This window comes from Colletotrichum fioriniae, assembly GCF_027942845.1.
Source record: "Colletotrichum fioriniae strain IMI 355084 chromosome Unknown scaffold_4, whole genome shotgun sequence".
Taxonomy (NCBI): domain Eukaryota; kingdom Fungi; phylum Ascomycota; class Sordariomycetes; order Glomerellales; family Glomerellaceae; genus Colletotrichum; species Colletotrichum fioriniae.
The window spans coordinates 521,632-727,525 of NW_027076840.1; the positions used below are offsets into that span (position 1 = coordinate 521,632).

General features: G+C 53.6%; 43 protein-coding genes and 2 non-coding genes across 45 annotated transcripts; 26 read left to right on the forward strand and 19 right to left on the reverse strand.

The window, feature by feature from the left end:
• Positions 1-5,965: 5,965 nt before the first annotated feature.
• On the reverse strand, positions 5,966-6,941 carry N0V96_003995 (uncharacterized protein; the record flags this gene model as incomplete). The annotated part of the gene is made up of 2 exons (XM_053188061.1): positions 5,966-6,384; positions 6,449-6,941. The coding sequence occupies 2 exons, from the start codon at positions 6,939-6,941 to the stop codon at positions 5,966-5,968; spliced, it is 912 nt and encodes a 303-aa protein (XP_053054023.1).
• Positions 6,942-10,863: 3,922 nt separating this feature from the next.
• Positions 10,864-12,363, forward strand: N0V96_003996 (uncharacterized protein; the record flags this gene model as incomplete). The annotated part of the gene is made up of 5 exons (XM_053188063.2): positions 10,864-11,017; positions 11,078-11,165; positions 11,234-11,668; positions 11,849-12,217; positions 12,273-12,363. 5 exons carry the CDS (start codon positions 10,864-10,866, stop codon positions 12,361-12,363), a joined length of 1,137 nt encoding a protein of 378 aa, XP_053054025.2.
• A 639-nt stretch (positions 12,364-13,002) lies between these two features.
• On the forward strand, positions 13,003-14,904 carry N0V96_003997 (uncharacterized protein; the record flags this gene model as incomplete). The annotated part of the gene is made up of 3 exons (XM_053188064.1): positions 13,003-13,216; positions 13,300-14,539; positions 14,613-14,904. The coding sequence occupies 3 exons, from the start codon at positions 13,003-13,005 to the stop codon at positions 14,902-14,904; spliced, it is 1,746 nt and encodes a 581-aa protein (XP_053054026.1).
• Positions 14,905-16,036: 1,132 nt separating this feature from the next.
• On the reverse strand, positions 16,037-17,080 carry PNO1 (pre-rRNA-processing protein pno1; the record flags this gene model as incomplete). The annotated part of the gene is made up of 5 exons (XM_053188065.1): positions 16,037-16,221; positions 16,287-16,385; positions 16,443-16,637; positions 16,717-16,798; positions 16,865-17,080. 5 exons carry the CDS (start codon positions 17,078-17,080, stop codon positions 16,037-16,039), a joined length of 777 nt encoding a protein of 258 aa, XP_053054027.1.
• A 1,006-nt stretch (positions 17,081-18,086) lies between these two features.
• MDM31 (Mitochondrial distribution and morphology protein 31, mitochondrial precursor) lies at positions 18,087-20,214 on the forward strand (the record flags this gene model as incomplete). Its single annotated transcript, XM_065756992.1, has 3 exons — positions 18,087-18,124; positions 18,277-18,695; positions 18,749-20,214. 3 exons carry the CDS (start codon positions 18,087-18,089, stop codon positions 20,212-20,214), a joined length of 1,923 nt encoding a protein of 640 aa, XP_065614205.1.
• Positions 20,215-21,848: 1,634 nt separating this feature from the next.
• HCR1 (Translation initiation factor 3 subunit J component) lies at positions 21,849-22,897 on the reverse strand (the record flags this gene model as incomplete). The annotated part of the gene is made up of 3 exons (XM_053188067.2): positions 21,849-22,538; positions 22,601-22,701; positions 22,879-22,897. The coding sequence occupies 3 exons, from the start codon at positions 22,895-22,897 to the stop codon at positions 21,849-21,851; spliced, it is 810 nt and encodes a 269-aa protein (XP_053054029.2).
• A 1,196-nt stretch (positions 22,898-24,093) lies between these two features.
• On the reverse strand, positions 24,094-24,558 carry N0V96_004001 (uncharacterized protein; the record flags this gene model as incomplete). Its single annotated transcript, XM_053188068.1, has 1 exon — positions 24,094-24,558. One exon carries the CDS (start codon positions 24,556-24,558, stop codon positions 24,094-24,096), a length of 465 nt encoding a protein of 154 aa, XP_053054030.1.
• Positions 24,559-27,544: 2,986 nt separating this feature from the next.
• On the forward strand, positions 27,545-29,027 carry AOX2 (inducible alternative oxidase 2; the record flags this gene model as incomplete). The annotated part of the gene is made up of 4 exons (XM_053188069.2): positions 27,545-27,547; positions 27,945-28,254; positions 28,378-28,803; positions 28,882-29,027. 4 exons carry the CDS (start codon positions 27,545-27,547, stop codon positions 29,025-29,027), a joined length of 885 nt encoding a protein of 294 aa, XP_053054031.2.
• A 5,990-nt stretch (positions 29,028-35,017) lies between these two features.
• Positions 35,018-37,133, forward strand: CRZ1 (DNA-binding transcription factor; the record flags this gene model as incomplete). Its single annotated transcript, XM_053188070.1, has 2 exons — positions 35,018-36,125; positions 36,181-37,133. 2 exons carry the CDS (start codon positions 35,018-35,020, stop codon positions 37,131-37,133), a joined length of 2,061 nt encoding a protein of 686 aa, XP_053054032.1.
• A 1,477-nt stretch (positions 37,134-38,610) lies between these two features.
• Positions 38,611-40,051, forward strand: N0V96_004004 (uncharacterized protein; the record flags this gene model as incomplete). Its single annotated transcript, XM_053188071.2, has 4 exons — positions 38,611-38,891; positions 39,009-39,138; positions 39,245-39,704; positions 39,849-40,051. The coding sequence occupies 4 exons, from the start codon at positions 38,611-38,613 to the stop codon at positions 40,049-40,051; spliced, it is 1,074 nt and encodes a 357-aa protein (XP_053054033.2).
• Positions 40,052-40,386: 335 nt separating this feature from the next.
• N0V96_004005 (uncharacterized protein) lies at positions 40,387-40,944 on the reverse strand (the record flags this gene model as incomplete). Its single annotated transcript, XM_053188072.2, has 1 exon — positions 40,387-40,944. The coding sequence occupies one exon, from the start codon at positions 40,942-40,944 to the stop codon at positions 40,387-40,389; it is 558 nt and encodes a 185-aa protein (XP_053054034.1).
• Positions 40,945-48,398: 7,454 nt separating this feature from the next.
• N0V96_004006 (uncharacterized protein) lies at positions 48,399-55,426 on the forward strand (the record flags this gene model as incomplete). Its single annotated transcript, XM_065756993.1, has 3 exons — positions 48,399-48,566; positions 48,840-52,815; positions 52,947-55,426. 3 exons carry the CDS (start codon positions 48,399-48,401, stop codon positions 55,424-55,426), a joined length of 6,624 nt encoding a protein of 2,207 aa, XP_065614206.1.
• Positions 55,427-56,550: 1,124 nt separating this feature from the next.
• On the reverse strand, positions 56,551-58,483 carry N0V96_004007 (uncharacterized protein; the record flags this gene model as incomplete). The annotated part of the gene is made up of 4 exons (XM_053188074.2): positions 56,551-56,621; positions 56,674-58,156; positions 58,224-58,324; positions 58,438-58,483. The coding sequence occupies 4 exons, from the start codon at positions 58,481-58,483 to the stop codon at positions 56,551-56,553; spliced, it is 1,701 nt and encodes a 566-aa protein (XP_053054036.1).
• A 2,663-nt stretch (positions 58,484-61,146) lies between these two features.
• N0V96_004008 lies at positions 61,147-61,275 on the forward strand. The gene has a single exon. It is a non-coding gene; the product is annotated as a tRNA-Gly (tRNA).
• A 2,420-nt stretch (positions 61,276-63,695) lies between these two features.
• N0V96_004009 (uncharacterized protein) lies at positions 63,696-65,345 on the reverse strand (the record flags this gene model as incomplete). The annotated part of the gene is made up of 5 exons (XM_065756994.1): positions 63,696-64,213; positions 64,345-64,571; positions 64,732-64,901; positions 65,008-65,278; positions 65,326-65,345. 5 exons carry the CDS (start codon positions 65,343-65,345, stop codon positions 63,696-63,698), a joined length of 1,206 nt encoding a protein of 401 aa, XP_065614207.1.
• Positions 65,346-66,921: 1,576 nt separating this feature from the next.
• On the forward strand, positions 66,922-68,051 carry N0V96_004010 (uncharacterized protein; the record flags this gene model as incomplete). The annotated part of the gene is made up of 2 exons (XM_053188076.2): positions 66,922-67,208; positions 67,307-68,051. 2 exons carry the CDS (start codon positions 66,922-66,924, stop codon positions 68,049-68,051), a joined length of 1,032 nt encoding a protein of 343 aa, XP_053054038.1.
• A 15,656-nt stretch (positions 68,052-83,707) lies between these two features.
• N0V96_004011 (uncharacterized protein) lies at positions 83,708-84,547 on the forward strand (the record flags this gene model as incomplete). Its single annotated transcript, XM_053188077.2, has 1 exon — positions 83,708-84,547. One exon carries the CDS (start codon positions 83,708-83,710, stop codon positions 84,545-84,547), a length of 840 nt encoding a protein of 279 aa, XP_053054039.2.
• Positions 84,548-87,728: 3,181 nt separating this feature from the next.
• N0V96_004012 lies at positions 87,729-87,826 on the forward strand. The gene has a single exon. It is a non-coding gene; the product is annotated as a tRNA-Gly (tRNA).
• A 4,037-nt stretch (positions 87,827-91,863) lies between these two features.
• Positions 91,864-92,417, forward strand: N0V96_004013 (uncharacterized protein; the record flags this gene model as incomplete). The annotated part of the gene is made up of 2 exons (XM_065756995.1): positions 91,864-91,938; positions 92,097-92,417. The coding sequence occupies 2 exons, from the start codon at positions 91,864-91,866 to the stop codon at positions 92,415-92,417; spliced, it is 396 nt and encodes a 131-aa protein (XP_065614208.1).
• A 19,543-nt stretch (positions 92,418-111,960) lies between these two features.
• SPS19_1 (peroxisomal 2 4-dienoyl-CoA reductase sps19) lies at positions 111,961-113,269 on the reverse strand (the record flags this gene model as incomplete). The annotated part of the gene is made up of 2 exons (XM_065756996.1): positions 111,961-112,536; positions 112,631-113,269. The coding sequence occupies 2 exons, from the start codon at positions 113,267-113,269 to the stop codon at positions 111,961-111,963; spliced, it is 1,215 nt and encodes a 404-aa protein (XP_065614209.1).
• A 1,322-nt stretch (positions 113,270-114,591) lies between these two features.
• SPS19_2 (peroxisomal 2 4-dienoyl-CoA reductase sps19) lies at positions 114,592-115,736 on the reverse strand (the record flags this gene model as incomplete). Its single annotated transcript, XM_053188080.2, has 4 exons — positions 114,592-115,231; positions 115,296-115,360; positions 115,421-115,614; positions 115,682-115,736. The coding sequence occupies 4 exons, from the start codon at positions 115,734-115,736 to the stop codon at positions 114,592-114,594; spliced, it is 954 nt and encodes a 317-aa protein (XP_053054042.2).
• Positions 115,737-121,314: 5,578 nt separating this feature from the next.
• On the forward strand, positions 121,315-121,912 carry N0V96_004016 (uncharacterized protein; the record flags this gene model as incomplete). The annotated part of the gene is made up of 4 exons (XM_065756997.1): positions 121,315-121,322; positions 121,418-121,424; positions 121,567-121,573; positions 121,722-121,912. The coding sequence occupies 4 exons, from the start codon at positions 121,315-121,317 to the stop codon at positions 121,910-121,912; spliced, it is 213 nt and encodes a 70-aa protein (XP_065614210.1).
• Positions 121,913-123,762: 1,850 nt separating this feature from the next.
• On the forward strand, positions 123,763-124,670 carry N0V96_004017 (uncharacterized protein; the record flags this gene model as incomplete). The annotated part of the gene is made up of 2 exons (XM_053188084.1): positions 123,763-123,825; positions 124,035-124,670. 2 exons carry the CDS (start codon positions 123,763-123,765, stop codon positions 124,668-124,670), a joined length of 699 nt encoding a protein of 232 aa, XP_053054046.1.
• A 479-nt stretch (positions 124,671-125,149) lies between these two features.
• Positions 125,150-127,974, reverse strand: N0V96_004018 (uncharacterized protein; the record flags this gene model as incomplete). Its single annotated transcript, XM_065756998.1, has 5 exons — positions 125,150-125,207; positions 125,266-126,025; positions 126,101-126,149; positions 126,296-126,438; positions 127,176-127,974. 5 exons carry the CDS (start codon positions 127,972-127,974, stop codon positions 125,150-125,152), a joined length of 1,809 nt encoding a protein of 602 aa, XP_065614211.1.
• A 5,061-nt stretch (positions 127,975-133,035) lies between these two features.
• On the forward strand, positions 133,036-135,899 carry N0V96_004019 (uncharacterized protein; the record flags this gene model as incomplete). Its single annotated transcript, XM_053188087.1, has 9 exons — positions 133,036-133,919; positions 133,977-134,138; positions 134,197-134,266; positions 134,323-134,458; positions 134,507-134,616; positions 134,669-134,752; positions 134,809-134,949; positions 135,002-135,080; positions 135,133-135,899. 9 exons carry the CDS (start codon positions 133,036-133,038, stop codon positions 135,897-135,899), a joined length of 2,433 nt encoding a protein of 810 aa, XP_053054049.1.
• Positions 135,900-137,181: 1,282 nt separating this feature from the next.
• PUT2_2 (1-pyrroline-5-carboxylate dehydrogenase) lies at positions 137,182-138,984 on the forward strand (the record flags this gene model as incomplete). Its single annotated transcript, XM_053188088.2, has 3 exons — positions 137,182-137,232; positions 137,309-137,416; positions 137,485-138,984. 3 exons carry the CDS (start codon positions 137,182-137,184, stop codon positions 138,982-138,984), a joined length of 1,659 nt encoding a protein of 552 aa, XP_053054050.2.
• A 2,991-nt stretch (positions 138,985-141,975) lies between these two features.
• N0V96_004021 (uncharacterized protein) lies at positions 141,976-143,460 on the forward strand (the record flags this gene model as incomplete). The annotated part of the gene is made up of 1 exon (XM_065756999.1): positions 141,976-143,460. One exon carries the CDS (start codon positions 141,976-141,978, stop codon positions 143,458-143,460), a length of 1,485 nt encoding a protein of 494 aa, XP_065614212.1.
• A 2,044-nt stretch (positions 143,461-145,504) lies between these two features.
• On the forward strand, positions 145,505-147,399 carry N0V96_004022 (uncharacterized protein; the record flags this gene model as incomplete). Its single annotated transcript, XM_065757000.1, has 2 exons — positions 145,505-145,656; positions 146,781-147,399. The coding sequence occupies 2 exons, from the start codon at positions 145,505-145,507 to the stop codon at positions 147,397-147,399; spliced, it is 771 nt and encodes a 256-aa protein (XP_065614213.1).
• A 1,960-nt stretch (positions 147,400-149,359) lies between these two features.
• N0V96_004023 (uncharacterized protein) lies at positions 149,360-151,851 on the forward strand (the record flags this gene model as incomplete). Its single annotated transcript, XM_065757001.1, has 5 exons — positions 149,360-150,037; positions 150,093-150,112; positions 150,179-150,661; positions 150,715-150,761; positions 150,812-151,851. The coding sequence occupies 5 exons, from the start codon at positions 149,360-149,362 to the stop codon at positions 151,849-151,851; spliced, it is 2,268 nt and encodes a 755-aa protein (XP_065614214.1).
• A 61-nt stretch (positions 151,852-151,912) lies between these two features.
• On the forward strand, positions 151,913-155,267 carry N0V96_004024 (uncharacterized protein; the record flags this gene model as incomplete). Its single annotated transcript, XM_053188092.2, has 4 exons — positions 151,913-152,871; positions 152,926-153,714; positions 153,785-154,032; positions 154,090-155,267. 4 exons carry the CDS (start codon positions 151,913-151,915, stop codon positions 155,265-155,267), a joined length of 3,174 nt encoding a protein of 1,057 aa, XP_053054054.2.
• A 637-nt stretch (positions 155,268-155,904) lies between these two features.
• Positions 155,905-157,430, reverse strand: N0V96_004025 (uncharacterized protein; the record flags this gene model as incomplete). Its single annotated transcript, XM_053188093.1, has 2 exons — positions 155,905-157,054; positions 157,123-157,430. The coding sequence occupies 2 exons, from the start codon at positions 157,428-157,430 to the stop codon at positions 155,905-155,907; spliced, it is 1,458 nt and encodes a 485-aa protein (XP_053054055.1).
• A 768-nt stretch (positions 157,431-158,198) lies between these two features.
• Positions 158,199-158,594, forward strand: LSM6 (U4/U6-U5 snRNP complex subunit lsm6; the record flags this gene model as incomplete). The annotated part of the gene is made up of 3 exons (XM_053188094.1): positions 158,199-158,310; positions 158,403-158,516; positions 158,569-158,594. 3 exons carry the CDS (start codon positions 158,199-158,201, stop codon positions 158,592-158,594), a joined length of 252 nt encoding a protein of 83 aa, XP_053054056.1.
• Positions 158,595-158,829: 235 nt separating this feature from the next.
• Positions 158,830-160,006, reverse strand: N0V96_004027 (uncharacterized protein; the record flags this gene model as incomplete). The annotated part of the gene is made up of 3 exons (XM_053188095.1): positions 158,830-159,260; positions 159,370-159,475; positions 159,656-160,006. 3 exons carry the CDS (start codon positions 160,004-160,006, stop codon positions 158,830-158,832), a joined length of 888 nt encoding a protein of 295 aa, XP_053054057.1.
• A 1,120-nt stretch (positions 160,007-161,126) lies between these two features.
• Positions 161,127-162,222, reverse strand: N0V96_004028 (uncharacterized protein; the record flags this gene model as incomplete). Its single annotated transcript, XM_065757002.1, has 3 exons — positions 161,127-161,852; positions 161,915-162,115; positions 162,172-162,222. The coding sequence occupies 3 exons, from the start codon at positions 162,220-162,222 to the stop codon at positions 161,127-161,129; spliced, it is 978 nt and encodes a 325-aa protein (XP_065614215.1).
• Positions 162,223-168,987: 6,765 nt separating this feature from the next.
• N0V96_004029 (uncharacterized protein) lies at positions 168,988-169,944 on the forward strand (the record flags this gene model as incomplete). The annotated part of the gene is made up of 4 exons (XM_053188097.1): positions 168,988-169,180; positions 169,257-169,285; positions 169,346-169,489; positions 169,561-169,944. The coding sequence occupies 4 exons, from the start codon at positions 168,988-168,990 to the stop codon at positions 169,942-169,944; spliced, it is 750 nt and encodes a 249-aa protein (XP_053054059.1).
• Positions 169,945-170,780: 836 nt separating this feature from the next.
• N0V96_004030 (uncharacterized protein) lies at positions 170,781-172,213 on the forward strand (the record flags this gene model as incomplete). The annotated part of the gene is made up of 2 exons (XM_053188098.2): positions 170,781-171,017; positions 171,164-172,213. 2 exons carry the CDS (start codon positions 170,781-170,783, stop codon positions 172,211-172,213), a joined length of 1,287 nt encoding a protein of 428 aa, XP_053054060.2.
• An 821-nt stretch (positions 172,214-173,034) lies between these two features.
• N0V96_004031 (uncharacterized protein) lies at positions 173,035-174,418 on the reverse strand (the record flags this gene model as incomplete). The annotated part of the gene is made up of 6 exons (XM_065757003.1): positions 173,035-173,274; positions 173,338-173,371; positions 173,426-173,501; positions 173,793-174,079; positions 174,122-174,187; positions 174,258-174,418. 6 exons carry the CDS (start codon positions 174,416-174,418, stop codon positions 173,035-173,037), a joined length of 864 nt encoding a protein of 287 aa, XP_065614216.1.
• Positions 174,419-176,364: 1,946 nt separating this feature from the next.
• N0V96_004032 (uncharacterized protein) lies at positions 176,365-177,093 on the reverse strand (the record flags this gene model as incomplete). Its single annotated transcript, XM_053188100.1, has 1 exon — positions 176,365-177,093. One exon carries the CDS (start codon positions 177,091-177,093, stop codon positions 176,365-176,367), a length of 729 nt encoding a protein of 242 aa, XP_053054062.1.
• Positions 177,094-182,936: 5,843 nt separating this feature from the next.
• N0V96_004033 (uncharacterized protein) lies at positions 182,937-183,845 on the reverse strand (the record flags this gene model as incomplete). The annotated part of the gene is made up of 1 exon (XM_053188101.2): positions 182,937-183,845. The coding sequence occupies one exon, from the start codon at positions 183,843-183,845 to the stop codon at positions 182,937-182,939; it is 909 nt and encodes a 302-aa protein (XP_053054063.1).
• A 4,053-nt stretch (positions 183,846-187,898) lies between these two features.
• PWP1 (rRNA-processing protein) lies at positions 187,899-189,604 on the reverse strand (the record flags this gene model as incomplete). The annotated part of the gene is made up of 2 exons (XM_053188102.2): positions 187,899-189,294; positions 189,378-189,604. 2 exons carry the CDS (start codon positions 189,602-189,604, stop codon positions 187,899-187,901), a joined length of 1,623 nt encoding a protein of 540 aa, XP_053054064.2.
• Positions 189,605-190,393: 789 nt separating this feature from the next.
• Positions 190,394-193,327, forward strand: PRP16 (DEAH-box RNA helicase prp16; the record flags this gene model as incomplete). Its single annotated transcript, XM_053188103.2, has 1 exon — positions 190,394-193,327. The coding sequence occupies one exon, from the start codon at positions 190,394-190,396 to the stop codon at positions 193,325-193,327; it is 2,934 nt and encodes a 977-aa protein (XP_053054065.1).
• A 2,016-nt stretch (positions 193,328-195,343) lies between these two features.
• Positions 195,344-195,968, reverse strand: N0V96_004036 (uncharacterized protein; the record flags this gene model as incomplete). Its single annotated transcript, XM_065757004.1, has 2 exons — positions 195,344-195,493; positions 195,951-195,968. The coding sequence occupies 2 exons, from the start codon at positions 195,966-195,968 to the stop codon at positions 195,344-195,346; spliced, it is 168 nt and encodes a 55-aa protein (XP_065614217.1).
• Positions 195,969-196,523: 555 nt separating this feature from the next.
• On the forward strand, positions 196,524-197,009 carry N0V96_004037 (uncharacterized protein; the record flags this gene model as incomplete). The annotated part of the gene is made up of 1 exon (XM_053188104.1): positions 196,524-197,009. One exon carries the CDS (start codon positions 196,524-196,526, stop codon positions 197,007-197,009), a length of 486 nt encoding a protein of 161 aa, XP_053054066.1.
• Positions 197,010-197,240: 231 nt separating this feature from the next.
• Positions 197,241-197,823, forward strand: N0V96_004038 (uncharacterized protein; the record flags this gene model as incomplete). The annotated part of the gene is made up of 2 exons (XM_053188105.1): positions 197,241-197,481; positions 197,546-197,823. 2 exons carry the CDS (start codon positions 197,241-197,243, stop codon positions 197,821-197,823), a joined length of 519 nt encoding a protein of 172 aa, XP_053054067.1.
• Positions 197,824-198,393: 570 nt separating this feature from the next.
• On the reverse strand, positions 198,394-200,052 carry N0V96_004039 (uncharacterized protein; the record flags this gene model as incomplete). Its single annotated transcript, XM_065757005.1, has 4 exons — positions 198,394-198,831; positions 198,883-199,344; positions 199,418-199,783; positions 200,011-200,052. 4 exons carry the CDS (start codon positions 200,050-200,052, stop codon positions 198,394-198,396), a joined length of 1,308 nt encoding a protein of 435 aa, XP_065614218.1.
• Positions 200,053-205,894: the final 5,842 nt, after the last annotated feature.

A 205,894-nucleotide genomic window follows, 5' to 3' on the forward strand; every position in this document is an offset into this window, starting at 1 on the left:
GTGCTATTTCTGACCCTGATGAAGCCGGAGCAAACGGTGCTCAAACAACTTTCGGCCCAATATCAACGCTGTCTCAAAGAAGACCTAGACAATCGCAGATTCCACGGGAAAGCCATTGGCATCTATGGGTGAAGCCAATAGAAATTGGTTTTTGACTAACATTCATCGGCTCGGGAAGGAAGGGTGACGACAAGTAATCTGCTACACTCCCTCTCCACTACAACTCTCATAGAGAACCAATTCACTTCAAACGGAGGTTGCAGAGCCTCGCAAGAACCGCAGTCTAAACTCGACTTTCAATGTGTGTGTGGGGGGGGGGGGGCTCTACGAATGCCTGACGTTGCTTCGTACTCCCCACACGCGCCTTTGAGTCTTTGCCATGACTGTTGGCATTCCCAGTTTGTCGTGGCACGCGTGCCACACTTGCGAATTTGTACACGCCTACTCCATGGCAGATACCACCACTCCAGGACAAGTGTTCAGCAACCCTTTCGTGCAAGGTCTTAGGTAACGTTCTCCGGTGTGCAGCTGCATGCTCCTCTACCTGCTCACCGGCCACCTCGGCCAGATCTCGACATTACGTTGAAGCGTGCCATCTTACACACTCCCATTGCGTCAACCTCAGCAAAGATAGAGATGTTGTCGACTTTGGTCACCCTGCAGCCTGCCAGCAATCCAGGGGCGCCACCCAATGCCCGGGGTGCTGTGGAACGGTACACGAGTTGTCAGCGGAGCAAAGGGAGTCTCGAAGCCGGAAAGACTGTCGCGAAGAAAACGTGCTCCACACGCCGCTCCGAACGACGACCCACGCGAGGAGTCGAGACAGGCTTGACGGTGTCATGAACCCGTTTCGACTCGCCCAAATGCGCCTTCACAACGGCAGTTCACCACAGCCGCTGGCACCACCATCTCACGACGTTCATGTGAGATGACAATACCATTTGCGGTGGTCCCCCACCGCCATTGCTGCTCACCGGGATCTCCCACCTCAATCCTGCTCTCTAGCATCCCCCCTACTTACTTGGACGCCTCGCAGCTTTAATAGCTGAGATCGACTTTAACTCCCCCCAAGACGCCCGCGCCAAGCGTTCTGCCCACATGGTGTCGCCTTTCCCGCCATCCCTGACATCCAAAACCAATCGGCGATAGGGTGAGTTCAGAATCTCAGCACGTTGAGTACTAACGCATTCCTGAACATCAACTATCGAATCACCTCGAGTTCCCAGCATGCGGGGTGTGCAGCGTGAGCACGTTGCTGCAGCGCGACACCCTCAAATGCTGTTCGTTTGACTGCCTCTATGCCTCTCTTCGACTTCTTTCTAATTCTTCGATGCTATCCGCTTCACCGACTAATCCGAGAAACTTCGTCATCCCGATCATCCCTGCCTCTCACACATACCCTGCAACCTTCTGTTCTTTCAGAACACCAGCTTCTCGAAAGCCTTCTCGCTAAGAATAGTCAGCAAACTCATGGGAACGCTTACACTTTCCCAGCCCACCAACGGGGTAGTGGTGCCGAATCGAGATCCCGCCTCTGAATATTCTCCCCCAGACATTACCATGGCGTCCCATTGACAAGACTGGCGTACCCGGCTGTGCGCCCCCAATCGTCTGGTCTAACCAATCGAGCTGCTAGTCTTTCTTGTCCACTGATCACCTCTTCGTCTTTCCCATCGGCAGAGAGCTCAGATATCGATGGTCATCCATTGCAGTGTGCACTATAATGCCTACCTAGGAGTGCTAGGTAAGGAATGACGGTTTCAACTCGCTTACCTTGCTCAGTTGGGTAGACTGTTCGTCCAAAGCACAAAGCACTGTCTTTCTCCGCCCAATGATTTCAGCGCCGGAATGAATGAAGCGAGAGTAATCCGCGACCCTGCCTGCTATCAGTCCAAAAATTCCACGGGACGCCATCCCAATCATGCCAGAAGCTCAGACGGCGAGAGTTTTCCTATTAGAATTAGCCCCTCCTTTGCCGCAACCCCAGACAACCTTAACGACTCATGCAACTGCATGTCTCTCTGTCTCTGAAAGTCAGACTTCAGAGCAGCCGCCGCACCGGCGGTTGGGAGAAAGCCTCAATTACCCCAGATCCATCCTTGGCCCCGGCTTCATGCCACAGACCGTCAGACAGACCCAGCTCCGGCTTCTCTTCCGCCTACAAGGTTGTGGGATCCTGCTGGATCGTCAAGTCAGCTGGCCGAAAAGCACGGTCTTGTGTTTTCCCCCCTAAACCTTCTCAGGCCGTTTCTTCTGTCAATCTTAGTTCGATGCCGACTCGAACTCCCATTTCATTTTTATTGTTTCTCTTTTGGACATGACGTTCCCGTCCACTTCGAAAGGCCGCAGGCTCTCGAGATCCCGCAACCGCTAGATGTCTTGAACCGCAACCTCTGTGAGAAGATGGGATGACTAAAGACGCCTCCCGCGATCTACAGAGGCGGTCAGTCCTGCTGATCGCCGTCGAGCGGAGTGGGAGTGGGCGGGTGACCTGGTGGCTGGGAGGCACAGAGGTCCTCTTACCCTGCCTGCATTGCCTGAATTGAGTTTTCAGACAGTATTGGCATATCCCAGAAATTAGAATGGTTCTAGCGACCCTGTCAGTCATTGTGAGGTTACAGGCCGAAAGAGCTGGTTCAGGCTCAATCTGTGCCTGTTTAACTCGCTACCGAAGGCCAATCCGGGTACGAAGTACCTTGTGCATGTTAGCCGCGGATGTGTAGTAGGCAGTGCAAACTTTCCGAGCTGGGTTCTCCATGAGTGTTTCTCTCACATATTGGCAGTCTATTATCAATAGGAGACACTATGAGCATGTCTCAGAGTTTCTCGAGTTCCGCGTCTGTCTCATGGCCAAACACTCGAGACGACACTACTACCTTACTTTGATGACTTTATGGCCTGCATTACTGCCGTACTTGTGAGCACACCAGTTCACAGAGGCATCGATAATTGCTTCTCTCGAGAGAGCGATGTGTATCATGTCATTCTTTCGATGACAGCAGCAGCTACCTACTGGGCTGCCACGCAGAGGTATGCTAGTGAAGTAGCACAGATGGCATGCCCCAGAATTGGGGTTTAGAAGCAGACAGCTTGCTCTGAGACAGTTGTAAGGGTATACCCAATGTTCTTTGGTAAATTTGAGAATGCCATGGCTCAAGTTCTGTACCTCCATCCCAAATGCCATGAGATCGCTCAGCCACTTTGAGTACGCGGTGGACTGAGAGCAGGAATGAGGTCAAGCGCCGTTGATCTACATCCTATATTAGTGTAACTAGTTCCAGTTGAATGGAGGGCTTTTCAGGTGGCTTTCTCATTGATGAGACATTTAACTTAGTACTGCATCAGCTCTGTCGAGTTCCGGCAAGTCATCTCAGACGTCAAGGCCTACCTCGGGTGCTTGGTTGGGTGGTATGTGTGACAGCCTGATTACCTACCCCGCAAAACGAACCAAGATGGAGGCGAGCAGGCAAGCTGAGCCGTACTCGTGGACGATGAAGGTTACTTTTTACAGCCGCAAAAAGGGGTCGACGAATGGAAAAGAATTCGCGTGAATTGGTAGTGTCCTCGTCTACTCTTCTGGAAGAAAGTTACTGACAAAAGTTCAGTGACCCAGCCACATGGGAAACATCAGATCCGGGGCATAGGCCTGAACTCCTGCCCCTGAAACCACCCAATCGGCGGTGGGAGCCGGATTCAAGCCCCGCCGAAACGCCCGTGATCCATCCCCGGCGACGTGATGGTCATCCGGACTCCGCCCCGAGCGGAATCGGAATGGGGCCCGTGTCGCGGTCAAGCACAGGGCTGGCGGCGAGTATTCGGGGTCTGGCATCCACGCTGATGGAGTGAAAATGAGGTCGTCAGACGACGAAGGAGACACGGCCGCCGGGCGAAGCGGTCTTGTACGGGCGCGGTGCCGGAAGTAGGCAGCCTCCACTCCACGGAGGGCTACGGCATTCGCGTGCTTTGGGATCACAACGCCTCACTCTATAGAAAGAGAGGATCAAAGTCGGCTCGAGGAGAAGGAGTTTCCTAGCGGGCAATGATGCAGAACAATGTGCTATTTCGCGTCGCTACAATCACTTCCGAGTATGTGGTGGAGTGAAGGACGCGGCAATGTAATGTTTGGAAATGACGGTTCTCAAGCTTGACAGGGGCAGAAAGGGGGGGAAGAGGGTTGCAATGACGAGTTTGCGCAGATACAGAGGCGAATCAATCCAAAGCAAACTAAAGCTCCGATGGCCGCCAGGATATCGTCGCCGGAAGAGACGCTTGCCGCCCTCAGAATACGGCGCCTGAACTCTCAAGGTTTCGATAGCCGTCGACACGCCCTTTTGCCGCGAAGAATTTCGGCCTTTTCCCTCATAACTCCTGGAACAGTCAAGTGGTCGTGGACTGAGTTCTGCCACGGAATAAGGATTTGTGTCATTTTAGCCGGTGAACGAGGTGATCTCGGCCGACACGCCAGTGTTCTGAAATCGACCCTACCCCAAGGGTCGTCCGGCACCTGTCAAAGGATGTTGCGGGCGAGGATGACCGGACCATCCTATGTGCAACGGTGACTTTGTAGAGATGATAGGTATACATCCCGAGATAAGATTGGGGCGTGCTGGTTGGATGCCCAGCCTGGCGGACGCGGCTTTGCTTTCGAGGTGCTTATCTGGCGTGGGTTTTTGATATAAGTTGAGATGCTGTTGCATGTGAAAGAACACCATGGCTGTCCACATTCGTCTCTGATATCTACAAGTACGGGCTCAGGTTATTCGTGTGGACCTCGCAAGATGTCACCCGAATGTCATTCAGCATATTCCCGCCGAGAATGTCTGCAGACTATTCTCGAACAATGGCAACAAACAATGAAAACACACCGAGCACACTTGACAATGTCTCGTCGATACTTTCAAGACGATCTCATTCACTTGCCAACGCAGATATCATGCAATGGTTCCTTCAAAAGACGTGGCATGTGATCCAACGACATCTGATAGACCCCCAGGGCAATCAGGAATGCGTATGCACAGTAAGCTCGAGGTGATACAGCAGCGGCAAGGCGATGATTTGACAACAAGATGAGACTATCAGCTTGTCTCGGCACAACTGGACCGACGAGTGTGAGCGAGATCATCCGTCATTAACACGTAATATGGGAAGCTGTGGGAGCTGTCGTAGTAATTACCCATGACAACATTGGTCCAACGAAACTTCCTTAGCCTTGCGCAAGGGGAGCAATTCTCGTACGGTTCGTATCAGAACGACCTAGTCCTGTTCGGCTGGGCCCCTTGCAGAAGTGAGAACACCAACGACGTCTATTAGTCAACTGAAACTCATTCATCGACCAGGGGCGAAGTTAGTTCCTGTTCAATGACTGCTGCTTAACACTTCACGATTGCGATAGGAGGCTTGCCAGTATACCTAGAGAAGTAATGTGTGCTTTGCCCGCGAATGATCGGTGTCACATCATCCGCAACTGCGTAGAAGTGGACGGAGCCTTGCTGTCATAAAATCTTTACCTCAAGTTTGAATATAAGAAAATCTCTACATGCGCCCTCGTCACGATCCTTTTATATATAAAAAAAAAAAAGCGTCGTGTAGTCGCAACCGTCGTGATGGTCCGAATAGCGAACCAAAATCAATGCGCGGCATCTGAGAAGAGTCGTCCCTCTATCTTTAGAGCAAGCATAGGAGTCATCAGAGGAGAATTAGAAAAAGTAGCAGGATAGCTTGATAAATTTGGATTGCATTATGGAAAGGCCATTGCAGAGCGCTTTCCGTAGTCTGGCCGCTCCAAAGGGGAGGAGGAGTAACGTGACTGCCTCAAACACTACCCTATACGGCACTTTCCACCTCCTGATGCTATGGTCGACCTGTTTATCCGTCACGTGTACAGTGACGGACTACATGCCATTTCCAATCTTCGCTTTTCCAAGACGGTTTCCCGGCTTGGCCGTGAAAACCGTGTCAAAGAGCTTCAAGTCATTGAAGCCCACTCGGCCTTCTTCACATCCAGCCATTCCCCCTTTTCTACCCAGAGATTCTCTAGCCACTTTGCCAGCTTTTCGTCATCCGTCGGTAGAGTCTCGAGGGGAAACCTGCGAACATGGACGTGAAATTTGTGTCCAAGTCGAGAGCTCAGCCCGGGTACGCTCAAAGTGTCCCACATGGTCGGCGCCGCATGGAAGTCTTTTTCTCTCTGATACGCAATCGTCACATCGTACACGGCCTTCACGTGGGGCGCCTTCCTGAGGTGTTGGACGGTGGTGATAAATCCTTTCGTCCTAGGATACAGCAAATGCATAGGCTGCGGTCGACCCGACTCCTTGCACCAGACGATTGATTGCTCATACTTTTTCTGTGTGAAACGAGTGGCCTCGCTGAAGCTGATGAGCCCTATTTATCATCATCAGTAAGGTGTTCACCTTGAAGGGAAAAGACTCTCAATTGATGCACTTACAGGTCGGCCACTGCCTATTGACGATACCCGAGAATGCCCTGTCAAGCTCATGCTTGTCTTTGGCCCAGTTACGACTCACCATGGGCATACCCATCGCCCATAGACCCCAACCAAGAAATGGAACTATCCGCAGCTGAATCTTGGCAAAGTAACGGCAACGACCCAGCATCCCGGCTTTGATCGCGAGAGCTTGGATCATGTAAAAGTCCGCCCATCCGACGTGGTTGGCGACTACTACAGCCGACTCCCCGCGGGGAAGGGCATCGCCGGAAAATGTAATGTTGGCGCCATTATATCTTTCAAAGATGATCTGGATCCAGTACCAAACTGTCTCGGCGATCCGTGACGAGGAGTTGTACACGAAATCCGGAGCGAGCCATTTCAGCGGGAGCTGGAGTGAGATGGCGGTATCTGCCAAAAGCAACCAAAGAACCCACGGCGCTAGAATGGCAGCTCCTCGGAAGTGAGTGAACACGTTGCCGTGGCCAGCCATGACCGTTGAGAAGTCAATCGTCAGGGCTCACTCTAGTGGAATCCGAGACCGAGGCGTAAGAAGATGAATCGATGCACGAAAATGATTACACTCTGAGTTATTTCGCAACTGGCGACGTCCCAAAAGAAAAGATTAAGGTTGGCCGTCTAGTGGGCGAGCCGAAGCGCGGCAAACCGATCTACAACCCAAGACACCCTGCCCTAGACCAAGGGATGTTTCGAAAGGGAGCCGCGTGCGCGCGTGACCTTTGGGCCAGCAGATCAAGGGTGAAGGTTTCGAACGAGCGGGCGATGATCCGGGGTTCACTCGTTCCAGAGATGCGCGTTCCTCTTCCCGCTCAGTGGATGAGCACAATTACAACCGTATTCATTGCTGCCAACGAGGAGGAAGGTCTAAATTTTGGCGATCGTGGGCCGAGGATCTTCTCAAAGGACATGATTGCGACAGCACGGGAATCGGGGAAAAGGAAACACGATGCTGCTGTGGCTGGCTTCTGCTAGTAGAGACGTCCGGTCCCGCCCAAATTCCCAAACGGGGTAAAATGACGGCATGGACTTTTGGCAGAGGTTAATGAATGATCTCCGTGGGCCGACTGACAAACGGCGGGCTTAACTCAATTATGTGAGTGAGGAGCCCCCTCCAAATCACTCAAAGACAGGGATTTCGCGTTCCTGGCCGTTAATCACATGGGCCGAGCGAGCCTGGAAGGTCTCGAAGGGACGAGTGAGACGTCAAAGTGCCAGCATTGAAGCACTCGACAGCTCTACGACGTGCCGGATTTCATTCGACATGCGACCAGATGTGCACACTGGGCACACAGACAGAGGGGTGCTCGAGTGCCAAAGTTGGCTGCATATATAAGCAGTCGTATGAGCGTTTTCACAATGCTCAAAATAGGCCATCAAGTGTGAGGTCCAGTTAAGGGACTCTTGGCTTTTTTCCCGGCTCGTCCGATGTCGACGCGGTCATTGGACCGAGGTCTGTGTGGATGGGAGACTTGGAGAGATGGGATTTACGCGCAGAGATTCACAGGCTACCGAGATGATTGCCTCGCAACAAGAAACTTTTGGACGCGCCGCTGGCTAGCAGAAATGCAAGCGCGCACGTGTGCGTCTGCCATGGAGAGGTGTTGATCTAGCAAGGGGTCAGAATTGTGACACGTTCCGTACGGACGTATGGGCTTCTACTTCTGTCTGGCGAGGGCTCTCGTGCATGGGAATCTGACGATTCCAAGACGAGCAATTCTGATAAGCGAGCAAACAAGCAAACATGCTCCTCGCATACCACCAGGGGTCTCAGGGTCTGGGTCTGTGTTGGGGACTCGTGGTTGGAGTTTGGAGGACTGTTGGTCCTTTGGAGACGGAGCTGATGCCGGCGCTGGGGAGAAGAACTGGAGCGTAGGTGGATGGGACGCCGAGTCAAGCAAGTCAAGCCACACGAAAGCATTCCAGGCAGACGAAGCAACAGCAGCAGCAAGGAGGAGGGCCAAATGCCGCACCCGAGCCTCTCGCTCCATGTCTCTACTGACACTATCTGCTCGTCTTTGTCGGAAAGAGGACAGCTGAGAGTAATGAGGATAACGGTCGAGGCCCCCGTGGACGAATATTCGCTCACAAATGCTACGTGAACTTGGCCTAGAACGGGAGCTGCGAATGGGAACCCCTCCATTCCTCCCCGCTTGTCCGGTGCAGCACTTTGTGCGCTCTGGCGGAACTTGGAAGCCTCTGAAGCCTCCTTTTCCCAGCCGTACTCGGTCTGCCCTCGGGCCGTTCGTTTGTACAAAGCCCAGCCGACACTGAGAGCATTCGAAAGCTTGGGTACATGGGTTCTGGGCTAGGTACTATGATTCAATATCACAGTACGGATACAGAGACAAAGACGTGAGAGAGAGAGAGAGAGAGAGAGAGAGAGAGAGAGAGAGAGAGAGAGAGAGAGAGAGAGAGAGACAGAGAGAGGCCCTGGCCAGCCACGGGCACGCCGCTGCTGGTCTTCACTCAACCGCCAACGGATCGTAGGCTTAAGGGTCTAGACCAGGAACCGTCGCCCGCCGTCCACGGAAGGCGCCTTGCTTACCCCCAGCCTATGTCAGTACCGGCGCCAACACAAAATTCCAATATTTGTCACACAGTCAATACTGGCTACGCTGGGTGCCGCTTCTCCTCGGCCTCACCATAGCTAGAGCTCGTCCCTGCAAGCTGCCCGAGTAGGCAGCTATTCGACATAGCATAGCCCTTTCCGGTGACGGATCTCGAGGGGCTTCTGTTCGTCAGCTTCGTCAGAATCCCACTCTAGCCGACGTTCTTTCTCTCGCGGTAAGGCAGACGAACTAAGGGGACAGAAGTGCGTGGAACCGCCGATGATTCCGAAAAAGCAACGAAATCGGAGTTGATCGTTGTAGTCCTAGGCCAAATCAGCACCGTCTAACTAAGCACACCTAAGGTACCTTCGAGTCTTGATGACTGGGGGGGACCCATTGGCATTCGGCCTTGACGCAAGGATCCGTCTCCGGGGTTTTCTTGGAAGCCTCTACGAACCAGACCAACAGACTGCCTACCTAAGGCTTTCCAAGTCAGAGTTGCGAACGCCTACCTACTGTTAGCCAGCCGAACTGCCATTTTCTCTCCCTTCATTACCATCATTACTGAGGGGCTCAACATTGATTCGATCCGAGTGACGGGCCGCTGCTACTACTGCTGCTGCTGCTACTGCTGCTGCTGAAACCCCGCATATTCATTCACCCTCTCGTCATCCTTTTCGCTGCTCTCATCCAAACGACGTACCAGAACTCATTGGGCTTCCTCATTGATTGACCTGACTGGATCAACGACCGCCTTGGCCGCCCGCCCGTTTTCGCCTGCTGCTCTCGACTTCCAAGTTCCGCCATCTTGTCTTAGAAGAGGGCGGTGGCGCTGCATCTTGTCATCTCGATTCGCGACAAACATTGGCCACCAGCACAGAAGAGAGCCACAGCAAAAGGACGAAACCAAGGGCTCTTAACGCGGCCCCCGTCTCTACCTTACCTTCTTGGTGGTTTCTCCGCTCCGCCGTCATCCGTTCTCTCCTTATCACCTCTGCCCTTTTCTGTTACTACCTTACTACCCTCTTCCAACCCATTTCCAGACTCCCTTACCCCCCAACCCCAGGCCCCCTGATCCCAAGCTGTTAGGCGAACAGTGATTACCTCAGGTCCAGGATAACTGTGTGCCCAAGCTTGCTTGATTGAGCCTGAACCTGAGCCGGAGCCAGAAAAAGCCAGACTGCAACCGTCCAACCACCCCCGGACGCACGACATCCATTCTCTTCGTCTGGACTGTGTCAAACAATTCTAAAACAGGGCGGATTAATCTACCCAGCCTACCCCGACCCTTCCACTCCCCGCGCCTTGCTCGTCCCCTCGTCGCAACCGCATAGCATCCTCAGACAGCTCGGACGCCAGAATTGGGTTTCACGTTCGAGAAGAGCTTCTCAAATAACCATAATCGTGGTTCGGAAGAGCACAGCGCATGATACAGCCGTGAACGGCTCGATCCCTTTCCACCGCAACATCCCCTGCTTTAACGGACGACAAACCACCGTCACACAGCATCGCATTGCCAGTTCCAAGTGGGAGACTGACCATCGCGCATCCAATCTTCCTAGGTAAGCCCTTCAAGTCATCTTGTCTACTCCGGCTGGTCGGGTACGCCACGAATCGAGACGTATTTGTAAAGACATGACCCCCCGCTATAGCCTTGGTGTTTACCTCTTTCACATGACGACATGAATTGCTGCGCTTATTAAACCCTTTCTCTCTTCGTTGCAATGATTCTAGATCGACACAATGACTGACCTCGGAAATTTAGCAGCTTATCGCTCCCCGCCGAACCAGTCATCGTCTCCAGCACGCAAACAGTCTGTGGGCGAGCTTCACGAGAGGGCAGCGATGGCTTCGTCGTTGTCGCCTGACCAGTACGGGAAGCAGCCGTCGCAGGGCCAGTATGGTGGCGGCGGCTCTGGCTCCGACCAAGAGCGGGGCCCCTTGAGCTCCTTGAATTTGGGCTTTCTCAAGTCCCTGACAGAAAAGAGGACAACGCGAGGTAGGAACGACGATATATCCGTGCCAGAAGGGACACTGTTCTGACAACGCGTATTCGTAGATGGCCAAACACCCAAAAGGAGAGGACCGAAACCCGACAGCAAACCTGCTCTAACTCGGCGACAAGAATTGAACAGACAGGCACAACGGTGAGTGACGAACAACATAGCTGGGGGATCAAGCGAAACGACCGGCGTACTGACGGTGGAGTTAACAGTACGCATCGTGAAAGAAAAGAGCTGTACATTAAGGCTCTGGAAGATGAGGTCCTTCGATTGAAAGAAATCTTCAGCAACATATCGCAAGACAAGGACAAGGTGGCCGAGGAGAACAGGCAACTCAAGCAGCTCCTGGTCCAGAACGGAATCCCTCTTTCTCACTATGGTGACGATATGGTCAGCAACCCTAGCGGAGGCTATACATCGAGCGCCAGCCAGTCGGGCCACAGCTATGGCCAGAACGCCTACACACCACCTTTGACGTCGACGACAGCGCCGTCGGTGTCGCCTTCGTCTCACGGTCCGTCTTACCCCCACGGTCTGCCCCCCCCCCTTCCCCAGATGGGCAGCCAGCAACTGCAACAAAACAGACAAGGGCAGAGCTCTGGTAGAGGTGTGGACTTTGAGCAAGCGGGCATTGACTTCGTCTTAACGTACGATAACCACCATCCCTCGCCCTCGAAGGCATACCTATCACCTCCCCCGCAGTGAAAAGTACTTGTCATATCACCAAGTCCTGGACATCATCGGGAGTCGGGTGGTGTGAGCGATGATTGCAACGAACGGAAGAAGAGTTTGCTGACGAGTGCGATTTTATCGAGGGTATGTAACAGTCTCGAGAAACCCTGCATGAATCACATGCCTTGGCTGTTGGAGAGATCAAGCGAGATGGGCGGCGAGCCCTGCGGACACGCGCTGATGGCCTCATGCCCCCCGGCGCCCTTCCCGGAGCTTACACCTGATATCCCGTTCGGGTACAGCAATGTCAACGGAGACCTGGACTCCCAGCAGAGGACGTGGGAAGTGAGCAAAGGCAGCCTCTCAGCCCTGCTTGATCTCAGCAAGAAGCTGAACCTCGATGGTGAGGTCACGCCGGTTATGGCTTGGGGTATGGTCCTCGGCCACCCCAGAGCTCACGAACTTCGTGCCGAGGATTTCCAGAAGCTCACTGACGAGCTCAAGGATAAGGTCCGATGCTACGGGTACGTATACATACTATTCTTCACACCTGTTCTGGCTTAAACTGACCGTGACTAGCTTTGGTGCCGTTATGGAGGAGTTCGAGGTCAGGGACGCGTTGGAGAACGTCTTCTGCTCCGGACCGGAAATGATGAACTACGCCTACTAGTAGCGTCTGGCATGAACCCAGGGAAAAGAGGGAGCACTTCATCATGAGATTCAGTGAATCTTTTGTATGCATGACTTGGTGTGAGGAGAGGCTCAAACTAGAAACATTTGGAGCGTATTCTGGGAATCTTGGGGACTACTTTTGATACCACGGCCTTAATGATATGTACATTTCTGAACGGTTTCAAAACAACATCGTGAAGATATGAGCTCGCAAACAGACTGGTGACATGTATCATGAGGCGACTTCTCGTTTAATGTGAAGAAATAGGCGAAAGGTACCTGGCGGTTACGAGCGAATGGCTTGGTGTTTCGCGGCCACGATGCAGCTGGTCGTGGCTGGCAGTGGCCCCTCGTCGCGTGGAAACGAGTGGCTGTCAGTCGCCGCCAGGTGTCGAGACACAAGACTTTGAAATTTTGCCCGCTCTGCCCCACAAAGTTCACCCCACCAAATCCGAACGACGAAAATCAACGGCGAGAGGAGGTGTGCACCACCCAAACCCTTGACGACTTTTCCATCTTTCAGAAGCCCGAAAGCGCTGCTGCCACCCCCCTTTCCCCCTACCGAAAGACGCACAGCTAGACCGACTTCGATTTCGACTTCGCCCTCAATAGCCAAGGAAGAAAAATCATTTTCAACATGGCTCAGGAAATGGACTGGGTCAAGCTCGTCGAGACTTGCCCGGCCGGCGATGGTTGGGGCCCGCCCGTCACCACCGAGACTACCTTGAACGGTGTCCCTTATGCGCCCTTCTCCAAGGGCGACAAGCTTGGTCGCATGGCCGACTGGACCTCCGAGGGCAAGGACAGAGACGGACGTGGTGGCAGACAGCAGTACAACCGTAACTACCGTGGTAAGGATCACCTTCCTCTAGCTTCAGCTACGAAACCCTCCACGAAGACGACATCATCGCTAACTCTCTTCCCTCCCTTCAAGACCAACAAGTCTACGGTGCCGGCCACGCCATCTCCTTCAACGCCCCTCCCGCCGAGGACGAGTCCACCTTCTCCGTCGTCAGCAACACCCGCGACAGCACCAAGACAAGATTCGGCCGTGGCGCCGTCTTCACCCGCGGCCGCGGCCAGCGTGGAGGTCCCGCTCAGAACGCTCGTGGTGGCCGAACGACCGTCGCCCGTGGCGGCCAGCAGGGCGGCCGTGGAGGCTACGGAGGAGGCTTCGAACGGGGCGGAAGAGGCGGTGGCCGTGGTGGCCGCCGCTTCGGCTGGAAGGACTACGACAAGCCCGCCCGCAACCGTGACGCCAGTGTTAACATCAAGGCCGACTGGAAGCTGCTCGAGGAGATTGACTACAACCGCCTCGCCAAGCTCAACCTGGATGCCGACGAGGGCGAGGAGATTGACGCCTACGGCTTCGTCTACAACTACGACCGCTCCTACGACAAGCCCGCCGTCAAGGGTTTCGAGCGCAAGCTCAACGCCATTGACCGCGCTGCGTACAATGTTACGACTTCTTCCGATCCTGTGATCCAGGAGCTCGCCGACAAGGACGAGGCCTCCATCTTCGCCACCGACAGCATCCTCTCCATGCTCATGTGTTCCCCGCGGTCCGTCTACCCCTGGGACATTGTCATCTCGGTGCAGGGCAACAAGGTCTTCTTCGACAAGCGTGATAACGCCGCGCTCGACATGGTCACTGTCAACGAGAACGCCGCCGACTCCCCCATGGACGCCTCGGACGGCTCCAAGGACAGCCTCAACATGCCCGGCGCTCTCGCCGAGGAGGCTACCTACATCAACCACAACTTTGCCAACCAGGTCGTCGTCGAGAGCGAGGGCCAGAAGCTCGAGATGGCCAACGCCAACCCCTTCTACAACGCCTCCGAGGACACGGACCCGCCGGCCAGCAAGGCCTACAAGTACCGCAAGTTCGACCTCTCCACCAACAGCGAGGAGGACAACTTCTACCTTGTCGTCCGTACCGAGGTCGACGCCGTCCAGAAGAACGCCATCAGCGGCGACGACCAGCTCGTCACCCTGCACGCGCTCAATGAGTTCGACAACAAGGCCCAGGGCAGCGGTGGTGCCCTCGACTGGCGGACGAAGCTCGTCTCCCAGCGCGGTGCCGTCGTCGCCACGGAGATGAAGAACAACTCTTGCAAGCTCGCCAGGTGGACGGTGCAGAGCATCCTCGCCCGTGCCGACGTCATGAAGCTTGGGTACTTTTTCCCCCCTCTCTTTCGTTCATCGCCTTTGTAATGATCGAACCCGATGCTAACACATTTTCTACAGTTTCGTCTCTCGCGCCAACCCCAAGTCCAACGACAAGCACGTCATCCTCGGCGTCGTCGGCTGGAAGCCGCGCGACTTCGCCAACCAGATGAACCTGTCTCTGTCCAACGGCTGGGGTATTGTCCGCACTATTGCCGACATGTGTCTCAGACGCGAGCAGGACGGCAAGTACATCCTCGTCAAGGACCCCAACAAGTCTATCCTCCGCCTGTACGAGCTCCCCTCTGGCGGCCTCGACGGCGACGACGAGGTGGAGGAGGTGCCCGAGGCGGGTGAGGGTGATGAGGAGTAAGCGTTTACTCGCGGAGAGTACTAACCTGTTTGCTCGAAATGAACATGAGCACCACATTACACACAGAAACTACAAACCCTCGTATCTTCAGTAACTCTTCTGAAGATTTGAATACGCTTGAGGCATTTAGCTGAGAGACGCGGGCTAAATCGGAGAGAGATGGAGTGAGAGAGAGAGAGTGAGAGAGCAAGGGAAGGCAGGGGAGTGGAAAAAGGTTTTAATGCCAGTTCAGTCCAAGACAGCCTGGATAAAAGGCATGGCTTGACAATGGAAGTCGGGCCGCCGCCGGGGTAGAGTGGTCAATGATGTAAAAAGTCTTTCTTCGATTTGGGGGGTTAGGCACGTATAGACGTCTATGGAGTAACGCATTACGGACATTTCTTACTTTTTTTGTGTTTTGCCTTGGCTGTGGTTGTGATGATGTCGTAACTTGATTCCCGGAATATGGGAGCTATTATGTTGTTTGACTCATACTTGATCTTTATGTCATGATACCTGTACGATTTGTGGCGGCAAAATAGGCCTAATTGTCCACTAGTATCTCATGTCGGCAATAGCTTGATAGAGGCTGTCTTGACAAAACGTCAAAACCTCGCAGAGTGATGGCGGAAGCCTTCCTACTAGGCGCAGAGACCGAGGGTTAAGAATGAAATGTATTCGTTTCACACTCCTACCGAGACAGAGAGCAGATGTTGGAATCTTAAATCATTCATTTGATATGTATTTGTTATTCTACCTATGCCCGTCAGTGCGTAGAATAGCTCACCTTTTGCGAACGTCTCTGTACATAATTACCCTTTAGTAGTAGTAGCAGTAGTAGTGTATACTAGTACATACGTATCACTTTCGATGTTTATAAGCTCAAAGGCTGTTCAAAATTTATCTTTCATTGTCCCCTAGTCCTGGATGAAAAGTTTTTGGAATCTCTCTAAAATGCCCACAACGCCAGATGTCCATGATAGGATGCCATTCATGCCAATCATTAAACCCACCAAGAAAAAAACGAAAAGTCTTTTTTTCCATGATTCCCTCTCCTCCCTTGAAGCTTTTTTCTTCTTTTTTGCCCTTGTCATTTGCCCAAGCTGTGGAGGGTTCCCTCTCGATTTTTATCGTTTGACTTTTTACTGCTCCTCTAGAATCTCTCCTTCATGCGCGCCGCGACCGTCCGCAGGTTGCCGTAGACCTTGGAAGGCGGCTTTCCGAGAATCAAGCTGACGATAGACTCGCGAGCCATGTGGATGTTCTTGTATGCGCCGAGAATGTGGATCTTGCTGTCGGCCAGTACGATACGGGTCTTGCTGGCGTTTTCGATGGCGACTGAATAAGTCTCGTGTCAGTAAACAAGGGGGCTTCTCTGTCCGGACTTGGAGTTGTTTCCATACACTTTGTCTTGCCGTCCTTGCCTGCAATGCGACCAATGGCACGGCCTTGGGCCTCGTTACCCATAACCTGCTTGACATCGCGAATCTCAAAAGTCTCGACTGGATAGTTTGTCAGTTTCCTGCACCAGCATTCGATTGAGGATCGGCCCAGCTTACTGTAAAGGTCGTCCAAACGCAGCAGCGCAATAGCATCGTCGACATCGAAGCCCAAGGTAAAGGCCTTGACGAAATCCTCGCCCTTTTGCAGGGCACCGTCCTCGGTGGTGTGCTTCGAGGTCCGGAGCTCAACCTGTTTCCGGCGGGGGTTCATGCGGACCTGGAGCTTGAGGTGCTCGACGAGCGGGGGGTAGACTGTAGAGCGTAAAAAATGTTAGAGAGAGAGAGAACGGCTGCGTCATTGCCCGTGGCATAGGAACTCTGTGAAGCGTACTCTTGGGCCAAGAAGACTTGAGCGGGGTGAACCGGTGAGGAGGCACGGGGACCTTGCGAGTCTCTATTCTGGTGACGGGGTCCTGGGCACAGAATACGTCTTAGTTTTTCCCAGTGTTCTCTTGGATCTCAGAAAGGGTCTGTCGCACAATGTCTCTGGCGGGCGCAAAGCGCGGGCGGTTCTCCTCGTCGACAACCATTTCGCCTTCCTCTCCGTTCTGCGGCACGCTGGGCAGGATCGCATCCATCTCCTCGGGAAGGGTAGGTGCATCGAGGAGGAGCTCCTCGTCTTGCTGAGGCTCTTGAAAGGCCGCCTCGATTGGCGGGGCAGAAACCTCTACCTGCTTCGCGGTCGGGGCAGGCATGTTGGGCGACTTTGCGTTTTTTTTTTGGTTTCCGAAGGGTATCGAGGGGGTCGGGAGAAAAGGCAGCGATTTTCGATCGAGGTTGTATGTATCGCCTCCGTGGTGGTGTTTCTTTGGGTTGTGTGGTATCGAGCCGAGTCGGTCTGGCGGGGTGGGCAGGCGGTCGTGAAGAAAAAAGCGGCGGGTGCCAGTCGTGAGCCAGTATCGATTTATCGCCGAATTCCCAAATTTTTGTGTTTCGTTATCGATAAGAGGATAAGGCTGGGGGGTCCTCATGGGCTACCTTACCTAAGCACTTTAGCACCGTGCACCGTTACCCCATTCAAGCCTTTCGGAGATCTTATGTCAGCAAGCCAGCAACGGGCCTGATGGCCTTGGACCAGCATTGGGCCCAGACTCGAAGCACGGGCCATGATGTGCCTCTGAATTTTTCTGCTGGAAGCGCGGACGCCCCATACGTAAGGTGCCTTTGGAACGGGTCCAGCCGGGTTCAGCGAGGTACCCAGAGCTGAGGTAGCGCGTCATGGATGACTTTTCACAGGCTTGCCCTTCCCTGGCCCAGCTTTGCATCTCAGTCATTTCTGCATGAGCGCATGAAATGTGCTAACATTTGCCGTGCCTCCCTCGATACTTGCTCTGCTTCAACCCCTCTGACCGTGTTGATCTTTGGTCCATTTGTTGCTGCGGTAAATAAACAGGGTCGTTTCTCCTCCCTCTTCATTCTTTCTTCTTTTTGCCGTCTCTCTGTTCAACCAAGAGACAGGATGAGCTTGAGAAATGTCTAACGCTTCGTCGACTCTTCTTGGGCGTCGCTTCTGGTCTTGCGCCTGCGGATCGGCGCAGACTCTGGGTTTGCGAGGAACGACCATCACAACAGCGACAACGAGAAATACCTGTCTAAAAGCCAGTCAATCTACAGTCAATCCTTCCCTCCCTAGGCCGAACACCTTCAGAAGATCGATACACTCCGGGTCACAACACTCGTTTCCTCGGCCGAATATCCACAATGCGCGACGAAGCTATACAGGCAGCGGATTGCTGCTGGTTGGGTTTACCACAGAACTCGCACCCACGAAAGCGTCGGCAGCTTGCGCAGTTGCTGCAGAATCCGCTACGAGCACCGGTCTGACGAACGAGTCCAATATCTACCAACTGGCCCGGCAAGCATGGCGACGAGGCATACATACCGATTCGAGGGGCGCCGTGAACCCGGCCGAGAGGAGGCACCATAGCTCCAAGAGTGGAAAGCAGGAGGAAAAGGGTTCGACAACCCAATCGAAGCAGGATACCCCCAAGGCTGGGGAGCAGGGCAAACCAGACGCGCCGGACCCTGACGCCGACTCGATCGCATCCACCATGTCGAAATATTTGCACATTCCAAAGATGCCGCACCGGCCCACCCGGGATGAGCTATTGGCCGCAGCGAACGGCTTCCTGGGTCGAATGAAGGTTCGATTCAAGTGGGCGTCTATTAGGAGTATGAGGCCGTGGAATATTGATGAATGGGGCGCCTTCGTTTCGTGGTTCCTGTTTGGTCATCTAGTCTGGATTCTGGTCGGTACCACCACCTTCTTCTCGCTGATCATTCTCAGCATCAACACCGTCTTTGCACAAGGTAAGCTCCCTTCTGTATCCGTGCCATGTACAGCTGCTGATCGTTGGATACAGAAACCCTTGCCAAATGGGTTGGCGACTCTTTGACCGAGTCTGCAGGCGTCACGGTAGTCTTCGAATCGGCAATTGTTCCCAAGTGGGGAGATGGCGTAATCAGCTTCAAGAATGTCTTTGTGTCACGGCGACCAGGACAGGTCAAGTCTTCGGTCAGCAAGGGCTCTTCCGAGAGTGCTGCGGCCATGGCTGCAACTGGGAACCAGCCTGATCAGGACGGCCAAGTTTTGGAAGAGGACGACGGTAACTACACACAATACGACGTGTCAATCGCAACTGTCAATGTGACATTGTCATTCTTGAAGTGGTGGAACGGCAAGGGCTTCCTAAAAGATGTTGAGGTCAAGGGCGTTCGTGGTGTTGTTGATCGCACGTCTGTGCAATGGTCAGACGAGGTGGTCGACCCTCTATCCTACCGCCATACCCACGAACCCGGCGATTTCGAGATTGACTCTTTCAAACTCGAGGATCTACTAGTTACTGTTCACCAACCCAAGGGTTTTCGACCATTCTCCGTCAGCATCTTCTCATGCGAATTGCCACAGCTCAGAAAACAGTGGCTCTTTTACGACTTCCTATCGGCAACCCACATGTCGGGATCTTTTGATGGCTCTCTATTCACCATCCACCCCCGTCAGGTACACGGTACTATCGCTAGCGAGAACGGAGACATGGCAGAGGACGTGGGCGAGCCGGCAGCTTGGAAGAAGTTCAGCCGCTTGCGCATCGATGGTCTCAAAATCGACCACCTCAACCGTGGTGTAGAGGGACCATTCGGTTGGATCTACGAGGGTAATGTCGACATTGTCGCAGATGTTATGTTCCCCGCCGACGTTGACGATGGCATCACCAAAGCCATGTCAGACCTTTACGACCAGCTTGAGGACGTCGTGATATCCAACCGCATGCGTCTGCTCCAGAAAGATCTGCTCGACATCAAAATCGTGGGCTCTTCCGCTTCGGATCTCTGGGGATCTACACCTACTAAGGGCCATCTTTCCCAAGCTATACCAGAGCTCACTGAAGAAGCCCCCGAGAAGCCCACAGACCCCGAATCTTCCGACCCCTCCAGTTCTTCCGAGTCATCAGAAGAAGACCGGAGATATTTAATCATGGATCTCCGCATCCACATGAACGATGTCAAGGCCGCCGTGCCCCTTTTCACAAAGGACATTTCCTACATCAACCAAGCGCTCGTTCGCCCCATCGTGGCTTACATCAACGCCAAGAAGACATATATCCCAATCAACTGCCGCATAGTCAAACGCCACACCGATTTCGACGGCAGCTGGTCCATCTTTGACTGCGGCCTGATGGACGACATGTCAGCCGAGACTTACGAGGCTTTTGCACGCGATATTGAGGACCAGCAAAGCCGCGTTCGTCGGCTGAAAAAGGTCGGCTTCTGGACTCTGAGTCTTGCTGTCCATGCCCTCTTTATGGGCATGGCAGGCAATGTCATTTAAAAACTTACCCTCTCAACTCCCTCTCCTCTCCCCTTGGCTTCTTCTCTTTTTTTCCTGCCCTCTACGTGAGCACGGCTGTCTTTTAATGAGCGCATGATATTCGAAAACGGGAGGCGTTCTACAAATCTTCTTGTATAGATGGAGAAAGGGGGCAAACAACGACCATCATGTACATATACAAAGGGCAATCAATCCCCTCTACACAGGAGGAAGAAGGGATATTGGGTTCCATCAAACCACTCAATTCTTTTCTTTCCCTTCCACCGGATTTTCTTCTGGGAGGCGAGGCGTTTTACACGGGGAACATGATGTATACGGGGAAGAGCAAACAACAAAATAATTGATACCCCCTTTTTTGACAACATATGCTTCACTGAGACGCGTCGGTTGCGATGTTTACATGTTGGATACCATCTCGTTTTGATAGTATGAGTCACTCACACGGTACTGGAAGGCATGAAATTCGTTTGCGGGCAGCATGACGCGCGCGCATGAATAATCAAACTTCGTACTGTCAAGGATCCCGCGCGACGCGTATCGCAACCACAACCTACTCATCTCCACAAAGCCTTTTTTTTTTTTCCCCCGCGGACCCTTGTTTTCGGTTAAACGAAGCTGTATAGCTACAGGAATGTCCCCCCCCTTCCCCCTCTATTGATGGTCTAGATACGAAACTGGGGTTCGGAAGCTCAGAGGCCTGGGAGTAAATCTTGTCTCTCGACTTCGGGTGGAAGAAGGGGAATATGACAAGAGGAGAGCGGGCGGCTGCTTGGTTTCGAATGAGATTAAACCACCAGAATCTTCCCAAGTTCTTTTCAAGCAAGCTGGTCTGCTATTTCTCTTCGGAACCTAGATGGTAGATGGGAGGTTTGATGGCCCGATAAACTACCAGTAGGCGAGAATACCTCTATGAAATATAGCAGGTTTGGTAGATGACTAGGAATGAGCAAGTACTCTTATACAAGTAGTGTTTGTCTTTAGGGACAGGTACGAATGACTTCTTTCTGATGTGTGGGGATAGGTTTTGATAGAGATAAAGTAAATGCTTTGGAGACGCAGAAAGAGCCAGAGCTATTCAAGCCTGACGTACTAGTCCCATTTTCCAGACACATGGCACAGGTTTTGCAAACGTTAACTTGAATGATTCGATTCTATCATGTCTTAACGCTGTCCACCACTACCCCTCTGTTGGGAGTTTCTTTGATATCATGCGCGAAAATGCACTGGGCCCATTGCCCTCTAGACCGTGAATGCTCTTTTCCCCACGATGAGCGTCTTACCCTCTTTGAGGCGACGCCATTTCCGATGCCATCTCTCACAATCTAAACCAGATGGCCTTCCCGGCCGTCCCAATAGCCCACGGGCTCTCATCATGCCGAACTCCCATCTACATCGTGACGCAGCCGGGGTCCGCGACGGCGACACTTGCGCTCTGAATCCAAGTCGCTGTGGCAAGCTTCGGTATGAAGCCGCGCCAGATCCGTTGGCACGGAGCAGACTCGCTGAGATACGACGGGCTGAGCTCTGGGCGCGGGAAAATAATGCAACCCTGCCTTGTGCTTCACATAAAGTCGTCACTAGAGAGAGAGCTAATGTCAGTATTTATTGGCGGATAGCAGTCTTGAAAGATCAACTTACTCTCCGAAACCATCGTCCTCGTAGGTCTCGGTGTCAGCTGCGGGAGCACGGCTGACGACGGCGGAGACCTTGGTCTTGGCCGCCTTGCTCTTCTTGTTGCCGCCCTGGGCAGCCTTCTCTTCCTTCATCTTCTCGTTACCAAGGGCAGTGAGAGTGCTGGCAATCTTCTTGATCTGGTCGCTGGGCAGATCCTTCGCAAGGGTCTTGGAGAACTCTTGAAGGAAGAGGCCGTAGTGAGCCTTGCGGGCGTTGTTGGCGAGAATCGGGGTCAGCGTGGTGCGGAGGTGCTCGAACTGTGTCTTGGTAACGGGGTTGAAGAGCGGCATGGAGGCGATGTTGGCAGTCTTGGTAGGGTCGTTGGGGTCGATCTGCACAGCAGAGCCGGCGAGGACAGCCTTGCGACCGGCCGGGACTCCGATATCACCGAAGAGATCCTCGGCGTGCTTCAGGTCGGACTCCTTCTCGGTGCGGCGGAGGCGCTCACGACGCTCAGCCTCGGTCTCCTCCTCGCCAGAGTCGTCGGCATCGAGGCGGGCACGCTCCTCCTTCAGTTGGGCGATGCGCTCAGCCTTGCTCTTCTTGTTCTTCTTAGCCTCCTCGAGAGCCTTGGCCTTTGCTTCCTCGGCCTTCTTGGCCTTTTCGCGCTCGACCTCGGAGTCTTCGGCGGCATCCCAGGAGTCGAGAACCTTTATGAAACTGTTAGTGTACGGGGGGCAACATGGTAGGTCTTGTAGCTTCGGTAACGTACGTCATCCTCATCCTCCTCGTCTTCGAACTTGCGGCGGATAGGAACAGCGCCGCCAACAGGGGAGGCAGGGCCGGAGCTCTCCTCCTCGCTGCTCTCTTCGTCTATGTGGGGGACATGAAGTTAGTAGAGTCCAAAAGGTATAGCAAGTACGTCGTTTGCGGAGAAGAGAGGCAGGAGTTGCGCTGGCCAGTCTGGACAGATCATCGCGACATTTTGCCTCTCACGATTATTTGTGTGCGTGTGCGGTGCGGTACGGTGCGGGACAAGGCATAACTCACCCCACTTCTTAGGAGGCATGATGTCAGATTTAAGATGTCGGACGCGGGGCCAAAGAACAAAGATGCGAGAATCTAAAGTGCGGCGAGACGAAGACTCAAGATGTTATGAGGAATCTTTCCAGAGATGTTGGCTACGGAAAAGAAGTTTTTGGGCAGAGTTTGGGGAGTGGAAGGTCCGTCCGGTCTGGCTGAAGTCGGGAAGGAAACAAATTGTGGAAAACAAGGGGGCTCTGTGGTTGGGCAGGAAGTTGGGAAGGGACTGCAAGAGGGAAACCCAAGGAAGGGAAAACCCAGCCCAGCTCAGCCAGGCCGAAGGCGGCAGCGGCAGCACGGCCCAGTAGCGGGAGAGGTGCGCTGGAGCTTCGACTTCCAGTCTACTTACATTCACTCACGGACGCATGTCAAATGGAGGGCTCTGGTGCTTGCACCCATCTCACCATAGGAGCCGTCCCTCCTGCAGGCCTTCTTATTTGAGACATCGAATGAGGTGTTTATGCCGCTTGGGATATGTACGGGCAGGTGATGCTCTTTCTGCCCGTTTCACTACGTCTTTTAAGTGGTGAATGAGGGAAAAGTATGTAGTCTCGTCTGCCCTGGTCTTGAATTTTTATACTGCGAGTAAGCCTTAAAGATGAGCAACAGCGCATTTCCTTCAACAGAAGCCTCCAGTGGAACGAGACAACGTCCGCGTTGCGCACTCTGGTTGTACACTGTTGGAAACTTCAGGCGGGGTCATCATTGAACGTCGTGGAGGGGTTAGATCTTTTTTTTCCTAACCCCTGCCAGGTGGTGGTTGAAAGCACAACCCCGCCATCACCCTTGTTCCTTTCTGCCTGAGGTAACAGAGGAAGCTTCGCCATCCATATCCGTACACTTTCACGATGTCTCATTTTTGGCCTCATTGGCCTCAATAAACTAGATACCATTTCGAGTTAAATGGTCCACTCACACCAGCGTCATCTCTGTCGCAAAGACGATGCCCAGGCTATCAGGGAAGGAAAAGCCTCACTGAGGACTCGTGTACAACCCGCACTTCTATGCAGTGAGTCACCAAAACGACCCCGCGCCTGTTCTGTTTGGCTCGCGCACAGCCACACGGTCACTTTGCAGATGAGGGCGCCACTTCTACCACAAGACATGATCAGTTCGGTGTGCTCTCGCGCCCATCTAATGTACAATGCCAGCTCTTAGAGCTTCAATTACACTACAATGTGATTAGATAGTCAACAACTCCAAAATCAACAGCACGAACTCCACCCCTATCATGGTCGCATTGTCCGTGATGGAATCGGAAATAGGATACTGCGCCTGCTGACCCGTCCTCATTCCCAGCACGTTCTGCTCCTTGGCCTGGCTGGCAACCTTGATCGCCATCACACACATCAAAATCGCCCAGTATAGCACGTTGACGCTTTTGACGGTCCATCGCCACCGCGCCTCACCCCTGTAGACATGCAAACCGCCAAGCCAGGATGTTGTAGTCGTCGATGCAGCAGCAACGTGGAGGACCAGAGCGGCGAGTATGCCAACGTACGTGAAGGGGAGAAGACCAATCCCGAGCTGGGCAACGATAAGACGGGCGATTTCAAGTGATACCATAGCCAGTATGGCTACTATGAGTATGTAATAGATGATGCTGGCAATCTTGACGGCCACCGAGGTTGGTTTGGGTGCTGGCATCGATGTTGACGCCGATGTTGACACGGCGACTTTGTCTCCTGTCGTAGTCGCTTCAGCCGTGTTTGACGGCACAGCTGAAGCCGAGGCCGAAGCTCGCAGTGAGCGCAAACACAAGGGAAGAACAATCAACAGAATGATGAGATAAAGCCAGGTCGCCAGTGGGACAACCACAACATCAGCGAAACATGTTGTTGGCAGGTGGCTAGAAAGACCTGATTTAGGGCCCTGGAGATGACGGAGATTTGGTCAGCATCTTGCGGAAACGACACACTTACCGATAAATATCCAGCAACGATAATGGTGTATAAGGAGTGCAGACTTACGAAGCCTTCAGGCCGATGTTCACAGAGCATCGTGAGAGGTCGTCTTGGTATGCACCTTGGTATTCAGGGCAGGCAGGCAGGCAGGTCGATCCCTGCGTGTGGGTCGTGCAGAAGGCAACCCCTGCGGCATTCACCAGAGGCGATTCGAAAGGAAGGAACCTGGAGGCTGGTGGCTGATACCTGCCTGGAAGACGGAAACCCAAGGCACCCAGGGCACCCAAATTTGGTACGTACCATTTACTGATTGCGGGCCCACCTCACGTACCTCGTAAAACCTATAAGAAGGCCACCTCCCACCACCAATCTTTCCTGTTTCTCTTCTCTTTTTCTTCTTCATCTGAGTGCAAGGGCTTTACGCGTATCAGTGAGGATTCGTCCGAGATCGTGTTTTTGCTAGTTGAAAACTATAACTATGACCACTCCTGGTTGGCTTCGGCCGGCCAGGGAATTTTTGAACCCCAATTCTCATGAAGATTTTTCATTTTGCTTTCGTTACTTGCGGTCCCTGGCGGATCGTGGTGAGGAAGGTTAACCACCCTCGAATGTGCAATGTGTTATGACGGCGATGCCACATTACCTACGATGACACCACTTAGCCAAATAAATCAATGAACGATTTGTCGAATGCTACAACAGGTCCAGCATACGAGCAACATTGATGCCTGATTATCGTATGTATTGCATCCGTACGCCGAATGCGTCGTGAGAAGGCGAAAATCCTGCGCATGCACGACAGCCAAGGGGTTGCGAACGCAAAGTGGAGCCTCGTGAGGCATCACAAATCGTCCACCGTGAATAGCCTCAGGTACCATCGGCATTATTAGTATCGTCGAGGTCATGGCCCGCTTCTCTAGCGTTCCGGATGTTGCTCCCCGCCAGCAGAGCCGCCTTCTCCCGATGTCCTCCGCATATTGACTCGAAAACAACCTCAAACTGCGCCAGCGTGACCAGCAAAAAAAAAAAAAAAAAACAAAAAAAAAAAAAAACCCCCCCTTCACCTGATAGGCCATCAGGTATCTACGCTGCCGTGCCTGACATTACCTTATTTGGGCGTTTGACAGAATCCACAAAGATTTGAGCGGGTTTCCGCTGGATCCTTCTCAGTCTCAGATCCATCAAATGAGTCAATTCATCGATCCCATTTTATACCACGCAAAACATTACTAAGAACCCAGATATTTCATCCCTTTTTCTGGGATGTACTTCCATGCCAAGGGCGAGTAATTCTCATCGTGGACTTGAAGCAACGATACCCAAACAGAAAGCCGTTACGGCCCTACATCATGCATGGCATGGCCTTGGACCTCCGGAGAGAGTTTTCGGAGTCGGGGGTCGGGGGTCGGGGTCCGTTGACAAGTTTCCGCCCTGCTCCCCGGAGCATGTCGTAGATTGCTGTGATTGTGCCAGCTTGTCCAGTGCCAAACAGCACGGGATTTGAAAGTTTAGTCTGGCAGAGTGGCGCCCGGGCCTCCTCGGGCTCCAGAGCTTGTCAAGTGGAGATGAAAGGCGATCTTCAATCGCCGTCCAACTCTAGAAACCCCTTGATGAGCAAGATATCGACAAGTTTTCTTCTCTTTCATGACTCGAGGATTCTGTATAGTCCCTCTATGACTGAATTCAGTCGTATACGCGGACGTCTGGGGCGCATCTTTGGATAAGGTACCTATTCAAGTGGCATGGCAGAAAGTCGGTACATCGGCGGACTTCAGCTCCGTCATTTGACAAGATATCACTGCAGCTGCAAGCAATAGTAAGCAAACACCAAAACAAGACACCTTGTATTACGACGGCTGGTATCTGACTGGCAAAAAAAGAGACAACAAAAGTCCACGACTCGACGGAGAAGGGCAGAAAGCTGACAGTATCCCATCCAATCACAGCCCCACGAAAACGGAGCGGAACGAAATCTGTTAGCTGAAGGCTGCTGAGCAATGCCTGTGTGCGCCCGTGTACGTGCGAGCACTTGGAACAAAAACACTCACATCCCGATACGACCCGACATGGACGCCGCCAATCTGGTCCAGCTGACTTGACAGCATTTCCACACTTCTCCTCCGGTACGGTCCTTGTCGGTTCCGCTACGCCCTACGGCGTACTGGCATCCCTGTCTCCGCGGCCTTTGCAAATCCAAACTGCATTGCTTTCCCAACGCCCGCGCCTGCGCCCCCACTAAGACGGCGTTCCCATTTGTATCCGGAACATCGGGACCGTAAGACGTCAGAGGAGAGAATGCGGACCAAAAGGCTAATTGACTTTTCTTCCACTCGTTTTTGCACTGCCGTTTATTTGCTGTACCTTAGCGTATCCGGTCTCAGCGGCGTACTCTCGGCGACTTTTCCTGTGACTACCAACGCATGGATCACAAGTCTCCCTGAGGCTCTTACACCAGGTTTCTTTCTCTCTATCCCATGCGGGCTTGGGTAACCCGATTCCTCTTCGTAGAGGATCCCCTTCCATTCCTATTCTTCCTCGTCGGCTTGGGTAATCATGTCCTCGCCGACAATCCAGATTTGGATACCCTGACCATGGCTCATGCCGTTGTGTAATGTCTGCCATCTGACAGGTTTTGCTTGCTGCTCCCCTTCCCACCCCCTCCCCCACCCCACACACACAGAGTCATCGCCGTATCAATAACTACCATGTATAACCACCACACCCTACAAATGGTATATAAGACTCTGAGCCGTGAGTCGTTCCTCAGGCCGTATGACTCTCGTTCCATCATCACCAGTATTCAAGTACATTCTTGACATCACTATATCCTGTCATCTCTCCTAGAGAGTCACTCGACTTACACATACAACACACCGACTTACAGCAAAGCAATCTACCTTGCCATACCCTTCCCCAATGCTGTCATCAAGAGCATCAACCAGACTCTGCGCGCCGAAACAAGCAGCCCATCTCGCCCGGGCCGCGGCAGCACTCCACAACACCACCACCACCACCTCCTCCTCCTTCACCGGCCTCCGCATCACCGCCGCCTCGTTCCAGCAACATGTAACCCCCACCAGCACCACGACCACGGGCACTCGCTCCTTCTCCACAACGCGAGCAACACAGCTCCGCGACTTCTTCCCGGCCAAGGAGACGGAACACATCCGCCTCACGGCGCCGGCGTGGCCGCACCCGGGATACACGGAACAACAAATGCACGACATTGTCCCGGACCACCGCAAGCCGCGCACCGTCGGCGACTGGGCGGCGTGGAAGTTTGTCCGGCTCGCGCGGTGGTTCATGGACCGCGCCACGGGTCTCGGGTCCGAGCAGCAGGTCGACAAGAAGAATCCCACCACGTCGCTCGTGGCCGATAAGCCGCTTACCGAGGCGCAGTGGCTGGTGCGGTTCATCTTTTTGGAGAGTATTGCCGGAGGTGAGTCCCCCCCCCCCCTTTCCCCCATTTTTCCTCTCTTCTTTTCTCTCTTTGCCCTTCATGGGAAAAGGTGCTTTGCAAACAGTGAGGAATAGCAAGACTGACTGTATATCCGTGACATAGTACCGGGCATGGTCGCCGGCATGCTCCGCCACCTCGGCAGCCTGCGCCGCATGAAGCGCGACAACGGCTGGATCGAGACGCTCCTCGAGGAGAGCTTCAACGAGCGCATGCACCTCCTGACGTTCATGAAGATGTCGGAGCCGGGCTGGTTCATGAAAGTCATGATCCTCGGCGCCCAGGGCGTCTTCTTCAACGGCATGTTCCTGTCGTACCTCATCTCCCCCAAAATCACCCACCGCTTCGTCGGGTACCTCGAGGAGGAGGCCGTGCACACGTACACGCGCTGCCTCTACGAGATCGACCAGGGCCTGCTGCCCAAATGGTCCGACCCGAACTTCGTGATCCCCGATATCGCGGTGCAGTACTGGAAGATTCCCGAGGGCCAGAGGACGATGAAGGATTTGATTTTGTACATCAGGGCCGATGGTGCGTAGTTGTTCCTTCCCGCAATACATATTGCCCCCTTAGAAAGGAAAAAATGTGGTGCTGACGATTATTCTGCAGAGGCCGTTCACAGAGGCGTAAACCATACCCTCAGCAACCTCAACCAAAAGGAGGATCCGAACCCGTTTGTCAGCGAGTACAAGGACGGCGAGAAGCCCAACGCCGCGCTGAGGGCACAGGGATTCGAGCGTAACGAGGTCATCTAAAAGATCTTTGGGGTTCAATTACTACGGCCACCCGCAAGATATCAGCAAACAACTTTTTCTGCTGCACGACCATGTTTATGGCCCTTTTCGGGACCATGAAGCATCCGTCTCTACAAAACCACGAGACCTTTCTCCTTGCGTTTGCTAAAGAAGAAGAAGAAGAAGAAGAATTAGACTTGTAAGAAAAGAAGAAGACCGATGATACCACTAGAACAGGGAAACTGGCCGGCGTTTTACGGAGATTGCGTTTGTTTAGGAGACGGACAGCCCCCTACTCATTGTATACTATAGGGAAAGAAAGATCAATCGGTCTTGGGGTTTGGTGGAACTTTTGAGATTTCCAAACGTTTTGTTTTCATTTTTTTCTTTGTTCTGAGAGGAGACGTTCCATACACAGACTTCATGTAGAAAAGAGTTGCATATTCAGCCTTATCAACCAAATGTTGTTTCAGAATTCACGAGAGGTCGACCAAAATATGGAGGGTTAATATTGACCCAATACAGAGACTTGGTATCGGAAAGATGGGGTCCTATGACGGGTTCAAATTGATGCCGCGTTAGAGAGACAATCTCACATGGCATTAGAGGATTTCTCATTCCCCATCTAAAAACTGGCGTAATCGCTCAGAGAGCCGCTGGTGTAAAAACCTGCTGCCATTGCGAGCATCTCGTTACATTCAGTGGGGACTCTGGATGTCAGTTTCTTCTCCAGAATGATCGACGAAGCACAGCCACTCAAGGGGGTAGGTAGACAAGATCTCTGGCGGGGGGCTGTGGCTTGGCCTCTGGTTTCTTTTGGGATGAACGACGTCTCATCGGATGAAAAAAAGCCAAAACAAAAATCCAATATGGCTGCCTAGAGTTGAAGGTCTGGGCATGGCGTGATTTTCAGAACTCCAACCTCCAACCTCCAACCTTCCAGCTCAGTGCTGACAAAGAGTTCCAATTCAGAAGTCTTGTTTTCTTAGCTCCGTCACGTTTTGGCGATATGATACACTACCGTATCTCCGGAGAAAGTGACACTGACAACGCCTAGGGCGACGCGACGACTGTCATCACGGGTAGTGTTGTTGTTGGATACATGCCAGGTCCCAACCATGCGGTCCGGTTCGTGTTCCGAAAGGTTTTTCTAAAATTGGACATGAGCAGCCATCCAGCTCCCCGCCCTGAGCTTTCGAGAGAAGGGCCCGCTCCGGTATGGCATGGGTCCCGAGCTTCGCGCGGTGTGTGGAGAAATCGAAGGGTTCCAAAACTTCCACAGGTCAAGTCCCTCGCTTCGATCACGGCCTTGGATTGCCGGATGGACCTGAAACGGGGCACCTTTTCTCGAATAAGCTTCTTCCTGCCGCGCGGTGGATTTGCAAAGAACCATATGCTTGATGTCATTGTCATATCGGGGAGTGAGCATGCCCGCATGGCCTGGCACGCCTGGCATTTTGGGGGCCAAGTGGCCACGAAGCCGGCGTGGCTGTGTCGGGCGCGATTTCGCGTCCTGCAGCGACGCTAGATTTGCGACGGGGTCGTCATTGGCCAGTTGTACAGGGAGACATCGTGGACCGTAGGCACTTGAGAAAGTTTGGGGAATGGAAAGCCATCCGGTAAAGACACTTGATCTCATAGTGGTTCATATCGTCGAACAGGGCTATTGGTGCTGGTTGTGATATGGTGATGGGGTCCTTGTTTCACGCGGGACTGCGCCTCATTGTAGAAGACCCGTCCAAGACGAACGAGAAATGCCGGCTTCGAGCTTGAGACTTGAGTTGGCTCGAGGGGCTGCGAGACAATCGAGGCAAGTAACCCGGCTCCAAGATGTTTCGTGATAGCTCATATGAAATGTGACATGAATGGATATTCGAGGGGTCAGCTTCATGGCAAATCTGGTGGCACAACTTGTGCCTTGCACCAAGGGACGGGACGGTGAGACTCGTACCTGAAGATGACGACGCTAAGTTGTGCTGCAAGTCGCAAATCATGTTTGTATGGTGGCTGCAACTCATGTTTGCACAGCTTGATCGATGGTATGGCGCTGGGCATCTAATGTTTAGTGCGATTGGACGTCGCTTGTGGCAGTGCGGATGGCATTTAGTCTATTCGTCCGAGTATTCGATCGAAGTAGTCAGTTATAGGCTTTGTTAGACTCGAGCTACATTCGATGCGTACCTGGGAGGAATGCATGTGCCGGCCTTGCAGAGAGATGCAGAAGGGTGCACAAGGGTGGATTGAACATTGCTGTGCTCGCTCACTGACGAATAGGCGAGCCGGCGGAGCAAGTAGCTGTGATGAGCGTCAGCATCCTCTTGAGATGCTTGGAATCCGGATTGCTTATTCGGGGGAAACGATGTCGGATCCAACCTGCGTGCCCACCCGCGAGACATCGGCACGTTGGCGAGCTGACGGCAGCTCTAAGTGGTGCCAGTTTTTGATGAAGTCTGCATTTGACTGTCCACTCTCATCTCATGTTTGATGCTCATTGCTGCTCCATCATCCATGTGGGCTGCTCCATATGATGTCCACGTCGATGTCGGTAAGAGGAAGATCATCAGTGTAGTTCAGCATGGGAGGTAGACGGTATGTTGGCGAGTCCTTGACCAACGCCCATGTTGATTGGTGACGGTGCGTGACAGTGTCTACATCGTGCATCTAGCAGAGCTCCATCGTGTATCAGGTCGTCTAATGAGCTGGACGTTGGAAGTGAAAAGTGGGTGGATGGGACCTGTCAATCAGCGTCTGACAGACCGGCAACTAAGGCAGTCTAGACCAGGGCGAGAATAACAACGACAGCGATGACGACGGTGAGGGCGCAGGGATCACCAGTGACAGGTGACCGGACTCTTGAAGCCGCCGATGCGGTTGGGCAGTAGAGTGCGTCGGTGTGTCGAGACATGAGACTCTAGATTCTAGAGCCAAAACCATAGTGCTAGAATGCCCTATGCCGTAGCATCGGTGTGAGTGGTGTAGTATACTTCACAGAGTGTAAATGGCTGGCTTGCGATGGCATGATGAAGATGCCTCTTTCGATGCTGACTGGTCGGAAGCATGTGCAGGAGAAAGAATAGATGCCAAGGCTAGGCGAGGAATAGTGTAATTTCAAATTATTGGGCCAATGTCAAGCAGCTGGAAGCCAGTGGATGGCCACGGACGGGAAACAAGAAACCCACTCAAGGCAGATTCGAGAAGCAAAAACGCCTAACCCAACACTTGCCGTCACAAGTACACAGTAATCCTTGGAGGGGGTTTGGGGCCTTGAGCCACCCCCCCTGTGCCCCTGTGCCCCTGTGGTGAAGGTACTCTCAGCCAATCCTACTGCAAAGAGGTACTTTCACCTGAGTGAACAGAAACGCAACCATTGACACACCAGGACCTGGAACAGCTGGAACAGGGAACCAGATGGCAGCCAAGTCTGGTAAGTTGCAATCAACTTATTGATGGAGAGGGAGAAAGAGAGAGTGAGAGACGGCGTAAGCCAAACCAGAGTCAGACAGATGGACAGGATAATTTGGCGGAAAGGTCAAGTGCTTGAGGTAAAGTGCCATGTTGAGGCTAACACTTTTAGCATCTGCTTAGGGGTGGTTCCGAGTCTAGAGTCTTACGTGTAAGCAGGCAGACCCAAGACAGGAATAGACATCTACTCATTATATTTGGGGGAGAAGACGCTTTGTAATATGATGAGCATCGTCAAGTTGTAAAAGTTGTCTGCTGAGATGATGGTGGAACACGAAGGGATGAACGGGATGCGATGCTGGATCAGATGTTGGAATTTGGATGCCCAGTCCTGTCAGGATAGGAAGCAAATGCCCGTCGAGATGCCCGCCCAGCTCCCCTCACGGGTGACAGTGACAGTCTCACCAGATTTCGAGTCTTGGACTACACTTACACTGTACGAATACACAGTCGGGGTGCATTATCTGGATAGGCTGGATTGTGCCTGTTCGAAACAAGACCCCTATCTACCCCTCCGACCGGCCGTTTCCCGCCCGTTTCTTTGACCCCTAGCCATCATGCACTAGCAAAGCAAGGTTTCTGCAAAAGGGCCCTCTTCTTGCTGCCTAGATGTTTTATTAGTCGGCATGCCTGGGTCCACGATGCCAACAATGTCCATGTCGAGACTCCCAGCACGAGCTTATTACAATTTACCTGCCAGCATCGATCCAAGGCCCTCCCTTGCGTTGTTACTACTACTACTACAGTGTTTGAGATCTGCTGGCACGGCTGGATTGATTGTTGGCGCCCTCCGTCGGGACGGGAGACGCAGAGTCAGAGGAGAGAACTTTGCTTCTAAAGATTATCTGCGCATCAAACCGTCTTTTGCTTTTCGCATCTGAGCTTTCGCATTCTCGTCTCGTCGCATGTGTCACAAGAAAACAAGCGAGCAAATACACACATCCGCACACCAAAATCGTCTTCAACAGTCATCAGCAGCATCTGGCAAAGGCTGGACAGCGGACCTAGCTCCAAGCTACACCCCCAAAGTGACGGTTGAAACCTTTTGAGCTTTGGACACCGAGCAACGTCCTAGTCATTGCTGCTGAATACTTTACCTAGGTAAAAGGTGGCAAGCAAAGGACCAACTTACCATCTGACTGAGAGCTCCGAGAAGCTACGATAGACGCTGACCTGTACTTCGTACTCCGTACAGGCAGCTGGTCGTCTAGATCCCTGCAGCGCAAAAAGAGGCAGAAGATATTTTTGGATTTTACCTGTCGGCTCGTAGCATACCATCGTGCCGGATCGCAGTCTGCTCCACGTCTTTGCACGCGCGGCCAACATACACTTCAACCAGAAAGCAACGAAAGACTGACAGGTACCTACGAGAGGTACCTTGCCTACCTTAGCTGGGTAGGTAGCTCCCGTCAGAGAAGGAGAGGGAGCTTGTTACTCTGTACCCAGAAAACAAAGAAGCCCGTCACCTCAGCGTGGAAAGTGATAGCACCAAGCGCGGATCAGAGCAAGCAGCAAGCGGAAAGCACCAACATCCATCACCTAAGCGCATGCCAATCCGAGTCGGAGCGCGCCGTTGCAGAGCACACACACACACACACACAGCAGAGGTACCTCGACCTGACCCAGCGTTGGGACTCCCAAGTACGGAATACTTTGTTCCGGCACGCATCTCAGGCACAACTCCAGGTACAATCCCACCTCGTGGTACCACCCTTCCACCAAATCAAAGACACCGGCCGAAAGATCCATCCTCAAACGTGCACAGCCTTGTGGGAACCAGCCAGATTGGGCCGCTCAGGTGGATCCCGCCCGACCAACCACGTCGCCCGTCAACCACCTCACCTCACAGGCTCACCCTGCACCTGCACCTGCACCTCACACCTCTCGCTGTCCCACCACCGTCACCGTCCACAATTCCACACTCCCCTCCCCTCCTACCCATCCTAAGGTACCTTACGGACAGGCTCCCGAGTCCCAAGTCCTACGCTCCTACTACCTACCCTCCCTCAGACTCAGACCCCAATTCCACACACCGTGGACCTGCCCTGGTGCCGGGTCTCTCTGTCCGGTCCCCTCCTGTCTTCGCTTCCCCATCCCAACTCCTCCTTCGCACACTGTAGCACATTACCACTCAATCTCCCGCCGCGCTACGGTATTCTCTCCCTCTCTCTCCAACGCCCCCAAAACGTCGCCAAACCCTCTTCACTCCCAGTCACCACTTTCATCCGTCTCCGGCGCCGCTGCTTGACTCTCTACTCGTTGCTATCACTCAGTTACACTCATCCACCCAAACTATCATTGCGCAAACCTATTCGCGACAGCGAATAACATCTCGTCGTCCGCGACTGTACCCCCGCCGCCTCCAGTTTGTGTGCCGTCAGCTCGCGCGTCAGCACAGCCCCAGGGCGGTGCGGTGCCTGAAAGGCTGACTTGTGAACTGCCTCGCCCCGATTCTAAAGACAGCAACACACAACACACACACACTCCCGCAATCGCATCCACGTACACACGACATCCCTCCATCCCGAGTACCGACATCCATTCACATCATGGATCAACAAGGCCAGCGCGGTCGCTCACCGTCTGCGGGGCATCAACAGCCTCATATAAGACATCCTTCGCATTCTCCGTCTCCGAATCCCTTCCAGCCCAATACCGAAGCATCAATTGGTCTCGGTCTCGGCTTGGATCAATCTGCAACTCAAGCCTTCAACGGAGCCGCCTCCGCCGACTTCTCCAGCTTTAATAACACAAACAACTTCCTCAACGGCCAGCAACCCAACCAGCAGGCTTACAACCAGTCCGGAGCTGCCTTTGCGAACCAGAACCAAGCCGGCTTTCTCGACCCCAACTTCCCCTCCGGCGACTTCGCCCTGTTTCCCAACGCCGGCCAGAACGACCAGCAGTTCACCACCGGTGTCTTCGACCAGAGCCTCAACCCAGGTGACATGAACAACATGGCTATGCCGCAGAGCCACCACTCTCCTACACCTCCCCACCTCCTCAACCCGGACCCCCACCAGACTCCCTCCGCACACCAGTCTCCGGCCTTCAACCAGCACCACTTCTCCTCGCCGCCCTCGGGCGCTGGTCACTCTAGACATGCCTCCCTCGGTCCCGAGGCCGCTCTCCTGCCGAACCAACTGAATGAATGGAGCCAGCCTCAGTTTCGAGGCCACCGGAGATCCCCGTCCGAATACTCGGACGTCTCTTCCGCCGCACCGTCTCCGAACTTGGTGAGCGCCGACAGCTTTGATGGAATCGACCAGAGTCACTCGCCTATGCAGCGACCCCAAGATGCCGGTCTCTACCAGCAGATTCAGGGTTTCGATAACTTCACCATCTCGGACCCCGCCCTGGGTAGCCCCAACCTTCAAGGGCGAAGCCCCTCCCATAGCCCGGCCATCTCCCCGCGCATCCTCCCCCAGTCGATGCCCGAGCTGAACCAGCCAACCAACTTTGGTCTGCAAGCACAGAATGCCGGCTTCGTCAGTGGTGCTGGCTACACCGGGCAAGAAGCGTTCCCGACTCTGCAACAGCCGGAGATGCCCCAGGCGCCGGCCATCAACATCGAGTTTGCGCCCACGGCAAGACAAAACAACTTCGAACAGCCCAAGAACCAGATGGATCAAGATTCTCTCACCCCGCCGGAGCGAGGTAAGGCACCGTGATGGTATCAAAGTTGACACGTCGGAACTAACAATACCAATAGGCCGCCCTCGTTCCAGACCCCGCGCAGTGACAGATCCCTTCAACAGCTCCGGCGGAGGTATGGTGCGCCAAACTTCTGCCGGCAGCTTGTCGCCTCATCTAGGATCTGATCTTTCCGGCCGAGACTCATCACGATCGCTCTCCCCGCTCGATCGGGGAGCTGTAAGCCCTAGTCGCAGACGACAATCTACCTCGGCCGTACCAAACAACGTTATCGCGCTTAGACTTGCGGACCCTGAATATCAGAATGCCCAGGACAACGGAAACTCAAAACGTGTGCAGAAGCACCCGGCAACATTCCAGTGCACCCTTTGCCCTAAGCGCTTCACTAGAGCCTACAACCTCCGATCTCACTTGCGAACGCATACGGATGAGCGTCCCTTCGTCTGTACAGTTTGTGGCAAGGCGTTCGCGAGACAGCACGACCGCAAGAGACACGAGGGTCTGCATTCTGGAGAGAAAAAGTTTGTGTGCAAGGGAGACCTCAAGGCTGGAGGTCAGTGGGGCTGTGGTCGAAGATTCGCGCGTGCCGATGCGCTTGGCCGACACTTCCGATCAGAGGCGGGTAGAATCTGCATCAAGCCTCTGCTGGATGAAGAAATGCTCGACCGGCAGCGCGCGTGGCAGGAGCAGCGGATGCAGCAACAAAACATGCAAAATATGGCGGCAGGCATGGGCATGGAGCCAGCTTATCCGATGGACGCCGGCGGGCAGTACATGCTGCCGGCTGCTCTTTTGGCTCAGTACCCGGCACTAGCTCAGATGAATTGGTCTGCGCAGGATGCGAGCAGCGGTCTCGAAGACGACATATCGGGCCGTTCGTCATTCGATGCCAGCGACTACGAAGGCGACGATGGTGGGTACGTCAGCGGACCCGGTACAGGCTTCGGAGAGGGCGGCATGGGTCAAAACTTTGGTGAAGTCGGATATGCCAGTGATTATGGTGGTCGGTAACACGGTGATTTGAGTTCACTTGCCATTTTCTTTGCTTTTATGTCTTCTTTGCGGCTAACTGCCTGCGACACGGTTTATTCTTCACTTATTTTCTGGGGATGTGGCGCTTCATGAACAAGCGGATGTACGGGAACAGCGTTAGCAACGCCCTCAGAGGACGTTGCGCGGATGGTCTGGCTACAGCATTTAGAACGCGTTGTTATAGATACCATTTATGACGAAACCTTTTTACATTTATACATGCTGGCACAAACAAGGTCATCTAATGAAAGGCAAGTAAGATCAGGGATACTTTATAGTGAAGCTTGAGATCGTGCCCCTCGGAGGGGCGATACATGCCTTTGGTGGATGGAGGGGTCTTTATCGGCGATAAGATTGTCACTGCATCGCGGGGTCGATTGTGGCGTACCCCTCACTCACAGTTGACCGCCAGATGAAAGTACGTATTGCTGCTACGGATCGGGCTGGCATTCCCAAGGTACTAGTTAAATGATGGCAGAAAGCATTCGGTCCCCGAATGTGTGCGATGGAGCGTATCCGGCGCCGGAATCTGATTCGAGTGAGCACCGGGTTACCGTCGTCGTTGTCCGTAAAGTACCTCAGGCATGTAAGCAGCACAGAGCACCGCTACTCCGCGGCGCCGAGAAAAAAGAGAGACGGACGGCCCAAGCTCCGGACCTCGAATTTCCAGCCAAAAAAAAAGTCCGGGGTATTACATAGCTTCCAAGTCACCGCGGGCTCTTCGGGCTTTCCACCCCCACCAACTGTAGGGATACCTAGGGAATCGGGAATGGAAAACATCCGCGATTTGTTGAGATTGTAGTTTGCTAGATCTCTTTTTTTTTGGGTAGGTCGCGCCCGATTTACTGGGGAAAGTGCTTGTTCCGCGGGTTTACCTACCTACCTTACATGAGCAGCTTGGCTACCGATGCTGTGTCGTGCGGGGCAGAAGGCAAAATCGATGATGCCGGCGGTGGGAATAACACACACACACACATCTCGAGCTAGTGTGGATAACATGGTTCCATCAACCACCGCATTGGCTTGGCTGGGACATGGACCCCTACCTTTTACCTTGCTGTCTTGGTCTGCTGCCATACGCAAGTAAGGTAAGCTACGCAAGCATTTGTAAGCTGGAGGGGAGGCCGGCTTTGACGATGGGCAAGGAGGGGTTGTCGGTATCGGGGCAGAGGAGCTATTTCCTTTGTCGACGCAAATGCCGACTGGATTGTTACATAAAGGGGCTTGGTGATCTCTAGAGCTTCGGAATTGAGTTCGGTTTTGGTCACTAAAGTAGATACCCCTCCAAACAACAACACTGTGCAACTTTCATACCTACCTTATACAGCTATCAACATACTGCGTAGAGGTAGACACTGATTCCGATTTCCAAACTCAACACTTTGACAGAGACCAATACTAATATACACGCACGATTCAGATACCTACTCAAACAACACACACATACACATACACAATGGCGACAACAAACCAAGCTGTAAAGACAATCGAAGCGGGCGTCGCAAAGGTAGTCGACGCACCCGTCCCCGCTCTCCCGGCCGACGATTACATCCTCGTCAAGACGACGGCCGTGGCGATCAACCCGACGGACTGGAAGCACGTCGACCTCGCCGACAAGGCGGGCTGCGTCGGCATTTGGGTCGGGTGCGACTACGCCGGCGTCGTGGAGGAGGTGGGCAAGGGCGTGACGAAAGATTTCAAGAAGGGGGATCGGATTTGCGGGCCTGTCAATGGATCGTGAGTTTTTGTTTGGCTTGCCCCCCCTTTTGAGAGAAGGAGGAAGACACACACACACACAGAGAGAGAGAGAGAGAGAGAGAGAGAGAGAGAGAGGCTGACGTTGGAGTGATATAGCAACGCTCTAAGAGAGATTGACGGCGCGTTTGCAAAGTATATTGCCGTCAAGGGCGACGTGCAGATCAAGACGCCGGACAACATCTCGGACGAAGAGGCCGCGACGCTCGGTATCGCCGTCACGACTGTCGTACGTCTACCCATTTCCTATCCAAAAAAACCCACCATCTCCTTGTCTCTACCGTCTATAGGATCAAGGTACACCCAAGCTAACCACATATACAAAAACAAAACAGGGCCAAGGCCTCTACCAAACCCTCAACCTCCCCTCCCAACCTCACCCACGACCGCCTCCCCGGCCCCCCACGATCCTCATCTACGGCGGCAGCACGGCGATGGGCATCTCGGGCATCCAGTACGCAAAACTCTCGGGCTACCGTGTCATCGCCACCTCGTCCCCGCACAACTTTGACTATCTCAAATCGCTGGGCGCCGATGAGGTGTACGATTACAAGTCGCCCACCGTGTCCGAGGACATCCGCAAGGCCACAAACGACGAGCTGACGCTGGCGTGGGATTGTCAGTCGACCAACGAGAGTGTCACGTTGGTGGCCAAGGCGCTGAGCAGTACCCAGGGAGGCGTGATTGGGACCCTGTTGCCTGTTGACAAGAAGGTGGTCAAGGAGGTGAATGACAAGGTGGAGGTGAAGATGAGTTTGTATTATACTGTTTTTGGGGAGGAGTTTGGATACTTTGGTGCGTTTTTTTTGCCTCCCCTTCTTTACCCCATACATCTCCTCCCCATACGTACTCTCACCGTCCAACCCCCCCAACATCCCTTCTCTCTTTTTATCTTCAAGCTTGCAGCAGCGACTAACAACACACCGTCATTTTTTCCAGGCAAGAGGGACGCCGTACCAGAAAACTACGAATTCGGCAAAAAGTTTTGGGAAATCAGCCGCGGGTTGCTGGCCGAGGGCAAGCTGAAGCCCATCCGCGTCGTCAAGAACCAAGGGGGAAGCAGCCTCGAGGGCGTCGTCGTCGGGTTGAAGGAGCTGAAGGAGGGCAAGGTCAGCGCGGGCAAGCTCGTCTACACCATCTAAAGAAGAAAACTCAATCAGCAAACGTTTCGTACTTTTGTATGGGTGGGACAAAGAAACCCTGGGTATCTGCACCAGTTCTGCATAGACGAATACATTGATGGGGGGAAAACATTACGTATATTTGTTCAACAGTACTGCCTGGGCTTGGACTTTGAGCTCTTCTCCTGGACATTCATTGCCGGGAAGACATCTTTTCCTATGCCCTTGCTTCATCTGCTGAAAAGCGAAATCGCAACAAATCATGTGGTATCTAAAAAGCACTCCCATACCCAATAAACGCCGGACACTCCCATCTCCTCGCCGTCTTTTCCAATATCAGAGACGGTGGGGCCCATCTACATCTTGGCCCTCCCAACCTTTTGCGCAACCTCATCAAGCATCTTGTGCACCATATCCCGGTGCGCCCCCTCCATCTGTCCCTTGACAAGCGGCATCAGCATCCGGCTCGTCTCCACCCTCGTCGTCTCAACAAGATCGTAGTCCCCCTCAACATACCCTTCCAGCTTACCCCCGTGCTCGCCGGGCCACCTCTCCTCCGGCCGCGGCACGACGAGCCACTCGGACCAGACGCGCACCCCGCCGGGGGCCTCGGCGCGGGACCGCAGGCCGTTGGGGATATTCTGCAGCACCGCGGGGAAACTGATTTCTTTCTTGACGCCAGGGACGACGGTGACTTTTTCGTAGACTTTGTAGCAGGCGAGGCGGGACCCGTCTTCGAGGAAGTGGGCGTCCGAGACGACGCTCGCGAGTGGTACGGGGACCTTTTCGTAGCGGGTTACGAGGGGTTGGTGGCGGATTACGGGGGATTGGGATTGCAGGGTTTCGATGACGGCTTCTGGCGGGAGGATGCTGGGGAGGGGGATGCGGATCGTGAGGTTGTGGTGGGCTGGCATCTTTCCTCTTTTTTCTTTTTTTGTGTAAATGATTTGGTGTCGGCGTCGTGGGTTCGGAGGTCCCGTTGGGTTGGTGGTGGTACACACCCCGGATGCCGATGTCGATGTCGATGTCGATGTCGATGACGATGACGATGGCGGGGCCGGAGCCGTATGCGACTGGTGGTTCTCTTCTGGATGTAGCTTCGTTGGAACAACTCCGCAGAACAACGGGAGCTGGTGAACCGTCGTCGGAAAGTAATTGAAGTAAATTCTGATGACAGCAAAAGCAAAGTTGCACAATGTGGCAACGTCGTCTGTCGTGCGCCCAAAAAGACCGATATCTCAGTCAGCTTGCTTCCCTGTCTGGTTCAGGATCAGCGGGGATTGGGGTCTGGGTTCCGCGTTTTCTCTCTGTGTCTCGAGGACGTTGGCGGAAACGGGAGGAGATAAACCTTGTCCTCTATAATGAACCACGTTTCCTTCCGTGGAACAGTCAATAGAAAAAAAAAAAAAAGGTAAGGTAAGGATTCAAGGGATAGATGATTAGTCGTGTAAAAGGTATGAAGGGGGCGCGAGCGGCAGGACGTCTTTTGTTTCGTCTGATGGTCTGTTCCCACACGAGGGGGCAGAAGGGCGGTTGGTTGTCCCGACTTTCCCACCACGGACATGGACAATTGGAGGGGGGATGAATGGATGGATGCGCTAGCATCTGATGCCGAAGTTTTGTCTGTGTGGACATTTGGGAAAGGCTGAAGCAAACAGGCGAACAAACCCCTCCAAAGAGGAAACGACGTCACCCGAAGGATTGGAACCACTGGGAAGTCTGGGAAGCTTAGCAAACACGGATGGCAGCTTTGCCGAATCTAGCAAGCTAGTGCAGGGTATAGACTATAGCACAGCTCAGAAAAATGTTCCAAGGATCGGCTGGTATTGTGGCCTATTGGCCAGCAGAGAGGTTCGCGTGAGATTTTGAGGCTTGTCTGAGCCTGCTGACGCTCGTAGCAAATAGTCAGGTAAGCATATCCGTATCCGTCGTTGTAGCCTAGCAGTGTGGACAAGTAGCCAACTCTTTTAGGGCTGGATTGTTTTTCTTGTGCTACGGTTTTGATACCAATGGCACTCTGATGTTGAAGGATGGGAGAAAGCTGAAACGGGTGGTGATACTATTATTAACCCCTGGCAAAGGAGCCAGTGCCTCGGACTGAGTTGCTTGTATCCTTACGTTTATGGGAGCTCCATTTGAGGCGCGACCCTCCCGGTCCCGGGATAAAAGAGAAACCGAACTTGGACCCTGAATATTATCTAGTACACCTCAGATAAGCATTCGCCGGTTGTGGCTGATGCTACAGTACCGACAACCCTCCGCCTCCGAATGGGGGCGGCGCATCGGCTTCATCACAATGAGGTTGTCTGCAACTTGCAATCACAAACGTGGGGGTTTAAACCACCCAAGAAGAAGATATCATGCCCAATTACGATGAATTTTTGTAATGGCAATTTACTACTTTCCTGATATCCTCCAGGGTGATAACGAAGATGAAATCGCCCAAGATGGAGGCACTTACTGCAATACGACAAACTAGTGTCTCTTTGGTCAGATTGAGAGAATCGAGCTTATCACTCGTTTCGTAGTTCGCATAGAGAAGCTGGAAAAGTGCTGGGTCAATCCTGCATCCTCTCGCATCGTCGTGTCCAAGGGTGGCTTATTGACAGACATGATGCATTACGCCTTTCCCATGAGAGTGGCAGAACTCTACCAGATAAACTCAGCACCCATCAAGTATACTGTAGGAATTGACAAGCAAAAAGATAACTCGGCCGTGCCAAGCTAATGTCAAGGGAGGGCCGTCGCTCAAGACGTGTGGCGGCTGTGGCTATTACTACTATTGTGATGCGGTTCGTTACCTTATTGTCGAGGTGCGATTTGTACGCAAATACTTACGAGCTGCAGGCGTGCCAGAAGATGGCTTGGGAGGGCATAAACCACAAGAAGGATTGTAAGGTTCTCAAGAATCCCAACATGAAGATGCTGTTGAATCTCAAAGCCGCCACCGAAACCCTCCGATTCACTGATTGACCTCGAAGTGGGAGACTGGGATCGGGTAGCGAAGGACCGTCCGGATGTTCATCTCTGATTATTGCAACTGAGGCGATACCCCGCCTGGTGCCGAATGGTCCTCTTCCCCTGAAGTACGATTTCCTTTGATTGCCTCTGAGACAACGTCACGCGACCTGAGACATGGTCGAAGAAGGACTTGCGGTCTTATCGAGATTCCATGGGCAGCTATTGATGCAGGTCCTCAGCTTCCATGAACGAGTTTGTTGCCGGGGATCCATCTGTAGGTGTTTGATGCTCTGATGAATGCTGGTATGGCCGAAGACAACTCTTCAACGTCACTTCGGGAGGTGTTCTTTCACTCGAAGGAGACTCGTCAAGCAGAGTATTGATTCCGCCGTATTACTGAGAAAAAGCGTACCTCAGCGCAAGCGCAATTCAGCGGATGACTCAATAGCCATCACCGAGAAAGACAAATCGCCTCTTGGGATTCGCACGCCAAGTCTTGATTCCGAAAGCGTCGACAGGGTTCTCAAGCAGATACAGTTGAATCTGCAGCTAACCAAGTCAGTGATATTGCATTTTGCTGCGTTGTCTTCTCCATCGACCCATAGTTTCAACCTGACCAAAGACCATGGATGACGGCTGTCGTCGCGGTGGCCAACTGTGGCCAGCTCAGGTCTGACCGCCAGAAGAAGCCGGGAGATGCTCGTAGTCTGTCCGGAAGAAAAGGCTCTACACCGTCTGACACCTGCGTGTCAGTCGATGGCTTCTGGAGAATAAGCCGGCAGGCCGTCATGGGAGAGGCGATACTCTGTTGTATTCATGCCTGACGCCGTTTCTCAAGAAGTCTCCATTGTGCTTTAGTATCGTAACACAAGTGCGTTTTTTCCTCTGGGTCTCTACCTGACTTACGCCGGGCACCCCAAACTGACACATTCCTTGTTTAGTGTTGAGGCTGTCTTGTCCGCCTTCGACTCTTCCGTCATTGAGATTGACTACGAAGACGGGTGATGGAAATCTGCGGCAATCCGAAAGGCCCAAAGCCTACCGGTAGCCGTAGAGATGATAATTCAGCGTGGCTGGTTGGTGCGAAGTTCGCCCAGAGGTGGGTTGCGAAGTTGAAGCGGTGAGGGAGCCGCCATACCGCTTTTGGCGAGACTCGTGGGATGAGTGGGTAGAGATGCGCCATACGATGATGGAGGTGGGACGCGTGTAGACGAAAGGATCCAGTAGACAGATGCAGTCGCATCTTCTCAGACAGGGCCAGACTTGGGATGTGCATGAAGGGCATGTTAGCTCCCGATGCGCAGCGCAGCGCCGCAGCCCAGTGGCCCTGCGAGCACACCCGTCGAGATGCAAGCTGCTGGCGGCCCTGGCGCTGTTTCGACGATGACTGGACACTCATCGGCCATCGTACAGATGCCAGATGGAGTCCTCGTGTACTTGAAAGGTACGGATACCAGGCCTAGGAGAGGTCGTTCCATGCTACTAGGCGCATGGCTGCCCAGCCGGTAATGTATCGATACCTCACGGCCTGGTGCGTCGCTGCATCGATGCTAGAGCGTAGGTAGCAGGCTGGCCGAGCCGTTGTCCGCATGGCAACGCAACGTCTCGTTGACTGACGGCGGCTTCTCCCTTTTCTTCCCTGACTTTGGGTTCGTCCCGCTTCCGTGACGACGGTCCTAAATCCAGACGGGAGGGAAGGAAGGGTCTGAATGTGGTAAGTTGGCGTAGGAACCGGATGATGATGGACATGGTGACATGGTGTTGCCGCTTTTTTCTCTCTCCCCCGCGAGCTTGATGCGCGTGCATTCCATACTTTGCCCTTCAAATGCAGATGCATAGGCCGCGCCTGCCTGTCATCAATACATTCAATGGCATGGCTGCACACCCTCTCTTCAATGCCCAATCCCGTCTGCCGCAGGTCATGGGAAATGGGTAAGGGAGTTGAGTCTCAACAGTCCCCTTGCTTGGCGGGGTTGGTATTAATTTGAAGGTACATGGGTAACCGGGGGCGCGTGGCTGGAGGACCATGTACCTCCGCAATTGAGCGGTTTAGGCGATGGATCTCCGACCATCAACCAGGCCATATCCGTATGACTGCGATAATTCGAGCCAAAGGCAAAATAGACTGGTGCACAAAGAGGCAAATCTACGGAAAGACATTGGAAGGGGCGTCCGAGTGTTGCCGGATAAAGGCTTTTTCTGACGGGGACTGACATACAAATGAATTTTGAGCAGTGGGAAACTTGGAGTGTTGGATGTGATAGTCGAGCTGGAAGAGATTTCTCTGTATATTGGAGCGGTGGGTGTTGTTGAAATTGTGTGGTTGATAGCAGCGCGTCATCATGAAATAACATGGAAGACCGCAGCTTCGAGAAGGAAACTAACATGTGGCAGCAGCGAAGACCCAAGCAGGAAAGGGCTGGTGGTACCGTGGTGGTGAGTTTTTTCGTAGCAGGGAAGAGGGATCAAGAGAGCCAACGCAGGTGTGCGTAGGGTCCTTGGATCCTGCTAGTCTAGGAACCCGAGTCCAGAAAGAGCTGTTTAAGACTTACTACTAAGATGTTTTGTCAACCACGAGACTACTAATTATTGTTCTACTCCAGTGGTACCTACTGCACAGTAGTTTGCGCTTAAGGCTTGCCTGTGCTAATATTGGGATGCAATTCTACGGAGACACACCGAAAAGGCCAAGAGGTCTTTGATACCTTGGAAAAAGAGGTAAAGTGACGGCATCGGAAAGGGGAAGGCAGTATTAGGTAAGGTAAGGATGTAGAAGGTATCATTGTATTCCACGTGAGAAAGCAGCTGGTGGCGGCAAGGGCGTTTTACCTCGGGGCCGGTGCCTTTTCTACGGTACGGTTCTTCCGCCCTCGTAGGTAGTACAAATATCCCTTGGTTACTTTTCAATTTCTATCCGTCCTGATTCCGCTGCTTGCTCAACATGGAATGGAAACAAGATACACCTGATATCCACGACCTGCTGACCTCGTGGTTATCTAAACATTCTAGAGTCCGCCCCCTCGTGGCTGCCGCATCGCGTACTAAGACTTAGAAGTCTGGGAGTGTGCTGCCCAAATGCCCACTTGAAGCGGACGGCATCCTGGAGAAATGGCATCACCTGGGCGGCAGGCTGAAGAGGAGGGAGGGGTCGTGGTGGTGTGAATTGAGTCAAACGACTCCGGCGTGCAGGGGGTGCCATCTTTCTGAGTCTCGAGACACTTGATATCACACTAACTCGGCCAATGAAGCGCCGAAGCCGCCCATCTTAACCGACCACACTGTCAGGGATCACCACCTTTTTGCAGACTCCCAGAGTGAGGTACTTTGGAGTTGTACCGTCACAGTCTGCTTAGTGGGTGGGTTGCTGCGCTTTTGCCGTGGCACCTCCTCCCCCTTCTGGGCTAAGCACACCCAAGGTATCCATCATGGGCCATGCCGTTGCTCGGGATCTATCGCCATGTACATCACACACGCGCACACGAACACACGCACACGCACACACACACACACACACACACACACGATCCACGGAGCGGGCCAGGGGAAGAAAAGGCGGCGAGCAATGGGGGCGGGAACAGCAACAGCACCAGACAGACGGGGGAGACGAAGGAGCAACCACGGGGAGACTGAGACTGGATGCGATGAGAGAAGCGTGTGGTTTAGTCCTGATAGGATGCTTGATGGATGATGGATGGGACATGGCTGGGCGAATGGATCGCATAGACGTGCATACAGCATCAATATCCATAATTATTCTTTCCGTCCTGCCTTACCTTTACCTCGCTTTACCTTTACCTCACATAAGGTACGGAGGGAGTACTGACTCTGTGTTTCTCTGTCTGCAGACTCACCTTATTATTACCTTGCCCTTGTATTCCTCATTTGGATTGTTGACTCCCGTCCTGCCTTAGTTCTTGTGTACATCTCCCCTGTATACAAGGCGGTCGCCGCCGCTCATGTTTCTCCCACCTGTTTCTACTGTTCTTGCGTCGTCCCCGTGTTGCACGACAGGGCGAAACTTCTGAACAAATTCACTGAAGAAGGCGTACATCAAGGTAACATATTGTATACTAATCGCACAGTAGGCAAGCGGGTTATTTATTCACAAACACATCCCGTTTGGTCAATTGCCTTAACGTCTGGCTGGCCGGGCCCGGGCTCGACAATAGGACGACGGCATCTTGCTCACACCACCATCCGAATCGCATCTCCGAACAAGTACGGAATACTTCACTCAGCTCACGAGTCGGAACCAAGCAAAACACGACCTCGAGGACATCACCAATCCCAACTGCAGGCTGTGGCATCCGTTGCCTGCCTCCTGCAAGATATCTGGCGGTCTGCAACCACATCCATCCGCCTATTCGCCTTCGCCGCGACGATCTAGCGTCACCGCGCCGACCCATTGGCTCCCTGTGAAGGAAGTGGCTTGTAAGAAATGATTTTTTTTTTTACTCTCTTCTCCTTTTTGGCCGGGTCACATCCAGCGTTCCTATTGCTCCTTTCTTGCATGCGGCCGGTTCAACCTCACCTCCTCTAGGAAGAGTCATCTTCTTAGAAAAAGGGGCGATAGGATCCGGCTTCAAAATCGTGGTGAAATACAAACAAGAAGCTGGCGGATTGACCTCTTTCTTAGGACTGCTTCAATCCAGGACCATTTCCCCGGCGATCAGACGCGACAGCGGTGACTTTCTCAAGCTCTGAGCCTGTGACACCAAGAGCTACATCCCTGCTATCGCTTCGACTTGGCCCGTTATCGTCCAATTCTCCGGCAATTCTGAGCAGGGGACCAGGAACATACCTGTAGCCAAAGACGGGAGAAAAAAGAAGAACAAGAAGAAACAGGCGAGTGTATTTCCTCCTCCCTGCCCTGCCATATCTTATCCATCCGCTGGTCCCCTCATCTTCCCTGCCCCCAATTCACCTTACCCTTCACCACCCCCAGATCCCAGGTCCCTTGCGCCGCCGCGTACCGCAAAAGTGCTCCGTCTCTTTTGCGGCCACCCGAGCCGACCATCCCACCTCCCAGCCTGCGCAGTTACATCTCCCACCATATTTGCAGTCATTGGAGTTTTTTTTTCCCTTTTCTTCCTTACTGACTTGCACCACCTGTCTCAGTTCGCCTCGGTCGTACGAATACGTAGTCTGGAGATTTATATCTGCAAGCGAACTCCTCCCACATCCTGTCCAACTCTCGTTTCATCGACCCGCCCCCTCTTCTCGCCAGCGCGAACCCGCTTGCTTTCCCGATACACTGCGTACAGTGACTGTTACGATTACGACGACCACGACAAAAACCACGAGCTGCACACCGATATACCCTCTTCAGCCGTTTCTCTCCTCCGAACCGATTTAGCTTCCATGATTCTCACACCAAGCTGTAGCAACACGAGCTCAACTTCTCAACATGGCGGCGGTCGCGGTGACCACATTCTCCCCATTAGGGCGGGCAGAAGGCGCATATCGATGGACGTCAACCCAGCAATCGACGACGACTGGCTGGGCTGAGGAAGATGTGCGCATCCGCTTGCGCATGATCGCCCGCGCCTGGGAATCCGCTTCGCACAATGCTCAGGTACGACCCGAGACTTTTTCGTCTGCCGTCATGGTTTTCTCCAATTCCTATCTACTCTGGAATTTTGTGCGCGCCGGCGCCGTTCCAGCCTAGACGCCTCAGCGCTCGTCCCCAAGTCTAACGGCTTACCGTTCGCTGCCATGGCTGGTCCGGAAAGCTTTTGGACGGGAGTCGGGGGGGACGTGAGGGGCATGACGCCGTCTCACCCCCATTCCACTAACACATGCCTTTCAGATGAACCTCTGAGCTAATCTGATCCGCTGACATCCCTAGATTTCATCCCATCATCGACGACCCCTCAAAACCACATGCAGCATCTCAACTCCGTTGAAAGCACCAGAATGCGGTCCGCGATGGTTGCGACGATTTGACTCACCATCTGAGTCCTCCGAGCCGCGCGAGCAAGTCATGGACCCGACGAACACGGGCGGTTTTGCAAGTCGACGACCATCGGACTTCTCCTTCTTCACCCAACCACAAACTTCAAACACAAAACAGCGACAGCGACGTAACGGCGACGCCATATTCAGTGACCCCTCGCGCGACTTTCTCATCGACTTCGGTTCCGAGGAAGGATTCATGCAAGCGGCGAAGAAGAAGAAGAACAAGGCGCCAGCCAAGGCGCCGGCGGCAAACAACAATAACGATGACGATGGCGCAAAGAAGGAGGACGAAGGTGCTGGTGATGGAGGTGACCAGGGCGGTGACGCAGGTAACGACGGCGGAGCTGCGGGCGACGGCGACGGAGGCGACAAAGAGACACCACCACCAGCAGACGATCCGCCCCCGGAAGATGACTGGGGCTTTGCAACCACGAAATCCAAGAAGAAGGGGAAAAAGGCCGATGAACCGGCACCTGATTCGTTCGATGAAATCAAACTGGACGACATAGGCAGCGGCAACGGATCGCTAGACATCAATTTCGGCTCAACGGAGACTAAGAAGTCAGGGGGATTCAGTTGGGGATTGGGAGCGTCAAATTGGACAACAACAGGCACGGGACTAGGGAACACATGGGATTGGTCTGGCGCTAACAAGAATGCAGCCACAAGTACGCCGGCAGAGGCAAAGGAAGATGTCGATTCAAATCCTTGGGGCTCCAAAAGCAAAGCGAAGAAGAAGAGCACGACGCTGGGGTTTTCGTTCGGTGACGACACACCAGCTGACCCGGAACCGGCACCCGACCCGCCGCAGGAGAAAGAGGAGAAAGATGACCCGTGGGGTTTCGGCACTGCGACTACAAAGAAAGACAAGAAGAAGAAGAAAGCCAGTATCTGGGATGCGGTGGAAGAGGAGAAGGCTCCCGAACCAGCCAAGGAGGAACCACCTGCAGACGACCCATGGGGTTCGTGGGGCGGTACCACTAAGAAGGGGAAGAAGGACGACCCCCCCAAAGAGGAGCCGAAAGACGACCTGTGGGATACCTGGGGACTTGGTAAGAAGAAGAAGAATAAGGACGAGCCGGCCCCTGAACCAGTCCCTGAGCCTGCGCCCGATCCGCCAGCCTCTCAAGAGGATCCTTGGAGTTGGGGAACATTATCGGGAAAGAAGAAGAAGAAAGGTCTAGTCGACCTTGAACCTGAACCTCCCCCGGTCGTGGAACCAGAGCCGGAACCCGCACCAGTGCCAGAGCCTGAGCCAGAGCCCGTTGATCCTTTCGCAGGCATGACCAATTCACAGAAGAAGAAAAAGAAGAAGGAGATGGCTGCCGCCGCCGCTGCTGCCGAGGCCGAAGCTGCTAAAGCCGCCGAGGCTGCTGCTGCTGCCGAAGCAGAGGTCGCCGCCGCCGCCGAAGCGGAAGAGGCAGCTCGTAAGGAAGAGGAGGAACGGCTAGCAAAAGAGGCTGAAGAACAAGCCGCCAAAGAAGCAGCAGAAGCCGAAGAGGCGGCGAAAGCAGCGGAAGCGGCGAAAGCAGCAGCAGCGGACGACTTTGGATGGGGTGTATCAACTAAAACCAGCAAGAAGAAGAAGAAGGGCAAAGCTGAACCAGAACCCGAACCGGTTCCTCCTCCACCCCCTCCAGCCCCTGAACCAGAGCCTGAGCCAGAGAAGAAGGACGACCCATGGGGCTTCGGTACCGTGACATCCAAAAAGGACAAGAAAAAGAAGAAGGGCCTTCTTGCCGAACCTGAACCTCCCAAGGAACCGGAACCGGAACCCGAGCCGGAGCCAGTACCGGAGCCGGAGCCAGAACCGGAGAAGCCAGCAGAAGATGACTTTTGGGCCAGTCTAACAGGATCCTCCAAAAAAGACAAGAAGAAGAAGAAGGGCAAGACTGCCGATCTCGAGCCGGAACCCATTCCCGAACCTGCGCCCGAACCTCCTGCTGCTGATCCAGAGCCAGAGCCACCAGCGGAAGACGACTGGGCAAGCTTCGGCCTTTCCAAGAAGGATAAGAAGAAGAAGAAGGGCAAATTGGCGGATCCCGAACCCGAACCCGAGATTGTACCCGAACCTGCGCCTGATCCCCCAGCCGAGGAAGCGGAGCCGGAACCTGAAAAGAAGGATGACGACGACTTCTGGGCCGCTGCGACAAGTTCGAAGAAGGACAAAAAGAAGAAGAAGGAGGCCGAAGCTGAAAAGTCCAAAGACGACTCTTGGGGCATCTGGGGTCTTTCCTCCAAGAAAGACAAGGAGAAGGAGAAGGAAAAGGATAAAGACAAGGAGAAGGAAAAGAAGAAGAAGAGCAAGGAGGCCGACAAGGAAGCTGAGGAACCGAAAGCTGAAGTGGTCGAAGAGGATGAATGGGCCGGCTTGAGCAAGTCGGACAAGAAGAAGAAAAAGAAAGATGCCATGGCCTTGGTTGAGTTTGGCGGGGAGGATGAGCCTACCCCTGCTGAGGAAGCCCCTCCTGCCGTGCCAGACATTGCCGACCCCCTGGACGGCGGCGGCTTCTTTAGCTCATGGAATATCGGCGGTAAGAAAGACAAGAAGAAGAAGGGAGCCGACGCCGACGAAGGCGCTTCTATGAAGCCCGATGCGATCGAGGAGCCCACAGATGATATCTGGGGTACCTCATCTTCCAAGAAGAAGAAGGACAAATCCAAGAACGAGCCCATTGAAGTCATGGACGAGGAGCCCAACGTGGATTCCGTACAACCGGATTCCGTCGAGGAGACCAAAGACGACGATGACTGGGCCGCCTGGGGATCCTCCAAGAAGAAGTCTAAGAACCGTAAGGACATACTCGCCGACCCTCCACCGGAAGCTCCCACCCCTCCCTCATTGGACATGGCTGAGCCTGTAGCAGAAGCAGAACCTGAGAAAGAGAAATCCAGCTTTTGGGGCGACATGACCTCTTCCAAGTCTAAATCCAAGGACAAGGATAAAGACAAGGAAAAGGAGAAGTCCAAGAAAGAGCCCAAGCTGAGCGAGAAGGAGCTCAAGAAGCTCGAGAAAGAAAAGAAGAAGGCTGAAAAGGAAGAAGCAGCGCGGTTAGCCCAGGAGGAAGAGGAGGCCGCCGCCGCCGCTGCTGAAGCCGCAGCCAAGGAGGAGGAAGAACGCCTTGCACAAGAAGCCGAGGAGGCGGCGGCAGCGGAGGCGGCTGAGGCGGCTGAGAAAGCACGAATTGAGGAAGAGGAGGCTGCAAAGATTGCGGACGAGGAGGAGCAGTTCGCTGCCTTGGAGGCCAAGAAGGCTAAAAAGGGCAAGTTGACCAAGAAGGATCAGGGAGTTTACGACACACTCAAGGCTTCAATCGACGAGCGCGCCGCCGCATCCCAAGCTGCCGCGGATGCCGAAGCCGCCGCTGCTGCTGAAGCTGAAGAAGCCGCTCGTATCGAGGAGGAGGAGCGACTCGCCAAGGAAGCCGAAGAAGCTGCTGCCAAGGAAGCCGAGGAGCAGGCGGCACGTGAGCGAGAGGAAGCTGAAGCAGCAGAGAAGAAGGCGAAGAAAAGCTCCAAGACGGAGAAGGAGTCCAAGTCTAAGTCCAAGAAGGAAAAGGAGAAGGAGAAGGAGAAGGAAAAAGAGAAGGAAAAGAAGGACAAGAAAGATAAAAAGGACAAGAAAAGCAAGGATAAGGAGAAGGACAAGGAAGAGGAGCCGGAGCCGGAGCCGGCACCAGTCGAGGACATCGACAATGAGGATGAGCTGGCCGATATTGAGCTGACCGAGGACCAAATCGAGGAGCTCCTGGCCGATCCCGAGCCTGAGGAAGCTGCTCCTCCTCCACCACCCCCGGCACCGGAAGTAAAGCCATCCAACGATGCCTTCAGTTTCTGGGGCGTTGGCACTAAGAAGTCGAAGAAAGGTATGTGGCCTCAGGCTCGCAGCCAATCTCCCTTCACACCACTACACCACCGAATCTCACCAAGCCTATTGAAAATGAGACGCCTCAACGGGCGTCACCTGAGATTACACTGCTGACTCATCTCCGCATAGGTCAAGAAGGTGCGAATCTCGGTTGGAATGACACGACTACCTCATCCGCCACAAACAACGATGCCCTGTCCTGGATGCAACCGTCTACGGCTCGTAAGGGCAAAGGAAGCAAGATTACTGACAGATTAAAAGCGTTCGAACCGATCCCGCCGCCAGAAGACGAACCTGAGCCCGTTGTAGAGGAACCTGCACCAGAGGAGCCAGCACCAGAAGAACCGGCCCCGGAGGACCCTCCACCCGAAGACCCGGAACCCGCACCGCCAACTCCTCCCCCAGTCGCCTTGACGAAGGAAGAGAGAAAGCGACTGAAGAAGGAGAAGAAGCGTGCTGCCGAAGCTGCGCCTGCGCCTGCGCCTCCGCCGCCACCGCCTCCTCCTCCTGTTGTCGAGGAGCCACCGTTAGTCGACGTTGAAGAACCAGCTGACGAGAACAAGTCTTCGGAGCCGCCTGGAGCTTTCCCTATCGAAGAGGATGAGAACGAGATCATCGAAGTGATTGAAATGCCAGTGGAGAAGAAGAAAAAGAAGAGTAAGAAGAACAGAGATAGGGACATACTCGCCGAGGAAGTTCCTCCTCCACCAGCTCCACCACCGCCTCCGGCCGTCCCTGAGGCTCCTGAAGACCCTGTGCCCGAGGAAGAACCTGCCGCCGAGGAAGAGCCCATCTCACCTCCACCTGAGCCAAAGTCAAGCAAGAAGGACCGGGCGAAGATCAATCGAGAAGGTTCCTCGTGGGGTATGTGGTCCGCTTCACCTCGCGAAAAGGAGAGAGACCGTGATCGCGACCGCGAACGTGATCGTGACCGCGACAGAGACCGGAAATCCAAGTCAAAGTCCGAAAGACGTGAAAAGAGGCACGCTTATGGCGACGAGGAAAAAGTCAAGACTTCCTCCAAAGGCTCAAGCTCCGGCAAAGGCGACCGTGCCGAGAGAGACGTTGAGACACCAGCACGGCCGAAACTCATGTCGATGTTCAGCACCCCGCCCATTTCCCGGACGACATCCACCCGGGATCGGCGACACAGGCCGTCCCGCCGTCATTCGGTCGACGCGAGTGGATTGGTGTCGCCACCTCCTGAGGAAGTCCCTCCACCTCCCATGTCCTCTAAAGCCGCCAAAGTCCTCGGTGTCGACAAGTCCAGCAGCAGGCGCCGCAAGCGCGATCACATTGTGGACGAAGACATTGTCATGGTCGGTGCCAACGGTGACGGCGAGGACGGCAGCCCACCCAAGTCGTCACGTCGACGATCTAGATACGCCAAAGACGATGACCTTGTCATGGTGGACCCCGATGGCCCTTCCGAGCCACCACCGATGAAACGATCCAGCTCGAGTGCGAAGAAGGGCCTAGGAGGCCTGTTCAGTGGCCTCAGAACACCCAAGACAGAGCGTCCGGACCCGTTGCGAAGACGACACACCTATGCGACCGATGATGACACCAGGCGCGAACGCCGTCAACGATCTCACGCCGATGCGGACGAAGGCGACCCCGCAGCGATGACCGACATGGACCAAGAGGCTCGCCGGGCTGCTCGCCGTGCTCGTCGCGCAGCCAGAAATGCAGAGGCAGCCGAGGCCGAGGCCGAGGTCGTCGAGCCGGATCCCGAAGAGGCACGTCGCGCCGCCAAAGAAGAAGCCCGGCGCGAGCGCCACCGAAGGAGAGACGAAGAGGATGCTGAAGCACGTAAGCAGCAGGAGAAGGAGCTTAGACGTGCAGAAAGGCGCGCGGCTCGCTCTCGTGGGCACCGCGACCAACGTGAGGAGGAAGAAAGGAGAATGGCCGAAGATAGGGAGGCTGAGCGTGCCGAACGGCGAAGAGTCCGGAAGCAGCGTGAGGCCGCCGCGGCAGCGGAGGCTGACGCAGGTGCTCGACGCGCAGCCCGGGAAGAGCGCCGACGAGCTCGTGAGGCCCGCGATCGCGAAGCGGCGCCGCCGCCACCGCCGATGGACGAAGAAGAAGCCCGTAGAGCTAGGAAGGAAGCCAGACGCGCTGAGCGTGCCGCGGCCGAAGGAACCGATGCGGAGGAAATGTATCACCACCGCTCCAGCCGCAGAACCCGGGAGTCCGGGGACGAAGGCATGCACTCCTCGCGACACCGGTACAGACGCAACGAGGAGTCCAAGCCGGCGTGGCCCCACTCTGGAACTTCATCCTGGGTCAAGGAGCACACTGACGCCGGCCCGCCTCCGGATGACGGGGGACAGCAGACGGACGCTGTGCCCCAAACCGAAGATGAGGCGCGCCGCGAACGGCGTGAGCGCCGTCGCAGGGCCAGATATGAGGACGGCACCGCCGACGAGGCCGATGATCGCCGCCGCAGAGCCCGGCGCGAAGAGCGTGAGCGTCGGACGTACGGCGGTAGCGGGGTGCCGGGGGCGGCGGCGGCTCCGAGGGGGAGCGACGAGCGGCGTCGGCAGGCCATGTTCTCCGATGCGACGGCTACGCCGCGGAGTAGCTGGTGGAGAAAGCTGACTGGTTGAAGAGACGCGCACGCACACACATAAAGAGAGAAGAGAAATGGCGAAAACTACGACAAAATGATGTGTATGAATGGATGTCAGCGAAGCGTTGTGCGATTTTCTTTTTTTCTTCCAACCCCCTTTGTCGGATGGGACGGACACCACGTATGTTTTGATTCTTGTTTAAGAAATGTTGTTGTTTTGCTATATGAAAGAGAAAACCATCTACGATATGTTTGACATATACCCCCCCACCCCAAAATACGCATACTATATTTTTTCGCTGCAACACTATCTTGTTGAAGGCAACGTTGGGAATAGTTGATGATGAGCACTGCTTTCATGTAAAGGCATCGCTCGCCTCTAGGCGTGCGAACCAGCAAATTTCACGGAGAGAGATGTCTGAGACACGAGCATGAATAGGCATAGGTATAGGCAGCATAGCATAGCACACACATACAGAATTTTGTTTTGGCGCACTCAAAGTATGGAAGTGAAGAATCGATACCAAGAATGCAACAGCCTTTGCCTCTCTCTCTCTCTCTCTCTCTCTCTCTCTCTCTCTCTCTCTACTTTGAACCTAGCCAGCGCACATAAATTATCCCCCAAAAGATCGTGATACCTTCCATCCAGCACTGATATATCGGAAGGGCATCCCGGAAGCGGGCATCACAAAGCACCCCAAAGCCCTACGACGCGGAGGCGGGCATCCATCCGTGCAAAAGACGTTTATCTCGGCCAAACTATATGCGTCCGTTCGCCGGGAACCAAAGATGCCCCTCCCGAGATGCACGGAAGATCAGGCCCTGCTGTCATAGCGTCGGGAGCAAGACCATAATAAGCCAGCGGCAGAGAACGGGCAAAAACGGTGAGAACAAAGCTCTCTGCACTCCTCCCGGTGCTGACGTACAATAATCGGAGGCCTCCTGGGTCATGGTATGGAACTAGGCATTACTATATGGTACTACGGAGTATGGTAGATGTAGAGTTTATATCTGGACGCCCAACGGCGTACCCACGGCCCGTACGTGAGCGTGAAAATGCTCTTAGGCTTTTGGGGCATGTACATTGAGAAAAGTGGAAAGACGTCTTTCTCTGGATTAGACGTCAGATCGAACAAAGAAGGAAAAAAGTATGCTGGTTTCTCAGCGCAACCCAGTCAACTTCAGCAAATCATGTTGATGGAAGTAAGCGCGGATGCGTTTGCCATAGAAGTCTACAAATCATTAGCTCGCTGTTTGGTACGGTGTGACAGATGGGCGACTTACACATTGGAATACTCGTGGCACAAACAACAACCTGAATGCTGGCAATGGCCATCATCGTAGGCTTGATACCACCCCCGATGATCCAGTCATAGGCACTGAACGTAAGACCAAAGCTGAAGATGTTCTTGAAAATGATCATGATAGTGAAGCCTTCGATGGCCAAGTCGCGGTAGGCATCGACGATATAGAGAGAGCTGGCCACAGCCCCGATAACCATCCCAGCAACCTCGAAGCCGAAGAATACGAGCGGGATGCTGTAGTGGTATTCCCTAGCTGAAAGCCCAGCAGACGTGACGCCGAACCCGTAGAGACCAATGGAACCGATGATGAACATGGGGAGGACCATAACAATACGGAATTCGGGTTCGTAGATGCCATTGTTGCGACGGGTCAAGAACTTGGCACTCCAATCGGAGAAAGCCCCAGCAATGATGAAACCAACGAGCGCCCCCACGAAAGCTCCGACATATGCATATCCCGCGTAGACCTCATTCCAGTAGTATGGAGGTCCTAGGAAAAGGGCAGCGACAATAACACCAATGAAGACTGTCCAACCGATCATGGTGCCTTGAATCAGACATCCCCACAGAAAGGCGGGCTGGGCGAAGAGCGGGAACGGGCGAAGAAGCAGTTTCCAGTAGTGCTCATCTGTCTTGCGGCCATCAAACAGGGCCAGCGACTGAATGAATGTCTTCTTCGGAGTTTGAGCTCCGGCTCCTCGGACAGCCTCCAAGCCTGATCCATACGGCGCTGACGTAGGGTTCAGCTTCTCGTGGTCGCTGGACCTGCTGCCCGGGCCGTCAACAAAAGACGCCTTGTTGTCAGTGAGCTCGATGGAGTCAGCGACCATATCCGTGTTGAGTGCAGTGTCCCGACGGTAGGCCGTCTCAGGGCAAAGGAAGAAGACGGCAGGGAGGCACACGGCGCAGAAGATGGCCTCCAAGTAAAACGTCCACCACCATCCAATGCTATGAGTGATCTTGCCGACCACAATGGGGGTGAAGAAGGCGCCGCCAAACACTGCCAAGTTCGTAAAGGCCATGCGAGAGCCGCGCTGGTGTACAAAGTACAAGTCACCGACGGCGGCATTTACGAGTGTCTCGAAGGGAGTACAGCCGATACCTTGAACAATGCGCGCACCAAGCAGCGAGTTGTAGCTCGTGCCGACAGAGCCCGCCCACGCAGAAGAGGCAACGAGGATGCATATTCCGAGAATGAACAGATGGCGCTTGCCCCAGACTCGCGCAGAAGGCACAAAGAAGATGGCTGCGGCGCCAACTCCGAGGAGGAAGTATCCGGTCAGAAGTGCGATGCGGGTGAAGCTAGTACGGAACAGGAGAGCAATCGTAACGGTATTCGCCGCGAGAATAGGGCCGAGCGCGGTCGCGAAGATGGCGGTCATGGAGAGAACAAAGGTGATAAGGTCTCGCTTCCAAAGGGGCCAGTTCAGGGGATCGTTGGGGTCATCGGATGGTTGAGGAACCTGATGGGCTTGTTGTTAGCTGGGGTTCACAGACTGCGTCGCAGAAGTCATCCCGCCGGGTGCTCACCAGAATGATGGGCACATCGCCGCTCGCGTCGACTTTCAGTCCGTGGTGAGAATCGGTCGCTGTCTGCGGACGGTTCGGATCATCGAAGTAGCGCGTCGTCCCTGGAGTTTTGACGGTCGTCAGCGATGGGATGACAGGAGGACAATGCGGGCAGGGCGCTGAGAAGAAGCCGCGCGGGGACGCGGGCGGCGAGCGGGCGCGCACGATAACTCACCTGGGACATTGTCCAAAGTCTTGGACTCGAGAATACCGAGACCCATGATGGCAGAGTGTTGGAGGATCCAGATGCTTGTGTGAGCAGCGTGGATGTTGCAGGCTTCACGACATGATAAGGCTGAGGAGAAGTAGAGCCAGGCACAACCGAGTCGATCTGGCGTAAGGCGGTAGTGTAGTCGTAGCAGTCGGGGAGAAGAACCTGGAGAGAGGAACCCGGTGAAGTGACCTCGTCCAAGAAAAAAAGGCTAACCGTTCTAGGTTTCCGTGTCCCTCTCCTCTCCTCATCTCCTTGTCTCCTTCCCCCAGCTATGGTGTGACCTTGAGCATTGGTGTGGAGCCACCCGTGAAGGAGGTACCTTTTCTAGCTTCCCTGGCCGGCACTTTGCTGTTGTCTTCGGCAGCTGCGGGCTTGGGGTTCTGGGTTACGGTGCAGGGGTGCCCAGTCATGCGAGCCCATTTTTTGTGGCTCATTAAACCTTAAAGAAAGAGCTTGTCGGATGCGGTGGATGCAGTTCAAGAGTATCGGCCAGGTCCCCCTACAATTGGACAGGGAAGGGTACGGATAGATGTTTTTAAGGAGTCCATACTTGGCAACATATCAACTGGAAGTAAGAAAACCCTCCGGGCCTTGTCAGCTCTTGACCCAATGCACCGGGCGGGGGATCCTCTCGCCGAAACGGCCGGGCAACGACTTGTTGGCCGGTCCGACCAGGTGGACGTAGTCCCGAAGAGGAAAAGGAAGGGAAGACGCCAAAACGACGAACGAACTAAAGCTTCATCGTCTTGACCAAGTTGGCGTCCAATCTTACGCCGATTTTTTATATGATTACTGATCAGGGTGCACTGACTCTCCTTTGCGCAGAAACTCAAACGCAAATTCGCAGTGCGAATCGAGGAGAGAGAAAGAGCGCAGAGGAAAGCTTCCACTTCAAACCAACCTTGACTACCTCATCTCAACATGTGAAGCAACCATGCTCGCCAGGCTGATCTTTTTCTATAGTTTACCCTTTTTCGCGTCACCAAGACCCCGGAAAAAAAAGAAAAAAAAAACTTGTCGTCATGTGTACGTATTGCTGCTTTGTCCTCCTCCTCCATCATCTTTTGGACCCACGACCGTGCCCCCGTTGCAAAATAGTAACTGTTAGCACAGTCTTACCAAGACGAGCTTATCTCCGAAGATGTACATCTGTGCAGCCCTTCCAGATCTAAACAAGTATGGAGACCAAACAGCACTTGTGGAGGGGCTGTGTTCGTGAAAGCCAAGCTTTCACTCGTTGCAGGGATAAAGGTCCGATCTAAAAGCCTCCTCAACCGAGCTACTGTACTCGCCACAACTCCCAAAGTCTCGGACTCTGATCTAGAACCACGGGCACTTCGTCGCGACCAGATGGCACGTCCAGTTCCGTGGTTTAGGAGAACGGGTCGCGTGTTTCTTCGGCTCAATCCACTTCGATACTAGGCTGATTCCGTAGGTCCGTAGGACTGTAAGGCGTGCTGACAGTCAAGTGACTGTTGAGGAGACAAGAAAAGGTCCTCGAATTTCTGCCAGGTCGGTCGATGCGTCTTGTTTCATTCCTCTTTCGGCGCTTCTAGTGCGGACTTACAAACACCGTCCATCCTTCAAAAATGGCTCAACGTCCTCTTGATGGCTCTCCGAAAAGTCTCCCTGTTTCGCAACAAGCTGAGAGCCTTAGTCGGTGTGCTCTTGTCTTTTGTCGCGGTTCTGGGGGGGGGAAACAGCAACTGGTTCTCCTGACCAAGTATTTGCAACTGGTCAAACCTTATCTCTACAGGTTTGGCGACAAATCGCAGTACCTTCACGAGATATTACAAGTAGTCCGAAGCGCGGATACAAACCCGCGCTTTTGGCCAAGTTGGCTGTCGTTGACGACTTCCAGCGCGTTGTAATATCTCAAGAGAGAAATAGAGGTTTGTGTCCCCTCTCTGCTAATTAACAATTGCGGGCTTGCAAGGAGACAGTTGCCAACTTCAAGAGCAAAGTTCTCAAGTCAGGAATTTCACAGGTTTGTTGGTTCCTCGACTACACCTGGAAGGCTCGAACTTCGCTTGTATTTCTTGTCTTCTTGCCGCTCTGCAGAGTAGCCCGGAGATTTGGAAAGAGAGACTGAAGCGAGCGACTAGACCCGGAGTTTTCGCACGTCAGAAACGGAAACTGCGACGTCGACGGCGTTTGGGAAGTTGCCGTTTCGTGGCTGATACTGCAACTTTGATATGCGGCGCACCTTCACCAATCACACCGCAATTGCGACTACGCACGTAACAAATGCATGCCAATGACAACAACACAATACCAGCGGTCCCAGGAATTCCGGCAATATTGGAATCGGCATTCGGTTCCCTGCAGCTTGCGGGTCTCAGACCGCTTTGTTTGTAGCCACCGAAGCGAAGCGAAGCAGATTCGGTAGGCGGGCGACAATCATGAATCGCACGATATCAAATTGTGGACGACTCAACATCCAGTTCTCGGATTCTTGCAGCTTCCAGCTGGGTATGGTTTGGCGTACCTGGGTCACCAAATTGGGCAGCTTGCAAACGGACAGCAAACAATAGGCCAGTACACAGTAACTTCTCATCGGCCACCGATATCGAATACGCGCGCGCTCCTACTCGAATACCCGACTCCCGAGCTACTTGGTCTTCAGAAACAGGAAGAAAATTAACAACAAACAGCCTGGCAGCTGCAGAAGCGTGGTTGGAGTAGTGGTTAACTCGTTGCCCTCCCATCATCGGCAGAAGGCAGAAAGTAGGTCAATATCTCTCCCAAATACGGATTTCCGCTGACCAGACAGCACTGGTTCGAACCCGGTGCCGCGCATCAACCAATTTTTTTTCTTTACCAGATTCCCTTTACATTCACACTTGTTATAAATTTTCTCTTTGTCTAGAGAATATGTGTTGCATGCGCTGTCAAAGCGGGTCCTTCGCATCCTCATGAAAGAGGTGTAGGTCGAACGCATTATTTGGAATTGCTTAATGCGCCGTAGTCGGTGAGTAAATACTGGTACTAATGTCAAATACCAAAGGTTCAATTATTGACCAGATAGTCACCTCGCTTGGTTATTAGACCGAGGGCGAAACCGACTCCACGAGACTATACACCACGAAACCTATGTGAATGGAAGCTCCGGCTAGTGCTCGACCGGTGGACGATAAATTTTGGTGTCAAAGCCATAGTTGTCGTCAATTGGTCACTACAAATCGGTGACGACTATATTTTTTCTCTATACCTTACTCTGCTGCTCTATGCGTAGGGAGGTATGCGGGCGACGACGGTCCAGGCTGTTGAGCTATGGTAGATCGCGCGGTGGCGAAATGCCAAAATCGTACGATGGCGTCCAACGACCGAGCGGCCGACGGGAGCCCGTCGACTACGAAACTCGACTAGAAACCGACTTTCTACTATAAGGCGGCCTATAAACAAGTATACCAGACAGTCGGGTCCAAGAACGGTGGTTTTGGGAGCGCACTGTCGTATTTGTGGTGTATCGATGTCTAAACTTGACCAGGCGTTCAGAACCTTTCATTTTCCATCAGAGGCGCAATTGGCGTCCGCAATGGACACTCTCTGGCGTGTTATGCGACTCTGGAAGCAAGGAGGCACGCAGAGCTTTTTTGAATGCCCCTATCCGTAAGGTCGTGAGGAATTTCCATAGCTGCTCGCAGCCGGAATAGCTCAGTGCCATCAGTGGCATTTGCAAGACATTTTGGCAGCCGTGGCGCAAACCGGTTTCCCTTGATGAAAGGGCATGATGGCTTATCCTAAATATCTGTCAGTATTGTCTCACAATTAGCTTGAGGTTCGGCCCGCAGTTGGACTGACAGAGCAATAGTCTTCGCCGCAATCCCCAATCCTGCGGTCGACTTACACGCGATGCGATACGAACAATTTGCTGCTGACCAGCCAGGCAATCATCTCACGAACCCTTTGCAGAAATCCTTGGAACGATCGATTGTAAATATTTCAGGCGCGTGCGACGCGATTCCGCGATCCAGAATACCGTGGTCTTTATTTCGACAAAAGCGGAGATGCAATGCCTACTCAGAAATGGCATCCAGACGACATCCGGACAATTTTCTTTTACATGATTGAAGTGATCCCGCGTGTGCCTGGATATGCTCGACCTTGGATGGACAAAAAAGAGTTCACCTCGGTAGGCTACATCTCTTGGTGCTCATGCTGGGAATCGAACTCGAACTCGGAGCCTGTCGTCGAGTAGGCTGTGGGCGTAATTGATCGTTGACCTTGAACCACTCCGCCACCCAGCCAGTTTGACCTGACCCGTCGACCTAGACGGGCGCCTGCTGGCTGGTGACAGGAATGGGATCGAGGGGGTATATGAGGGCTTCCTGTTTATTCAGGTGGAGAGTCTGGAACAGCTATCTCGAGAGTATTCCGAAAGTGTGTATTCTGGCAGATGGGTCGCTTCACGGAGCACGCCAGCCTTGCGAGATTTGCGTTTTCTCGATGCGCCAACTGGGAATCGACGTCATACCAAGTCTTCAAATGTCTCGGTTTTGGGAGTCTCTGGAAAAGCAGAGACAAACGACAAAGGAGGGAAACACGATCCCCGGTTACGATTTGCTCTCCCGCAGGTTCTGGGACCCCGAGCATTGAGAGACTTTCACATCGAGAAAGCCAAGTTACGCCATTACGTACAGATCGCAAACGTCCCTCTAGTAGTACTGATTATATCAATCGGTGCAATACACAAGGGACATGCGGAATAGAGCGATTCTGGGAAAATCCGGGCGTTATGCGTCTTTTCCGGGGCCGAAGCCGGTCCGCGAAGAACACAAAGAAAGGGTTTGGTGAGAGGAACAAAGGTGTGCCACTGTCATTGCTTGAAAATTTTCCTACTGATTTCTTTGTGTATTCTTCATTTTCCAAGAATGCTTTTCTCAATCCAACGCCTTTGCTTCTATGGACGCGCGAAGTCGCGACGTTAGAAGAATGAATGGTCGCCGAGCCCAAGGTGGCCACCGCTGAAGAAGATATCCATTGTCTCCAGGGAGAGCGACTCGTCAAACTCCGGGACCAGCGTCGCCCCTGTGAATGAGGACGGATTATGGTCATGTTGTCCCGGCACATTGCCCTGATGATGATGTGTCCAAGTCGGTGTTGCCGTCGCTGTTGCGGTCACGGCCGGCGGACCCCGGACATTTCCACTCCTCATAAATGACACTCCCACTTCCGGCAGCCCATGGCCGTCGCCCCCGGTAGTAGTCCCGGCTATATTACCAGCGCGGGCTTCTGTCCTCTCCGCTACTTTTTTCAAAGCCCTCTCCAGCCCGAATTGAATCGCAGACGGTGCGCTGTTCCCCTCGGACGCCATTGTGCCTCTGCGCTGCGCGGAGGAGCTCCAACACCGCATCGTCACCCTCGCCTACGCCCACGCCATCACCTTCAAGTAACGGCAACCTCTGCTCGTACTTTGAGATGATGAGCATGGCATAGGCGACGCACAGGCGGTGGAACTCGGGCAGCTCCTCGGCGCGGGAGCCGGGCATGTCGACAAAGGCCCTGACGACGTCTGTCGCAAAGGCTCGCACGCGCGAATGCGTCATGTCGGGAGGGCCTTGCGGATCCGCGTTTCTATGTCGTCTGTCCGATCGTCCGTCGGCCGGAGCAAGCCTCGGTGAGCTGGACAAGGAGTCTTGGTCCGAGGTGGCTTGGTCGTGTTCGAGTGAACGCCGAGCGAGGATGAGCCACGCTATTGAGTAACTTATCCTCAATGTTGACGCGGCGGGAAGATCTGTTCATTCAATACGTCAGAATTTTCCATGATGCCCACTGGCATTATAATTGATGGATATGTCATGGTCGGCGCCTCATCTTTGAGTGTACGTCGTCGCGTCGTGGGGACCAGCTGCGTTCGGGACTTACCGAATAGGTAATTCCACCTCGTCTTCCACGCCGACAGCTCCTCGCAGGCGCCATCGCTTCCTAAGTAGGATCGTTGCGCAAACTTGTCTTGTAGGATCATGTAGAGCATGATCTCGGCGTAGACCATGGCGTCGAGCATTGTCGGCTTTTCAAAGTTGAGAAGAAGCTTGCACTGCAGGAGGTATGCGGCCGGTACGGTTGCCGGTCGACTAGTAGTCGCGGCCCAACTGCATATTGATCGGCATTAGCAAAGTTCTTAAACGTGTTGGTTGGTTCTACAATAAGTATTGTAATTTTAGTTCCAACAACGTTGGTCTTCCAATCTCGGTCTTAATTCACTCTTTTCTTTTGATAAATCAATCATCAATCATTGCAGGAGAGACTCACTGGAGATTTACCAAGCACGTGTTGGCCCAAAGTCGCATGACCCTCTGGTCCTCATCTGTCGATGTTCTTGATTTTGTCCGCGACAAGACTTCTGAGAAGTTGATGCTCAACATGGCCTGTTGCGCACAATGCCCGCTCACCAACCAGCTGTCGATATATTCCGGTCCCTGCTTTTTGTTTTGTATTAGTCAATCTGCGCTCAAGTATCTCGTTCCTCCATTCCCTCCTGTTTCCCGCGTTTATAGAACCTCAATGAGTAGGCATGGAACAACGTACCGATGGCGCTGAAGCCCACAAGGCCATGATCAAGATACCCGTCAACTCTTCCAAAGGTAACGGGCTCGCAATCATCAGCTGCCCCATCTGCAAGCGCACGTGCTCGAACACGCGGCGGTGCAGCACCGACGAGCTGTGCTCGGAAAAGCGCATCGCGTGCAGACAGCAGGCATCGTGCAAAAAGGGCGAGGCGTGCCGCAGGTCCCTGTTCTTTGGGGCGAGGTCGGCTTCGCTGTTGATCAGGAGCGTATTCTGCCTTCGACTGACGAATCTATGTAACGCGAATTGGCAAAATGTCAGCCAGTCGCCAAATACGACGGTGTAGTTGTGGCAAACATGTTGGCGTAACATGATTCGCCCGCCCGTCTTGAACATGCATAATCGTTTCTTTTTCTTTCCGAACCAAGTGCATGTCAAAAGGTACTTGAGGCATCGTTGAACAAAAGACTCACTCTGCAACCAGATCTCGAGCCGTCTTGTCGTCCAAAATGCCTGACGAGACGACATCGGCTTGAACATCAAATGTTCTTCGATAGCCTCCACTCAACTGGCTTCCAACTTTCCGGACAACCTCTGCTGGGGACAAGTAAACATGTCGGTCCCCTGGCTCAACGTCTTCGTTTCTTCCGGCCTTCTCAGAGTCATGATCGTCGACGATACTCTTTTCGGCCGGTGACTGCTGCTGCTGCTGCGGCTGATGGAGTCTCTCTTGACGCCCTGTTGCCAACGTCCGTCTCACTTCTGGCCGGCTACCCGATGCTAGCGCCTGCACCGTTGCCTTGAGGTCTACTATAGACGCTTCTAGGCTTCGGAACCTGCCGATGGAAAGTTAGTTGGTGCTTTGGTTCGTAAGTATTGCCGTATTAGGCAAATGGTATAAAACCAGTGGACAAGGGGGAAAATATCAAGTCATGGGATTCATACCTTCCCTCCACATCAAGCTTGGCTGGCGCTTCGCGTGAAGAAACTGAATGGGTATCGCCGCTGTCGTTCCATGTGCAAGTAATCCTGCATTCGTCAGCTCCTCTGAAATTTATCTTCCAATTGGTCGGATGCTCATGTTGTAAGGGGGAACCCTCGTCACAGTTGCAATGAGAAAACCCGAAGAGCTCAAGCGGCAACTTGTCAAACCAACAACAACTCAGAGCGCCGATCAGCAACTTACCTCAACGAGCGACACCTCGCGCACGCCTCGGAATCCTCGTCAAGTTCACACCGACACTTCTGCCTCCGGCACGTGTCACAGGAGAGGATCCGCCTCTTTCTCTTCCGACTCAACTCCTCCATCCCCACTACATCCCGCCGGCTGTCGTCGCTCAACCTGCGCCGTCGCACGCTTGGCGTTTCGGCTCCGGCGTGCATATCCTGCCTCGGTCCGCCTAATCGATTACCCACTCTCCAACCTTCCAGCTTTCGGGAGATGAGCCGGATGCGATATAGGTGAAAGTAAGTTGCTTCGTTCCGAGTGCAAGGAAAGAAGAAAGAAGTGTTGGTAGGTGATCGTTGGTGACCGGACGGAGCAGGAGATAGCCGGATGGCACTGGACCTTTATCTATTGGTTCCTGTGGATCCCCACATAGCGGGGCAGCGCGATTGAGGAAGGAAATAACCGGAAATCGTCGGATAGGGGATAACCTTATCTCAGCGCCTTACGTCGAGGATAAGCTTCGGCAGCATATAGGGAGTTCACTGGTGGCGGCGGTAGAACGTGGTGTTGTGTAACGTCAGCTTCAGCTATCGAAGCTTTATATATAGCAGATCATCAACCCCACTCTGACATGTCGCATTGTCGACATTGGGTGATACACATGTACCAAATCACGATATTGTTCGACTAGATATCAGCTTGATACGGACCGCTTTCCAAATCGTGCCGCTTCGGTAGTTCAGGCTGCAGATAGAGTGTTTTCCGAAATGGCCACAGCAACCGCAGTCGAAACCGTTCCCGCGGGGAAGAAGAAGGTCGTGCTCAATACTTTTGATGGGCCGACTTACAGACTGGTGTCCACGAGCCCACCTAAAGACTGCACCCTCGACGACGTGCCCATCATCGACTTGAGCGGGCTTACAGGCGACTTTGAAGACCGCAAAGCGATAGCCTGGGAAATTCTAAGTGCTGCCAAAAACAGCGGGTTCTTTTATATCAAGAACCACGGCATTCCCAAGCAAGTGATTGAAGCGGCTCATCGAAAGGGTATAGAGTAAGTACACTTGCCTACTTACCGTGCTAGTCAATCCGAACCCTACTGCAGACTATGCGGATACGTTTCCGGAGAGATCTGAGCTCATTCGAACCTAGATTCTTCAAGCTTCCCGAGAAGGAGAAGCGGAAGCTCACCTCCAACACCTCGGCCTACGGATACACCGGCTTTCGGGAGCGACAGGCCAACCCGGGCGAGACCAAAGATAGGAAGGAGGCCTTCCTCTGTCACTATGAACCCGAGTTCGATCCAATCCATGAGAATCGGCTCGACCAGGTTCCCGTTAACGTCAGAGCGCACTTACCTCAGGAGGACTTTGACTGGACTGACGATGGCGACTCTGCCGTCCTTCCGGATTTCAAGGCCACAGTGTTGGCGCACTGGCGCGAGTGTCTCGTCCTCTCCCGTCGCCTTATCCGTGTCATTGCTTTGGCCCTCGACCTGCCGGAAAATTATTTCGATTCACTCACGACATACCCCGGCGGCGACTTCGCAATAAACTTTTATCCGGGTCACGGCGACGAGCCGATCCAGGACCCGGACGAGGTCGGCGTCGGCGCGCATACGGACCTGCAAATCTTGACTCTTCTGTGGCAAGATAGCCACCGAGGACTGCAAGTGCTCAACAGTGCGGGGGAGTGGATGTGGGCGCCGCCGATCCACGGCACGTTTGTTGTCAACATTGGTGACTTCTTCATGAGAATGACAAACGATAGGCTCAAGTCGACTGTTCACCGCGTCGTGCAGCACGGCAGAGAGGACAGGATCTCCATGCCCTTCTTCTTTGGTAAGATATTCTCCTCTTTGGGCTTTCATCATGAGGTCATGGACTCTGGAGGATGATGTCCACCTTCCGGCTTCTTTCTTACTGATCGATTGTCTTGCAATAAAACAGGATTCAATTTTGACCAGGAGCTTGGCGTCCTTCCGACCTGCATTGATGAAAATAGCCCGGCAAAGTACGGACCGGTAACGTGCGGTGAGGTGAGTCTATGCACCCGATCGGCGGAATCGCTGATTAGGAAAGTGCTTTCTGACGTAGTATTGACAGCTCATCGCCAAACGTTTGGCCCTAGCAAAAGTTGAAATGCCACATAGTAGCAAGTAGGGTGCGGCTGTGGATTAGATGTGGGCGAGGATTTAGTCTTCGAATTATGAGCGGTCCAGACTTTCTAGGGGAACAAGAGGGCCTCGAACTATGATGGGGACTCTGGCAAAATGCAGCAGATGCCTAGTCAGTAGTGAAACCTAAAAAGAGCAAAGCTGGAGCCCTGATACTTTGCGCGCGGCCTGTCAACCTTTTCCTCTGATCAAGTTGAACTTACATGCAAAAGTAGTAAGGCGGACCGACCAACTGTTTGTTGGAGCTGGTTGGACGACGTCGGAGTTGTATTCGTACGCAGCCTAGGCCTCGGCTTCCCAAATCCATCGATGGATCTCCATCGTCAGGAACACCACATCTGACTTGCCAGCCCCCATGCACCCGCATGCGCCGTGACACTAAGTAGACATGGATGCGTGACGGTTCTCCACCTGACGAGAGGTACGGGGGTGACGGGCTCAATGGGTTTGGGAAGGGAAAGGAATTGCATTCCGGTATACTGTAGACGCTGGGACACTGGGCCGCTCCCGGCCATGTCTCCACAGCAGAGATGGGGGATGATAGATGTGGAATCATCGTTTCCCCAAAAGCGAGAGCTATGGTGCGATTCGCATCTTCGACCGGCCCATGATGCCTGACGGGCAGAACAGGCACACCACCGACTGGTGTTCCGCCGCATGCCACTAACACGCGTGACACTTGACTATGGCCGTAAGAAACGACCGCCAGGGGGAGGCAGTCTTGTACTAGTACATTGTCGAACTGGAGAAAGTGAGAAGTGACCAATATCGAAACAGGTGTGAACTCTAGCGGGATGAGGCGGGTCGGGTCGTTGCAACAGGCAGCCAGGGTAGTAAGTAAAACCTCCTGAAGTCTGAGGATGCAGACTTTGGCAACTGGACCGTTCGAAGCATGAGAAGTGAGACAGCCGATACACTTTGATAGGTAGTCGTTTCCCCGCGGCGACCCCGCATCATTGGAGGCTCAGAAATAGGAGGGGATTGGTGCCTGGGTACGGACACAGATAATGAAAAATATCGATCACTATCTGGCCGTATCGGGCGCGCGATGTGGGAACTGTTCTCCAGTCGACGCGAGATATCTCCTATTTCCCGGTGTCTCGATTTGGAAGGTCGGCGTCGAAGAGCCCGTAGACAACGACGTTGGGTTTTAAAGGTAACTCTTCCGTGAAACGGGTATCGAACTCCATACCGCGAGGGCTAGACAGCATGGTGTAATACAACCATGTCGCGCAGGCAGAACTGCGCCAATCTCCGCAGGTCTTCGTTGTGACTGTACTTAGCCTTGCCATCACTTCTGGATATAATTGTCCAAGATTAGACTTTGTTCAAGGATACGAATCTGGCGTTGCACAGTCTCATGCGTTAGGAATGCAGTCTTTATCAGTCTGGTTGCGCGATGGCGAGGGCAAAAGCTGCTTCGAGGCCAGAAGAAGTAACGGTATGCCGCGCAGACGCGAGTCCACCTCAAAAGTGCCGCTCCATTAGGTACGAACGGCAAGGTGCGATCGACCGTCTCCGCGTGTTCGGACTCTTGCCAAGACATGGTGGCTTAGGCTACAGCATTCTTCCTCGGTAGGGTTCTGAAATGTATCCGTAAGGCCCGATGATGGACTCAAAGACCACGATCGATAGGATGATATGCTCGACGCACGATCCGGGGAATTAGTAGGAGATCGGTTTGGACAGGGGCTGTCATTTGCCCCCACTTCTTCCCGCTAGGAGAGAAGCCTGAAGGTGTCTATGATCCACCCGCAATGGCACGCCCGTTGTGAACCAACGGCTCGAGGCGTCCAAGCGCGTTCTGCTAATAAGACCGTCGAATCTGATTTCTGAGTCCGATGAACAGAACAGACAGGAATGCCTGCGGATACACGAGTCTTGTTAGCACAGTCAAAAGCGGTCAAACCGTGCTACAACCCATCTTACCCTACCGCCATACGTTGATCTGGCTGAGCGTGTGTCAGATTGCATTGACTTTTCTAGGGGTCTTTTGCTAGGACGTTGGGCCGGAGAAAACGGAATCCATCGATGCCCCAGTGATAGTCACTAGATAGAGCGATGGTCAGCGCTAACTAGAGCGGCATTGTCCCGACGAAGCTCAGGTGAAATAAATACAGCTGACTACCGCCGAAACAAACGGCTTCCGTCTTGGCCCCCGTCAAGGCTTTGTGTTTCAACAGGATTGCAACCTGTTTGCTTCAGCTCAATGGCGAACATGCAGGGCGCGCCGACCACATGGAACCTATAGTCATTGGCCAGTTCGCAACATTTGACAGCGGTTCAAATCCAGGACCAAACTGAAAACAGCAGCCAATCGAGGCTGGCTACCAAGGCGCAGACGATGAGAGTTTGGAGATCAGAACAAGACGCGACCGCCCCGCGCGGAGCTGCTAATGTTACCCAGTGGCTCCAGTGCGATTCTGGCCCGTCTTCTGTTGGGTCCTTGAAAATAAGCTCGGTCAAGGACCGGGGACTCTTTGATAGGATTATCAAGCCCGGGTCTAAACGATCGGCTGAAGTACCCGTGCAATTGATGGCGACGCCTTCAGCTAGCGAGCGTGCGCTAGGACTCACAGCTATCGATAGTGGCAGAACTTCTGCTAGACATTGTCTTTGATTCCAAAGAAGCGTCCCGTGCGTGGATGTAGGGCTGACGAGAGCCTCTCCAGTGACTCCAACGAACCACACTGGCGGCGGCCTCGCTTGCTTGGTGCACTTGCCGGATCGGGTGAGAAAAGGGGAGGATTTTGTTGCGGCTGATGGCGCTGGTTAGCGCTGGGTGGCGGGCGACGGCGGTCTGCCAAAAGGCTAGCCTGCTTCTGAGCCGATGAGCCAAACCACAACTTCGGAAGGGACTATTTCACCTTTGGCATTTCGAAGCGAGGGCGGGGGAAGAGAGTCTAGGCCTGGACCCAAAGCTGGATCTGAATCTCTGGGTATCTGGATTTTGCCAAGTGCTAGCCGCCGATAGCGCGTGGACTTCCTCATAGATCCACCAGGAAGGCATCGTCCAAACCAGTAGCTTGGAGAGGCTGCCACGCCTGCTTGCCCGGAATGGGAAAATGATACTGGGTTGACTTTGGCATTGCTGCAGCCGCAAACTTGAGGCGCCTATTCGCGGAGCATTGGAGGTGTTATTGAATATAGCTAGCTAGCTAGTTAGCCGCAAGCTGTTGGTAATGGCGTAGCGCTCGGATGCGCATGACTCGAGTGGAAAGGGTGAATCGCATGCGAGATACCCGAGAGTTGATTGAGAGTATGCTATGTCGAGCAGTCGCCAACGGAATCAAAGCAATATCGACCAAGTAATCGTAGCGACTCGGCCACACACCTTTATCTCAAGCTGACATCGCCATGTGAACAGCCAGATGAGGCCCCTTATTGGCGAAGACTAAGTGCAAGAAGCAAAGATGAACTTGAGCTACGGCAGCATCAATGGAGCTATAACCGTGTGGGTAGTTGACCGAGAATGAGGCTGAGGCAATGGCGGCCAGCGTAGAGCACCAGTATGTCGTCGGAGTCAGAGTGTAGCAAGCTGAGAAATTGGCTGGCATTGACAGGGGGTTCGTTTCTCCGGATCGGCCAAAAGCGAAGCCCCCGTGCAGTTCCGGTCTGATATGTTTGTAGTATTATACTGATACACGAGTAGGATTCGGGAGGGGGTACTGCGAAATGAACTGCGGTTCCCGAAAGCCTCCGGATATGCGGCGTAAAACTTGTCGTCCGTGGCCGTCCTGTTGGTGGACGGGGCTGCCCAGCCGGTGTCAGCTCATCACAGGATCCGGTTGATAGCTGTGCCACAGACTGCTGCAAGCCAAGCCGGAGATTGACGTGAAGACGTGGTGTCAGGGATGAAGTGGTGTCAGGCTTGGAAGAGATGAGGCGAGATGGCGCCTGCTGAATGGTGGAGGAGCAAGCAAGATGCGCGACTGGTGACTGCCAGCGGCTGGGTCAGCTCCTTCCATTTTGTTCCGATAGCTGTCAGACACTCGAGATTATGTAACAATCGGCCTGGGGAACAATGGTCGGAAATGGGGAATTGATGAGTGAAGAGTAGTGATGGGGAAGTGAGAAAAAAAGGGTTGAATCCCCGTTGGTCTATTTCGGACTTGGGTTGGTCAAGGGCTCGAGACGAGGAAGGTATCGTGGGTACGTGGATACCTGACAGCACGAACAGACTTCGCACTCTCGGATTCGAAGTACATAGATGGAGACGTTGGAAGTAATGGATCAATCAGACGTGTGCAGTGCTCGGAGCGCACTCACTGTGAAGGTAAGGTATCTTGCAATGCCCCGGTGATAGGATCCGCGCCTCGGAGATTATTGGTCAGCTTGATAGACCGCGGTACGTATCCTGATCACCCGTCCAAGGTTCAGCCAACCAACTTGAAGATGCCCCCAGTAATTGCACCTCAGGATTCAGGTACGCATACCTTGGTTCATTGCCTGCCTACCTTACTTTGCAGATACCCAATAAGCCTGTGCTGGCCCGACAGATGTTGGTCAGCAAAGAGATTGCATGGGATGGATGCTATGACCTGAGGCAGGCGGTTACAGATCACCGGACTTACGGCTTTGGTATACTTTTACAGGGCATGAGGGAACTGAGAGGCTGAGAGCCAGGCAGATTGGGGAGCTGTCCCGCCGACTTGGAGACGGGCAAAACTCGCTGGAACAAGCATGTGTCAAGGGTGAATCATAACACTCAGGGCTCAATCTTACCGCGCGCATTTCTTTGGGTGGAGCGGAAGTCTTGGAATGGAAGATAGAACAGATACTGGATCAGAGCCCCCGTCGGTGTTTGAAGGCCTCTAAGAAGTCACCGGGCGGCTTGCAAAGTAAGTTGGTATGTAATTGCAAGGTACGTAAATGGAGAAAACCCGACGTTATTATTTGCAACTATCTAGCCCAAGGCAACATCGAACTCGCGTCAAGCCTGTTCAGGGTCCTGGTGCTCTCTGGAGCTATCCAGGGCTTGAATATTTCACCAAACTGCCACGGCTGGCAAGCCAACCTGCTAAACGCCTCACTCAGCGGATTCTCGTGTCATCGGAGCTACAAGTTGGATACGACACTCAATAAGCGGCTACTTCCGTAGAATACTAAGCATATAAGTCTGCAAAGGCAGGCAGTGAGAACAGTGTTCTTTTCCTCTCCCTCGTGGGAATTGTCGCTTGAACCTTGCCTCTACTAGGCACTCCGTACTCCGTACAGACCCTAGTCTCCGAATACGCCTGGCCGGAGAGGCATCAGGCGAGCGGAGCATGTGCATGCTGTGATGCGACCAAATTTCCAATGTATTCGTATGTACTTCATGTCTCTAGAAAGTCTCCTACGTGAATTAATGCACAAGAGTTGTTCTTTTGCCTGCAGCAATGACTAAGCATCAAACGATGTTAGGTCCTTTCCATTACAAGAGAGAGATTGAAGGAAAGAAGAGAGGGGAAAAGAGGTTGGAAGAGTAGGCGCGACAGGCACGTTTTTGACCCGTACTTTCCTCGATCCCATCCACTCCTCCCTTGCATATCGGGTCGTCCCTTCCAACCTAAGACACTGTTAGCGACGCACAGCCGGCGCTTCAGCTTGGGAGCCGAGGTGCGGTCCTGCCGGAGCGGAATCGACTCCATGAGAGGTACCTTGGCTTGGACAAGGAAAGATGACGTGTACGCCTACTAGTGCTAGGTAGATAGTGTACGCTAGGATGCTAAGTACATTCATCCCGAAAATGTGCTGGGAAGGACAATGAATCCTTGCAAGCTCCCAAAGTCTTTTCTTCCAACTGAACCTGAGTTGAAAGTCCTTATCCGACTCGAGAGGTAAGGGCGGATAGGTAGGCAAGTAGGTTCCATCGGAGTGAAGTGCTCGGTACCTGGTGGGGTGTGTGTGTGTGTGTGTGTGTGTGTGCTGTCAATGGAACTGATGACAGGCAGGCCCTAATCAACTCTTGCGATTTATCCGTACATCTCAGGCAACCTAAGGTAAGTGGAGGGTTTATGAGAAGCCACGCTATCCGATCCGGACTGAACAGGACTGGCCTGGACAGTGACACCAGCAGGCTAGCGCGGGCTGCTCCCCTAGCTAAGGTAAGGTAGGGGCTCTTGGCCATTGGAGGCCGAGTTGCGAACGGGCGAGGACACTGGCCCCAATTAGGAAGAGGCAGATCTGGCTCAGATCCAATTCAGATGAGATGGCCCCCTCGGATGGAACCTTCTCCCACACCCCCTACCAGACGGCCCAGACAATCCAACCACTCACACTGCCGTCCACCCTCCTCGCCGGCCTTCCCCCGCTCACCGAAGACGCATCGCAATTTTGGGTCGTGAGGGGCCCAGCCAGAGCGACATTTTGTCGGAACCCAAGACATTGCAAGTGAGACTTTGAGAGGCTTGAACGCTTGCACGGCCCGGACTTGTGCTCCACAGCTTTGATCATGGGGCGCTTTGTTTCGGCCCCCGCGTGAGAGCGCGAGAGAGGGTCGATTAATTCGGATTACGGACACAATGCGAGACTGCGTGACTAAGGTACGGATACAAAGCAACATCCCAGTGCCTCCCCTCGCGGGACTTGCCCACATCTCATCTATTCGACAGCACGCTCATTGGATACCTAGGTACATGTACATAGTTTGATGGAGGGGAGGGTTGAAGGACCTGCAGCACTTATTGAAGTCACCTCAAGTCTGGAGCTTCAGAAAGGAAAGAAGAAAAAAAATAGAACTAGAGATGAGGCACGATGCCGCACGGTAAGGCCACGACTTTCAATGGTCGTCTGATGTCCGAGGCACTTTGCATGCCGCACAAGGAATCAGATTCTACCCTCGAGTACGGAGAACTCCATACGGAATGAGGTGAGGTGGGAAGGTATGGACTGCAGGTGGGCTGGATTGGACTTCCAGGACGTACTTGCCTCCTCGAAGAAGGTAGGTACCTCACGAATACTCTATCGTCTCTACCTGGATACCTCAAACAACGTGGCTGCTTACTTCACCTGCACTTTCCAAGCCACAGTTTCTCTCCTTCTTGCCCTCTTTTATGTAAGCACAAGGGGCACCGGGGAAGTAAGGTAGACGAGACATTACAGTAACATTCCTCCCGCAGGGAAGAAGCCGCCTCTTGAACGGCTCTTGTTTTTTTTTTTTTTTTGGCCCCCTTTTTTTATTTGCGCTTCAGGCAGGAGCAAGCAAGGTGACGTAGCTAAATTCTTTTGCCGTCCAGAATATGCAGGGTGCACACAACGTCACGGCCGCATGGGGTGACGTATTGAGAGAGGCCTGAATCCAACTTCGTCTTCCCCCCAAAAACCACCAACTCGCTTGTCTTGCACAATTGAGGATTGGTTTATTAACTGAGGCCCGGCACAATGCGGACGGCTTGCCGTACGCCTTCAGCTAGCGGCTTCTTCTCATTTTCAAACCGCCTCGTGGACTTGTATGGCTTTCTTTCCTCTCTATTCAAGACAGAGGTTGTGGCGTTCTTTTTGCGTATTAATTCTCGGGCAGCTCGGCGGTATATACGGTTAGCATCCTCGCTTCGCCTCCACCGCCATACGTTAAGAGATTCCCGCGATATCAAGAGCGCTGTTCGACAGGCCACGCATGAACAGCCAAGATGAATAGAGCCCCAAAAGACTCATTCAGCCTGTTGTTCAACTTCAATCAATAGGGATGGCAACGGGCTGGGAGGGTGCTCGGTGTCCCCGGGAACTGGCGAACGAAAGAGGGGCACACACACGCTGGCGGGGAACGAATCGTTTCCGTCTTCTCTCTTCCCCCTTCCATCCCTTCAACCTATACCTCGATTCCGTCCAAAGGACTAAACGGCTCTCGTCACTGACCACTCGCCGGGCCTTTCTTTCTTTGTTTCCCACCCACTCTGTTCTTCCTCAGTATATCTACTTACTGAACAAACTGTTACAGATGTCCTCCTACTACGTACTCTTCCTATCCTCTCAAGGGTCTATCCCGGCACTGACTAAAACATACTGGGATGTGTCCGTACGCCCATGCTTTCCCCCCAGTACCCAGCTCCAGTGAGCTTATTCCGCAGGCTCGGCATCAAAGACATGGCCAAAGGGTTACGGTACAAGTTGCCCTTGCAACTTTGCAGTGTGTCTATCAGACGCTGCACATCACTCCCAAGAACGAAAAAGGATGAGCGACTAGCCCACTGGCGGGAGACTCGATACTTTACCGTCTTACACACGCATTGGGCGCTTCGCTACCGCGGAGGGGCTATCCTGTTTCTGTTGCAGGGCCCCGGACCGGCTCCGACCAAATGGATGCTGCTCAACGCCAGGATAAAGCGGGTTATGTACTAGTGACAGACGACAACCTTACCTCTCTACTCCGTACCTTTCCTGCAACCTGAATTAAGACGCGGCAGACGCCCATCCACGTCCATCCACGCCCACACACGCCAGCAAATTTCATCGAGCGAGACGGGACCGGGCTGTCTAACTGGGAGGTAGCAGAAGGAAACTGGACCTTGGTGGCCTTCCGTCACCGTCACCGTCACCGTCACCAATGTCTTGCCTCTGCCTCCTGCTGACCCTTGCCACGGCGGAGCTGGCTGCTGGACCAAGCAAGGTATCTATCTGTAAGGTAGGTAAACCACTGCAGATGGCCGGAGCAATCCATGCCCTCTTTGCGCTGTCTCTTCCACACACACACACACGCACACACGCTCACCCTCACTCACTCTAACTCACATATTCACTCACACATACACACACACACACACTCTCTCTCTCTTTCTCTCTCTCATCCGTGGACACATACCTAGAGGCACGCGCGCACACTCACACGCACACTCGCACACATCCACCGACTCTAGCGAATGTACCAAACAGGCGGAGGTTGCGTAAGGCGATGTCGCGAGGAAAGCAACGTGGAGCTGTCGCCTCAAGCACAAATCCAATGTATCCATACATTGCCTCCTCGATACCTCACTTACCTTACTAATGGGCCTGGTCGACTAGCTCAGGACCCTTGCAAGCTAATGTCTCCTTTTGTTCTGGAAACCCAGGCTGAACGGGAAGAGCATGGTAACCAATGACTCTCTATTTTACCCCCAAGGGCCTGGGCGCGACACAACCCATCGCATCGTATCGCTCTCACACATCGCATGGCGCATCTCATCTCGTTCCACCCGTGTTCTCAACGCAGCCAACCCATCTGTGCCGCGCTATCGTTGGCACACTACTATTGCTGTTGCCGTTGCCGTTGCCGCCGCGCCGATGACCACCGACAAGCGTGTTCGCCTTGTCTAGATTCGGGTTCGGGTGCCTCAGCAGCAGTGAAACTTATTTTGAGCCAAGTCTGTCGTCCCAACCTGGCTGTTGCTAGCGTGCGATTCCCTGCGGCCTCGAACGGGCAGTTCTGCATATATTATGGTCATAAGTGCCCCCCCAAAGACGTGGAACGGGGTAGAGACTCATCAACATACGCCCTCTCTCTCTCTTATGACTCCGCTTCGTGATCTGGTCCTGCTAGTAGAACATCACTTTACCACTCCTGGGCCGCGGCCGCGTCCCCTTGCACTTCTTCTGGCGTCTGTCAGGCCAAACGAGATTGTGCATCGCGTATAGGGTTCGTGTCTAGACGAACCTGCTCTTCCATCGCTTCGTGCCGAAGGCGCATAAGCAAGCAGTCACAACTGCCTCTGTTCGGGAGCTTCAGCTTCTTGCCTTGCCGTCGTCGCCTATGTCCGTGGTTTGAGCGTCGCTGCCGTTGCCTTTATCGTTCTGGTTGCCCTCGTCTAAGCCCTTCCCGCTCCTGAGTGCGTAGGTTGCGTTACTGCTCTTCGACAAACGCCGTGACGGGGAGTCGGGCACGACTCCGATCAAATACAATTTTTTTTTCTCTCTCGCCCATCTTCGCCAGCCTTCTGTTTCCACACACAAATCCGAAAGACTGTGTACCACACATTCCGCTCGGTTTTTACCGGTGGTGTCTAGCAGTCAACAAACAAAATTCGTCGGCATTGTCATCCCCCCGGTGCACTCCTTGAGTTCACTCGCAGCGCCGGCGGTGCCGCACGTTCCTCTCCGACATAATCGAGATCCAAAAAAAAAAAAAAAGACTAAGAGAGAGCAAGAGAGAGAGAGACAGAGAGACAGAGACGAAGAGAGAAAGGCACGCTCCCGAGAAACAAGAAGACAGGAGAGTAAATACAACTAGTGCACGGCATGTACTCCGGGTGACCCAGACCCATATCCCACCCCGCCTGCCGTGCCGTTTCTCTTGGTCGAAAAGACGGGCACCGGTTCCACGTCTCCTCCCATCTCCCATGTTGAACGAGGTTTCTGCACCTTGTTCAACTGGTCGACAACCTCATCGGGACTTAACTGAGTCTCGCCAAGGACGCTCGCAGCCACCTCAACCACCTTTCGACACCGACGTCCGAAAATCAACTTGCATCTTTTGCCCCAGCAGCTCGCGGATGCTGCACCCGGCCGAGACTCGTCGCCCTGGGTCTTTCTCCTGGCCGCTGCTGCCCCCCTCATCGCCACTAGGGTTCTGCAGACTCAACGACCCCAGACCATTTGCCCAAGCTGGGCCTCTTTTCCCGCAGGTCTCGACCATTCTGTCTCTCTTGCCGCCCTGCCTAGCCTAGCATGCCACCCTTTCGCCTCAACATCAACTACCAAATCTCACTGAATGACCCGAACCCCCCTGGATTCGACCATCCTCCCGAACCCCTTCACTATTAGGTGAATAATGAACTTCGATTCCAAATCTGTGGCTTCGAGCTCAACGGGTTCGGGCTCCAGCCGAATGTACCAAAAGAAGGATCGTGGCCCTATCGCCGCCATTGTAAGTTCAGCCCCACTCCTCGAACCTATCCATACCATCTCTAGCCTGGCCTTGTAGTCTTCATGTCTATCACCCCAAGAGCTTTGGACAAGTGCCCAGTAGTAGATGATGGAAGGGTGAAGGGCCGTTGCCATGATCCGCGAGAACATGCCGTCGTATTCGTTCTCTTCTCTCTAGCCGTGACACGACTTTGGCCTAGATTCAGCCTGACATCTCTGTAGGCATGTTCGACTTGTCGTACTAGGAAGCAGAAATGCGACGAACGCAAGCCAACCTGTGGCTTCTGCGAAAAGAAGGGGCTTGACTGCTTCTACGGAGACCCAGTACCAACGAAGTAAGTCAGCGGCCCTGGCACGACTCCTGGGAGCTAGATCAACCTTTGCAGCCCTCTTTACTCGTCTCTCCTAGGCTGTAGCGAGCCCATGATCACGTCCTAGAGCAACGCTGTCAGCTCAGTCTGGACATGCTAACTGGCAATAGAAAAGACAAAAGCTTGGTTGAACTACTCGAAATCGTGAAAAACATCAACGACAACACCAGTCAAATACCGCAACTGTTTGCCCAGCTCCAGAATATGCGGATCAGCGTCTCGTCTTCTTCACAGTCTGAAGATAGTGGCGACGACGCTTCATCGACAAGCACTTTGAAGGCCCAAGGCCGGCCTACCCCGAAACCCTCGCAGCAGGTCCCATACCGATATGCATCTGCAGTCACCAAGATGATGGCGTGGCCTGCGGTGCGGCAGAAACTAGAAGACGTCCAGCCCAAGATACCGAACCTCCAATCCGCCTTCCGGGAACCTGACTTTCCATCCGAGTTGTTCCATCAGCAAGGCCAAGACCGACGCCTCCCTCGAGGCGGGCTAGAAACGGCGAGCTATCATGAGCGTATATCGCTGGGCTTACCGATGGAAGAGCAAGTACCGCGACTGACGGGGATGAGCTACACAACGCTTGTGGACCGCGTCAACACGTATTTCGATACTTTCAATCGGATCCATCCTGTTCTAGATCGTCAATATTTCATGGAGAAAACACTACGGGACGTTATCGGAAGCGAGTTCGAGGAAAATGCGGCATCTACGTTGGTGTGTCTAGTGTTGGCCCTTGCCGAGGTGGCCCTCGTCGGGGGATCGGGCGGGGCGTTTGCGGCCTTCGAGGACCACCCTGCCGGTGAACCTGTCAGGACAACAAACGACTTGGAATTCCGACCGCCGGGTATTTTGTTCTTCAACGAAGCACGGCGGCGTTTGGGATTCTCAATGACAGAGTGTGCTTTGGAGAATGTCCAGATGTATATTTTGGCGGGGTAAGTTTCCCGGAGCCGGGCCCGGCCGCCCGGGCCGCACCTCGGTGTGCGGACCTCCCGTATGGTGCGAAACTTTGACTAACCCGGAATTGGCTTGACCGACAACAGGCTGTACTATGAGTGCTGTTCTCGGCATGTGGTGAGTAAACACATAAGGAGAAGAGTGTCTGGACAAATTTGGCTGAACCAAAATCTCGCGTAGGAGTTCTGGAGAATGACCATATCGGCGTCCCTGGCTTGCCGTGCCTTGATTACCAGGTAAGTAGAAGCAGCAATGATGGTGGTGGTCTGTCTGTCTGTAGCCTGGGGCTGTCTGAGACTTTTAAATGGCTGTGGTAAGGTGCTGATCCGGAAATGGGCTGACGGACCTTTGTAGTAACTCTGCCGAACTTCGCTCAGTGCGCGGCGATCAGATCCGCCGCGCCTTTTGGTATTGCTCCATCATGGAAACGTACGTGCATCGCAGATTTACAGTCCATCCCGAGAACCCCAACCCACGCCTCCTCTCCTGGCCCCATCGAGCCCCCAATCCCATGCCCCTGTACTGCCTATGGATCTTTGGCCAAGGCAGCCTCAGCTCGCGGATGGGCAAGGGACCTCTGTTGCACCAGCCTCTTTGCTATTCTGCACTCCTTACTCCGTATACCTTCAGCTGTAGCAAAGGTTGCTTTTCCCGCTACAAGAATCCATCATCTAACAACCGGTGCTTTGCTGCAGCGGTCTTCACTTGGAACTTGACCTCCCTTTAACCGGCCTCGAGAAGCTGGAGGCAAGCATGCAACTGCCAACATTTTCGGCCTATGCTCATACCGAAGATGCGAGTTTGAGTCAAAGTATTCACAACGACAGGAGATCTAACTGTGGTGAGATATTCCTACACCAGATTTCATTGCGAAACTTGGGGGTCAAGATCCACAGTAGCCTGAGAAGAAGTGAGTTGGAATCCCTTTAAAGCCCCGTTGTCCCCATCCTGGTTTTGGACCCTCTCTCCATTTCCGTCCATATTTCCATTTCCACTTTCTTCCCAGCCTGGTCGACGCACGTCGATAACGCCTTGTTTGGAGTCTCCATATGCGCTTGGCTTCGTATTCTTGGTTTTTTTGCCACCTGCTTCTGCCGCTGATGTGCGCCTCGCGTATGGGACCTCCCCCTCCCCCGGGGGATGGGCGCAAGTGCAGCGAGCCGACCTCTCCCCATGTGTCTCATCGCAAGAAATCCCCAATATTTTGACCCCCACTGACACGATGCATATGCACCAGTTCTTGGAGGATCCACTTCGAGATCAAACTGGAATTCGACTGATCTGGCCGACTCTCTCGAGGATCTAGTTGGCGATTTGGCTTCGCAGCTCGACCAATGGCACACTTCTTTGCCCAGCGTCTTGCGTTGGGATAGGACGCAACATTTGGATGCATTCCAGGCATCCTTTCCCGTCCTCGATCCTCAGGTCCCTGACCAGCACTTTTACGCACCGCCATCCTTGTATACCGCCGACGCCATGGAAGGGTTGCAGTCTGCCCCCATGCTGGGGTATCTCCATGATTCACTCTACACCAACTCGAACGATGTGCTCGAAGCTATTCTCCGGTCCCGATTCTACCATCTCGAGTACTTACTATTCCGACCTTTTGTGTACAAAGCTCTCCATACACGAGTAGAAAACTTGACTGAGACAGACTTGTCCGCCACCAAGAGGTTTTTGGAAGCATGCCTCCTCTGGCCCATCATCCTTCCGCCGGCCGCGCAGCACAAACGCATGATTCCTTGCCTCTACTTTTGGTCCCAGAACATCCTCGGCATACTCATCTTCTTGCACCTGTCTGCAACACATCCCACTCTCTTCCAAATTCGACAGAGCCGTTGCGACTCAACTTTCGACGAGGCAGCGAACATGACGATTACGCAGGGTATTAATTGGCTTCGGGGCCTCAAGGACGAGGATAGCTCTACACGGTGGTGTTGGACCGTTGTTCAGGGCTTATACCCTGACAGACCAATCATGCAACAGTAGAACCGGGTCGCTATGGGCCGATGAACGAGAAAGACGAGACTTCGGGTAGCGTCACCAACGAAGCGGCCCCAGTAGTCGAAGGCCGCACTTAGACAACTTGGGAAACGGGGATGCCCACGATGCACATATCGAACTGTGGATGGTGCAAACACGCGTAGAGATCTAGCATCGGGAGACGCAAGGTTGCATTCTTCATCGGGTACATGGCGTTCTGGTTTTCGGGGCACACGACTCGCATCATCGGTATCATTTTCATCACTATATGTATGAACGACGCACTTGTTTGAGTGAGCAAGCCAAGCGATAACTCTCTGAAACGCATGGACGGTCATAGAAGTAAAGAGGTGTTGGTGACGTTGATGGCCCCATGGCATCACAGGATTAGCATATGGCTTGGAGCAGGCGAGAGCTGTCAGTCCAGCTTGACATTTGCACGCTAGACGCCAGGGAGCCTTCTATTCTTCGTAGGGTATCTGCAACTTGATTAATTCAAAGGTATCACTTCTCCAAACCAACTATATATCCGTTTCTTGCATTCCTCCAAGGGTGGCTGGCTGATGGCCCGTCGTGGGAGCTTAACAAACACTCTTCTTTGGACCTACCCTTCATGCTCGAAGGATGATGGGTAAGAATAGGTGGGTAGTGTGCTCCGATAGGTTTTACCTAAGAACCCTGCACCACTTTACGTTTGCATCGAAGAGTGTTGATCTCTTATGCGAGGCAGAGAAAGTAGAAACACGGGACCCCTAGGATGGAATGAGCGCCGACTTGCCTTAGAATTGACGGCAGCAATGTGATGGCGTAGATTCACAATATGCGCCTTCCCTGCTCCAAAACGGACCTGATCTGCTTAGCTGCTTCCTGGGATCAAGTGACAGGAGTGACAGTCCTGCAAGGCATTTCGATGGCAACGAAGTGCCCCCCGCAGCTGCACCAGAAACGCGCGCGATTCGTTGTCCTCCCGCCGCTTTTGTGTTGATGTTTGGTCGAGCAGCATCTCTAGTCACAGCACTGCCCGCCAGAGAGAGTGCCGACAACATTCTTTTCTATGGAGTGAAGGGCTTAAAACCAGCGGCTCGACCATCAGCTCCGATACGAATAGCTTGTACGTATCATTTAGAGGGGCCTTCTGCATCCCTCATTCGCTGATATGGAGCACAGCATCACTAGAAAGTCGCATCAAATATCCCGCCATCGGCGCCGACTTCATGAGACATTCCTCCACCTACATCATAAATCATCATGGCGATTCCAAACCCTTTCGTCGTGTACAAACGCGACGCCAGGCAACTCGCATACTGGATGATCCACGCATCCAACTTTATCTTGAAGACACGGAAAAGGGACCACGGCGCTTGGGAGTCGCCTATCGAGTTCAACACAACCGGACAAATCCATGTCGACGATTTCCCAACGGTCGCAAAGTTCGTGATCAAGCACATGCAGGTGATACCGCCTGCTATATTCCGCCTATTTAGGTCCGTCATCGACGCGAGGACGGAGCATCTGGCCTTCTTGCGACGCATCGTAAGCGAGGAAGACCCTCAGTACGGCAAAGACATCAAGATTCACGATACGTTTGTCCGACTCGTTAGGGAGGCTTTCGTTGCCCTCGGCGGAAATGCCTGGGTAGAGACCGAGCAGCCACGAGGCGGGAAAGGTCGATCGAATACCAGCAACTTGACTCCAGAAAAACTAGCCGACTTCATCAATTTCTCAGCATTGGATCTAAAAAGCCTCAGCCTTGACAGCTCAGAAGAGAATTCAAGTGACGCCGTCCCTGTTCCTCTTCGTGGATCCCAAAGGCGAGCCCAAGCGAAATCGGGTAGAGGGGGCAAGGGCAAGAAAAAGCCGAAGAAGGCTCCAGGTGCCCTCTTGAACCAGGTGCCACTTGAGCAATACAGCATCGTCGAAGTCAATGGCATTGGAGAAGCCGAGTCATTCATGGCTGCTTGTGCAATCGCCAAAGAGTGCGTCATCCTCAGAAACTATCTCCAGAATATCTGGCGCGAGGCAGCGTACTGTGGGTTGCATGGTGCTATTGCTGGCACATTGTCTAAAGTCGCTATTGAAATGGTCTAGGATACCGAATTGGAAGTCTTCGGCGAGGTTCCAGAGTTACAATCGTACGAGACGTTTCTGGCGGCCATCATCCGTGGAAACCTCGAGGCTGCACAAGGCTCATTCATCAAAGCTTTGGCAAAACTGAGTCCGGTAAGCCAGCATGAAGGAACCAAGACGACCTCTATCGACTTGAAAGAGTACATTCAGCTTGGCACCTACCGAGATCTTGTTGATTTCATCGAAGACTATCAACAGTCAGAGGATGGGAAGCCTACTACGAAGATGCTTGTCAAGATCAAAGACTGGGATCCCACGCTAGACTTACAACATACTACGAAGAGGGAAAGATTGAAGTGGCGGAGATCATACACAATCAACTGGCTCTATGATCTCGTCAACTCCTATACAGCCCCTAAACGCCGTGATGGAGAATGGGCGCGACTTGAAAACTTACCCAACTGTCCATTGATGGGCTCTGAACCGCTTCTTGGTCTTCAGGATTTCGCATGTTTTGTTACTTCGTTATTAATGAAGAAGCCAGGAACGGATTTTATCCAAGACATCATGCCTCATCGCGTCTTTCAGCTACAATGCATTGTCGATGCTTTCACCGTATCATGTGGCTGGACCAACACCACTCGGCGGGGGCACGTCCTTGGACCACGATCTCCTGATATGTTTGGTCCGATGAAAGACATTGATGGGTTTCTGGGACGGAGACCCGTAGGAAACAGCAACCAGGAGCGCAGCGGCAATGGCAAAGACAGAGGCAAAGGCGGTACAAAGCTGTACATCGGTGACATTGAACTGTCTATCGGCGACAACACAAACGATGACGGCAATATTCATAACGACGACAAGAAGTTGGGGGTCAGCAATGGACTTCTTCGGTCTGCCAACTTGATGGCTCACTTTTACGGGGCAGAACTCCGTAACGCGCATAGGCAACCCATGATGGGTTTCTTGAGCGTCTTTTGCAAAGAATTCGACTTCCTGGGCCAGTCAGTACCAATGACTGGCGACATACTCCCAACATCCCGCTTCGATCATACCGGACCCAATGGTATGTGGAGATACTCTCCGTACCTCTGTGGCGTGGGAGTTATGGAGGGCCTGGAAAGGGTTTACCGCACAAGCATGCTCATCTGGGACAACCTAGAGGAACCGACGGCAATGATACATCTCCACAACATGCTTGTACAGCGTCAGCATATTAAACAGCCTTTGGCTCACTATCAAGTACTACAAGACATGTTTCAAGACAGCTTCTTTCTTGACGGCGAAGCTCCACGGTCCAACTTTGCTGAAGCCTTTCTTGGTATTGGAGAGCTCCTCTGGGGTGCTGAAAGAGCGAAACAAGAGCCGGCCCTCCCGGCATCAGCGGGATACCATCGCTCAATCGACGTTGGCAGAAACTTGGCCTTCAATACCAAGTCTCATTTGTTGCTTTACCGAGAAGCGAATTGGCATGTTGAATGGATACCGGACAAGGAACTCAACCCATGGACTCGTTTGGCCTTGCTACGCGCTTCGAGACTGGTTGCCTGTTCTCCTCTGAATCGCGTGACCACGGATCAAGAAAACATACTTGATCGTGTCAAGAAAGCTTTAGGTGTAGACGATCAAGAGCTACTGTCCCGAAGGAACGCCCTGTTGAAGAAGCTCGGTCAAACACAGTCTAACCAGTCCAGTACCGGCCCGAACGGTATGCCGGTTGAAGTCGTGTCCGGGGATCGCGTTAAGCCTAGTCGAGTGCAAATACTCGATTTGATCAAAAAGGACTTGTACGACGATATTTGTGGGAACCGCTCCTACTCCACGCTCAACTACATACTGTTGTATGTCAATATGATCGAAACCTTTGAGAAGATCGAATATGAACTTGCAAGAGCACAAGATTCCGACTGCCAGAGCATCCTGGAGTTGGAGACAAGACTTCGCATGGTTGATGGATTGCTGCGGAAAGAGCGAGAAAGGGAAAGCGTCAAGATTGTCGCAAAGGTCTTGGAAGCTCAGAGAGAGTTGCCATGTCGCTATCCCCGGAACGAGAAGCCAGTGATACCATCGCCTCGAGGAGAGGATGACTTGGATTATGACGGAGACGAGATGTTGTGCTCAGTCATGTGAAGATGGAGACCCAATTCCGAGCTGAGGTTCCGTGGGGAGGGATGGTTGACTGCATGGCCAAGAGTCTTGGAGGGTTGAGTAGACTTACCACCAAGTCGCAGCGATTGCGTAAATATGGTTATTGGATACTCTTCAGTTGACAGAAAAATTTGAATGGGACTTTCAGCGATGAAGAGCGGTCTAGTGAGCGGCCGATGATGACTTGAGAGGACTCTGGTGAACGTGTCGTGAGAGCTGGAGGTAATCCATTACCATCACTCCTTGCACGTGGGTGTCGCTTATTCACAAAACGTGACTCGTGACAGACAGATGGCGAAGGGTCAAACAAGGTGAATTGAAGAGCATCATTATAGACGTACGAACTTCAAAGCTCTTAGGGTCACGTCGAATTCGTGGTGACTAGCCCTCTCCCGTCCTGCTCATGACGTCTCTCTGCCCACACCGACTGTTGCCGAACAACTGCGTTTGGAACTTGGCACATATTCGTAACAGGCTGTTGGTCTTTAGAGACGAATGAGTGGAAGTATACCGACGACGTGGGACCGGGAGCTTGGTGACTTCGATGTCCGATCTTGAAGCGGGGGGGGCAAGGTACAGACGGTATCGAGGACCATGGACCATGTCCGGGGTTTCCACGTCCTGAGAGATATCGAGGAGGTTGTCACGGATTGAGGAGTTCGACATTCGAGGCAGGACATCCACGCGTCCTAGGCGTAGATACCGTGTAAGTGGGAGTTAACCTGGACGAAGTCAAGACTGCCTGCCCTACTCACGGCATACTCGCGGCAAGTGTTCAGAGCGGACCACGATCTCTCGACTTCACGCATCATGGCAGCGGAAACTCGAAGAGTCTCCGTACAGAATCCTTTCAACCCCCAAGACGACGATCGCGATATACCCAGCGTTAACAAACCTTCCTTACCTCTTACAGTCTTACCTTAGCTCACGATCCCACCATAACCCCCATCAACCCCGCCAACGAACCTAAGAAAACCGCAGAGCGGGGTCCATCCGTTTTCCACCGCTTTCCCTTGATCGTGAGATTGCTGCTCCAGTACCCACCATGGAACCAGCACTTGTAGTGTAGTGGTTATCATCCTCGCCTTCCACTTCCCAATCTCGGGATCTCAGAATCAGCGAGGGACCCGGATTCGAATTCCGGCAGGTGCAATCGTTTTGCCTTTTTCCCCCCCATCTTTAACTCCAACTCTTCTTGAGAGCTCACTATGCCGTTGCATTTGTACTCTCATTTCCCTCTTCCAATCGCTCAATCTCTTGCATCCTTGTCTCCGCTCGTGACAATTCTTCGTATCCACGATGCATGAAAGTCGACATTGGCGTTGCATATACTTTCTTCACACATTCGTCGTCAGACGACGGCGGGCCTCGAGAACAGGTCTCGATAGGTCTCGTGACCAGTAGTGTCCCGCGATAGCGAGGTAGTGAGGGTTGAAATGCGTCTCGATGGAGTCCAACCTGAACTCAATGTCTCTCGATCATGAGACATTTTTTACTAAACTCCGTGAAAGAAGGCAAATATCAACAGGGATGATGAAGGATAGGGCGAACGAACAGTGAGTGATATCCAAGTGTACTTACACCAGATGTCAAAGTTGCCTCTGTCCCACTTCTCGAGCGATGGCTTTCCCTCCCACATGTGCATATACACACATATACACACGCCTCTCGCATCACATCATGTGAGGTGAAGGGACCAATTTTTCGTTCCATGAGCACGCGAACAACGCACCACGCGCGTGCATGCCCTGAGCAATTACAGCCGAGGAACTAAGGCAACTACTGCGGTGCCGAAGGGGAAAAAACGACCTGTAGCGCCAATTCTGCCCAGACTGCGGGCGAAGGCAAAAAGTCGAAGAAGGAGCGGCGCCAAAGCGGGACGTGGGACTCGTTGGGACTTCTCCTGTTTTCTCCTCGCTTGGGGTTTAGTCTCGGTCCATAGCGCGCACGTTGTACTCCGTAGTGCCTCGGATGTTTCTCTCTGTCTCGCTTGCGTTCAGCCTCGCTCTTCTTCCTTTCTTTTTGCTGTTTCTTCTCCCTCCGGATCGATTCTCCTCCGGTTGAATTTCTCCTCCGGGGGTGGGTTGGAAGGGCGGGAAGGGCGAGTCCAGGCATACATATCTCTCCAAGCCCACGATGTCGATGAGGGGGTGTGTCGTCGTTGACCAAAACCCGGACTGGGACGTCAAGCGGATGGAGCCGTGCACACCGTGGCGTCTAGATTAGCCAACGACATTTGATCTCTTCTTCGCGGTGGCGCAAAATAAGGGAAGAGAAAAATTGAACAATGAGGCGTCGTCCCATTCCCTCGGTTGAGAAGGAAGAATCTTGTTAGCCGCCCGCAGCGAGTGGCTTCGACGCTACGAAGTAGATCAGTCAGTTAAACCAACAAAAGGAAAGGATGGTATAAAAAAAACTAAGAAAAAACTTGCTCATCGTATTCTCTCCTGTGGCTTTCGGGTAGAAGTGCAACATCGACAAGTCTTGCATGTTACTGCCCGCAAAATCCTGCCCAGCGTGCAAGCCACAGAGAGCCAGCGCAATGCTTGAACCAGGGCGGGATTCGAGCTAAAAAAGGGACCAAAGTCACCAAACCCACCTCAAGGCTCATCGTCCCAACCCCTCTCCCATGTAAGTGGCATGGAAGGTAAACTTCTTACCTCAGTACTGTAAATCCTGAGCTAATTAGCCCACTAAGCCTGGAACTGACAAACGGCATACAACGCTCGCATGCCGCGGACTGCTAGACAGCAGAGCTAGCCGGGCGCTAGGTCCATCGGTGACGTGAGCCGCGAGCCGGGCGCCACTATTGAAAGTATATATGTCGTACGGAACAATTAGAGATTGGAGTAACAATGGAGACGAAGAGAGCCCTGCGGCAGTGGTAGAGTAGGGACGGGTGCGGTCCGGCGCTTGGAGCCGTCACTTCGTTTGTGACTGCCCTTCCCACCTCGTATCTCTATATTTGACCTTTGCTTGCCGAAGGAGGGGGCCAGTCGCAGCAGCATGAGGGGGTATACTGTATAGTTTGACAGTGTACGTACTACCACCAACTTGCTGCCAAACTCACATGGTTCCTTGTCGTCGGGTATCCTGCCATAGGGGGCATCGTCTAGTAGCCGGCAGTGCCATCGGGGTGCGGCTCTTGGTGGGCGTCTGGCCATCTCCCTACACCTCTCTACTCTAGCTCTGGTGAGTTCGGCTATCATTGCTGCCCATTCGTCGATCAGGCTTGCATCTGCCCCTGATAGATGCTCAACCAAATGCTCTAGAGACAATTTCGGTGCCTCGGGTTTGCAATCCACTGGTGGTCACTGGTCCGAGCCGGCCCAATTACGAATCGGCCCGGTGTAGACATTCCGGACTTCAACATGGCATTTGGTCGGAGGAAATAGGCCGGCCATGGTTGCAACATCTAGCACGGAAGCTTCGTACGATTTTCCACTTTCATCTGCCGGGTGCTGCAGTCCTGCTCCGGGATGTCAGAACCAAACAAACCCGCTTCTGGGGTGATGTCGCGCTCTTTCTCTCGCTGTCTTGAGCTGCGCCGTCAAGCTTTCTCGGCCGGGGCTTGGCCCGGCTCGGCATGCAGGTTCCGTTACCGATAACGATGTTTCTCCAAAATGTCGAAATCGAAAGGCACCACGTGCGATGTGGCACGAAGTTTGTTCAGCTTCCCCCATAAAGCAGAATGTAGATCTTCCAGTAGCACAAGCTCGTCTCTAACTTTCCGTCAGGCAGAGGTCTCCAATGGTAATATAGTGAGGCATCCGTTATGATTTCAGTGTGACGCAGAATGACAGCTCAAAGACACTTCCAAGCGCTTACAGTCAATAGAATTGAGAGGAGCACAGACTGGACGCAGCACCGACATCAGACGGCGCCCGTATTCGTGCCACACTTGCTTCTCCGTAACAGGCGCAAAGAACTACCCTCCAGGCTTCTGTCCTTAGAGTCGCCCGCGCCTGGAAGCGAGGCAAAGGCACAAGCGGTCCGGGCCATCGAGCGGGCGATCTATGCTGCTGCATAATGCAAGACTACGTGGGTGGTGCCAGCAGTCTAAGCCTCTGAGCGTGAGTCGGAGATGAAAGCACGCCCGTGCTCGTGTCTCCAATGTCGGTTTTCCACGCCAATTCTCCCGAATCCTTGGACATGGAGGTTAGGCGGCTGGTGCGGGGAAAGACGGCCGTCCGGCAAGGTGATCAAGGGTGCTGACCGAGCGGGCCAGGGATCTTTGCAAGCTTGATTCCGCCTCATCTTGCCGGAGCAGGACGCACGTACGGATAGCCCTCTGATCGTCGTCCAGAGAATCAGGAGACGGGAAGGAAGAATGTTTGCTGGTCTGCGTGGAGTCGACAAAAGGGCTTTTCCGTCCCGACCAGCAACCCAGACAAAGACAGACAAGAGCCACGCGTCCACATCCTCTGAGAAGTTTGGATGATGTTTCAGTCTCCCTCGCGGTCAGACACGGCGGTAACCCAAACAACGGATGCAAGGCGGGGGAATAAAAAGAAGCAAATCGTAGGAGTAAACCGATACGGAGCTGCCGGTAAACGCGGGCCCCCGGACGGCCATGTCTCTTCCCCTCCCGGACCGTTCAATCCTCAAGATGAGTGGAGCAGGGCACCGTGACCGTCCACAAAGCCTCCGGGTCATCCGGGTGGGCTGGACCATTCAGTGTCTAGGCGACCCTGACTTAACATGCTTGCTAAGTCACTAACAAGTTGGAAGCTTGTCAAATGAGTTCCCCAATAAGCTCCAGTGCTCCGAAGTTTAAACTTAATTGAGCTCATAAGAACCTAGCAGCAGCCAATGAGACAAGTTATTGGCGCGAGTGGTGCAACGTTATGATTGGTGTGATTTCCTGAAAGCGTACATGGCCAAGGGGGCCGGTCGATGGAAGGGGGAAAACAAAGTAAGGATGGTGGCGCTCATACCGAGTATGATAGTTTGAATCGGGAAGTGTTATGCCACCACGGTTGCAGTGCCATGTATCCGTAGCGCAACAAGCTTCCAGCTTTTCCCCTCTCGGGGTCCTCTTTGTTCCTTTGCCTTGCTCTTTACTCCTCTGCTCTCCTCGCTACAGCTTCATCCGTGCTGTCGCAAACATCGTCTCTTCGTCGATGCTTCCTTTTTGACGCGCTCAGACTACGCACGACACGTCTTCTCGTCTTCGAAACACAGTCGCCATGAAATTTTCCGCTGTGGTCGTCGCGCTTGCCGGCTTTGTCGCCGCGCAGCAAAATGCGCTACCCACGTGCGCTGTACGTCCCCCTGGTCCTCCTTGTCTCCCTCGTTTGCTAGAGTGCCAAAGATGCTCGCAGTCGCTTGTGATTCGTGTGCTGACGGCGGGATTGTGAATGATTAGCAAGGCTGCGTAAATCAATACACTACTGGCAGTGGCATTGCTGGCTGCAGTCAGATCGACGTCAAGTGCATCTGCTCCAACTCTGGCTTCCTCGACGGCATCGCATGCTGTCTCGCCGGTGCCTGTCCTCAAGCGGACCAGGAAACCGCCGTCAAGTACGCAAAGGACATCTGCACCGGCGCAGGCGTCACGGTTCCTGACCAAGTCGTCTGTAAGAGCGCCAATTCGACATCATCAGCCACCGCTTCGCAAACGACTGCCGCGGCGACTGGAGCAACGGCGTCCGCATCTGCTACCAGCACACCGAATGCTGCGTCTACAATGGGACCGGTTGCTTTTCTTGGAGGTCTCATCGCGGCCCTGGTCGCATTGTAAATTCGGATTGAAATTGGGTCTAGTTGTTGTAGGATTATGATTGGGAAGTCCGTCACAAAATGATAGACCGGTTCGGCTGCGAATGCCGCTCTCTTTTCCATCTCCCTCTCTCTCCCTCTCTCTGGTGGCTTCTGCAGATGGTCCGGGTTTGAGCGATACGGTGTTGTAATTACTGCTTCAGTTGAATAGTTGTAAACACTTTTTTCTACCTTCACAAATGTCAACCTCGCGAAGAATACCGGCTAGGCCGACATGACGGTGCGCAACGTTTGTCGCGATGGCCGTGAAGGGGAAATCACGGGACGATGACGCTGGGATGACGGACCGCCATTCGTTATATCAGATGCTTGGTGTCTGACATCCAAATGGTTCAATCGAGCCGAAACATTTTTCCGGCCGCGCAAATGACCATGGCCCGGCAGAACCGTGGCTAAAGGAGCTCACCAGTATCAAACGTTGAGATCCTTACAATTATCTGCCGAACGGTCAGCGAGGATGACGTGAGGAACGTCTGTGAGTCTCAAACCGTCCGTTCACCGAGCTTGTTCTGTGCACTCGTTCTCAAGCTGCATGATTTACTCCAAGGTTATTTTGGGTTCTCGATGAACCTTCTTTCAGGGATCTTGAATTTGCCCAAAACACCCTCAAGCCCCTCGAGTAAAATAGTCATGGAGGGGAAGCAAGCGGTGAGCGTGGATTAGTGTGTATGATCGCTTCCAAAACAACTTGACTACAACGTTTGCTGCAAGACGACATCAGGTGACTAGGCTCAAGGGTTGAATACATCATGGTTCGCTACCAACTTCGCGAGTGAGCGTCGGTTAGCAGATGCAGAGAGTTACTGCCGGTGGTAACTCGGGACTAGGCTTTACAGTTAACTTCTGCTGACCGTCACAGGTGAGCGGACAAGTCCCCTTTTTGAAGTTGTCTCCGAATGTTGAAAGTACTGCCAGAAACGCGGCAACAGAGAAAGCTTGAGAAAATAGCCGCGTCATTCAGCATGATGCTCCCACTGACCGGGAGACCCCGTCGACGGAGATGAATTATTCGTCTTCACCGTCTCCGCCGTTCATGAGATGGAATGCTGTGATGGAACGGTAGCAGCCTTTACGGTGAAAGTAGATCGGGGTGTCTCCAGTTTTTCGGCGCCGTGTACAAATATGCCAATGTGAAGGTCGTTGGGAGGAGGAAACGTGCTTCCTCCCTGCCCATGTCTCGACGTCGTCCCGACTGAGCGATGCCTTATCCAGGCCAAGATATCCTATCTAATCTGATCGAGTGCGAGTTGCGGAGTTGGCAGAGAGGCTCTTGTGACAATGTTGTCGGGAGGCATGTCCAGCGATATGACTATGTTAATGTTGACAGCGACAAGAAGAGGCCGAGATTGTTTTTCGGCATGGGGGCCGGGTGGAGATTCTCTTCGGTCCGTCGTTGCCACAAACACTGTCGTGCATACGTACCCGCTACAAGAAGGGTGTCTTCGGACCCCGGGCCTTGACAATGGTAACCTTGCGGTGATGGGATTCCAAAATTTCCAGTATGCTATCGGCCGCCGACTACAAATGGCAGGCATGAGCTGATGATACACCGTCGAAGACTCGGCCCGCGGAGCTTGCATCCCCACAGAGGCACCAACAAAGCAAAGAAGCCCTCCACCAAGCCGAAGAACAGGCGACACTCGACAGACACGAGCCGCGCTGACACGCAACCACTGCCGTCTGCAATCTGTGGGTCTAGTTCGTCGACCTTGTCAGCCGGTTGGAGCTACGCGCGTTGGCGTGAAAATGTCAAAATTCGCCAGTTGTCTCAATTTGGTATAGGGAGATGCCATGGGGGGCGTGAGGCCGGAAGTCAAAGTACGTGCGATCTCGTGTGAGATTGGTAGCATGGCGAATGTGAATGGTACTACGTGGACTCTGATGGGTGTGATGTCGTGCCGTGGTACGTTGTCAATTTCACGACAGTGCGTCGATAGCCCACTTCTGCCTCTCGTCTGCAACTTTGTTACCGATATCGACTCGAACCTTCGTATTCCGGATATCCATTCTATGCCTAGAGACACTGCGGAATGGAGACGCACCCCTCCTCTCTCGCTTCTTCTCCATAAGGCGAGCATGGCTTCGAAGGCGAGCATGGCTTCGAGGTCGAGCGGTTTCTGCAAGACTCTCCACTTGCTGTCAGGCTTTTTTTGGGTTAACCCCGGCGCAAGCATCCCTTATAATACCCCTTCTAGTCGATAGTTGCGAGCATGGGATAAGGAGACTTCGCCCGTCGGGTACCTGTCAGAAAGGACCTGGAACCACCATGATTCGCCCAAATCCCGATTGATGCGATCATCCAGCTTTGGCAGCCGCCGTGCAGGGAGCTGACAAGGGCAAGGGACAGGGAGATCAGATGAGGAATTTGGGGTTGTGGGTGTGGGGAGGAGGCCGGATGGCGCTTTGATCATTTCGAAGTCTGGTATGAAACCTCAGGGTGGGTTTGTCGACGAACGCTTTGACAATGACTCCTGGCTCTCCGGCAGGGGAGAGCAACAGCTCAAGAGCTGCAACGAAACATGAGTGTGAAGAAGGTCACTGGTTGCCAAGGAAGCCAGAGTGCAACGAGCGACGCCCGCACTCAACGGGGAAGATCGAGGCGAGGTGCAAGTATTGCTGGTTTTCTTAAACATGCTGTATATCGTGGTATAAATTCTTGGAGAGAAAACGGAGGGGCTTGCTTGGCTACTGTTTGCAAGGCGCTCCCCTTTGGCGGGTGCAAGATCGTCGAACGTATGCCGTCGTCCGCGTGGGCCCATCCATGTATTTTTGGTTGGTGGCTCTTCTCGAGTGGGAATTGTGGCTGTCAACCGGAAGTAAGCTCGATGAAGAACATACTCATTGACTGGGAAAACAACGGCTTCGCCGCTTCGCCGTACGTTCCGATTACTAGTGTACTGTCAAGCTCCTGACCCGTCAGCCTTCCCTGCTTTACGTTACGTTGGGCAACAGACATGGACCCATAGCCTCGAAAAACTGACCTTGGGGTAGCCCTGAATTTCGGTAGGACGCCTTGTATAAAACGCTGTTGCATATCAGGCACGGGATCTGCTGGCCTGGTCCAAGGTCGAGCTCGGAGCTGGGCAGAACGGGCGTTCAGTGTTTCTGCGAGAAACCAGTCGGAAGGTCGGAACTTTTCTGCTTCCCTGCTGCGTCATTGTTTGCCTTGGAAGCCTTCGATGCCTCTCTGTTGGCTATCGGTACAGGTACTCTCTATCTCTCCTGCGTACCGGTCCAAACAACGCCTCCAGTCCAGCCAAGTGCAAATCGATCACATACTGCGTGAAGAACTATTGCTGTTCTGGTCCGCTACGCAATTGCCAGTGGGATAACAACGTATTGTTCCACCAAAGTCGCATGTTCCAAGAGCATCGCTGCCATGGGATGAGACTTGCCCGAGCTGGTGGGCTTGTGCTAGTAGACACAGCGTCCTTGGAGGTACGGATGCTCTGTACATTACGAGGTGTAGCTACCCGGAGAGGAGAAGATGCAGGGTCATCATCTGTCAAATCCCATACGCCCCTCCCTTGGACGATGATTCTGCACGCCTGGATCTGGAACCAGACTTTTTAAGATTTTGGCAGGCCAGCCCGAGGCTCGGCAATCCTTTTGCGGCTGGTGTCCGTCTCTCTGGTACGACGTGACCTGTTGCAATTGTCCCCACGCAAGCCAACAACCGTCCCATAAAGCTGGTGTTGTCTGTGTGCGGTCGGATAGGCACTAAAAAAAATGGACGATGGCCTTGCATTTGCGAGGATGCCACAATAGCAAGCAATGCCCCGGGTCAATCATTGAGTTGATGGCGCGTCCTGCCGCTTTGTGCCCTTCTCCATCGTCGCTTTGTGCCCCTCTTGGGAGTGTCTAGTGATTTCCGTTCTTCTACCCGTACGGAGTACACCTGCTCATCTCCGATCTTTCCCAGATGAGATCGGCTTGCATCATGAACAGCATACCCTGGCAGAAGTTGTTCGTTGATGTCGACCGTATCAAATTGAAGGCAAAATACCTTGTCCTTCCAGACACCATCCAAAACAGGGAGGTTAAGTCAAGGCGTGGAAAGAACCTCGGAGCTCGACCGGTACGGCCCACGATAGTATTGGATGTGGATTCGGATTCCAACCCTCGGCAAAGGCTCTCTCAAATCATATCGTCGTGGCGTTACCGGCGTCAGGGGCGTTGATAATGATTGGACTTGTTCAGTTGGTACGGTGTACGCCAATTCTTCTGTATGCGACCGGAGTCACGTTTCCAAAAGAACGCCTGAGGGGCAGGCTTCCGTAGAGTGGGGGTCTAGTAAGCCACTGATCACTGACCCGATCATCGACGAGCACAGTCCCAATGTCTCAGACATGTTGTAACTTGTATCCGTACAGATTGGTAGGCATACCTACTCCTCTGTCAAGCTCTGAAGCGATGTCAGAGTCAGACGGTTGGTCCAGGTGGCTGAAGGATGTTAAGTTCTTTCGACCTTGACGCCATGTCGTGGCGCCAAGTAGTAGGTACCGCGGCTCCGCCCTCCGGCTTCCGTTGACAACGCACTCCACTTTCCGCGAGACCTTTAATCTGCATCTGCGTTCTATCCATACGGAGTAAAGGCCTAACGTTGGCTGACCTGCCAGATTATTTGACTGAAGTCCAGTGCCCATGTATTTGTGTCCCGAGCCGCATGGTGTGCATGTGGACGAGGTGGGCCTCACAGGGCAAGCCGGGGTGAGCTTCCGAGTGCCGTTCCATCAGACACCGCTGTAAATAGACGTATGGTGACGCGATTGTCAACACAGAAAAGGCCTTAACAGACAGAGATATAGCGCAGGCAAGAGCGTCAAATGAGTTGATGTGGGCCACTGGAATACTGGGTGCGCCAGAAACCGTCGCATGGGTCGATCTTGGTTCAGTGGTTGTACGGATAAAGTGTCGATAGCACAATCCAATAATTGGCATGCTATTGCATTTGAGGATTGCGGCCGAGGGCCAGATATTGGCGTGAGCTTTCGAGCATCTCTGTCGCAGACGGACGGTCCCTGCGGGGTATCACATCGTAACTGCGGCGGTTGAGACGACAAAGCCTGCCCGCTTTGGACTCTACTGATCGTCTTGCCAGCCCGTACTTCCTGTTCAGGACGTTCCAAAGGGAATAACCGGTGTCGCGATCCTGCTTTCGTCCACATTTGGCATCGGATCCCGTTTGTGGTCTTCATGGCATTTGGTATCGGGCTGTTGACCTGGCACATGAAGCCCGCATGGTGTTGCACCCAACCATGCCCGGACCTGGCTCCGGTGTGCTGTGCAAATATAACGTCCGACGGATAGGTAGGGTGTCTTGACGCCAGCGACACAAGCTATAACGCCGTGGCAATAACCATGATTTTACCATGGCCCCAATAATATCAATCGCAGTGCGATAATGGCTGCGTTGGGTGTTTGCCTTCTTGGCCAGCGTCGTTCGCGAACTAGGCGACACTATGGAGTGCCGACAGGTGCGTCGTCCCAGGAATTCTACCTGGCTACTTGGTTGTAGAAGACAGCTGGATTTTCTCAAAGGGCCCGCGCCAAAGGTGCATGATAGGCTGGTGTTACCAGAGAGGCCTTGTTGGAGTAGAGTCATTGATGATATCGAGTCGCTCATGCTCTGACGCTGTCCGCCTTCAAGTTATCTCAGCTATGCGGAAAGGCAATGCAGACAGCCCAGGCGAGCAGGGTCTAGTCATAACAGAGCAAAGCGAGCAACATCATGGGGCCCGAGATTCAACCTCCTGCAATGAATGCAGTGCAACCACATATGCCCGGGATTGCATTGGGCGAATGGTGGTCAGTAGCGGTCTGAGCCTCCGGAAAAGCCACCTCTGTGAGGAACCGCATCGACTGGACGCAGCAAGTAGCCAGCTATCCCGTAGTATCTGGCGGTATGGGTGGCGTGTCCGTGACAGGGGGGATCGAATGCCACCCACCTCCAAGTATCTAAAGGAAAGCAGATGTGTGTGACAATGGAATGCGAGGTACCGTAACAGGCTGACTTGGTCGTAGACAGAGCCAGAACAAGGCAAATGACAAAAAGTGAGTGTGAGTGGGTGCTGGTAGGTGGGTTAGTGGTGCTTTGACCGCGAAACGACGAAAGGAGCCGACGTGGATTCGGGCCTGCTGCGACTGACTCTATCCGTGAAGGTGACGGGACGGAAGAGGGTAAACAATGAGCAAGCCAATACCAAAGGCGACAGTCAGAAGAGGGCCGGCGACGGGGAACGGGGGACGGGGCCCGGGGGCGTTATACCGTCTTGGTGTGGGCGTCTCTCAATCGAGATATTGATGTGTGGAGAGGCTGAGCGTTGCGCGGAACATGTTGGGCATGAAGAGAAGTGTGTCTGTATGCCAGGGCACGGTCACAGTCTTTTTTCCGACATTACTTGTATACGTGCATTGGTGAAGAGTAGTGCGAGTTGGCTGGTATTCATTTCTACGGCAATTGACGCCTGATGCGATTCGAGCGCTTCCAGGGCAGCGAGACGCTGGTTCGCTCGGCGTGACAATAGGGTGGAGGAGGAGGGAAGTAATTCAAGGACAAGACAGATTTTGGTGAGGGGATTCTGGAAACCAGCCAGGGGGAAAAGAAGAAAGAGGTGGTGTGTATGAGCGTGTTTGCTGTGGCCTCTTGTGCTTCGGATTGAGGTTGAGTTGAGTGTCGAGTGTTGAGTCGAGCGTCATGTCGTGTCGGCACATGGATTCATCTTTCATGGGGAGCGACACTGCAACAGGCACGGGGCCAATCTAAAGGGAAGGTGCCCTGCATGGGGCTGCTCCTTCTGGATGGACCATTACCCTAGGTACCTTAGCCAGGGCCCTGTACCAAGTACTCCGTACCTTACCTTACCTGACCTTACACCATGACCTTGACCTTGGCTTGATTGGTGATTGGGTACGAACTACGGAGTACGAGAGCGAAGTACCAAAGAAAGAGCACCTCAGTGTGGCCCCCGTCTGTCTTACCTCATCTGTGTCCCATCTGTGTGTGCAATGCTTCCCATGTACGGAGTAGAGGTAGTCCTTCACCGATGACAGTCGCGCCTTCTCATGCGCCTGAACCTCGGGCTGGGAGACACGATGCGGCAACTGCCCATGGCTGAGAGATTCCTTCGAGCTGATTCATGCCTTGGTTGAGCATCAAGTCCAAACGGAGCCAACAGCAATGACTATCATTGCAGCATTACAACTTCAAAAAAAAGAAGGTAAGGGCGGGGCAATATGTTTCCGTTTCTTTGCTTTTCAACTTCATGTTTTCTCCTCATGGACCTCATTGACCCGGCATATTGACCCCTCAAGAGCTCTCCATCCGCGGGGGCAGCAGCCAAGAAAAGCATCATGTTTGGAGGGTTGCATAAGGGAGAAAGGTCGGGTCAAAGAATGGACCTGAAGCATCAAACTCGTTGCACTGCACTGCCATTGTGCCATTGCCATCCAGGTCGACAATGGAACTTACAAGCACGTCCCCCAACAGCTGTGGCACCTGGGAGTCACCGCTTTAGTCTCGCAAATGATATTTCAGCGCGAAATACTTGGCGATACCTTGTCCCAGGTGGCTGACCCTGGCGCGAGAGCCTGTCACATATAGGAATACACCTACAGATGCCGTACCTCCCCTCACCTTACGTACCTTGCTAGGTAGATCACACATTAAGAGCTCACAGCTTGCCATCACTAATCAGTACCAAGATTTTCTGCATATGATGTCTAGGGCGTCCAGTGAGAGGCATGCGGGCACGGGGCTGAAGAAGGGAATAGCGCAAGGGGTGGCAGAAGAAGGAAGTGGATGAAGATGAAGATGAAGATGAAGATGAAGATGAAAGATGATGATGGAAGATCATCCTGAATGTCCAAGGCCTACAGGTAGGTACTCCGTACACAAGGCGAAGAAGGAAAACTGCCTGCATAGTTTGGGACGGAAAAAGGAAAGCATGGTGAAGAGGTACTTTTGCTCACACCTTCTTCTTTTCTCGTTGCTTCCATGTCGACATTAATCTGTCAGTGATTCAGGTACCTTACCTATCGTACCTTATTCTCTGAGTGCCTTCTGATGACGATAGTAATCCAGTTACGTATGAAGCCCGCAGAAAGCGCCTTAGCCCAGGTACCTTGAGGTATGGAAGACAGGCACGATCTGGAATACCTTCCCTTCCTTCACCGGGCTTACCTTCCCGTCCTCTCGACGAGTCTGCTGCCCGCTCTGCACCTTCCCGGTGTGCCTCCCCCCTCCAACTGCACCTGCCCACCTGCCCACCTGCCTCCCGCACCCGCACCCAAGGTAAGGTAAGGTCGCACCTGCACATTGCACATCCCGTTGACTCCACACCCACCTCCAAGCTCCTTCCTACCTATCGACATCCTTTCTGCAGTTTCTGCAGTTTCTGCAGTGTGCAGCTACCTCGCGCTACTGCTGCAGAGCACGGCCTTGCCACTGGCAATTTTCTCTCCTTTTCTGCACCTCATCTTCATCATCGTCTTCCCTCCCAAATCGTGCCAATTTACGGAGACATTCATTGCCTTCCCTTCTCAAGCTTCTCAAGGTACGGACAGGTACGGAGTAGGTACGGAAAACACATCCTTGAGATTGAGCCCATGCCCGCGTCTGCCCACTCACGCCAGTGCCCACATCCATTCATGTCGAGTCTTGCTTCCTATTATACGGAGTACTGCAATTCAATTCGTCTGTCCGCTGCATATCCTACCAACAGGGGCCTACCGCCGCACGCCCACCATCTCTTCATCCCTCCATCACATCATGAGCTGATCCAGGCTTCAGACTCTTCTCTCCTCTTGACTCTGACCCTGTCTCCGGTCTCTTCCCGAATCGCTTCATTCAGCCGACTACTACCACCATCCCACCCGCTCTTGAAAGAGTACATAGACTTATGCTGTCTATCACTCACTTCTCTCGGCACGGCTTCTTTTTCGTCTTCGCTTCGCTTCACCATGCTGGTCTCGGCCGTGCTAGGCCTGACATAACACCCCCAAGACGTTGCACATTGGACCAACTCAAAAGACGTTTCGCTCCAAAGCGGACATTCCCGAGACGCTTCACCGTTCCTCTGCCGATATGTTGACGATACCCTGAGTCCCATCTCCAGCTCTAGACATCGGAAGCCGACTGCCACCCTATGCTCCCACCCTGGACTACCGCTGCCGCCGCCATTCGGCGCCGGCCATGGCAATAGCGGCGCCCATCATATCGTCTACTATAGTAGAGTTTGGACACCGCTTCCACAAGCCACAAAGGAAGGGTGCTGCTACGGAGTATAGATGTACCAAACAACTCTGTGTCGTACGCCGACCTCGCCGACGTCGTTCTCTAATCTCGTCTCGCCCACTGTTGGTGCTGAGAGTACTGTCTGCCGCAACTGCACAACCCGCTACTATCGACCATCTCAACATTTGCGTGTCGTGAAGCAAATCATCCACACCCCTTGTACGGTACTTTGACTGGCTGGACTGGACATCAGGTCCTCAGCAGCTCTTCGCTTTTGATCTTGCAATAACCACGCCTGCACCCGCGCTCTCAATGTCACACCAGACTTCCTTCCGTCCCTCAGCGTCCCCCGACGGGCCCCCCACGGCAATTACCCTTCTCACCTTCTCGTCGATTCGTTCATGCTTTCGGGACCAAATTTGTCACGATTTTTCGGTTACGCTGAAAGACACCTACGGACAGTCGTTGTAAGATCAAGCGTCAGCAACCAACTGCCGCGCCTCAACATCTCTCCAGACACGTCGCATACATACGTCGGCCATTACATTCGCTGCTTGCCTCAGAGCGACTCAAAACATCTTCGCCGAGCCAATACCACTTATACACGATCCTTGTTCTATAGGTATTGTATGCCCTCCACCCCGAAAAGCAAGTTGAGGCTAGACTACGGAGTAGTGCGAGGATGGTTGACTCTGAGCCGCAGAGGTGTTCCGAGGTGGAGGCGGAGACACAGCTCACTCTTCTCCCGCTAACCCAGCCCTCGGTGCTTGTGTCTCGGTCTGTTGGGACAAAGACATCCCGCCCTGACACCTCCCATGAAGAGAGACCAGCTTGGTCAGGTCGGTGCGTTTTACAGGGATTCATGCCACGGGACTACAGACAATACATGCTTCCAATACGGAGTACTACAGAGGACCTTGGCCATTGAGCGACGGCTCCTCCGTCATTTGGGCCTAGGTGCTTGTGGTTGTCTCTGTGCTGTTACGCATTGTATTCTCCATGTGTTCCGTATGCACTACCGATAACAGAGCATCACTAACTTGGGCCACATCACAATCCGACGTCTGTTCTCCTGGCTTGCAAAGCCCAACCATGTTGCAGCAGACATCGGCAGTGGTCATCTCCCACGTCTTCTAGCCTCTCCGCGGGCGGGGTTGATGTCAAAGGCGATCCGCGGGCAATTGGCGCCCGCCAGTCTGCACATCTGTCTGAAGAATATTTCCCACGCCCTCGTTGTCAGCGCAGGACATATCGATGATCCCACCCACTGGTCAAGAGTAGAGCAACAGGCGGTGGATACACACCCATATTCCAACAACCGCAACAGTGAACATCACTTGCCAATTCCACCAAGACCTAGCCTCTGAGCCACAATGCCATAACGTCAAGTCTTCCCATGCCCGGCATGCCGTACGAATCAATCAATAAAACCAAGGCTGGCTCAGACCTGTTCCATTCCCTCTGTCCTTCTGGGTGGGCTTCAGAACCTCGATTGTGTCGCTCTTGGTACTTGGAGCCCGCCCGTCCCTGGACAGTCCCATCCAGTTCTCCCCACTCTCGTCAGAGGGCGTGGCGATAGTAGATTTACCTTGCAGATGCCACGAGGTGTGCAGTTATGACCAGGGGTCCAGATACCTCCCTCTCATGTATCCCTCTCTCGTCCCCATGCCCCCGTCCACTGTCAAAGCCCTCCATCGCCTGATGGGGGAATTTCCCACCTGTACCCACTGTCACAGACCTGGACCTTGCGAGGCGGAGAGACCTCAACCCTGGACCTCGTCGTCCGTCCGTCCGTCCTAACGACCGTTTTTTTGTTTTTTTTCTCTCGATGCAAGCGCTTCCGTCATGGCTCAGACATGGACAGGGTAGCTCAAATCCGTTCACAGTTTGTGTAAAACCAAAGCTTTGCGCCTTGCTTCTCCTTTCTCGCAAGGTACCTACCCTACCGCACGCCCTGGCTCTGTGCTCTTGTCTCACTCATATATATCCCATCGGGCCTCGACCGACCACACGTACGCACCTCTTTTTCAACCAGCCTTCGGTGCCCGAATACAAAACTAGTCTTGACCTCCTATGCTCTCTCTCTCAACCTCAACCTCATTATATGCGTCTCGTCACCTGCCTCGCCTGTCATCTCTTCTCTTCTCCTCCGTCTGTTCAACTTCGGACTTTGTGACGACCAAGTTACCCAATCCAAACCTCTTCCACCCACGTACTAGCATAGCCCGACGCACACATTGTACACCCGACATAAGCTATGCTTAGACAGTGACCGCGCACTTCACACTTGGTCACCGACTTCAAGTCTATCTACAACTTCGTCTGTAGCACTTCGACGGACATAAGTTCCAGCAATAAAGGTAGGCGAAGCTTCCTTACTCAGGGCCAATAATCTAGAGGACTGACCTTGGGAGCAGTTCCTCGCCTCGTTGCCCATCATGTGCGACTTTACCAAGAACTACTACATTTACACCTCATGTATCGACCCGGGTGCGCACTTTTTCAGAACGTCAGTCGATGGCAACCGGAGTCGTGCCTGTGGCAGTGGCCCCCACGAACGATATATTGTGGTTCCAGGCCACTGCCCCCTCTGCAGTGGTTAAGGTGTCACTACTCGACGAGACGCTACTGTCGACTTGCCTCACTTTGGCGGCCTCAGATTTGAATCTACAGCAGAAGACTTGAAGTCTGCTGCTTCTCACTCTTACCGGATATCAACCGACGCATCCTCCCTGGTGTCATTCTCACCACCCGGGCCTGTTTTGTGCCACATGGGGTACCAAATATTTGGCGTCTCTGCGATTAGGCACCGGGATACGCCTACCCATCTTCTACGCCTGCTTCGACTCGGAACAGGGAGACATACAGGAAGTACGGTCAGTCAGCTACTTTGCTGAATGGGGGTGGGCCTAAAGCACAGCCAACAGGGCGCTACCGACATACTTGGGGGGTTCGAGCTGGAGCAGCGTCAACGCATATCAGGACTGATGCAGTGGAAACGTGGAGGGAAGCTGGACAGAGATTGATGTCGGCACAAGTCAACCTCATGCCAAACACGGCGACACCCTGAGTCTAATCCGGAGCGGGGAGACTGGAAGGGAGACTCCATGAGGAGACAGGGGAAAAGCAAAAGCAGAATCACAGCAAGCGAGCACAGCACAGCACAGCACAGCATTTGTAGCCCATTCTCCTTGGTCTATTTCTTTGGTTTCTAACGTTTCTCTTTCTCTCTATTTTATCTTTTCTTCTTTCTCTTTTCTACATTTCATTGGGAGGTCACCATATCGGCATATTCAGCACAGTAGACTGTGTGCTTTCGGTTGCGGTCTGATCTGTGGCGTTTTCATATTTTTTCCTCCCACCATCTCTGGGCATTGGAAACTGGCGCACAAACATTGGGAAGAAAGTATTTGGGAGAAACAAAGTAGGGATGGACGGGAGCAGAGAAGATCTGAGTTGATGGTAGACAAATACTGTCTGTACACAATGCTGCTACATGAAGCATGGAATGAAGAGAAACCAAATGGTACCACAGTTTGTGGTGACCAAGCATGTGTCACAATCTGGTCCAGTCCCAGTCGTATGTCTGTCTCCCTCTCTGTCGTGCGATGCCGTCGATTATTGAAGTACCAAACCCCATACGTTAGGCCTTCCTTCGACCACGGCATAGCTGATCGACAGACAGCTGGTCACCATTCCAATGCGCACAAGACCAAAGTTCCCACCCCCCCGCCCGCCGATATAGAGTGAAGCTGACTTATTTGACAGCGCTATTGCGTACTATACACACACACTCACACGGGCCGCTACCGGTGTAGGATGCGTCCGTTGGCTGGAGCATGGAGGGGGTTCGTCATGATATCCTGCAAGCTACTACGTACTTCCTGAGCTGAAATGCCAAATACCTACAGTTGTTGTTCCCTCATCGCCCGGTGCGGACCGGGCGCCGGGCTGCGGCGGGTTCGAGGGTAAAAAAGCGAATGCAGGCATCCGCGCGCGCGCGCGCGCCCGCCGCACAAAAAAAGGCTAAGGGTGTATAACAGAGCCGCGATATACCCTCTCCACAAACAATGGTTTCTTCTTTTCTTTTTGGCTTCATGCGAGCCGCTGTTGCCCTGCCTGGTCCCCATGTTTCTGGCCTGTTTTGAGCCCCCCTCGCTTCCCACTTTTACACTCTGTTGGCTATATAACCCCTCATCTGTTCTCTCTCGTGGATCTTCGTGGGCGGCACGAGTGCCAATAGATGCCATGTTTGCAGGCGGACTGGGTTGCAGAAGCTATGGATCATCTCTGGCCCCAGCTCAACCTCTCCCATGAAGCAAGTGATGATTCGCGGAGTTCTCTGAACAAACAGGTATAGCTCGTTGATCGTGTCCATAGCTCCCGCGGACGATAAGGCGACCGACAAAGTGGTGTCAGCATCCATGTACGTATCGTTGATGGCTTGCAGCTCGCCGAGCGGAGACGGCTACCGCGCCCTCCATGGCGTTGTGTCCATGTCCCATAATATCTGTAATTCCTCATGCAGTCAGACGCTTTGATACACACAAAAGGAGGATTACTCGCTAAGCTTCGTGTCGTACGGGTGCTCCCTCGACTGCTACATGGCCCCCGCCCTCCACTCCGGTCTGCTCTTGTTATAGTGTCGGAGCCTTGTTTACGTTATCCATGGTAGGATCGTGATGGTCTCAGCACCATGCCTCGAGGTTATGCGGACTGTCTGCATGCCGGAGGCTCAATCTGCTGGCCATGTGGCCATTCCGGTGTGGAGATGTTGCACATAGTCGTGTCGAGGAGGTGTTGTAAAGCAGGAGTTTCTGCGATTCACTACTATGCGAAGTGAGTATCTCAACGTAACTTCGCGAGCCAGTAAAAACTTCTCAGAACCATCTTGAGCCCGCTCGTGCCGTGACACTTGGCCAGGTATCGGTGTCATACTCTAACGTTCAAGGAGAAGCGACCTCTTGGTATCTCATCATTCCCGTGGCAAGTCCAGACCTTTCGCGGGCGCCATTTTGCAAATAAACCATACGGGTGACTCAGCCTGACATCCAGCTTGACTGTAACATTGTTTTTGATCCGCCGTGGGGCTTCTAGATTTTGTCAATTTTCGAGAAGTAGCTGAAATTCTAAGTGGCCGTAAAGCTCCTTCGAAGTCGATCAGTTTCGCAAAGAAGCACAGTACGATACGCCGTACTGAGTCGTACGAGAAAGTCTCTGTTAGGGCTAGATGTCGATCAAGGACACCGACTCGTGCCTCAAGTCTAGTAAGCATGCATCGTGACGTCGGCTTCGAGATTCAACGGACGGGGTTGAATTGTGGACGGCAGCGGGTCGGACTGGGTCTGACTTTGACAGAACGACCTGGAGAGGGACGCCGCACGAGACCTCACGGGCAGTATTTGCGCCGAATGTGGCATCTGGAGCCCCATGCCAATTTCTTGTTCAAGCTCCAACCCTGCTCATGACCCTCCAGGTACGAGTTTGAATAGAACGGCACATTGTCAAAGTCGGTTATTCGAAGAATGTCGCATCTGGTGGGCTGTGTTCAGTATGTTCTGGGCCGGTCCGTGGTCTCGGGACCGAAAGGGCGGCCGCTAGCATTTGTGATGGGAAGCAAAGTCCCAAAACGGCGCCGTCTCCGGGTCCGCAAGCGACGTCGCATTGCCGATACGGTATGGTGGTCTGATGCTGCTGCCCTACGCAAGTGTTCATGGGCGTCCCTGGGCTTGCATTTGATCGACCCGGCACTCCGGGCCCGTAGCTGGCAACCACCCCGGCGACACGTTGCGAAGGTTTCCGTCTACCCCGAGCACAATGGCCGACGGAGGGTGCCGATTCCATGTCGGGGTTCCTGGTCGTTTAGCCCAGTGGGATATCGTATGTTGCTGTCGCACCAGCCGAATTGAGCGGACCAAGAAGTCCAGCAAACACCCCGTCCTTGTCCCCCGAAACCTTCCTAGCCATCTGGCCATTTCTGCCGTTTTGCCTCTCGAAGAACCCTTGTCGTCCGCTTTGGCCCTTCTGGCGGGGGAAGGACCTAGGAAGTGATTTGAGGGCGACATCGTTCCCCCATTTATCTCAATTTGCCGTGGAGACTCGATGCCGGGGTAAGCTGCCAGCCTGGTCCTAGATGTCTCCGCCGCCTCGTCATCCCCTCGTCCTGGCACTGAGCCGATCACGACGGTTCGCACCTGTCAAAACGGTGTAGTGGAGGCTGCGGTAGGACACTTGCTCGTATGATGCTAGCGAGTCAGCGGAATGATGTCAGGTCGGGATGTCTACGCCGGATGGTTGCGATTCCTTCTTCCAGAATTAGTAACCGGGATCGTAGTGAAGGTCGGCCGATGGCACCATGCCGAAAGCCTCCCCCGCAAACTCTCGGCAACGGCCCAAGGGCAAAGAACCATCAGGAACTCAGGAAGTAAACAAGCCGACCTCCTCGGGTTTCTGGGTCGGCCGGCGCACGTTCGGTTTCGCAACGTGCGCTCCTAGGACCGGCCGCCCACCGCTCTCCAGGTCCAAGGATGTGCTAAGGAGCCGCTGCTCCGGGCTTCGGACCTTAATTAGACGGGGTCGGAGCCTGTAGGGGCTGCTGTGTCGAGGATCAAAGAAGACGGTTGTATGTATTTTGCTCCAATGGTGAATGGTCAGCAAACAAACCCCTTACCCAGAACCAGGGTATCGGGTGCCACATCGGACCCAGAGTAAATGTCAGAGTTAGCAAACCTCCGCTTTGCTACACTGGCGGCCGACACTGGTGACAGACATGCAACATGACAAGTCTGCTGTCAACTCTCAGTTTCTCGACCGCCGATCGATGGAGCGGAGCGGCACTAGTGGACGTGGGAGATTGCATCGCTTTGACATAGGGTCGGGGCTCAATTATCGGGATCCAGAAAACCGCCTAAAAACTTCTGTGAATATTCCCAAAGAGCTCTAGATTCAGCTGGTGAAGGCCTACGCCCAGCCGGAGATGTCCTTGATCGTCCAAGTCGAGACGAAAAAAAGTGTTCAGAGCAATCGAGTCGGTGTCCAAATTTCCGAGACGAGATGTTCAGGAGAATTGGGCAGCCGATGGAGGGTCCACGCCGCTAGGACTGGATCCATGTAAATAGGACGACCGTTAGACTAACCAAGATCGAATCTTGGAAGCAGCTGGGTAGCGGGTGCCGTGCAGCGATGGGAATATCCGGCTTTGAGACGGACATGTTGGTGGAACATTGGCCTCGACTAGTCCTGAGGGAGGTAAGGTGAAATGTCGGCAGTTAGGAACTTGGGTGTAACAGCGGCGGGGCGAGTATTCATGCGACACTTGCGGACAATACAATTTCTCTCTGTCAGTGGAGGAAGGTATTCCCGGTTTTGCATAGCACCTACTCATCTGTGCAAGTATCCATACTGAAGGCGCGTTTGAAGAAGGGACAACATGTCTCCCCAGTACCCGTACTGGATACTTCTTATGGAAAGCCTTGACGGAGAGTGCCCTGGATACCTACTTCGGTACTGAGCATTCTTTGTGATAGACGAGTTGCACTTCGAGCCCCTGCCAAATATCGTACCTGCAAGTGTCTGAAGACGGAGTACTTCATATCTTGCGAGCTGATGGCCGGTTACGAGGTCTGTTCTCTCAACCATTGAGCAAGTGGCAGGTGCTGTTGTTGCGAACATGAAGCCATACAAGACCACGCCAAATGGCACACGCTTGCATGAGAACTCCCACCTCTTGTTTCTTTTTCCGTCTACTTATCTTCAATTTCTCGGCTACAGATTCTTTCATGTTCATATTCACAAATACGAATCCCTAACTGTCTGGGTTTCGTCATGATACCGACGTCGCTTCCTCTGAAACCAAGATCTCTGCGATGTCGAATGTTCCTGCCTACCGTCCGACCCCGAGACCCCCACATTAGACACTTCATGGCCTTCCGTGTGTACCTCATGGGAAGGAGGCGCAAAGAGTAAGATCGCGGCGATAAGCTCGCCTTCCATCGCCTCAGAAACTCGGCGGCTGCTTCCTTTGCTGTCGAATCTGCCATTTGCCTGGATTTCCTTTTCTAAAGATATGGCTACCTTCGGTTTCACCATAGGTCCGGAAGCCAAAATTGCTAAAACAACGCCAAGTAAACATTCTAAATGAAGTCGTCAAACGAACAAAGCCAGACATCATCGCCAAACGTAAAGCAGCCCAGGCGTACAGCCGCAACGACTCCAGCTTCGATCATATCAACAATAGAGACCCAACGTCGCCACCTGTGAGACAGTTTTCAAGGCAGACGGGCTCCAGCGGTGCGCATTCACAAGCACTCACATGTCGTCATGTTTCTCCAACACAATACAGGCAATGGAAGCGGACTAGACCAACCTCCTACCGCAGAGGAGGTTCGAATAGAGAGCGTTGTTATCCTTGTTGTATCAATTTTGTCGCTTTGTGGTGCTGCCTTCATCATGGCCAGCTACTGGGTCAACCCCCACTCCGAATCAGTTAGCAATGTACAGAAAACTGACAAGCCCTTTAGATCTTCCCGAACCTGCGATCTTTCCGTCACCGTCTTATCATCGGACTTGCGATCAGTGACTTTCTCATGGCTTTCAACTTCATCTGCTCGACAACGATGAATCTTAGCGGCAGACTTATCGATGATCCTGAGCAAACCGACTTTTGTAAGCTCAACGGCTTCATGGCCCAGGTATTCGTCATTCAAACCGACTACTGGGTCCTAAGCATCGCTATTTGCACGTTCTTCATCTTGGCTGGCCAAAGAAAGCGAGCCAACTGGGTACAAAACCACGAAGTCGTCATTTGGGGACTTCCGTGGTTCTTCTCAGTCTTATGGGCTTCTTTGGGCCTCAAGTTGGCTGGCTACAACAGCATCGGGGCTTGTGAGTATTCATGACCAAGGCAAAGCACTTTCGTGTCATTGACCTAGGCGCGCAGGGTGCTGGTTCAAGTCAGACAAAGTGAGGCTGCTTGCCAACTTTGTTCCTCGATGTGAGTGGCACACAATATAAACGGCGTGGGATCTACGATTAACATGCCCTTAGGGATAATCATATCCATCATGTTTGTGTCATATGCATATCTCGCCCTTGTTCTTTTCAGAGCTCAGAACAGGTTGAGTTCGATACAGGAGTCTCCCGGATATCTAGAGTCCGGTTACTCGACACAAGATGGGAGCAGGGCAGCAAGCACTCACGAAGGACTCGAAGGCCGATCCATGATTTCCATCAGAAGGCTCAAAAGAGTAAGAAAACATGATGCTTCAGGGCAGCGAAGAATAAAAGGCTGACCGTGCTCCAGGTTGCTCGCCAGTTACTTTTGTATCCGCTTGCATATGCCATCGTCTGGACTATCCCGACTGCCATCCGGATATACCAGGCAAGTACGAATAAGCCGGCGCCATTCGCATTGCAAAACGTCGACCAAGCTTGCATCGTGATCCAGGGGCTTGTCGACGCCGTAATATACGGTATGAACGAGACATCAGTAGCAAGCTAGCGCACTTGCTGCTCACGTCGAGGTTTCCCTACCGTTCAGGTGATAGAAACTCGAGGCGCGGACATTGCATCGCCAGACATTACCAGAGAGCGATCTGCTCGATCTAATGACAGGAGAATGCGCGGAACCACACTATCTAGTTCCGACCCGACTGAAGTCGACAGAGATGACAATCCAAACTTGGTCGAGTTGAGAGACTTGAGGGCGTAGGCTGCCCCGTTAGGGGTGGAGGGGTCCTCTTCGAAGGACTTGGGTAGTTCGGATGGGGGCAGTGGACAACCTACAACACCTCTTGCCTTTGCGAGTCCCTAGAATATCCATCGATGGAATATACTTGATTGGAACTGTGGCCATGGTAGTGAGGCCGTGGGCCTAGAGGAGGTTCTGACGCACTAATGAAATTATGATACGGGACGAATACCTCGGGTCGCTCCCTTTACGCAGAGCATATTCATCACAGGGCAAGGAATACAGGTAGTCTCTTGAGTAAAAGGGTGGTATCAACATCTCATTACTAAGGTAGCTAGCTCATATCCGCTTGGGACTACTTTCCACGATACATTCATCGTGGCTCATTATCGATCACAAATCCATCGTGAACGCTTGGTCGCACACAATCGTTTCTTACATTACGTGTTTAGTGCTTGGCACCACCAGTCTGCTCCGCAGTAGAAGCGGCAGGGACGTCCTTGGTGATCTTGGACTTCTTGACCAAGCGTAGGCCACCGATGAGCATGACGAGGCCGAGAATACCCAGGATCACGACCAGCGTCACGAGCGCGCCAATGACGCCCGCCACAGGGTTGAGACGCCTCCCTTGCTACCGCTCGAGCCGGAGCCGTTGGCATCGGTGCTGCCGTCCAGACCGAGGGCCGTGGCGCAGGTGCCGGTGGAGTTGCCGCAGGCGGTGCACCATGTCTTGGTATCCTCGATGGCGAACTGGCGCATCTGGGTGACGAACGTGTTCCACGGCAAGACGGTCTCGGACTGTCCAAACAGCGGGTAGACGGTGAGGTTGTTGATGCCGGCGGAGCCGTTGGCAAAGCGGAAGCGGACGGCGACGTCGTCGGCGGCGGGGCTGGCGGAGGTGGCGTTGGTGACGAGCTCAAAGACCATGGAGGAGGCGTAGTCGACGACGGCCTGGAAGTCGGCCGAGACCTTTTGCAGTTGGGCGAGGCCGAAGAAGGAGGAGAAGCTGGCGTAGGCGCCGAACTGGATGTTGGCCTTGACGGAGGAGGACTTTGCGGCGTCCTTGAGCGTCGCGTTGAGGGCCTGGAGGACCTGGCCGGCCAACACCTTGCCGGCGACGGCGCGGATGGGATCGCTCTCGTTGTAGGCGAGGTTCCACTCGTGGATGTTGGCGTAGTCGGTCAGCGAGCGGACGGTGGCGTTGGTGAGGAGGGAGTCGGAGGGGGATGCTGTCGTTGTGGATCCTGGCGACGTTGATGAGGTCGAAGATGGAGTAGGCGTTCTCAAATGTGGCGGCCTTTGCGCCGAACGTGCCGTTGATGACGGGCAGCAGGCTCTGGTAGAAGTCGCGGGACTCGGCGTCGACGGCAGCGTACTCGGGCGAGGAGAAGTAGTTGTTGGAGCTGACGACGGCCTTGCCGCAGCCGCTGCCGCCCTGAAGCCACTCGCTGCTCTCGGCGTTTGTGCTGGTGGAAGCCGTGGCGACGGCGTTGACGGGGATGTACTGGTATCCGCCGAGGGGCGCCTCGACGCTAGATCCGTTGGCGAGGGCCTCGACGGTGCCGGAGGGCGGGTAGAAGCCCTGGAGGAAAGCGTTGGCCGAGGACTGCAGGACGACGTCGGTGGGGGAGGTGACGGAGAGCTGCTCTGGGAGGACGTCGTCGGTGCTCATGTTGCGGATCTGGTGGGTGGCGTTTTCGCGGACGTAGAGCCGGCCGTATTCCAGGCCGGAGGTGTAGACCTCGTAGGCGCCGAGGTCGGTGAAGCGCACGGGGGGCGTCTTCTTGGCTGTGCGGTCGCCGTGACGGTGGAAGACGTAGATGCCGAGGACGGTCTCTGCGGCCGCGGGCATGATGGGCAGACCCATTGCCAGGAGGTGCTTGAGTCCCATGTTTGAGATGTGTTGTTGGAACCTGTGAGTGTGTTAGTCCTGCTGGTGATACTCATGTCCACTGGCTATAAGAGTTGATGCATGTATGAAATCAACAAGCAGAAACCTCTACTTACTCGATGTTACCCAATTGAACTATCAGCAACTTGCTACACACAAATCGAATACCCGCCGAAGTGTGAAAACGGCTGGTGAGATAAGCTTGAAAGCCGGGTTGCAATTCCTGTGAAGAAGAAAAGCAATGAGATTGACGGCCCGTCACCAGTTCAAATAAACCTCACAGGAGTTGAAGAATCTAAGACGATCGAGAGTCGCCTCGAGGCCCCTCGCGAAATTGGGTACCGCCGGCCTTCTTATGTCACGACCGACAGTCGGACTTTTCGACGCTTCAAGAAGTTAGAGTCGCCTTCAAAGAAATCCTGCAGCCCGCACATGGTTCAGCGACAAATGTTCCATTCCTCGTCCCCAGTCCCCAGCATGGTTCGACCCGCTTCCTCGCTCCGGACCAGTCGATGGTTGGCGATAAAGGAGGGGTAATAGAGAAGGGTTCGAATAAAAAACGCACTAGGCCCATGGATCAGCATCCACCGGGCCAGGTCCTATCACTCTGCAGTCAAAAAGTGCGATCTTACTGCAACCGTGGGCGGCGCGAGCGGGTGAGTCTTGCGGCTTATCCGCATGGCGGGCGACGGCGGGAATGGATGGATGGATGCCACCACCATGCCACTCACGTCGGCGTAGCAATTCGTGTGGCCAATTAGTCAAGCTGTTCCTGAAGGCCCCGCCAAAGGTAAGCTATCACCTGCAGGTTGAGGGATGTGGATGCCGGCTTGGCTCGAAAAGCTTGAGTGCGCCGCACCCTGTCCGGTCTTTGAAAGACGCTAATTAGTCGGCTTGGTGACCGACGCAGTAAAGAGAAAAAAAGTGTTGCTTTGCAGCAGCAAGCATCTCCGCTCCCGTCCGCGGGGCGGCTCGGCCTGTCGGCGGCTGGGAGATACCTATGTGTCTAGCCTGCGTAGAATTGTGGTGCCGATAGCCGCTTTACTCAAGGATTGGAGGTTCTGATTGATAAAACGTAAGGTAGGATTGTACAAAATGCCAAAAGATCCTGGTCATTTCTGTAAACGAATGTTGGTTCGTCAAATACAGTGCCATTTCCTGCGGTTCTTCGATATATCTAACAAGCTCTGAGCGGGTCAACAGCCACGCCCTTACGATGTCAACTTACAATCTCTCCACCCCCGGTCGATGGGATTGCTTTGTCCGCGGACTTGCTGGAGGTGATCCTTCCGACCCCACCACGGCCGAATTCTCGACGCCAGTTACAACTTAGACTCCGTCTTTCGGCCGCTCTTTACGTGCTTCGAGATTTCTCCCTTCAGGAGGAAATCCGGGTATCTCATGTCTTCGTCTGTTCCAACCGCTAGCGCACCCTGACGTCTCCAGGCACCGCCGTCAACAGGAATTGCTTGACCGTTGACGAAGCTGCCGGCGTCGCTGAAGAGGTAGACAGTGGAATCGGCAATGTCCCGGATTACGCCCCACCGACCCTGCGGCACCACGGCGTCGGCCTTGGCCTGGTCCTGCTTGCTGCTGGACAGCCGTTGCATGCCCTCCGTATCCTTGATCGGCCCGGGGGCAATCACATTGCTCGTGACTCCGAACGGGCCATACTCCAACGTGACCGAGGCCATGAGTGCATCTACGGCTGCTTTGGCGGCTGAGACATGTGCTTGCAGTGGCATACCTGTCCAGTGGAATGTAGCAGAGACGAAAATGATGCGACCTCCGGTCAGGCCGTTTTGGCTGGGCGTGGGGTTCTTCTTTGCCGACTCTACCAGGTAGGGAATGGTAGCCTTCACAGTGTTGAAAGTGCCCAAGACATCAATATCGATGACCGCCTTGAATGCATTGGGGCTCATGCCGGACAAGGGTGCGATGAAGTTGCCAGCAGCTCCCGCACTGTCGGTAATAAGGTTGTCAGCATTCTGCCGCAGGATGAGACCCTTGTGAATCGGACGCTTACATGACAAAGTCGATGCCGCCCAGCTCCTTGGCGCATCGATCTGCGGCGTCTTGCAGGCTTTGGGGCTAGATAAGAATTGTCAGCCGCAATACATCTTGAAGATATGCATGTTGAAGAGCACATACATTTCTCACATCACAACCGCCGATACCGATGACCTTTGCACCAGGCCTAGCTGTGGCTATGTCCTTTGCCATGGACTCTGTCTTTTCGACATTGCGCCCGATGATGCAGGCATTTGCTCCGAGGCGGACGAGAGCACGAGTTTGAGCACTGCAAATGCTTCCAGCGCCACCGGTGACAAAGGCGACTCTGTTGTCTGCACCAGACAGTTAGTATTGACGGGGGCTGCGACAAACAAAAGACAACGTCCGGAAGCCACTCACTAAAGATGCCATCCTTCCAGACGGGACTCAAATACTCGGACTCGGGAATGGGCATGTTTGCAGGGACCAGATGTGGGTGATGAGGGATGGGACAGAGACAATGAACAAGGTATCACAGGTGGTTCGAGATGATGACGTGTGGGACCCTGCTTCCACGAGATTAAGGCGATAGATGCTGATTGTTTGGGGACCCTGACGATGGATGTTTGGTGGATCCGTTGGCTGCACAGAGATATCGGAGGGTGTACAAAAGTCGAACCTATGTGTTACACGGGGAAGAAGAAACCATAAAGAGTCTGGTTGGTGCGATGTCGTGTTGTGTAACGGCCACGGCAAAGCGCAGCTCAGATGGCAGGCGGTGGTAGCGCGTCGGACCTTGGGACCTCGGCAACGGAAGGTAAGGATAGACACCGAGTGCGGAGCCTTCCGCCGCATGTCGAACCCAAATGATTAGTGATTCCGCTGCTGACTCATCCAGAGCTCGGTCACGATGGGATCACGGGGAAACCTAAGACACAAGTTGGGGAAGAAGCTGCTGATTGGTGGACGGGGGAGAACAGAGGAAAGAGAGCACCACTTCTCTCCTTCCAGCCTCCAAACGCACCTAACCCTCCCGCACGGGGTCTAATTTAGCGCGATTTCCTGATGTCCTTCGGGATCAACGACCGTCTCCCCGTAAACATCTTCCCCCTTCAGACCGGGCAACCTCCATCACGCCACGTCCCTTCAAGTATTGGTTGTTTCTATGCATTGCTCGTTGGACCCTTTCGTCACGCAGTTTGAATCATGTTCGGGGCCATTTGCTCACGACACCAATCCATTTTGAAAGATCTGTCATTTTAGTATCGGAACCCGGGGGAATGGAACCCATAGCGCCTCGATTCTGTAACTTCTTCAACATTGTTTTCCAAGGACGTGGTGGCGGTAACATCTCGTTCAAACCCCTTGCAATTGGGTTATGAGCGCATGCTGTGATCGGGATACTTCGCTACGGGACAAAAGAATCATGGTAGATGGACATCCGCGCCTATCAACTGGTGCTCTCCTGCCTACCTCTGTACCTGGTAGCGAAAAGAGCGACACTCGCCACGTCGCATGAACCGAAACGAAAATATGTGTAGATATCCTGTCACAACATCGTCTTTTACCACGCCTACATATGCAGCGGCTCAAATCCGCGGCTCGGCGAAGTGAAACGATTGGGTATCACAGGGGAACGTACCCCTACTACTTATCTGCCAAGCACCCACAGGGCCTATGAATGTCGTATATCCAACCTATGGATCTCATTGCAGAAATCATACGTCCGAGAGTGATCTTTCGGGAAGCAGGAAATGCGTCTCCACGAGCAAGCTGCATCTGTGCCGCCAACATGCAGAATCTACTTCCAGCCAAAGAGAGGGGTAAAATGAGCGCCCTCGGAACTCATAAAAGTCGCCAAAGAGCACCGGGAAAGTGCAGAAATGATGTCCATGGAATTGAGCAAATTTGCAAACTTTCAAGAGGCGTATGTCTGAGATCTCACCATGAGTAACGCTGAGACCGATCGCCCAGTGGCTGCAGGCCCTGTCATCGTCGCTGAAGAGGGTGTAAGACAACTCGAGCCCCCGCGGTGGACCGATTGATTCTAATAACTCGACTAGGAATGGGATGATATTTCTTCAGACCACGGATCTGTAAGCAAACTCTCTCAATTCTTGAGACTACTCCCGGAATCTTTACTGACAGCCACCTAAGAGCTTCGCATCATCGACCACCAGCTTGAACAGCTCCATCTTCCAACATCGACTTGAAAATGGCAGAACTTACCATAAGTATAAAGATGGCAGTAAGACGCCGACCACGAGGCTCATAGGGTGTGACTAGTGAGAGTTCTGACATTTACAGAGTACCATTGGCCCAACGACGAGAAAGAAGCCGATAGACTGGGTAAGCATCATTCTCTAACGCTCGTGTTGTGAACTTGTCTAACACTGGATCTAGACCTGCAACACAACTTGTTTCTTCTTACATTCCACTTCAAGCTGGGACTCGCTCCGCCCAGTGCCCAAGATTCTGGCGTCAAGCGCGTTCTCGATGTCGGTACTGGCACCGGTCTATGGGCGATCGAGTTTGCAGATGAGCACCCCGGGGCCGAGGTAATCATCACCTCTCTTGCTTACGATTGATCCATATTCTTATTCAAAGCTCAGGTTTATGGCGTTGATCTCTCGCCTGTTCAGACATCAGCGTAAGTTGCATAATCCTCGGATGCCTAAAGCTGGTCTCCAGTGCTCAACACTGACCCGCCACAGAATTCCTCCCAACGCCAAGTTCGAGGTTGATGACATCGAGGAGCCATGGACATACCATGTGCCATTCGACTATATCCACACAAGGATGATGACATCTAGCGTGTCTGATTGGAGCAAGCTATTCAAACAAGCCTTTAAGTAAGTTCAGATTTAAGGGTCAGTAGATGCGAACTAACTCGACAGGCACCTCGAGCCTGGCGGGTATCTGGAAATCCAAGAGGCCGACCTTCACCCTCATTGTGATGACGGTACCCTGAAACCAGACCATGCAATGACGAAGTGGCTGAAGCTTCTCGGTGAGGCGATGGAAATTTTCGGCCGACCTTTTGTCGACATCCCTAGCCTCGTAGCCGTAATGGAAGACGTGGGGTTCGTCGATGTGACCATTGAGACATACAAGTGGCCCATCAACGAATGGCCCAGGGACCCTCATTACAAAGAGATCGGGACTTGGACGCATGCCAACTTCATGGAAGGTCTGGAGGCCTGGACTTTGGCGCCCTATACCCGAGCGCTGAACTGGACGAAAGAGGAGGTCTTCGTCTTTCTCACGGAGGTGCGTTCCAATTTGAAGAACAGGAACATCCATGCCTACTGGCCAATGTAAGTTTCAACTACCAGGTCTACCGTGCCTTTGGTCAGTAAGTGGCACTGACACCGGAAAAGTTACTCAATTTACGGGAAGAAACCCGTTGAGAAGAAAGCGGAGGAGCCGGCGGCAGAACAGTGAGGTATGGCTTGGAGGCGGGTAGATTTCTTAGCAACATGAGCACCTGAACAGATCTATGATTATCCTTTACATCTTGCCCCATCAACCGAGCCTCTTCACATGCCTTGCGGTCGAACCCTTGTACAGTTGATCTATCCAGGGCGACGTTCTCTCTGCCGGACAAAAATTAGAAGGATCGCACCCGCGAGCCAGCGTACTCCCATGATATTCCATGGCTCCAATAGTTGGAACTGTGTTGGTAGGAATTGAATCGATCCGTTCCTATGGCACGTTTCCTGTTGTTTTCCTTGCAACTGCGTTACGTGCGTAAGGCACCTTGCTCCTGCGCCGTTGGAAGCAAGCAGTACCCACGCATCACCCCTTGTCACCAACATATCCATGTCTGGCCAAGAAGAGAGGCGAAATCCTCTTCCAACACAGATAAATGGTTCACAGCCATATGGGTCTCGTCTCCTGTCATTCTCTCTGCTAAGACCAGGGGAAATAGCGATGCAGTCATCATCCTGCCTTTCGGAGCTCAGCAACTATCTTGTGCAACGACCAATCCGGGCCTCCGGTGAACCACGGACCGGTCATTGTGGCTGATGAAGTGAGAGGGCCGCTTGCCTTGACTCGAGTCGACGAGACTAAAGTCAACTGCAGTTTACGGATGACAACGCATCGGAAAGGTTGACGGTAAGCAATACTTGTTGTTTGACACCCACAGAAGAAGCAAGTGCATAATATTTTCCCGCAGAGTATCGCATCCTCAACTCACAGCTTATCGAGCTCGATCCTTCAACACCGCCATGAGAATGGGAGAACTTACCACAAATACAAGGCGGGACGTACGTTATCTTGATATTCCTGGTCTTTTAGTCGTCTGACCTTGTACCTCAGGATACAACTACCCTAATGACGAACGAGAGATGGATAGGCTAGGTATGTGCTACCAAACACTCCCAAGTCGTAACATCGAGTTGAGCCCATCTCATCTCCAACCTTTTTTTTTCTCTAGACTTCCAGCACGAGCTCTTCCTCCTTACCCTTCACGATAGGCTGGGACTTGCTCCGCCGAATGAGCCAGGCTCCAAGGTCAATCGCGTGCTTGACCTGGGAACAGGTACGGGTATCTGGGCCATTGACTTCGCCGATGAACACCCGGAGGCAGTGGTAGGCAATCCAGAAGGGAGTCAAGTTCCACGGAAGCTGAAGCTAGAATCAGGTATATGGCGTGGATCTTTCGCCTACACAAACGACCGCGTACGGACCAACATCCCATGTGGAACTTTATTTTTTGGCATGCTGATATCATCATCTAGCGTCCCACCCAACATCAGATTTGAGGTTGACGATATAGAAGAGACGTGGACGTACCGCGAGCCGTTAGATTATATACACTGCCGTGCAATGACGTCGTCTATATCAGACTGGAGGAAACTTCTCCAGCAAGCCTACGAGTAAGGATCCTCCTCATCGTCACACAAGTAACCTGCTGATCCCTGTAAGCCATCTCCAGCCCGGGGGGTGGTTCGAGTTGCAAGAAGGTCATGTCCGACCCTTGTCCGACGACGGTACTCTAACTCGAGAGCACCCATTATCAAGATGGGCAGATTATATCGAAGGGGCGTGCAATATCATGGGGCGCCCTTTCGTAAATGTGCTATCCCTTGTGGAAATCATGAGAGAGATCGGCTACGTCAACGTGACGTATAGCACGTTCAAGTGGCCTCTCAATACTTGGCCCAAGGATGAGCATTATCAGACCCTCGGCCATTTCAATCACGAGAATTACATGGAAGGGATTGAAGGCTTCACACTTGCGCCCTTCACTCGGGCCCTCAAGTGGTCGCGGGAAGCGGTCGATATGTTTCTCGTTGGCGTACGTAACGACCTGAGGAACAGATATATACACGCTTACATTCCCATGTGAGTACACTTAATCTGGTCTGGCGACTCTGACTTCTTCTGACCATCAGTAGTCAGTTGATACATGCGCGCAAGCCCGAGAGGTTGAATATAGATTGATGGGTCACGGTACCAAGTCGCGATGGATTGAAGAATGCTGACGTAGTCCGTGCTGGATGCTACGAGAAAATCTTTCGAATATGATCCAACCTAGTCACTTAGTTACGTTTCTGTGTTGGAAGCTTAGAGGCCCACATATGGCCCATGATGAAATCCAAATTTGGTCGTTTGTTGTCTCTCGGACTACTGCAACGGCCCAGAGCCGCGGCACGGGCTGGTCAGGTGGAATCTGCAACTCGATATACACAGGCCAACGAGAGGAAAGACTGATTCGCCACGTCGTACACTCCTACTGCTTTTGTTCTAGAACGATTGGCAAATGGTCTTTGATACGCCCAAAACCCTTGCTCTGTTGGAAGAAGGCCCCAACAGCAAACAATAATCCTTGTCACCAACATGCATAACTGTCTCCATTCCAGAAGAGGGGTAGCAGTTCTTGTTCCACAGATGCGATAAAATCGTTCGTGTATCCGTCGCGCCCCTCGCTGTGTCTTCGTTGCATTCACTGAGCAAATTGAACTGCCTTCTTCTGGATACAGACCAAAGGCTCACGGAACGTGTTTTCATGATGGCGGACAATACAACCGAGCCAGTGCCTGACAATGGCCCCGTCATGGCGGCTGACGATGTAAGTCGCAGCTCGCAAATAAGCGTCTTCTCGTTACTGACTACAACATAGTTCAGCGATGATGCTTCATCTGATAGGGCAACTGTAAGTTTGTGTCATACTGTACCCTTCCGTCCAGTATGAAACGGCCTAATGAATCCAGAGCATCGCATCTTCCAGTACAAGTCTCTCCAGCTCGATACTCCAGCATCGTATCGAGAACGGTAGAACGTATCACAAGTACAAGGAAGGCAGTAAGTTATTTCGATGTACTAGCCACCGGAGTTTCGCGACACTAATGAATACAGAATACAACTATCCGAATGATGAGAAGGAGAGTGACAGGCTTGGTATCTCACCCTTACACGTTTCTTCTTCTGCATCATCTCACGTCCTTTACAGATCTTCAGCACAACCTGTATCTTCTCACGCTCGACTACAAGTTGGGTCTTGCCCCCCCGAATGAGAGCAACAAAGCCCAGCGGGTCCTTGACATCGGAACTGGAACCGGATTGTGGGCCATTGACTTTGGAGATGAACACCCCGAGGCCGAGGTAAGGACACCAGCAACAATTCTATGCGAGAAGCGCTAAGTTTTGCAATAGGTGCTCGGCATCGATCTCACGCCAGTCCCCACGGCATTGTACGATACGCTCCCTCCCGCAGTGCTGCACGTGTACATTACTGATGACTCTATAGTGTTCCTCCTAATGTCAAGTTCGAGGTCGATGATGCTGAAGAGCCTTGGACCTTCAGTCAGCCATTTGATTACATCCACATTCGTGGTATGACCTCAAGCATCGGTGACTGGAAGAAGTTCTTCCAAAAGACTTTTAAGTGACCAATTTCGGGATCCGCTTATAGTGAGCCTGTATACTGACCTGTTACAGCAATCTTACGCCAGGCGGCTACGTCGAGCTGTTTGAAGGTCACATGCGGCCTGATTGTGACGATGGGACGTTGACGTCTGACCACGCTTTCATCGAGTGGGTGGACAAGATCGAGGAGGCCTGCAGCATTTTTGGTCGGCCATTTATCAACATCCCCAGCCTGATCCCTATACTCAAGGAAGTTGGGTTCGTAGACATCGAAATGGTCAAGTACAAGTGGCCCCTCAACAACTGGCCAAAGGATCCCCACTACAAGGAACTTGGCGAATGGAATCTCGAGAACTTCCTCGAGGGCATCGAGGGATGGAGTATGGCTCCTTTAACCAGGGCCCTCGAATGGACGAAGGAGGAAGTCAACGTTTTCCTCATCCAAGTTAGGAATGATCTGAAGGATAGAAGAATCCACGCCTATACACCCCTGTAAGTCTCCTACCGATGGGATTGAGCCGAATTTTCTTCTTCACCTGAAGCTCTACCTCATTTCGAACGCAACTAATCTGGAACAGCTATCTGATCCACGCGAGGAGACCTCCTGCGACCGAAGCTTGAAGCTGCGCAATTTACGCAAATAACCTCAATCATGGGGTTTGGCCGGGTAGGAGAAGTCGATGAAGCTGGTGAAGCTGGCAGATGAGATGAACTTGGATGTAGCAGAAATAGCTTGTAATGACAAACTTGATTTATGTTTGAATCTTTCCATCTTTTCGCATAAAAAGATGGCTTAACACTGAGGGATCACAGAGACGTTTCCACATTGAGTGGACGGGGTTGCGAAAGGAGAAAGCTCAGAACTAGGCATGACCGGCTTCTGGAAAACTGAGGGCAAACAGAGCAATGGCGTCTTGTCTCCAGCTTGCCAGCTTGACAATATGGTGTCGTCTAGGTAGCTCGACAAAGATAAAGAAGATGAAGTCGAGATAACAAGACATGATTATGCTCTTTGTGCAGGCAAGACAAGGTGATTTGTGCAACCTCGAGCCAGCTTCGGGACTAATGCAAGGCGCACGGATAATTTAAGCTCATGGTACGGTGTAAGGTACCCCATACCGTCGACGGGAAACTCCACCACAGGTACCCACCCGCAGTCCCGGCCAACCAGATGACCGCCAAACAGGCAAAGGAAAACAGCCCCTCTCTTTTTCAGGACTTACTCCCGCGCGAAAGAGCGGCAAGCGGCAAGGCGGGAAACGTCGTCAATGAGCGTCAGCGTCAGCGTCAATCAATCAATCCGGCCCTTTCCACCTACCCAAAACATCTTACCATCCTGTGACGCCTAACTGGTCAGGCCGGAAACCATCTACCTACCCCCAGAACCCAGGTCACATCAGGTTCCCCGTCACTCCAGTCAGTCCAACAAAGAGTGATACCGCCCCTCCCCGCCCCGCCTTGCCGGTCAGCAGCAAAGCAGCGACCCGACCGACCGATAGTTTGACGACACATCCCATACCTGCCTCACACCTCACGAACTTCGACTTTACATCCTTTCAAGCCCACCGACCGCCCACCTCCAACGCCTCCTTCCCGAATCCCTCACGAATTCCGCACCAGCCACCATGGCTTCCAAAGGAGTCTCCCTCCTGAAGTTCGTGGGAACTGTTTCCCTCGGTCTTCTGACTGTACGTTTCACCGCTCTCCCGGCCCAGCCTGCACACAGCTCGGTTCACCGTCGGACCATCATCAGTGACGCCACTATCCCATCCCCCCATCCCCATCCACCCCTCCCCCTCCACTCTCCGCCTTCAGGACACTCCGGGATGCCGAACCAGCCTCCACCCCAATCATGAAATGCTTCACTTAAGTCATACTAACACATGCGGCGCAATAGGGCCTCTCCTACTCCCTCTCAACCGTAACAGTCCCCTCGATCCTCTCCCTCCCCTCCGCCTCCGACGCCCTCCGCGCCTTCAAGAATCTCTACCCGAGCGCGACCGCCCGCCTCCGCCTCCTCACCGGCGTATCCGCAACTTCCTTCCTCCTCGCCTTCTTCCTCTCCCCGCGCGCCTTCCGCCACCCTTACCTCGTCTACGCCTCCGTCCTCACGCTCACCTCTGGTCTTGCCGAGCAAATCACCCCCTACGTCCTCAAGAGCAGCCCCGAGTCCTCCAAGGAATCCATCGCCGCCCGCCGCCAGGCCGCCCGCGACCGCGAGCAGAAGCGCAAAGCCGCGCGCATCGCTCGCCAGGAGGCTCGCATGGAGGCCAGCTACGAGGTCCTCGGCGACACCCACAGCGACGGCGCAGGCAGCGCGAGCGGCGACGAATCGTCTTCGGCTGCGGCTGCTGAGGCCGAGGAGGAGGCGCTCAACGGCGAGGAGATCCGCGGCGAGGTGGACGGTTTTAGGAAGACGCAGCTCGTGCAGTCTGCCGTTGCCTCGGTCGGCTTCCTGCTGTCTGTCATCGGCATCTGGGGCGATGGTGCCATTCAGGTCTTCAAGACCGAGACTGTGATTGTTGGTGTATAAGAAAGACGGTCTGGTGGATGTTTTGAGTTGAGCCAAGGGGTTGTGTTGTGCCCCAAGTCGTTGAAATTGTTGCTGTTGCGTATAGGAAGCTTTTTGAGATTGCGTGGACGGGAAACGATGCCCACACTATACTATACTATACTATACTAGTACTGCTTGCCAGAGAGAAAGCTGTCATACTCGTTACATATTATTCTCTACTATACCGGCCTAATTGGAGACTGGACAACATGGCAAAATAGACCATTCAACCTACTCTACGGATGCTTGCCAAAGGCTACACGGTCTTTTTTGTGGCGTAATGCTCAGCCGCTGCGGCCTGGTCCCGTTATTTCATACCTCATTGAAGCTTCCTGGCTGGCGTCCAGCCTTTGGCCCAGTGGTGTTTCCCAACTGAATGGCTTTTGATCTCCCAGATAGACCTGTTCATTGCGTTGATAGCACGTCCTCAAGTGATCGTACCAACCTCGTATACCAGATCAAGACTTTAACCTCTCACTGCCTGCCATATCGTCCTGCGCGTCCTTGATCAGGAAGCTAGTCAAGTGTCAGCATCCAATCCCGTAAGATAATCCTAGTGTCACTGCCGACTTACTTGTACATGAGTACAGTTGGCGGGATCGTGCCCAGGTGCCATAAACTGTGCGCATCCAAAGCACCCCACACAGGTGGGAAGTCAAACAACTCCAGACTCATGACCATGACGACGACCGCGACAACGATACTCGGCCAGATGGCCCACGTCCTCCGTGACTGCCTGTACTTGTTCAAACTGAACCACAACCACATGAGGTTCTGAATCACGCCGATAATGACGTTGGCCGTCATGTTGTACGTGTAATCCCACCGCACGCCCTTGAGGTAGGCAATGTGCCCGGCGTACAGCAGCACGCACAGCAGCGTCCACGCGCGCAGGACCGACCTCCGGCGCGGCGTCGGCCGGTCCAGGCGCATGATGCGCACCACGGTGTAGTACAGCCCGTACAGAACGCTCGCGCCCGCAGCAAAGTAGTCGAGCTGCTCCGTGGCCACAAAGTCGCGGGTGTGGAAGATTGCGCTAAAAGTCCACGAGGCGATGCCCACGCCCGCGAGCCACTCGTACCAGGGCCGCAGCGGGTACGACGCCGGGATGACGGCGCGGAGCTTGCGCCAGCCGTTCTGGTGGGCCCAGAGGTTCCCGAGGCTGAAGAGCGTGCTGGCGGGCTCTTGGATGCCTAGGATGCGGGGGAAGGGCCATTTTCCGTGGAATTGGACCACGCGCTCGCCGGCGGCGAGGCGCTCTTTTGTGATTATGTGTTGGCAGGTGTAGTCGCATTCGGAGGCGCAGGTCCAGAGGAGGAGGCGGCGGTGGAAGGCTGTCGGTAGGAACATCATGCTTTAGCTGTTTGATTCCCTTGCGTTACGGGGGTTGGTAAGGGGGAGAAACGTACGGATTGGTGTAGCATCTTTGCCAGGAGCGCAGTTCTCATCGTGGCAGACCTGGATCGCGGGGGAAGCGCAGAGCAGTAAGTCAGTCACAAGAGGCACTAGAGAGTTTTCTCAAGCATTTGCTATTTGCGAGCGCGAGCACAAGATTTTGCGCGCGCGCGCGCCTGTGTGTGTGTGTGTATGTGGTGGGCACCAACTTGTACGCATTCTCGGAACTCTGGTAACCGATCGCCGTACGAGGCCTCGACGGCTACTGCGAAGATGAGGACGGCGGCGAGGACCAGGAACAGAGGAGACTTTGATGGCCTCCCCGCTCGTAAGCTGTTCATGGCGTCTGCATCTATTGATTTGGTGGTGTTCGTATGCGAGTCGTCTTGTCGTCTCTCGGATCGGAGGGTGTGTCGCGTGCTACGTGGTCGGAGTGAGGGCTGGTCAGGGCGGGAGGTGGAGGGAGGAAAGTCAACATGAAGGTACGGATAGGTAAGCTACGCCATAAGGTATCCGTACGGAAACATGGGACACAAGGGTTCGGAGGTCTCGGACGGCCACTGCCCTGTCACTGCGGGTTACACTGGTCGAATAAAGGTCCCGGTCAAGGTAAGCTCCAGCTGCGCTGGCGGGGAATTCGCGTGCTTAATTGGCCGCGCTTCCCGGGGACCATTAATTTGGCGGGGTTCCCTCAATATCCAATATTAATATGGAGCACACCAGGCAGAAGTGCACATTAATCCAATATCAAATCATTCTCAATCCTCACAACTTCAATGGTAACTTCGATCTGCGTCGAAATGACGTTAGCCATCATTGTGAGATTCGTTTGTGTCTTGGAGCGAAGGGATCAACATCATACGGATTCAAGCGGCCCGTTCATTAAGCAACAGGAAGGATTCGGCCAACTTCTATTCATCAACCCAGATTGTCAGGTACAGTAACGGCCAAGGTAATTCCAGTCCCATGTCTATCAAGGTTCTACACTTGCATGTTGAAGAAGCACCTCCGCAACAGCTGGGCGGTTGCATTCTCTTGCCCGATCAAGGGCCGTTTGACCCGACAACGTCCTCGCATTCACATCGATACCGGCGTCAAGGAGGACCCTAGCTTTGGCATCAGACTCGTGTCCAAAACCCAGGAACAGGGCATCCGGACTCCCCGCCGTCAGGTGCAGCGCCGTCTCGCCGTCGTTGGTCCTCGCACCCCTATCAGCCCCGGCTGCAAGCAGGATCCGAACATGTTCGGCGTCCCCCCACGCAGCAGCAGCGTGTAAGGGAGTCTTTCCTTCGTCATCCGTCGCCTCGAGGTCCGCGCCGGCCTCGAGCAAGAGTCCAATCAGCTCCGCCGAGAACGAGGCCGCTCGATGCAGCAGCGTATCGCCACCCTGGCCTCGGATAGAAATGTCGGCGCCCTTTTCTATCATGAGCTTGACCGAGGCCGGCGCGTCCGAGAGGGAATGCAGGGCGGCCGTGTCTCCCTTGTTGTCGAGGGCGCTCATGTCGGCGCCGGCGTCGAGAAGCACCTGGACCACGCCGAGATGCCCACGACTAGCGGCATGATGCAGCGGCGACTGTCCGTAGCAGTCTCTGGCGTTGATATCCACACCAGCAGCAGCGATGAGCAGCTTGGCGATCTCCTCCTCTCCCGCCCTAGCCGCGTGGTGCAACGGGGTCTCGTCGTCCATGGTGCGAGCGTTGACGTTGGTTCCGGCCTCGATAAGCATTCGCACCTGCTCGATCCCGCCGTCGGCAGCCGCCATGTGCAGAGGCGTTTGACCGTCGTAGGAGGCTGCAGAAGCGTCGGCTCCGGCGTCGAGCAGGGCTTTCATGGCTTCTGCGCTTCCCGGCCGCCCGGTGAAGTGGATCAATTGGTGTCGGCCAGGCATCGATGTCTGCGAGACGTCGGCTCCATTGAGGATGAGTTCGACTAGCCGTTGCGTGTTGCCGTTTAACGCTGCATTGTAGAGACATTCGTGCTCACAGAAATGTTTGGAACAGTCGTTTGATTTCAAGCACATACTGCGTGACGAGATGAAGGAGGCAGAAGCAAATGACAAGACGCTCAGTAATAGAATAATAAATCCGTATCGGGGTATCATAGAGGGTGTGTTTTTGCTTTGCGAGCAGTGAGTCTTTGGTGGTTTAATTACATTGCCTAAGGTGAGGAGTTGTCTATTCTTTTTGAACGTTTTCAAGAGCCATCTCTAGTCTGGAGTCTTGATAGGCAGAAGCGGCGGATTAAACTCTATGAGCTGAATGCTAAGCCGAGAATGGCATGTATCCACAAGACACGAGATGGGTCTCCAACATATCACGACCAACAGACATTTTTGAGCGAAGATGGTCTCCAGCACGATACACTTAAGCACGGGTCTCAGGCAGAAGTGACAGGCATCATGGTTCACGAAGAAGTCGTGAGTCGATCCAAGTGGGGAACGCCATTTAGCTTGTGAGTCTTTGACACGGCACGTAAAATAAGACCCTGCTCCTCAACACATCTTGCGTGCGATATCTCTCAGTCAGTAGGTACAATTATAACTTAAATGGAAGCCGATATCTCATTCACTCCTACTGCCTACTTGCATACATGCAGTGCCTTGGCCTCTTGACTTCGTTAAAGCACCCTTTCGAGTTTCAGAAGGTGTTTGGTAAGAAATGACGAAGAGCCAGAGGCCTGAAGGCACGAGGAAGAGGTACAGGTCCGAAAGTAGTAAAGCTGGAGTGTTGTATGGAAGTTGAGTGTAGATGGCATTGGATAGGTCCGTAACTGAATCCTCGCAGAGGAGCGTCCACGTCGCTACCTCATATGTCGGCTATTCGTGCCACGAGTATTCCTGCTGGGATACTATCGGAAGGACAGATGGGTAGGAGTTTGGCCTATACGTAATTGTTATCAATCATAAGCGGGACCTAAAATCATTCAGCCATGCCGTACTCTAGGCTGATAGAATTGGTGACCTTCCTAAGTCAAGGATGAATAAGAGAATGCCATTCTACACGTTCCCCCGTCGCTGAGAGAATAGCGACCGGAGTGGCATTGGTAGAAAAGTGCTGAACGTCGGATTTCCAATACATACTGACTCGGAGGATGGGCATGAAGTTCAGTACAAGAATTGGGTTTCCAATGGAGGTTGTGGCTGTTTGGAAGCAAGTTTATATCAGAAGTGATTACTGGAATGACTCTCTTCCTACACTCAGGGTCAATCTAGACATGACCACGGACCGAACGTAGTGTTTCTCTATGTCACTCTTCAACCTCAGCTAAACCGGTGAGTGGCAACCTAAGAGTCACGCTGAATCATTCGCAGTCACCAAAGTCGCGGTGCTTGATCAAACACACTCCGAAACTCGCGTTATGCCGCCCAGCCTGTCACAACAACTCATCTAAAGTGCCATAGGACCAGCTTGTCTTGTCGACATGACTACATTGCGTGACGGAACGGCTTTATGGCGTAGCCCTGCTGTCATGATGTTGGGTTGTCTGCATGGTATTCGGAAGTCATCCTTGAAAGCTCGAGCTTTCTCAAGTCAGCCCTTCAAGCCATTGAAACTCGATCCTCACCCCCCCCCCCCCCCCCCCCCCATATGATATCTTATTTCGCAGCATGGAAGGACCCTGTAACTGTCTCTGAATATTCCACAAAACTGGACAAGTTCGCCTTGCTGGCTTTGAAAGAGATGTGGCCTTCTCACGAGTCGGCAGATGTCCCGCCCTCAAGTACACACGTCGCTTGCCTCTAGATAGAGCGACATGGAACGCCCGCTTTCCACCAAATATAGAGGAGTCGACCAAGAGGTAAGGGCAAGCAGGTAATAGAACGATTTGATTGCCCCATATCGACTATAAATATCGGTGTAAGGATAAGGGTAGATACTTCCGTACATGTACCTGTGGAGGTCGTCCTACACGCTATTTGAATACTGCTTATGATCCGCCTATACCTTGGTAGGCATTGAGGAGCGTCTATTGTCCTCGCGATTTGTGGGAAGGCCAGTCTGCGTGGTAGAATCAAATATGATCTCAGCGCGAAACCAATCATTCTTTAGCCGACTTTGGAAACCTCATTATCGACTATAGAATGGCTGGGTTCCACGGGAAGCCCAAGAACATCGGTTTAGAAATTTCTGAGGTTGCCGAGCCTCATGGGAACCAAGAATAATGGGATGTCTCTTGTTCACACTTTGTTTATCAGCTTTGAAGGCACAAGAGGCTCAACAATCTCAGCTATCACCCCTCTTTTTCTCAGTATGAGGTGGTCACAACTCAGCAAATGTTTGATGACAGGTGGTGCCATTGCGTCTAGTTCTGGCCCTCTGTTTGATTGCGATGTGTTTCGCCGGCTCCGATGTAACGAATACGGGATCCACTAGGCCGGGCCTAAGACCGTAGCCGGTCGGATGGTGGGGAGCTTGGTGCCGTCGGTGGCTCTTGTCCGGACTCGGAGCGGTGTCAAGTGCGAGCACCGGCGTAGGGCAGCTGCGAATAGAATACATACAACGCAACAGAGAAAAGAGATGCCGGGCCGCCAAGGAGACAACCGGCAACGGCAATCCGTTTGTACGGGATGTGGCATAAGCCAAAAAGCACGCCGAGTCCGCAGACCAAGACCGGGGGCCAAGAGCTGCAGCGGAGAACAGGGATAACATGGACTAAGAAGTTAAAAAGCAAGGATGGGAGGGACCCGGAGTGGGCTATTTCAGCCTTGGCCCCTGTGGGGGCATTCCTGTTTCAATTTCCAAAGGACCACAAGTCCTGACGTAGGTGTCAATCTCAACCCGCCAGACCAGGCCACTTTGGGCGTATCAATCAACATGCCCGTGGCACCCAAACCACAACACCACAACACCACAACTCGACTCGAGTCTCACTCTAATCCAGCTTCAGCCAGCCCAGTCTCCTGCAGCATCTCTCCTCTACCTTATCCTTAGCGGCTGCAGCTTGCCGCGGCACATTTTCGATTATGGTTACGGTTTAACCCTTAATCGACTCATTGACCGGTCGACCCGTCCTTCTTCGCAGGCCTCCCATACCGGCGCCCTTCCTTGCATGCCGCTAAATCTTACCTCTTGAATCGGTTATCCCACTTAGCGCACATTTATTCTTGATCCATACGCACTGCGGACGACTTTTGGAGGAAGACAAAAACACAAAGAGCCATTGCCAGAGTCGGCGTTACATTGTGCGCCGCGTGAGTGGTGCCTTTTGGCTTCTTTGCCCGGGAATTGCCCTGCAAGCATGGAACCGGCGTGTTTGCCCAATGCGAGCTGGTCTGATATGGGCCATGGCCCATGGGCCGTTTGTGGGAGCTCTGGCCACTTAACACCATTGTCATCCCAACCCCAAAGGCCCCCCAGAGACGCACACGCGCCGGCAAACAGATCGCTGACGAGGACCTTGACCTTGGCAGCTGAGAGATTGGGGAAACGCCCGTCCACACACTACAACGCTCCAACGCTCCAACGCTGTCTGGCTGTCACCGACGACTCACGGCCCTCGCCTCATCCCAAAAACTAAGGCAAACGCAAGGTACACTTTCAATCAACTTGAGGTGAGGAATGAGTGAGGGAGAAAGGAGGAGGAGGAGGAGGAGGAGGAGGAGGAGGAGGAGGGCGCATACGGATGATGGAACGTCAACACGTTGCCAACCGATAAGCCTCAAAAACCAATAGCAGGAGACGGGTCGTTGCTTACTTTTTTGCGGCAGCAGGAAGCTACCTACCTATAGTTTGATGCAGAGCAAGGTGGCCTACGCGTATTATTACGGATACTCACACACGAATAGGATCGGATGGAAAGACCTCGGACCTGGTTCTTACACAGTAATTAGCTATTAGCATACTGCATGTCTCTCTGCATGGAGTCAGGTGGATTGATTTGCTGCAGCAAGGACTGCGGACCTGGACTGAGGTAAAGGCCCGGTCCTCCTGGCGCTGGCCTCTTCAATTCGAGGGATACAAACCCAAGGGAATTTCGGAGGCCGCCTTCAAAGGTACCTACTTTACCACACTTACCTGGTAAATGAGATGTCAATACCCTATGGCATTGTGCTTGGGGGGCGAAAACTTGTCGATGACGGCCAGAGAGTTGGCCATCGCCACAACAAAAGATACCGGCACTCGTACAACACCACTAACAGCACCACCAAGACCACCATCACCAAGTGTCCTTCTCTATCGAGTGAGTCTGTCCCAGAGTGTCGCAAAATTCCATGACGGCCTCTCCTTGGACCCAGTCCGACTGTACTGTCCGTCCCAGGTTCACCCCTAGAAACCGGCCCCCGGTCCACCTCTCACCCTGCTGCAGCTCGCAGCACGAACGGACAGGGCAGCCTGGGCGGCTTCATACCGCACCCGGACCTCCCTAGCTCGAATTTCCAGCTGTAGCGCAGCACCTCACCTAAGACCAGGACGTTGCCCACAGCGGTTGCGTAGTGGACTCTCCCCACCACCGCCGACAATCCCTGCCACTTTAATTCCTAGCTCGCGTCACTCTGCGCTACCTACCTTGGCCCAGCAGCGCATCCAATCCAACACAACACACTTTTCTCGTGCGATTTGTGGTGGGATTTGACAATACCCTCTCTCCGTTTAATCTTCCTGCTTTTCCCCTTTCCCATCTTTCACTTTCCCCCTTCTCCTCAAGGTTCCCTTTTTGCTATCGTCTCTGTTTGGCGTCGGAATACCAGATACCCAGCCATTGATACCCCCTCCCTTCGGAGCTCTCAGTTCGCAAAACAACAAATCTTGAGACCCTTTGGGCATCTTAGGAGCTGACCCGCGCGCGCAAATTGGACCCTGCCAGTCTCATTTGCGCTGAGACATTGTGAGGAGCCACCGTTGCCCAGGGATATATACTTTGTGATTCTTTTTTCCACAGTCTAACTGTTCTGTTCTGCTCACAGACAAAGACGAAACCAAAATCACAACTTGATCGTAGAATCGCAGACATGGCTTCACACCCCCACGGAGAAGCCCTCGATGATATCGAGCACAACCCCCATGCCTCGGCCAACAGATGGCGTCACCAGGAGAGCTCAGCTTTCCTCCGCCATGCCGCCGGTGCCCACAGCCACGCACAACCCCGCGACCCCCAAGAACGAGGAACTACCAACGACCTGGCCGACTTTCTGAACCGCGACCGCGTCGAGCCCGAAAACCCCAATGCTCCGCCCAACTTCAAGCCCATCATGGTCGCTGCTGGCGAGGCCGCTGGCCAGGAGGAACCTCGCGCGACGGCGACCCACGCCGAAGAGCAAGATGCCCCCGACGGCCGGGAGATCATCTGCGGACCGCTGCTCAACTACCGCAGGATGGACGAGAACAATTGGTACGGAAGCGTCTTGATCGTCACAAAGGGCGGTGGTAAGAGTCAGAGCTTCGCACCGCACTTGGTTCTGCGCCCTGCGAATGCCGTAAATGGCCAGCACGCCCCAGCCGAGACGAACGGTGTCAACGGTGTCAACGGTTCCAACGGTGCTATCAACGGCGAGTATTCCGGCGCAGCCAATGGCGCGGGCACGAATGGCTCAGAGACTCAGGGCCAATGTCTCTACTCTGACCCCCGCAACACTTTCTGGGCCTTTGACCTGTCACTCCCACTCAGCCAAGCGGAGGCCAAGTGGGAGTACTCGATCCCCGATATGCGATTCTCGGCTGGCAACATCAGGCCTGATCGCTACCACTTCTTCGTCCCGGCCATCAACGAGTCTATGCGTATCATGTTCCACTCCTGCAACGGATTCAGTGTGGGCACTGACGAAGACGCCTGGAGCGGCCCCGCCTTGTGGAACGATGTGAACCGACACCACAAGGAGCGACCATTCCACGTCATGTGAGTCCAATGTCTCGGCCTGCTTGGTACGAGGCTGCTTTTCTGACTTGCGCATAGGCTCGGAGGAGGTGACCAGATCTATAACGACGGAATTCGAGTCGACGGACCTCTGCGCGAATGGACTGAGATTTCGAACCCCAAGAAGCGCAGACACTTCCCCTTCCCCGAGAAGCTTCGTCAGGCTTGTGACGATTACTACCTGAAGAACTACATCCGTTGGTATGTGCATGGCTAGGGGGCGGAATTGGGGATGTCCGAGAGCTAACATTGTGAACAGGTACTCTACGGAGCCGTTTGCGACTGCCAATGGCCAGATTGCGCAGCTCAACATCTGGGATGATCATGATGTATGTTGAAGCTCAAATACAACGCAGTGATCCATGTTCTGACCAGACCAACCTAGATCATTGACGGATTCGGCTCCTACGTTGACGAATTCATGCGATGCGATGTATTCAGGGGTATTGGTGGAACTGCCCACAAGTACTACATGCTTTTCCAGCATCACCTCCCTCCACCACCGTCCACCTACACCTCGGGTACGTTTCTAGTCGATGGCGAAGGAATTCGGGCTAATCCACGGACAGATCATACCACAACGGCCGAGGGCCAAGGACTTGACCCCAACCAACTCATGGATACCTACGTTGCGCCGGCCAAGTCGGATCCCAGCTACATTGTTGGCAAGCAGCCTGGTGTAAGTAATTGGTGTAAACTCTCACTGAAAACACAGCTAACCAGAACCCCAGCCTTATGTCGCGGAACACTCACATAACATGTTCGCCCGGCTTGGCGCGCGTATTGCCTTCCTAGGTATTGATGCTCGAACTGAGGTGAGAATACTGAGAAACCCATACTGTAAAGGCACAAGACTAATTACGTCTCACAGCGTACACGCCATCAAATCAACTACCCAGAGACTTATGACTTGATTTTCAGTCGCCTCAGACAAGAGCTCAAGGGCGCTCAGGAGTCTGGACGCCCGTTCAAGCACTTGATCCTTCTGCTGGGAATCCCAATTGCGTACCCTGTAAGTAACGGTGGCCTATGAGGTGTCTGTGCAGAAACTGACTGCTTCTCAGCGCCTGACATGGCTTGAAAACGTCTTCCGCAGTCCCATTATGGGTCCGGTGAAGTTCTTGAACCGAAGGTTCGGTCTTGGTAAGTGTACAATGAAAAGACAGGATGAGTCTTGGCTTGCTGACAAGACCAGCTGGTGGTGTTTTCAACCACTTTGACGGCAGCGTCGATTTGCTCGACGACCTTGACGACCACTACACGGCGAGAACTCACAAGAAGGAGCGCAACGCTCTCGTTGAGAGGCTTCAGGCCATCTCATCAGAGTTCTCAGTCCGTATCACCATCTTGGGCGGCGATGTGCACTTGGCGGCTATGGGCCGGTTCTACTCGCATCCTAAGTTGAACATTGCCTCGGAGAATGACCACCGCTACATGGCCAATGTGGTCTCTTCTGCCATTACCAACAAGCCACCGCCAGCAGCGATTGCCAACCTGCTGGCCAGGAGAAACAAGATCCATCACCTGAACCACGATACGGACGAGACGCTGCTTAAGTTCTTTGACAAGGACCCCGGCGATTCGAGCAAGACGTCCAACTCCAACCATGTGACTATGCCAAGTCGTAACTTTGCCATCTTGACGGAGAACTCGCCCAACAATGGACTGGCTGCGCCGACGAACGGTGATACGCGATCAGTGATTTCCGGCAAGGGCGGGCACGATTTCCTCCACGTTGGCGAAGTGGAATCGGGATCCAAGCACAAGGCAGCCGGAAAGCAGCACGGCACCGGCAACGATGGTAGCTTGGACATTTGCATCCGCGTCGAGATTGATCAGCACAACCGTGAGGGTCTCACCGAGGGTTACGGTGTTACTGTTCCCCAGCTCAAGTACACCAGCCAGCCGGTGCCGGTTGAGCCCTTCCCTGCACAGGAGCGGCAGAATGGACAGGGCGAGTAAAGAGGCTCTGTTCAGACTTCAAGGTGGTGAAGGGAAGAGATGGTTGATGATCGACGCTCGACGTTGGCTAGCATTGTTGCATTGGTTGTCGGAGACATCATCCGATGCGTTGTTGGTTGCATTACGTTACGCTATACCCATGGGGCGAAGGAGCTCAAAGGAAAGGGAGAAGACGGATGTACAATATTGCGGGTGCATCTGGGGGAGCTCAACCTTTGCTGTGTTTTGATACTCTTATTCGTTCCTAATCTCAAATGACCAAGTAATAATGAAGAGGGCTTGTCCGACTACGGAGCCGTCAGGTTGATATCTGTATTGCAAAGTGTTCTTTGCAAATCGTGGAGGTGTAATTCGTCTCTGTAAGCCTTGGGGTCCGAGTAGGACACAGGTACACGACATGTCTCCATGTCGGAACAGCCATCCGATGCCGACTTTGGGACGTCGGGATCGGGAGAGCTGATTGCCTCTATCTATTCGGGCCCACTGAGCCGATCAACTCCGCTGCGGCACTGCTATCTCGACCCCAAAAATTCAAGGTCAGGGTGTACAATTGGCAGTTGTGATTGGCTGTACGTCTTCCCCGCAAAGCTGTTCGAGGTTGCGATAGGCAGCTGGTCGTGGTCGTGACATGCTTATCGGTAGCAAAGCGACACCGGGACCCCCGATTTCACTACCTACCTCCAAGGCCCCCGCAGCCCCTCACAAGCTCTCCGCCCGCGCGAGCTTCGTCGCATTCTTAACCCGCGCCCACCCGACGTTCGCGGTGGCAGGTGCCCGGTGCCCGGTGGTTGCTGGGAAGGTACAATATCTGTAGGCAGAGTGGCAGGGAACAATTTCCGTGTCTCACGACTCGTCCAAAAATTCTTTTCCTATTACGTTTCCTGACGTTACAAAAAACTTAATAGCCAGTCGGTTCGCCGTTTGTCTCTTCTTTCCCCGAGTGTCACCTGCTCCCCGTCTTCTGCGAACCAATTGCCCATCACCCATACAACACATCGCTACGCTCATCACTTCATTCTGTGTGTCTGCGTGCCTCACTTTCCTGCCCGTCCAATCCGATAGAGAAGACAGTTCGTACAGCACAGCACAGCACAGCACAGCACAGCACAGCGCAAAGCTGTCATATCTGCCCATCATGGCGTCCACACGAGCAACTGGGCTTCTCAACTCCCAGCTTCGAAGCTCTTCCCGCATCACATCCCTTGGACGCAGCGTCTCTGCAGTTCCGAGCACCAGACTCACAACACGCTTGTCCGCTCCTGCGACGAGGACATCCACCAGAATGGCGACGTTTGCTGCCTTTAAGATCCCCAAGATCTCTAACGAGCCCAACGTAGGTTACCTTACACGCCGGATGAAACTTGGGGAGGGAGCTTGGTGAGGAGGCAGTTGACTGACAATCACCACAGCACCACTATGCCAAGGGCTCCGCTCAGCGCGAAGGCTTGGATGCCGCAGTAAAGACCCTTCAGAGCAAGTTGCCTCTGGAGGTGCCAATTGTTGTTGGCGGTAAGGAGGTAAGTCAAGCCTACACATCTCCACAGCTCCCAATTTTCGACCGTGTATAGCTAATAAAACCCCTTAGATCTTGACGGGCAACACTGGAAAGCAGGTCAACCCCGCCGACCACAACACCACAGTAGCAACATACCATCAGGCCTCTCCCTCCGACGTCACCAAGGCAATCGACTCGGCCCTCGCAGCCAAGCCCGCCTGGGAATCACTCCCATTTGCCGACCGCGCCGCCATTTTCCTCAAGGCCGCCGACCTGATCGCCACCAAATACCGCTACGACATCATGGCCGCCACCATGATCGGCCAGGGCAAGAATGCATGGCAGGCCGAGATCGACGCCGCGGCCGAGCTGGCCGACTTCCTGCGCTTCAACGTCCAGTATGCCGAGGAGCTCTACGCCCAGCAGCCGCAGCACAACAGCCCCGGCGTCTGGAACCGTGTCGAGTACAGAGCCCTCGAGGGCTTCGTCTACGCCGTGAGCCCCTTTAACTTTACCGCCATCGCCGGTAACCTCCCCGGCGCCCCCGCGCTGCTCGGCAACGTCGTCGTCTGGAAGCCGAGCGACTTTGCCATTGCCTCCAACTGGCTCGTCTACAACATCCTCCTCGAGGCCGGCCTGCCCCGCGACGTTATCCAGTTCGTGCCCGGTAATCCCGAGGCGATTACCAACCAGGTGCTATCGCATAAGAAATTCGCATCCCTCCACTACACGGGCAGTACCGCCATCTTCCGCAAGTTGTACGGCGCCATCGGACAGGGCGTCGCCGAGGGCCGGTACGCATCGTACCCGCGCATCGTCGGTGAGACGGGCGGCAAGAACTTCCACCTCATCCACCCGAGTGCCGACGTCTACAACGCCGTGAAGCAGACCATCCGCGGCGCGTTCGAGTTCCAGGGCCAGAAGTGCAGCGCCACATCGAGGGCCTACGTGCCGAAATCTTTGTGGCCGCAGTTCAAGGAGGGCCTCGTCGCCGAGGTGAACAGGATCAAGATTGGCGACCCGACGGACCACAGCAACTTTATGGGTCCCGTCATCCACGACGCCTCGTTCAAGAAGCTTTCGGGCGTCATTGATGCTGCCAAGAACGATTCGTCTCTCGAGCTCGTCGCGGGCGGCAAGTACGATTCATCAAAGGGCTACTTTGTGCACCCGACAATCTACCACACCACGAACGCAAACCACAAGCTCCTAAGCACCGAGCTCTTCGGTCCCGTGCTCGTCATCCACACCTACGACGACGCCTCGGCACCGGCGGACGCCTTTGCCAACGTTTGCGAGCTTATCGACAGCACGGGCGAGTACGGCCTCACGGGCGCCGTGTTCGCGCAGGACCGGGCGGCGGTGGTGGTGGCGGAGGAGAAGCTGCGCAACGCGGCGGGCAACTTTTACATCAACTGCAAGAGCACGGGTGCCGTGGTGGGCCAGCAGCCGTTTGGCGGCGGCCGGGCGAGCGGGACGAACGACAAGGCGGGCAGCCAGAACTTGCTGAGTCGGTTTGTCAGTTTGAGGAGTATCAAGGAGGAGTTTGCGGCTACGACCAAGGTTGCGTACCCGAGTAACGAGGTTTAAACATGGTATTGTTGCTGCGGGAGATGATGAAAAAGGATGAGGGGTCTAGGAGCTGTACGTTGTGATGGTGTCTGAGTTTCTTTATGGCTTTGTCATTTTTGGGGCGATGGCATGGGATATCTGGTCTTTATTTTATTTTTAAACACCCATCACGATATTAGTGAAGCATTTATGAGCATTTTCTACGATCTAAAATGAAAACATTGAGTCTCTCTAGTTAGTTTACCTTGCTACCAAAATGGAATACTCAAGATCGCATCATCATAGACGTCCAAGATACTTCGTGACTGTCACGTGCGCATGTAGATATAGATCATCCAAGAAGATGGAGGCTGCGAAAAGATGGAGGTGGAGGAGGCGGTGACATGAACCAAGCTTCTTGCTGGATCTCCCCCCCTCCCCATGTATGCAGCGGGTCAAGGGTTTGGTTTTCCGGCCGCTAGCCCCGAGTTGGAGTTTGGCGTTTTGGAGAATAGCCATTGCTCCTCTTTTATAGAGTTTCGAAGTCCCCGATTTTCCCTGTTTTTTGCGGCTTTGCCTGCTTACCTACCTCACTACACCTGAAGCAGAAGGAGAATGGAGAATGGAAGTGGCAGGTCGCGGGAGGAAGAGAAGAACAGAAAGAGGTAATCCGGATCATGACCTGGTTTGACGGCTATGCGGCTCACCTAGAGGGGACCGTAAGGGTAACTCAAGGTAAGGTAGCTTTCCATCGTTTGAGGGGAATTTCCCTCATAGAAGATGCAGTAGGCGGCCTCTTTTCTGCAAATGACTATTCTGGTTAAAGGCTGAGGCAATTTATCGAAATTCGTATGAGTATGGGAGTTGAACTGGGTATATTCTACGATGAGTGCGACAGGTCGACACGAGACGAGGCGCCCGGAGTCAGAGTGAGAGAGGTCGGTCCATCGACAGAGTGCGAGTGAAGGAACGAATCCACGCGGTTGTATAGGTGAAAAAGGACGTGAAGGGGCCAACTCGAAGGAAAAGAGTTGCCCACGTGCTCACTTTACAAGAGGACAGGGGCCCGGTTCGTCATCGGTACCGCATACCTACCCAAGGTAGGTAAGGTAGGTCGTGTGTGTGTGTGTGTGTGTGTGTGTGTGTGTGTGTGTGTGTGTGTGTGTGTGTGTGTGTGTGTGTGTCGGTATGCCTGTGTACGAGTCGAGTAGGCTCAAACCCTCCTTTCAGCTCTACGAATCAACCTCAAACACTGGGACAGGCAGCTCCATCAATGACAGATACAGACAAGAGGCACGTTTTGCCAGGCACGCGAGGCTGGGGGGGAAGGGAAGGGAAGGTGGGATTTCCACGGGTTCCGGGCACGTTCGTATGTGACACGGAAACGCGGCTCATTTTGGGAGTGTTTGGGGAAAGGCGTTCAACGTCTAAGACCGAGCCGGTGAGTTTCTTTTCGACCAACGGGATGTCAAGCACATGTCTCGTGCCTCTCTCTGGATTCCTCAATTCGACCCCCCAGTCAACATCGGAAACTAAGCTTCATAGACATCCCCCCGCTACAACGCCTACCCTCGTGCCTCTTGTCCTTGGACCAAGAGACATCCACAGATTGTACAGTAGCGTAGGTAGGTAGGTTAGGCATGGACTTGGCAGCTGTGGGAGAGAATTACCGACGATCTCATTTGACCAGCCAGCATCTCTACACTAGAAGTATGAGCTCGTGCGTCTTTGAGAAGGGTTCTGATTCTCATCTGAAATCTGAAGGGGGAGTGTGTGAGTGAGTGAACCTTGCGTGCGGGCGCTTGCCTTGGCGCTGGGGGGGGGAGGAATCGCTCAGTTGCCATTCAGGAACACCATGTGCTCGAATCCGGCCCTCTGATTGGCTCAGCACCTTTGAACCCTCGATGCCCTCTCCTGCCCGTTTCCTCGCCCAGGAGTCCAGGTCCACCCTCTTGATTGGACAACGTTTCTTCTTTCTCTGCTCTTTGGCCTTTTCGTTCGTCTTATTCTTTTCTCTCTCTCCCCCAGGCTGTATGTATCTCTTGCGTCCACTTTGCGTTACCTCCCCCGGCTTGTGTTTACGGGGATTTTCCCTTTGGGAGACCCTTTTCTTTCCTGGGCTTGGGGATGTCGCGTGCCCTCAGTCCTCCAAGCTAGTTCGTTGAGCAAATCACCCCTCCCATCCCTCTCTCTCTCTCTCTCTCTTCACTTCCATCAGGGTTGTTGACTATGCCGGGAGGAAGGACCACCCTCCCCGGCCATTATGAGGCAGAGGGGGGGCGTGGGTGGCTAGACGGCTGCTAAGAGGCTGACGGCTATCTAAGGCGAGCGAGTGCCTTAACAGATTGCCAGCTACGAACAGATACACGGGTCCGGGGTTCGTAGTTAGATAGAGAGACAGACAGGCACGCACGAGAGACAATAAGGACGAACAAGGCCAAGGATGGCGAAGGAAAAAAAAAGTGAGAGTCAGTCCAAGGTCGTGGTGGTCGTGCGCCGTACCTGTAGTTCATTACCTTTTACTCTCTCTGCCTTCAACCTCTCCCCTTCCCATTCTACATCCTCCCACGAACCTTTTCTTCTTCCACGAGAAAGCCCCCAGCTACCTCTGCGTTCGACACTCGCGTGCTCTTTTCTCACTCTCGAGTGCCCGGTTTCTCGTCTAAACCTGGCCAGCGAATCGGATTTACATCCCTTCTTGTAGGCACCTAGCTTCGACCGGGGCGCTTCTGCATCTGTCGCCAAGCCCAGAACAGCTCTGGTGCTGCTACACCAACCGTCGTCTCTGCTCGCGGGCACAGCCTCAAAAACAGACGTCAACCAAATTTGTCCCTCAGCGGTAGAGCCTCGAGAATTTCCCTCAAACTTCGGCTTCCCGTTCTCAACCTAGCTTCTGTCCAGTTGGGGGAATCTCTGGTCGTGTTAATCGCTCAGAGTCACCCTCATACCTTTCGTCGTCTTTCTCCCCGTATTATCTCGTCTCACTCACAACTCACACGCACAACGTACACGCGCACATCACAATACACAATGCCGCGTCCAACATTATTACCCACGCCCGCGTCCTCCACGGACATAAAAGGCCAAGATGGCTCCAAGGACCTCGCCTCCCTCCAGCTATCCTTTGAACTACCACCGCCAGCAATCGTCCAGGACGCCTCGAGGGTCTCCCCGAAAGACACGAGGAGGACGTCGCCGGCCAACTCCAGCACCAACACCAACAGCTTCCAGCCCATCTCGCCCCCCCACGTCAACGCGAACAAGCCGTACCCGGTCCAGCCCAGCGAGACGGTGAAATCCCGCCGGCGCTCTTCGGCTGCCCAAAAGACGTCTGCTGCTTCCTCAAACGAGAGCTTCGCGCTGCCGCCGCCGCCGACTAGGTCACGCAAGATTATCCAGATGAAGCCGCGCGCTCAACAGCAGAACGAGGCCGAGGCCGAGGCTAAGGCCAAGGCTACTAAGGATGCCCCGCCGGCGGCTGCCGGTGCCAAGTCCGGGGCTGCGGGTCCAGGGAAGGCCGGCTCGACGGCGGCGGCGGCGAATGGGTCCTCTTCTTCCGCTTCCACGGCACAGGGTAAGAAGAAGGCGCCGTCAGCAACAAGCGCAGCGGGACGCAAGATTGCGAGGAAGACGGCGCACAGCTTGATTGAGAGGCGCCGGAGATCGAAAATGAATGAGGAGTTTGCCGTGCTCAAGGGCATGATTCCGGCTTGCACCGGGGAAATGCACAAGCTGGCAATCTTACAGGTCAGTTGGGCAATCCACTCATTTTTCATCCGGGTAGAAGCTAATCATAACGAAATGGTTCAGGCATCAATCGAATACGTCAGGTACCTTGAAGACTGCGTTTCCAAGCTCAAAGCCCAACGCGACGCCTCCGAGGCCCGTTCACCCACCGAGTCCGGCCTGCAGACGCCTTCCGGCGGCGGGGGCCGAGCCGAACCGTGGGGCCAGATCCCGCAATTCGTGCCCCGATACCAAGAAGACCCGGACGATGTGGAGATGACCGACTCCGAGGCCCCGTCGCCGACATTTCCGCCCATGCAGCAACAGCAGCAACAGCAGCAGCAGCAGCAGCAGCAATACTCACAACAACCACAACAACAGCAACTTCCTCATTCTCGCTCCCAGCAGCCGTCGGTATCGCCCGCCCTCTCACCGCAGGACTCGAGGCACCGCCACGACTCCTACTCGTCCGTCTCGACGGATCACCAGCGCCACAACAGCTACAGCTACAGCACGTCGACGACGACGTCACCCGCGTTTGGGCCGCAGACGTACAGCGGCGGCGGCGTCGGCGGTTACGGCAGCCTTTCGGCGCTGACGAGTCCCGCGCTGGCGCCGCAGCGGGATCGCGACCTGGACCACGAGGCGACGGCTGCGTTGTTGATGCTGAATAGCGATCGGAGGGGGACGGTTGGGGAGGCGAGTGGCAGCGGGGCTGTTGGTGCCGGTGCAAATCCGGCGAGAGGTGCTGGGCGGGGGATGTCGGTTAGGGATCTGCTCAGTACTTGAAAGAAATCCCGTTCGTCGTCGGACGAGGGAGGGAGGAAGATCGCCGAAGAGATTATGCTAACCGTCAACAACTACATGAGAGAAAGACCCTGGAGAGAACTCGACGCTTCGATATCAGACAGTATGGGATTTACGAAATGCGGTCGGGGGGTCTTTCTATGCTGCGTTGGTCTAGAAACCATCGCATGAATATGGATAGCACAAAATGGGATGAAGAGGTTCTAGAATCCTCAACAACGTAGGGTTCACCATCAAAGCTCTACAGGGGGACGAAAATTTCCATCTTAAATGCGATGGGAGGAAGGGCGCGTCTTTTTTTCACAATTGCTGTAACACAGATGGGAGGCGAGGGAATATGGGATGAAGTTTCGGCGGTTCCAGGCGCGGCGCAAACAGAAGGGGAGGGGGATCTTCCTTTCACGGAATCTGATTGTTATCAGTCGTGATATATTTTCGTGCGAGACAAGGCATTGGTAAACGGACGGGATACATCTAGAAGAGATTAATAGAACACCTGGTCGGACGACCAAACCTGAGTTTTCGTAACCATGAATGATCCTTCCCCACGTTTTGACGGGTTTGACGGGGGTTTTGGCAAACATACGATAGGGGTCGTTGATCGGTGAAGAAGCGTTTGACCCTCTCTTTCAGTTATCCCGGTAAGAATGGGTTGAAGATCCCGTTGAACATTACATCCTGGTTCGTTTCTTCCACGAAAGGGGGAATAAAAATGTGAGGGCAGTCTGGACTCTGGAGAAGGGATCATGGATATGGTTGTTCCAGGGGGTCGCTTTTACGAGTTTCAGGGTCTGGCGGTATCGTACGAGATGCTCACCAACCCTTCTCCACCATCGACCCATCACGTGACGGTCCTTCAGTCTCGAAGGAGGCCCGTGTAAGTCGAGTTTGGCCCAATTGTGACAGTTTTTTTGGTGTTTAGCCCATGGATGCGGTAGATTGGCGGGTTTGTTGAAACGAGGGTTCAGGGAATATGGTCTTTTGGTGTTCTGTTGGATGTGGCGACGGGTTTCATGGGGTACCTTGGCTTGGGTAAAAGTGTGAGGAATTGGACGGGTATATAACAGACATATTGCCTTAGCCTCCGTCAACTATCAATTTGCGATTTGTCTCTTAATCCGATTGATCCTCTTTGGCGTTCGATCTTGATACCCAGTCTTGATCAGGTCCTCACAGGAGAGACGAGAATCAACCGATACCGCAAATACCCAAAGATCCAAACAAGTCAAATCCTCACGACACTTCCGCTTCAAAATCACCCAAATCAACCCAGCAAAAAAGAAAAAACACAAGATGGCCCCAAGAAGCATCATGACAACCTACCCCCACGCCCATCACCGACGCTACGCCTCGCCCCCCATAAGCCCATCCACCTACAACCCCGACACAAACGACATCCTCGCCGAGCTGGGCCTGCGCGCCGACGACTCGGCTTCGAGCGCGGGCGATTCTGAGTACAGGGTTCTCGACCGTCGACTCGGGCGTCAGCGTCAACAGGGGGGCGGGAGTGAGGGTACGGGTACGGGGAGCGGAGCCGGCGGGAGGAGGAGACGGCGGAGGAATCGTAACCGGAATGGTAACGGTAACAACAACAACAATAACCACAACAATGGCAACAGCAACAACCAGTCTGCGTATAATGGCAGCGGTGGGAGTATCAACATAGATAACAAGAATGGCAACGGCGGGAATTACAACAGGCAGACGACGGTGGTGATTCCCCGGCAGGGCGGGGACCGAGATGAAGCCTGTGCGGTTGCAGATTGGGTTGAATCTGGATGTCGACCTGGAGCTCAAGGCCAAATTGAAGGGAGATATCTGCTTGTCTCTGGTGTAAGTTCCGCTTGTCTTTTGCCCACCCCCCTTCACCCCTAATTTTTTTAATTCTCATGTTTTGTCCTCCTTCTTCTTCTTTTTTCTTTCTTTCTTGTTTTATTTCTGTGTTTTTATTCTAAACTGACGGAAAACTAACCAGACGCGATTAAACACAAAAAGAGTGGAGAGAAGATTCTCCAAACGCGAATCGATGCGGGTGAAGCCCAACTGGAAGGGCGAAGTGGACGTCAAAGAAATGTTCCACATGCGTCTTGGCAAATTCAGCTTCAGACAGCGGTGGATTGACCGCGAGGTCAGCGAGAGTCTTACGGTGGCGATTGGGGTCTCGCTTGTAGTGGGCGGGTTCGTTACTGGGTTTGCGGCGTCGAGATGGTTGTGCTGAGTCTTCCCTCATACCCCCCCCTTTCCTTTGGATGACAAGAGGGAGTAGGGCAGCAGAAGAGGCGGGAATTTCATTGTGTATATTGAGAGAGAGAGAGAGTTTGTACGTCGGATATGGCAGCATTATGAGGCGTTATGGGGGGCAACAATTGGGTTTCGTTGGCGGAGAAAACGAGAAGCTGAACAACAGGAAGCTTGGGGAAAAGGTCGTGTATCGTTTTTCACTTGCAAACATGGTATTCTCGAAATGCATTCAAGTCGGTTGAGACGAAAAAAAGTACTAGTCGAAGGACCCCTCTAGCCCTTCGTCCCGGACGGAAACGTGGAAAGTCGGGTATGTGGAGCCGGTCTGCCGTTGCAGTGTCATGAAACTTCATGCGGGAGGTGATGGCGTGTTTTCCATGAGATGTGTCTGTGCGGCGTTTGTGAAGAGATGCCCTCCCTTGCAAAAACTACTCCCTGACGTGAATTATGTTCGCCTAGTCGATGATTGTCTGTACAGAGTTGTCAGAAGCCCATCTTGTGGTCTTCTTTCTCCATTTCATAACACCCCGACCACACCGAGACTCACCGACGACCCGGCGGGCTGGGAGATCTCGGTAAGCGGACCGCTAGCGTCAACTTTGGCGTCAATGCTTCTCTGCAGCAGGTCTCCACACAAGCTCTAGCTAATTACCCAATCGGGCATGTCAAACAAGGGTCCTCCACTACATCTTCAATGCCCCAGTACCTTTTTGCGACTATTTTTTTTTTTTTTCTCATCCCAACTTTTGTTCCCATGTTGCGCCCTCACGCCACTTCCAGATCTTGTCCAAATCGTATCATCAAGCACACGACACGCCAAGGGTCGGGGCTTTTTTCTTTCCATAGGGCACTCTTCATTACGAGGCTTCGGACGGGAGGAAATGTCGGCCATTCTGCACGCCATCAAGAGGTTTTTCCTCGGTTTAGCGCGAGGAGCTGGGGACTGCTACAGATCCATCGTAAACTGGCTCAAGATGGCATACTCACCGTGAGCTACCCATGTTACCAAAGAAAATAAAAAAATGCTTGGCTTAACTTTGCTGATAAATACCTGTGCAAAGAAATCCATACTATCGTGGCAACATCATCACCGGCACCGCCGTCGGCGGCCGGGCCCCCTTTGACGGGAACCTGCGCATGGTGATAGCGCAGGTCTTCCAACCGTCCGACTGGACCGTTCTGGAAGTCGCCGTCCTGCGGCCCTCCGGCACGCCGTTCAAGGCCGTGCTCAAGCTCTTTGACCGCCGTTTCTCGCCGTGCATCCAACGGGCGCGGCACCGCCGGGGGCTCGGTGCGTGGACGCCAGAGTTTGAGGAGGAGTTTGTCGACTTTGTCCGCCGAGGCGCCGCTAATGAGTACCTCTGGGGATCCGATAGCGACGAGGACGAGGACGATGCCAAGCGAGACGAGGCAGATCGGCAGGCGGGAGACGAGGGGGAGGAGAAGCCCGTCAACTTGCTCGAGGAGGAGGTGATCCGCCAGTCTCAGTGTGATGGGATTGCCAATGCGCGGCTGAATCGGTTGCAGTCCCGGATGGGCGTGGAGAAGGGCATAAGACTACCCCGGGCGCATTGCACGGTGCAGATACCGATAGGAGGAGACGTGGACAATCGTCTGCTCGAGGTTTCCGGGATCTTGATGGAGTATGTGCCTGGGTTTAGCTGCGACGATACGGAATGATGACAGCCTTGAGGATGATGAAAGTGTATGGTCGGGAATATGTAAGAGTACTTGATTTGGAGAGGGGGAGTAGTGATCACTTCGGCATAAGGTCAATGGAGTACTTCGGGGGTTTCGGTTAAGCGGAGGAAGCCTGATAATCATAATGAAGATCATTCTCGCACAAAATACCCGGGAAGAAGAGTCAGTTACATCAGTCTCCTTTTTGCAGCAACGCAGGACCAGTCCCCTGAATTCATATGCCGGTTTTGACTCCGTCGGCTCTGTGTACTCTATCTCTTCGAGACGAAGGCAAATGAGTGATGGCTTAGCTTTCTATCGCGTGCTCCTTCACGCTGAAGTGGCGATGAAGCTTTACAACCCAGTCGTGCCAGTATAGGTAGCGCGTGGTTGAGAATGCCAGGATGCAAGAACCCATTCAGGTCTGTAAGAAACAAAGTGGTTGATCGTTAGGAAACAGTACCTAGTGATTGACAGTCGTTGGCTGGTGATTTGAATGTTGATTGAGTGTGTAAGACGGCCTACTTCATGGGACAGTTTCAAGACGCCACACCGGGGCTTACATTCTCTAGGGAGACTGAGCCCATGAAGTTAGTGATTTCGTCTATTTGAATGATCCATGATTGTCTCGGACTGTTTGAACTTCACATATGATTTCGACATCCGGCGTGGAACATTGGGCTGTTCAAAGAACTTCTGCATGTCTCGGCTCTGTCACTCATCATTGGGAAATGACGATTTTGGAGTTGGTGACGTAGCCCAGAAACAAATTGGGGCCGGTCAGCGTGTGAATTTTTGGAATGAGACGAGAGTTGAAAGTCCCTTCGCAAGTTCACTCTCCAAGATAGAGAAATTACCCAAAGGTCTAGACCACGATTCTGCCTGGCAGGACAGTGGCAAAGATCAGATGACCCTGAAGCTATTCCCGACCACTGGTGACCGACATGCTGGCAACCTGTCACTCCAGACAACATCTCACTTTGCTGAATTCATTTCATCAAAATACTTCGAGATCTGCAGATTCTTCAGGCTGCAGCCGGCGTCGGATGTCGTCCATGAAGTTGGAATCGACTCAATTGAGTTTGTGTCAAGGATGGGGAGCGCACCAGGCAGGCAACAGCGGGCAGTGGCGGTCCACGGCGGAAGGAAAACAGTGGGTCCACACCGCGGTCACTGGACTTCGTGTCAAAGACCTCCGCCGCGAATTAGGCAACATACCCCCCTGCATGACCCGAACCGTGTCAAAGCTCTCTCTCTCTTTCCGTCCCTTTAAGCGCGTATCCTGCCTAAACTACGCGACAGCTTCATGCGGCACAGTTATTTTTTTTCCTTCTCATGTCTGTACCCATATGTGATTCTGGTTTTGCCATGGAACTTTGGTGCTCCACCCATTGGAGACAATTTCGTCTTTGTAGGCAAGTCGCATGATTGCTAAAGGTACCACTTCATAGCAACCCTGGTACCGAGCTGAGCTGCTCGTTTGACGACGGTACGCATCCGTAATAGCGCTAGGCTCATGTACCTCTTCAGTAGATAAGACACGAAAAAGGTACCTTGCATCTGACATGGCTTTGCCTGGGACGATCTAAAATCCTCTCCCCTCCTTTTTACGAGAACAAACGGTCAAGAAGGAATGTGCCAAACGGTGCCCTCCAGATTATAAGATAGCCTCAATTCCTCATTCTCTTGTCCAATGCATCTCTTGTGAACATCCATCCTCATGACTCCTTCTCTCCTTTTTCTATTGTCTGTCAATTGATCCTCCCAGCCTCATCTCATCTGACAAGCTTACATCGTTGATCATCTACCCCGCCGACGCATCTCTTGTGCTCGAATTCCTTCTCTTCAAGCTGAATTCGACAGTTGTTCACCCGGCACTGCTCACGATCAAGAGACTCACGTCGCCTAGCCAATCCCCTCCAAGGCACAGTCAAATATCAACCCCCAATACTCTTCCACAATGTCACTCCCAGAGCTCCAGCAGTTGCCAGTTCCCCACGGGGACCTGGTCAACTACATCCACGACCACCCAGAGAAGAAGATGGTCGAGATCCTAGAGCCCTACCGCAAGTACGAGGCCGAACTCCGCTCCGTCTTTGCCCAAGACCGCAAGAATCCCGCCCTCGACGACCCTCACATCAACCTCGTTCCTCTCTTCACCAAGGACACCAAGAACATCAGAACCCGTGCCCGCTTCCTCGCCGCCGAGACGCAGGAGGAAAAGGACCGCTACATCATGGCCCTCCCGGACAACAAGCGCCGTGCTAATGGCTCGCCCGCCGTCGTCTCCGGCCTCAAGGACTTCCAAAAGAACTTTAATGTCTTTTCCGAGTCCTCTCTCGTTGATATGAACTGGGACAATGTCGTTGCTGCCGGTTCGTCAGTCATCAACACCCTCCTCCCCGTTCCGCCAGAGTTCAACACGACCAAGCGCAAGCTTCGAGAGTACTATCACGAGAAGTTTTGCCCGGCGTCTGATGTGGATCTTTTCTTGTATGGCCTTACCCATGACGAGGCCATTGAGAAAATCAAGGAGATTGAGGCCTCTGTTCGAGATGCAATCTTGACCGAGGTCACGGTAGTTCGTACCAAGTACGCTATCACCATTGCTTCTCAATACCCTACTCGTCATATTCAGGTAAGGACTGCCAAAATTCCTTGATATTGGTGACCAACACTAACCGTCATTCCAGATCGTGTTGCGTGTATACAAGTGGGTAGACCGGCAGATGTGTCAAATTCGACGTGAGTATCAAGCAAGAGGCTAATCTTGAGACAGGTCTATTGGTGAAATCCTCACCGGTTTCGATATCGACGCAGCCGGCGGTGCCTACGATGGAAAGCAGGTTTGGGTGACCCCTAGAGCCTTGGGAAGCTTCATCACTCAGGTCAATCAAATCGACCTCACCCGCCGTAGTCCCTCCTACGAGAACCGACTTTCAAAGTACAGCCACCGCAACTTTGAGGTGTACTGGCCAGAGCTTGAGCGTAGCCGCATCGATCCCACCATCTTTGAGCGCAGCTTCCAGAGGACTCTCGGTCTCGCGCGTCTTCTCGTCCTTGAGCGACTTCCCACGCAGTCGGTCCGGGATACATACCTCAACAAGCGGCGAGAGGAGAGAGGCCGACCCACAACGAACCGCTTCAACCCTCATCATCTGCATGGCAACATCAAGGACAACTTCGAGGACGAGGTTGCCGACTGGGTTGACGAGAATGATGTGTCCAACTACCACACTTTCACGGTGCCATATGGTCACGGGTATGCTCTAGCTTCTCCATGGCCTGTTGAATATAGAGTCTGACTTCAGGCAGGTTCCACGCAAAGAAGATTGAAAAGCTCTGCTATACAAGGGATCTCTGTAAGTCACAGCGCGATTTGATTGTAAGCGGTCTACTCACAAGCTTGTAGTGCTCAACGCCGAATGGAACCAACCTGACGAGAGAGAGGTGTATCTTCACCGCCACCCCGCCTTCTTTGGACGTGTCAAGGATGTCATCGAAGACTGCTGCGGCGGCTGCCCAAAAGCCGTGACGCCGGAAGAGGTCGAAGTCGCTGAGAAAGAGGCGGAGATTTACATCTCAGGCAAGGTTACTTTCTTGATTGACGACCCAGGTCGGCAGCAGATCGGCTCTTTCAACCCTCTAACAGAGAATGACTGGACCGACATGGCCTATGTCGGAAACACGGCTCGTCTCTGCCAGAGCATCGTCGACGGCGACGTTGAGGAAGTCCGAGACTGGCTTTCCCAAGAGGGCGCCGACCCGAATAAGCGCGACTACACGGGACGCACGCCTCTTCATCTCGCCGTCATTAGTTCCACACCCGAGGTCGTCCGTTGTCTGGTTGAGTCTGGATCGCGTCTCACTGCTCGCCTTGCCGACGGCAGGACGGCTCTTCATCTCGCGGCCGAGCGCGGCAACGCTGGCATGATCAAGATTCTGATGGACAAGAGCATTACCAACGAAGAGGAGGAGGAAGGGAAGGCCGACCGCCGCCGCAAAGCGATCCAGACTCGACTTCAGGATCAGCCCGCTTCAAAGACGTCTCAAGCGCAGGACGACGAAGATACGGATGGCAAAACGGACAGCGATTCTGACGATGACGATGACATTGAGATGGTGGACGCGGGCAACACTGAGGCAGATGCGACGTCTATGGCGACCGGGTCTTTCGTCAATGTCAAGGATGAGAACGAAAAGAGCAAGGAAGACCTGATTCTGGAAGACGACTCGACCGACGAGCCCGATTTCTTCAAGACTGACGTCTTGGCTTGGGATCTGCCCTGCTCGCCTCTGCACCTTGCCATTTCTGAAGGACACGAAGATGCCGTCAGGCTTCTCTGTGACTATGGCAGCGACGCTATCCTCCCCGTCAAGTTCCTCAACTCTGACAAGCAACCCACCGCGGCCATTTTGACGCTCTCCCTCGCTCTTTCCCCTGCCTATTGAGAAGGCCAAGTCGATGGCTCTTCTCCTGATGAAGCTTGGCGCCACCTCATCTCAGGCAGACATGAACGGATGCACAGCGTTCCACCGTTATGTTAAGAACGGCAACCAGGAGATGATTGACACCCTGTGGGAGAACGACAAGGTCGGACTCAAGACGGCGCTCAACCACATGGTCTTCGCTGCCAGCTACTGGAACCCGGTGGCCATCGCCCCAATCCACACAGCCATCGAGAACGGCGATTCCGTCTTCGTGCTCAAGTTGCTCGAGGCCGGCGCCAACCCGCAAATCGACTTTGACGTTTGGCTAAAGGCTGCAAAGTTCTCCAAGTCGAACAACAGACTTGGTTCGTATGAGGACAACAAGAAGCAGTTCAACCAACACACCGATCAGCCGTTGATCGTAGCAATAAAGAATTGCACCGATCCGGATATTGCGCTGAGCCTCATCGAGAAGGGTGCGGATCCCAACACGATGACGACCAACTCGTACCGCGCCATCGAAAACGATTACCAGCGCGCGTACAATAAGGGAGAGACGGCTCTCGATCTCGTGCAGCAGCAGCTCAAGAAGCTTCGTGACTTCAAGAGCGACAAGTTCACGCAGGTGATGCCCCATCTATCCCCCGGGATGGACGAGTTCCTTGCGAAATACCCAGAAGATACCTACCAGCACTGGCAGATTTCCGAGAATATTTACTGGCGCAGGGTGAACTACAAGAGAGGAGTAGAGAGCTACGAGAAGGCGAAGAAGGACTTCGAGGAGCTCAAGGGCGTCCCGGAGAAGATCGAGGCCATCAAGGAGGTCATTACCTCACTGGAGAAGCTGGAAAAGGCCATCATCGACAAGGGCGGCAAGACCTTTGCGGAGATTCATCCCGACATAAAGTTTCCGGATAACAACCCCACGTCGCACAACAGACCTTGGGAGGCTCAGAAGAAGTTCTACAACTACAGCTACGTGTTCTCGTTCCGGAACGTTACTGATGTCACGGAAGTCCGGAAGGCTGCATACCTAGAACTGTGAGTGCAAGACATTATTCATTGTTTGGTATTTCTGGACTAACGCCCATTTAGGTTTGAGGCTGCTTGGTCTGGCGATCTGGAGAAGATCAAGTCACTCACCCTCCAGGCCTGGGGCAAGGATCAGGCGGAGCCTCCTCTCAAGATGGCAGTGAATGACAGCAAGGACAACACTCCCTTCTCGCTAGCCTACCTCCGCGGCCACCACGACGTGGCTCACGCGATCCTCGAGATCGTCATGGCCCAGTATGCACCGGAAGATCGGGATGCAATGCGGTACAAGCTGGACACGGGCGGTCCCGAGGACGAAGACGATGAGGACTACGAGAGCGACGCCGCGTCCAACGACGACCCCAAGATCATCTCCGAGATTGTCGACAAGAAGTTCACCATTGAAAACATTGGCCAAGTGTCGATGCAGGTCAAATCCACGACCAAGCCGCTCGACTTTCTGGGTCAAAAGACGCACACATTTAAGCCCGTGGAGGGCAAGGCGCGCAGCTGCAAGAACTCGAGTCAAACGCTCTTCCAGTTCGTCCTGCAGCACGACGACCTCGCGGGGCTCAAGATTCTTCTGGATATGGCCAGCCACTTTGCGAGCCAGAAGCTCGTCAGCGGGACCGGCGTGGCCCAGGATGAGGAAGATGGCAGGACTGGCCGCTTCGAATTCCCCGAGGGCGACTTCCTCTGGGCCGTTAAGCACGGTAAGACGGCGGCTCTCGCGGAGATCATTAGTCGCACCGGTGCCGGCATCCCGCTCGACGACCTGGTGAAGAAGAGCGGCGTCGAGATGAAGCGCAAGTCCAAGTACTACCTGGGACTGTCAGTCTACGGCAGGAAGAGGTAAGCAGAAACTCAAAGACACGCTTCGGCCTCAGCGTATCACCAACAGCTTGCTAACCCCTCGTAACAGAAAGGACTGGGCCACGGCCGGGAGGAACATGGTGATCCGCTCCACCGGCGTCAGGACGCCGCCTTTGCTCCATGCCGCCATGGCCGGCAACATTGATGCCGTCGAGTGGTTCCTCGGCGACGCACCTCACCGTCACTATGTGGACTTTGGCAAGTCCAAGGCGGCCCTCGAGGATTCGAGACTGAAGCATCTCAGTCAAGCACCGGGCGGCTTCGACCGAGCCATCTCCAAGTGGCTAGGCATTCAGAGTGAGTTTACCCCTTTTCACGTTCCAATGTCCCGATGACACTGACACAGGAATCCAGACGAACTCGTAATCCACTGCGCCGTCATGGGCCCCCCAACAGAGGCCACAAACCAAGTCATCAAATACCTAGCACAAGCTTGTCCGGCCTCCCTTGACTACAAGTCCACCCTCGGCGACACGCCCCTCTGGCTCGCCTTCCACTTTGGTCGCCTCGACTTCGCCCGCACCCTCATCGCCGCCGGCGCGAACCAAATGACCCGCAACAACGCCGGCGACAACATCCTCCACGCCGCCCTGCAGGGGATGCCCCGCGCCTGCCGCCTCGGGCCCGTCCTTGACCTCGTCGACGCCGGGATCCGCCCGCACCTCGCCCAGCAGCGCAACAACCTGTCCGAGAATAACGGCACGACGCCGCTGCACGCCTGGATCACAGCCGTGTGCAACTCGCGCCGGACGACGTACCACTACAACCCGGTCGCGAGCAAGAACTACGCGGACGACGCCCAGATTTTGGCCGTGCTCGCCCGCCTCCTCGAATTCTCTTCAAGCGGCGACAATGCCGAGCTCGAGATGCTCAACGGCGCGGGCGATACGCCCCTCCACACCGTCGTCATGGCCCACGACGACGTCCTCGCAAAGGCGTTGCTGAGTTACAGACCGAAGCTGCTCTACCGCGAAAACGCAGTCGGCCGCACGCCCGCCGAAATCGCGCGCGAAAACGTCACGGGCGAAAAGTTCCTCGCGCCGAGCCCGATTACGCTGTTCCAGAGTAACCAAGACCCTTCGACCATTATCAGCCGCCCCGTCGAGTCCTTTGTCAAGAAGGACGACGACAAGGACAAGGACAAGGACAAGGATACAGACAGCAACAGCAACGGCAACGGCAACGGCGACTCCTCAGCCCGCCTCACCAACAAACAAAAGACCTGGCGCGCCGTCCGCGCCGTACAAGAACGAAACCCGGACAAGAGGCGCCTCGTCTCCCTCAACGAGGCCAACGACGTCGCCAAACGGCTGGGCGAAAAGTACAACGCCAGTCGGTACTTTAGCATCACGGCGCGGCAGGACGAGTACGAGGACCCCGAGGACGGCGCTGCGGCGGCGGCGGCGGGTAACAGAGACGAGAAAAGTGATTTCGCGGCCCAGACCAGGAACGCCAGCGCCGGGCAGATGTGGAGTTCCCCACAGGACGAGAGCAAGGAGAAGTGTCCCGGCTGCGGCGAGAGGCACGATTGAACAGGCTGAGGCGTGTCCTGGGTTTCTGTGGGAGGTGAGGGATTTGTTGAAGGGGGAAGTGGTGGGTGAGGAAGATTGGGTTGCAGAGGCCTTTGCGGATTTGAGGTTTTTGGTGTGGTGGCTTTGGAGTTATATTCTCGATGCTGTTCGAAATGTGTTGGTCTTTCGGAAACACGAAGGAGGAAGGGACCGGTTTTGATGAGTAACGATAAATTAGCAGACGGACAGAATGATATGACTGACAATCTCATTTTTATATGCAGTGCTCAAAAGCTTCAAATCGATGAGTTGGCGATGTAAGTGAGGCACAGATTCTCCTCAAGGGGCAGTTGGACCAAAATAGGTAGGGGCAAACTCAGTCCCATGCCAACACAATAGACTCGACTTCAAAAAAGTCCAAAAAGCTCTTTCAACTTTACATGCTAACGCTACCCACCAATGAGAAAAGACGCTAAAAACTCCCCGGGTATCTTGAATTACATCCCTCGTCAAGGGCCTTGTCTTTGGCCCCCTTTCCCCAGATATCCAGACTCAAGCCACTGCCATTCCGGGCCGTGGCACTTTCGCTTTCAACAAGCAGAAAAGGCTGGCACTGGCAACTCATCCGATCTCGATCGACGTGTGAACCAGGAGGGTTTCATCTTATGTAGACCTCAATCGTCTCCATGTCGCCAATATCAGCCTCCTCGACCGTCATCTCTTCCTCGAGCTCGTCGCCGTCAAACATGAGCGTGATGGGTGCGTCCGCAGCCAACCCACGCATTTTCCGAAACAGCTCCATAAGCGTTCCGATCGTGGTCGACGGCCTCACCGAAGTCTTGAGCGGCTCGTCCGCCTTGGTCTTGAGGAGGACTTTGATCTTCTGTTCCACCTCTGGCTCGATGACATCCGCACCGTCGCCCTGGTTCCCACCTTCGTCGTCAGAGTAGTCTCCGAGATCGTGTCTCCTCCTCCGTGCCTCTTGCTTCTCGTGTTCTTCCCACAACTCGCGCGTCCACATTTGCAGGTGTACGTTTGTCCAATCGTCGTCTTTGAAGCCCTCGGATAAATCTCCTGCGCCGTCGCCACCACCGCCGCCGCCGCCGTTCTTGCGGAACGTAGCCTCCAGGTCGAGACTATGCAGCGTTGTGGTGTCATACAGCTCATGACCGCGCCATGTGAGGAACACGCTTTCCACTTCCGAGCGGGGAATCTCAATACGTTCCAGCTGGACTTCAACCCATTTCATACGGATCACCTTGAGCGGCTTGACAAGCGTGAAGCGGAATTGCCGGTCCCTGGTGCCTGGTATATCAGAGGTGACGAAGACGTTGACGAGCTGGTTCTCGTCCTGCTCGAGAGCCTTTTTACGCTCCATGGCGCGTCGGACGTATTCCTCAAACTCGTCGTCCTGCTCTTCTTCCGTTGCTGCTACTGCGACGGATGACTTTTTCTCTTCGTCCGTTCCTTCTACAAAAGGGTCGTCTGAGTCGATAACAAGAGGCGATACCTCAGGCTCTGAAGTCTGTCTCCGGCGCTGCGTCTTGCGGACGGGTGACGCTTCGTAGATATCGTCGCTGGCCACATCGTCGGCGTCATCGAGGTCTTCGTCGCTATCTTCGATCGCGATGACGGGTTTGTGAGGTATCACCTCCTGCTTCCGAGGCGTCCGCGAGGCGGCGGCGCGGGTCAGGCGCTTCGAGGGTGTCTCTGTGCCTTCGCGGCGCTTGTACGGCGACTGCTTTGTTCTCGATTGCGGGGATTCGTCGCTGGTCCGCGAGCGTTTTGATGGCGGCGTGCCGGGGTCCCTAACAGTTGGGAAAACGGTGTCAGAAGAAAGCCAAGGCGGTAGTGCAAATGTGCGTTGGGGGCGTACCTTGTGTCCTCTTCAACGTCGGTCTTGCCAGGCTCTTCGCTCGCTCTCGGCGCTGGCTCCGTCTCGCGCTCTGGCGAGCGCGCTTGTGAGCTTTTCTCTCGTTCCGCCTGTTTCCGCTTCATACGGCGCTCCTGCTCGGCAACAGCGACGGGGAAGAACTCGGCGGAGCGCTGGAACAGGTTGAGTCCATCGTCGTCGTCGTCTTCTTCGTTGTCGTTCTTCTGTGTCGCGGGCTTCGGATCGGACTTTTGTCGCAAAGCGGTGGGCTTGAAGGGGAGACGCCTCTTGGGCTTCGCTGCGTCTGCCATGGCTCACAAGTGGACGTTTCGTCCAAAACAACTAAGTGACGGAGCAAAATTTGACTCGGGATTCGTTATGCGATTCGGTGCAATGTGCAGGATCCAAGGCGCAGGAATTTGAATGGGGTGATTTCTGGGTCAAGTTTATGTGCCCGTTGTGGGTTTTTTGTGAGTGAACTTTCTATAACGGAGAAAAGGTCAGGCCATGCAGAGTAGGCGCCAGAGGCTGTGCCTAGAAGAGAAGGCGGCAGGTAGAAACATCACGAACAATGCGACAGAAGAAGGGGAGAGGGGGGACGAGAAGGCGTCCTGGCTCGCGCACCACCACCAAATATTTGGGTTGGGATTTGGGGGGGCGGCCGTTGTTTCCGTGGTGAGAGCAAAAAGATTGATTCGGCTGGTCCCACCTTACCAGGGCCCCAGGTGAGGACCTAGAGGGGGATGGAGCTGGAGTTCGCCTTCGCACGCTGCTCAGCTTGGAGCGTGCGCTGCTCGGGTAGCCCTACAGTGCGAGCTACCCTGGGAAAAGCTAACGCCAGGTGCGATCCAGGTACCCCAGGCCTTGGATGCTCTAACAGAAGGGGGGTCACTCCATGGCTCCCACCCAGCCGTCAGCACCATCATTGCCAGCTGCCAACAATTCTGCCAACATCATCACCAGTTTGACGTCCCCCAGCCTCAATCACCACCCTCACGTCAAACCCGCCACGGAACAACCTACATCCCGAGGCCCCCTCCAGTAACTCACATCCATCTCATAATATCCAGTCAACGACAATGGAGAACGGAAATATCAGTCAGGGCGAGGGCAAGGACCCCTCCAGCTTCCTGAGCGACATCATCGGCAACCCCGTCACCGTGAAGCTCAACTCGGGCGTCGTCTACAAGGGTGAGTGCCTCAGCCGTCATGCATGAGAATGGGACGAAGCGGTGCTCTATTCTTGCTATAGTGAGGTATCTGACAGTTTGCGTTCATCATAGGTGAGCTCCAGTCCGTCGATGGCTACATGAACATCGCGCTGGAGAAGACGGAGGAGTTCGTCAACGGCACCAAGAGGCGGTCATACGGCGACGCATTTGTGAGAGGAAACAACGGTAATTCTTACTCCACCGCATACCATAGCATTTCCACTGATAAACAGCGTAGTCATGTACATCTCGGCAGACTATTGAGAGGCGCGAATGAAGATGTCAACAATGGATCGGTGACTGGACTCTATTCACTGGCGAAGAGTTCTATGAACGAGTCTAGAGTCCTCGGAAGGCGTCTGTTATCAGATCTACCAACGCAGAAGAAATATACCCTCAATTCTACCAAATGGCCAAACGTTGTCTGCAACCCCTTACCTTCGTCTAACCAGAAAAGTAAAAACACCCCTCACTTACGATGCAGACCATCTCATCACGGCTACAACCTCGAAGTCCAAGCAAAATACGTAACCCCATGCAACGCAACCTCCCCCTTCTCATTCCTCTCCACGCTCTCCCCGCCCAGAATGGCATCAAACTCGGCCTTGAACGCCGCCGCCCGCGCCCCCTCGAGCACCGCGACCTGGCTCAGCGTCCGCAGCCGGTTCCACACCGCCTCGGGCGTCAGCCAGACCGTGAAGGGCACCTTTTCCTCGCCCACGGGCACGCTGAAGAGGGGCATCTTGCGCCCACCCTCGAGGACGACGTCCTTGACGGCGCGCAGCGGGTTGGCGTCGAGCTGGTTGTCAAAGACGTTCTTCCAGACGAAGTCGCGGAAGCGCGGCTGGCCGTCGCCTCCCAGGGTGAAGACGAGCTCGTTGAGGGATTGTTCCCAGGGGGTGCTTGCTTTCCAGTGCTTTGGCTTGTTGTCTGTGCTCGTGTGGAATTTCGTTAGCAATTCTTTTCTTCTTTTTTTTTCGCCTCGTGGTGGCGTGGAATATGTGTCTCCTGGGAGTTGTGAATGAGCGAGAAGACTTACAGTCTTCAATATTCCAGATGAAACCGAGCACGGCGGTCGGCTTCAGAACGCGGTGAATCTCTTTGAGGGATTCTGTCGTCGCGAACCTACGCTTTCTTATGAGCTTCTGTCCACAATTTGGAGCCCATAGATGGACCGTCTTACCAGTGAAACGCCTACGTAGAACGCAAGTCAGCCATCGTCTCCCTAATACGCAAGGCCTCATCTCAAAACTCATCTCTACACCACAAAACCACTCCCCCAACAACATCCAAAAAAAACCAGAAAAAAAACCGTCAAAACTCACCTGTGCAACAACAGCACCATCCCCCCACTCCTCCCCCAACGGCAATTTCGCCGCAAACCCATCCTTCACCTCGACGCCCCTCAACCCCTTCTTCTCCAGCTCCGCCCTCATCCCCTCGTGCGGCTCCACGGCCACGACCTCGAACCCTTCGTGCCGCGCCGCCAGCACCTCGGTCATCTTCCCCGTACCCGCGGCCAAATCCAAAATCTTGGCGTGGGGCACGTCGGCGAGACGGAGGTGCTCGAGGAACTTTTGGGTTGCGGCGGGAGGGTAGGAGGGGCGGTAGGCGTCGTAGGTTGCTGCGTCTGCGAAGCCTTTTGAGGCGCCTTGGTGGAGGGATGTTGGTGACATTGTGGTGGTTGTCTATTTCCTTCTTTCTGAATCTTCCTTTTTTTTTCTTTTTGGTTCCTCTTCTGAGGTACTGTGTTGTCTTCCGAGGTTGAGTCAAGTTGGTGGTGACACGTCTTTCTATACAACTATGCGTAAAATGGTGTTGTGACTATGCTGTGGGTGAAGATGTCTCAAACCGCCTGGGTCAAGTTGCTTGGATCCTGAGAGCCTTGTTTCGTAGATGGGAGGAGCTGGTATTGTGTTCACAAGTACCCTTAAACTCAGATGCAATTACGCAAGAACGAAAAATCACGACAAGAAGAGTGTGCAAAAAAAGAAGAGACAACTCAATCCGTGGAAGAGGGGGGAATGTATTGCGGTTATTCCTTTGGCCGCCGATACGGATCGTCCCTCCCTCTCCATTCATCACGCACGTCATGTCAATTATGTGGGGGTTGGGAGGATTACCTCCATGGGGGGGTTAAGGAGGAGGAGGTCGAATGAGCAGGGGTTCATTTGCGTCGCCATAACCGGCGCCGGTGCCGACGTGCGCGGAGCCACGCCGAAGTCCGGAGCTCAAGGCTGCGAGCCGAGCGGCGTTATTAAAAGTTATCGCATTGCGCGTTTTGATGCTCTGGTCTAAACTAGTCACCATCAGTCTCATTCAATGCATATCGCTACACGCTTCAGATACTTGGTTGAGATTGGTTATGAATTGTTTTTTTCTTCTTGTCATTGTTCTTGTTCTATGGAGGAATGCTTTCCTTTTAATGATAGTCTGCCCCAATCTTTCTGACACTGGAGAGAGGGGGTCGACGAGAGACCTTGCTGCGCAAGAGGTGCCCACCGTCTAATGGTCCCGATGAAATGAATCTTTTTTTACATGCCTGAAACGCCTTACCCCTCGTATGCCATCTCTTGGATGGATGAGAGAGGCCACGGAACCTGATTTCCATCCCCCACTGTCCATATTCGACAGATTGCCCTTTGTTATTCATACATTTGCTACGATATTACTCTCCAAGTTTGTGAGAAGATTCGCGAAGAAAGAAAAAGAAGGAAGCCAAAAAAAGAACTCGCTTTACCATCCGATGCTGATGTACCGTCAACCTACCACACTATCCCAAGCCGAAATGAGGTCTTAGTTGTGGTTGTTGCTGTTGCTACTACTGCTGCCGCTGCTCCCGCTGCTACCGTCGCTGGCGTAGCGCTGGCTGGTGATATACTCAACATTCGCAAACTTGACGTGATGAGATCCCTGCTGCTGCTGCTGGGAAGGAAGCAACGCCTGGTCGGCACCTGGAGTAGTAACAGGCGTAGCAAAGGGATCAGTGAAATCCCCACCGGGCGAGCCCTGCGGCACGGTAGAGTACATTCCCTTGCCGTTCTTGGGCAGCTGCAAGCTACCGCTGAAAGAGCGGACACCACCGCCCGTGGTCGGTTGCTGGGCGGGGCCGCCAGTGACGTTGCGGACCTTGTTGAGCTGACGGTTGACAACAGGCGAGGCTCGGATGGGCACTCGGACGTCGATGCCGTTGTAGTTCTCGCTGCTGATGCCTGCGTTACCACGGTCGATTGGGCTGACGGGGCTGGTCGCCTCGTCAGAGGTTTCGGAATGGGCGACGTTGCCGCGGGGCTGGTAGGTGCTGTATGAAGGTACGTTTGGCGGGTTCGGGTTGCCCTCAAGCTGGCTGAGGGCGTCGGCGCGGCTCGCGACGGCGTTTTGGGAGAATGACTTGGGACGATATGTCTGAGGACCGACTGTAACACCGTTGCCGGCGCGAGACGAAGGCGGAGAGCCAAAGGGATCCGAAGAGTTTGTTGAGGCGGGCGAGATGGGGCCCATGGAGACGTATTTGCCCTTTCCCTGGCAGAGTTGGGAGGAGTCGGCAGCGGGGTGTTGGGGCGGGAGATCCAGATACCGTCGACTTCAATGCCGGACTGGATGGCGCGGACGCCAAAGGGAATTTCGGATTGCTTTCGTGGGGGCGGCAGGCCGGTTGATTCCATCTCTGAGGCGTGTGCCCTCTTTTCCGCGTCAATAATTTCGAGCTTGGCCATATATCGGTTTGACCACCACAGCTTCACGAAACCTATGATGAAGACGACGCCAATGGCACAAGCCAAGACCTATGGGTTAGGTGTGTTAGTCATGAAATTTTGGAAGTAGTGATATGAAGACTTACAAAAGTCATCTGCTGCCACAGCTCCCAATCGACAAATACTCTCTTGCCCATTGTGAATCGCGTTGAATGTAATTGAGGTGTATGATGTTGTGTATTGATGAAAGTGAGGGTTGCTCAAGGTCCGAGCAGGAAAGTGAGGAAGGTGCGTGGTATCAGATGTGAAAATGTCGACCAAGGTGAATGAAGATGGAGCACGGCTCTCTTCTTGAAGTGAGGAAGGATACGTGAAGGCAAGGGTCCCTCTTGCGACCGAAGTCGGTTCTGGCCTCGAATGTGTGGCCTTCCTAAGTTGCTGCAATCAGACTGGCTCACAATGTCTCGTTCGAATGCGGCGAAGAGCGTTGTCGGTGGCGATGGACCCAGAACAAGCTCAGAGATTGTGATTCTCGATAATGTACGAGGCGCTGTGGCTTCTCAATCGGGTATGAAGAAGAGATCGCTCTGATGATATTATTACAGAGTATTGCTATTGTTTGAATCGTTTGGCTGAGGGTCGAAGATGATGTCAAGAACCGAGGTAGGGTACGAGACAAGGCAAGATGCCACCGTTATCGAGTATTAGTTACACGGGATCGGAATAGAAGGTGACCTCGTATTAGAGGGGTACTGGTGAATATAAGGGGACTTCAAGGGGTCCTGGGCGGTGAAGGAGGAAAACAAAAAACCTGGATGAGATGCGTGATCTTGGCTCTCAATGGTCAGACGGACGCCGGCAGGTTATGTATGAAACAGGGAACACGGATACCAACAGCAAACAACAAAACACACACACACATGTCCACCTCTCTGTTACCAGCCATATTACTTACCTGTCCACCATGGACGAGCTCGTTGGATGGGGTCGGCCTGGACCCTCGAGCAGTGATGGACTAGGACTAGACTGAAGGGTGACCGAAGCCAGGATCCGTCTCGGGCAGAGTGTGTCAGTGGCTGAGTTGCCTCTCTCTCAGTGACCATCGTCCAAGTGGAGATGGGAGGAGACATCGTGGTGTATTCTCGACGAGAGCGCCGACTGAGGACGTGCGTGGGGTGAAGGGTGAGTACAACCACGTCCGGTCGAGAAGTCCAACCCAAAAGGGGGTTCGTAGGTCGGGTGTGGTAGTAATTGGGTCGTTGGTGTTTTCTGAGCACTGCTCCCGTAAAGTCGTAGTCTCGTACTCATGCCCGCTGCAGGGCATGGGTCTGGGTTATCCCTGCTCAACCCCATCGAGGATCCCATCTTGCGGATCGAGACAAGCTGCTAGACCTGTTTGCGTTGGTTCCATGGCGCTTTGGGACGACTTCACCTCGCAGTCAACCGTCTTGCTATGTGCCGCCGCCATGTCAAAATGCTTGGGAATTGGGCCGGGCGTAACTGGAATGTTCAACCCTCTCTGTCTGCAGAATCAAACTTCGGGAACGTACCTTGTAAGTAGAAACGCCACAAAAGAAAGAGAGTTGTGGGGGGGATGAGTGGGCAGAACCAACATGTTGCTACGACGGAAGTGGTCTCAGATGGCCGTTTGCGGAATGCAAGGTACGGCGCGGGCTGATCTAGTTTCGCCCACTTGGCGCCGAAGGATGGGCGGAAGAGCAAGCCACACCTGATTTCCAGACTGAGATGGGGATCTTGGCCAGTCGTTTCCTCTCATCTACAGTAATTTCTTGACTGTATTGTATCCTTTTGCCGCATGTTATCTCTATGTTTTCGCTTGCGGACAAGCCACTTTCGCCCACGTTCTCGAGCTGCCGAGCCTGGACCGTCACATGACCCGGCATGCCGTGCAATTCATGATAGACGTGAACAGGCAGCCAGGAAGCGAGCAAGATGTTTTGTGGAATTCCGCACTCGCCCCGTAGTCTCGAAGCTTTCTCGGAGTCCTAGGAAGCCGGTGGACGTTTGCTGTAGTGCTGCAATCTAGTGGTCTAGTCATATCGCCGTCGAAGTGGTCGACTTCAGCATAGGCCAAATGTGGAGAGAGCGGGAGACGAGACAGACGGAGGAACCAGATGGACACAGGAACCAGACGGCCTCAACGCGATGCATAGCCTCAAGGGCTTCCCATGGCCGCTTCGGTCGCGCTGCCCCTGGAGATCCCACATTCGTGCTGATCTCTCTCGTCCTGCGACCTGCAGCATGCGGGCGAAGTGTGTGCTTTACATAGCATTGCATCGTGAGTGGGGCCCCGCGGCATCGAGGCTCGACCTGAAAACGACCATTGGCCTTGGCGAGCCACGGGAACCGTGTCATCCAGTGCTACTCCAGCGGCGAGAGGTCGACTAAGTCGTTTGAGCTTTTCCTCTCTCCTTATGACAGCAGCCGTTGACCATCTCGCTGCGAGTCGTCCGATGTTGCTCGGACGCACGCTCAAGGGTCGATCATTTCATGTCCTTCTTTTCTTAGGTACACGGGCACGCATGGCGTCGGCCTAGCGCCCACGCCATGAGATCCAAAAGCGCAGGCTGGGAAGAACAGACATCGTCCCGTCAGGTACTGCGATGAAATTCTTATTTTCCAAGCCCGAGAAACCCAAAGGTGGGTTGAGCAGGCGTTTGATGTCAATGCGGCTGCTAGGCGCGGGTCTGTTTCGTCCTTCTCACGGACCATCGAGATTACGTGCGTCTCAGCGTCAACCACATCCTTTGGCAGATCGCGCCAGAGGTCTTTGATGATGAAAAGTCTCTCCGGGCAATTCCCGTACGTATTGTCAACAACGTGATTATCGCCTCATCATCACATATGACAGATCGCAGTAAAAGCCGGTCCGGTATTGATAAATCTGAGATGTGTAGGCGTTCTCGTGGATCTTGGTCTTCAAGCTTGAACGGATTTCCGATCAAAGCCGTCTGTTGAATACCAGTGTGTCCATGCTAGAAGCTCGAATCTCGAGAATCTGGTGAGTATTCTGTCTTGAAGCCAGACATACCTACTACATTCATGGTTTTGACAGGGTTATTCCGCGATGGCATCGGCACATTAGCAGTGAAACCCCACTGTCGCCGAGTATACAACACTCTGATCAACCCAATGCTTGCTGTTTGTTTCCTTGACGGTGAGCTGGTCACTCCTTTGTCTGCAGGCGCATCATTTTTGCTTGGATTGACGTATAGAACGCTTAGGCGACACGGATGACGATGGTCCTTTTCAGATCCTGTGTCGATGACGACGATGTCGCCGAGGATGGCGAGGGTTGTAGATCGATTTTTGCAACGAACAAAGGACTGAAGAAGCGTGTTAGTATTGGCGAAAGCGATCTCTTGAGATGCGAGACGTTGCAAGCCGAACACAGGTCAAGGTCGGCGGATATTCTGGCGATCACCTCAAGACAAAGAGATGACTCAACGCAGGCGCGGTTGATCAGTCTCCTTCCGGTGGAATGCTTATTCAATGGATAGAAGAGCGAGCAGATGGTGATAGCGACAGTAACAAGCGCTGCAGGGTATTCTCGCTCAGCTGGCGACTTAAATGGCATCAGTTGGTCAACCGCCGAAGCATACAACAAGCATAGCCAAAGTCCGTCGAAGTCAACATGGCGCCGCGATAGGGCCGGTGTCAGGCATCGCCGACGCCTAGACTTGTGGTGTTGACAGTCTATCTCGATGGTGCGTGGTTGCGTGGGTGCGAGTCTGTTTGTAGCGTGCCCGCTCCATCGGATCTGGGCGTCTACATTCCCAGCTGCCTGTCGGACCGTAGCCACTTTGGGTAGCCGAAGTCACGATAACCCAATCCGGCGCCATGCTGAACCACAATGTGAACGGCCCTCAAGCTCCTCGTTGCACGTTGGAGACAATTGCAAATTGTGTCGCTTTTGCCCCGGGTCACGGTGTACGAGCACTGGTTGACTGGCCAGGCCGATGGCGCATCTTCACAGGAGGGAGGGTCAAGCCGGCGAAGCCATAGCTGGCGAGGGCGTCCGGGAAGGCGACTTTCAGCGAGACTTGTACAAGACAACCTACGACGGGGAGGCGTCTTGGTGTGAGCGAATCCCGCATGCAGACAATTTTCACTTAGCTAAAGGTCGAAGTAGGTCGCAGCCTGGTTCCAGACCATCAAGCCTCTTGTTGTTTAAAAGACGCTGTCAACCTCGTGGGATTGCAGAATGCCAGACAGCTAACTTCCAGCGCTGATTGCGGATTCTCAAGATGCGTGATGACTTCTCCAAAACGTAGAGTTTGGCGTCGCTCTGTCAAACATTGACATGATTGGTGAGTCTGGCGTATACGGCTACTGATTCGTGGTTGGAGAGGGCGAGTCGAAGTCGCAACCCTCTATGACAATTCTCCTATCACGTGTACAGGCCCTTTCCCAATTGATAGATAGCACGCTCACAGCTTTGATGGGAGCGTGTGGTGGAGTATTGCGCCGGCGACGGCGATGACCGACTCCCGTTCTCCGCACGGCAGGTCGATGATCCGCTGAGGGGAAAGGTGCGTTGGGTAGAGCGTCATGTAGTGAGCGGATAGGCGCAGCCAACTCAGGTTCCGATGCGGTCAATCAGGAACAATTGGACGGACATGATGCAGGTCCGCAGAAAGGGCGACAGAAAGAGGAAGTACGGCACGGAGATCAAAGGGCAGTTTCTTTGCGCTCCGATGCCGAGAGATCCGAAGTGTGCCGTCCGAATGTCCAGCGTTGCCCAGCGTCGTACTGTGGATGAACACCTTGCGGTGGGCGAGCAGGACTGTGCCAAAGAGTCTAGGCGAGACGGAGAGTGGACGATAGATTTCCGTTTGGGGGGCCGAGGATTTGACGCTTGTGACTGAGCAGAGCTTTCAGAGGTCTGCCAGTATGCGCCCAGAAATGAACGAAGACGCTGAATGGTGGGCGAATTTAACCGCTGTAACCAAGGAGAAAGAAAGCCAGGATAATCAGGGTTGGAATTTGGAAAAGGGCATGCCCCCGTCGCGGGGATTCGGGGCGCAAGGTTGGACCGGACAAGGTGGATGACGGCAAGCGTCACTGCGGGCTTCCAGAAGGGAGGGCAGCATGCTGTTTGAGTGATTACATAAGAAGGCAAAGCCAGGGAGATACATGGGATGATGCCGCATTCAAGGCACCGTCACCTGTACCGACCCGCATCCCACCTTACACCTTACCCTTATGTCACTGACGGCAGCGACGAACCATTCAGCTCAGTTGGGCAGGAAAGAACAAAAAACATGGGACAAACACATGTCATCGACCAAGGTCCCTTGCCTTTTGAAAGCTTCGCAAGCTTGCAGCAGCAGGGTCGGTGTGGCCGGTTCATGACTCTAGCCACTAGGAGAGTGAGTGGATGAGTGAATGAGTGAGTGAGCTAATGTCTGATCATGTCTTTCCCCAGTGCCCTGGGCCGTTGGTGGCATGGTATTCGCAGTTCATTCCAAGTTTCCCGGTTTCCCGAATCCCCGTCCCGCTTAGCTTCTAAGGTAAGATGCCGCCATCGCAAACCCAATTCTCGTGAGATGTCATTGAATTTTCGCGGCTTGCCAGTGCCAGGCTGTGCATGCTGTCGATATCTCCACTGATGGACATTGGCCGCGCAGTGTTTGCAAAAGATGTTGGCTGAGTCGTGGGATAGTGCCGATGATCTGCCCATGTCGATGATGGGGAACCGCTGCAGCATCTTACACACCTTTACCGTTTAGGGCTCTCGGACTTGACACCTTCAAACGTCCCTACGTGCCTATTCCCTGCCATGACATGGAAAAGCTCTTTTCTCAGTTCCCACTTGACCCTGAAGAGTGATGGCGAAGAGTCCGGGCGGGACCGCGGTTTTCACAGCGGCATCGGCAGCGACACCGGGGTTCTTTACCTCGCTAGAATCCATACCTAGGTACTCAACTCAGTGTTATGGTTCATACCAAGTTACCTCATGATCCAATGGATGCATCTGCAAGAGGGTCATTCGTCACTTCCAAGTCTGATGTGCCCCCCCTTGCGTCTAGTCCCCGAGTAGCAGTAGCGTGTATCCGCACCTACTTTTCCCGCGCCTTGGGTGGATGGGCCAAGTGCAAGTGAGCCTACCACAGTGAAAAGGTAAGGAAGGTACAGAGTATGGGCGGATGCAAGGGAGAATAGGAAATGTTCGGATGGGTAGGCACGAGCGGGAAGAGAGAAAAAAAAGACATGACAGAGACACTCACACTTACCAGGGGAAGACAAGCAGAAGCACAGCCCAAAACCTGCAGATTCCCGCCCGATGATATTGTCCGTCAGTTCTAGCTCCCATCCATCTCTACCTTACCTCAGTTCCTCTCTCTACTCACCTACCGAGCATAAGGTACTCCATACGCAGCACCACGTCTCGATTACGTCCTCAACTTTGAAAAAGCGCCAACCCGTTCCCCATTCTTCCTCTCCATCTCCCTGCGCCTCACTTGGATCTCCATCATCTCCTGCATCCATCTCTCTCCAGGACCTCGACAGACCAATACCGTTCCGCCTTGCCCATCCCAAGCCACCGTCTTACTGTACATGTAGACTAAGACTGGGCCCTTCGACCAACTCAGACACCACTAGCTGTCACTGCGTACATTACCTACAGCTGCCCGAGTGGGAAATAGGACGGGTCAAGATTGCCATATAGTTCATCGCCATCCCTTCCCGCTACCCTATTCTATTCCCCGCCTTCGCCTTTTGGGTCCACCGATCGATTTCTTTGTCAAACGGTCCCAGCATCAACCTCGAAACGCAAGCACAACTCGAAACATTACGCACCAAGTTTTTCTCTCTAGCTTCCAAACCCAAGTTCGCACACTGGCCTGGCCTACAATATCAATCCCATCGTGTCAAATCGAGATTTCGTCCTTACCAGCTACCATCCCGACCTTGCCGCTTTCGCGCCATCCTTCGCCATGCCCATTCGCAACCCTTTTGCCCGCCGTCCGGGCCCGGCCACTCTCCATGCAGATGAAAGTTCACGACCTGATGGCGAGAACCCGTCGCATCCCGGATTCGAGAAACAAGACACTGTCGGATCCAAGGCTTCATCTTCCCTCAGCGTGAGGAGTTCCAAGAGCCAGGACAATGGCGAATACAAGATGAGTGGTATGCACCTCCACCTCGCATCAAATGTTATGGCGCGCGCATGAGACCAATTGACTTACTTTTCTCCGCATCACAGTCGTAAATGACAGCGGCGTCTATCTTCCGGTATGCACCCTCGCAGCGACCGCACCCACGCTCGAGAAATTTACTAATGCGCATGCGCAGCCATCCCCGACTGAAGAAAAAGGCCTGTGGCCGAGCAAGTACCTCGGCTCTGGTCGCAACTCGACAGACACTCGCAGCAACAGCGGCGAGATTGAGCATTTCTCTATTTCCCGAGAATCTTTCGATTCGTACAGGCGATCATTTGTATGTCAACACTTTACCGTGAGCCCAATCCGCTGTCTGTGGCGCCACCGCTGACCGCAATTGTGTTGCAGGACATCACAGCACGGTCCCCAATTCCCCAGAATGACTTCCCGGCGCGCCAGAGTCTCGATTCAGCCCGCTACCCTCGCCTACCTCGATCCGCGCTTGACAGACACCGGGAACTCCCTACCGCTGACGAGGGCTTCGAAGACGTCGGCCTGGACGACCAGAAGCATCAACAACAACATCACCAATCCAGCCGCATGCGCGGCCTGTTCTCGCGCTTCGGTGACTCAGACCATAAAGAGCCGAGCGCCAATTCGCCCAACTCAAGCGTCACGCGCTTCCTGAACGGCGCTGGAAGAAAGCGCGGCCAGAGCGGACAAGGCTCAGAACTAGGAACCATCGAGCGCCCAAAGTCGGCGGCGTCAGTCGAGACTACCGAAATTCATTAATCGTACTGCCTGGCATCACTTTTCTTAATTTGTATATATGTCCTGTCGATGCAGCCCTTGCCGGCTTGGGATTTGGCGTTACTGGTTGGGTTACGCCCAAGATATGGGGTGCATTCGCTATGACATAGTTAGAGTTGGGCCAACCAGCCTGTACACTCGTCGGGTTGAGCCGCGTTATGCATATACGGGCGGTTGCAAGTCACCCTGGCGAGCAGAGCTTCGAGTCCGAGTGTCTTGGAAATAAGCTCTTAATGATAATGATATTGGTTGACATGTCTTGGCTCCAGGGTCTGCTGTATGGTGACATTGCCCGTGACATACCTTAAAAGGCGTCAGGTATGGTAAGTTCGGGATATGAGAGAGGATTACTCGTTGAAACGGCTGGAATCACAGTCCGAACCTCGGAGGGAAAAACTGGCGGAGACTTGTCCGGCATCGTTGTTCCAATGGTCAGTATGCTTTTTGACGTGATTCAGCAAATACTTTTTGATCCGTCATGCACTTATCGCACCATGACCCAGCTTCGGGGTTTGGATCCCGACCCCACCTTTTGATAAGGTTCCACGCAATGGAGGGGCAGAGTCACAGAGACGGCTTGTTCCCGGCACCGGGCCGCCCGCCTTGATCGTCTTCCGCGCCGATTGTTCGTCGGTGACTCTTCCATCGTTTTCTTTTTTTATGACACATCTGGAGCTTCCACGCCCTGCGCGATACATCTCAACTTCCCTCCAGTCCTTCAAGACCTTGTCTTATATATCTCGCCAACACGTTCCAGAAACTCTACTACCCCCGCTAAGAGGCACTTCCTCAATTATTTCTTTACGACAAATAACACAATGGCTGGAGATATCCCCACGAATGGTGACACGGCGAGTCGGGCCGCTCCCGGGACCGGCTCCGAAGTCCCGACGACGGCCGCCGTCAGCAAGAGAGAGCTTTCGCTTGCTACGCTTTCCGTCCACGCCGACGATGGCATCAGCAGCCACCGCGCTATCGCGCCGGCGATGCACGTGTCTACCACGTTCAAGTATCACAGTAACCCGGATGAGCTCCGTTCAGGGGAGAATGTCGATGTAAGTCTGTCTTGCTGGTCGCTCTCATGATGTTACTTGATTCGGCTTTTCAAGATATTCGCTGCTGCTCATGACTATCAGAATGAAGCGTCACAAGGGAAAGAAATGCAAGCATAAGGAGCGACAAAACTAACATCCCGATCCAGCCCTCCGCCCCGGGTGACTCCCACATCTACTCCCGCTACTCGGGCCCCAACACAACCCGCCTCGAAGCAATCCTCTCCAGCGTGCTCCACGGTCCCACCCTGACCTACTCCTCGGGCCTCTCCGCCTTCCACGCCATGCTCGTCTTCCTGAACCCCAAACGCGTGGCCATCGGCGGCGGGTACCACGGCTGCCACGGCGTCATCAAGGTGTTGACGAAGCTCAACGGCCTGCAACAGCTCGAGCTCGACGACGCCTCGCTGGAGAAGCTGGAGGCCGGGGATGTGCTGCACGTCGAGACGCCGCTGAACCCTACTGGTGAGGCGCGGAATCTGGCGTATTTTAGAGAGATTGCGAGCAGGAAGGGCGCGTATTTGACGGTGGATGCTACGTTTGCGCCGCCGCCTTTGCAGGATCCGTTTGTGTTGGGGGCGGATGTTGTGATGCATTCTGGGACAAAGTACTTTGGTGGCCATTCGGATATGTTGTGCGGGACGCTGAGTTTGAACCCCAAGCACGCGGACAAGTGGATGCCGGAGCTGTTGATGGAGAGGTGTTTTATCGGGAGCGTGATGGGGAGTATGGAGGGGTGGTTGGGCGTTCGGTCGCTGAGGACGTTGGAGTTGAGGGTCAAGAGGCAGTCCGAGTCCGCGACGAAGCTCGTTGCGTGGCTTGATGGGGAGATTCGCGGGAACCCCGGGGGGTTGGTGGGTAGTGTCGTCGACACGGTGCAGCACGCGAGTTTGCAGACGGCGGATCTGGAGGCCGGGTGGTTGAAGGAGCAGATGCCGGGCGGGTTCGGCCCCGTGTTTGCGTTGTTGTTGAGGGATGAGGGGGACGCCAAGAGGTTGCCGAGCAAGATGGGCTTGTTCCACCACGCCACGTCGCTGGGCGGTGTCGAGAGTCTCATTGAGTGGCGGGCGATGAGCGATAGCGGGTGTAGTAAGAGGTTGTTGAGGGTGAGTGTTGGCGTGGAGGGGTGGGAGGATTTGAGGGATGATTTGCTTCAGGGGTTCGAGGCGTTGGTGAAGGAGAAGAAGAAGACGGTTTAAGGGGGTGGTTGTGAAGGCGAGGTTCGGGGTTTTGGTTTGATGCTAAAAGAAGTCGGCAGGGAGCCGCTTAGATGGTATCTTGATAGACAATTCTTGATTTGAGACGAGACGGCTAAAGATTCATATCGCATATTTGCGAATATCGAAAGTTGAGTGGGATGAGTTACTGACCTTAATAGATGTTCATCTCGCTCAAAACCTCAACTCCCTGATCTATCAGTCATTGATAACTTACGTCTGTCTACTCGCCTTCACGAAAATTCAAGATAACAGACTCGAGTGTAGGCTGCTGGTATTCTATAGAGTCTTCCTGCATGGCATCTGAAGATTAAATATCAATTCGGTCGTGGGTGGTGTATAGCACAAGATGGACCTCTCGTCAAAAAATTGGCCTGCCTAAGCAACTGCTTAATTGTTACTGTAATCTTGGAGACTAAGGCATGTATCAATTAAAGCGATCTTTTGCATTCTAGAAACCTGGTGTGCCAGAGAAGCCAGTGTCTTCAGCACCAGCGACAGCAAGTATAGGAACACTACTAGGTGAGCTAGAGACTGCGATCTGCAAATCAGCAAAGCAAGGTATCTGGGCCAACATCTCAAAGCCGTCTCAAAGCAGCCCCATCGCAGTTTCGGTCCAGTTTTCCTGGCCATTATCCGGAGTTCGTTCTCCACCTCTTCCGTCAAAGCAGGATATCCAAGGATCCATCATTGTTCATGCAGCCTGCCAGCTTATATCTGGTCGACTCAAGCCTTTTGATTCACACAGTTAGCCACTCTTGTCTTGAGCTACGTCTGGAGAGCATGGGAGTATTGGGAAGAACTTACGTGAACTGGACTGATCCGGTCACCATGCAACGGCACGCATCACAGTACTTTCTGATTATGCCCTGGTTCTTCTCTCCAGCGGCTTCCTCGAGTACGGAGGCGGCAAGCTCAAAGATGGCGACGGAGTCTTGGAGCTCAGTGAGCAAAGCGTCGACAGCCTGCTGGAGCGATTTGCCTTCACCCATGAGGATGGGCACGGCGTTCACGACGCTCTCTGCCTTGGCGGCATCATGGGGCTACATGGAAAAGTTAGTCAAGATTCGTTTCCCCAGTAGGTATTGGGTTTCTGGGTTACTTACAATCTCTTTCTTGAGAGAAAGTATGTCGTTGGTACTGTAAGTATATTAAAATGTGCCCCTTTGTTATGCTTACTCGATATTCACATACATCCAAATGCCTCTGCTGGTCTCTTCCCAGATAGTCTGGACCTCTTTCATGTAGCGAATGTGCTCCGGCATGTTCTCTGCCAAGCCATACCTAAGTCACAGAAACGTTAGACTTTGTTCCTTCATACTAGTAAGTCTGACATGGTACTGACTCAATGAGCGCGCAAAGCGTCCACACTGCGGCCGTTCCATGACGGAGCTCTGAGTACGCCTGAAGGTCGGGTAATTCGCCCTGGAGACGCATAGCCTGCTCCTTGTGGCAGTTGTTGATATATCGCTTCATCTGTGTCATGAACGTCTGTCTCTGCTCTTTTGTTCTGGGTTAGCGCCACTGCTATTGGTTGTCCACAATTGACATAACGACTTACCGTGGGTATACGCCTTCCGTAGCTGGGCTCCGATTGCCTTCAGCTCAGTATTGGCATGATCATACTGTATACACGAGCCATCGTTTAAGCCAAGACCGAGAACATGCTCCAGCACTATCATTGTGTTGTCATGACGAGTCTTGGCGCGAAGCAGGTCGTTGCTCAGGTCGTCGCTGCCCTGTTGGTCAATCGCATCGTCCCAACAGAAGAGCCAGATGATGTAGAGCGCCAACGTCTGAACCTGTTCCCAATCTGGGTGAGGGTAATACCTGTCTCGAAGGATTGGACTATTGTTGTAGGAAGTCAGGGGGTAAGTGGATCGGGCTTACAAGCTGACGAATCTGGCGTAGTTGGCCTCCCGGTATTTCTCACGGAGAGGGGGCGACTTGATGAGCCTTTGTGAGAATATGTGAGATGGCCATTCCTGAGATATTTTGGTTGATGAGAGCTTCTGCCTAAACTTACCGGTCAAACGCTTCCTCAACAATAGGGATGATGCGCTTGTAGTGAGGGTTGGTCTTCTTGACGGGCCATCCTTTGAAGATACTGTAGAGATTCGGGACGTGAAGTGTCTTTCCCTTGAGGGCCTTGACGACAGCCTGGGCGCATGAAGTTTGCTTGTCCATCGCAGTTTGCTTGTCTGTCAGGACGTTGGCGAGGTGTGTTGGTGGGAAGTTTGCTTTGTTTGTGTCAGCGGGACCGGGGCAGCAGTCGTCCGGACAGAATGGGAAGATAAGCTGGTCAGGGTGCATCCTGACTATGCCAAAGTTCCGATTACCTTTATACGTATAGGTGAAAGCAATATACTAAATGCTAGTTGGTGTGCGTTCTTTCCCCTCTTACAGTACCGTTGAGGATGAGGGGCCCAGGTCGAGGTGGTGAAGAGGAGAAGAGAAGTCTGCTCGAAAACTCCACAGACGGAATTAAATACTCACCGGTCGAGTGAAGTCCTAGAGGTAAGTGCCGGTTTAGAGAATTTGAGGAAGGGGCGAGCAAGTTATGGCATAGAATAAGATGAGATGGAATACGACGAGGAGGGCCGGGAGTTTCTCGAGAATGAGGGCCTCCAGTGCCCTTATATCCAGGTCCAGGGCCTCATTCATCAACCAAGCCCAATCGATCCCCATGGTCGAGCGGTATAACGCCCTGGTCCGTTAGTAAAGAACTTGGTGATGAAATCCTGAGAAGTCTTCTCAGATGGAGGATTTCGTAAGGTGCGCAGTTCGATTCCCGAACTGCGCACTTGAGCTTTTGACTTTCGGGCCCTTTTCTATGGTGGACTTTTCCGAATTCCTTGAATCTATTTATACTACACAGATGATCCAATATTACCAAGGAATCCTGGATCTTGTAAAGTTGTTTGATGGGCAAACATTTGCTATTTGGTGTTTGCACTGTTGAGAGTAGGATACTGTTCCTTTCTGTAGAAGTTTGGGGAAACGACTAAGTGATCTTGGCCCTGCTGAAGTACCGGTTGTGGTGCTGCCCTCTCGCGTCCGATGGAAAGGTGACGTCTGAGGTCGTTCGAAGTGCTGGATATCATTGTCCTCTTGTCAAGCCCGCATGCTTTGCCGCCACAGTGTATTATACCGCTGCTCGCTTCCTGAACTATCACTTTCGACCCATCGGCATTCTCTTCCCCTGCAGAGAAACGACACGCAATCCATCGTGATGTAGGTCACATGGGACTGCGCGAAATCCTCTTGTAGGCGATTACCGTAGCGAGTTTCTGGCTTCAGGCCATCATAAACCTCAGAACAATGCCAAATCGACTATGAATAGCTTGGCATTCGGCAAAATCTGAGCAATGGCTGTAATCACGAACTTTGGCAGCATGTGGCAACTTATAATGCGAAGCGATAAAACCATGTGAGTGGGGATTTGGAGATACTCGGACAACTTTACGGGGATCTGTCGAGGACAAAGAGGCCGCGAGAGAGGTCGTGGCGAACCAATTTTCGCTCTCCTTGACGGCTAATAGCATAAGATTGACAACCTCTATCGTACAAAGATCTGCCAGGCTCTACAACGGCGCCAACACATGGCGCCTACCCCCCTTCAACGAGGTCGCGAATCGCCCAATCGACTCCCTCCGAGCCCTTGCTGTCTCACGATGTGTCACCCAGGTCTCGCAGAACATCTTTGTGTCGCCGTACTGAAACAAGCGAAAGTTGGAGGGGACCATGCCTCATCAATCCACAAAGCAGCGAGCCTGTTACGCTCGATCATGCGGCGACCCGTTCCTTTGTGTACCGTGGCCCTGAGGCGAGACTCCTCGTCATGTTTGAGCTATTATGGGCAACGTGGTATTACACCGCATTGGCCTAGGCAACGATGGCGCGGTCATGATGCTCCGCATCCACGGCGGCTCCATGCTGCGGGCGAGACCAGCTCTGACCTGCGGAATTACACGGTCTCCGCAGCCGCCGATACCCCTCATTTGAAGAGTGAATGCGTGCGCGAGCATCGAAGCGGTCTAGATCTAGACACGGATTGCATATATGCATTGTTGCAGTTGCGTTTCTTCGTCATGGTTTGGATGATTGATGTTCTCTTTCTCCCAACGCGTCTCTCACTTGTCTGTATCGACTTCCTTGAGTAGCTCCGTAAGGTTGAGAATCCTATAGCCCCGTTTTTTCAGCTCCGGGAGTACCTTTCGTAGCATGGGAACGGTCCAACTCCTTCTGTCGTGGCATATGATGATGGCCCCTGGCCGTGCCATGCTCAAAATGTGGTTGGCATTCGTCCGCCAAGAACTGATCTGGGCATCGTGTGGGTAAACACTCCCCAGAACCATCCTGTATCCCAATTTGTCGACCAGCCTCCGCATCTTGTTGCTGAAGAATCCTGAACCCGGACGGAAATATCCAGCCACAAGGGGCTTATCCTCGTACTCGTATGCAATCTTGATCTTCCGCCTGACCTCGAATATGTCCGACTCCAACTGATCTATAGGGAGAGACCGCGAAGCTTCGTCGTGCATGCCGTGATTTCCCAGCTCGCTGCCAGACTGAATAATGGCGCCGGTGTCTTCTTCACGACCGTTCATCTGGGATCCAATCAGGAAAAAGGTCGCATGTGCATCGTTCTCTTTCAAGACGTTGAGGATATCGGCCGTATGCTGTGACGGAGCGTCATCGATCGTGAGGCCAATAATCTTCTGGTCTGTTTTGACCTGCCATAGTACGTCGGGCCATTTTCGCGCAAAGTAGTTGATAACAAACGGAGGTGGTTTGTAGATGATGTAGAAGGGGACGACCAGGAGGACAGCCAGGGCGAGGAGAGCCAGCAGGGTGGCCATTCGGTTCCTCCGCACACGCCGGCGAAGCTTATTGGGAAATCGGAAGAGCGTTATTCGTGCCATTGACTAGCCATTCAACACCTTTGGGTTTGTCGAAGGAGGAAGGAGACGTGAGGCATTGTCGAGACAGTCAGGTTTTGGCGGTGGGTGAAACGAAACGAAACGAAGACGAGTCCAGGCGCACAGCTTCATCGTAGCTACCACAGGGGTCGCTTCCAAATCCACGACCCCTTGGGAGACTGTGGCTGGTAGTGGCTGATGGTGGCTTCCACCTGGCACATGGAAGGACACCTGTGGCTGACATCTCCACCAGTCCCGTCGAATTTGGTCCACTTATCTCCACCAAAGCTCTCACCCCGGTCTCCAACTGCACCTTATTCCTGACCACTTGCCGAGCAACTTATTCCAACGTCCATGTCAGAGCGCCAACACCAAAGTCCCATTCCGACGACCGTTTCCAGCCCATTTCTCACTCAGAAGCGAATCCAGCAAGGAAGGAAACTGCTCTCAATGGCTGGCTTGCACCTCGAGACCTTACCCTTTTCGTTCGTCACGACCAATTCTGTTCGCCCAGACTAGGCTGCACGATTATCATCCCGGCACAGGCAGCTATCAAACCAGGATTATCAGTAGCCAACATTGAAAGATGAGGCCAGAAATGGACATCTGCTTCTGGAACATTTCTTAAAGCTTCAGAAGTCTCAAAGACGGTTGTGCTGGTATTCGACGCTATTCCCGAGGTGCTGGCCATGGTGCTCTCACAAACGATCACTTCATATCCCTCCAAGATAGCAACCGGTTTCGAAGATATAAAGATACACCAAACTCTTCAAGCGGCGATCTCGAATATTTATGGGGTATAGCTGATCATACGATGATCAACTTTGACACCGTCCTTCCGCCTCTGAGTGCTCTCCGCGTGGAGAACGGAGCATGCAGCATGTATTCCGTACCCGGACGTTTCAATCTCGCTGCCTAATTACTTTTCAGTTCTGAACGAGGCAGGCTCTGTCAATCTGCTGACAGTTACTGGAGAAATATGGCCTTGCGACCGGCAACATGCTTTGATCTCAAGGGGGCAGTATCGCTACAGCTTCTCAGGGCGCTAGTCTTGCTTACATGCCCTCTGTCACTCGTCCCAGAAAAGAAGTCGAGAATTTAGTAGATGACATACCGGGCACACCATGAGCATAGGGCTGTTGTAAGGCTGCAGGTTGGCCGCCCGAGGCCGATCCCAGATGTCCCGTCTTCCGCAGGCTCAAAAGTCCATCCTCAATCCATGGCAATCTCTGGGTCACTGTTGTCCTTCAAGGCAACACTCAAACCCGATTCCTGGATTGCGGAGGGTCGGTCGTTGGCACATCCTCACGGATCCTTTGCATCACCTTATCCATCCTTCTGGGAAAGTAATAAGCTTGTAGAGCTCCCGCAACGGCGTGAGCAAACTTATCGAGTTCTTGGTGGACACTATCCAGGATACAAAAAGCTCTCGTGGGGCACGTCCAGGCTTCCAAGTCCGGCTTCCACAAAGTCCCTCCTCGGGCGGCCGCTCAGGGACCATGTCTTCAGCTGCAACGATTGCTCTCTTATTAATCACAGCCCAAGCCCGTGGAAAGATCATTCTACTCAATTGTACAAAGTCAACTTTGCTCCATAGAGTTCAATTAGGATCAAGTCTTACCCGCGATTATTCAAAGTCTAATCGTGCTCGGCTCGCTCGACTACATAGATGACCTCGCCTGCGACATCTTGCCCAGATATTGTTCGGAAAAGGAAGAGTTATGAATCATTTCGCCATGTCCTCGAGTCCTTTCCAAACGACAAATCTCTATCTGATTTTCTCTTATACAAGGGCAATCGAGATCCTGCGGACGCCAATTCACACTGGACGAGCGCGACGGAGAGGAAGGTGCTGGACGAGCAAGACATCAGCGCCTGGCTGGAGCAGCAAGAGGATAAAGCAAGCACTGCTACCGTTCTTGACACTCTCGAAGGTCTCGAGCTCGGGTCTGCCTCTGCGTGTACTCCCTCGACGCAATCTAGCAGCCCTGGAACAAGTAGCCATGCTTTGTCCAGAAAAAGAAGTCGAGGAGGCGAGCCATGGCAGCAAGGAGGTGTACCGCATACCCTCCGCGAGGTGGGAGCGTTTGCAGGCGATTCACAAGCATCTCCGGAGAAGAAGAAGCAGAAGCGGTGAGTTGTCCCTGGGCCGATACAATCAATCTGGACTGAGAACTCATGATGCTCATAGGACCGCAAAGTCGAGACACCGGCCACTGACAGGCTGGTTCAACAATTGGCTATAGCCTTCGGGCTGCTTTCTAGTGTATAATGGTCTGCGGTGTAGAATTGCTTGCCACAAAAGCACCACGGCGTTAGTGAGACTTTTGATAGACAAATTGCCACTAGGATATGGCAGATGCAAAAAAATAAGATACCCAGGGGATTCTTCCCTTCCATCATTCACCTCGGTACTATTCACAGGAATACGTGCCAGAAGAGCCCAAGGTGAAATTGGCAATTCCAGCATCCCCGACGAAACTTTTGGCTGTAAAGGCATGGTTGCCCGTTGACTTCCACTACCCTGTGTTTGACCTTCCGTCATCGTATCTCTCAAAAAGATCATTGCCCGTTATGTCGCAACGGGCAGAGGGCCTGACGGTGTCCAGAGTGCCGAGTGGTCCACTCCGAAGCTTCCGAGTCTGCGGCGGACTCGGCGCCGTCCGTACCTCGGGGGGATCATCCCGAAACCACGGGTCCAAACTCTGATCTGTGCTGTAGTTCTCGATAAATTGCGTATATGAGACGTGATGAAAGGGGAAGATCCCAGTCACGCACCGGCCTCTCGGCACCGCTCACACGGCTCTGCTCAGATCTGGTGTTGCCCGCTTGTCACCGAATTCATTCGTTGAGATGTGATGAACAGATGGAGAAAGCTTGCTCATATTTCTGACACTATTTCATGTTCACTTCGGAGGGGGAAGACAGTGCCTTATCTTACCTCATGCATTTCCTAAACGGCCCAAACCCCCTCTCACCACCAAAATCAAATCGGTGGCACACTGTCATTGGCGAATGAACTCCAGCATCACCAACGAGAAGATGAATGCTACCCGGTCCGAGCGACTTCAAGATGCAGAATTGCGTATTTCGCCAGTTCGCAGACCGATCGAGCAAGGGGTGACACCAAGATCTCCGAATTTGCGGCACCTCGACGCGTCGGAGACTTGATGATCGCCCAATGCATTAACGAAAAAGAGCCGCATCCCACTTCATCGACGGCACAGAAAACTGCCATTCAACTTACCCCATTCTATTCTGTCCAAAGAAAGGGGGGGGAAAAAGAGAATAGGGGCATTTCCAGCAATAGGAGAAATTCTATGCCGTGTCTGTATCCACAAGACAGGTTTCGAACAGCCCGAAATCTCCGGGGGCATCCTCACCCCCCATCCTGACCTCCGATTAAACACCCGCCTTCGCGGTCTGCGGCCTGCGGCCTGCAGCCTCACGGCGATCAACGGGACGGAATGGTGAACACTGCCCCAGTTCGCCTTACAAGTTACCGTACAGTCCAAGCCCCCCTCCCGATCCCCTCCTTTCGCTTGCTGTTCTGCATCATTCATGCGGGCAAGCACCCTGGAGGAAGATCAAACGAAACGAACGGGGCGGGGTCCCCCCGAGCCCCTCAATTGGATGACAGAGGATAGAGCAGGGGTCGAAAAAGCCATTCTTGGCATCCCATTTACTTGGGGAGGAAACCTTGGGAAGGGAGTCAAATGGGAAAAAAGAAGGTTCCACCTTTCTCATATAGATGAAATGGCAATGACGTCCTTTTGGGTTCGTGCCTTTTCTTTTCTTTCTTCAGTGCAAGCGAGGTCGAGATCGCTGTATCTGTATCTGTAGGAGTCCACAGCCAAAGTTGTCATGGCTACGCCTGGAACAGGTTTCTCCATCATTTCTTTTGCCGAGACGATGCTCTACGGATACTGGCGTAATCCTGGGAAAGGTTGAAGAGTGGTCCACCTGGTCCCCTATCCACGTCTCTCTTGAGCATGCGATTGCGGGTAGAGAAACATAACGTGGAAGCAAGCACTTGTGATGGGAAAGATGGTTGGGTGATAAAAGAGACAAAACCCAATCACTGCTTCAACGAAGAGTGCCATCATGTGTGTGTACCGTAGACCACAAGACCCGACAGGCCGTCACATGGCATCAACGTCGCAGTCGTCAATCGGACAGCCATTCTCATGAGATGCATACTCTCGGGAAGACATCCCCCCCCACCCGGGGCCCATCTCCCGCCGTCCACAAACGGGACCCATTCCTCCGCGCACCACCACCACCACCACCACCACCACCACCACCACCACCACGACGGCCTCCTCGCCATCATTCTCCCTTTTCCTCACCTCCAATCAACGATACTCAAAGAGAGACAAAATGATGCAGTCTAAAACTCTCCCCAGTTGGCCAGGAAGCCGGATCCAGATGCAAGACAATATGCAACAAACTTAGTGTATGTAGCGAATCCCCATGAACACTGCCGCCTCGCCCTGCCCTGCCCTGCCCGCCATCCCCCAATCCCCGGCGACGCGCCGACGATCCTTCCGTCTTGGGGCGGGAACCCCGAACAACACAAAAAAGACTTGACACAAATCCCACATCGGACATCATTCAGATGATCATCAGATTCACATGGATGGGGCAAGGCCACAGCCCTGCTTCAAGGGCAATTACGTGTCCCATCGCTAGTCCACCGGTATCGTAGATATCCCCGAGAGAACTGGGGGCGTCCCATAGTCCCGGAAGAGAAAACATCCCGTTGCTTTCCTTTGTGCTATTGAATTTTTTTCTTCCTTTTTCATTTTATTTTTTACAACAAAGGAATGAACAGAGGGAGAGAGAACAGCAGAAAAAAAAGCCAAAAAGGCGTTGGCGTTGGCGTTGGCGTAGCTTCATCGGCCCGGGCACCAAGGAAAGAATGCGGATAGACCGCCGCCGCTGCTCCCCCCCTTCATCGGCGACGCTGTCTCCGATAGCTCGGTCTGGCGGGCGGTGGAGCTAAACCCGTCCTGCCTGCATCCCGCTCTCTCTTGCCAGATTGTACTACACTACCTGGCACTAGACTGTATTGCCCAACGGGCTTTTCTGACTAACTTACCACAGGGGTTTTGCTCAAGATTATTTGTTTTCTTTGGCTGTGCGTTGCATACCTGTTTGTTGTCTGTTCGTACACCGTTTTTGACCAGTCTGTGGGTTTGCATTGGAGGCTATTGCATGTTCATCTCATCCGATGAAATGAAAGCACGGATGAAATGAAGACAAATCTTCAGGCGAAATAAGGTCCCTTCACTAAGTAAATAAACGTGGACAGGCTGCAGCGCACGGGTGGCGTCATGCAGCGATGAACTCTGGGTCAACCACCACGGACCGCGTAGCATTCATCAAAACAAGTCACATTCACATCACACTTGAGGCTCAATCATGAAAACATGCCGCAGCAATGAGATGGCTAGTTATCAATAGCAATATTGGTAGATGCCTCTATATGAGGCACTATCGGGGGATATCCACACGTCATTCAAAGGTATATACACAGAAACGCCAATTATCCCATATGTAGTTGGGCGTCAGGCTCCAAAAAGAGCAATCTCCCTCCCTTTCGCGTAATGTCCGCTCCAAGTGAGGCTGTTGTCTGAGCCAAAAGTCTCGTTTTCATCATCTCCCTTCCCAAGAAAAAGGCCGAGGTCGTAGTCAGGTTGTGTTTTTGCTTCCTGCAAGTATGTACAAAGAAGAGTTCTCAAGTCAGGTGTGCCAAGCAGGCGGTAAAAGTGATCAACGCATCAGATCCATGCGGCGGAAGCCATTGGACGTTGGGGTGCGTGGCTGTCGTGGAAGAAGCTGGCGAAGATGCTTTGGACCTCCGTGAGGTAGTCTTCTGCGGCGAACTTGCAGAGACCTTCTGCCTTGAGGGCACGCTCCTCCTCGTACATGAGGTCATCCTTGATGCCAAACTCCTCTGCGATTTCCGTAACCTGGGCCAACTCGCGGCCGAAGGGGTGCGGCTCGGCAGGCTTCTCGTGTCTCGGCTGGTGGTGATGCTGGAATGCGGGCGTGGGCATAGGCGGCACAGGGGTCTTTGGAGCGGGGGCGACTGAGCTGTGAGACATGGTAGAGGCGGAGCTGGAGCCCGATGACGCCCGCGAGGAGAATGTCATGCTGGCCTTCGAGGAGACGGTCTTGTCCGAAGCCTTGGACATCTGAGAGACTGAGCGCTGGCGGGCAACGGCGTCGTACGAGGCCTGCTTCGTGTGCGAAGGTGCGCGCTTGGGAATGGAAGGAATGGCGGGGACTTCGGGGATCGAAGAGTTGATAGCCTGGCCAGGAGCAACAAAGTAGCAGGACAGGTGGTTTGGCTCCTTGGACAGCTCGTGAGGCGCGACGTCGGGGCTGGTCGGGGGAGACGAGGCGGCGGAGTTGGCGCTTTCCGAATCCTCCTCTGAAGACTTCCTGGACGAGTTGCTCGAGGCATCGGTTCCGGTTCGGGGTCGAATATCGGGAGCGTTATATGAGAGCATGTTGGTGGTGTGAACAAGCTCCATAGGCGCAGAGATCTTGTGTCTGATGACGGGGTGCTTGGTGGTCTTGCTTCGCTGCATGGTGTTGCTGCGCTCCTTCCCCCGCGCGGCGTCGGAGAGATCGATGCTCTGCTTAACCCGACGGGTAGTGAAGGCTCGTGAGAGAGACGACATGTTGATGGTTGTTGGCAGAAGCTAGATCTGGTTTTGGCAGTGTGAAGACGTGGGCAAAACGTTAGGCCTTGCTGGTTGTGAAGGTGAGCTTTAGTTAAGTAGCGGAACGCAAGCGCCTGATCCGGGAGCCAGAGCCTGTTGTGCAGTGACGAACTGTGAAGAGCGACAGATGGTGGTGACAAAATGTGCTAGAGACTGCACTTGTGATTGGACCTGTGACCTTTACTGGCGTGTGAGGTGGATCTTGTGCTGCAAGACAGTTGCAGTCAAGTGAGCAGCAGGGAAGTGATGCCGAAAAAAGGTGAATGGGGGCGGTTACTAAGAGGATCTGCCGAGGGAGTGATTGCTGGATTGATGGTGTGCTTGTGCGTCCGTCTGTCTACGGTGATGATGATGAGACGAAGCGAGACAAGTGATTAAGACGACGGGCTGGCCGTAATGGATTATCCTGCGCAAGAGTTGCGTTTTGTTGCTATTTGTCCGAGACAATAGGTGAGGAGTCCAGTCCTAGGGTACTTTGGGAGTACGATGAGTCGGCGTCGATCCGGTTGAGACTTGATATTGTTGCTGTGTGAGCTGTGATGAGTCTTGCGGTGACTCGGTGTGATGAGTGAGGTTGATGAAATGATTGTGAGTGGTTTCGTTCGTGTGTAATGACGGACGGTTCGGTGCAGTAGCTAGCCGAAAAGGAACGTTCAACGTATCGCGCGATATTTGAAGAGATAGGTAGAGAGTTGTGGGTGGTGTCTGCCGTACAAGTTCGAGCCCGCGACAAAGGTGTAATGCTTTCGAGTACTCCGGAGAGGGAGAACGTCTAGAGGAAAGGCGAGAATGGAAACAATACACAACACAAAGGGAGCGATGATGTGTTTGCTAGGGCAGAAGCGAAAGGGACAGGATCCTTTTTCCAATATGGGGAATGGAATAGGTTGAGGAGAAGGAAAAGAGAGAAGAGAGGGCGCGTAAACTGGCAGACCAGGGCCGGGCGTGTGGGAGTAATAATTGAATATTGCAGGTGCGATCTTCTCTATGGCAAGGTACCTTACTCCGTACCTATGTACGTAAGGTGAGGTAGCTCTTTCTCGGTTCTAGGTAGGAACGGTACTTCTCCTCTCTTTCCTTCCTTTCTCTCTCTCTCTCTCTCTCTCGCGCTTTCCCTCTCTCGCAACCTTGACCCGGGCCTGGTTCCTGGCCGAAAAAAAGGATGAATGGGGCTCGGGTCCCTTTGGGACCTGGGGGATGTCGCTCTTTGATTGCCCTATCGCCCACTCTGGTTGGCTCTGGACGGTCTTCCCTCGCAGGGACTGGAGCCAACGACTGGAGACTGCCACTTACGGGTGGGCAAGACTTACTGGCGCCATGCCGCCATGCCGCCATGCCTGCCGTCTTTCCTTTTCGCTTCACCAGTGCTCCCCCTGTTGACGGTGGGACTTGGCGAACTGAAAGGGAAAGGCTCCCTCGCTCCTCACAGTGTCTCCCAAGTTGCCCCCGCTTATCCAACGCTAGGGCCTAAAAGAGATGGCCTCAGCACCAATGACAGCTTGTGTTTGTCGACGAACCCCTGGCCCTTTCTCTTTTTTCCCTTTTCTCCACTCTCCACCGAGTATCCTTGACTACGTACCAATTATTCCACGGTCAACTTTTTGGCCGTCCACTCTCTTCCGTCACACTCACTCCCCTTTCAGTCCACCATCCTTGCCCGCTGTCCACTGTTCAATTTGAGTGTGTGCTGGCTTTGGCCCACGACCCTCCATCCATTTGGAAGAGGATGCAACCATGTGTCTGCCGGGCTCGCTGCGTGACAACCGCCGCCGTCCATCCATCCGCCAAGAAACATTTGGCTGGCACGACTCGAACGGCGGGAAGGCACATGGATTGATGCCAATCGTCAGCCCAAAGTTCAAACAACCGTCGACCGCCGACCCAATCCTGCCGCCACCAAAGGGGGGGATCATGGACGCGATGATCTGCCTTCTGGAAAGAATGCCCAACATCTTCAGACCAGCACAGCCGAGACCAGTCCGGCGCGTCACCCGTTCTCTTTTGACACCTCTTCCGAGCCGTTGTCCTCGCTTTCGTCGGCCTCATTGGATCCTTCACTCTTAGGGCACATTCGTACATCCACACAACGTCGACGGACCGATGCCCTCAAAACCAACACTACGTCCGATGCAGCGACTGCTGCTTCCACTTACGTGTCTGCACCTCGCCAACTACACAAGCGTCGGCCTGTGACCGCCATGTGTTTTCTCTGCCGTGTCGCCTCTGCGTGGCGTACAGGCAACGAACTCCTGGTCGGCACACAAAAGAAAGCAGCCTTTCTTCAAAAAGCTTGACGTGGCCAACACGCATTCGTGCTGTTATATCCAGATGGACGGTTTCTGTTCAAGTTCCTCACCACGGCCACCACCAGGGGAGCATTCGAGGAGGGACCGAACTTCTTAATCAATATAATCGCCAATCCACCGGCACCTCGATCAACTCGTGGGCCCCGACGGACGCCGACCCGCCAACTCTGAGCGATTCGCACGCGGCACCGTTCACATCCTGGCAGAAGATTGTGCGATTCAAGATGGGCGAGCCGCGGCGCATCGTCAACCTGCCAGGTTTCTCCGGGAAGCCACCATTATCCCTGTTTAAACAGTGTGATGTGATCCGCCGCGGACGGAGGAAAAGAAGTGCTAGGCTGGGCTGTTGTAAAGTTGTGGGTTTCTTGTCTGTTGGACCAGTGACTGAAGTCGACGCCTCCAAGAATCAAGACAGCGTCAACTAGAAAGCCCAACAGCCGAGAAAGGTCTCGTGGCCGGTGGTTCCCGGCCGTCCCCAGTTAGAGCTCGACCAGACGGAGACAGAGGCGTCATTGGCTGGGTGTTCCGTCCGCCATCCTCGCCCGTTGGCAGGCCCCCCCTGAAGTTTCACTGTTTCATCCTGCGCCATCCCACCCCAGTGGCGCCGTGTGCCTTGCGTGCCTGCGCAAGCCGAACAGGGATCCATGTCGACGTTCGTAGCCTTTCACCAGTCAGCGCTCCTTGCGCACTTGGGCCCAGCGATTTCACTCGCCCATCCGCCCCCGCAACCACACAACCATCTGCTTCCTTTGCGCATCTTCCAGGGGAATCGCCTTGTGGTGGTGTGGGAACCAGTCGATCAGGAACTGCATTTTTCTCGCCTGGCTGCTTGCGGGAGGCAAAGACTCCTGGTCTAGAAGCCAGGAGAAATCCCTCAGCGACATCGAATCCGCCAAACTGGCATTGTTGGCCGACAACATTCTCATCACACTACTCTGAACAATTATTTGGGCACGGCTCTGCTCGAGCCCGATACTCGGATGAAGAAAAACAAAGATTGCATTCGCGAACAGACCTAAAGCAATATCCGGGCCCAGCTCTTATCCTAGATCTGATATTGATCCACCACCTCCTTCATCGTGTCTACGCATGAAGATGTCAGGCTGTTGCCGCTCCCCCCTCCACGCTTTGTTCATGCTTAATTAGCGAGTCTCCCACCCTATCACGGCACTAACACTCCTTTGCACCAGTCAATGGTGGTGAACACTGAACAACCTTTGGGGGCCACGCAGTCGTGGTTTCACTCGCCCACGTTTAGCCCCTTCACATATATCAGTCTCTGACGATGTGCTCCTCACCAACTATTTTCCCGGTTTGAGGCCATTGTTTGACGGTCTTGGCTATATGTGTCGACGAAACTAATGTGGTCCATGCTTGATGCTGTTCAGACGACGGCATTTAACTTCGGACGACTTGAGACTAACTTCTACATTGAAAGGCTGTTCTCCACCTGATTGATACAGGCCGTCTAATCCCCGCCGTCTTCAACGGCGCCGGCCCAGAGTCGTCATCATCAGTGTGATGTTTGTGGCCAACAGCTTTCTAAGTTCTGGGCGGGCGCCGGAGAGTATTTGGGCCTGCTGTTTCGATCCATCTGGCCAAGCCTGCGGGAAAACTCCCCTGGCGATCTTGGGCCAGACAGCGAGGAGGCTACATCTGACAACACATGTGAAAGGCCCACCATCCATGTTGATTAGCGTCTACCCTAGTCCTCATCCTCGTCCATCGAATCGCCATCCTGCTCGCCCTCCTCTCCTTCGTCTTCACTGGAGCTGCTGTCATCGTCAAGGACGCCAACAAGACGGTCTTCCTCGACGCCCTCCGGCTTTTGCGGCACACGCTCAGCGAACGCGTGTCGAACGGCGGCGTTGGTGCTAGTGTCCCACACATGCATGGTTCCACGACTGCCAGCAACGGCGAGTCTGAAAGCCACCTCGGAATCGGGCGCAAACTGCGTTGAGAAGATCTTGCCAACGTCCAGGTTGCGAGAGACAACCATAGAAGGACCGCTGGCCTGGATATTCCACAGCTTCACCGTCTTGTCTGTTGAGCCAGTGGCCATGAAGCCGGGCACGATGGGGTTGATGTCGAAGGACGAGACAGACTCGTCATGTGCCTGCAAGGTCCATACGGCCTTGGTCGCCTCGGGGGTGGACGGCGCATTGCGAATATCGTTAAAGTGGATGATTCCGTTCTCCGTGGAGACGTAGAAGTAGTTGGGGTCGTGGGGGTCCCAGCGAATGTTCTCGACGTCGCTTTCAACACCCCATCTAGGGGCCTTGGCCTCGGGAGCTCTCATGTCTGCGGCGACGACCGTTCTGTCGTAGCTGCCACTCAGCAACACGGTGGACTCGACCGAGTGCCACGCGAGAGAGCACACCTTGTCCGTGTGGTAAGTGTATGACTTAGCGCACTTGGCCGTGTGCAAATCCCAAAGCTTCACCGTCTTGTCTGCGGAGGCAGAGGCCAGCAGGTTCCTGTGTTTCCTGTTCGCGGCAAGGGCGAGCACGGCGTCGACGTGGTACTCGTCATTGGCCTTCTTGGCCTTCTTCTTCTTCTTTTGCTTCTTCTTCTCTTCTGAACCCTCGCCGGCCTGGCCGAGGATGGCATTTGGGTACAAGGAGTCCACCGTGTCGAGATCCCAGACCTCGATATCGGGGTCCATTGTGCCGATGGCGACAAAGTTGGCCGTCGAGTCCTTGTCGACGCCGGCCTTTTGAACGGGAATGTCGAGCCACTCGACGCAAAGGGGGATAGCGGGAAGCATGATGTCGTGGTGAACGTAGAGGTTGTCGGCGGCGTCCTCATAGACGTAGACCTCGAGGTGAGCCATCTCGTCCTCGACCTTGGCCGCGAGCAGGAGGTTGTCGGTCGCTAGGATCTGCAGGTCCTCGCGGTCCTCATCGTCGTCGTCCGGTCCGCCGTTGGCGGGCAGAGTGATGTACGGGTCATCCTTATTCGATTCGTAGTAGGCTAGCGACTTGATGTTGCCAAACATGGCCATGCCCTCGCCCTGACCGACCTTTTCCTCGTCCTCTTCGTCGGTGTCGTCGTAGTGCTCGAGGTCGTACTCCTTCAGATCGTCGTCGTTGATATCGACCCTACAAAGTGATCCAGGGTTAGCGAACCACGTATATCCTGCGGACCCCCGCTCGGCGAGAGGGTAATTCAAGTCAAGACTAACTGCTCGGCCTTCTTGCCAGATGCGCCTGCTGTCGCATCCTCGTCGGCGGGCTTGTCGGCGCCATCCTCCTCGTCCTGCGCCTCCCTCAGGTCCTCTTCCGCGTCGTCCAGCTGGAGCTTGGCGAGCTCAGCAATGCGCTCGTACTCGGATTCATCAAAGGTGTACTTCGAGGGGAAGGGTGCCGCGAAGCCTCGGGGCACCCAGGTTGATGTTGTGATCATAGACATCTTGAAGACAGTAGTAGGTTCTTTAGGAAGTCACTAGCGGCTGGGTGTATTGCGCGCGCGCTTTCAAATGCACGCCGAGAGGCGAAGTTGGCAGGGTATTTGCACAACTTTTGAAATATTTGAGATTATCGAATGGGGAAAGTCAAGTCGGTATGCGCAAAGCGAATTCTCCAGCATCCACCGACTCTGGGCGACTGAGAGAAAAAAAAATTCCCATCGTGGTGGGGTTTATCTTATCTCACCTTTATCGATAAGACACCTCAAGTATTTTGGTACAGGCTTGTAACTCACTCGCATGTTTAGGTACCTGGCTCATGTAACTCGTGCACGCTTCAATTTGAAGCGGTTTACCAAATAATCAAAACGAAATCGAGGGCTCTTGAGATTTTTCAATTTGAACGTTTCTCTTAGAAATCAAAAGCATCAGCGGGCTGTATTGTATTTCTCAAGTCGAAGCCATGTTTAAGTCGCGTTCATTGCATTATCGGACCCATAAGTGACGTCTGTCATGGATATACACATAAGAGAGCCAGACCCGTTTAAACCGTCTGGCGAAGGTGCGGCCCCATTTCTCAAGCTTTGTTTACTTGGGGTCGCCTGCCTACATGCAATTCTAAACTGCATACCTCACTGCATTTTCAATACTTGAAATTGACTCCATCGCATACACCCGCCGAGCCTCGCACATCCAAGGGGATTTTACTCGGGCGACGGATCAACGAAGACGATAATCACGCAAAGGGCAGGAAATACCAAGGCGACGAGTTGCGCCACCACAGGAATCACAAAATGTACGACAACAGAGATGGATCAGGGCCCAGCTTCAAGCGCCGGAGGATAGACGGAGGGCGATTCCAGGACTCGGGCCGCTCGACACCGCGCGACGCCCGCGCCGCCGAGACGCCGGCAAGAGATGTTCCCGAACCCACCGACGAAGACTCGAAAGCGCTGGATCGCGACTGGTACATGGGAGACGAGTTTGGCGGCCACACCTTCGGCGACGACACACACAACCCGTTCGCCTCGTACTCGTCATGGGAGGCCGAGAAGCAGGAGGCGGTCAAGGCAGAGAAGATGACGGGGCGCTTCGACGCGCGCAGGGAGCAGAGGCAGAGGGAGAATGACGCGTGGGAGACGAATCGCATGCTCGTCTCGGGCGTCGCGCAGAGGAGGGATATGGGTGCCGATTTTGACGACGAGGAGGCAACAAGAGTTCATCTGTTGGTGCACGATCTGCGACCTCCGTTCCTCGATGGACGGACCATTTTCACGAAGCAGTTGGAGCCCGTGCCGGCTGTCCGCGACTACCAGAGCGACATGGCTGTGTTTAGTCGGAAGGGAAGCAAGGTAGTGAAGGAGTCGCGACAGCAGCGGGAACGGCAGCGGCAGGCGCAGGAGGCTACGAGTATGGCTGGAACGGCTTTGGGAAACTTGATGGGCGTGAAGGAGGACGATGGTGACAGTGCGTTGCCTGTGGCGTCGGAGAACGATGCCAAGAAGGGAGGGGAGAAGGAGGAGACGAACGAGAACAGCAACAAATTCAGCGACCACATGAAAAAGGATGATGGTGGCAGCAGTGATTTCAGTCGGAGCAAAACGCTGCGCGAGCAGAGGCAGTACCTACCTGCATTTGCCGTTCGAGAGGACTTGATGCGTGTCATCCGGGAGAACCAAGTCATCATCGTGGTGGGCGAGACGGGATCCGGCAAGACGACGCAGCTGACGCAGTTCCTTTACGAGGACGGGTTTGGAAAGTCGGGCATGATTGGGTGCACCCAGCCGAGACGTGTGGCCGCGATGAGTGTCGCCAAGCGTGTTTCCGAGGAGATGGAAGTCAAGCTGGGCAGCACGGTGGGCTACGCGATTCGTTTCGAAGATTGCACCAGCAAGGACACCGTCATCAAGTACATGACGGACGGTGTCTTGTTGCGCGAGTCGCTCAACGAGCCTGATCTCGACAGGTACTCGTGCGTCATCATGGACGAAGCCCACGAGAGAGCTCTCAACACGGATATCCTCATGGGTCTGTTCAAGAAGATTCTCCAGCGACGGCGAGACCTGAAGCTCATCGTCACGTCTGCGACGATGAACGCGAAGCGCTTCTCCGACTTTTACGGCGGAGCGCCCGAGTTCATCATCCCAGGCCGAACTTTCCCCGTCGACGTCATGTTTCACAGGTCACCGGTCGAGGACTATGTGGATCAAGCGGTTCAGCAGGTCCTGGCCATCCACGTGTCCATGGACCAGGGCGACATCTTGGTCTTCATGACGGGACAGGAAGATATCGAGGTCACCTGCGAGCTGATCCAGAAACGGCTCGACGCTCTCAACGACCCCCCGAAGCTGAGCATCTTGCCCATTTACAGTCAGATGCCGGCAGACCTGCAAGCAAAGATTTTCGACCGCGCAGCGCCCGGCGTGCGCAAGTGCATCGTCGCGACGAATATCGCCGAGACGAGTTTGACGGTCGATGGTATCAAGTACGTGGTGGACGCTGGATACAGCAAGATGAAGGTATACAACCCAAAGATGGGTATGGACACTCTTCAGATTACGCCCATCTCCCAAGCGAACGCGTCGCAGCGATCAGGACGTGCCGGTCGAACAGGACCTGGAAAGGCATTTCGACTGTTCACGGAGAAGGCATTCAAAGAGGAACTCTATATGCAGACGATTCCCGAAATCCAGCGTACAAATCTGAGCAACACGGTACTCATGCTCAAGTCCCTGGGCGTCAAGGATCTGTTAGATTTCGACTTTATGGACCCCCCGCCACAAGACACCATCACAACTTCCATGTTCGATCTGTGGGCCTTGGGCGCCTTGGATAACCTGGGGGAGTTGACCACGCTCGGTCGAAAGATGAGCGCGTTTCCAATGGACCCGTCCCTCTCCAAGCTCCTCATCACGGCCGAGGAGTACGGCTGCAGCGAGGAGATGATCACCATCGTGTCTATGCTCTCCGTCCCCAACGTCTTTTACCGACCAAAAGAGCGCCAGGACGAGGCAGACGCCCAGCGCGAAAAGTTCTGGGTCCACGAGTCGGACCACCTGACGTATCTTCAGGTGTACTCGGCGTGGCGGTCCAACGGCTGCTCGGACGGGTGGTGCATCAAGCACTTCTTGCACCCGAAATCGCTGCGCCGCGCAAAGGAGATCCGCGACCAGCTGCTCGACATTATGAAGATGCAAAAGATGGAGATGCTGAGCTGCGGCATGGACTGGGACGTCATCCGCAAGTGCATCTGCAGCGGCTACTACCACCAGGCGGCCAAGTACAAGGGTTCCGGGGAGTATATTAATCTGCGGACCAACCTCGGCGTCCAGCTGCACCCGACGTCGGCGCTGTACGCGGGCCACCCACCCGACTACGTCGTCTACCACGAGCTCATCCTGACGTCGAAGGTGTACGTGTCGACCGTCACGGCGGTGGACCCGCACTGGCTCGCCGATTTGGGCGGTGTCTTTTACTCGGTCAAGGAGAAGGGGTACTCTGTCCGGGACAAGCGCATTACCGAGACAGAGTTTAACCGCAAGATGGAGATTGAGGCCAAGATGGCGGAGGATAAGAAGAGGGAGGCGGACCGGGTGGAGGCCGAGAAGGAGAGGCTGGAGAGGAGGAAGACAGGTGGGGTTGCGGCGGCGGCGGCTGGGGGAAAGAAGATTGTTACGCATGGGGCTGTGAGGAAGCCTGTTATTAAGCGACGGGGTAGAGGCGTTTAGCGATCTTTTGTTTTTTTTTGATGTTTTGGATAGAACCTATGAATCCAAGAGGGGTTTGAATCCCTTGAGACTTGACTTTTGTTCATCGTCGCAGCTTTTAGACCCAAGTGACTAAAGAAGAAGCGATGAGGCATATGCACAATGTCGTAGAAGGCGATCGTCATTTTGGCGTGAGCGAGGCCATGTAAGATGCGAGTGTCAAGATACGAGATTCTCGACGTGAGCACCAAAGTATCGATGGCTCTTATTGCATGTTGACTTGATATCCCGAACTCTATATCCCTCCGGAACGAATGTAAGGGAATATCAGAAGGCTCGTGTAGGGATCTACTCATCGTAAGACCTTTGAGGAATCAGCTAAGCAGTCTCAAGTGATCAATTGAACATTTCCCGCTACATATCAGATACCTTCCGTGCTCCCATAAAATGACAAAGATTTGAAGTTTGGCACAAACTTGACCGATGAGATCAGAAGCAGCCATGGCATGTCTCGGTAGACGTTTTTGAAGTTGAAAACGTAGGACTAGTTTACGCCGCCACCATCCTTTGCGTTCGGTTTCGACCAGGCGGTGGGCTCGTGATAATCGCTCTCAGGAAGTTCCATTTGGCCGATCTTGTTCCGAGGAACCTTGGCCTTTTCCAGTCTCTATAGTGTATTCCGCAAAGGCTAGGGATAATACTTACGAGGCAGGGTAGAAGGGTTGGCATCGCTGACGGGCCAAGGTAGTTTGAAGTGACATGGTGATGTTCATAGCGTTCGAGTGGCCCCATGGGTATTATAGATGGGCACACCGCTAAAGTCTCTATTGGCGCGTACTTCTCCTGGGCGGAAATCAGTATCGCCAGTTGTCGTTGTGCTTAATAGGACAGTACATATCGAATCTTGAGGCCTTTTAATATTAACTCTAATGTCTTTGTAGCCTCCAGGGAAACGGTGTCGCGCCTCTGTTGTTCTGTAAGACATCGCTTTGACAGGGAAACTCTGGGGCAAATAATTTGGAACCGATGAGGTGCGTTCATCGCTCGAGATTGTAATTGATTTGATGCGCGGTGGTGGCATGGTTGCGGTTTGTGCGAAGACGTCAGCAGTCAGTCCTCCCACAGCTAAGAAACCAACGCTGGAAACAATTGCGCGGCGCATGCCTCGGGATCGCGTTACGCTGGCTTAAGTGAAAAATAAGCTCATAAGTCCATACGATGCCCGTTATTTCCTAGTGTTTAGCATGTATTCCGTGAAACTTAGCGATAATACCCTTGAGGCAGTGCTGGAGGAGTAAAGGCGCCGACGGACTGGTATAGTTTCAAGTACGACTGTTATGTTCAGGGCGAACTGAGTGGCCCACTGATATTGGCAAGATGCCCTGGACAAAAGATCACGCTGGCCTTCTTTACCGAGCAGGTCCTTGTTGTGTTTAACGGGATGAGCTATCTCGCATCTTGCACCCTTGTTATATCAGCTCTGTCATCCTATCATCTTTGCAGTCTCCAAAGGGGAAGTAACGCGCCCACTTGTGTTCCATAAGGTCATGGCCCAGAAGAAAAGCACTCTCTAAGAGGTTAAGAACGCTGACCTGTAAGCTTGCGGTCGTCTTATTCCTTCACGCAATATAGCTATAAGGATGTTGGCACATGGTGATGGGGCTCTCTGCCTTCGCATGTTCTGACGGTCTTGATCCTAGAGCAAGCTGAGAGGGGAGGACGTGGGCTTGGCTTGCAGCATGCCAGTTTGTCTTTATTCTATCTTAGCGAGAAGCAGAACATGTTGCTCAAGTCATACGTTCGCCGTGAGTATACTAGATACTCTATCAAGTCTACTGTCATCGAGATATGCTTATCGTGTTACTGGGCAAGCAAGGTCCCCTTCAAGCAAAGAAAGTTGTTAAGACGTAGTCATGAGCTCTAAAGCGATAAAAAAGGTAACGTGCCAATGGTCTGCCCCTTTTCATCACCTACCCCTCTCAATCCTAGTCTTCTTACTAACATTTTTCATCGAAGAGAAGTCACTTAAGCGACAACTCATCGTCGTACTGCAAAGTCATTCTCGTCCTGAACAAGATCTCTCTCCTCCTGGTCAAGCTTGACAACCCTGGCGGATCTTGGTCCTTCGTCAATGTCCTTAAGCAGCTTCTTCAGCGCATCCTCGTCACCTTGCGCCTCTCCCTCAACCTAGGTACCAATTCTGTCAATAGCCAGGTTTCTCGGATGCGTAAATCCTTGTCAAATCTCATGTCGAACAATGTCCCCTGTAAATGATTGAGAAAACAAAAAAGTACGCAAAACTCACCTTGTTGTTATCAGTGTTGCGACACCATCCCGTGAGGCCATACTCAGTGGCTCTCTTCTGCGTAAAGTACCTATCAACCGCATCGCTTCGTCAATATCATACTGTTACAAAGGTTGGCATCACCAGTTCAATTGACACCAAACTGGCCCAACCAAAATTGAAATACCGTGTTGTCGGAAATTTCCATCACATACCGGAATCCAACACCTGGATTTGTGACGTCAGTGTGTCCCGATATAAAAAAGTCACTTATCACAAGCTCACACCCCTCCCTTCTTATCCAGATAAAAGCTCGGAGCTCATGTGGAGGGAGGGGCTTAGGATCGGAAGACAACGTACCTTGTACTTGACCGCCATGGGCCAGAAAGTATACCTAATTCCCGTCAGTGACTCTAAGATCCCGTCCCCGAAGGAATTGCGTACTCTCTTCGCCATGTTGACTTCGAGTCCGGTTTTCAACGACTGTAGATGAAGTTGTAAGAGCTGAGGGAGTGAAGATGCACAGAGGTTAAAAGTAGCTCGGAGCTCCCCTCGAGCTCTTGCGACATGCTTGCAGTGGGTAAAGACAAAAAGCGGGAACCAACCTGGTGGAGGTCGTTGACGCCGTCACACCGATGACATCCATGCCAGCGTGTTGCACTTTCCTGACCACCCATGTCCAGTCCATTATCGATAGGCTAATCCTCGGCATTCTCCGGAGCAAGGTGGAGTTTCCTGGCGCGGCCTCAATCGCCCAGGCGAATTTGCGCCTTCTGTCCATGTTCCGATTTACAACATACACACATCCACCAGTCTTTACATTCTCGGAACCAACGTCCAAAAAAACGCCGCACCCAGGACACCCGCCAAAATTTAAACCTAGCGCTTCCAATACAAGTACTCGCGCGCACCGGCGCTCACATCAAAACCATCATGGCGCCGCCCGACGACGAAACGCTAGCCACAGACGCGGCTCCGGCCCCGGCCCCGATCCTCTTCCGCGCAAACAAGAAGCGCAAAGCAGGCCTCCGCCAACGCGCCGTATCGCCCGCCGCCGCCGACGACGACACCCCGACGGCCTCGAAACCGGACTCGACAGCAGAAAACACCACGAAATCTGCATCTGCCACCGAGACCACCGCCGACGATGGCCTCGAATCACACATCCCCTCCGCCCTCCGTCACCGCGCTCGCAAGCGACTCAACGGCGTAGGTTTCTCCGCGCGAGGCAAAACCACCCTCGCCGCCGCTGGAGACGATACAGACCCCATGATCCTATCGTCGTCGTCATCATCATCGCGCGCATTGGTTCCCGCCCCAGCACAAACCCCAGACGACGACCCCCTCATCGCCAAGCGCTTCGCGCCGCAGACCGGCGCAGCAGCCACAACAATCGTCAACAAACACATGTATGTATAACCCCCCTAGTGGAAACTCCATTCCTCACTCTTTCTCCCTATCCCGACGCCAGAGGCTGATCAAGCAAGGATGGAATACATAGAATCGCACCTCTCTAACCGCAACCCCCCACCACCATCCGAACCATCAACCTCCTCCCAACATCAAGCTGCCACCGCCGTAACGAATCCGTCAAAAACAGCACCCTCCGCCGGACCAGCCGAACTCCCAGACCCCAAAAATCACCCCATCATGCAAGGGAAACTCATGGAAGTCGACCTCGGCGACGAAGTCCGCGCCCGGAACCAAGCCATGACGGAAAAAGCTGCCCGCCGCCTCCTAGGCGAAGCCGTCGACGAAGACACCGGCGGCCGGCGAGCCAAGAAACCCCGCCTCGGCAGGGACGGTAAGCCCTGGCGACCCAGGAACAGGCGCACCAGCGACGACATCAAGCGCGACCAACTCGTCGAAGAGATTCTGCGCGAGAACAGACGTGAGTTTTGTCAGTCTCTTCAACTGGGGCCATAAGCACATGCTAACCTGAAAAACGTACTTAGTCGACGTCTACGATGTACCAAAACCACAGGAACCCCAAAACGACGGCGACGGCGACGCAGACGACCGCATCGCCGAGGAGTTCCGGCGCGAGTTCATGGACGCCATGGTCCAGCGCCAACAAAAGAAGAAGACGGCAGCGCCGGCGGCCCGCGCCGGGGCTCGCAAGGCCGATGAAGAAGTCCTCAAGGGTCCGAAGCTGGGCGGTAGTCGCAACGCTAGAGCCGCCATGCGCGATTTGCTCTTGAAGAAAGAAAAGGAGAAGGACTCTAGAAGATGATGATGAGCCCATCCACCCTTTGCTTCTTGTATACATTTAGTGACAAAGACGAGTGTGAATGATACCCATGATCGGAAAATTCAATGTTATAGCTAAGATTGATTTAAATTTCATGATTGGCATCTATAAACCAATTGAGTACTCCTAAAGAACAGTTTGCCTGTACCCACCCAGAACGAATTATCAATAAGCCAAAAAACCAAGGTCATAACGACGTGCGAGCCCACCCTTGATCCTGTAATCGTTTTGATATCCCATACTCTGCCCGTAGCGTCAAGAAAAAAGAGAGAACCACACCTATCCAAGACTGTCACAAGTCACGAGTCCCTATAATAACGTAAAGAATGTGGAGAAACCGGCTCGTGAAAAGCTCTCTGTCTAAGCTCTCGCGAAGTTGCAACGCCGGGGGTATTATCGATGCGGTGAATCCTTATGCCAAGCTTTGATGCTGTATATGCGCATTGGCCCCATCCAAGACGCCGTGTGTGATTTCAAATGCAATTTGTGGGCCTCAGAGTTCGAATATTTGTGCGTAAAGTATGCATGATGGTCGTTGACAAGACATAATAATCACCGGATATCAAGCTGGAACGGCTTGAACCGGCCGCCGATTGTTGCGCAACGGGGGCATTTGCGGCGAGCCCCCTGCTCTGCCATGAGAACGTCAACACACGCCTGGCACAGACCGCAGATGCATTCCGTGCAGGCGTAGGAGTCTTTGAGAAGTGAAACGCTCTGACAGGCTGCGCAGTAGATTTGGGTATTCTGAGCAGAATAACTTGGTGATGAATCCGACAGGCCTCGAGACTCGATGTGGAAGTTCTCCCCGCTTTCACCGCTTTCAACCGATGGGAATGGGTCAATTGTGTCCTGGCTGTAGGATGGCGGGGTCAAGGCCTGCTGTAGTGGCGAGGCTTGATAGTTTCCCCCGGCTGTCGCTGATGGGAATCCATGGTACTGGAATGGCGGCAATGAAGCCCTGTGAATAGAAACTGGTGATTGAGGCATCTGGATGAAGGTCAGAGGATGTTAAGATGCGAGTGCATGGAAGCTTCTTACTGGAGTCCTGTCCTCATCGATGTCGCCGGCAGCGGATGCAGCTTGATCGGCGGCATCGATGAGATCTTCCCATCTCTTCCCATAGTCTGCAGAAGGTTCAGCTGATAACGCCTTACGGTCATTGTTACCTGGTCTAAGCCGTTCGTCGTTTTGGATCCGCCGAAGCCAGTCTGCTGCCGAACCGCGAGACTTTTGCTTCTTGTGGTGAGCCTCTCGGCCTCTCTTGGTGACGGACTGCTTCCTTGGTCGGGCAGGTCCCACAGCAGGCCGCTGGATTGGGGGTAATGTTGAAGAGCGACCGGGGGGCGAATTCGCCAGAATTGACGGCAGAATATCCCGTGGCCGACTCGAGTTCATAGCTGGGAATGGCTCACTAGTGATGTCGTTATTCGTCAAGTGCAGCGGAGGCAGCTCAATTGATGTCCTTGGAATGCGGCGTCCCTCCGTGTCTGAGTGCCAACCCTAGTAGCGTATATTTGATTAGCAATCGTTGTTTGAGTTTGTAAGTCAGTCAGGAGAGGATGTTCTAACTCACCATTTCCTCCCATTCGGGTTCGACTTTGTGGCCGTGGAGCTGGGCCAGCGCCGCAGCAGCACTGGCAGCGGGGAGCATGGAACCAACGGCGTGGTCGTCCATGGTTCGAGGCGTGCCCGGGTTGCTGTTATCATACATGTGGTGGTCGTGATTGAAGCCTTGAAGATGGTCAATCTTTGGGGGATAGCCCTGGATTGAGAGGGACGAACCCTGGGGAACAGAAGTTGCGCTTTGCTGCATTGGACGTTCGGACGGAGGAGTGTTGATCATGAGCATAAAGCTTTCCTCGGTCGCTGGGAGCTTCGAAATGTAGTGTTCTGGATGAGCGCGGCGAATGTGTTCTTGCATGGAACGATATCGTTTTTCCTAGGAATTCATTAAGTGTCAGAGTAGCGCTCTCAATTTTCTCTTGGTCGAGTGGATTTTTTGCTATAGTAATCAAAGCTCTCTCTGTGCACTGGGTCCAAGTAGAGAGGTGCAGCAGCGCAGACGGGGGCAGTGTTGGTCTGCTTGTGGCGAAGAGGGCGTCGTGAAGGAGCAATGCGGCAATGCAGGCAGCACGATGAGACTTACACCGATGCATCTTTTCCTACAGCTAGATCCATCCTGATTCCGCAGAGGGCAAACGACCTCATTGTTGGAGTCGGTGATTGAAAAAGAAGACGTGAGAGAAGATCTGGGCGGCATCTTGACCCCACCATGCGCTTGAGGGCTGGTATCGATATTGAGCGGGGTGAGAAGCGATAAGTGCTGTTACTGTCGTAGCGTATCGCGAAGCGAGGTCAATTGAAGGCGACTGGATATGTTGGAGCTTGAGCATTTGACGGTTCGACAAAAGGCTGCGATATTCGGTGAGCAAGAGTCTGGAGCTCTGGAAGCTCTCGTCTTGAGGCGTGTTACAAAGAGTGTTTCGAAGAACAAGGTGTAATGGAGGGGGAGGAAGGGACGGGGAGGAAGAGGAAGAGAAGGAACCTGATTTTGGGGGGCAGAAGGGAAGTTGACCGAAAGCAGTAAGTAGCGGTAATGGGGAAAAGAGAGGTACTGGACGGGCTAGGTAGGGGTGTGGCTCGGTCTGGTGGGTATCTCATGGAAGGTACCCAGGGCAGGTCCAGGTCAGGTCAGGTCAGGACAGGACAAGCTACCTTGCCTTGCCTTACCTTGCTCACCCAGGTACATCATGGTCGCAGCTCAGTCACATAAGGTCAGTCATTACGCAGCATGATCCGTAGCCAAATGAGTCCCTACTTACACGGCTAGGCAAAAGAAGTACGGACGGATAATAGCAAGGTGTGTGAGCAAGGAGGGAGCTTGGTTTGGAGTCTGGCAAAACCTTGCCTGTTCTTCTCTCACTCGTTCATGTACTTTACTCTGCCTTAATCTTGGACAGGAGAGAGTAGGTAAGGTAGGTAAGCAATGGCTGAATCGACGAAAGCAAGACAAGATTCAAGAGCCGCCGACGAATACAGCTCCAATCTGCTCTACGTACCTATGCTGAGGGAAAGGCTCTTGGCTACCTACCTTGCTTGCTTCGCACGCCGCCATGATAATTGAGTTGCGCGCTCGTACCTTTTCTGTGCCTGAGCCTATGCTGCTTCTGGGCTTGCTTCTACGGATACAGCACACCTGAAGCAGATGTGATGAAAGATGCAGATGAAAAGGGATATTATCAGCCGCGAATAAGGAGACGGACGAGCGAGGGTGTGGCCGGAAGGTACAAGGAGCAAGGAAGTAGTCGGTTTGGGGAGCGACAGAGGTGAACAGCTGACAAGCTGTGAGGTAAGACTTGGTATTCGTCGCATGGTTAGGTGAACCTAAGTCCACCTCAAGGTTGGGCCCGTGGCAGACGGCGTCAATGTCACCAGTCGCCAGACTGTCAGCTACGAGTAATCAACATTTTTTCCATCTGCCGCTGGTAGAAGAGCGCTGTTTCTGAACGGCGGCGGCGGCGGCGGTCGGTATGGTGACGCGAGATGGTGTAAGTAACCAGCCAAGCAGAGGCTTTGAAGCTTCATCACCACCAGCTTCAGAAGGATCTAGTCGGCTTCGCCAGCTCGTTGCATAGCAAGTGACACACGGCTGGTCGCCGAGGCCGAGCTTTCCATGACACTGGGCTCATTGGGCTGGGCTGTTGAACCTGGAAACAAGTCCGATGGACTAAACGTATTGCTCCGAGAGACGAGTAACAAGATGTTTCTTCTCGAGTCAGTCATTCCGCCTCTTCTCTTTGTTGGACGAAAAAGATTGCACCACGAGGTGCCTGACTTGTCCGAGAATGGGGGCAGCCATAACCAGTTGACGCCCATAGGACCGCGAGTCTCTTCTTCTGGTTTTGCTGTTGCTGCCACTGCCGCTTCCGCCATTGCTTGGGTTTGGGTGCTTGAAAGATCCGGCAAAGCTACTAAATAACGACACCAGCTTGGTGCTCATTCAAGGTACCACCGGGCGACGGCGTCATCTTCCAATGACAGGAGGGTAACCCGAAAGCTCGGGGGTCAGCAGTGGAATGGATGGAGAGCATTCCAGTCGAGAAGCACAGGGGAAGGAGAAAGAAGTACCTATGCGTACTGAGGTACCCTAAGGTAAAGTAGGGAAAAGGTCGGCAAGTCGACCCGCCGACGATGTCAAGAGCCGACAATTGGTTGGCGTTGGTGGAAGAGATCAATGACTCGATCGGGGATCGAGTGTGTCTGGTGGATTAGATTGGCTTGGTTGACCCCAGGGTCAGAGGGAAGAGGGGAATGAAAGAAGAAGGGGAAAAGGAGGAAAAGAGGACGAGAACGAGGCAGGGGGCGTGGATGCAGAACCAGGCAAGATTCAAGTCGAGACAATCGGGTGGAGGACTTGCACGGCGGAGGAGGAGGAGGAGGAGGATGATGAGGTCGAGGATTGAGAAGGAGGGGGTGTGACAGGAAAGCAATTGCCAACCTGTGGTGGACGAGCAGGAGCAGGAGCAGGAGCAGGTAGCGGAGAGGGGCAAGAGGAGCAACAGCAAGAGCAACAGCAAGGGCAACAGCAAGAGCAAGAGCGAGAGCAACAGCAAGGGGAAGGAGAGAAGGAGGGGGGTGGGGTGTGAGCAGGGCAGGAAGCGGGCTGCTTTGCTTTGCTCTTTCTTTTCGGAGCTTGCGAGTGGTTGACAGAGGAAAGAGGCCCTTGCCGCATCACAGGGGAGCTCTTGAAAGTTGAGCAAGCTTGCCTGTGCCTGCCTCTTTTTCCTTTCCTTTTTCCTTCCCGGCCGTGGCTTCCTACCCACGGCTCTCAGGGCTGGCACCAGGAAGTAACTCGCAAAGTCTGTCACCACCTCACCACTGACCCCAAGCTTGACCATTCTGAGTTCTTCGCCTTGCTCGCCCCACCCTTCAACCGACCGTTGCCAACTCCCGTCGCTCCATGATCCGAACTTGGAAGCACAATCATGCCTTCCCTAAGGTACGGATACTCACCTTAAGGTACTTCATCTTTGAATACTCATGTGTTAAAAGGAGGGCCTCACGGATTCAAGCTCCGAGGCCAAGGCAAAAGACTTTTTTATCGCTCGCATGTCTTGCGTCTTGCCTTGCCTTGCTGCGGCGTGGTGGTTCTGCTACTTGGTAGCTTGCGTTCGCCCATCTTACTTCTCCTACGAATACTCCTCCTCCTCCTCCTCCCGCAGCATAGCGGAGCTGGACCCCTGGTTCATTCTCGCCTCCGCTTACTGGTCGGACGTGGTCCTGACCTCGGTCAACGTCTGCCCGCTGCTTGGATCCCCGCTGGTCGTCACGTTGACATCCCAGCTAACGGGTAGGGGCCCCAAGTGTTGTACTGTAGTGTACCTTACTCCGTCACTCTGCCTTCGTAGCTCCCTGGGCAATCACAGACTCCAGAGATACGTTGTACCCGCAAGTGCGGATAGCATTGCGCGTGTACCTCTAAGCGAAGCGAGGCTTTCTTTTGACTATCCATACCTACCTATGCTGAGCTCTTCCCCATCGTGCTTTTTGGCATGGCGAGCAATGTGCACAACGCAGCACAGCCAGCATAGCTACTCTTTGCGCATAAAGATGGACAGTATCACTCGCCGGCTGCTTGCTTCAGTTGAACAGTTCAAGAGCTAATTTTACCGCTTTGTGATTGCATTGCCGTGGCCAGATGAGCAGGCCCAGACCAAATCTCCGGAATAAAAGCGATGAACGGTCCTTCCACAAGGAGAAGCATGATCGGGGCTGCCGTTGGGCATTAGGAACGGGGACACGGGCCAGCGGAGGGCCAGTAGAGACAGGAAGGAATGAGAGACACGGAGGAAAAACAGAAAGACGAGCGAGGATGAGGTTGCTTCTGCCTCGTCGGGTCGGCATCAGGCAGCCCGAAGTACCAAGAGACCGCCCACATCATACACTACTTCGTACACTACCTTACATGCAGGGCCCTTGCCTTGCCTTGACAAGTTGGAAGCATTTTTTTTTTTCATTTTCTTGCAAAGGTGAACCCTGGAGCTGCAGCAAGTCCGTGGTATCTGTAGCGTCTGCAGCGCCTCCAAAGCACGCATCGGTGGAGACTCTACCCCCGACCCGTGGACGTTGGCGCGAATCGTCTGCTCCACAAGCGGAGAGGGAAGGCGGGCTTGATGGGGTGGGGATCAGGACAGAGCTTGGGAAGAGTGAGAAAGAGAAGAAGACAAAGAATCTGTAGGGAGTACGGACACATGCAGCACGCCTGGCGTGTAGTCGGTACGGTAAAGGTCAAGATGGATGTGGATATCTGCAACGACGAGTTTTTTTCTCTCTTTCTTTTTTTCGGTAAGTCATACGGATACTCTGCCTTTGTCCTCTTCTGCGATGCAGCTCCATTGCCGTTACGTAGTACACCAGGAATACGCAGGGCCCAGGGAGCTCTTCAGCACGTCAACCTGCCTCCAATCCACAGCTACCTTGTCCTTTCATGCCTAGATGCAACGAAGCTTCCGGGGATCTAAATGACAAGCGAGAGAAAGTGAATTTTGATCCTGCAGGCATGGTAAGAAGTCATAACGGATAAGGTATCGAAAATGTATGAATACTTCTTCATCCAGCAGGTACGCGCAGGTACCTATCTTTTTGCCCTCTTTTTTCTCCTTCCGCCCCATGCCGCGAGGAGCAAAGCTGTTGCGCAGACAAGGGGGGGTACGTATTGAGATCACTAGGGAAGGTCCCCACATTCGGCGCGAGGACCCTCCAGTTCTTCGCCTTGCATCCTCTTCACCTCAACCTATCAACAATCGGCAGATTCTATCCAGCAACGGAAAAAAAAAAAAGGTTCAACCAAAGGCGAAAAAAATTCAACTCCCAAAGCCGGCCGGCCGACACCAGAATCCGATGTTGAGATCAGAAGGAAAAAATTAAACCTGCAGGCTGACTTGATCCACTTTAGTCTTCCCTCGCCAAACCAGCCTCTTTGGAAATAAACACAAGCTGCCAGCTACAACCCGAAACCACGGCTTTTCACCGAGGTGGCGCCTGCTCAAAGAGAAAGAGAGAGCTCCTCGGCCAGAGGCCCAAAAAGCCTTGTTCAGATGCCGCCTTTGCGCTATCATCTCTCTCGGCCTTTTTACCTCCTCTGGGGCCATGTACCAGCTTACTTGAATAAGTCAGACCGGAGTACCAATGGCAGGCAGTCAAACAGTACCTTGGTTATCCGTACGGAAAACAATCGCTCATGGCTAGTCAGCCCTTTTTCTCAACGAGCTCTGAGGCTTGAGCAACGACTGACAAGATCGCAGCCAATTGTACCTTTTTCTCAAACCTCCCAACTCGCGACCGTATTTTCCCCTGCCACACACTTCTCTTTCGCCACTTACAAACTATACCCCCCCTGGACCCTGACCGACTGGGCGGCTGGCAGCATCGGAACCGCAGACAGCACTCGCAGCTAAAGCGGGTATTGATTCAGCCATCCTCCCTCGAAGCACTAAAGTGACATCACCTGCTTGACCTAGGTCATGCTTTCTTCTGGCCTTTGTTTTCAATAATTTTCTTCAGGGAAGAAGCAATGATTGGCCCCCGAGTTTAACAGACATGAATCTCGACTCATCCGTGGGCTCGGTTACAGAGTCATTTCATCGATTGATGCTTACCTAGGCACGGGCGCTATGCAGACAGCATTTTTATTCTTCAAGTACCTACACAGCAAGTCGAGACCCTCAAATCGGACTAAATCGGGGCTACCATCTCGTGATGGCCCACGGAACGTTACACGAACGCCTCCCCCTATGCCGCTGGCGGCTGCATCGCTCAAGCACCTACCCTGGTCGGAGCTACCTGGTCAGGCTGGGTTAGGAGGCACTTATTAGCCGCAGTTCGAATGGTTTCATGAATGCCGAAATGGCCCCAAAGAGGACCAACTACTGTCACCGAGAACAACGAAATCGAGCTTGGCGCTGATGGAAAGAAATGAAGAAAGCGGTGAATCAACCCCGCCTTTCTGCCCCCCTCTGCCGCCGCAAAAGTCAGTCACGAACGGGCCTAA